This window comes from Ammospiza caudacuta, chromosome 1 (assembly GCF_027887145.1).
Source record: "Ammospiza caudacuta isolate bAmmCau1 chromosome 1, bAmmCau1.pri, whole genome shotgun sequence".
Lineage (NCBI taxonomy): Eukaryota > Metazoa > Chordata > Aves > Passeriformes > Passerellidae > Ammospiza > Ammospiza caudacuta.
The window spans coordinates 136,590,917-136,879,274 of NC_080593.1; the positions used below are offsets into that span (position 1 = coordinate 136,590,917).

General features: G+C 36.7%; 5 protein-coding genes across 17 annotated transcripts; 2 read left to right on the forward strand and 3 right to left on the reverse strand.

Annotated features, from left to right (window-relative positions):
- Nucleotides 1-40,148: 40,148 nt before the first annotated feature.
- CNGB3 (cyclic nucleotide gated channel subunit beta 3) lies at nucleotides 40,149-99,822 on the forward strand. The gene is made up of 18 exons (XM_058817888.1): nucleotides 40,149-40,256; nucleotides 42,655-42,730; nucleotides 50,795-50,906; nucleotides 66,433-66,587; nucleotides 67,998-68,201; nucleotides 69,187-69,395; nucleotides 71,299-71,349; nucleotides 73,340-73,426; nucleotides 75,035-75,099; nucleotides 78,586-78,708; nucleotides 85,753-85,894; nucleotides 87,838-87,997; nucleotides 88,373-88,470; nucleotides 89,489-89,572; nucleotides 91,126-91,244; nucleotides 95,640-95,786; nucleotides 98,283-98,463; nucleotides 99,589-99,822. The coding sequence occupies exons 1-18, from the start codon at nucleotides 40,149-40,151 to the stop codon at nucleotides 99,820-99,822; spliced, it is 2,355 nt and encodes a 784-aa protein (XP_058673871.1).
- Nucleotides 99,823-102,894: 3,072 nt separating this feature from the next.
- CPNE3 (copine 3) lies at nucleotides 102,895-131,814 on the reverse strand. Of its 2 annotated transcripts, none has more exons than XM_058820367.1 (17): nucleotides 131,752-131,814; nucleotides 129,067-129,125; nucleotides 122,273-122,412; nucleotides 121,450-121,629; nucleotides 120,221-120,295; nucleotides 119,734-119,805; nucleotides 118,904-118,987; nucleotides 117,232-117,321; nucleotides 113,831-113,929; nucleotides 112,605-112,691; nucleotides 111,959-112,018; nucleotides 110,854-110,987; nucleotides 110,374-110,428; nucleotides 110,221-110,272; nucleotides 109,444-109,577; nucleotides 107,130-107,366; nucleotides 102,895-105,744 (listed from the first exon to the last, which is right to left on the reverse strand). In XM_058820367.1, the coding sequence occupies exons 3-17, from the start codon at nucleotides 122,402-122,404 to the stop codon at nucleotides 105,634-105,636; spliced, it is 1,602 nt and encodes a 533-aa protein (XP_058676350.1). In that variant the 5' UTR covers nucleotides 122,405-122,412; nucleotides 129,067-129,125; nucleotides 131,752-131,814; the 3' UTR covers nucleotides 102,895-105,633. The 2 variants fall into 2 exon arrangements, with proteins under 2 accessions (XP_058676350.1, XP_058676358.1); XM_058820375.1 differs by lacking the exon at nucleotides 131,752-131,814 and adding an exon at nucleotides 131,388-131,647.
- Nucleotides 131,815-131,907: 93 nt separating this feature from the next.
- On the forward strand, nucleotides 131,908-158,293 carry RMDN1 (regulator of microtubule dynamics 1). Of its 2 annotated transcripts, XM_058820389.1 has the most exons (11): nucleotides 131,908-132,159; nucleotides 132,785-132,896; nucleotides 135,596-135,683; nucleotides 136,635-136,794; nucleotides 138,094-138,183; nucleotides 138,817-138,872; nucleotides 140,938-141,025; nucleotides 142,579-142,609; nucleotides 143,799-143,932; nucleotides 145,945-146,004; nucleotides 157,665-158,293. In XM_058820389.1, exons 1-10 carry the CDS (start codon nucleotides 132,049-132,051, stop codon nucleotides 145,981-145,983), a joined length of 909 nt encoding a protein of 302 aa, XP_058676372.1. In that variant the 5' UTR covers nucleotides 131,908-132,048; the 3' UTR covers nucleotides 145,984-146,004; nucleotides 157,665-158,293. The 2 variants fall into 2 exon arrangements, with proteins under 2 accessions (XP_058676372.1, XP_058676380.1); XM_058820397.1 differs by lacking the exons at nucleotides 131,908-132,159; nucleotides 157,665-158,293 and adding an exon at nucleotides 132,435-132,456 and having other exon boundaries at nucleotides 145,945-146,140.
- WWP1 (WW domain containing E3 ubiquitin protein ligase 1) lies at nucleotides 147,789-206,960 on the reverse strand. 11 transcript variants are annotated; one of them, XM_058820292.1, is made up of 25 exons: nucleotides 196,157-196,252; nucleotides 194,538-194,629; nucleotides 183,753-183,843; nucleotides 179,988-180,126; nucleotides 177,633-177,757; nucleotides 174,720-174,857; nucleotides 174,556-174,622; nucleotides 172,332-172,513; nucleotides 169,182-169,533; nucleotides 167,835-167,930; nucleotides 167,032-167,206; nucleotides 163,679-163,733; nucleotides 163,500-163,584; nucleotides 163,272-163,400; nucleotides 162,312-162,384; nucleotides 162,148-162,219; nucleotides 161,074-161,162; nucleotides 158,295-158,454; nucleotides 155,521-155,654; nucleotides 155,282-155,422; nucleotides 154,236-154,356; nucleotides 152,975-153,079; nucleotides 151,524-151,620; nucleotides 151,149-151,221; nucleotides 147,789-149,940 (listed from the first exon to the last, which is right to left on the reverse strand). In XM_058820292.1, exons 3-25 carry the CDS (start codon nucleotides 183,820-183,822, stop codon nucleotides 149,841-149,843), a joined length of 2,778 nt encoding a protein of 925 aa, XP_058676275.1. In that variant the 5' UTR covers nucleotides 183,823-183,843; nucleotides 194,538-194,629; nucleotides 196,157-196,252; the 3' UTR covers nucleotides 147,789-149,840. The 11 variants fall into 11 exon arrangements, with proteins under 11 accessions (XP_058676275.1, XP_058676305.1, XP_058676290.1 ...); XM_058820322.1 differs by lacking the exons at nucleotides 194,538-194,629; nucleotides 196,157-196,252 and adding an exon at nucleotides 206,457-206,958 and having other exon boundaries at nucleotides 174,795-174,857; XM_058820307.1 differs by lacking the exons at nucleotides 194,538-194,629; nucleotides 196,157-196,252 and adding an exon at nucleotides 206,457-206,958 and having other exon boundaries at nucleotides 174,556-174,619.
- A 20,296-nt stretch (nucleotides 206,961-227,256) lies between these two features.
- On the reverse strand, nucleotides 227,257-247,090 carry ATP6V0D2 (ATPase H+ transporting V0 subunit d2). Its single transcript, XM_058815698.1, has 8 exons — nucleotides 246,885-247,090; nucleotides 239,790-239,961; nucleotides 237,766-237,944; nucleotides 234,982-235,061; nucleotides 233,059-233,136; nucleotides 229,659-229,835; nucleotides 228,191-228,268; nucleotides 227,257-227,663 (listed from the first exon to the last, which is right to left on the reverse strand). Exons 1-8 carry the CDS (start codon nucleotides 247,012-247,014, stop codon nucleotides 227,502-227,504), a joined length of 1,056 nt encoding a protein of 351 aa, XP_058671681.1. The 5' UTR covers nucleotides 247,015-247,090; the 3' UTR covers nucleotides 227,257-227,501.
- Nucleotides 247,091-288,358: the final 41,268 nt, after the last annotated feature.

A 288,358-nucleotide genomic window follows, 5' to 3' on the forward strand; every position in this document is an offset into this window, starting at 1 on the left:
GTACCACCTTAAATAACTTTATGTTAGATTCCATTATTTTTTAAGTCATGGCCAGACCTTGCCTCAGTGTCTCCAAACTGATAATGAAACTGCTCTCCATTGCTTTTATGTTATTTTGATTTTTAAGTCAGAGTACAGAGTGATAATGTGGAAAAAATAATCTAAAAATATAGGGGCAAAAAAGTAGAGAATTTAAATTATCTAGCAGATGTAGTGAATGTACATAAGAAATAATATATCCTTTCTTGCTCTGCATTCCATGAAATGTTATTATCCAGCTGTGGTACTCTACTCTCAGAAAATCTTAGAAATTTTCACTGGACCTGAGACTATGAGAGTTATACTCACATGAACTAGGGCCAGACTTTCATTAAAGGTTAAGTTTATTCAGTATTACTTACCTGTGAAGAGCTGTGGAGGTGACAATTTTAAATACACAAACACACACACGCACACACACACACACACACACACACACACACACACACTTTTTTTGTTTTTCTCAATTTTATAATATCTCACTAATAAAATGCAATGAGTCTTGACAACAAAAATACTTATTTAAGAGGCTCACATCAAGCAGGGAAGCAGCATTAGTTTTGAAATTTCATTATACAGGACTTTGCTAGACTCTCTACATTCAAATCCTATTTCCAATGGGAAGTTCATTTTGATATTTCCAGGACAGAATTTTAAAAATAATTTTGAAGCAGTTGTAATTTACTTCAGAAGCACAATAAAAATGAAACAAAAATACCCTGAGTACCAAAGATCCCTATCTGGCTATTTCTAACCTTGTGCATAGATAAATTTCCTTGAAAATCGGAGCAGCAGAAGGAGAATTCAAATGCCCATCAAAGAGCATTTGAGATAGATTGTCTGCTTTTACTGAATAATATACCCCATTGCTTTATATGAGATCCTCCTATTACATTTCAATTGTCACCAGCCAAAAAAATAAATATAATGTGGGGCTTGTGCAATTACCTTGATTTTATCCAATTTCTATTCTTGGACATTTTTATGGTCTCAAAGAATTCCTGTTCACTTATTGGTTTGCATCAGAAGGAATGAAATAACAATGAGGACTCTGTTGCATTTTGGGGTATTTTTTTTCCTTCTTTTATGTGCAACGAATACATTTCCACAAATAAGTATCTCAAAAGCCCCATTCACAACTGGCTTTCAGCATGAAACAGCACAACACACAAAACATGTTGGAACATTAGTCTGGTTTCACACAGTGCTTTTCAAATACTGTAAGAGTACTCTTCCTAACCAAAGACTGAATGATAGAAGCATATTGACTTGAAGGAAAGATCTGCCTTTTTTTTTATTCCATGTGTCATTACAAGCTTTAGATATTAGAACAAGTTTTATATAAATGATGCACTCTGCAAGAACTGCCTTTACTCTAAGAAAAATATCAGAAGTCAGATAAGATAGCTAGGCAAAAAGCAGTCTAATTCAAAATCTGTCAGAAATAAAGAGTCTCCTGGTGAGATACTCTGTGGCAAGGTCTTAGACATGCAATCACATCCAAACCACAACTTCTGTATACGAGTAACAGCTTCAACTCAATTGCTTTTATAGCTCCTTATTTACACCAGAATTGAATTACATCTACTAAAGAGCAAACTTTATCACTGTCTGTGGCTGAAGAAGCAAGTGCTGCTGAGTTGTACAGAGACTTAACCAAGACAGTAACCAGGACAATTTACCTTAGCGTTCACCTGGCAAAGGCAGCAGAATACTATAATCAAAGCCAACAGGATTACACTAGCAATCAGAACTACAGAGTTAGATTTTCTGCTATGCTATACCCAGCAGATTTGTTCATCTATGTCTACGTGGGAGTTTTAAATAAGATTTGAATGGTGGTATTATATTTTGGGGTGTAAGCATAAGAAGCATATCACCTGTAGAAATGGTATTCCCTTTTTTACAGCCTTCCTGAATGACAAATCTGGTCTCCTGATTGAACATTTTCCATCACAAAGTCCAGTTCCCTGTTAGTGGTAGGCATCTATCACTCTCTCACTCCTGTGCAGCACCATCTGTAAAGCAGCTCATCTCTTTTCTTCAGTGCTGTGATCAAATACAGTTCCAGACCCTCCCTGCCATTGCAAATACAAACTTTTTTGTGGCCAGTCTACACCTAACACAAAGTAAGATAATGTGAAAAAGCAAAGACCTTCATGATGATGATTATTATTATTATACTTAACAAATATTTATTATAAACAAAAAATATTTTTTGAAGCAATCACACAAAAGTCCAGGTTTTATTTCTTACTTAACCTCAAAAATATTTGAGGTTCGTTAATGGCTGGTAAAAGTCCTTCTGCTCTTTCATGTTGGTATGTTATCAAGTGGATACCAGAGCCCAGAAGCTTCCTCTTCTATTATATTGTAGAACAGAAGTATTTTTCCTCTGTCGTGGAGAAAGGCAATCATTTCAATGATAGACTAGATAACAGAGGCTGAAACAGCAGCAAAGATAAGGTGAGCTCTCCAGTATTCACAGCCATTCCTGTTTGACTGTAAGCTCTGAAAACCCCCACCAGAGTGCAAAGTCCTCATAATCTCCAACCTATGGGAAGTACTAGGGTGCTGGAGAAGGACACCTTGTTCTTTCAAAATCACCAGAATTCTCTCACAAAATCTTAGTGTACCTTTAATCATAAAACTTGTCCTACATCAGATTTCTCATCCATCATCAGATTTCTCATCTAATTTTCTGCTGAACTCAGAAATGGTATGAAAATTATTTGTACAGATTCCCAGTAAGAACAGTTGCCTGACACCTGAGAATTTTCCTTACACAAAGAGCAACACCTCGAAGTATAACACTATATTTTAAAACTGAACAAAGCCTATAAGTACAGGAAAATTCAAATCTTCTTCACTTGTGAAGACAAAACAGAAGTTTTAATGACTTTCCATGCTGATCTCATCTTTTGAGGAAGACAAAGTTTTATATATAAAATGAAAATGATGATTCACAACAATTTAATTCATACACTTAGGCTGGTATGTGTTCAAAGTCATCTGACCTGTTTTAGGAGTTGAAACGGCCTGTAAATACACTTTTTTTTTTCTTTATTTCCACCAGAAGGAGCTGATACAGGAATCTAAGACAGACATTCAGGTTTTAGATGTCTAAGCTCTAAGACATAACTCATGGTCAAGATGCTTTCATTCAGAGGAAGAGAATGGTAGAATTCAGCTTATCCTTATCCATTTACCTTCTTCTCAGGTGCCACTCTGAAGCTAACAGTAACAGTGCCTCAAATGTTACACATTTGAAGCCAACTATCAAAAAGACATATAACTGAAGGCTTGTGAAAACAACCAAATCCACTATTAAACCAGATTTATTTCTTACTTCAGTTGATTCTGTGCAACTCCAACTGCAATTCTGCTGTCCCCAAAACCTTTTACAGATCTGAGGACTTAAGTTCAGATGTTTCTCCCAAGTTTCACCAGTATACAAGTGACAAAAATCCATGTTAATCCTGGGCCTGAAATTCAAGTATATGGAGACCACAGAATTCTGTGCTAAGTTTTGCAGCAATCCCACATTTTCAGCACTGTCAAGGTTGGGAGAGTGGGGAAAACAAGACCCTACTGTCTTCAATATTGTGATTCTGTCCTCAAACCTGACAGCATTGGTACTGTCATTCTCTTATTTTAAGACAGAGAATAAGCCATAAACCAGGATCATGGCACTGGAAATTGGAGTCAAAGGAGACGACAGATGTTAAGATCTCCTTCTTTCCTGTTCTGGACAAGAATGTGCTATGTCCCTGTACTCTCCCCACAGAAATTACAGAATTTATTCCAGCAGAGCAAAGGAAAATAAGGAAGGAGAAGTCTAATCCCACCGTAATGAGAAAACACCTTTTTACATTTTTTTTACCAAATTTCTAAGACAATCTAGATCCCAGCATCCAAATCCAAGAAATTCCATAGATGTTGAGAAGGATCAAGCAACATGTATAGCCATGTAATAGTCCCAGTGCACTTTGAATTAATTATAAACCCAGCAGGAACTCATAAAGCACTGCACAGAACAGCAACAACAATTATTCTTAACTCTAGGCCCAGCTGGCTCCCAATCTTAAACCAGCATGAGTTTTGCTAATAACCATGGCAATACCAGAAAAATAAATACCTTTGCTTAACACAATCATTATTTACTTGCATCCACCCCACTGATGTAATTTAACTTGCACTCCTTATTCTATCTGCTCTCCTCATGTCTCCCAACCAGGGTATCCAGGACATATGACACTAAAGTATATGCTGAGTAACTGCATTGATCCCACACTGCAGAAAATCCACCAGCTAGAGCTGGGAGCACTGAATTGAAAAGCAACATGCAAAAGTCTGTATAGATCTCTCTTATTTAATTAGTTTACCTCATAGACTGCATATAAACTTGTGCATAATATAAGGAATATCATCAGTCATGACAGCATTGGGGACTATGATTTGTATCAGGAAAGATGATCTCATAGCAGGTAACTAGCATTTAATTTTTATAAAATGAATAAAAAATACAGTTTGCCATTCATAACCCTAAAGTTTTCAAGGAATGGGAGAAAAAAAAATCAAAATCTGAGTGTGACTGAGTCAGAATATGAAATTTTCATGTCTCCAGGCTGTAAATTCAAGAGAAGGTGTAGACTGGTAATTGCTAGAAATCAAATGGAAAGTAAGTTGTGACATTCTGTCAAATTCCACCTGCAAATGCAAAATACTGATAAAAATAAACTCAGCTCAACCCTTCTCTGTCCACAATGCATCAAAAATAGAAGATTGACGTTACTTTCTCAGTGTAATAAAAATGAATCTCTTTAATAGATTCAAACCAAGAAATGTGTTTTGCAATTCTAACTACAGTATTAATCACACTTCCTACATTCAGGAATGCAGAGTAACATTTTCAAAAGTGTCCAAGATTTTTCACTCACCAGACTTCAAGTTCTCTTAAAAAGTTTGGTTTTAGATCAAAGGAGATGTGCACAACAGCAGTTCTTAGCCATCACTGGTCCTTAAGTAATAATTCTGTGAAAGCAGCATTTTTGTAGCAGCTCCGCATTGTGTCCTTCCCTGATCAATTTTAAGTTTTCAGTTGCTCCTGAATGCGAGCAATATCACAGGATCATAGACAGCACTTCCCTCAATCTACAAACTGGCTTTGAATCTACTTCAAGAGAAATAAGTTAGATATACCAGTTTTACTAAAGGCATCTTAGACTACTAGAGCTTTACTTTTAGTGTGTGTATTCATTGTTCACACCCAGTCATCCAAGGTGATACACAAAGATGGGTTCTAATTCTTCCATGGAACCCCTCCAATTTCTGTGCAGCTTTTCTCAAACATCTAGTTGTATGGCTAACACAAACTTACAGCTCTTTGCAACTCATTCTTTCTGAAACAAAAACAGATAGGAAAGTACCATTTTTCTCTAAATTTGCATTTTATTGGCTCTAATATAGCAACATTTCTCTTAAGATTCATAGTAGTACAGTCTGTTTGTTTACATGTTTAATATGATGTAATTTTTTAAGATAAACACCAACATGCTTCTCTTCATATAACACTTCTTTAACTCACTCTTGATCATCCTTTGTGCTTTTTCTTTAAAGTTTTGCCATAACATATTTAAATTTTTTTGCATAATTATTTGGCAGAATGTCATTGTAGTGACTTCTGCAATCTGTGCAAGATCTTTGGAAAGTATTATTAGTTCTGGAAAACAGGACATTTTGTGACCCAGAGGAGTGAAGATCTCTAACTTGTTTAAAAGTAAAAAAAGATTTTTTGAGAAAAAATCATTACACTTTGTTTCCCACTCAGACAAAAGGGAAAGGGGGCAAACAGAAAGGAGGTTTTTAAGGTTTCCATCAGATGGTATACCCTTTGCTGCCATTTCTGGTGAGGTGGTAGTACACAAATCAGTTCTTCTCAGATAAATTATGACTCTCCCCTCTCTGAGATTACTGCTGAGATTACTTACCTGAGATTTACTTTTGTAATCTTTCTGTTTAAGTATAATGCTTTACTGGACAGCATATGGGCAGATGTCATTGCATGTATCTCACATGTTATTTTATGCTTATAGTAGGGGAAGAGGAGTTGAGAGGAGGGAGTGGATTAGTTTACTTACTGCACCAACTTTTAAACAGTACAAATTTCCAGTGTCAGCAACACCTTACCTGGCTTCAGCAATCACACTGTGGTGTCTAGGAGGAGCTTTTCACACAGAAGAGCCAGACTGCTCTCAACTCTTGCAAGCTCTGAGACGGCATTGTAAAAACTGGGACTGAGAAAACACAACGAGCAACTTTTGAGCTTTGTGAGCAACCAGCAAACTCCTGAGTGCAGAACTGCAGAACACCAGTTAGTCGAAGTAGACTACCCAGCTAAAATGCCTAGAAGGACTTTGGTTTTGTGTGCAAGAAGAGTAAAATCTATTTTCATATACTTTAAAAAAAAAAAAAAAAAAAAAAGTAAATGCATTAAAGTGGCTTATGTCCAAAACCAGAGGGTTTTTCATTTACAAACCAAGATCAGTGCTGCAGCTGACCTATATTCCTAAATGATGATTAGATCAAATGTCAGATTTAAGTGACCTACATTTCCATGGATGATGCAGACAGTCAGAACTGCACGATTGAACAAGGAACATACCCTGATAATGCTAAATTGATGTGAAATAATGCTAAATTGATGCTGGCAAACATTCACTGCTATTCCATTTCTTTCAGATAGTCCAGATAGTCCATTAAATCGCTTGTAAATAGCAAACCACCTACCTTCAGAAGGAAAATAGAGAATTAAAAAGTACATTGAAACACTCCAAAATAAGGAAATTATAGAATTAAGATTGCCCATAAAATCTTGATAGGCTTCCCTGTGTATGGTGATAAGATCCCTTAGTCCTCAGGACATCTGTCTCATTCATTCCTAAAAGGAGACTACTAATTAATTGAAAGAGTATATATACCATGCCTTGTTTTTATATAACTGAAATTTTTTTTCTAGTTATTTTTAATTTGGTAACTGTAAGGATTTAAAAATCACAGTTGCCTGTCTCATACACTGTGAAAACCACAGAAGGACTTTGCAGAATGGAGCAGCAGGGCGGCACTGGTTGCAGGCAAGGGTTCCCTCTACGGCAAGCTGGGTGGAACAGCAGCTGCTTGTGCTCATATCACTGATATCACCCCAAGTTATGGGACTAATGGCATCCGTGACCACCAAAGCTCCCCTCCCCACACATACTCACTCCTGCTCCCAAATATGCCTCCATGGATTTCTGAAACCTGAACTATAAATTAAGCCGCCTGACAGGAACATAAGAAAGGATAAAGGTGGCACTATTGACCAAACCTTTTGCTGTTTAAGCCCAGCCAGCAGCCAAGCCCCAGGCAGCAACCTGTGGGGAGCTGTTGCCTGAGGGATGGACTCACATTGGAGAAGCTCATGGAGAACTATCTCCTGTGGAAGGTCCCCCCAGTGGGCAAAGACTCTTCTCTCTGAGTAGCCGCAGAAAAATGTGTGATGAACTGACCATGACACCCATTCCCTGTGTCCCTGCACTGCTGCTGGGGGGTAGGTAGAGTTGAGAAGGAAGGAGAAGTGAGGGAGAGGTGGGGATTTTAAAGTCTAATTTTACTTGTCATTATCCAGCTCTGATTTTGTTAGCAAAAAACTCAAGTAATATCTCTAATTCTAGCCTCCCATACCTGTGCTGGCATTTGGTGAGTGATGTCTCCCAGTCCTTATCTAAACTCATGAACTCTGCTATATTTTCTCTCCCCTTTTCAGCTGTGGAGGGCAGTGAGAGAGCGGCTTTGTAGGATGCTGGGCTGCCAGCAAGGATCCACCCACTACATGATTTTGGCATATGGTCTTGTCTGTACCTAAATTCAGGTAGAGGCATCTCTCAAAAACTGGATCGTCACACTAACCTTAAAACTGTTCTCTGAAGGGGATGATTAAATTCTTCTGCTCATCCTATGATGCTCTTCCTTCTAACAGGTGTCTGAGAACTGACACTTTTTTCCCTTAAATTTTTCCTGTCTGACAATGACTGAGGATAATCCCCATTTAACAAATAGAGAAGGCAATGAGCCAAATTTCACCAATTCTGTACACTTGGTGATGTCCTTAACACTTGACTCCTCTCCTAGGGGTTCCAGGAGCACTTTCCCACACAATGCATGTATCAGAGGGTGACAAGCATCTGCAAACTACAGTTCAAGGCCTTCAGTCAGGCCCCAGGACGCAAAATTTGGGGATCAAAATAAGACTGGCTTAAGTGGCTTGCCTACTATCAAAAGGATCTCTGTGAACCAGGCAGAATCAGCAGTCACTTCTTCCAGGTGAATGCATATCATTTGGAAGAAGGCTTGGCTTGCAATGCCATCTTACTCCATACTTTGCTTATAACTGAGGTGGTGAAACCATAAACTGCAGTGTCCTTCAGACACACTACAAACCTGAATCATGATTGCACTGGTCACAACTCAACACTACATACTGGATCATTAATCCTAACCTAAGTCCTAATCAATTAATTCTAACCAATCTTAATCCTAACCTATTCTAATTTAGAGCTGTGTAGCATTATAATTTCCAAATTTAAGAGTTCAAGCATGAATAAAAAAAAAGCCAGAACAGACAAATCTCACTGACACCTCACACAGCGTTTTGACAGTGTTTTGGAGAGGCATTTGGACTTTCAAAAAGTCCTGCATTAAAACACTGCTTGTTTCAAATCAGCCTATTATATAATTCAGAATCTCTCACTGTACAATATCCGATTTTCTAAAATATATGTAGAGATACTGTATGTAAGTTTTTAATTTAGATAGAATTGCCAAATTGAGGAAATGTGAGCATTTTTAGTTGCTCTTAGCAGGCTAAGGATTCATAGTCTTAAGAAACAAGTCTCCCAAACTTTTCTGGTCATTTCTAAGATCTATTTAGAGACAAGTCACAGTGAGAATGATTTGAAATGATCTCACCACAACCTCAAGTTACTCTCCTAAAATATCCCTCAAGTATTTTCTTTAAAGCTGGTCTCTAAGCCTCTGACCATAAGAATGCCTTTGAAGCTCCATAGCAGGAACTGTGGAGTCTCTTGCTGGTGTTACTCAGAAATCCAGTAATTTGAGGAGCAGATCTTGAAAACAACTCAGTAAAGCTCCAGACAGCTGCTTTGTTTTTTTTTCCCAGTGCAGCTTTATCAGGCTTGTTTGTTGCTCATGGATTTTTCATGCTCTGTCTGGTTTTAGGACTAGATGAAAGAGCTTGGGACAATTAATTATTTCAGGTGGTCCACAGAGATGCAGGAATACTTTCTTTCACACAGTAGACCACTTGTCATTATAGACATTTCCCAGATCCCCTGCACAATACTGGATGACAGATAAGTTGCACCCACACAGCCTTCTGCCTAAAGATGCCAACACTTAGTAGAGATGGCTTAATTTCTTTTCAGAATGTTTGTCATCAACCTATTAAGATCTGATAGAACTGGTAGAAAGCTACATAGACGTGCAAAAGAGCAGGTATCTTGCCCAAAAGGCAAATTACTATGAGTCTCTGAGTCAAGAGTAACTCTGTACCAATAAATGGAATTTGTTTGCTTTATATATTGCTACATGGAGTAGGTTTGGTACCATGCAGGATCATGTGTATTGTATAGTTTATAGATGTCTGTCCTGCTCATCATGGTTTCCCTAGACAAAAAACATGTCCTGCAACAGGCTGACAAATATCTGAAGAAGTGGCAATAGAAAATGAATTAATAAAATGTTGTTTCTGATTCTTTTTGGGGAATCAAATCTGTCTCAAATGATGTTAATGTAAATTACTGTGGCAAATGTGACATCTCTGTCTGAGAGCATGTTAATGTAATTTACTGTAGTGAATATCACATCTCCATCTGCTAAAGCAATCTGTTAAAATTCACTAAGATTATTATCTTCAAGAGGAAGAGGTTTTTAATCTTTCAGGTTGTTGTTTTTAAGTTTCTTCTGATGTAAGTATTATCTAACATGTGATGCTGACAGACAGCCTTTGATTAAATTAAAAATGGAGTATGTAAATTCCTAGCTCTTACCAGATCACTGTAAAATAGCAGCTGGTAGAAAGTTAAGGCCAGAATTTCAATAGCCCAAAACATTTTAATTTCAGACAGGACTTCTTCATGAGTGGTAGATAGATACCAGTGCTATGAGAGTAATATGATAAATTTTACATTTGTCTAAATTGTATCAACTTTTCACAAGTCTTAGCTTGGTATCAGAGACCAGAAAAATTGCAAAGTTAAATGTTCTACCTCAATAGGCTACACAAGAATAAAAAAAAATTACTGAAGCATTGCAATGGATATGACTATTTCATTATTAGAGTTATGCAGTGTTTAAAACATAAGGATAAATCTTGCAGGCTCTACCACTGTGGAAATCAGGAATAAAAAGTCTGAAATATGTCAAGGAACCACATTTCTTTCCTAAGAGCTACCCAATCTGTGCACATTATGCCTAATCTATAATAATATGGAAAGAAAGATGTTTGTACTACTAACTGAAGATACTTCAAAGTTGAGTCTAAAAGGACATAATGTAACTACACAAAATATTATAAAATTCTATTTCAAAAAGGCCTAAAATGGGTTTAAAAAAAGGGCAAATACTTAAATTCTGAAATTTTTTGTTGGAAACAAATTTCACTTCAGATTTTTTTTATGTCAGCACCTAACAGGTATCACAGATTGGAATGAGACTTTCAGGAGAAAAATATATAGGATGCAACAGCACATCAACAGTTTTGATTAAAATAGATTGCACTGATCAAAATTGACAAGTATCCCACTTTTAGATGCTTTTCCACTGTTTGGCTCTGGATTTGGCTAGGATGGATAGAGAGCACAGAGGGTCTTGAAGACTGAAGTCAGAGACTGCAAAGCTTTGCAGTTCTGGGGATGGAGAATGAAAATGCTAAGGTCAGTAGGAAAAGAAACTAAGAGGTACCTACTATGGAAATGGAAGGTTTGTTTAATTTCCCTCTCCTCTTTCCCCTCAAAAGATGGCTTCCTTTACAGTAGTGACAAAGCACCTCACAAAATGAACTTTCAAAGTGAGATATCCGAAATACTCACACTCCCTCTTCCAGCCTCCTTCTAACTGGATCCGGCTCTGGGCAGCATCTTCACTTTGGGGTATGGACACCTGCTGGCCGACATAAAAATAGCAAACTGGTTTTTTCTCAGGAACACCGTCCCAGTGATGGGTGCATATGGTTTCATGTTCTCTCTCTGCCATATGTTAGAAACTTTCTGATTCAAACTGGTTGCAAGTAAAAATCATAATTTTAAAAATATCTTTAAAAAATATCTGGCTTGGATTTTGTTTTACTACAAATGCCAAGATGCTATGAACAAGGGAAACATTGTCAAGTTCTCTCAAAATTCTCCAGAATGACATAAACAACAAAATTAATCCTTAGTTTCTGATTTTCAGTGATTCCAATAAATCCAAAGAACCACATACTACGAATTTTGCTGGAAGATAATCTGAAATGAAAGCAAAGGTCCGTATACTGACTTTTATATTTCTGCTCTTCATATGTTTATGAAAACCTTCACCTCTTCTTCAAATGTTTTATATTTATTTAGTTTTAGAATCTAAATGAATTACAACTTCCTTTTAAACACAAGTTAAATGTTTTCAGTGAAAGGTTGGAGAGATTCATGAGGGAAAAAACACCAAGGGTCAGTAATTGCACAGGAATTACATTTGGCTAAATTTTAAATAGTTTAGAATCTGAGATATCATCAGAGGAAATATGGATGTTATTTTACTTTCACGCTCTGTACAAGTTTTCCTGGGCATCCTCTTGTGGTTATTCTCAATGGCAGGATTTGAGTTAAATTGCCTTTTGGTATGGCCCCATATGAACATTCTTGACTACTGAAAAATATCTATTAACAAATACAAGATAAATGCCATTACCAGTGTCCTACATTTTGCAACTTTGGGCTTAAGGACATATTGATTTATATTCCTCTATAATCCCACCAAAATCTGTAGCTCACAAGAATTTTCTCCTTAACTCTATGTCAAATAATCTCCCAGTAAGTGTTATTCCAAATTGTAAAAATAAAGCTTTACACTAGATATCCTACTATTGATAGTCACTTGCTTCTGTTTTGCAGACTGAATGTTAAATATTCAAAACAGTAAGACAAACATCAAGGAGGTAAATTCTGTTCTCATCTTTAATGTACATTAAATCCCTATACAAACATCTCCATTTAAGAGACTGAAGAGTAAAATGGTTTAAATTAAATGCAGAATAATCCTTAGAGCATTGACACTGCTTTCATGATATTCATAAATTTTCTTCAACATTTCTAAGTGTTCCTTTTAACCAAAAAAAACCCCAAAACAAAAACAAAACCAAAACCAAAAACAAAACCCTTTAGAATGTTACCTTTGTTTCTCTTGGTTTTTATTTTGGATAAACTATTGTATTCAGAGAATATAAAAGTTAATTAGCCATGTTGCTGAGGAAGACTGTAAGATGATTTTCATCATATTTTCACTGCAGGCAAGATGGAACTACTCATTTTCACCATTTCAGCTCACTTTATCTCATCCAAACATTCTGAGCTACTGCAAACTGAAATGTCATGATGTATGACTGAAGGGACATGGCAGTGCAGTAAATTTTTAATGCCAGCTTTTTTACATTTAAATTTATATAGAATTTTCTCCTCCTCCTCTAGCATTAGCAGACTAGTTCTGTACTCTCTTTCATGAGAAGAAAGAGAGGGAATTATAGTCATTCCTAGACAAGGAGAGGCAAGAATTGAAACATAGATCAGAATGAGGTAAAAGAGGAGATAAAAGACAAAGAAAATTTATTTTAAACCTTCATAAGTGATAATAAAATGTTTAAATAATCAAACAATGTAAATCCAGACTATGAAAAAATATAAGTGCCTTGTTTTTCATTGTTAAAAACTCATAGTCTAAAATAGGACAGGACAAGCAAAAATCAACAGCATATATGGAATATTAACAAGGTGAGGGACAGAAGAATCCTAAGGAAGAGTAGAGTGGTCAGGAGTGGTACACTGGCCATCAACAACCTGAACAATTAAAACCACTTTGTATTTTAGCAGACTTTTTTAGATGGAAGAAACATCATTTTAATACTCACAGGGATTGAACAAGTTTCTCCATCATCATCAAGAGGATCTGACCATAAAAATGCTCTTAAAAATAAATGAACAAATAAAGCCCAGAAACAAACGGATTCCTTGCAATACAAAACACTGGCTAGTGGCTTAGCAAAAATAAAGACATGAAGGGATGGCTGACTTTGAAAAATAAGCTCAAACATGGCATGTAATAAAAATTACTGCAAACCACTGTGACTTGAAAGATAAGTAGTAACTGATATGAATCATTCTGATTATCATGATGGTCTTCTCACTTAATTTAATTTGTAATTCTTTTACCACATGGTTCAGAATATAGCACTGTTTCAACCCCTCAATGGTGTCAGGTTCCAGGTCTTGCTGAAGCCGACCAGAATTGTCAGAAGGGAGCTAAAGGGAAGAAAATGCATAACCATGACATCTGGGGAGTTAGCTGAAATTTCAGTCTGGTGTTAGAAATTCTCTGAACAGCCAAATGCTCTCAGTTATCTTTCCCTGCTTCTTAGCTGAACTGTTCTTGCAATAAATGGAAAGGAATGGCATTTGGTTGTGTGTCATAGCTGGAACAATCCCAGATGATGCTTAAATATTCATTGCTTAGAATAAAAGAGTTCTGGTAACACTGTTATTTTGCTAATATTTTTGTCATCCCTGTTACCCCTTCTGAGACAAAGAAACAAGGAGTGAGAACACATGAATTTCATACACTTATCTAATTCAAACTTGACATACCACTTGAAAGATGGTAGTTTTCCATCTCAGTTTGCAACATGTATTTCCACAACATTTTTTCAAAATTGGAGAATACTATTCCTTACATTATTCTTCATATTCCTAAGGATGAGAGCAAGCAGCTGCACTGTTTGTAACTAAAAATCCTCAACATATTAAGTACTGAGTGAAAATTCACTGGTATAGAAGCAACTACATGAGAAAATGCAAACTGCTAACATCATAACTTAGGACAGTTCTGAATATATCAAGTTTTGCTAATGTTTATGGTCCACACCTTTGGTTTCCTATCTCCTGACAGATGTGCCCCCTCTTTAACATGCAGGCTTTTTTGATGTTCAAAAGCTAGATATCCCAGCCCTATAGAAATGCTAGATTTCAGCTGTTCCCATTAAATACATGGATTTATGAGAAAAAAGTGCTGCCAACATGATATTCTAGCCCAGAACTTTCCTCTAGAGAGCAGGACACCTGAGATTTCGAGATAGCAGATACTTGTCACCAGACAAGTGAGGCTAGGCTGCTCCAAAAGCCGCCAAAAGAATGATGTGGTTACCAAACTCTGTTCTCACAAGTACATGGAACTTTGTTCAGTAACTGCTTGGTTTAAAATGCATAAAATATCCTTGGGAGCAAGGAATTTGAAGTGGCTACAGACCTTTCCCCATTATGCACCCTAACATTAATGCAAAGGCATGCTCCCTCATGCATGTCTTATACTGCCCCTTGAATCTTGTATTCCCAGGGGCATAATGGTTCAGACTTTCCAAAAGATGGGAAAAACTACCATTTCTGCCTACCCTGTCTGTCCTGGTGCTCTTCCATAACACAGTAGATGTGCCTAGAACACACAGTACCAAGGAGGTGGCAGACCTTAAAATGACTGTTTTGCTGGGTTTCAATGACTCTCTTACGTGCCAAGAATAATATCACTTTGGTTTGGATTAAAGGAGCCAGGGATGATCCAGACAGTCTTGCCCAAATACATTTCCTCTGTAATGAAATTCAAGTAAGGCAGAATTTCTGCAAGGTCCTAGAGTGTGACACAAGCTGTTGGCCTATTTAGGCACCTGGCCCTTGGCATGTGATTGTGAGTCTCAGCATAGATCCTGTGAAGGCATGTGCATCACAGTGCCTAAATATCTTTTTATATCCAGAACTTCTGAAGCATTAACCAATATCTATCTACCTGTATTATCAAGGTGATTTAAAAATATTAATTTTAACTGTTCTTTCCCATAATATACTCTGAAATATCTTGTTTCAGTAGTTCCGTATTTTACAACTTGGTTTTAATTACTCTTGGATTATTATTTTCATATCTTCTCTAATGTTAAAAATTTGAGGGGACACAAGACTGCCAGAGGGGAGAAAAGAAAATAATGCATTTACAAATGCAATAATAAGAGATCTCATAAATCAAGAAGGGTCCTGTGTTTAATTTGGATTTTGTATTTGATTGCTCACCTGTCTGCATGCAGGCTTTGCTTTTTACCTTTCTGAATTTCCAGGAGGATTTTGTTAATATACACATTGACCTTTTGTAAGTTATATAAGGAAAAAGGGGGAAACACCTAATCAGTTCAATATAAATTTCCATCACTTAAAATGTCTCATGCATCCCACAAAACATATATATTAAAATGAAGGTTGCTAGTCTATATTGATGATGTGAGATGTGGTACAACAACCATCTGTAAGCCTAATTTGCAGAATATGGGTTTAAAGCACTATTTATGTTTTCCTTGATAAAATACACCACTTTGTGAAAGAGAAGATTTTTGAAGAATTTTGCATGTTGTAAGGTTGTGAAGAGGAACGTAAAGTTTACTTCTGATGTTTTGGTGGGTTAAGATGACTAACCTATTTTGCAAAACAGTATAAAGAGATTCCTGATGGCCTTTGCCATGTAGCTCTAGGCTTTGAGAGTGTCACAGGAGGCAAAGTTCAGTATTCACAATATGGCTGCATGTACCTCTAGCTATAAGTCACTAAAAAATTGTACAAAATCTGTGTGTGAAGATTTGGGATAATTTTTTCTACTACAAGGAAGTTTTACTTACAGTAGAACTTTACCTTTTTTGTGTTCTGACACCACACAAAACCTTATACCTCTAGCTATAACATTTTAGTTGTTTTGAATTCTGGTTAAATTAAGCAGTTTAACCAGTATATTTGATCTTTCTTTGCAAATGATGTAGGGCAGAATTATGATTATGTAATTTTCTTGGATACGTATTTCATACTTTTGCACAGCTGGATCTAAATTCGTTCTTCCCTCTGAACTCCCTGGATAAACAACATTTGGCTTCCTAGCAACCTCATTTGCCCTCATTCATTCAGACAAATCACTTCAATTCAGTTTTAAAACAGTATGATTTGAAATTATAAAAAATACCTCTGTTGTGGATGTACAATTTCTGTTACTGCAAAATTCTTTCACTATGCAGTAAAAACAGGCAGGAAGAGATACTATATGTAACCTACTCCATAAATTTCTCTCCTGCTCCTTACCTTCAGTAAGAGGAAGTTGGAAGCATACCCAGAAAAAAAGAAAGCAGCATCCCTTGCACTTTGGGCATAACAGAAACTTTAGGAGGGATACAGAGAAGTGACAGTGAAATGACCTCAGCAGAGGCCAGACAGATGGGCAGTGGGCAGAAGTCCATGGCATGCAGAGTGAAGCTGAGAGCCAGGTTTATTCAGTTTTCAGGAGAAGGCAAATGGTGACCTAGCTGGAGATGCTGCCCAGCAAGGCAGCAGGACAAGAGAGTGTGACAGTCCTTGGTGGTGCACAGCAATAAGGTGGTGGGTGATAGACACAGGTATTCAGAAAAAATCATAATTTAGGTGATCAGCCACAAGAACAGCTTACCCAGCTGATTAATGTTCCTCTTTGAAGGCATTCAAAACTTGACTGAACAAGGTCATGAGCAAATGCCTTAGGCTTTCTTGGATTTGAGCAGGGATTGAGTGAGACAACCTATAGAAGCTCCATAGCTATTCTATAATTCCAGCTTTTGAACATGCTACTCTATCTGAAACAGCTGTGTTTTGACTACATGGATGTGCTAGACAATGCTTACTGGACAGAGCAGGTCCCTCACCCTGAACTGTAGAGTCAGTTTGGGGTTCTGCACATGACTTCAGCAAAAGCAGACCCTAGTTTCTGTTTCAAATAGTTGCATTTATTAATTGATGCAAACTTACAACTTCTGATGCTCATAAAGAAAGGCTTGAAGTTGTTTACTAACTGTTCTACTTGATTTAAGGCATATGCAAGAGCAAAGTAATCCAAATTCAAGAGACTTGAAATTGCTGTTAATCTCTCTCCATGATGAAATAGTTTTTTTCATCTCAAAATTAATTTAATAGCTTTGCTTTTCTGTCCTGCATTTGCCTCCATCCCTACACTTCATTTTGTTTCCATGGTTTTTCTCTAACACTTCGAAGAAGGAAAATGGAGCATGAAGTAGAAATCAGAATGAGTTTTGCTTTGGTACCTACATTTTAGAAAAATAAATAGCACAGAATTTCATTGTTTCCATGCCTGCTACTATCCTACTGAGATCAATACCTCAAGTGAACTCTTATAGAAACTCCAAGAAATAGTCAAGCACAGGAGTCTGTGTACTTCTAAGTCAGAGTTTACAACATTTTCTATTGCATTACTTGGGTTATGTGTTGCCATTATTTTATACAGCTATGCCTCAAGCCTCACTCAGACTTAAAATGACTCTGGAAAGATGCACAGAATTTAGAAGCTGAAGTTTTTATGTCACTCTTTTACATCTTTTTGAAGTCCTTCACTCCACTGAGATATAAAAAAGAGCAAAAAATTTAGATTGTAATGACACAAAAAGATCAGAATTCCTCCCAACAAATATACACCAGGCAGAGAAGGAGAACAAAAATATGTGCATAACCAGCACAGAAGCATTTCCCAAACATGTTGTCTGATGATCAGAAACAGCAGCAGTTTAGATGCAGACAGTTGTTGCAGCACCTGTACATCAATGAAGCTTTAGGAAGAGGGGAAAAGTGACATGGTTACGCTGTGGCGTTGCACCCCCGTGTAAGGAGCATCCATTTTGTTTCAATAGATTTCCAAAGTAATGTGCACATAAAGGTCATCCCTCTCCAGGGCAGGCTGTCCCTCTGAGAGACTGAGGAAAATCTGTATTCTCCCTGTTTCTGAGTGTAAAACATGAACACATGAAGTCCGCTAGAATTTATAAAATCAAGCAATATTTCATGCATGTATTTGGACAGTGTAATTCAAAGTCAGATTTTGTTTCAGCCTAGTACTCTTTTCTGTCTGAAGATGTTAATAAATAAGGCATCACTGAATGTGTTAATGACATTTTAAAGAGGCAGCTAATTTGTTTCTGGTTCACTGAATCACATTTGTTTGAAATTTGCATTTCACAATTTCACATTAGTTCCCTAAAAATGATACTTTAAGAATATCTTTGTAAACATTTTCTCACTACTGCTAAACATCATAACTTCTTGGCATTTACACACAAACACAGGTGTAACAAAGAGTAGAGCTCTGACTAGGCAATTACTGTACTGCTGCCAAGGACAAGGACACAGTAGAAACCGGATGAGATGGAGCTTTTTGACACCAAGTGAACAAGTGTCCCTGATGGGTGCACATCCAAAGGAACATCCAAGGCAGAAGATTGCAGTTGTCTCTGCATTCCTGTTTCCTGCTGCAAGACCTGCTAAATTTTACTGCTTTCAGGAACCTATCTAGCCTAATTCCACCATAGATATTCTGAGTATTGCTATATTGCTGTGGACAGACCCCAGCTCACTTGGTTTTCTGCCGCTGGACGACGTGTTACTGGGGTAGGAACAAGAAAATTCAGTTGTAAGGATGAAAGTTTTACTACTGTTTCTATGCACCCAAACCTATTTCTGTACTGTGCAGAGCTTAGGCAGAGGAAAGAACCTGACAGCAAATAGAACATTAAATACTTTTCTAGTGATAACTGAATTTTTTACAGTGACAAACCAGAAATGTACAGATTTTTTCAGATGAGAAGAAGAGCAATTACCCAATTCACATAACACAAGGAACACTGAGAAACCCATCTGAAACTCTGAATGCTGAGGTACTCAATTTAAATGCAAGACTACTACTCTTTTCACATTAAAAAATGGTGATAACCATCTTTCAAAGAGACTTACTGGAGAGACCAAGGGAAAGCTGTCTCCAATCTTAGCAGGACTATTTTTTTCCAGATCTTATATTTATTCACTAAAATAAATGAGAAAACTTTTTATGTCTATTTGCCATCCTTTGAATCTCAGTACACAGGGCTGCACATCTCACCTTTCAATGCTCTGAACACTAGAAACTCAAACCACTAATAACTGCCTTTTGTAAGTGTCATTTTCAGAATGTGACCAAGGTATTTATTCTATTGACTGCACTCTTTGAAGTGCATAGAGAGATATCCTGCAGAGACTAAAGTAACTATATATACTTCCCATGGGTAATGCTTCTGCCATCTTTCTCGTATTGCCGCTAACTGGCCTGATTACCCTCACAATGGAGCCAATTTTGCACTGGAACTATTCCACTATCTTCAAAGAAGGTTGTCTGCATTTAAATTTAATCTGAGAAGAAGTGTCAGGCTCTAAATATGATTTGATCCACAGAAAATCATAAGAAAGTTGAAGTGAGTCTGTTTAAATCTTTAACTATTTGATTTCATCTCTTTTAAAAGAAAAAAAATCTTCTAGCACTCAAGAAGCAAAGTCAAGAGTTTTACCCATCATAACCATTTGAGTTGTATATGCTGATTTCTCCACCCTATACTTCAATGTTACTAAGTTCCTGCAGTTTTCTCCTTTTTTACTTTACTTCAAGGGAAATGAAGTTAGCACTGAAAAAAAATCTGTATTTTTCAGGCTCAAGGTCTCAAACACAAAGCATTTTGAACACTCAGCAGAAATTCTCCAGAATTATAACAGTATTCCAGAAGTTCATCAAGGCAGAATTGAAAAACAACTGGCGAGGATCACTCAAAATGAATTGATGAAACATGAACTCTAGTACTACGATGTTTTTATAATAATAATATAATTATGATAATAATATAATAATTACATAATAATTATATAATAATAATAACAATAATAATAATTGTAGTAATGTAATAATAAATACATATTAGATATATTTTTTAGTCTTTCAGGGCTTTCTTTTCTCTTTCCAATATGTTGATGCGAGTTTGTAAGTAGAATCAGTACGGTTCTGAGCACTGATGACACAGCACTTGCTTCAAAGACCAAATTACTACAAAATTATATTAGACATGAAATGAAAGTCCTAAAGATAAAATCTGGATAGAATTTATTTTTGGGGGGGTTGGGGGGGGGGGAGTGAGGGAGGTATTAAAGAAGAGTGCAGCTATCATTGCGTCCCAAATTACTTTCTAAGGAGAAGAGCAAGCCTCAGTGATCACAGTGTGCAACACAGCATCTCTCCCAAGGAATGACAACATCATATTTTGCTTTCATCCTCTGGATTCCAGACCAGCCTGCCTCCTGCCCAACCACTTTGGTGAAGCACAATCCACCATGCAGTTGGTTGATTCAGAGCTATGGGCATAAAAATAAATGTTCATAGATTTCTTGGCTGGCTAATTTCCATTTGATCAGCTCACAGTTAACATCTACCTGCACCATCAGCAGGAACACAAATTCAAACGTCTCTCTAATATCCTCAGAGGTTTGTACCTTTAAGATTTTTTCAGATTTGTCCACACAAATTTGTCAACACAAAAAAATTGCAGTGGTGAAATAAAGACAGGCAACATGTCTGTGTAAGCCTGATATTATTTAAAAAGTTAGGCTAAAAGCATTACCCCTTTATTATTGCAATCAATGCTGTTCTGTTACACTTTGTCTCATTTGTACTGGGGAGCTGAAAAACTGCAAAATTACAGAAATTCTGAATGAGTATATCCTGTAAATCCCAACAAAACATTGTTTTTCCTCCCCTTAAAGTACTTCTTCTGATTCCAGGAAAACTTTTCATGATGTTCTAACAGCTTAATGCAATGGTCCATGTAACCTAAGCCTTAAATTAAAGCAGAACAATGGAAATGCTATGTTTGCAGTATTATTTATTTGACCTGAGATTGCCTTGGGGTTTTATTGTAAGTTTGGAGGCAGCAGAGCTCTGAAAGAAGCTTTTAGCAATTAGCTAATTTACTGTCTTTGGACATATCCTGAAAGGTAGAGATACACAATTCATTTTTATTTCTTAGCTCAGACTTGGACTCTTTTATGCTTACATTGGCAAACACAAAATTATTTATAAGCAGAATAAATAACTTTCCAAGAAAGTAGTGAGGACTACTACAATGAAAGGACTACAGCAGTTAGCTAGAAAAAATTGTATGTAGGACTATTATTACTTAATTTCACAGTGCACAATACCTTCAGAAAAAAAACCAAAAAATTTTTTCAGTATTAGAAAATAGAATAGAACACATCAAGAATTGTTTTACCTGTGGAGAGAGGAGCACTAAAAAACTATTCTTACATAAAGTATTATCCACCTTATCCATGAGCAGTTCTAATGGTCACCTGGCACGTATTTCCTACTTCCATCATCTCTTAATAAATTCAAGTTCTATGGTTGAAGATACTTTTCTTAAAATTCCCTATCATAACTCAGGGAGATTAACCCACTTGAAAGAAAATATTAAATTGATCTTGACATAGCCTCTTTGCCATTCAGGTCTCTCTCCTACTATTTTTTTTTAGTTTAAAAATTCATCCCTTGATTAAAAAATACTTCCAGTCAGATTCTCCATGTGTTATTCCAGAAAAAGTTCCATTTTGTTGAAGCAACATATTCTCATGTAAAAAGCCTTTCCTGTGGAAAATTCCACACTAACACTAATCCAATTGTCTTTCTTGAAGTCCCAACAAGATTCATTCTTGCTATGCTTTTGTTGCCCGATTGATAAATGACACAAAACTCGGATAAGTTTTGTGGGTGCTTTATTAAGGGCCCGGGGAACTGGGGGACTCACGTCCCAAAGTCCGAGCCCCCGAATTCGCATATGGGTGCTTCCCTCTTATACATGCGATTCACAACAAAGTCTCTAAGGAACAGTTTCCCCGTTCCCCTTGCCTGGTCACAGACCCCTTGTGATACATTCCTTGGTTCACAAATAAGATCATTAATCCTCTGCTTATCTTATTCTAAGAGCATTGTATGCTGCCTCTAGACAGGTTAGCATTCTTACCTTCTTGCACTAATTTAATTATTTATTAAATCTCTAAGACTACCTGCTAGGTAACACACAAAACCCAAAACACTTTCAACGGCTACAAAACTACTCTTTAACAAACCAGTTCACACACAACTCACTATAATTAAATATTTTGCTAAATTTCATTTCTTTTCCAACACTTTCACCATAATTTTAAACTGCCCATGCTGCTGTCCTAGGAGTCCTGAGTTCCTTAAATATCTGCCCCAGAGGTATTTTGCCCATCTAAAAGCCAGCCAAAGCTGAAGCTTTCACCCTCCCTGTGTTAAAATTCCTGTTGTTGAAGCTGATGTGAGCAGCAGCCACATGGCAGGAGTTTTAAAGCTCTCACAATTCTCATGTGTCCTTCGTGCCGCCTCCTGCCCTGCAGCCCATGTAGAACTGTGCAGAGCTGCACAGGGGCTCCCAGCAGCTCCCCCTGCTCTCCCCAGCCCTGGGACTGCAGAGCAGCACCAGTAGGGCTCATCACATCAGGCACAGCTTCTTGCCATCTGTCCTCAGCTGTGGTGCCTCTTCCAATCTAGCCCAGCCATCCTATGGATTCGGGAATTCTTCCTCACCAATACTCGCAAGGCAGGTATTCTTATATCAGAAGCAAGGCACAGGTAAAATTCTTCTAAAAGGCACAGGTTTTTTTCTTCAGAGCCTTTTTTCCCTCCTGCACTGTTCCATTACAGCCTAATTCTGATTTTTTTTGTGATTGCAAGTTCCAACAGTTTTGTGCTGCCCATAAACTAGGAAGTCTACAAGCCCATTGAGATGCAACAAAGATGGAAGATGACCAGGCTTGTCTCTTCAAATTTGTAGCATAGTTATAAGGAAGAGTTCTACAAAATATTTGTTCAAATTAATATCTTTTCATTGTTTCTTGTTGAAAAAAATAGCCAGAAAGTCTATTTTGAAACTGAATTGAGACATACCACAATCCAAGTTAAATCAAAAAGGAAAGAAATTCAGCACTCAATGAGTAGCATTCCAACAATTTGCTTTGTTGGCAGATATAAACTACTGAAAATAAAGTACTCAATATATATGGCTTGTGCAATACAATGCTATGTAAACGCTTATGTATCTGACAGTGGCCTTAACAATAAATAAAATGGACTTGACAAGGACAGACTAAATGATGTGGCTCTTCATTCAATCGACTCTTCAGTCTCGGGACAATGGATAAGAACTCATCCATTCCTAAATGGGTCCTTTTATTAAGAACTCCTATTAACCTCTTGTGAACCTTTTTTAAACTGAAGAGTATTGAAAATGTTCTAAACCAGTAAATGGTGAAAATGTGCAAGAAATGTTGCAGAAACACAAATCCACTGAGATTTGTGTTTTGAAATATTTCACTTTTCACGGATTTGAAGAACATTTTTTCCTTCAAAATAGGTGTCATTTGAGTGATTGGTTGCGTAGTTGAACATTAAATTACTTTTGACATATGCATTGTTTAAGACCCTAATATATTTGAGCCTACTTCTGTTTATAGCTCAGTAACTGCTCCACTATCTTTCTTTCAAAAAAAACAATTTTTCCCTCTCTTTATTGTCAGTTTCTCTAGAAAACTATATATCTTGTTTAATGATTTTCTTCTCAAAATATCTTTCAAGTAATTTAAAACTTTTTCTCTTGAATAAAAAAGTTTATGAAGAAATGCTATAAAAATTCTTATCCCAAGGGATTGCAAGACTTATATTCCTATCCAAACACAAATTCTCATCACGGATACAGTAGTCCTTGATTCACAAATCCTAAGGGATTATTGGAAAGCATTAAAAATATATACACACAGTTATACTTCTAGACAGTAAAAACACCAAGAGAAAAATTATATAGAACAGAGAAGAGCCACAATTCCTGAGTTTATGGCTTCATAGAATGAAACTTAATCCACAGACAAAGAAAGTGCTCTATATGTTTAATTTGTTTTTATTCCAAGGAAGATGTTTACTGAACAATTAAACAAACTCCAAAAAAGTGTGAGAGCCCACTCACCCTGGGTCTAAACCACAGCAGAAATGGAGGGATGGTTTTTAAATTTAAGACGTATTCCAGGATTAAGATGCCATTGTAAGCAAGTGAGAAGATCAAGAAAGTTATTCCTCTTTTTCTCACCAGCAGACTTCATAGCATCTGGATCTATCATGACTCTGACATCGAGTCACATTTACCTTTGTCCTAAAGTGCAGCAACTTGTAATCATCATGTTGGCTATGGAACTTTCTCTATAGAAAATTGTCTCTTCACTATATATAAATGTCTCATTATTTTTGCCTCCAAAATTCTGTGAAAATTGCTCTCTTGTCTTAGATTTTTTTGTTTACTGAACATCCAAATAGCCTCTTGGCTCTTCCAGTCTTTGCAATCTCATTTCCAATAGCTTATTTAATTGCTACTTCCATTCCCCTTTTAATCATTCATACTGTGATCAACTCAGGCATGGAACACAACATATTCTCTTCAGCTAAGTCTCTGTTAAATTCAAGGGAGAACACTTCATTAATTTTTTCACACATGCATATTTCTTGAATTTATAAAAATACCCTGCCCTTTTAACTACTTTTTATACCATTAACTCTTTTTAGCAGACACCATGTTCAATTTGTCTATTCAGAAGCTGAATAAATATTTGTACATCCTGTAAAATAATAATGTCCTTTATATATGTTGGATCATAAACTGAGCTCTGCATTTTCTGATCACAAGGATTTCAGGTAATTTTCAGTTTCCAGCACATATTTGGCACATTGGTGTTAGGAGGTGTGGGTCTGTTAAGAGATATGGTGGTTTTTGAGTAGCTGGTCAAATGAGAAGATAAGTTACATCATATTCACAGCCTGCATTTTGGGGATGTTTTTAACTCATGTCAGAGACAATCATATTTTGGGAGTCTAAGGCAGGCAGCCAATTGAGAGCCACATAAGCAAAAGAGGCAGCCATCTAAGATGGCATAGCACTGTGAGTTACCCTTCCACACCAAGCTGTCCTGACTTCTGCACCTGAGAAAGTAAAAGGATGTATGTCAGCTCCTAATAGGAGCAAGGAGAGAGAATGTCCCAGAAACAGTCTTAACCCTTCCATATGTCCACAATGCAAGACCAGCAAACTCGATCATCAAATGGGATCCCAGTCCTAACCCACGGATTTGCCATGATAACATGGAATAGACACACCCCCTTGAAGCACTAAAATTCAATTTTAATGACTTTTCTGATAGATCACAATCCAACATTTCCACCCATTTGTATTGCATATACCAAGTAACCATGCCTGGTATCCAGAGTATAATAATTCTTTAGATCAATCTAACATCCAAAGTTAGCAGCCATTTTTGGATTTTTTCTGTCTACATTAGGAAAGGAAGACCCAGGGAACTACAGGCTGGTCAGTCTGACCTCCATGTCCACGAAGTTTATGGAGCAGACTGTCCTGGAAACTATGCTGAGGCAGATGGGAAATAAGGAGGTGACCGGTGACAGCATCTCTAAGGGAAAATTGTTCATGACAAATTTAGTGGCATTTTATGATGGGATTGTAGATTTGATGGATAAGGGAAAAGCAATGGATGTCATCCACCTGGACTTTGTAAAGAATTTGACAGTGTAAACAATTTGACACTGTCCTACAGTGTAAAATTTTCTTTTCTCTAAACTGGAAAAACTTGAATTTGCATTTGATGGATTGACCAACTGGTGGATAAGGAACTGACTGGATGGTCACTTTCAAAGAGTTGTCCTCAACAGCTTAATGGCCAAGCAGAGACTGGTGATGAATGGCTGTGTGAGTTGACAAGCAGAAAGCCACAAAAACCACAAAACCACACCTGCAATGTAAACAGTACATTTATTTCCTTTCCTCATTAACCAGAGGATCCTTAAGAAGCACCCAGGCAGAGGCACACAAGGGGAATGCAGGAGCCACCAGGCTTAGTCCACCCTAGCAAAAGGAGGGGCACCAGTTTATCAAGGGCCCATTGCTCGCAATTTGCCAGCATGCTATGACCTCCCCTGTGCTCTTTATAATCTCTGAGCTGTGATCTTCTTCCTCCTTCTTCCTCCCAGAATAGAGAGCTCAAGCATGTACACGAGAGTGCCTCCAAGTCTCTCAGAACACCTACATGATCTCTATGAAATTCCACTTCTCAAAACAGAGGAGAAACAGCAATAGGCATAAAATATGGGCTTTCCCTCACTCTTATTCTCCATGCTTTGGCATTCCCAGCTGCAAGGCCATTCAAGCAAATCTAGCATCCTCTTCACTATTCTTTCACTTTTAACCCTTTTGTCCCAAGAGTGGCATTCCTCAAGGGCTGGTGTTGGGACGTACAACATCTATGTCAGGAGCACTGTCAGTGGGATTGAATGCACCCTCAGCAAGTTTGCCAAAAACACCAAGTTGAGAGAGGTGATATCAAAACCCTGGAAGGAAGGGATGCATCCAGAGGACTTTGACAGGACTTTGAGATGTGGGCCTGTGAGAATCCAATGAAGTTCAACAAGACCAAATGCAAGGGCTTTCACCTGGATTGAGGCAATCCCAAGCACAAAAAGAGGCTGGATGAAGAATGGGTTGAGATCAGACCTTGGCAAAAGGATTGGGAGATGTTGGCTGAATAGAAGCTTGACATGCCTTGGCATCACATGCTTGAGCCCAGAAAGCCAGCTGTACCCTGCACCAAAAGAAATGTGACCAGCAGGATGGGAACTGGCTGCAACAAGTCCAGATGAGAGCCATGAAGAGGTCAGAGGGATGGAACACTGGAACAAGTTGACCAGAGATGCTGTGGATGCCCCATTCCTGGAAGTGTTTAAGACCAAGCTGGAGGGGACCTAGAGCAAGCTGGCCTAGTAGAAGATGTTCCTGTCCGTGGCAGGAGATTGGAATTATGTGATCGTTACCTTCCCTTCCAACCCAGCCATTCTGTGATTCTATGATTAATAGTCCATCTTTTAACAAATGAAAGTACAGGAAAAACACAGACACCTTACCCCAATGCCCCCTCCAAGCTATTCTTTGAATTATCTTTGAAAAAATAGCAAAATTTTGAAGAGCAGCTGTGGCTCTCCATTTCACAGAGAGGAAAAGAAATAAAAAGATGATGCAGGAGAACTCTACAATGCAAATTGTGCTAAGAGCAGGATTTGGTGACTCAGTCCAGAACACAGAAAAGTTGTGCATCTTCCAAGAGAAGACAGAAATAGAGAAGGACACTGTCATCCTTGAGTGCTACTGCAGTATCATGCCTTCTGTGCTATGACATTATAGAGTTAACATGCATCACTGAGCAAAATTGCCCATCTGTTAGAGAAGAAATCTTTATATTTAAATCCTTGTGGCTTTGCTACAAGACCTCTAAGAGACCATGTCAGACACTCATCTGCATTGTCCAACTCAAGAATTAATTTGTCCTGATGCCTTTCATAATGCTATGAGAAGAAAGGCACAAACAAGCCTAATCTCCCTTCAGGAGGCCTACTGCTCCCCCTTCAGATAGTTGGGATGAATCTCAGAATCTCAGTCTCTGCACTTTAGGACCAAGCAAAGACGCGAGAATAAGCATGTTACATTTAGATGACCATACAGAGGTTTTTTTTAATACAGTGTTTATTTTCAAATAAAATTATTTTGCACGTCTTCATTTTTAAACTCATTGGACAGGTGTGTGAAAAAGAGAAAATAAATACAAATAGAGCAAATAGAATATAAAACCAGATTACAAAACCATTAATAAAATTAAAACAGTTGGCAAGAAAGTGACAGATTATTTGGAGCTTGATATTTACAAAAGGCTAAAGCATAGTAGGTGGCTGAGGTTATTGTATTTTCTATTAAGAAAGAACAGTTTCCTGTCATATTCTGCAGGCAGTAAGCATCTCAAAGCCATTTTTAGCTTTGCATGCAATTAGGCTGCTGGATTTAATGGGGATGCATAAACTCCCCTGTGTAGCTTCTCTTGTAGGACATATTTATCTCATGTTTTTGTGTTACACAGCAGTACAGCAAAACCTGCTTTCTCCTATTAAAAAAAAACTTAAGAAACATCTATATTGAAATGTTTACATATTCTGTATGAAATATTTTTTTCCATACAGAAACCAAAAATGTACTTTTCAGTCTGTGTTAAAAGCAACTTTAAAGACATTACATTATCTTAACAAACAGGCTGTTTCTCCAGTGAGGCCAGGATCATATTTGCACACAGAAAATGTTTGGGATTGTTTTACCTCTTTTTGTCTATCAAAATACAAAGAGCTGAGAGTATATGAAAAAAGTACATCCTTGTCCAGCTGACAGTGGTGCAATTATCTGACAACTTTCCCATCACTTGTGCTTGAGGACACCTCTGAAGAGGAGCAGTGCTGAAAGCAGAGATTGGCTATTTGTAAAAAATAGTAGGACAAATCTGTAATTTAACTACACAGGCTACACAGCTTTTTAGAAAAACCCTGACATGGGAGAATGTAAACCTAATGTTTTACTAATGCCTAAGATGAAATTTGATTAATTTCCAGACGACTGCAGTACATACCCATAAACTTTAATAAGGAAGCAAGACCTTGAGACACAAGAGGTGCCTTCTCATGCAACATTACATACTAGAATAAATTAATACAAGAAGAGTTTTAAGTAGTACTCAGCAGGAGAGTAGAGGCTGCAGCAGGAAGCTCTAAATCTGTAGCATTTGGTTGTAAATTCAGCAGATCTGGTCCCTAAGCATTAAGGATTACAATCGTGAAAGGTATTTCTGTGTGCCTTATACTGTAATAGCCATTCAGTATTTATTGACCTGAAAGGGAGGTAAGCAATGAAACCTCTTTGCAGAGGTCTAACTTAGCTCTTAATCAAAGAATAGAGCACTCTCAATTACTGACATGGAAAGGATGCACTCAGTCTCTTGCTGGGGCTGTAGCACTACCTTCAAAACTGCTCAATGTGTGTATTATTAAATAGCAGGACTTTTCAACTCATGGTCTACAAACCAGTTTTTCTCAATTATCAGAAAAAACCACATCCATCCACAAGACCATTGTCATCCCGGGCATGGTTTCAATAAACTTCTTATCCAAAAACCTAGCTGAAGAGCTTTGACTGTGAGTTGCTTTGTGTATCACTGATGCAAGAAGCTCCACTTAGAAATTGCTGCTGCTCTTGCTAAGAGACCACCAGTTGATATCCCAAAAAAGTGCAACCATCAGCTTGTACAGGCTGCTTTGTCTCTGACAGAAAATAAATTAGAGTGAGGAAGCTGGGGAAGGACACCTGCTGTACCACCTGATGTGATTTTTCAGCAGGACACAGCATTGGAGCTCTGACAGGAGGAGCTGGTCTCAGAACAAAGTGATCCTGGATCTCAGGATTCTCTGGCATTGGCATGGTAGGAACCAACATGAAATATCCAAACATGAATATAATGTTTATTGATTTTAAACAAGCTGAAGAGGGAAATCAGAAGATTTAAGAGACATTTTGCAAAATGGAAAATGAGAAAGGAAAGAAAGAAAGAAAGAAAGAAAGAAAGAAAGAAAGAAAGAAAGAAAGAAAGAAAGAAAGAAAGAAAGAAAGAAAGAAAGAAAGAAAGAAAGAAAGAAAGAAAGAAAGAAAGAAAGAAAGAAAGAAAGAAAGAAAGAAAGAAAGAAAAAGAAAGAAAGAAAGAAAAAGAAAGAAAAAGAAAGAAAGAAAGAAAGAAAGAGAGAGAGAGAGAGAGAAAGAAAGAAAGAAAGAAAGAAAGAAAGAAAGAAAGAAAGAAAGAAAGAAAGAAAGAAAGAAAGAAAGAAAGAAAGAAAGAAAGAAAGAAAGAAAGAAAGAAAGAAAGAAAGAAAGAAAGAAAGAAAGAAAGAAAGAAAGAAAGAAAGAAAGAAAGAAAAAGAAAGAAAGAAAAAGAAAGAAATAATTCAGATCATAATGCAAGTAAAAATTAGTAACTGTGTGGCTGATAACATGACTCATGGGTTTTCTGGGTTGACACCAATTTGACGGTGAAAAGGGGGGAAGTTTTTTTAATCTAGTGAAGAAACATGTTTCTCACAATACAAAGGTGTTGAGGATGTAAAAATATGGGTAACTGGAGTAGATGCCATCCTTCATGTTCTTCTTATACACACACATGAGAGAAGTAGAAGAATGAGATTACCCTGGAGCTCACAGCTTTAGTCCCTCTCTATCAGTCAGGTGTCCTTAAAAATATGAGGTCTTTGTTAAAGACCAAACAGAGATTTATAAACAAACAGGAAAGTTAAAACTTAGAACTTTTCCAGAATTTCATCTGAAGGAAAAGCAACTACTGCTCTGCTGCTGTATAACTGGAAAAACTATAATTTTAAAGAGAAATATAAGTCCTCTCTCTCCCTGATAAAATTTACTGCTCTTCATAAACTGCTTAATCATGAACTTACTAGTGCTTTTGATTAATGGCTGGGGAGAGAAAAAACGTCATATTTTATCTGAATAAGAAATGGCAGTTTTGTGGCAGTGAGAACCATAACAAAGCTAAATCTATAACAGAAAGGAAATGGCTGCTTTCCAGCTTGTACAGCACTGATTGAGCTTTTAAATACTAAATAAATCTATTTGCCTAAACAGCAAGAACTTTCATTTTTCCAAAAACAATCTTAAACATGATATCAAATATATTAGCAAAGTCTAATGCCGAAGGGGGGAAAAGATGTGCTCTATTTTATTCCTTTAAATTCTTCAGGTGTTCTTTAAAAGTTTTTTCGTCCTTAAATAGAAGTACTAGTGACTTAGAAAAGCAAATATTTTGCTGCATTTTACCACCAAACATGCTATATCACCTTTAGAATCTCTTTACCTAGGTTTCTGTCCAGCACACACTACTGCAGTCTAAAAACATTCACGTATAACTCCTAACATTTAAGACACATTTTTTTCAAAGACTTATGGACATGGTGAACTTTAAAGAGGAAACTAATTACATCACTTTTTTCCATTTACAACTTCAGTGAAGGAATTCACCTTTTTTAGATATATCCATATGCACATTTCCCAGGAGAACAGAATCAAAAAGTATGACAGATGATGGCAAGTAGAAAAATCACTCGGGCAAATAACTGCCTTTCACAACTGTTGTATTCCCACAAGAACCATTCCAGTGGTACATAGGAACACAGGAGGCAGACTGATGTTTCAAATGGGTGCAAGCTTACTTCAGCAAGCTGAGTTAAAGAAAGTTAAGCTACCCTTCTCCTTAAATTATCTGACAGCTGTGTAGAGGTAACATTAAAACTAATGAAAGATGCTGTTGGGGAGAGGTGGGAATACTGAGGTTAAAGAGATAATGAACAAAAATGAAGAGAAATCAGGTAAGTTTTAAAATATTGTTGTGGTTAGCAGGCCCCAATAGATGTAGAATTTTCTTATCTGTGGGATGGAAATGTCAAATATTGATGAATTATATTTCATTAGGAGAGGATGTGCAAATAACAGCTTATCAATTTAAAATTTGCAAGTAAAGAACACCTTTTCATTCACATTGTCCCCAAAATATATCAGTAAAATGGGAATATGTATTCCTCATAGCATTACATAAACATCAGTAAACCCCTTCCTGCTATAAAGTGAATAGAATAGGTCAACCAAGACAATAAGGGATTTTTTTTGGCCATGCAATATCCTTTTCAAATCTATCTCATTGTATTATGGGAGTGTCTCTAGAAACACTAGCCCCTACTATTTCCATTGGAGCTGATCACATTTTATCAGAAGTATAATCAATGTTATACTTGTAAAAGAGAGGTGCAGGAGAAACTAGAAATGGAGCCTGGCTTGCTTATGGAGTCATTGCTCTTCTGCCTTTTATTACTGAATCAAATGAGTTGCTAAATCAAGTCCATCATTAACACCAGACCCTCTTGAACTGGAGGCCGGTCAGGTCGTGATTACTCTAGAGTCAAGGCTTATTAAAAGATATTTCCATTTGATTTTTCACTCCTACAAGTTTTTTTTATTTTATCCAGTAAGTGGAAATGAAATTATTTATACAAAATTTCCCATCTTTACAGGGGAAGTTTCCAGTCTGCTCTATGCTTCCCAAATGATGGAAGTGCAGGGCTAACCCTTGCTCTGGCTCTCCTTCTAATCTTTGTGTTATAATAGAAACAGCTATACTGATTCAATAACAGATGTTGAAGATAGTTATTTTCATCTTTACCAAAGGTCAACCTAGTATTATGAAAAAGTGGGAACTGTGAATATGAATCCCATTTTGTCAGAGGTCAGAACCAAAGACAACTCCTGGATTTAAGGTTATGATAGAATTCACAAGATAATTGCACTAAAATAGTCTCACTTCTCCCTTTAAAAAGAAGATGATGAGAGACAGCAGAAGCCAGTACAGAACTTGGAACAGTTTAATTATGTTAGACACTACTTTTCTGAGCCAAGCTACTTACACAAAGAGTTAATATTTCCTAATGTGAATGTTTCCATAATGCACTATCTCATTAGAGGAAACTGGAGCGTTAAGTACCATTAACAATGAATTAAAAATTAGAATTCCTATTCCTTCCACCAGAGGTTTTCCCATCCAAACAATTTATTTCTCAATCATGACAACTCTAAAAGTTGACAAAACAGGGCTAGAATTTTAAAAAATATACATTAGTCTTGATTTGTGCATGACAGGGAAAGCCTCCTCAGGCAGTAATTTCTTTTAAGGAGAAGAAAGTACACAAAGGAAAAATGCAAATATTTGATGGGCTGACTGAAACTGAGCTAAGTCCCAGTTCAATGCTTAATCAATTATACCAAACTACCTCCATGTTTAAGGGGCTGGGGTTTTTTCTCTGCCAAGGCACTGTTTTTGCAGTACTCAGTTTGCAGTTTGTTACCATGTTGTTGACTAGATGAGGTAGTTTGTATTGGTGGCATGCTTTAAATATTTATGTTAGCAGAAGCAGAAGGCTTAGCACAACTGCAGAGGGAATAGGATGCTCTGAGGGTACATAGAAAATATGATGCTTTTAGAGGAATACATTACACACTTCTGAGAGTTTTTCTTCTTTTGATAGCATGATGAATTTCAGCTTTCCAGAAGATATGCAATTTATAACCAAATTTCTATTTCCATTTCCCTCAGATACAAGTGTTAACATACACTAGTGTTAATATTGCTGGCATGAAAGACCCTAAGTGTATAACCCTCTATTCCTCCCCTCCCCACAGTGATCATTTGCTTGCAAGACAGTACAGTGGCCACAGATGTTTTTTCCCCACACTTGTTTCCGCTCTTCCCCACAGGTACCGGTCTTGCACCTCTGGGTCCTTTTTCGTCTAAATCAAGCCATATCATCATCTCCACAGTCCCTCCTCAAGAATGTATGTCAAGCTCTTATAACTAAAGTAATTGAGAAGTACTCTTAAGAAAAAAAAAATAGGGGGAACCGCATCACTTAACACATTTGCTTCTGTTTCTTAAAACTCTCATTTTTATTAGAAAAGGAATTTTCAAAAGGCCAGAGATATTGAACATGAAATTACAGTTCTATTCTGATCACCTTCAGATATTTTTCAGTGTAAGGAACTGTTTCCTTCTCTCTTTTTCCCCACCCCTACTTTACTCCTATAAGAGATTATGATTGCAAAATGTTGAGATGATATTGGACAGAAACCTGGAAACAAGAATGAGATTATGTACTGCAAGTATTCTGAGCAAAATTATTTCTTATTTCATTGGTTTGATTTGTTTTTTGTGCTCTGTTGGTTGGTTTGTTGTCTGTGGATTTTTGACTTTGTGTTGTGATTTTTCAAAGAAAAAATGCCTTTTTTTAATTGGGGCTCCTTTTTACCTCATATTAGATGGTTCTGAATTCCAAGATGAAGGATTTAGACTTAAATCTTATCAAAATTTGAGATCCGGATGTTCAAGACTATCTCTTCTTCTCATGTACAATGAAGTTTCCTTTTCCTGATGCACTCACACATGTGAAAGACAAACTCACCCAATGTTTTGTTTGAGTTTTATTTAAGGGAATTAAATTCTTTTCTACCACTCTACCATCCTTGTTATCCATGGATAAGAGAAGCACTGATCTACATAAGAGAAGTAATGATCAGTGGTTAAATAAGTAAATTATAACCTACTAGACTGGTGTGAAATCATAGTTTAATACATAAATATAGTTACTGTAGAATAACCCTTGCATTTTTCTTTTGAGTATAAAATACATGTGAAGCAGTGGTTCTGAAACCAACATCACAATATCAATTTTTTTAACAATAAGAAGCCTTCCAGATTAATGTTATTTTATAAGGCTTGAAAACAAAGCAGCAGAAACACAGTTTTGGAAGTCTTGACATTTTTCTGAAATTTTTGACAGCCTATTATTTTAGTGTGTGCTTGCACAGTTCAGAGACCTTACTGCTCTTGTTAGCATTTGAGGGAAAATAATTTTACCAAAGTGACTCAGTTTTCTAACTCTTAGTGTAAATACCCTTCAGCAGAAAAAAACTACTTGTCCAGTAGTTTTCCATAAAAGTTTTTTAATTTGGTGCAAAGGCAGTCCATGCAGCTCCACACTGAAATGCAGGCTCCAGTCCAGGAGTCAGACCTTTCAAAGGAAAAGCTTGTCTCCCCTCCCTGCTTTCCTCCTGAGGCTTCCTACTGAAGACATTCAGCAAAGGAGCCCTTGTCAACTTTCCTACTGTAAAAAGGTGCACTGTGTACTCACCAAAAAAATGTAGCAGTACAGAATGATGTTTGAGCTCACCTCACATTGTCGTTGTTAGAGAGACAAGGGTTTCTTGCACAGTTTCTAACACTGTTTAATTCTGTACCTGTAACATCATGGCATGGTTTCAGCAGAGGCCAATCTTCATTTTTCCTTCGGGAAAACCACACCAGGCACTGTTTTCAGCAGGTGTTTTTGCTTGTTCCATGGTAAATACCCTTTTGTGGGTAAAACACTCTCTTTTGTGCACTTTTATTCATGTTGTTGTGGTTATTGCAATTTATTAGCAAATTGTGATTACATCTTGTACTCTCTCATAGTGTTTCATCCGCTATTGCATGGGAAGAAAGGGAGATAGCTTGAGTGGGTCTGAAGTTCCCGCTGGGTTTTAAACCAGCATAAGCATATTTTTAAAAGCTCTAGAACTTGAACTTCATATTTTGAACTACTTCAGTTTTCCTTGAAGTGCCTTACACGCAGAGGGTTTCCCCTGGGAAATATCCAGTGGACCACATACAGGCAATTTCCCATCTAAATGTTGTGACAGAGAATTTATTTCCTTTTATAGCAATCTATTGTTCTTCATAGAGATGAAAAATAGGAAAGGAAAGGGGACTATGACCCCAGCAGAATAAGGTTTCTAAATGGCTGAATATGGCATGAGACCACTCTATTTTAGGTTTTGTTTGCTTCGGACATGAGAGTGACCTCACTCACATCCCAAACAAGTACTGTGTACCCATGAAGGTACTTGAGGAGACCCTAACTTGCTGGTTTGAGATTATGTGGTCTTCATGGAGGGTCTGCAGGACTCTTCATTCTTTCAGTGATGTAGCCCAGGCTGAGAATCCTCCAAGCAGTTTTTTCAGCTACCTTTCTGGAGGGTCTGTTCCTTTTTGGCTTTAGGTTCAGAGACTAATTTTGAATACTCATTTAAGTGAGACACTTTTGAGCTCTGGCTTAGCAGATAAAGCTTTCTCATATGATGAGTCACATTTTAGGCAGTGACAATGATGTTACTAAAGAAATTCTGCCCATAAGGACATGTAAGAAATACAGACATAAACATCTATTTATGGTGCCTGGATTTGTTTTTTTTTTTTTTTTTCTCTGAGGGAAAAAAGAGATGCCAAAAAAGACAGGAAAAAATAAGAAAAAAAGCCAGACATGCTAGGGAAAGTGTACCTTCTACTAGGAGACAAGAGCCTTTCCTCAGCTTTTATTGTGCCTGCAGATGAATGTCATAACTAAACATAAAGAGGTTTGCATTTTTCTTCTATCTTAAATCCCACTCCTTTAACTCACGTGTCACTTTCATCAAAGGAGGTCACTAGCAAAAAGTGGCATCGGCCATTATAATTTTGGCAGGCTGACAGTCCATTTTGTCACCTCCTACAACCCACACATCACATTACAGCATGATTCTGTGATCATACTCAAAGCTGGCCAGGGTCTGGTGCAGCCTCTAGAAAATGAGCCTTTAGGATATGGCTCTCAACTTTACTAAGTAATTTTATATAGAGGACTGTGAAAAGGAATAGGAAATAACATTTTGTCTCCTTTCAGAATATTGTCGAAGAAGTGTTTCGATCTCCTCTTTGCTGTAAGCTGAATAAATCCTTTGATCGGAATTTAAAAATAAAACTGAATTTAAAATTAAAATCTGCATTCATTGAAGTCCAAACAATCAAGTTATTACAAATTTTCAGATTCCTCCAGACCATAGGACTTATTATTGCCTCAAACTTAGGGTGAAGAAGATTTGTGGCAGCATATAAACGGCAACTTATTAAAAGCCTTATGAATCAGTGCAAAATTAGATATATTAAAATGGTGAAGGAATCATCCTGTAAGAAATCTTTGAAATTTCTTTAAATACCTCACTGAATACCAAAGTTGTAATAAATACACTTGGCCATGACTGTGATAATATTCCTAAGGAAATAGATTTCCATTGAAAGCATGAATTCATTTTCTTTATTAAGGTAGAGTTAGTTAGAAGATATTATCACCTCTGTTTAAAAAAGAAGACAATAAGTAGATATGAAAAATCTGAGCTCCAAAAACAATTTTAATCTGAGGAAAAAATAAGCAAAGTCTTTTAGCAAAACCCCTAGCATTAAGGAAGACAGATAAATTACTGCTATAATTTTCAATAACTCACAGAAATAGTGAAAATTTTCAAATATTACGCTCTGAAAAAGCAAAAATTATGAAAAGTCTGAGATTCAGCTTTTTTCTGACTATTATTACAGAGCTCTAAAGAAAGATGTACTACTCTTAGCTGTCAATATCCTTAAATCACAAAGATAAACTGAAGAAAGATACCTATGAAAAACATCTGCACACTTCATTTTGCATGTAGAGACTATCTGAGCAGAAGTGAAACTCAGGCATTGGTCTTTTTAAAATGTAACACATGACAATACAAAATAAAGATTCCAAGTGATATCTATTGATCTGTACATTTAAACAAATGGAGCAAATGACACTACCTTTGGGGGAATGAAAATCAGTCCTTGGAATTCAATCTATGCCTATTAACTACACTGGGAGTTAAATCTGTGCTCACGGTGCTTTCAAGCATTTTATTACAAGTTCCAGGCAAGAAAAGACCAATAAAAACCAAACCAAACCAAACCACCTCAAGAAATAGTCCTGAAAAAAGGAATCTCTTCCAATTACCAACTCCTCTAAATATTCAGAAAAAGAAGTCACATTTCCTTTTGTATATTCTTATGATTTAAGTACTGCTCTCTTTAAGATTGAAAATAAAATCCTTTGAATAAGAGTCTTATCAGAAGTTTGAAAAGCCAATGCATATGTCACATTTTTTACTGTAAAAAAATATGTCCTTAAAGAAAAAAAAAAAGGGATGGGAGGTAAATCAATAATAGATATAGTATGTAGTCATCCTGTAGCTAAAGAATACATGAGGGAAGCTTGAAATCTCTGTACCCTCTGGGGTTTACCATAAATACAGCACCCAGTAAGCCCTGGCCAAAGCCAATGTAGCTAAGAAGCTAACTGCACACAGTCTATCTTCTTTTCTGCTGCACTCCTAATCTTCTTACTTAACAGTGCATCACAGTGTTCAATTCACTGATGTGCTTTTAGTACGTTCAAAATGTGGTAAAAATACCTAAATAGCCATTGTACATAGAAAAAAATTTGATACATTGAAGGAGATCAGTCATTTTACCAGGGCCAGACATGAATTTGTACCTCTATTGGTAGCAAAATACAAATTTTGTTGTAATCTGCTTATTCTTTACAAAATCAGACCATATGAAGGGGTTTTGAACATTTGTTTAATTAGTCACAGACTAAGCAAATCTAACATTCATTAACTGTGGATGTCCATATTTTACATATTTAAAAAGATGACTGGTCATAATTTTGCAGAAATTCTTGAGAGATACATATTTTCTTATGAGAGATTACATATGATTGCTACATATTTTCATTGCATTATGGCTTTTTATGCAGAGCTTTACCATTTTTAATAAACAAGGAGCAAAACTACCTGTTCTGAAAGATTTTAGAAATTAAGAATTTTTTTTAATGAAAAAATGGTTATTCCCAAAAAGGCTCAGTATTCAAATATGGTTTGGATGTTGCTATTGTTTAAAGTTACCTGAGTTGGTCAATTTAATTCACTGAAATTTCACAATAGAAATTTCAAAAACTAACTTGTTGTCTAAGATTCTTCTGCTATGGCGCAATGTAAAAATTCACATCCAGAAGAAAAGAAGCTACCTATTGTCCAGACCTGCATAAATAAGTGAAAATACTTTAGATATTAATTTGTAATTTACTGACTGAAACACTAATTTTAAAAACAATGTGAAAGATTAGCAAGAATTACATAGCTTTTAAAGTAAATCAGGTCATAGAGGCAAATAAAAAGGGGAAGTTCTGAGACCTTGCTGTATGTGACACCTATGAATTAATCATGCCCGGGGGAGGTTCCCAGTTACAAAACTGAAGTCTGGCCAACTATTACAAGGTTTGTTCATAAGTTTCATTGGAAGGAAAAAACTTGCAATCTAATAAACATTATTGGTTCATTCTTACAGTTACTACTATGTTAGAATAAGGATTAAAAACCATCCTTGCCAGATGATAAACTCCAAGGAGGGACATTTTCAATACTTCAAGGAAATTGCTAAATATGTCATTTAAAGGATAAATCAGAGGAGTAGGTTTCTGTACTTCTTGATGCCTTGATGATCAGCATAAATCATTAGCTGTTAGCTCAAATTCAAAGCTCAAAGTGAAGGCCTAGACTAGTAATACATAAAGTGAAATTAAGGATAAAAAGGGACAATTAATTTGTAAAGATCCTTGCCAGCAGGAGCTTAATCTACATGGCATTAGAGATACTTGAAACTGAATTTACTGATAAACTAAACCATACCTGAATTATATAGGATGATCCAAAACCTATAGAATCTCAATACCATGTCCCAGTTATAAACTATGTTTTATTAATTTATAGGACATTCACTCACCTAACACTTATTCTCATCAAAATTCTAAGACACCAAAAATCGTATTGCCTGTAAACACATTAGAAAATGAAAGACGATTTTTTTTCCATGTTTTCAAATAAGAAGAATGAGACAAGGTATAAAGTTGCCAAAACAATCCCCAGGAGAAGACCTTTTATTGTCATGCACTTAAAAGGACTGCAAAGAAATTGAATCTTTTGAGGCATCAGGTATTGTATTTTTGGTTATTTATTAATTAATTATTTTCATTTCCTGGCTAAATTACAGATATGCTAACAACTCAAAACCTATCTCTAAACATAAATTAAGTGGTTAATATCCAATACATAAAAGATTAGACACTGGTTTATTCTAAAAAGAAAACAAAATCACTCTCCTCTGACTTCTTGCATGAAAAGTAAAACTGTATATGGTTTAACTGTTAAGATTAAAAATAATTTGCAAATAACTTATTCTACAAGATAAAAAGAAAAATTGCTAATGTTGACCAAAAAACTGCCAGTGAAATAGACTGTGCAAGAAATTTCTCTAAGGCACTAATCAGACCTAAACCTGATTAACTGTCTAATTGGCTTGATTACTGATGGCAAAAAAACACGCGCTATAAACCTGTTCATGGCAAAAGAGTCATAGAGGCTTCAGGGGGCCTGAAGAGGCAAGATGTTTAGAAAACTAAAATCAGTATTTTCTAGACCAAAATTAGCACCTGAGATAGCAGATTGCAAGGATGAAGGTGCCCCTCCACCACCAAAGGCATCCACAGGCCAGGTATGGTTTTTCTTGTCTGTTACAGACTCATTAATAGAATCTTTCTGTTTAGAATGTATTTATGTAAGTAAATACCAAAGGTTAGAATTTCAAATATACTTACTGAATATGGTATCAATCTTTATTTAGAAAAATGAAATAAATTTATTTATTCTCCTCTACCCTACCATCTTTTCTTTATGAAGAAAATACAATTTTCTCATTTTGAACGCTGCTTTCCAAATAGGGATAACCTGAAATAGTACAGGCTTATGAGAGGTCGTGATCAACATTGCAAATGGAGAATTAGAGATACAGGTACTGCTGCTTTACATATGATGATATATTTCATGCATCTTCTTTCCTTCTGGCAGGAAATGTCAGTGTGTCCTTTCTGAATATTAGAATGTCATGCAGGTATATATCAGCCTGCTTCCTTATAAACACTGGAAAGACAAAGTAATTTAGTAGCTTTTTAAAGAAATCCTTTTTTCATCTTGTTTTTGATAATGTAAATCCTCTAGGAAAAATTAAGTCTGTCATTTTAGTCTACAGTCTATATTTTTATAAACTATTTCTCCACCATAAAAGTTAATTCATTGTTTTCTATTTAATTATGAAACATTTTAAACAGGAGCAAAATGATTAGTACTTTTTCTTTCATTGCCTTTGAACTTTGTCTTTTCCCTATAATTTCCAAAAAAACATTTTTGCTTTTTCCAACTTGACATAATCAAAACTTTACAAGACAAAATGACAACAATTTATGGCTTCACCAAATAATTATGGAAGTGACAAAAGTTCTTTAATATCAGTCTGATATTAATCATTCACGCTATTAATCATTCACGCCTATTGAAACAGTCAAAACCTCTCCATTGTAAAGTTAATTTTAAGTAAGTTGGCATATCCATACTGTCATCCACAAAAAAATGGCAAAAATATCTATGTTCAATAACCTTTATATACCGCAGATCTACAGGCATTGTTCATGCTTTTACAGTTCAGTATTCTTGTGTCAATAAAATAATGTTTTGAAAGAAGAAAACTCCTGTATGTCAACAGGTTAGTCCCGTGCAGACTGATACCTCACTTGGCAAGGTACTCCAGTAAAACAGATCTATTTAGGTTTCACTGGAGACAAGGATTAGTTTTTTGGTGAGAATAATTTCGTACATTACCACAACATTCAGGTTGTATCATCATCAGCCTACACTGTTCAAAACTCTGCTAAAATGGAGGCACATGGATGGATTAGGGATTAAGACATTTCTTGCCTGCATGGAGATACCATCTAAAGAGTAAAGAAGAAAGAGAAGAAAGTACATAATATCTGATAAATGGTTACTATACTGATTAATGCACTAATTTATGCACTTATACTATTAGGAGTGAGCCTGAAACAAAGAAAACAACCTTTACAACAAAACATCATGCAAAAGCCTTGAGTATGCACAGACTTTGCATACTCAAGGATTGGAATGACAATATACTTACCTATAAATATGTATATAAAATTTATAATTTAGTTCTCTATACATATGTATATTAGAACTTCAGTGCCTGATTCTTCGAATAAAAACAGGCAGGAAAACACAAATATTTTCATAGGAAAAAAAAACCCACAAAAAATCAAACCAATTTATTCTCAGAAACACAAACAAAAAGAAGGTCACTGATCTAGGAAAAGAAAAGAAAAAAAAGTGTATGAAGATCTGAAAGATCCTAATATCAAATAATTTTTCCATATGCTGATACAACCCAATACCCTTTTCTATTAATAAGCCTGCTGCACACCAGGAAAAATCATTCTACATGGGATAACAAATGTTGATTGATTAAAACAATGTTGTTACATAGTATTGTGGAGGCCTAGGACTCCCCATGCACATCTCACTCCTTCCTCCAAAGGCCACTCTGTTAAAACTGAGATGAGTCAAGGTACAGGTACACAAGGATTTGGTCAATGGATCTAAGTCAGCAAGTGTGGGAAGAAGTTAATATTTTGCAGTGAAAGTTGATATCATCTCAGTATTTTGTAGAGATTGAGATGTGTCATTGTGGTAAGGTAGGTCAAAATATGCTGGGTGTGTCAGCCCAACGGGAGGCTCAGGCGGAATCGTGACGCGCCCAGAGATGCACTTTGGCTTGTGAGAGGCAGCACTGAACAAGACAACTCTGCATCTCTAAGCTAAGCAGATGGGTTTGCACCGAGGATGTGAAGATTCCAGTGTTTGATTTCAGCACCCATCACAAGCCCTTCAGCAAATCCATATGGAAACACACAGAACACCCAGGAACAATGGTCCGTGTGTGGCAGCTTAATCAAATTCCTACAAAAATGTTGCAGACGTCAAACTACCCTTATCATCCTCAACAATGACAATCTACAGCTTCTAATCTTGTGTATTTTTTTAAGGATGAAAATAAAACAACAAATGAACCACAGAAACCAGAGGCCAATAATAAAGCAGAGCCTAACCCAAAGCAACAAGGTCAGTAATTTATGAGTTTTCAAAGATTATGTGGACATAGTATATGTATTCTCTATAGGATTGTAAATTAAACTGTTGTTTTCCTAGTGCTCTGGCAGGAGCTCTTATTTTTTCTTTGTGGAGGAAATTAAGATCTCTGAATTGTCATTGACCCCAGGCCAATGATTTGTAACAAATATAGGAACAGTATCCAATAATAACAAAAGGCAACAAGCTTTCTAGCGCACAGTGCCTTCATGAGCTTGCCCCTCGGATCAGCTAGTCTAGAAAGCTCTATGTGCTCTTACTGCAATTTGGCTCCTTAGAAATCTTAAAATAAAGGTATTTAGTGGCTTAAGAAAAAAAAAAACAAACATATTTTTAATGTCTCTTTACTCACTCTTCTCACCAAAAGAGATATCAGAAAATACAAGATGTACAAGAAAAAATAAGTCAGACTTTTAACTATCTGACATTCAAATATTTCACTGAACAGCCATTCCAAACTTAAAAAAAAGAAAAAAAATAAAAACAAATGCAAAATACGTCCAAAAATTTAATTAAAAAAAAAAAAACACAAAAAACAAAACAAAACAAAACAATGCTGTTAGAAATATTTGCATCCCCTTTCAGAAGCTATTCAGGACTGGTACTCAGAAACATAGAACTCAGGGCAGTAATGAGGTAATTTTCTGCCTAAGCAGTTGGTTTCTGGAGACAGAGGCCACTGGCCACGGCTGTCCTGCCCCCCTCTTCCCCCACCTCCAGTAGCCAAGCCTGTTTTGTGCATACCAGACCCTGAATAACTGCTTACACCTGCTACCAAAATAAAGGCTCAGGATGGGTGAAGCACCAAACACTGCTGGGCCACATCCCCTCCTCCCTCCCTCCCTCCCTCCCAGCACGAGCGGTGCAGCCCTTTCCTTTTCCATCCTCCACTCCTGGAGAAAAACAGAGCCCAGTCTTCCTGTCACCTCATGCTTTTCCTTTAGGAGGGCAGTTCATGTTCATGTTCATTTCACTGAAGCAGCAAAGCAAAGACTGAGGAATCTCCAGTTTTTTGTGATAAAAAATAACTGAGTGAAGCAACTGGAAGGAGATTATAAGGAAACTTTCATAAACCTGACTTGTGTTTGTGTAATCATAGCAAGTGTCACAATTTGTTTCCTCATGTAATGAAACTTTAAACAAAGTCCATTTAACACAATTGTCTTGTTATATAATGGCTGCAGCATGAAATTAAGAGAAAACAAAGTCTGACCTGAATTAACTGTAGCAGCAATGGAAAAAACCAAATTTGATATTTGGCTTTTTTAGCAACATTAAGTCACAGATATTACCTCATGACAGAATGGAGTATCAGTACAGAAATTCTTTTTGTTTCCCGTAAAACCTTAACCTAATTTTACAGATAAATATAACTAATTGAGATATATTTTGCCATAATCAACTACTTTTTTTCCCTTCTAAAATATAAGTGATGGTATAATAGCAACTACACCATTAGTTACTTCAGGAAATTTTAATAACTGAGTTAGGGTCCCTGTGTTTTGGGGATATTTTTAAATCTACCATTCTTTTGGAAGGTACTTCAAATCTCATTTTCAAACAGCTGCGACAAGACATGAAGAGTATTAATTAATTAGATAGACAATGGCTTCACAAGCCAGAAAATTTACAGGGACCACACTCAGGAGAAGCTTATGCTTTTCACCACTCTGAATGTAAGTCCCTGTCATCTGAGCCAAATAAGGAACTTCTTTATCTCTGGACAGAAAATGGAAGCTAATCTAAAGCAGTTCACAGGAGGGTCCAGATAAATTTCTGCAAAATTTTGTGAACTTTGTGTCAAACTCAAAATTGTGTGATAACCTTCTGGAAGAAGAAAATGAGAATTTGTGTGGGTAAGCAGAGGATGAGACGTTAGAGAAAGCATTTAAGCTGTATGTACAAATTTGGAGTACAGTCAGAGCCCAAACAACATTAGTTAAGGCAGATCAGCTAAATGGAGAACTTCAAATGTGTTAGAGAAAAGCCTTTCCAAGGCCTCTTGTTACTTTCTCTGGTATAATCAAAACAAAATAGACCAAGAAAACTCGTAATCATAGTATCAGTTTGCAATTCCATAGCGCTAAATGCAAATCAACAGACTGAGTAGAGCTTATCTTCACCCCCTTCTTTTCTCATCACCAAAACCAGCCATTACCTTTTTCCTTTCTCTACGTACTTCACAAAGCACCACAATGTTTCCAGCACACATGAGAATCCAGCAGGAGGTACCATTGGAATGTGCTTGATTAAAACTTGGCCACTTAGGTTAGCCAGGAACCCCTGGTACTTTTGGCTTCTTTGTTGGACACTCATTGCCCTATTTCTGCCCCCTCAGTTGCCCTATCACTAACTTGCTTTATGATTAATTCTTTGCATAATTACTTCACTCTGTAATTAATTCTCTCTGTTTAGTCAGTTTGTTCCATAATGGATTAATTTTTTTAATTTGTTGCCTGAATTTTTTTGGTGTACTTAACAAGGTGTGATTCACCTAATTACAGGTTCTCCGTGATATTGAATCCAATTGCTATAATTTCTTTGCATATTTATCATGTCCCATAATTGACTGGCTATACAAATGCTTCCCTTGTTTTACCCACTGCTGTTCAATAGCTCTGTTGGTGCTCTCTTTAGAAGGACATATCCAGCCTCCACCTGTTAGCTGCCGACTGCATTATCATTCTCTGTTTTATAATTTGTTTCATTCTCCTGACATATAATTCCAGTTTAATTCTTTTCAACTACATTTTAGTATTTATCTGAAGTCTGTCCTCATCTTTATACTTTTTCCTTACTAGAAACTTGACTGTTTCCAATATTTAGGTATTTAGGGTTTTGATCTTCTACTAAATCAACAAGTGTAGATGCCAGCCAGTCAGGGAGAGAGAAATGGCAATCATTTCTCACAGTGACTTGTGAGGATTTTTAGGGAATTGTAGGAATGTGATAAACTTGTTAGTATAAATAATCTACACGTGGTGTTGTCCCATCTTGTTTTTCTGTTCCTCTCAAGGACTGTTTTTGAGAAAGATGTTTTCTATTAAGTAGCCAATCAAGTCGAATGTATCGTATCACTCTATAAAAACCAAAGAATCTTTTGTAATAAACCCTTCTTTTCTCCTCTTGCTTTTGTCGTCTCTTCTTGTGTCATTCTTGGCTCAAGGGTGACAAACAAGTGTCACAAAGATGTTTTCCAAAGTCACAGTAACATTTATTCAGCTTTTACTAAAATGCATATTGGCATTGCTTTGTCCTTGGTAGGACTTGAGTGAGAAAGCTAAAGTAAAACTACCGTAGGTAGTTCTATACACGCTGGAATTGCATATTCAGAGCCTAGATGCTTTGGCAGGTATCTCAAGTAAGCAGTGCAGCCCCACAGAGGAAGGAGTGCTCAAAAGGAACTTCAATTCACTCTGGACTTCCTCTTCTGTTCAGGTACTTGAGGAACTGTCGCTTTAACACTAAGAAGACAAGAAAAAGCAGAAGCTTTGGCAGCTGTCCCCTCTGACATATTAGCCTACCTGTTATACCCTGCCTCTTTCATAATAAGAGGGTTCAAACCCATATCTCTCCCACTCTTGCAGAGCTGCCTAACTACCTGTGTAAATCCTAGACTAGAGAGGAGTGGGAGGAAGTTCCATAGCCCTCCTAACCTCTGGGCCATTGTGCCGAAAAGAAAGCAAAACCCTATGGAATCCGAGAAATTAGAGTGGAGCATGTAACTGACCTACACATGGATCATAGAATGAACCTAGAAGTTAAACAAAACAGTAACCATGCAGAAAAAAATGAAGGACTTTTATTTCAGTATATATCTATAGTATATATTAAAAGATTCAACAATTTATATTGCAATTGTTGAATCTTTTAAAAAGGAGGTAAAAACCCATCCCAACCTGTATTTGACCCTATCGCAAATAAATAAGGCCCAGAGCCAAGAGGAGAGGCTTGATTGCAAGCTGTTATACAGAATATGGTTGCTCTCCCTTCCTGGAGATAGAAATAAATCAGATGTATTTATTGAGGGTACCGAAATCCTATGCTGTAAAACCTTGGCTAATTCTGGTTAATTAGGTACCAACTAACTCTGCATGGCCTACAACTGAGTTAAAACTCTGAGAAGGGTGATTTGAATTAAACATGAAATTTTGCTAAAACCTTTGTTTGGCTTGTTATGAATTTGACTCCTAAATTGCCCTTCAGCAGCAAGACAAGACCTGTCCCTTAACACCAGGAAATCCAGACTTAAAGAAATGGTTTTTATTTCAAAAAATACAAATGAAAGATGTGAATTTATAAGCTGCAGCCCAATAGACTAAACCTGCCAATCTATAGAGATTTTGAAATAATCTTATTCCTTGTCACGTTATCCTTTATGCTCATCACTGGCATCAGAAAACAAGCAGCTATTATTTCCATAAAATAATATAAAAAATAAAATATTTTTTCAAAGATTACCAAGGACTTAAATATGTTTAATCAGCTTTAATCACTCCTGCTGATGTGAAGTCTTTTAACTCCTCTCAGATCTTCATTTTTCACATGAGTGACATGTCTAAATGTTAGGGGAACAAATTCAACTTCTTCATACAATCTTTCTTTCATAGAAAATAAACTTAAATAATACTCTTGTTAGCCACTGAAGTTGAGGGTTAAGACGGATCTACTTATTGATCTTTTATTTCACCCGTTGATTTCTGAACTTTATTTCCCTGTACATAGCATTTGTTCAAGAAATGTTGCTTCAAGAAATGCCATGCTTGCAGCACCATTTCACTGCTCTAATTTTTCATATCAGAAGAAGATTACAAAGGTGTGCATTTTTTAATGTCAGGCCTGAAGTCTTTTCTCTCCTTCATTCATAGGTTTTCTGTGTTGTTATTCTTTCTTGAGATCTTTGTGACCCTATAGCCATTTTTAGATGTTTTGGATAGCTCAAGAACACCTCTGTGAGGCAAGGGCAATCAGGAAAATGACTAACTATGTCACAAGCATCACAGGAGTTTGTAGACTGGTTCTCTTGTTTCCATTCCATTGTGCCAAATGCCAAGTCACTCTTTACTCTGGCTATCCAAGAGAACCTGCTCTCTATGCTACTTTGCAGGCAATAATGCTTAAAAGCCAATCTGAGACTTCTAACATATTTTGAAATGTCTAACACTTTGCAAAAAAGAGGAAATGTCAAAAAAATGATGGATTTTAAGTGCTTAAAATTATGTTTCTAAGGCAGATAATACGTCACTGCTAAAAAGAACAAATTACTCAAACATTAGTCACTCTGCCTCCTACTAGCAGATTCTAACCATGTCTTTATACACCTTTTCCTGTTTCAAACAATGCTGTCTACCCTCAAGTGTTTCCATGAACCATTAAAATTGGCACCATTGATTGTACATTAAATTAATTTTATTAAATTAATGTTATCATGCAGGCATATTGCAGTTTAACCCCAGCAAGCAACCAAGCCCCATACAGCCTCTTACTAACTCCCTGACCAGCAGAACTGGGGAGAGAATCAGAAGGATAAAAGCTAGAAAACTTGTGAGTTTAGATATTTTATCAGTTTATAAGGGAAGGCAAAGGCCCTGCACACAGGCAAAGCAAACCAAGGAATTAATTCAATTCCCATTGACAGCCACCTCCAGGAAAGCAGGGTTCCAGTCGTGTGCAACACTTACTTGGGAAGTTAGGTACAATCACTCACAACTTCCTTCCTACTTCTTTCCTCCAGTTTATGTACTGAGCGTGGTTAGTAGTATTTAAAGTGTCTTATGGCCTGGAATATCTCTTTGGTCACTTAGGGTCAGCTGTTCCATCCATGTCTTTCACAGGATTCCATGCAACCTCAGTCTCCTCACCACTGTGCAAGCCCTGACTAGAAATAACAAAACCATCTCTGTATTATCAGCCCTGTGCTCAGCCCAGATCCAGCAGCAGCCACTGGTGAAAATTAACTCTACCCCAGCTGAAACCAGCACAGAGCACAAACATCAAGCTACAAAGAGTTTTCAAGTAACCATCAAATATATATTCAACAGAAGAAATATAAAGTATTCCTTTATCTTTGTCTTTTTGTCTACCATTACTAATTCACTTCTGTGTTTCTGCCAAGTATTAGAAAACAGGTCAAGATAGTTCAGGCCAATCAGATTTGCAGGATTATTTTTCATTACTCAAGGAACAAAAAAGAACAACATTAAATGTTCTTTAAATCAGCATTGCTTACACTAATCCCAGTAATAAACATCAGAAATGAGTGGTAACATTTACAGCTGTATTACATACATAGCAACTCAACTATAATTAGTACTACACTATCATTATGCAATCATATAGTAGTTTTTAAGCAACAATGTCTTTTAAAATTACTACATTTTTATATAAGTCACTAAGAAGTTAACAGTAGAAGGAAGTATTTTACCATATATATTTAATTAACATGAAATAGACATTATGCATGAGTGTTCTGATGGAAATATTGCTTCCACAGACAAAAAAAGAAGATAAAAGTGAGTCAATGTTTTGTGAATCACCCTATAAAACAATATATTGTGGATTCAAAATATAATAAGATCATGCCAGTTGATTATTAAGTTGAACTAAAATGTGCTTTTGAGCAGACAAAAGAAGCAGCTCAGGAAACTCTTGCTTTTTATATTAGTAACTGCTAGCCATTCTACATTTATGTATATCCAGCCAGTAGAGATGGGAGGGGAAGCATAGATGTGATAATGGTCAGACTGCTAGAGCAAGACAGTGGAGCTGGCTGGGAATTCTACGGAAGAAATTCTTCCCTTCCTGAACTATAGCAAAGCAAAAGCACTTTTTCTGTTCTGCACTCAAACTGCTACTATACAGCTAGGAGTAACTACTATAACAAAAAAATCCCAAAGTGAGGTGACTACAGAAATGTTGAGATTAACTTTGCTGTCACTCTTGATTGAGTACTTGGCTTTTTGGATTGTGGAGCCAAGGCAGGGAGAACTGGGATACTACAAACCATGAATTAAAAAGGGAGCAGAAGCTGCAACAAGTGCTGGAATTTTTTACTTCTTTTAAAGGAATTACTCCCTAAATATGGTGTTTAACTATCAGAAAAGTAACTTTAGAGGATCCATGTAAAATATCCAAAATTTAATTTTCTTTGAGCTGTCTCAAACTTAAAATACAGCACATACAACAGCAAATACAACACTCCTGATTTATTTGTTGCCATGTTTTGCTGCCAATTTTTTCCTCTATCATTATATTACTTCAAGTATTTATGAAGGCTGAGCTTGGTTCTCCATTATGCAAAGTGTCAGACTGGTGAGATCTATCAAATTCTTTTTCGACATGGAAGTTTAAAAAAAGATATGGGAGGAGTTATAAGAAAGCATCACTTAAGGCCACTCAAATGGCAAGAGACCATGCCATTTGCTTCAAACTCCACAGATTTCCTACTTAGATGACTTCAAAAAAGTTACTAGTAACAGAAATGAAGAAATAGACTAGACAAAGTACAACATATTCACATCCTTAATTATATATTTCCATCATAATTTACTCAGCAATGAACAATACTGTCATGGCAGCTGAAGCAACATGTTTGATGCAGTACAAACACTGAAGCACAGATAATTTTATTAGCATTTCTATTTGTAAGAAGATTAGCTAATCTTCACTTTTTTCCTGTATTTCACAAGGCATTTCTGGACAGATCTATCTGTCCTCTATCTTGCTGCATCACTTCTTGTACCTCAAAAATACAGAAGAGCTCTGAATTGACCATTGTTGAGCTGTCTACTGATGAATCTATCTAAAAACCACAAGTAAATTACATATTCTAAAAGGTGAACTTATCATAAACATGCAGTTACAGTTAGCACTGAAACAGATTTATGCAGGATACTGTTCAGAGGTCAGGTCCTAGAAGTTGTGTCTCTTAGTGCTTATCTACTGAAGAAATAATGTCACACAGACTGTGATTCCTTCAAAATTATTATTATAATTGTTTAAAAATTCAGTTTTTAAAATTAAAGCATTTTTTTCTAGATACAGAATCAGCAAAGGCACCTGAGCCTTCAAAACCTGAAAACTCAACTGAACCAGCTAAGACAACTCAACAGCAAGAGCATGAACTCAAAAATGGGAAAGAAGATGCTAAGTGAGTAAATGTAATTTAAAAATTTGAAGATTCTACCTGGCATCCTGACTTAACATTTCTGTGTGCCATATATCCGTTCTTTAAAAGTCCATCCTGTAAGGATCTGAAGAGCTTTATTTCAATTTCTAGGTAGCATTTCTGAGGCATTCATCTATTATATGATTTTGATAGTTATGTACATCATCCTAAATTGCAGGAATGAGGAAAAGGATTTTCTCAATTACAGTTACATGCAAACTTTAGCAGTGCTACTGCCTAATTGTTACTATATCTTAGCAAAGAAGAAAGTCCCAGAATGCTGCCCTGAATATCTGGAATGTTTGTCGCATCATTTCAACTTGAAATTTTCACCCTGCACATTTTTTTCCTGAGCTATGCCATTAAATCAGCATTAGTCTCCACAATCAGAAGATTAGTGTTATCTCTTGCTGGGAAGAGACAAACAAATGAAAGAGTAGTATTCCTTCAGGGGAGAATCTAGTGTCATTCAACCTTTGTAAAAAGCCGAGGTGACTGTTTTGTGAAAATAAAAATGAAGTCTAGAAAGCAATAAGCTTTGAATAGTTTATAGTCATTTCAGAAGCAGAGATTCATAAATTCATGGAATAATAGAATTCTTTGGGTTGGTAGGGACTTTTAAAGGTCATCATTACAAGTCCAACCCCTATATAATAAGCAGGGACAGCTGTAAGTGGCTCAGGTTGCTCAAAGCCCCATCCCAGCTGGCCTTGAATGTTTCCAGGGATGGGGCATCCGCCACCTCTGCCTAACAGGTGCCAATGTTCCACCAGTCATGCTGTAAAAAATTTCTACTTTATATCTAATCTAAATTTACCCTCTCTATGTTTAAAAATGTTAAATCTTGTAATGTCATAACCCCTCCTAAAATGTTTGCCCACATCTTTCTTACAGGCCTCCTTCAAATACTAAAAGGCTACCAATAAGTTCTCCCTGAAGCTTTCTCTTCCCCAGGCTGACAAACCTTTCCTCTTAGGAGAAGTGCCCCAGACTTCTGATCATACTTTTGGCTCTCCTTTAGTCCTGCAGATTACACCACCCAGCTTGGTGTCATCTGCAAACTTGCTGAGTGTGCCCTTGAAGACACTCTCTGTGTCACTATGGAAAATATAGGCCTTGATAGAACAGCTCAGGCTGGGAGGCTTCTCCAGAAGGAATGAGGTCCAAAGTCCTGCTGAAAATATTTGGAGGTTAGACCCAAATCCCAGGTTAGATCAAGGCACCCAAAACTTTTTTCAGCATAATTGTGAATCTATATCATCAATAATGGAATTTCCATAATTTCTCTGGGCAAACTGGTCCAACCTTTGAGCCCCCTTATTATGAAAACTAAATGGAATTAAATTTTCCTTTGCTTTAACTTGCTTCTTTTCTCTCTCATACTCTAGCTGTGCACCTCTGGTGCTCTTTCTAAATCAGTTAGCCCTCATTACTTGCTAGAACACAGTATGGATTCATACTCAATTTGTTGTCCACCAGGACCACCAGATCCTTTTATGGAAAGCTGTTATCTAGTCAGTCATCTTCAAGTCTTTACTCTCACATGGCCCATTGCTATGCATCATGAAGTTTCTGTATTTTGAGATCACTTTGAGTGGAAAAAAACTGATACACTAAATACAGAACTGGGTAAAAAATCCTCCTGCTTGTTTTTGCCTTCTATTTGATTGTCCTAATGACACAAAGAAAAATCTTTCCCTGACATGGAGTTAGTTTATAGAGATGATAAATTAACTACATACTTTCTTCTCTTTACTAAGACAGACTTTGTGTCTGGAAATAATCAAGCAAAATGCTACTGCACATGCCTCTATAAAATAATAGACGCAATTAAAAATAACTCTGACTAGAAAGAATGGAAAAGTTATAAATAACTTAGTCACTTCAATGTGAATCGGTAGGTCAAAAATGAGAACCTAGATAAGAATCTCCTTTTTTGTCATCATACAATATGTTATTCAATGCTTACATTTCCACTAGTAAATCTTGTAACCATGGTTAACATAATTATGTGCTTATGAAACAAAAGGGTATGCTTCTTATTAGTAGAAACAAAATCTGTCTGTTAAAAGAAAATTAAAAATATTTACATTAAACATTGCTTTCTCAGAGGTGTTCTGACACAGTGTAAGATGTCTATTCAGATATACTTAGTCAGTCGAATTTGAGCAACAGTTTCTAAAAATACAGTAAATATTTGGTAAAGTGTACTGCCAAAACAGTTACTCCCTAAATTCTGCCGTAGTCTGGTGTAATTGCACTGGTATGAAACTAAATTAACCAGATCTGTTGTATGACTGTCAGAGCTGAAGGGAGAATGATTTTTAAAATGTGCATTTGAGAGAATTTAATTTATTGCTTCTTAAGGTTCATGGAAGTATATTAAGACCCCATTCGTTATCAAGGTTACTGCCTTATTGAGTCTGTGTGTTCAAATTTGCTCACTAGAATATTTTTAGGGAAATCAACTGCCTTTATCACATCTAGAAAAGCTGAGAATTTGAGTCAAATAGATACATGTGATCTACAAAAATAGCAGTAAATGAAACATGCTCAAACCACTGTCTAGCACTGAGGCCAACTAGAACAATAAAATATACTTCCTGAAGAGTTTGGTCATTGCTAATTTCTAGGTATTTCCATACCTGGGAGTAATTTGGAAAAGTGCTAGTTTTATTAGTCAAAGCCATTTCAAGGACTGCTAGGACAGCCAGGATAGTCAGCTAAGAGTCCATTTGTCCAAGATTTTTCTCTGTTACTGTTTAATCCATGTTTTTGGACACTTCTCAAATAGAGATTAGTAAGGAGTACTACCCCTTGGGCAACACCAAACTGTGTGGTGCAGCCTACAAACTGGAGGGAATGGATACCATCCAGAGGGACAGGCTTGAGAGGTGGGCCTACACAAACCACATGCAGCTCAAAAAGGCCAAGTGCAGTGTTCTGCACATGGGTTACACTAATTACCCCTACCCGCAGAGCCTGCATGATGAAGAGATTGAGAGCAGACCTGCAGAGAAGGACTTGGAGATACATGGGTGAATGAAAAATTAGCCGTGGGATGGCAGTGTATGCTCAGAACTGAGAGCCAGCTGTATCCCAGGCTGCGTCAAAAAAGTGTGGCCAGCATGTCAAGGAAGGTGATTCACCCTTGTCTACTCCAGCCTGCTGAGATTCCACCAGAAGTGCTGCACCCAGCTCTGGAGTCCTCAGTACAGGAGAGACATTGACCTGGTCTGGAGAGAGCCACAAAAATAATCAGAGAGGTGGAGCATCTCTCCTATGAGGAAAGGCTAAGAGAATTGTGATTTTTCTTGCAATTCTGCAGGGGGTGATGATTTTAAAGAAGGCAGATTTAGACTAGATATATGGATGAAATTTTTTGTGATGAGAGTGGTAAGACACTGGCTTGTCAGAGAAGTTGTGGATGTCCCATTGTTGGAAGTTGTTCAAGGTCAGGTTGGACATGGCTCTGAGCAACTTGATCTATCGGACAATGTCCCTGTCCAAAGCAGATGGGATGGACTAAATGATCTTTAAAGTTCTATTGGAAATCAAACAATTCTATGATTCTATTATATTGTTATGGAAACCAAGACTGGCAAAATCACTGGTAGGATTTTCTTAACTAGAATTTTAGACTTTGCCCAGATGTATTTCAGGTTGCTGTAAGGAGTTCACTGAGAGGACAGCCAAGATAACCCCAGCACAAACATGCTCTTACCAACAAGGGTCAGCCTCACAGGGTCTGAGCACAGCAAGCACAGCAGGATCCTAGCAACAGGCTCCATCTACAAGGCCAAGTGGTGGACCAGGTTTAGAGTCCATCCAGGGAGTCCAGTCAGGAGAAAAAAGACAGGGTCAGAGACAGGGCTGGAGACAAGGCTGCCAGACAGGTCCAAAGTCTGTCTGGGAGACAGGACCAGAGGCAGAACTGGAGGTAGACACACCTAAACATTGCCCAGGCAGTGACCAAAGCCTGACCTGAGATGGACAACAAAGATCCATGGGCACAGATTGTGGGTGAAAGTCCTGCTGGGAGTCCCAGGGCAATTAATTTGTGTAGATTATTTTTTTATGCTAATTATCTTTCAAGAGTCAAAATTTAATCAAAAGTCAGCTGATTTGGAAGAAATAATCAGTATGGCCATATGCCTGAGTAATACAGATAATGAAATAAGGTTCATGGATATGTTTTTTTTTCACAAATCATATGCATCCAGAACTCATCAAATTTCATGGAAATGTTAATAGAAAAGTTTTCACCTTATCTGCTGTTACTGTGACATTTAATTTTTTAAAATACATCTGTGCAAGCTCAGATACATAGAGTAAGGAAGAGTGAAGGAAGGCAATTTTACTGTTTGGAACAGCACATTATTATAATTTCCTGTAAAAGAGTAAATTCTTTTTTTTCTTGCTTGTTAAGTGAATGAAAACCTTTGACCAATACTGCATTTGCTCCTAAAAATTCCCATAGAAATTGTCTGTCCATAAAAAAAAAAAAAAAAAAAAAAACACAACCACATAAAAAACCAACAATTTTCCTTTCCCCCTCAGCACATCCTCATTTTTTTTAAATACTCTAGTACATGGTGATGGACTTTAATAAAGACTAGACAGATGCAGCACTGGTCTCAGCCACCTGAACACTATGTCTGAAAGAAGAAACCCTCAAGAATGGAGGATGTACCAAGCACTGAATTACAGCCTAGAGACTGAAACATTTCATATCTGTTTCCTAATGGCTTGGATAGAACTGCACACAAATTGGCTCTGTCTGCCAATTTTTTTTTTCTCCCCTCTATCTTTATTGATAATATAACAGAGCAACAGGTAATTTTCATTAATAGCTAATTGCTGAGCAATAATAACCTCTGGAAGGGTGGGCTAAGACTACCCTGTCTCTTCACAGCAAGAAATAAGGGAGCAGAAGAGCACTCAGCACCTCATTTGCACTCTAATAGAAGCCTTATTAACAAGAAACTAGCACAAAGCTGCAAGGTATGAGACAAAGTTGCATCAAGTCCTGGAAAAGATAGAGTGTGGAAGAAGGTAAACAAAGCACCTGAGAGTAGAGATCAGAGGAAATGGAAGGACAAAAAGAGCTTCTGCGACCTCTTCTCTCCTCTGTGTCTTTTAAAAGCCTTTAAGCCCTGTTGAATTTGTAAGAGTATTTCATCTTCCCAGATTACCAAAGCGATTACAATGTACTATTTATACTAAGGCAGTACACTGAAACCCCAGTCAAAGATCATGAGCCCTGCCATGCAAAATACTGCATGAAATAATAATAATCCATATTTGGAGGCTAAATAGTCAAGATCACAGACAGGAAAAAATTGCATTGGGTAACTGAGACTTTCTATGCTTTTAGATTTCATCTCAAAATCTTACACATTCTCAGTTATGTTTAGAGAGGAACAAAACATTATATCTGATATGCCACCTTCAGAATATAGTTATTACAAACAAAATATAAAAATAAAATATAAAATGCATTAAATACATTTTAATAAAATATTAAACTTATTTTAAAAATATCATTCCCACCCAGAAAGCATACTCACCTGTTTTTGCTTTTTCAATTGCAGAAACAGCTTTCAATATTTTCTAAAAAAAAAGGAATTCCAGTACTGCAAGCTTCCATATGACCATGGGTGGTTCAGGCAAACTGAACTTCATGCTTGTGGTTTGCCATTTTCATAGCTACGTCCTATTACTTAATAGACTCTACCAGTCCTTTATAAAGATTTTTTTCCCTCTTTAATTTGCCTAATAGCAAGAAAAGAAAACAAAACAAAGATTAAGAGGCAATTTGCTACGTGGTGCATAGCCAGGTTAATAAAAAGAACTCCTGCTGGTAGCATGTTCTTAGTGAGTAATGCACTTCATTACCTCAATAGCCTCGAAAAAGAAAATTACTGTGCTTATTAGTGCTTGCTATCCACTAGTTACAACACATCAATTCACCCAGTAGATGCACCTTAGAGAAACTATGTCCTACCACAAGTATAAAATCTCAGCACATGAGTGAAACAAACCCAGTATCAACCCTCTGCAGAGTCTCCAGAAATCCTTGGTTACTGTAGGAACACCAGGGATGTACCAAAACAACACTCATGGCAACAAACTCCAATCACATTTGGATGAAGTATAACAAGGCCAATGCTGGGCCTTACAAAAAATCCCAGTTTAAAAACAGTTCCAAGTACATTTTATGGAGAGGCTAATACATTTCCTTAGTTGTTCTCAGCTAATCATTCTATCTGTTTACCTGAAATGGTAAACAGATAGAATGCATCTAATATATTTATTAGGCCTGACTTAAAATACATTAATGTTTTAAAAAATAAAATACTTTTCTTAGCACTTATGTTCCCTCTGCTTAGGCCTTTTATTTCAGAGCCTTCTACTTCTACTTCTAGGACTTGAGTTTCTGGAATGACTACATTGAGAACCTGTGAATTAAATAGAAAGGTGATGGTGTGCTGTCTGTACCAAAATGGATTAAACTTGCTGTAATCTTTGCTGAGATGCATTTTCCCAGAGCCTTTAAATTCTATCTGATCTGCAGGATGCAGTTACCCTTGCTATTTAATTTCACTCACTCTGCATGGCAATCAAGTAGACAGCCTGAAATTAAAAAGTAGTGAATTCAGAAGTTCTTCATTGAAGAATAAATGAAGTGAGGAAAGGGTAAATACGTCATTATACAGACTGAAATGCGGGATTTTTTTACCCTTGCATTGTTTCAAATCATATACTCATAATATTCATACATATTTTTTGCTAACTGTGTCAATGGAAAAAATTGGGGTTTTTTGAATATGCAACAAAGTAAGGGTATTATTTGTCATAATTTGCTGCTGATTGATTTTTTTGGTTAAATGCAATTTCTGTGCATTTTGTGTAAATTCTACATTCACTTAGTATTTTTTAAAGTAAGAAACATTTTTGTAAAGAAAGAAAAGATAATTTATTTAAAATTTTATCTCTGCTGTTATATGTTGAGTCATTTTCAAGGAAAAAAGCAAAGCAATGAGCATTGTGACACGTACACTACTACATGTAATATAAAACATTTATATTTAAATTGCATTTGTAGTTAAATCGCATTTGTACCAAACATTTGCATATATATCAAGGCCTTTATTGATAAATCTAAGAGGTGTATAAATCTAAAGCATAATGCTTGCCATTTAGTAAAAGAAAACTGATCATTACTTCATGACAAGTGTTAAGTCTTCATGCCTATGTTTAATCTTGTCCAACATATTTTATTAAAACACCCCATCTCCAGTTATTTACCCTTTTTCCAAATCTTAGCAATTTAGGATGAAAACATCCCATGTCGTGCAGCCCAAGAGAGGAACAGAGGAAACAGTGACAGGTGGATGTATGAGGGTCAGATCACAGAATCACAGAATCACAGAAATTCAAGGCTGGAAGAGACCTGTAAGATCATCAAGTCCAACACATGTTCTAACTGTTCAACTAGATCATGGCACCAAGTGCCACATCCAGTCTTTTTTTGAACTCTTCGAGGGATGGTGACTCCACCACCTCACTGGGTAGATGATTCCAGTATCTGACCACTCTGTCTGTAAAATACTTCCTTCTTAATTCTAACTTGCATCTCCCTTGGGGCAGCTTGAGACTGTGTCCTCTTGTTCTGTCTGTTGTTGTCCGGAGAAAGAGACCGACCCCCAGCTCACCACAGCCACCCTTCAGGAAGTTGTAGAGAGTGATAAGGTCACATCTGAGTCTCCTTTTCTCCAGGCTGAACAACCCCAGCTCCCTCAGTCGTTCTTCATATGGCTTGTGTTCCAAGCCCCTCACCAGCCTCGTTGCTCTCCTCTGGACACTCTCAAGCATCTCAACGTCCCTCCTAAAGTGAGGGGCCCAGAACTGGACGCAATACTCCAGGCGAGGCCTCACCAGATGGGAAGTCAAACCCATCAAGGGAAGTCAAGCCCAGGTTTATTCAGTACCCAGGGTAAGGGATACCCAGGAGGAGAAGTGTGGTGAGCAGGATCTGCAGGGAGCACACCTGCCTTGCTGCTGTGTTTGGAAAGGAATGTGTCAGGGTCCTGCAGAAGGGGAGAGGATGGTCCTAAATAGCAGTGATTGGAAGTCATCTTAGAGGAGTAGGTTCTTTCTCTCCGAGTTTCAGTGTGATCCTGGGAAAGGTACATGTAGTCAGCTCCTACACAGGTTGTGCTGTAACAGTTTACCCCAATGAAGGTGGATTTGCAACAAAGATGGTCACACCAAGGTAATTTTATATAATTAGCAAGGGCAACAACGGCCCATGGCCCATGGCATGAAGTTTGAGAACACACGCTTAATTGTAGAATTACCCGACATTCTTAGTCATCATACAATTATTACCCTTGTACCAAATCCTTTTTGTTTGGGAAAAAAAATAAAAATGAAAATATTAAAATGTGCAGATGGACAAAAAGTGAGATAAAAGAGAAAGGCCCCTAAATTTTACCCCATGTTAAAAATGCATAGAACATATTGTACCAAAAGAGATTTGCATTGAGGAAAAAGAAATTCTAAAAGGAAGCTAGTGAAGCACAGAAATAAATTCTTCCGAAAAATTACGGAATAGACATGACTAGCCAAGAGATATTTAAGAAAAGGTTAGATAAGAATATTTCAGGTGTACCTGATCCTGCTTTGAGCCGTGAGGAAAGGATATCTCAAACGTCCCTAGAGCCTTATGGTTGTATGATTATTTTAGGGACTCTATGAAGAGAGATGACAAACAAAAGCATGTATTGGAAATAAAGTTTTTCAAATTTGAGACTTTTTTCCTACCTTTGAAAATATTCACAGTGGGAAATTTTATGGCATTTTTACTTTTGTTTTCAATTCCCTGCATATTAATAAAAACTGAAAGATAGAAAATAGGAAGTGTTTGTGTTGTGCTCATGAACTCCGTACAAACATGTACTTTGATTAAATTATTTTACATAGTTGTAAATTAAAGGCTTATGTATGTCAGATATGTGTTTGTATTTAAATGCTAAAATGTTAAAAATTCCTGATAAATGGCAGATGCCCCAGTCAAATTTAATTACTTACAGATAAGAAACAATGACAAAACAGTACCAGATAAGGAAATAAATGAAAGTTACTTCTTTAGATTATTGTACCTTTGCTCTAAAGCAATTAGTATTAGAAATTATTCTGTCCTTATTTCTCCCATCATAATAAATAGTGCAATTAAAAAACAGTATATCACCTGTTACCTTCAGGAAAGGTGATTTTTTCACAGCTAATTGATTCTTTCAAAATCCCTACTACTTTCTTTCTACTTCTTTTATAGTTCCTACTGCAGAATTTTTAAAATAAATTCTTTAAAATAAAATCTTATCCACATTTTAATCTGGTACCTCAGTGAGAGTTCCATGTGTTCAGCATTGAGACAGACTTCTCCTTTGAGAGTACTGTAAAGAAGATTAGAGGATTCACAGGTTGTTGTGACTAAATAACTAGGAGGATTGTCAGAGAAGCTGCTGTGAAATAAAATTTAGCTAAAAAGCAGAAATCTCTGCAGCCTAGATTATGAGATTTCAGTCTGCATTGCGTCAAGGAGCTTATTCTGAGCTCAATACCAGTGGATAAATCTGAAAGATAGTGCCTTCCTTGAACACTGTTGCTTCCATATCTATTTTGCTTTATGAACACAACACATGGTCTGGGAAATGGATGATCTATGCATTTTTTTTTTTTCAAGAACATTTTTTTAGGGCCCAAATAAGCATGATCTCTGTACAAAGATTCTGAACTAAGGGAAAATCATAAATTCCAATGGCAAGATTTTCTTACATGTTTTCTGCATGAAGCTCCTAAGTGCCTATGGCCCATTCTTGCTTATACATACATTAAACCAAAACCAACACAAATATTATGGTGTCACTATGTTTAAATACATGAAACACATAATAAGATATATAGTATGACAAAGGAACATCACTTTAAAATAAAATTATGTTGTGAAGAACAACTCAATCCTAAAATGAAGTTAAATAAAAATGTGATTTATTCTATTTTATTGCAAAGAAAAGTCAATATAATGCCAGTATTTAAAAAATGCATCAAATAGAAAAGGACATAATCTTCTGTATCAGTAAAAATGGGCCTTTATCAGACACTTTCCCTTGCTAGGAGTGGTTCAGATTTGTATTAGGGAAAAAAAGTCATCAGTGAAAGAGTGGAAAAAGCAAGTGTCTGGATGTGGCGCTTGGTTTAGGGATAACTGTGATGGTGCTGGGTTGACTGTTGGACTAGATGATCTTGAAGTTCTCTTCCAACTTTGATGATTCTGTGATTAAAGGAAAAGGTGATGGGTCAGAGGAAGGCACTTGTTTCAAGACAGTTCAGGAAAATTACAATTTAATTAAGAGCTTTTTGAAAGTCCATGGAATCTAATGTGTGAACAGCTTGTTCCAAGACTTTAAGATAATCTATATATCTTAGAAACTTACTTTCTTAGCACTTGAACTGTTAAGATATTTTGAATAAGAAGTAGATGGCAAATATACAGGTAGTCACTTATCCACTTCCCAAACTTTTATAAATTTCAGGTTTGTTTGCTGAAAAGGATTTCATGTCAGGCTGCATACCTTCTTTTGCTTTCTTGGGAATCACAGCCTACAACAGTCTTCATCATCTTAGCTAATATAATCTTGAAGTCTTTCTCACTTCTTTCAACTGCTCCTCACTCATAATGAAAACTGCCTAAAATTCTGGTCATTAAAGGCTTGAAAACTTTCTTCATATGTTTAACTCATGATAATTCACTGCTCCTCTATTCACATTTATTCTTCTCACAATACTTTTTCTCAGCTCAAATACCTATTTTCCCATGATTCAGCACCAAAATTTGATCTCATAGACAGTGATCTTATTATTTCTCAATCTGGTTTTTTGTCCTTTTCAAAGTCATGTTCCCAGTAACATTGACCAATCTAAGAGACTTTCTCGTGTCTTAGATGATGGGAATGCACCTTTTGAGTACAGTTGGTCAGAATAATTTTCACATTGGGCTATATTCCAATGTTAATATTTACTTCCTTGGCAGTATATAATATGCATTCTACAGTTATATTTGCACCAGTTTTTTCCCATAGCCAGATTATGTATGGCTCGTAGGCAACTTCCCTTTGACTAAACACTCGGACATTTATCCCTTTGTCACCTGCAACTGATGATCTCAGCATTTACAAACAACATTCCTACAATTTGATTCTAAGTACGTGTCTGTAGTATGGGGCATTAGATTTGTCCTCATTTCTATTACTTGGACTAAATAACTCAAATTTTCCTGCACAGGAATCCTTCCTACTTTTTAATCTTCCAAATCCAATGCCCTATTAAAAATCATTAGTACACTACTACATATGTAGCAAAATCATGAAGGGGACTATTAAAGCTCACTCCTAAAATCCCATCAGCATCCTGTGCAGATAAAGGAGGAGAAAAATAGTCTCTGTTCACAGGCAATTCAAGCAGAAACCTATCTCAGTCATTCTGAACCTCTCCTCAGGGAAGCCTTCTTTGGAATATAAAGACAGTAGAACAAAAATAGGGGAATTTAGCTTTTTGGAAAACCTCTATTGCTGTACCAAGCAAGTGACTAGTATGTTGGATTTTTTTCTATTACTAGCTTTCCTAGTAATTTAGTATGACCAATCTTAGACTTGGAACTCAGAGCTTCCATAGCATTACTCACACTGGGATTGTCAGCAAAAATTGAGGACGTATTTTTGAATCAATATGTATCATGATGCTTGCAAATACATTTTTCTTTCTCTCTAAAATCTTTCTCATCTGTGCCATCATGCTCTGTGTATTATCATATCCTTCTGAAAACTGATTATCTGAATCAGAGATTCTCCCTAATTTATTCAGAAAAGACTTTTTTTTCAAGACAGAGATTGTAAATGCAATCGCAAATCACAACCTCAGAGCTCAATAAAAGCATTGAAAGCAGGACCAAGAACTCTATTTCTGTGTAATTAGCAGAAAGTTTCTTAGGTGCTGCAAATAAAATAGGGTTATAACTGAAATCAGCAAAAAGTATTATGGATATTTTCCAGGCAGCATACATTTATGAAATACATTTTCTTAGGGGTCACCAGGTAGATTAAATGTGAAATTGAACTCAGGTATTTGGTGTTCATGGCCAGAAACAGAGAGGAATTAAAACCCCAGATGGCAACTTAGAAAAGGGCAAGACTTCTGAACTATTGCATCTCTTATCACTGTTTATTTGAACTTTTGAGACAGAAAACTTTCAAGCCACAGTCCTTAACAGCTGTTGCATACATAAGTATACTCAATACAGTATTTCCATAGCCTATTTCAAGGTGATATTCTTTAATTATGCTATTGTGTCAAAATCTTTTCTTGTGGCTTGGGGAGAATAAAAGCACTGCAATTTTATCACTAAAAAAAACAAGTTTAAATCTACAAGTTTTACAAAAATAAAATCTAGACGTGAAAAATGTCACAGACATCTTTTGTGAAAAATCCTTTCTTGTGATTTTTCTCCCTTCTGAGAAGCTGTGGCCTCAGCAACAAATGTAAACAATGGCTATCTGCTGCTGTGGAATGCAACAGGTGTGTCCATGATTGGTCTCCTGTGGATGTTTGGATTTACTGGCTGCTCACGGCAGAGCTGTTCTCACTCTCTGCTGGGACACAGAACTTTGTTATTCATTCTTTTCTATTCTTAGCTTAGCTAGCCTTCTGAGAACTTTTCCTTCTATTTCTTTTTAGTATAGTTATAATGTAATATATATATCATAAAATAATAAATCAAGCCTTCTGAACATGGATTCAACATTCTTGTCTCTCTCTCACCCTGAAAACCCTTGTGACCACTGTCACAGAAAAATATTAGAAAACGATATTATTATTATACTTCTCATTTTACATATATTGCTATCATTAAACAAAATATGTTTGTGATAGTAGTAAGACTGTGTGCATAGTACATGAGTTGCCATCCTGACTTTGATTTCCTAGGCCACATGAAGTAACTTGTACAGGGAATAAGCATTTCCACTCTGTAAAGGACTACATGGAGAGTAAGTAAGACAGACCTAGGCCTATTGTAACATACTGCACAAAGGTCAAAGATAAGATGGGACAGAAGGAGTCAAGTTTAATTAAAAGTAATTTAGTGAAATTTCAATGGGCTTCATTTGCCCAGGCAATTTAAAGTGCACCCCCACACAAAGTACACATACAATACACATCCTCAAATTAGCAGTGTTCAACATGCTTCCTTCTCTTCCATCTGTATTAACCAAAGAAAATTTAAAGTAAGCATCTTGTTACAAGAAAATAATGGAGTAGGACGTAATGCAAGCCAAATGAGAAGTAGGGCAAGGAAAATCAATTTCTCATCAACTGCAGGGCAAATAACTTTAAACTAAGTCACATAGATTCTAATCAGTACCAAATGGAAACATGGCTCCTCTGTGCTACATTGTACCAAATTCATGATAGAGGAGACTTTAACTTTTGTTGGAATATCTGTGAAACTGGAGGAGAATCTCAAGCAGTTTTTAGCTTATTCCTAGAAAGAAGTTAGTAGGGGTCTTTGTCATGACTCTTGTGGTAAGGGTACGTAACTATAAGATAGCTAATGACCTGAGCAAATACAGCAACAACAAAGACTAAGAACTATTTTAAAGTCTTTGCATAGAAGCAAAAAACGAATTGTGAGATGTTAGCTCAAAACCAGAAATGTCATTACCTTACAGATGGCCTGAGCAAAGGGACAATGTGACACAAAAGGAACTGTGATGAGATTACAAAATGTATCAGAACTGTTTTGATTAATCTCCTGTCTCAGGAGTTTTAAGAAAGAGACAATATACAAGGCTTAATATAGAGGAATGACAAGCATATAATTCCAAACTTTTGCTTCTGCTTCTAAGTGGAGCATATCTCCACTTTATCCAATGGTTTTATTGCTGAAGGATTTTTTTATGCTTAAATTATACTTCCTTGGGCACTGTGATTTGTGTTGTGTCTCCAGAAAACTGCTTCTCAAAAAGCTAGACACATCCCACTCTGACACTCTCCTTTTTTAGCTACAGCTCCTTCTGTTAGAAATTTCAAAGTAGGTTTAGGTTTTGAGGAGACATGGTGTTTATTTGAAGAGCACTTTTGCAGCAGTGTTCATTTCTTCCCTACCCAAGGTACTGTCATACCACTTTTCCCCTACTCACATTTGGGAAGATTTTCTCAAGAATCTGGGCATTTCAAGCATATGTCACTTTTGATCTGCTGCTACTCTTGCTGTAGCCACACCCCTGTGGAACTTGTGAGAGCTGAAAAACTGTTAAGAAAGAAAGAACCATTTCCTGCTGTAGCTCCTATATTGGGCATAGCTTTCAGAATTTCAGTACAGGGTTGCAAGTGTGACCTGTGGCAAGGAGACTTCAAGCTGCCTTGTGTCAGTCCCAGCCATTTCCAACCATCTCTGACACCCGTGCATCACATCAGCTGAGAAGGGCTGAGTCAAGGATACAGAAAAAGATTCCCTTGTCCTGGTCTCTACATAGAGGAAGTCCAAATGTGTGGCCCAGCTGCCAGCTGAGTTACACTCAAAAACAACCCCAGTCTGCAAAATCAGACAGTTGCAAATAATCAAGGATGAAATTTCAAGTAAGAATAAGCACTGAAGAGTTGATCAAGAATCGCTTTCACCTGGATGTTATATTTGACTGCCCAGCATGCATAAAACCTAATGAAAGCATTAGTTTCAGTGCAGAGTATGAGTCTGCAAGTGTTTGAAAATCAATAGTTATCAGGTTTGAACAGATGCTGTGAGTGCTGCAATATCAGCTTAGTGTTACTATGACCCTGAGCAAACTCTTAGCAGAAAAAGAAGAAACCTCAGCAAGAAGACCAGTATTTTGTTTCCACTGAAAACAGATGCAATTGTTTTTTACCTCATGTAAACTATGACAAACCATAAAAATCATAGATGAAACAAATTTTCCCAACATTAGAAAGTGTAAAGTAAGCATAAGTCCCTCCTCCTCCACCTGCACTTCCTGTCATCACTAGGATATTGCCTCATTGTGCTCATATCACAATGAGCACATTTTTATACACAGATGTGAAGAGGATGCCGTGTAACTTAGTGAATACATCAGGAAAACTCTTGGCCCTACACAGCCACAGTAGAACTTGGTGAACAGCAGCAGTGGGAAGCCATTAGTGCAGCAGGCTAAACAGGGTACCCTGACCTCTGCTTGAAATAACGCACAGACTGCGGCTGACATGAGCAGGAGGCAAGAGCAGGAAACTTGGGTTTCCACTTAGCGTGAATGAAGTGATATAACCAAACACTGTGCTCACTAAAGATCCAATCTCAATGTCTGAATTCAGTTCAGAAATAGAATTGCCACTGTTTCCTTCCATTGATTTCCAGTACATGAAGCCTTTTTCCCCCTTTTGTTTTAACCAGTGCACAGAAGCCAGCAGGTCCCGGTCCCCAAACAAATGAGTATGCTGATGCCCAGCTTCAAGAGATTGTCAAGAAATTGCGTGAAAGGGCAAATGTCTACAAGGAAAAGCTGAATGACCCAGTGATATCTTCACCCGAAGCAAGTCCTCCAACTTGTAAGTGCCTCTAGAAATAGCTGTGCATTTGCTCAGTTTAAAACTGAAAATGATTTTGTAGTAACAGAAAATACGGTGATAATTTTTTTGTAAGTGTAGTGTATTTATCTACTGGTAAGGATCACTTTGTGCCCTATGAAGTCAATTTATCCCTATTTCTCTACAGTAAGCCACAATCCTAAAGTAAACCCTCCCTTTGAATGACATCACTGAAGAATTTGGGGGAAAAGCTTATAGAGGCAGTACCTAGAATCATTCATGTCAATAAGTTTTCTGTATTTTGAAATAGCTCCCAGAGATGTTTATTCATGAAGATGAATCTGAAACATATGAAGAAACATATATCTTGTGAGTGGATGTTAGTCACTTTGATATGGGATCTTCTGTGGAAATAAAGTAAAAAAAATTTTAGCCTTGACAGAAATCTGGACACACTGAAGACTTTAAGTCCATGCTTTAAATAGAGCAAACTCATCTGATATTAATCAATCATTGACTTTTGACAAAATATGAAATATAAATCAATTTTTCTCCTCTTCAAAGGAAAGTTTGACTTTCCTTTCCACAAAGAAATTAGTGTGGTGGGTTTATGTTCTGGCACTTTTTAGTAGCTGTTCATTGTGTATGTGGTTTTTAAAAAGCTGTAAAAATGGTCCCTGAAGAATAATAAACTATATAAACTGGTAAAGGAATTTTTTTCTAAATTGTATATTTGCTGATCTACATCTTTTGTTCTCTTTGTAGAACTTATGATCTTTATTTCCTAACTTATTATAGATCCAGTTTGTCATATTACTGCTGTGTATCCTAATCAGAGGTAAAGCCACAAGAATTAATAGGACACATGTGCAAACAAGATGATCCAGCTCAAAGATGCAAGAACTGGGTTCAAAGGAGTGCTTCAAGGCTTTTATAAGCCTAGAAATGTTAAAAAACATGGGCTTCCCAGAAGTTTCACCTGCTGCATCTTGCATATCAGGTCTCAGGAGAGGGGAGAGATCACCCATGACACAGCTGTCTTTTCTTATCTCCATCCTCACTGCATTCATTCTTTGCACCAGTCATGTAAAGATAAATACTCAGTTGTGTTAATGAATGCTAAATTATGAATTAGCAATTTTCTTGTCAGTTTTATAAAAGGTGTAACTTGTAAGCAATGTCCAGGGAAATTCAGCAATATAGATACTGCACTCTGTAAACTAAGTTCAGGATAGCAGATGTACATGTTTATACCAGTGGTGATTTTATTCTTCAAGGGGTTTTCTATGTATTTAATATAATGAATTTATTCACTGCCCAATGTTTTTAGAAGATATTTTAACATGATGAAGCTTAGCTTCATGTTAAACCAGGGTGAATTAATTGAGCGATTATTAAAATGCCTATATTTTTGGTAATCTATGTGTCTAGCACCAAAGAAGCCTCCACCCCCAGCAAAAGATGAAAAAAAAGATGAGAAAAAAGATGAAAAAAAAGATGAAAAGAAAGAGGAGGCAGAAGCAAAGCCAGAGGAGGATCATTACTGTGATATGCTGTGCTGTAAATTCAAAAAACCTCCACTGAAAAAATACATGGAGTATATGAAGCTACCAGATACCATTGACTCATACACAGGTAAATTTAAATCTGTGTAATAGAATGGGGTAAAGTCATATTGAAGTGACCTTGTACTACATGGTGGCTTACACAGGCTCACACCTGTGAGGCACCATAAGATACACATTCCAGTTTGCGATTCCCAGGGACACAGGGGTCCTGTCCTAAAAAACATTTATTCCAAACAGGGAAAATTGACATCAGTTTTAAAGATGGTACGCAAAAAAGTGTAATGAAAACTGACAAGAATTAGGACCCAAGTCTTCTGTTTCTTGATCTGGAATTTGTACCATTCATTAGGGCCAAATGTGGAATTTGCAGACAACCTCAACGTGGGAAGAGATGAGAGTCTTGACTCCATGTTTCAGAAGGCTGATTTATTATTTTATGTTATATATTATATTAAAAGAAAATTATATATTAAAACTATACTAAAAGAATAGAAGAAAGGATTTCATCAGAAGGCTCGGAAGGAATAGAAAAGAATGATAATAAAATCTTGTGATTGACCAGAGAGTCCGAGAGAGCTAGACTGTGATTGGCCATTAATTAAAAGCAACCGCATGAGACCAATCAAAGATGCACCTGTTGCATTCCACAGCAGTAGATAATTATTGTTTACATTTCATTTCTGAGGCCTCTCAGCTTCTCAGGAGAAAATATCCTAGCAAAAGTGTTTTTCATAAAATATGTCCGTGACAGCCAAATAATTATTTTTTCAGTTATCATATACATGAGCAAGATGCAATATCTTATATGCAATAATTATATTTTATCATGTAAGTTTCTTCAGGTGCACTGAATATGCTTTCATTTTTGAAAATTCCTTGTGTGACTCCTCTTTCCAAGCTACATCACTTTAGCAGCGTTCCAGCTGCAAAAGGGAGAATGGTAGGTGGGTCTGGGCTGAAGCATTCCCAGAGGCTGCAGCAGAATGTGCGTGGCTAAAAACTGGCAGCAGGCGCCAGGTTCGCAGCTCTGCGTTCAATGTTCTTCCTTGCAGACCGCCGTTACGTGGCGTGGCTGATGCTTGTGACAATTGCCTATAACTGGAACTGCTGGTTCATCCCCCTGCGCTACGTGTTCCCGTACCAAACCCCCAGTAACACCATCTACTGGCTTGTCATCGATGTCATCTGCGACCTCTGCTACCTGTGCGACGTGATCATTTTCCAGCCCCGAGTGCGGTTTATCAAAGGGGGAGATATAATAGTAAGTATTGGAAGTGGGACTTCCATGGGCAGTGGTTGTGTGTTAGAAATTCATCCAAGCTGACACTTCTTTTGTATCACTATGTCAAATCCATGTAACTTTTTTATCTGTCAAAGGTTCATATATTTTTCATCACTGACCTTCCATTCTAGACTGACGTTCCGTTATCCTGTGTGGGAAGAAACACATCCATTACCTGAATTATTAAAAATTGGAAAAAACTCAAGATTTCAGATTTGAAAGTAACAGATGAGAAGAGCTGAAACAGGCGTACAGCTCCAAACAGATTCCTCATTGGAATCAGTGGTCATATGTAATTGTGCATAAATATAAATATAAATATAAATATAAATATAAATATAAATATAAATATAAATATAAATATAAATATAAATATAAATATAAATATAAATATAAATATATGTTTTTGTGAAACTTTCACCTATTTGTACAAGAATCACAGTTGAAGACAGGGCATATTCCACTAGGGTTGGACAGGATATGCGTGCTTTGTAACAGATATTGACATGGTGGTTTTATTTTTTCCAAAATCAGAGCAAATCCTTGTAATTTTTGGATACTTTGAAAATAACTTATTTGAGATAATCTCTTTTGGGGAAATAAGTATGTTCAATTTTGATTCTTGCTACAATTTTTGTGTTATCTTTTTATAGAGAAATGTAAAATAAAATTTTAAACAACTATCTGAAAGTTTGCCTTTAATCTACCAAAGGGTATCTAGAATGTTAACTTTTCTTTAGTCTTCCCTGCTTTCGATTCTTTGACATCTTATAGAAAAAAGATACTTAATTCAGAAAAAAAAAGTTTTTATTACTTCAACCTGACTTTACTGGGCCCAACAGACAGAAAATTCAAAATTATATATCTTCAAATCTAATTTGGAACTAGCATTACCTCAGTGCTTTTAGAAAAAATTTATACGTTGTACATATACGATATTACTGATACCTTTACAGACCAAGCTGTGCTAATATAATTTCAATAGATATTAAATGCAGTGCAGTGGAATGTATTTTTCCACACTAAGATATTCAGTAACTAGATTTGCCTAAATCCACAAAACTCAATTTTATGAACAAAGTTAAAACTCTAAAATATGAAGCTCAGCTTCTATTTCCCTTGAAGCTATTTCTACAATTCACAGATTTTAGTGCACAGAAACCATCTCCTGCCTGATCTCTTGCATTAAGTTTAATGTTTAAAGTGATAATAGTGAAAGTTGGAATGGAAATATAATTAAGATCTTAAAGCTATTTTTAAAATTTCCCTGATATAAATACAGAGAGTACAATAATAGATAAATTTCTTTATATACTTGTGATTATCCTTTCTTATTACATTAGCATCAGTTCCAGTGAAGAACAATTTAAAAATAAAAAGCTAATCATTACTAATGAATGCAGTGTTGATTATTGTAATGCTAGTAATGCTAGCATGTTAATGTTAGCTTTCAAGGAGCTAATTTTGTACAGCATCATTTGAAACACTCTTTGAGTTGTTCTTGGAATCACTACAGATAAATGCATTTTTTGCCATGAAATGAAGGGGGTTGGGTTGAACATGAAGTCATACAGTTGTCTTGAGAGGGCAGTTTTGTTGAAAAAATGCAATGTAATTTTCTAGACCAACACCCTGATTGGAAAAAAACAGACAAACCCCACCTGTCATTTTTTCAAGTGATTCTAATAAAATCTGATCTAATGTAAGCTGTACTAATAACAGTACTTCTTCTCAGAAATACATACAGATACTTCTCCATTCATACTTTTAGACCATCATTAATTTAACTGTCACCACCACTACTGTCCTGTGGAATAGCAGAGGCTCATCCTTGACATTTTGATCTTGACTATGCCCTTTTCTCCTTTCATTATCACTGTAGTCAGACAGAGCAGAAACAGAGAAATTCTACCGCAGCTCTGTGAAGTTTCGGGTAAGTAGAACCTGTCTTACTGATGCCAATGTGAACTGCTGCCTGTTCACAGGACTTTTTTTTCATTCACTGAAAATCACTGTTGGTTTAAGAACATCACCAGAAAACATTGGCTCAATGGCATATAATGTAATGGCATACATTGAAACAATGGCTCACCAGCTGAAGACTGACATCTTCATAAACAGTGTTTAACTGCAAGAGAGATTATTTATAAATGCAATTTTAAATATTATTTTGGAATTGTAACAAATTAATAAAATAGAATTTGATTAGTTTTTGAGAGGTCATTCCAGCACACACTAAAGACAATAGCACCATTTGCCAGAGATTTGTTTAAAACAATTAAAACTCCTGAAGAGAGATGATAATTATTCTGTAAACTCTTTTGAAGTACCTCATTGTAATGAACATTTCATAACTGACAGGAGCCAAAATTTCAAACTAAGATTTTTTTGTGGTCATGGCACTTTATAAAAACAAAGAGGCATTTGATTTAGGAAAATTCTTAATGTTGCTCCTAAATGTTGGGCTTATTTGTCAGTGGAAGATAGGTAGTTTATTGAATTCCTGATTAACTTACAGGTCTGTTACTATAAGCACACATCTCAGTCATTGCCCTCTCCCCTTCTCTATTTTTGCACCTGTGTTGTTCAGAGTTGCTTTTTTTCTCAGTGACTGTGGTATCATTACTGAAATACTTGATATTAAGCTATCCAAAATGCAGAATATACGCCATACAGTCAAAGTGGATTTGTAGGGGTTTAAGTTCCCACTTGAGGTATGTTTAGGGCTCTTGATTTCTGAAAAAAACTAATGTGAGTTTTCTCATGACACACAAGATATAGATATAGTGTGGGAATTTGTCATATGATTAGGTACTAATTAGCAGTTACTGATATTAATGCACTTTTAACTAAATTTTCCCTCCTCTTAGACATTTGTCTGAGAGCGGGAGAGAAAGGAGACCATAAGAGGCTGTTTCTCTCAATCAATTTCTTGGTTTGCTTTGCACGCTGTTCAGGTATTAATTGCTTCTTGCCTGCATGGAATAAAAGGTCAGAGCTGCAGGGTGGCTGCTGCCAACACAATTCACACCCCTCAGAGCAAACGCATTTCTGATTCAGTGAGATGAAGCCCAGAGTTCCACATCCCTCTCTTCCAAGCAATAGCAGCAACAAAGCAAGGTATCCCAAGATCTTTAAAAAGGAAAAGATAAATTTGCCACAGCTTCCCTTCTCTATCTTAGGAAATAATAAAGATACATATAAGAAGAGAAATCACATTGTTGATGGACTGCAGGGAGATGTTGAAAACCTTAGTGATATGGGAAGAAGCAGCATAAAAATTTGATAGAAGAAAAGAAACTGCAACCCAACCAACCAACCAACAAAAAAAAAAAAAAAAAAAAACAAAAAACACAACCAAAAAAAATACAACTCAGTCAAATTTATTATCCTACGATGAATATGAATCTGTTGTTTGGAACACATGCCTTCTGTAGGTTGCAAGCAAGAAATCTAACTCATTGTGCTCCCTCAAATTGCTTTAGGCAGCCTTGTTTGAAAGCTTTCAAGAAGGCCCTTTAAGAATTGCTTTTAAGAAGTGTTTTAAAGGCCTTTTAAGAAGTGCTTGTGTAGTGGCCTCCCCACCTGCACTCACCAGCTCAATGCCAAACATTTTAGTCCGATCAGAACTACAACTGAAAAAACAGAATGTATTAATGATCAAATATATGAGATACTGTTAATGATCCACATGAAACAGAGTAAAATCTCAGGCACAGGGGACTCAAAAGCAGGGCAGAGCCAAGCTGTTGGTGTTTTCAAGGAGATAATCTTACCTGCCAGTACCTAGGAAGCTACATGCTTAGCATGCTGACTCTTCAAATATCATCACAGTCATGATTCAGTCTAAGCAGGCTTTTGACAGCAAGTAAATACATTATGATTACTATGAAGTTTAAATTGACCTCTCTGCTCTTTAACAGCTTGATGTGATATCGGTGTTTCCATTTGACATTTTATACTTCTTCTTTGGATTTAATCCAGCACTTCGAGCAAACAGGATGCTGAAGGTAAGATCTGTGTTAGTGATGGATTGCTAACCATGCCTAGATGTTTTTGCAATGCCACAGAATTTTTTTTTTAATAATATTTAGGAATATGAAATTTAGAAACTTTAAAATATCTTCAGGCTAAGGTACAACATAACTTAATAAAGAAACAAAAAATACACGTCATAGTCTAGCCAAATTGAGTCCTTATTTTCTTATTTTTCTTCTGACTTTATTATTTCTTAACATTAAAAAGTGTTTTTTGATTTAAGCTATTTTTCACATTATTTAAAATAGATTAATCTCAAATTACCTGTTCCGTTCTCAAAGATTAAAAAAAAATCACTAAGTAATGCCAATGTACATTCCCCTTGAGTTGCTCATGTCAGGTGTTTAAAAACATAGGAAGTAATTTTGAGGACAAAAACTATACACAAACCTACTTTTGTTATCAACTCCAAAGACCTTGAAGTTGTGTAATGAAAGGTCTGAGAAGGGATTAGAACACGGGCCACTGTGTGGCTAAATGCATTTCTCTGCACACAATCAACATGCTTACAAAGAATTGGCTTTCATTTAAAGCTGGGAGAATACAGAACTCTGGCAATAAAACAAAGGTGTTCTTCATTTTGGTATTCAATAAAACTTCAAAAATTCCTTAAATCAGAACTAAAATAATATGAAACAATGAAAAGTTAAATAGTACCTTGTATTAGGCAACCAGCTGTGTATTGAACCAAAACAAAGGAAAAAGCTACATGCAATCCCTGATTGATCAACTGCAAATACTGAACAGGAATAATTTGATACAGCTGCCATTGATACAGAGTATCCTCTAGAATGTGGCTGTTGATACATATGATCACTTACGGGAAAGTTACTGGAATTTCAGGAAGAGAAAAAATGCATGTAATTCTTTGTGATCATGTTGCCCAAGCAATTATATACGTATGAGGAAGTAGAAGTTGTTCATCTGAAGTACTCTGACCCAAACAGCAAGGTTATTTCTGTAATCACTCAACACCCAGAAAAACACTTGACTCAAATTTATCTTTGTTTTTCAGCTCGTATTTTTGTTAAATGTTTGTCATGGTTTAGGAATAGTGTTCTCCAATTTAGTACTCCCACTAAAACTGCATGCCTGGTCCCTCTCCACCTTCAACTGGAGGCACAAAAGGCAATGATCACAGGTTGAGATAAGAACAATTTACTGGAAACAACAATGAGACAAGAAAATGAACACTAGCAACAACATTGCTCATGACAGAGGGTGTAAGAAAAGAAGTGATTCACATGGAGAAACTCCCCAATAATAAACAATACCAGACAGCTCCCTCAGCTAGATTTTCTCAACAGAAAGGAACTGTTTTCTTCCCTAGAAGAAACAGTCGCTTTATCCCACTCCCAGCAATGACCTGAGATTGTATAGAATAGCATGAGTGTTAGACATGCCTCTCCCAGCTACTGCAAAAATTAACCCTGTCCTGGCCAGAACCAATATTTATAGAAAGTTTGATTGCTGAAAAATCCATTTTCAAAATGTGTATGTGAATTAATGCCAGTACTATTATAAAAAAAATGTGTACTGAAAAATAATGATTAGATTACTTTTATTTGTTTTCCATTCAGCATAACACATTCTTTGAGTTTAATGATCGTTTGGAAGCTATTATGGAAAAAGCATACATCTACAGGTATGTGCTGATAAAACTCAAGTAGCATGCAAAGCTTGGCACAGAATGCATTTCAAATGATTTCATGAGTTGTCAGTTAAGCATTGGGTGAAATACGATACATCTTTAACTGTTCCATTTAAAGGGTTTTTTTAAATATCTGCCTTTATGGTAATCATTAAAATTATATATATATATATATATAAAAGGCCTCACTTATGTATGAAATCTAGCTCAGTTCAGCTGGCCTGCTTCTGGCAAAATTTTCACCAAACTGAGGCTTCTGCCAAAATTTAATTGATGAGAAGTTTCAGAAAATTTCTTTTCTGAAAGAGCTAAAGGACTCTTTCTTTAGGTTGCTAATAGTGGTTCCAAACCCTCAGAAGCTGTTTATTTGTACTTAATAGGAGTTATGAGCCTGGGCCTATGTCAACATTTTTCTTCAAACATGCTCTCCCCATGAACCTGGCATGTTCAGAAACTTGATCCTCCACTGCCCTGACTACAGCTGGAATGAGGATCAGTTCAGCACAGTTCACAAATAGTGATTGTGGCTGTAGTCTGCTGAACTGTGTTCTCACCTTCTGCATTGGCAGAAAGAATTTTGGATCCAACTCAAGTAGTCAGGGGCAGAGCTATGGCAGCATTCATAGGCCCCTCGGCTGCCAGTGATGCTGCAAAGGTGCAAGGAACCCCTCTGCTTTGTTATCATTATTGCCAAAGTCTTCAGCACTGGTTTACCTTGCGTAATTCCTACACCAACAAATCCTTTTCCCTATCCCAGTTTTGGGGCATGTATTGTTCCTGTCTGCTGGTGTTGTAGAAATATGTTGGTTACCATCTTATTTCATTTCAGAGATTATGGCAGTTAAACAGCACACTTGATATTAATACATTCCAATGAGATATTTTATGAGATTTAAAAACAAGCTAAAGTTCAAAAAGAGGTTCAAATATCTGCTCTTTCATTTTTTCATGTACCTACGAAATAAAACAAAACTTGAAGGTTTGAAAGTTATACTAAAATAATTTTGATATGCTGAACTTCACAAAATTTATTCCTATATTTACTTCTCTTTTTGCTTATGGAAGATTCTGTTGTGGTTTGATTTGGGTTTTCTTTGGTTTGGTTTGGTTTTTGATTTTTTTTTTTAATTATTTTGGTTTAAGAGAGGACTGAATTTCCACAAGATGAAGAAATTTCTTGTCAGTTTCTGAATCTCTGCCCTCTTCAGTTTCTAATTTCATTTTTTTAAGAATGAACCTTCATCTGCCCATGGTGTTTAACTTGTTCTACTATTGATAAGCTTTAAAATTAATTATTTTTAAATTAATTATTTTCCATATTATATTCTTTGCTTTTTGGAGTCATAATTCAATATTTTTCCTGTATTTCCTATAACATTTGCAGAGAGTATTGAGAGATACACTATCTATAGATAATATATAATTATATAGACAATTCTGACTCAAGTAATTAGTTTTTATATAACAATACTGTTATAAGTACATGGATTTCAAAGAAATGGGAACAAATTTAAAACTCATTTTCACCCAAATAAAGTTTTTCAAGGGACAGAGTTTCACACTCTTATGAAAATATGGAATGGGAGATGAAGATTCAAAGGAGAAGTTGTAAAGGGGATGTGTATATCCTCAAGCTAGACCACCTTTGAAGGATGTGATATTTATTTACATGTCAAAAAAAGGAAAAGTGCTCATTTTGAAAGGCTAAGACACACAGAGCAAAATCTCACTGGTCCCGTAAAATGTATGCAGTAGCAGAGCCAGCCACTCTGCCCTGTCAGAGAGGTTTTTTAGCATGATATTGGTTAAGAACCACAACTGTGTTTGCTGCTTGTCTTTGCTTCCTGGCCAAAGGCCCACTCAGATTTCCAGTATGAAATCACTTGCAGAATGTAAACTGCAGAATCTAAATATTTCAAAACGAATCTATTTTCTAATTCATACTTCAGAAAACACTGACTCCTGGTTTTCTCATTGACAAATAGACAACAAGGGTAGTTTTACAGAAGAATACAAGCAGGAGCTAAAAAATCTTTAAAACCCCAGTCTTTTTGTGCAAACTACTTCATTTAATTTTAATGTGGCAATCATGCTTTGGTCTGAGATTGGTGAAACCACACTTTGAGCAATAAGGCACCAATTAATAGCTAGATAATATCAAACTAAGCTTCTACAGCAAGGGGAATTCCTTCCTCAAACTAATTAGTTTGAGTTTGTAGAAATAGAGCTAGCACGAGTTACTTACATCTTCTCATTGTGATATCTTCAATATATATCTGGAGAAATGTAACAGAGCAGAGGTTTCTGGAATCTCCACTCAGACCTCAGGAGTCCACTTTCATGGATTCAAACTTGAACAGAAGATCTAGCATGGACAACATTGCAGCATTACAAGACCACAACAGCTCTATGCTGTTCTCTGTAGCTTGCAATCCTAAACAGAGCTGTCCTGGAAGCACACCAACTTTTAAACAGAGAAATAGCATTCATTTGTGAGCATCATAAAGAAGAATAATACACTTAGGTAGATTATCTAATGGCACGGAAAGACCAAGGAGGGCATAAAAAGGTACCTGAAGAAGCAGCAGAGGAGTGCTTCATGAAGTAACCACAGGGATATTGGCTCCCATTACCTTTGTTTATAGATCCAATTTAGTTAGATCTTATTAAATTCTCATAAAAGCACTTAATCAGTTATTCTGTACTGCATAATGCAGTTGAATTCTAGCTGTAGCAGATAAACTCATTAACTACCAGTCTGTGTTTAGGCAAGTCCTGCCCTTTTCCTGCTTATTCATCCCCTGCTTGTATGAATATTTCAATAGCTAAATCCAGGAGACATTTCTTTTGATCCCCATGCTCTGAACAGAGGTTATACAATGAGATCATTATTGTATTAAACACAAAGCTGCTTGGTGCTTAATCATTAGTATTCTTCAAAGCACTGGCCACAAGCATAAGAACTGGGATTAGGAATGATATAACTCCTGCTGCACATCTAAATCATACTGTTTAGAGGACCTACTGCAGGTTTTAGACTACAGGTCTTGTAAAGCAGCTCATTTCTGACCTCAGACATTTCTTGGCTTTGGTTCACAAGTTTAGAGCCTATCTTGGATAGAGTTTGGGAAACATTATTTTTTACCCTGTACCCTCATTAATATAGCTTCAAATTTCTGGAAATATTCATAGCCATTTAAAGAAGTGGAGTATAAACTCCTCAGGGAACCATAATTTAAAAATTACCCCATGTCAAAAATTCTAGGGAAGATATTTATTTGACCTTGGACAGATGTGAGAGATGGGCAACTGCCAGCTATTTTTTCATAGACTCAATACAGGTGGGGAACTACTTAGCATAGGCTTAACATTAACATTGCTAATCCAAAAAAGTAATGGGTTCTATATTAAAAAAAAAAAAAAAAAAAAAGAAAAAAGAAAAATTTAAGTTGTTTTACAGGAATCTGTTTACTTTTATAGGGTCATTCGAACAACTGGATACTTGCTGTTTATCTTGCACCTTAATGCATGCCTGTATTATTGGGCTTCAGACTATGAAGGAATTGGCAGCACTAGATGGGTGTATGATGGCGAAGGAAATATGTAAGTCCTTTTCTTTTGCAACAGATTTTTTTTATTTTGCTCATTCCTGCCTCCCCATCCTTCTCCCATGTCACTGCTTACTTTTTAAGTGCTTAGATAGCAAATTTTCAGTATCATGACTGCTGATCAGCAGCTTTCAATATTAACACCTATTTGGAGGGCAGGTGCAGTGAATAATCAGTTCAACACTTTGAGCTTTTATAGGTTTATGAGTCAGTGCTAAGTGCTGACTTAATTAAACATTTAGAAAGCAGCAAGGGTCATAAATTAAACTTACTGATTGCATATGCACACGGGAACTGTTAGAAGGATTGTATAGCAATCCCTCAAAGGAAACACAGGGAGAGTTAGAGAGTTTTTTTGCTGCCACAAAGCATTGTGTTATAAAAGTGCAACATTTTAGTCCCTCCACACAATGGTGATTAGTCTGACAAAATTCCACCAGCTCTCTCTGATCTTTTGAGAAGGTCGTGCTTAAACATGTGGCAGAGCGTCTTCAGAGGAAACAATGATTTTGGCAGAATTTTCCACAAACTCCTTGTGACAGCACTGGCTGGGTGCAAAGTAAGGACCATTTATCAGGATGATGGAGAAGATGTAAGAGAAAAAAGTAAAGTCAAAATATTTTCTTTGTGTAGTTTTGCAAAGATATATATTAGGCTCAGTTGTATGAACATTCGTTTCTTTCAAAGGCTATAATATAAAGCCACAGAAGCTCAATTTGTTCTTTGATTACATTCCTTGCAAAACCACATATAGTATCCTAATGCTGCCATAAACTGCCTTCTAAACAACTTTTCATCCTTCTCTTGGACATGTGCTCCTCTTGTTTGTAGTTTTGTTAGACTTCACAAGTTTGGTGTCAAGTCACTACCTTGAAGAGCAAAACAAACTTTGTGTAAATCAGCACTGATTTTTCATATGTAGGGTTATCTCTTGGAAAAAAAAAAAAAAACATATTTGAAGTTTACACACACCATTAAAATACACAGCTTGAGTACTGCAGTGAGACATGTGAAAGCAGGATCATGGAGCTTAGTGGAACCATTTAAGTAGAGAAGCTGTAGATGGGTGTTTATTTGCAGGATTGAAGTTTCCAGAAATCTGACAAGAAAAATGCAGAAGCAATTTCCATTATAGCTATTTTTTTAATGTGATTCTTAGGAATACTTGTCTCATACACAAAAAGTAAGGTACATAAGAATAAGAAACGTGTAAACTCTGAAAGTAGAGAGTCTTCAAGTTTTTAATGCTACTTCAGAACAGTCTAGAGAAAAGGCAGGAAAGAATTACCTGTTTTTCACAGACAAAAATATTTCACATTTTTCTCAGAAAAACAATTAGTCAAAATTATTTGTTGGCTTTACTACAGACAATGCCTTGTGTGTTCACAGTGGCCAGGTTTTTTGACATTTTGTGCTGCTTTTTCCATGAGGAGACAAAAAAAAGTTCTCAAATGAAGTCACACTGCAATCGCATGGAATTTAGAGCAGATTTGTCATAAACATTGATGATAAAATGATAATTCAAGTTCTGCATTAAACTGAGATCCTTAAATAAAATGCATGTTTGGATATCCAAATAGCCAAATACAAGAAAAACATTGATCTGTTGGAATGAGTCCAGATGGAGCCACTGAATTAATCCCAGGGCTGGAGCACCTCTCCTGTGAAGACAGGCTGGGGAAGTTGGGACTGTTCAGCCTGGAAGAGAGAAGGCATGGGGAGAACTCAGCACCTTCCAGTACCTAAAGGAGAGCCTCCATTAGGCAGCACAGGGAATTTTTACAAGGGATGCAGAGATAGAACAAGGGGGAATGATTTTAAACTGAAAAAGTACACATTTAAGTTAGATATTAGGAAGAAATTCCTTACTATAAGGGGGGTAAGGCACTGGAACATATTGCCCAGAGAGGTTGTGGACTCTGAATCCATGAAGGTGTTCAAGGCCAGGCTGGATGGGGCTCTGAGCAACCTGATCTAGTGGAAGGTGTCTCTACCCATGGTAGGAGGGTTGGAACTGAATAATATTTAAGGTCCCTTCCAACCCAAATCATTCAATGATTCTATGATATATCCATCTAAACCTCATTAAGACATTAACCCACCTCATCTTGGCAATTGTTTGGTGAGTGTATGACTTTGTTCTTTCACCTGTATCTAACTCAAACTGGAATATATAATGCCATGAACATAGAACCCCAAAGAGTATCCTACAATGAGCTGCATTTCATAAAATATAGCTTTGTATTCCACTAACAGCAAATGCTGACTGTGTAAAATAGTCATTGCTTTAAAGACTTAGGCATGACATAAAATCTAATCATCAATTGTTTGAGGCTCTTTTCACACACAGAGGCATCGTGTGAACATTAGTTATAATTAAAGATGTAAGTGAATTTAAGCTTATCAGACAAGATATTTCTAGGTATATTCATTTATTAGGGAAGCATATATAAGAACAATTTTTCAGGAAAAGTGACTAGTACTGCAGCATATATTATGGCACAGCAGAGAACTTATAATTTTTCTTTCACAGAGCATTCAGGGTTGACAATATTTGAAGTCAAATATGCCAGTAGTGTCACAAAGAATGGGAACATATTCAGAAATACTATTAGGAATACATAGCTACTTAGCTAATCTTGAAAAATGATGGTAAGTAGTTTGACAAGTAAACCAAAATTCTAGCTGTCTCAGATTACACTGACGCACAGAAAATGATCTGGCGCTGATTTAGTGGCCCTAATGCTTTATGTGGAATCCCTGCTTTGTCCATAAAATATTGCTAGTTATGGCCAAAACCAGTTCTTAATAATGTCAACACTCCTAGGATGTTTTTATTTTCTTTTCCTTTTCCAGTCTAAAAATAATTAACAGACAGTATTTCCCATTATTACTTTGATTGCATACATATTCCTGACCAGGCACACTAGCTGGTGAACTAAAGCTATAACTAACAGCTATACACAACACTCAAACCACAAGCAAAATGATCAAAGTAGCTCCCCTGCAAATTTATGCAAGCTCTATTCTTTTCTGGTTTTTGTCCATGCTGTAAAGTGCTAGTGTCAGCCCAAGACTTGAGCTCTTTTGCATAGCAGCCGTCAGTCAAACCCTTTGACTTGAGATGTAAAAGGCAGTCAACTTTACCTCCCTGCAACACACCCAAATTAGCCACACAGGGTGTTTCCAGCATTAAAAGTGCACAGCTTGAGTTAGGCAAGACCTCAGTCTCTCCTAATGCAGAGGCACAGCAACAGCAGAGCGTAGAGTCTATGGACGGACAGTAGCAGATATTGAAAAGGTCTCTTAAGTGGACAATTCCAACTATATGTGTTTATTTACAATCTAATTTAACTACCTAAGTAAAAGATCAATCTCCCTAATTCCTGAGGAAAATGCACAAATCTTTCCCTTTTCAGGGATTCAAGACAATGTCATTGCTCTGAATTGTTCCGAGGAAGTGTCTCTCTTTCATCACTGTTCACAGAGAAATTAAAATTAGGCAGATGAAATTCTCAAGCAAACCCTCCAGGTCAGCAGTAAGTTTAGGGAAAAAAAAATAATTTCACTTCGCTCATCGTGTACTTCTGCTGTTTGTAAGAAGTCTGCAAAATTATTTGGCAAATTTAAGACATCTATTTGCATCCCAATTATGTTTCTCTGCAGCATGCTGCCTGCCTGTTCTGGGCACAGACTTAGTGGATATCTGTGAGTCCCAGAAAATGGTCATGTAAGTGTCTAGAACAAATCCACTCCTTTGGTATGCACTGCCCAATGCACAGTGAGACTGGCAAATCTTGAAAGTGTCTCGTGGCTTTCAGCTGTGCATTGGTCTGATGTGTCACGATCTCGGTGCTTGCTATGCAAAGGCAGTTTTGTGCCTCCAGGCAAGCTGTGAATGCACAGCCCAACTCATACGTCAGACTTTCAGACTTTCACTTTTACTTACTTTTTTAAGTAAAAGCTTTGTATTTTGCTCCACTGTGCCTGAGATTCTCAGACTCACAGGCATCTGATGAACACATCACTCGAGAAGAGGTACCAAGGAGGAAGCCATTAGTTTATGAAGGCTGCTGCTTTACTTTGCTTAAACCCATCCTGGCTGTAATCTGAGAGGAGTCAAACATGATAGTCCTGAAACAATGCTTCCCTGGGCTGAAATGAATATGTGAATATCCCCTTAAAAGTTGAGAGACACGTGTACAAGGACTTGCTTTACCTGCACTAACCAAAACCATGAAAGAAGTGTAGGTCGCTCTGAAATGGACTTTTCTGACAAAGAATTTTCTACTGACATAATATTACAAGGTATCTGATTTGCAGTGTTTCTGAATGTTTTCATACCTAGGATTTTTTTAAAGGAAAAATCTAGTACTTTGGTTGCCTGAAGGATAAACATACTCTCTATGATGTGCAGAGGAAAAAATCCCTTTCTTGTCTCATGACTGTTGTTTACTTCAACAGTAATTTTATAGCAGGCTGGTAAGCTGTGTAGTGAACAGTGAGTGTTTCCAGACACATGCTGGTAGGAAGCAGAGCTGCTAATACTGTTGAAATAGGAGTTGTTTTTTCTGGCTTTCCTCAAACAAAATTTACAATCTCATTTTCCCCCTTCTTAGGGAAGAAAAAAGCTGCTCTGTATTTCAACTGTGCAACTTCCATTTCAGATTAAAATAAAAACAAAAAATGCATAAATTGAGAAAACCTGTTCCAAAGAGATAGAGAATATCGCGTACATTACCAATAGAAAGTTTCTTTTGAAGTAAAATCGCAGAAGAATACGGTATATTAACTAAATTTTAAGAAAGGGTAGAGAGATATAAAAACACTCACATTTTGGACATACAACACTGCAAAGAATGTGACCCCTAATTTCTTCTGAGGAGCTGCTTTCATTCTTTGTAGACATTCCCAGAATAAAGATTATATTGTCTTTCATGGCGGTTTGCAAACTTGGCACACAGAGCCATTGAGGGTGAGTGATTTGCTTAATTACTTTTTTTTCCTAAAGTATCACAGAAATATTGTTAATTTCTTTACTTTTATATTACCCAATTATACATGTTTCAAGCACCACAGGATGTTCAGTTATGGCAAATCAATATATTAATATGCTTTACATAATTACACTCAGTCAAACTAGAAGCATCATTTTATGCTTAAATCTGTAATTCTTCCAAAATGGACCTCAGTATTTTTCTTATTATTTGTTTATGCTACAGAAGTCTAAGAAAAAGCTGCCACTTATGCATACTTTGCTGGAAACATGCATATGTGATATTTTATCCAAGTGAAAATATTATTGTGGGGCAATTCAGCAGTTCATTTTGCATCCCTAACAAGCAAAGATGTTAAGATGGAAGATATGCAATGAATTTTTTTATTTAAGGACTCTGAATGAAAATGGCCAGTTCTGTTAACATCTAAAACTAGAAAATTATGGTAAAAGTGATCGCTGTTACTGCATATTCTTGTCCGCAACCAAATAAAAAAGGGACTTTGTAATGAAAAGCAGGTATCAATTGCTTGGTAAAGGTTTGTGTTTTGGGGGAAAAACTTGAAAACACTTTCAAGTGATTTAAGAAAAAGCAAACTTCATTGGAATTGGTTGTTTTTGTGAGTTTATTTTCTCACATTTGCACAAAACAGACCTTGCAGCTGTATTATTACATGAACCTGTTATTATAGTGGAGTTCATACCTTATAAAGAGAGGAGTCTGAAATAGACCTAATGTCTGCAAGCAGACCAGGTGTCCCCAGGGTCAGAGCAGGCATGAGAAAAGGCACATGAGACTTTCTATTTCAAAACAAACTTATCTCCTAAAGTATTTCTTCTGTGTCTTAGTGCTGGGGATGGGGGGGTTGTTTGGGGTTTTTTAAATTATTATTTAAAATGCAATAAAATTCAACACACATAAGGAATCATCATTGCTTCAGAAGCAGTAGTCACAGCTAAAGTAATAGAAAATACCACTTTATAATTAAGGAAAATGAAGCTCCATTCCTAATCATCAGCAAAGATGAAATCTGATTATCCAGAAACTTGGGAAGTCACATTCTAACTAATAGCAGGCTTTTAAAAATATATCTAAACCAGTCAATTGTTTGCTCCGAAAAGAAGGAAATTATACCATTCTCACAAAAATGATTTGAACTAGTTATTCCCCACTGCAGTGCTGCATTGCTTGAGGTTACCATGTTCTAGAAAGTGATTTAAACCATAATTTTAGAGATGCCAAGGCACTTTTTTAAAGCATTCCGTCCAGGTCCTTTGCTCCTTTCATAAACTTGTAGTAGAAATACACAACTTGAAGGAAAAAGGCTCTGTAGTGAAAAAGGCATGAAAGATTTTGTTAAGGTGGCAGAAGGAGTTATGGAGATGAGCAGCTAGGAGATATTAACAGAGGAGTCAACCTTTCAGTGCTGAATTAGTGGTTTGGAGAAGCTGAATTAACACACAGCTTGTGGAAATATAAAACGTTTTAGGCATAACCTGCAGATTGAGCCAATGAAGGGTGCTCAGAAGCAGAGTGGGAGGAAGACCAGCACAACAAATGGAGTAAAAATGGACACAAGAAGAATGGTATTGCATTTGTCATTCCCACCATAGGGCTTTACACTGGTGTCCTCACACTAAAGAAAGGGACCTCCAGGTGTTTGAGCACCTGTTATGCTGCTACAGAGAGATTCTGGGAAGTCTCCCACACTTTTACACTGCTTTTGACCATCTTCACTGGTAGCATTCTAACACTGTAATGTCCACCTTGGCTATTTTGCACACAAATCTTTAACGCTACCTAGAATTACTAGAGAACAGTAAATTATATGCATGCCCCATACATTCTTATTTTGCTGTGAGTGAAGATATTCAACTCAACCTGGCCTACATAATTGTATAATTTATAAATTCACAACCCTTTATAAAATGCTGAAAGTCTTTTGGACTGAAAAGCATGACTGAAAGGCCCAACTCAGGTCAGGTCAGTTAAGCATATGCTCGACTTCAAACACATAACAAAAATGCTGTTTGTATCCACAGGTACCTGAGGTGTTACTACTGGGCAGTTCGGAGCTTAATCACCATCGGTGGCCTTGCAGAGCCACAAACGCTGTTTGAGATCATTTTTCAGCTGCTGAATTATTTCATGGGTGTCTTTGTCTTCTCCAGCTTGATTGGTCAGGTACATAAAAAAATCAATAACAGGTTAGATTCAAATTACTGTAATGTAGTGATAATATATTCAATTTAATGGACTTAAGTTCTGAAAAAAAGTTTCATTTCTGTCCTCTATTTTAACATCAAACATTATTTTTATAATGTCAAACTTATTTAATGTCAACATTTTTTAATGTTAAACTTATGTTTCTGATAAATACATGTGTTCAATAAGTTCCCTGTCTTGCAGCTCTTTTGCACACAAGCTGATTAAAAGCCAAGACTCTGCAGGACACAGATGACTCTTGAAACTATGTATAATTCCTTTTTTTTTTCCATACTCACAGCCAAAGAGACAAATCCTTGACATTTGCATTATACTGTTAAATCTGAAATAAAAATTGTGATTGTTGAGTAAGTCATGCTCAGTACTACTACCAATAGGATTCTGTTAATGGAAATCCCATTATTTTTGTCAAACCAGCACTCTGATCTCTTCCACAAGTTACAATATATTTGTCATCCTGAAAATTAACTGGTTTTCATTTCTCTCGCCTCCCATTTGGCAGGAGGAAAATAAAAAAGCCCATAGCACAGCAAATCAGTTATATTTCCAAATGAACATAATTGGAATATTTCTGGTTTGTAACTATTAAACTTGGTCTTTAGATCATGGGTTTTAAAACACATTGCCTACAGAAAAATAAATGCTGAGGTTTCTGAGTGAGGCTGTGCGTTATCAGTTTCTGTAGAAACCATTCCAGACTTTTTGATTTCTCCATGCCTGTTATAAAATTAATTATTAAAAAAAACCCCTAAATTAGAACTAAAATGTAATTCTTGTTTTGAATACAGTATTTGAAAAGTTCAATCAAGCAGCTGGAGATTGCATATGTGTCTTGCTCTTCGGAACTGCAAGAAGGGGTCACTGTCACTGAAGAGACTCTTCCCTACAGGATTTAAAATTCCCCCATAAACCAGAATTACCAAAAATAAAACAGTACATACATATAAAATATTTCTTCTGGAAAACAACTGAATTCAAGTATATAGAATTAAGCTTTGGAGCTTGCATATTTATAACTTTTCCCTGAATTGTTGTAACTATCAATGAAGGCCTCATTTCCCCAAGAAGATTCTACGGATGACTTTTTGTGACCAGTGTAGTCATTTGTAGTCTCAAACTTTAAACCTTAACACACAAGCTGCTTCATTGCAGTTTTTTGGTTATAACTCCTGTTTACCAAGAACCCTTAAAATTATTGAGTTATTTGTGCTTTAGCACACTTGCCTAAAAATTCTTATTCCCATTACAATCAATTGCATCTCTGTAAAGAAGAGCAAAATTGAGCCCATGGCACATTAATCCTTGGCAGCTGCCACATGAGGCCATTCCACTAAAATCACATCTGAATACTTATTCTTTTGAAGAAGGAACATCTATGAACATTAACACATCCACTTTCTAAAAACTGAATCACATTTGAGTTGAAATGTTAAATGATGTTCCTGTGCTAAAAACTTTAAGGTCACCTTTCAGCTCTCAGAGCTTAGGACTGATCTCAGCTATTTAAGAGTGGCACAATCTTAGTTTTAGTGGTGTCACATGATGCTATTACAGAAATTCAGCCCAGTTTTCTTTGCTTCTAAGTCGCATTGCTTGCCAAATACAGAGTTGCTTTACTATGGATTTTTAAGAAAAGTATTATCTATCATTTTCATCCATGTGCAACACTGCAAGACAGAAGAATAAGCTAAAACACAGAAACAATTCCTCCAAAATCATGTTACAATCAGACAATCAGATTAAATCTAATGTTTCTGAAAAAGCAGATGAAGCACCTATTCAAAACATGCAGCCAAATGCATAATTTTTTGAAAAAAGTAGTATATTTCATAAGTTGCTGACAAAATAAAATCAAGGCTATTTTTTCTGAAAAGTGTGGTAACAACAATTGATGTTTGCAGATGAGAGACGTAATTGGAGCAGCAACAGCAGGGCAGAACTACTTTCGTTCCTGTGTGGACAACACTGTCTCCTATATGAACACCTATTCCATTCCAAAATTGGTGCAGAATCGTGTTCGAACGTGGTATGAATACACATGGGACTCTCAGGGAATGCTGGGTGAGGATTTCCAGTTACTTAGCATGTCTCAGTGGAGAGTGGTTGTACAGATACGGATACAGATACAGATACAGATACAGATACAGATACAGGGTGAAATTCATATTTCTCCTTTTCTGAATTGCATGTGGGAAGTGAGCGGAGGCTGCTCAACTTACTTTGGAAAAGAAAGAAACTACAAAGAAATAAGATTCTTATTACTCTACAAACTCTGTTCATTAATACAATGTTTTGGTAATAATTTTAGACAAGATTTATTAAAAGCATATTAGCTTCTTCCTCACTTGAACTCATAAGTGTTAGAATAACTCCATTAAGTTAGTTTTGCTCATTTTTGTGGACATTCCTTAATTTGCCTTTTTTTTTTTTTCCCAGATGAATCAGAATTACTGGAGCAGATGCCAACCAAAATGCACTTAGCTGTAGCAATTGATGTGAACTTTGCCATTGTCAACAAAGTGGACTTATTCAAAGCAAGTAGTTTTACAAGAGAATGCAGAAATATGTGGTATTCCATAGAGAAACTTTGTTTTGTGCATCTTGCAACTCTTAAGTACGTTTGTTAGTAGGCAAGGCAAAATAAGTCAAAGAAATATCTCAGGAATGGAGACGTCAGAACAAACCCAAGTGCCTGCATTTGGATTTTTTTTGTGTTGAGGCAGTGATCTTGAAAGAAACAAATGAGATTAGAACAAAGTCCTGTTATGACCACATCTTCTAGCTGATGGCATGGTCAGACTGTGAGTGAGTTCAGAGTACAATTCATCTCAACATCAGAGAATAATTTAATTTTTGACACAGTCACCTTGCTGTGGCCACCCAGGTCTGCCTCAGAGATCACCCACGCTCAGTGTTCTGGCAATGTAACATTGGTGTAGAGAAAGCTGCATCATAGTCAGTTTTTGTGCAAAGGAGCTTTCTCTTTACTTACCATGGTAGTTCAAAACTGGTATTCTGGAAAAAAAGCAAGGAGATCCTGAGTTTTTAGAAGTATACACAGAAAATTTTCTTATTAGGATATTTGTAAGAAATCACTTGATATACCTATATAAAAATTACATGGCTGTACATTTTTTCTACATCTGTTGAAGGCATAGAATTCATAGATTCATATGAGCCTTTGGTAGAATTCATAGATTCATATAAGCATTTGACAGAATCTGTTGTTTTCCCCTGGACTGGTTTAAAAAAATCCCATAACATCCCCATAAAAGATACATAAAGCTCTGAACATAACACTAACTGAGCTTCCTCAGAAAATCTTCACTTTATTAAAAAATGGAAATACGTCCAACCCATAGAGAACTTCATCAGTATTTGAAATAACAACTCTTTCAGTCCTTTCTCAGCTCTAGTAGCTGATCTTTATGATGTTTTGAGTTTGCATTCCAATTACGGAATCCCTGGGTTATTCCTGTATTGTTGGCTTTTGAGGCACTAATAATCACTTTTAATACTGAATTAGAAGAGTGATCAACTCTATTTTAACAGGGCTGTGATACCCAGATGATATATGACATGCTGCTAAGGTTGAAATCCATTGTATATTTACCTGGTGACTTTGTCTGCAAAAAGGTGAGAATTCTTGTTTTATTCAGATAAGAATTATATTATGTGTTTCAGAAAAAGAGTTCAGATATCGGTCAACAATGTCCTTTAAATAAACTTAATCCTGACTGAATTAGAAAGCATAAAATTAATTAAGCTACTCTGTGTAATAACAACAAATATGCTCTCAAATTTCAATCTAGAACAAGACAATATGAATTTTATTACTTACATTACCAACCATGAAATTATAGTAATATGGGAAAGTATTTAATGTAAATATGGTTTATCTAATGATACCTCATGAAATTTTAATATTTAAAATTGATCAAACATAATGTTTCTATACTTCTATGCATACAAACCCAGCCTACAGGTCTCAGTCTATGATGGTTTGCCTGTGCTTCATTTGTGTACTCAGACACACTTAGATAGGATTATTTAAGAATGTTAGAAAAACACTGCATCCCATAGAGCTCCTTCCAGCAGGATCTGCTCTGCCTTCACTCACAGCTCTGAGCCAGGTTTCCAGCTGAATGCTGTCACACTGTCATCTCTTAGGAAATATTTCTATCTTGTCTCAGCTTTTTGGCTTAAACCTGGCCAGACAGATAGTTCACAGGTAAATATCTCAGCTTCTGACCAGGGAGCCCACGTCTCTTTCCAGGAGGCGTGTAAACAGAGGCCAAAGTCAGATGCAAAAGCTTGGGGAAGATGAATGGTAATCTGTACTAGTACTGCTCTGGCAAGGGACCCACAGGTCCCACCACCTACACAAATGACCATCAGAACCCCCTAACTTGTCTTTAGCAGTTCTGGTCCAACTTGTCCACTAAGGTCCTGCTCTCTCACAGAGTTAAGCACACAATCCTGCCCCAGAACATGGGGCTAGCTCCACTGACCCCACTGTGCTGAAGTTAAACATTTGTGAATACACTGAAGGATCAAGTGTGTCCCTTCAAAGACCAATCCCAGAATTGCTGTTGGCTAAGAAGGGTGGAAGAGCAGTTTGGTGTGTTTGCTTATACAGTGCACAGGATAAAAAGATCTTTGACTACAGCTGGGACTCTGACACAACAGAGGGAATAAAGGACAGCAACAGATTCAATGCCTTGATACTGCAGTCCGATGCAAACAGTTCTTAACAAGTTATGAGAAATTGAACTATCAACTTATTACAGCTTGATTCAGAGCTAAAAGGCCTCTCACTTGTATAAGTCTACTATACAAGTGACCAACAACCATAGCAATCTTATTAATGCTGCAACATGAAGTAGGGAATGTTGGAGCCACCTTCCCCCTGGATGTGTGTCAGTCTCACCCTATTCACCAAGGAGATGCTGCATGCAATTGGAGCACCAAGTGAAGAGACAGGAAGTGCAAGGCCCTTCATTTTCAGTCCTGGCTCTGTTGCTGCTGCTTTTTCACTTTTAAAACCAAATTGCTGCTTTGCCTCATAATAGTGGTACACCCTCTGCTCATGAGAGAGTAGAAAGATATTTAAAGAAGAACCTGTAATATAGTTCTAATAACAAGAACCATTGCTAAAACATGGGCTCTTTATGCGTTTGTATACCCAGGGAGAGATTGGCAGAGAGATGTACATCATCAAACAGGGTGAAGTTCAAGTCCTTGGAGGCCCTGATGGTACCAAAGTCCTGGTTACTCTAAGAGCAGGAGCTGTATTTGGAGAGATCAGGTAGGTTCTTCACAGTTTTGAATATTTTTTTTAGAGCTTGTCAAATAATCAGTGGTTATTTAACTTCTCTGTGGTAAGTGTGACAGTGGGGAGGCTAGAAAGTGAGTAGGATCAACAAAGAGGACACTGAGCAAGGAGATGCATGTAAGTGAAGGAAAATCTAAGTGAAGCACCAGTGATTAAAAGAGTAAGATCTGAGACCAGTGTTTTGATCAATGCACACAGGGATATAGAGATAAATTTCTTCTTTAGCATTTTAAAGATTTAACACATCTCTCTGTTATACTGTCTGCAATACAGGAGGACCAAATGTATTTTATTGTCTGTATAATAAGACTAGGTGCCATTAAATGACAGATGGCAAAGATAAAAATTAATCTCCAACAAAATAGATACAAAAACCTAAAATAGCAATTAAAACAGTTAATTTAAGAGCTGATTAAATTGCTGAAAATCAGACAACCCAAATTGAAAAAGTATTTATTTAAAAGCATACAAGACAACAAAAAAGGTGGATAGACCAGATTTTTTTGTCTGAATTTATCTGGATGAGATTTTTTTTGCTGGTGGCTACAAATGGTTTTTATATTCTGCATGTACTTTCTATGCAAAATCCATTAACTCATATGTGCTAAGTTCCCCAGTTAGCCAATCAAGTGCTAATTTTTAGGCACTGCATCCCTCTGCTGGGGATGGCCCACGGAAAAGTAATAAAATAAATGTGCTGCTGTATGTGATAAAATGGATCCTTGGTTTCTTCCAGCTGCCTTCCTGTTATTGTTAATTCTCTTGCTGGTAGCTTTAATCTGCCTTTCAAAAAGCAATAATCAGCTCTGGTCCAGGTTTACATTTGTCCTCTAGTTGTGTCTCCCTTTGTAGTAGGGAAACATTCCTGTTTATCCAGTGATGTGAGTACAGAACTTGCTCAGACCTCAAGTGGAAAACACCTGATATATCTCAGTTACAGAACTTGTTCATTAAGTGGGAAAGTGAAATTATATTAGTTCTTGGAGAAGGTTATATGGGAGATATTTCTCTGTGTGACAATATAATTACCTGAGCAAAGCCTCCAAACAAAAGGCTGTATTGTAAGTTATGCAGAAAGATTGAGAATGAACTCATCAATAAGGGCTGACTAATGAAAAGACAGAAGAAAAGCTAAAGCAGCCCCCCTATGTAACACACACATGGTTCTCAATTATTTATTAGTCTGGTATTTGAAGTGAGAACTTTGTATTTTAAACTGAGAAATGATAACTGTTGGTTTCAAAACAAGGAAGTGATTTTTACACTTTTGATCCAACACAGGTGAGCGCTTGTTTCCATGAGAGAACCACAGAACAACCTTTAAAGATTCATTTCCCTGTACGTGTTACTCTGTACATAATTGCCAATACAGCCAGCAAAACCCCCAGCAATGCTATAACACTACACTTCTAGTCTTGTTTTATTCATCACTGACCTACTGCAGCAGCAAACCCATTCAGACACGTGTAATTTGCATATAAAACATCAGGCAGTGGATAAACTCAAGGAGAAAAATCCACAGCAACTGGCAGACACGATGCACTAAGCTTATCAGTAGAGATATGCTCTTCCTAGTGGCAAGGTGCTAGAAAATAATGAGTTTGTATTGTGCCTTTCTATATAAATTTTTTCAAGGTCTTCTGAATAGAGAAGACCACAGGCAAATGGAAAAGAATATTCTTTAATGGATTATGTACTACTTTTTCTAGGACATCCAAGTTTTCCTCTCACTTTATAATGGTTATAACCTGATATCAGGTTGATTTCCTTCTGATTTCCAATTCAAGATTTATTTGGAGAAATATGTCAGCTTCCTTCTGAATGGATTAGGCATATGATTTATATGCTTGCTATTTAATCTAACTCTGTTAAAAATATATGTCAATGATGCTTAAAATTCTCCAGGAGCAAAGGAATTGAAGAAAATAAAAACTGTTTATTTCCAAAACTTCCCTGAATTATGCTAGAGAGCCAATGTAAGAGTAACAAACAAACATGTCCCTTGACAATTTCATCCTTGAAAATTATTACAGAAAGGGATTAAGTAATGGGAGTTCCAATTAACATTTTACCCTCATTGCTACATCTATACTTTCCTGTATAGATATCAGTTTGGGGACGTAAAATAATTTCAGAATCAGAAGCAAACAGATTGTGGTCTTAATGAGAGCCTGTCAGCAAAGACAATTCAGAACAAGAGAAATTCAGTTATACAAGCATTTCACTAGCCCAGAGAAAGTTGCACTTGAAGCCAGATGCCCTCATTCATCCATTTACTGGTATTTCCTATCAGAAAATGTTAATTCTGGAAAAACTAAAACATTTCTCAATTTTATGTAAATTTTTGACAGGAAGATCTCTAAATGTTTGATCTCAGCATCAGCTTTCAGTTGTTTTGTAATTTTCAACTTTATATGAAAAATCCAAACTACAGGGACTATTTAGTTTTGTGAAAGATTATGTTTTCCAGTACTTTGGTCCAGGATTTCCCTCAAAGTAGTAGCTGCTATTTTTCATAGTCTCTGCCCTTTGGAGTTTGACTTCCTTATCAGAAGCAAGATCCAGACTCATTTCCCTTTCCTGACTTACCAGTTCTCCTCATATGCACATAGGTGCCCAGCTGAGCCACCACAACCCTGCATGTTCAGCTGATAACACAAGCCATTCCCCAATTTCTATTAACAGTAGCTTCCCACAGAGATCAGCTATAAAAACAATGGGTAAGCTGAGTCATCACTGAGACAACTTTTTAGTGTGAAATTTAATTTGCTACCATAAGAATTCCAAGGTTATCAACTTCTACTATTATTAGAGCATTTGATTCTCAAAACTGGAGTAAAAACTGTTAGGTAAAAAAAAGCAAATTTTGTGATTAATATAGATATTGCATTACCAAGAATCCCTGCAAGGCAAACGTATCTGTTTTAAAAAATTTGGTCATGTAACTCTTCACACACTAACCTCTAACCAAACCAGATTGAATGCTGAAGTACCAACTTTGTCCTTAGTCAAAATGATTCTGTTTGAGCAAAGGCTGCCTTACTTGTAAAATTCACCTCACAACATCACCATAATGAAAAAGCTGATCTCTTTAGTCCCTGTCTACCTTGATAAAATGAGCTTTCTCTTAGGAAAGCCTAAAAATGATTGTTCAATGACTTGTTGAGAAATGATTCATCAGAGCTCAAAAGATATTTGCAATTTTCTTTAGCAGATTTTCCTATTGTGCAAAGAGTTTTATTCTATCTGAGGAATCATAGAGAATTGTTTAAAAAGAAGATTATAAACTGCATTTTCAGCTTCATTCCATGTACTGATTGCTGTCTTGAATTGCAGAAAAACACACTGTGGGCATGTAAAACTAGCCTTGCACACACAGTTGCAGAGGTCTCCTACTATCCTTTATAAATTAAATATATTAACTACACAATTCAATACTTAGAAATATGCTTTATAAATATCTTTAATATTAAAACAAATATATATCCTTTATTATTACTTCAGATCAGTATTGATTCCTATTTGCTGGGGTTCAGAATATCTTTTTTAATTACTTTTAAATTTACATAATACTAAATGCTCTCTAAAAATATTAATTCACTGGGAAATCTTTAAAGGATAAATTTTGGGGTAGATCTTGAATAAAGTGATAGAGCAATTTTAATAGTAAGGACAGAATGCAAATTCTCTTACTTACCAGCAGAGCTGACAAGTGAAGTCTCTTCAATAGCTTGGTGCAGGATGAACAATTTATTTTTATTTGTACATCTAATTCTTTCTTATATGTCCCCCCTCTGGCCAACTGCTGCTAACTAAACAGGTCTAATGTCTTACCTTCAAAACAAAATAGCCTTCTTTTCCTGGCAGACACATTTGTAACTGTCAGCCTGAAAGATCTTCCTAAACTGCAGTGTTCATTGCCAACATCTAACATGAGATGAGGTATGTGAGAAAACCGAAAACATGAGCCCCACAAAAGTTATTCACTCACGAAAAAATCCTTGGGGGAGAATCATTTATTCACTGTAAATAATGCTGCTCTACTACTGGTGCAAGTAATTTTCAGCAATAAAACTGAGGATATGCCAAGTTCACATAAGAACTAAAGAAAGTGCAGTCTGAACTGTGGGTATCTCTATTAGCAAAACTTGTCACAGTCCTTAGCAGCTACATGTGCCTGACCTCCAGTGACAATTTGCCTTCCTGAGATGGAATTTCTAATCCCAACTGCACAGGGCCTTTACAGAGCACTGGACAGAACAGCCAGCCCCATGAGCTTTACAGTGACTTTAGTGGAGAAGCAGCAGCAGAGAGATTCCTCACTAGGGCAAGTAACACTGTGACTGATGGTGTTTATTTTCATTCCAGCCTACTAGCTGCGGGGGGAGGAAATCGAAGGACTGCCAACGTGGTGGCTCATGGTTTTGCCAACCTTTTCATTCTGGACAAGAAAACACTCAATGAAATCTTGGTGAACTATCCTGACTCAGAAAAACTTCTCATGAAGAAAGCAAAGTATGTCCTAACAACAGTTTTTAAATCATACCATTTGGCTGCAAGGTGGACAGTCGTGACTTCTAGACGATTTGCATTCCTTTCTTGGAAAATAACAGTTGTAAACACATTTGGTGCTAGGGGTCAGATTTCCCTGGTAGTTTCTAGTTGAAAGCATGGTCTTGGAAGGAATCCAAGGGTTGTGGAAATGTGGTAAGTAGAATGAAATCCTGAATGTAGTTGCCTCATGCATTATATTTAAGGTAGCAATAAAAAAAAATAGGAGACAGGGACACATATCAGTACTTCTTAAATTACCAAGAGAGAAACTGTAGGACAGATATTGGTTAAGGAAAAGTTTTTCAAAGATGCAACAAAACATTTGCAATTAATTCTACAGAGATATGCTTCAATGCACCCACAGATTTGTATGAATTTCCAAAACCTTAAGCAGCAGTTAGGAATGGATTGAAAGTAAGGCCTGACAAGATGGAACTACACAAATCAGATACCTGTGCATTTCATTGAAAAGCATTCCTGAATGGGATTTCAAGCCAAGATTGCTTTTCACCTTCCTTTGGCTGTAGCTTGCTAGGATCACCATTTTCACAGCTTTGAAAGGGCAAAGTGTTGTCAGATTTTGTCATAAAATTATGACAAAATGAGTACCTTGCTACCTTGTAAAAGATCCAAATATTTGAAACAGTTTGTCATTATTAGTATACTTCAGCACCCCTAGTGGTCTTTACTGTTGTCTCGAATTGCTATCAAAGGTTTGAAGGTTGGTCACAGACTTGAAATTCCCCCAAAGACTAAACATAGCACGGGAGAGACATTTTGTTGTTTGGAAATGCTAGCAAATGGCTGCACTCACCCTGTTGTAACAGCCCAGGTAGTCAAATATCAGTATCTTGAGAATCATGATGCCCCTGAGGAACAAGGAAACCAGACACAGAATGGGCTGACTGCTCAAATGTCAAAACTAGCATTAACAGGTAGAAAAGGGGAACAAATGCATGGACCAATGATCCCCAGCATCAATCATTCCTGGCTTTTCTCCAGCTTCTATCTAAAAGTAGTATGACCTTGTTACTCCTGTCTCTGTCCCACACTGCCTCTTCTCTTTCTTGCCCACCCTAGGTATATTCTGCCCATCCATTAAATTCTGCTTCCTCCAGATAGCCTTTCTAAACTGTGGAGCTAATCATACACCTTCTATATCTGCACTCCCATTTGAGCTCAAAGACCTCTCTAGGTATCAGACTAAAAACAAGACATTCTGTTTGATTTTAAAGATATGCACTACCTGCCCTGTGCAGGAGGCCACGTTCCTTACCAGTCAAGGCATCCACAAATTCTGCCAAAACTAGACACAAAGATGAAATTTGTACCCTGTTTTCATAAAGATTGTGGTTATGGTCAGTTTTGGAATGAAGTTACCAGTTGCTCTGCCCTGGAAGGTTTCCATTAGAGTTCTTTTTGGCCATCTGACACCCTTAAAGGGATCCTTGAAATAAACTGAAAGGATTTATTCAAGTAAGAAATTTGTTCTATTATCACCTGCCCAATAACTCCTGTATGTTTTTTGCATAATAAAGCATGCAAGCTGCTAAAGCATACCTTTTTATAATTTGTGACAATGAAATTAAAAAAAAGAAAAAAAAAAAAGTAAAAAAAGTAAGTAAACCCTTCACTTCTGAAATTCCCAATGTACAAGATGCTGGAGAATATTATAGCATTATGGGATTTACTATACTTCAGACTGTGAATATAATCTTCACTCACAAAGAACCTTAAGTTAGGGCTTTTGCAAGGATAGAAAAGTGGCCTTGAAAGCATGGGAACCCTCTGCTTTTTACTGGTCCCATTTATCTTGGATTTTTAATCTAATCTTTACCCTCATTATTCATTCTCAGTTCTTGTCATTATGGCTGCAAATCAGTGCAGCTACGGAACGGTGTGAAAACCTAGTCTGCCACAAGGCTGGCAGTAGTGTTTGTATTGTCAGGGTGTCTTCTTCTACTGCAGAGGACCAAAACTAAGTACCACTGTCTGACCTGACCTGTGAGAGATGAGCCACGCTGGAAGTTACTTTGGTAAAGTATTTCCTCCAAAAGTGCCGACTGGAGTCCTGGTGGAGCACCAAATGCTCTCTGGGTTTGCATCCAGAAGGCCAGATAAGAGACTGCCATCTCAGGATGAGGCACCCATCTCCCTACACACCTCTTCTTTCCTTATCTTTCTCTTTGATCTCTTTTGTGACACCTTAATTTGAGCCAGCCCTTGTTTGTCCTCCAGGATATAGGTAAGCAACTCCAGATTTGAACAGTTGCCTCCATCTCTACCAGAGCCTAGGGCAAAACTTTTACTGTTTCCCATTTTGCTCTTGTCACTTGACCTAGGAACCAAGAAAGAGCCATCAGATCTTCAATATCATAAATGTGGTGTTTCAACTTTGCAGGAACTTCACTCAGTTTCACAGCACCATTGTGTATTCTTATCCACTTCTTTCTCCAGGGTGCTGCTGAAGCAGAAGGGGAAACCTCCCCCAGGACCACCAGTGCAACAGCCACGGGGCTTGGCCAGTCTCTTTGGGCAGAAACAGGAAACTCCAAAATTGTTTAAAGCAATGCTTGGAGGAAAAGGAAGAGAAGGCCTTGCTAAGCTGCTGCAGCTGAAGAAACAACAAGAAACTCAGGTAAAGCCACAGAAAACATTGTAGAATCTACTCAGAGGGCTTGGGCAAACAGAGTAGATGAAAATGCAGCCTTGCTGCAATCAACAGCAAAAACTCCCAGTAGCTGAGATATAACCACTTTTCCTAATCTCTGTAAACACTAATTCTGAAATTTGGCTCCATCTTTCTGAACCTGGACTTTATGCAGACCAGAGAAAACCAAAGCAAGGAAAAAAAGCAAGCAAACAAAAAATCCTCTAAGAAAGTAAGGATAAATGGATTTTACAAAGGTCTTAAGGGCATCTGATCTTCTAATTTTATGCAAACAACAGTAAATACAGAAATACCCAAACACAGTAATCTGATCCAGCTGACTCGGGCATATGGTGAACTTTCCAACTCAGTGTCAGATCTCTGGTAAAAATCCTGAAGACAAACTATGAAGTGTAGCCCACACAGCTAAAACTGATTACATCTCTAATATCTTGCACTTATGAGAAAACTATTGTTTTAACTGATGAAAAATAATTCCCACATAAGACCTTGTTCTGAGAAATGTTAATGTTAATAAGAACCTGCTCACTTCTACATATTTACCCAAAGGTGATAGAATTATTTTCTTTATAGCTGAAATAGCTGTGGTTATATTTAAGTAAAATAAAGAACTTTGCACTTTGCTCGCATCAATGACTATAACAATATGATTGGAGCAGAAATACTGCTCATTTTAGTGTGTATTTGTGAACTTATTAGCAAATAGGCTTGACCAAGGAATGGGGGCAGTGTGAAGTATGTTAAGGTTTACATAACACTCTTTCTTTCTCCACTAGTTTAAGGACATAAAGGAATGTGAGACCTAAGGAAGGGTTCTGTACCCCAAAACGGGTCTGTTTCATCCCCCTACATTAGTAAAAAGCAGATGTTTTTAATATCCACAAGTGTTTTCTAGGTTTTATACTGATATTCTGATTTGGAAATTGCATTTTTCATTTAGAAACCAATTTTCAGCATCTGAATAGAAGTTTACATGTGTTGCATACCATTAATAAAGTTGTCATGCTGTGCCTGTTAATGGCATGTGCAGAATAGAACTACTTCCTGAACTTCCTTTGCAGTATTGGAAAACATTAAACTTCTTGTTTCTAGGAAACGAAAGCTGAAACAGAGACCAAGCCTAAAGAAGAGGAGAAGAAACCTGTGGAGCCTGCAGCCCCCTCTGCACCCCCTGCTAAAAAGGAAAAGCCACAGGCAGATGCTAAGCCTGCAGTTATGCAGAGAACAACGAGTAAGGAGTCTCTGATCATTAGTATGACACCATCCCCCAGAGCAGGAGAAGGAGAGATCCTTAAAGTTGAAATTAAAGAGAAAGAAAAGAAATAGATGGTGCTGTGGGGTGTGGCCCCATCTATTTGTCTTGCTACATTCAGAGGCCTGGCTGGACTTTGCTTTTGGGTATAGAATACAAAAGTAGAGGCTACGTGTGAGAAAAATCTACTCCAGCTCCTCATCTTCCTGCCCTCCTCTCCTGGCACAACTGCACAAATTATTTATATTCTTAACCTTGACACTGAAGAAAGAACTGTTGGTGTATTAGAAATTACGGCTCAGATTGTATTTCACGACCACTTGTTTCTTGTTTTATTCATGCTCTCCCTTTTCTCTTACTCTTTCTTGTTCCTACTTCTCTTCTTCCCTCTCCTTTTTATCCTTGCTTTCTTCCTGTTGTTCCTGTTGCTCAGTTTGCTCTTAGCTTTTGTGTGCATTCTTTTCTGTTTTCTCCTCTGCCTCCCAATAGTTATCCTTTTCCTTGCTACTGGCCTACTGTTACTAAGGTTCCTTATGTTTCTCTCTATCTTTCTCCCTCCTCCCCTTATACTTCTAATCGGTGACCTGGGTTTGTGACCAGCATGGCTCAGAGCAGACAGCAGCTGCTATGTGTTGGGATGTTTTACCTCGGGACAGAGGGCAACATAACAAAAGCATTGTCAAAAAATAAATCCCAAAATCTGCAATAGGGAAGCAGATTATAGAATTGTTGCCAGCCCTCTGAAAGCATAAACATCTGCTCCAGCTGTCTTTGATTCTGACAAATTAACATGGGAAAGAGTTCACCCTCCAGATGTGACATATAATTTTGGGCTGCTGATTTACTTGCTTGATCTTGTCAAGGGGTTGGGCATGCTCCCTGTTACATCTCATCAAGTAAGCACTTGATAGAGCTGTCTGAAGAATCTTGGTATCTAAACCAGCTACTTCAAAAATAAAGGCTATTTTATAAAAAGCTGGATTTACACTTTCTGGCTCTGCATTGCAAAGTTGCAACCCATGCTCCAATTGTTCATCTCCATCATAAACTTAGACTAATTGTGCAAAGAGAAACCTGTGTCTCCATGTCTTAGCTACACCACATTTGTGAACTACAGTAAATCCTTCATGAGCGCCACAGCTGGGGGATACAGCCTCCCGTGCAGGAGCTCCCACACTGCCAACCTTCTGCATCGACTCATCAGTCTCAGATGCAGTATTACACAAAAGCTTGAAGCTGTGCTTTAACTTAAACTCCCAACTACATTCTTTTCTTCTATGGGTTTGTATCTCCTCTCTCTCCCAATCCCCTTTCAGATACCACTGGATGAACAGTTTTGTAAACAAAAAACATTATGCACAGGCCAAGCCAAGAAGTGGAAAAGCAGGCTTCACAGCTCCTTGGCTGACCAGCACCAAGGCACCATGCCAAAATAAAACACTCACTTTGCAGGCTATATATGACCCTACAGGCTGTGCATCCTGTAGGCCTGTTCTTTAAAGCCTTTCAACTTCTGTAATCACAGGCAAAACTGGAAGCCTAACCAGAATCAGTGGGAAGTTTCTCCAAGTAAAAGCTGAATGAGTGAATTCCATATGTTGCATATTCCGCAATCCTCTGACGAGACCCAAACCATAATGTCTTTCAAAAGAAATTTCTGCTGCATTAGCAGTGAGGTGAAGGTTCAACTGCTTTTTGGAAAGAACCATCTTTATTTGTATGCAGCTAGTCATTTGATATGTATGAAAAAATGACATCACAAAAGAGGGAGAAAATTTTAAATTGTTTCATAAAGAATTATTCATCTATTGCACATCCAGGACTGTCTCAATGAAATCTCAAGATTAGAAATACTGCTGAACTGTTCCATGAATGAGACTTTATATGAATAATAATACTCTATGAATTGCAATATATAGTTTCACATCCTTTTTGTTGAGAGAGTTGTCAAAGCATTATGGAAGGGGGGAAAATATTCCCCATATTTTAGCATCTTTATATGAATGAGTAAAGCTCACTCTCATTGAAAAGAACCAATTCCCTTCTGCCTGCACAAATGCTACCAGGTAATTTTGAATGTTCTCTCTATGCACATATTTAAGTTCATCAATCACACACTGACATAAATTACAAAGTAAAGGCTGAGACTGCAGCACCAAGTGCTTCAGTGCAGTGACAGAGCTTCCCACAAATTGCTGCTTTGCTACAGCTCAGGTTTGCAGAAAAGTTTGACAGTTCTATCTACAAGACTACTGTTATGTACAGCTCTTAAGTTCCTTAGACCCAAAAGAAACTAGGGGAAGTATCAGTGCAGAAGACAGTGGCCACACATAAAGAACATCCATCTGGTTTTCTGTGACATCCTACTTTTCTGTCATTGGGGTATTTTTCCTCTTCCCACAATTCCTCCATTCTCAGGGTTGGCAGGCACAAGAAGGCTGCACAAATCGAAGTTGCAACTATTTGTATGGTTTTCACCAGACAGAATGATACCAGAAAGTTGTATATTTACTACAGGTGTTTATTAATTACGTCTTACAAGATGTAAGATGTAATAAATTCTTTCAGGAACTAATTCCACCCTGCAGATTCTAGATTAGTGAAGAAGCAGAATGAATTGCTCTGGTGCACTTAGAAGATGCAGTTTCCAGTGTCACAGTTGTCTCTGTGTGGAATCGCATTCCCCTGCAACACTGGCTCCTGTATCTTAGTGTCCTAATTCAGTCCCTCAGATCTGGCTACATTTGAATGTAAAGAAACTAAAGGGTAAAGTAGGATAAGGTATTTGAAAATTACAAGTAACCATCTCTCTATGCCTCTCTAACTAAAATGCAGAGATTGTTCTGGGATAAAAAGTTTTGAATAATTGTATGAAACAGCACGCATGGGAGAACTCTAATGTGGCACAGAATAGGAAACAGTCACAGTTAAAACTCTCCAACTACAGAATAGCTTCTTGCTAGAAGCCTGTTTAAGATGCTTTATGAAGAATAAACTGCAGAGTCGTAACCACTAAGTGGAAAGGCATTTTTTCCTCTCCCTTTTATACTTGTTATAAATCTGTGGCATACTTACCATAGGAATCACAAAAACAGCATTTAGCATTACACAGGACATGCTGAACACAAAAGCACCACAGAACAGTATATTGAAATGATAGTTTTAATGCACAGGTATTGTAAATCAGTTAACTTCATCAGAACTGAAATACATATAAAAGTAAAAAATTCTGGTTACAGGTGAGCTCTCTGCTGTACATATGTATATATTATGACCAATACAAGGCAAAAAGGATCTGATGACAAAGATTGCCATACATCACTTCTATCACAAGGTGGTGCCAGTGACCTACGAGCACATTCACTTTACAAAACTTGGACAACATTTTTCTTTGTCACCTGAAAGCTGTTAGTGCACTTTTAACACGTGAAAATAAACAAAAAATGGCAAAACAGCACAGTAACTCCCCTTGACTCACAAACTGCTGCATTTCTTCACTCAAAATATCACTTCAGCCTACCCTGGAAGTTTTCAACAGGCATTAGCTGCACTTCTCTAAGTTATAACAGTTCTTGCCACGGTCCTGTCTAAAACATTTAGTTTAAAAAGAATAGGGCACACTGAGAATTAGATGTTGTTGATATGCTATTTTAACTCTCTAAGCTTGAGGAACATGGGAGCAATTCTCTAATAAGAGGTAATGAAATCTCTACCATAGAAACTCAGAATTTATGTGTAGAACGCAGACAAAACAACAGGTTTTCTTTTACATGCAGCAGATACTTAGTATAGCAATACATACTAACACACTTAAATGCACTTCCATGGCAACTTAAAATGGAATTGGTAACACATAACACAGGTGCAGCATTTTATCTTTGGCAGACAGCTCAGAGGAACTTCAGTAGTATCCTGTACTTCTATCAGTAGTACTCCTATCATCCACTACAATTAATGCAAAGTATTAATACTTTGCATCCAGTTCTCTGTGTACATGAAGCAGACAGCTGTGAAACAGTTTACTCTTCCAAAATCATTCACTCTCAATTTGCAGCAGTGTGATTTAGGTTTATTATAGTAACTTCCTCGATCTCAATATTTTGAGTTGCATATGTGATACGACACTTCATTGTAATTTATACATAAAGTAGTAACAAATTTTAACTACACTGATAAAAAGATGATTACAGATTTTTTTTTACATAAATATATTAATTACATTTTAAAAAAAGAAAGAGCTTGGCTTAACATGAAACAAACTCTCTTCCTTAACATTTCACTACTTGATAGTATTTAGGATCCCCTTCCACCAAGAAAAATGGAGTGGAGATAATATATCCATTCATGATTGATTGATAAATGTCAACTGTCTACAAAGCATTTGGTATGTCTTGTTTAATATAATCTCAATAGATATATCCTTCACCCATCAACGTTAATGTGAATTCAGACTTTCTACAGGATTATACATGTAAAACACAAAAAAAACCCCCAACAAAAAACAAACAAACAAACAAACAAAACCAAAAAACCAAACCAAAACAAAAAAAGCAGCACACTATGCAGCTCCAGCAGCTAAAAGTCAAATACACTATGACCTGGTGAAATCTTGAGTGTCCAAGTGTGCTAAATTTAGCAGTAGCCCATTCTGTTCTTACATACTAGAGCCAGACCATCCACATGAGATAAGTTGGATGTCTAACTCTAAACCACTTCAAAGGTGAAACTGCAAAATTAATGTTCAAGATTGGCATTTCAGAAGTGATAAATGTGACCTTTCCATCCACTTATGTTACACACAGTGACAGGCTCAGAGGAGATCCTCAGCAAGCAGTATGCAGCTGGAGGTCAAGAAACTTTCATTTATTCACTAAGCAAACACATGATTTACACTTGGTATAAAAGGTGAAGGGAAAACTCAACCCAAGTAAATAAATCAGAAATGTTTTGCCCTAGAGAAATGCAGTACGATTATAGGATTAGGGCTTGAGAGACTTGACTTTATTGAGTCTTCCTAAAAGGAGAGAAAAAGGGAATATCGGGTTTTTGTAGGCACTTTTCATTAGTGGGCTCATGGAAAAGCAACATGACTCAAAATATGACAAAAGTAAATACAAGTAGTAATTTGAAGAACTTGCTTTACCTCAAAATATGCAGTTCTAAATCAGAGAAAACTTTTAAACTAAAAACCAAATTCCTACTTCACAAAAAGCCCTTTAAATATCAATAGTCATGACTGTTTTATGGGGGGGAGGTATGGAACCCCAAAACAAAACCCCTACCAAAATAAATCTGGAATTTCCATTTTCCAGTACACTGCACATTGGAACACTTACAGCCTTTACAGTAGTAGCCTCATAGGCCAGTACTACCATGCTGAGATGTCAGAGGTTTACCTTAATTCACCCTACTTATTCCCATACTACCTTAAGAGAAGGCATAGTATGAAAGAATATATACTTTAATGACTTCTTTGCCTTATGTTCACACAGCCCTGAATCCCAGGCATTGCCCAAAGGCACTGAAGTAGCAAAGAAGAAACAGCTGTGCAAGGAGGGCCTTTACACTCTGTGGCACTTGTCTGAATATGAAACACCTGTATCAAAATTGTGTTATGGTGGCTTAATAGAAACTCTTTTTTCCACTCTTATCAAAATCAAATGCATCCATGTAAGCACTCTCTCTCAAATCAACATGAAACTTAAATACCATTACATTTTTGGCCCTTTAAAGGCACACTTGGCAAAGTGATTTGTAGGCAAAAGCTAACATGTGGCATCATGATACAGAGGCATGAGTACACATATACAGAAGTATATTGAGAACCAAAGTCTGTAGATACAGCAAGTAAAGCAAGCACAAAGTCTTTCCTCTGCTGAGCCCATTCATTTTGCAGCAGGATTCTTAGGAGGCTGAAGTTTGTAGGTGCTGAAGTAGTTCACCACTTGCTGAGGGACTTCTGCCAGGACACACTGAGCCAGAGCTTCTTTGGGAGACTTATAAAAAAAGAACACCAAGCATCAGTTTCCACTAACTGCTAATGAAGATTCTAAGGCAAATAATAAGCACCTCCTCTAGGAGGCCAATTTAAAGTCTGACATTTTACAGAGGATTTACACAGTGCCCTTGTATGACAGACAGAAGCTTCCCTCTTACCTTCTCACTCCTGTTACCATGAATCAGATGGCTGTCTTGTGCCATCTGAAGTAACAGGAGCTGAGTAAAGGGCTGCCATGTCTGAAGACACCTTTTGTCACATGAAATATGCAGTGCAGGTATCAGACTTCAGCCATGTAAACATACTTCCACTATCTGCTTAAGATGACCCTTCAGGGATTCGTCTAAATCATCTGCAATCTTTTGCATCAAGTCTCATCCACAATAACTATGGATGAGCAGCTATGAGTATTTCTATGGAGCAGCTCTTCTGTAGATACTGTTTTTACTGTAAGACTAAATATCCATAAGAAAAAAAATCTCTTTCTCTAGAAACTGAAAGCATGTGAATATATAATATACTGAGCAATGACCCTAGTTAATCTACATCCAAGCGCATTACTTGATAAGCATATTCTGTATTGATTTTGCTTTCTCATTTCAGTTTGCCTGAGTTACTCAGATTGAACTAAGAATTTCTATTAAAAGTAAAAATATAAAAGCAAAATAAGAAGTTGTAAGGGGTATTATTAACAAGTTAATACGAAGACATGAAACAAAATTAGAATATATATTTGGATGGAAATAAAAATATTGATATTATTTGCCCATCCTGAGGAAGTTTTGGTGGTTCTTATTTAAGTCAACTATTTTCAACATTATGACACTTAAAATTTGACTTCCATTGGCCTACACATACATTCTTGGATTTTACAGAAATTAAAGAATACCAGGACTTCATTCTTTCGCCAGCTTTTTTTGGTATTTACTTTTATGAAAATGAAAACTACCACTACTACCATGGTCACACAGAGTTTCTACTGATTTTGACCTCCCTGATTATAACTTAGCCTTGAATTTTAATACTGCACTAAATTGTGAAACTAATTCACATTCATAAATGGGCATCTACAATAAAAATAAAAATTACCATAAGAAAAAAGTAATAGTAAGTTTTTCCTCACAAATAAAAAAAACTATCCATTCATTTAATCAAGTCTGAGGGAGTTTACAAGGGTCATTCAGGTGCAGAAACTAGCCAGAAATGCAGTGCTGGAAGTAGAAACTGAGGGATTTGGGATTTTTTTTTTGTATTTGATAAAGACTTGTTTTAAGAGTACATATTGGATACACCACACAAAAGCTTAGGATTAGATGCAGGACATCCTAGCAAGCCCAGCATACTTCTACAATATTTATTAAGCATATCAGTAAGATTACTTACATTTTGGAACTTCCTGAATGGCACAAATTGGACAATGTCTCTGACAGCTGGTTCTCCTGATGAGGACCTAAGAACTCCATCGTCACCATCAAGAAACTCCATGGCATCAAAGTCTGCTCCTCCCACACCAACAATGATAATGGACATGGGCAACTTGGAGGCATTAATTATGGCAGTCCGAGTTTGGTCAAGGTCTGTTATCACACCATCCGTTATGATCAGAAGTATAAAGTATTGCTGTCAAACCAATAAACACTGTGTTATGACAAAGAAACAGCAAACATTTAGCCATGTACACTTAGAAAAACCCACATACAGATACACATACAAACTCACAACACTACACAGTGTTGTCACTTTGGCACGTTCAGTGCGCTCACTGAATTTTACAATCAAATGTCTAATTTGTGGTCAGGCTTCATCTGCACAATCTGGAAAAACTTGTAAGGACAACATAATCTTTTATAAAAGGTGTCAATAAGCAGCCACCATTCAAAACTCCAGTGGTATCACCGTTCTTTCCTCCAAAATCCCCAGACAAACCAACAGCTAACCTATTTCCCCATTATTTGTTCTGAGATAGAAGGCAGTTTACTGAGGTTTTGGAAAGGTAACATCTTTGAAACTTTTCTATTTTTTTCTTTTCTGGTCTATCAATACCTTTATGAAACACTACCCTTTACTTCATTTATTGTATCCAGAAAGTCCTAAATCACACCTTTCAGTGCTGAAACACACAGCCATTTCCAAATTCCTCTAATTATGTTTTCTAGTTGCTTCATGAAGTTAATTATCAAGGTATCTTTGTAGTACATCAGTAACTTAATTAACTACCACCTGAGTTGCTTCCACTATTCTGTCGGGGCTTCTAAAAGTTGGCATCCTCACTTCTGTTCTGGATTGGAGCACCAAAAATGAGCTAGAAGTACCAAGTCTGGAAATTAGCAAACACTTTTTGAATTTCCAGTGTTCCCTCACTTCATTTCATATGATTACTGAATAGCATAAATTCAAGTCCCCAAAGATTCCCCCCATTATTCCTGGAAGCCGCTCTTCACTACTTTCCTTCCCATCTGCCTTCATCTGCCTTCATATAACTGTTCTTCCCTTATCTTGTCTTTTTCCTTGCTTTCTGCCAGTCTGCTCCCCCACGTCAGCAAGAACATCTATAAAGCAGTTGTGACCACAGAAAGCTATAAGCAACTATAGCAGGATATCACATCATACTGGATTTATTTCTCTCTTCTCATACTTCCTCCATACTGGGAAAAAAACCAGCATCAGAATCAAAAGCCAACCCCAAATCACTATGATATGTATTAAATGTCAAGGTAGCAAATTGTCTTCAATACATCCTTTCAGGCAGGAAAAACAAATCTCTTGCTAGGCATACTACATAAAAGTTAAAAAAAACCCAAACAAAAACAAAACCAACAAGAGGTTTGCTCCTTTCCTGACATATAGACATACATACATATATACATATTTATACATACATATTTTTATTTTTTTTACAGCTACTAGTAAAGGACTACCAAGGTAAAATCTTAGCAGCCTCATGGCATATGAAAATCCATTGCTCCTTTTCAAATTGGTTTCCACAGATAAATTTACATTTTAAATAGCCAATTTTATTTCCTGATTTTACAGGACATCCAATACACCAGTATTTGTTGTCATCCGTGATTTAGGATTTTGTGAACTTCCATGCATTATCAACATGACTAAATACTCACAACTTGGTCTTCAGAATTTCTATTTTTAATATGGTCAACAACTCATGTATAAAATGTTAATATGAAGGAGGGCACAGCCCATACAGCACCTAAACCTTTATAGTACAGGTAATTATCTGTGTTGGTACCTATGTGTCAGGAGCTATACCATCCACTTCTTCACTACCTTAGTTAATCCTCTCTCCCAGCTATCTAATGTTAAACAAGGGCTAGTTGAATTTTTTTCTTAGCTGAGGTTAAATCACTGTCTTAGATATAAAGGCCTAAATTAGACTTTAGCAACTGTATAGCACTGCAAGAGCTTTCAACAGAAGATACCATAAAGGTGTTGTGTACTTCTCAGTTTCTATTTCCAATCTGAAGAGTTTATTTATTTAATTGGTTAAGAGGACTGTTATGTACAATCTGCAAAAAACAACTAGTTTTTCTCTTGTTTTAAGGGCAACAAACATTTATTCACAAGGTAAAGCCCAACTGTCAAATGAATACACTCACAAATTTAAAAGAGAAAAAAAGTATTTCTAAACAAGAAGGACAATAAAAAAGTAGAGAAACAACGAGTACCATAAAGAACTTACAGATGCTGTTTGCTGCTGAGTAGCTGCAGCAGCAAATCTTGCCACATGATTTATAATTGGAGAAAAATTTGTTGGTCCATATAACTTCACTTGAGGAAGACAGGCTCGATATGCATCAACAATGCCTTGGATCCCTAGAGAACAGAAACAGATCTTTCATTTTTTTTAATATTAGATTTAGGGTATTTTGAAGCACCTGATTTTTCTAAAGCTGTATAAATCAGTTACTTGAGGTGATTTCGCAAAGATTTAAAACAAACCATGGTGGGGAAAAAAAGCCATGAGCGATGGAAGCTTTCCCCTTTGACCAATGCTTAAGGCACATACATAAGATGATTTGCCTTGTGTGAACAGACAGGCCACATACTCTGTGCTCAAGGGTGTGAAACAACTACAGCAATTCTCTTCACCTGGCAGCTTGTGGTGGTTGGTAGTCTGATCAGAGAGGCCACACTGAACAGGCATTAGCAGCACCACACTCAAACCAGACAACTCCACACCAGCAGCTAAGTAGCATAAAGTGTCTTGACAGCACAAGAGAACTGTTCCCAGCCCTGTGCCCTGCCTGTTTAAACCACTTCTTTAACAAATCATTACAGAAGACAGATGCAATGCTATTTCACCTAAGTAAGAAATTGGTTATAAAATTTTTGCTGCTACAGGACAAAACAAATTAATTAATTACAACAACAAACTTCAGTTCATTTTTCAAGTGTCTTGATGCTGTCAACTTAGGTATTTTATTCTCTAGGTCTGATGTTACTTTCTCAAACTTACCATTACAGAATGGGTTTGAAGGATTAAAATTTATTGGGAACTCATGAGATACCTGTGAAGACACAGAAAACAAAGTCAGGACTGCATATACAATCTCCTCCTGAAGTAAGTGCTTTCAGCTGCCTTAGGTAGTGAATTTACACATTCCATTACCTGAAAGGAGGGAGGAATTTGTGCACCAAATCCAAAGGCTGGAAACATCTTATCTCTAAAGAAGCAATTTTAAAGAAAACAAAATCAGTACCTTCCATTAAAAGCTGCCATAGATCAGTAAGTATAGTTATCAGTGCTGCTTTTCATCATTAAAAATGTTATTTAAGAGGCAAAATTAAACAGAAGTTCCTCACTGTAATTGTTTCTGGGACCCAAAGTAGTCTTAAATACCGAACTGGCAAGAATGCAAGCATATATTCAAATCAGTGCTGCTCTTTTCATCCATTATGAAAAGCCCTGCTGGTCTGCAGTAGACACAAGCTTACACTTGCAATTATAGGATGGTATTTTAGTTCTATAACTTACCTCACAAGTTGCATTCCAGTATATCTGCAGACATATTCAACACTGGTTTAAAAAGCTACCACAAGTGTCTATACATATGTGAAAACATGATCCAAATAAAAATCTAACACTTACGTATCATAATCCTGAACAACCATCCCGACAGACCAAATGGCTGTTAGGTATTCATTAACTCCATCGGGGCTGAGGTAATGCAGAGAGTCCGGAGAGCGAGGGTCTCCATTGGAGCCTGTAAAATCTATCCCCACCTGCCAAATGCAGCATTCATATCTCATTGCTCTTAAAGGTTAAATTATGCTTCTTATCTCTGGCAAAGCCAAAGTGAAATCCATGAAAGAGTAGTAAACACGACATCTACAATTCTAACAGGCACAGGACTTGGATGCAGGTTTCTTGGAATATTAACACTCTTCAAACAATGTCCCAACAAAAGCCTCAAAAACTCTGCATCTCTCCAGAAGGGCCAAAATTACTTTCATCTGAATCACAGAATGGTTTCGCTTGAAAGAGGCCTTCAAGATCATCCAGGTCTAAGCTCCCTGCCATGGGCAAAGACAGCTTTCACATGACCAGGTTGCTGAAAGCCCCATCCAACTTGGACTTGAACACTTTCAGAGATGGGGCATCTGCAGCTTTTCTGGGCACACTGTCAGGCTTTCACTGTGTTTACTTTCAGTTACTATTCACAGCAGCTCTTCAAAATCTGGTAAATTAATTTAATTCTGTATCTTGATACACACACACACACCTTTCTTCTCAGAAGTACAACTAGTCAGGCTCCACAGAAGCCTCTCTGACTTCAACAGGTCTTTTTTGCTTTGGTGATGAAGCATGTTAATAAGGTGAAGATATCGTACTGTTAGTTGTGATGAATTTGGTTCACAAATTACATAACTTAAGGGTTCTAACCCATATGATGACCTCTGTGTGCTGCTTTCAAAGAACAGTAAATTTCTCACTGATCTCCATCCACACAACTTAGCTAGTTCCTAATGAACATAACCATAGGTTCAGAACCATTTGCCAAGAGTAAAGACTATTTTTTTCTGAACAGACTAGAAGCACTCTGGCAAAATAGCATCCTGCTCCATGCTACAGAACAAAAATGAAGTTGACAAGGAAAAAAATACAATAATCAAATAAAGTACACAGCCAATCAATACTATACTTCAATTTGCTCCAAAACTCAAAAAGTATTCATATAAATGATTTAACTTACGGTGAAATTCAGCTGACACCCACCCATGATGTAATCAAGGAATGTGCACTCTACAATAATCTAAAAATAGAAGACAGAAATTTTAGTTTTTTCAATGGGAGAAAACCCAGCTAATATTATTGTAGCAACTTCTAAGGTTGCAAATATGCTGTTTTTACCCATTAAAAGCATTAGTTTTGCCCTAGAGCTATCCCACCCACTCACTGCAACCAGGATATCTGCAACACATGCCACCATACAGTCAGTATGGCTGCATGACAGCATCCGAATCAAGCCTTCAACAAAACTATAGACATACACCAAAGCAGCTCCAAAACAACTTTCATTTATAAAATAACACATAATTCTGTCATAAAATTATGACAGAGTTTTTTACTTTGCCATAAAACAGCAAGTTGGGAAATGCAGTGGTTCAGAAATTACTTAATTCGTTAAGTGACCTTTCTTCTCAAGATAAAGTGAAGGGACAAGGGGGGACAGGTATGTAATTCAGCTCTCAATTTGTCTTCTTGTACAAACCAGAGTCCCTTAAATATTTTCTGTATGTGGAACTTTCAGACATTTTAAAGTTTCTTACAATTTGAGGATGAAGAGTTGTTACACCTTAACACTTAAAACCAGAATAATTCCAGAATATATTACTGACCTCACAATGCTTAACACTCACAATGCCAGAGTTTTTATAGTTCTTTTTCTTCTGTCTTTTCTTTTCATTGATGCACTCAAATTCAACCTGCATGAATGCAAACAAATGCAACAAAAATATTATCGTATCATTTATGTAACAAGTTTAATCATCTTTTATTTCAGGATTCATACTTTGGGCTTATATTAAAAATGAAGTTCATTTCATAATCCAGCAAAATTAAACCCAGACTGCCCAATATCAGCAAGAAAAAAACATTCTCAAGATAGAAATCCTCTCTTATCCAAAAGTCTACAAACATATTTGTTTTGACAAATGTATTTCAAACAAAGAAAGAAATTCTGTACCATTCTCCCTATGAGGATTCTGCTAACAACTTTCTTTTTGCTAAAGACATAGCAATTCAAACAAAGCATCAGTGTTTCCAGAAGCTGTGGCTGCAATTACTATTATTTTTATTATTTAGTATAAATACAACACTCAAAATATTAGGAAAGTACAAGCATGCACTCTTGTATATAGATTCCAGTATTTTTAATGCAGAAATAGTTCTGGAGGTTTTACAGGACTAAAGGAAAATATGGTAAAACATAAAACATATTGATAACACAGATATCTATAAAACAAATACTTTTATGTTATTTTTGCTATGCTAACTTTTGTCTTCCACTTGTAAACCTTGCCTATTGAAAGGCTTGGAAACTATTATAGTTCATAAGATAGGAAGGGTAGTATCACTTTAGAAAAAAGCCACTTAATGTAACATAGCTGCATTTTTGTGCAGTGGCATAAATACTGAATTTTCTCATATTCACTGAAGTATACATAATAGTTAATAAGTGCCACATTTGGCATAAAGGATTAAATAATATTTGAAAAAAATACTACAAGCTTTGGTCTTTTAGCTGTAGTTAAATTTGTGCTGCATTCTGTCTTTTGACCATCCAGTGTTTTTTTATTTCTGTATTTTTATGATTAGTGAATTTTTTTTGTGCTGATGGTGGGACATTTAGATACATAATAATAAACTGTAACCACAACCCTAATCCTAGGAAAATGGATGAACGATGCAAATGCTGTTTCAGCCTCAACTACAATAGCAATGTCAAGGCATGACCTAGCCCAACTTGGAGGTCACCCATGGCCAGGTGACCCAGGTTTTGCTGCAATATGAATGAAACAGCTTATCAAGAACACCCAGGCACCTTAGACTGTGTAACACTTACAGGTGATGACCGAGATGCTTCCTTCAGTTTTGACATCGTTGTTTGAAAACTTCCTATGAGATCATGAGACCCATCACCATCGTAGTCATAGCACTCAACCTAAAATGCAGCATTACTTAGTGTAAGTAACAGAAATGGCCCTACAAAAACAATGAACACTGAAACGGCAAACCTGAACATCCCAATCCCTGTATCTTTTATATCACAGAGTTTTTCTTGCATTGAAGTTTTAGAACTGCATAGGGTTGCACTTAAAAAAAATTAAAATTGGGTAGATGCCAATACACTCAGTCTTGAATCTAATCTTCTACTCAAGTGAAGGAGAGATGAGAATACTAAGTAGTGTCAGGTCTTACATGAGGAAGTAACATCAATTATATTGAAGAACTATGTTTTGAGAGTGATGGGGTGTTGGGAAGAGTAGGAAAACCACACAGGGTATTTTACATTCATCATGAATCTGAGCATCCAGCTAAAAATTTAGTAAATCAGTTATGTAAACAATCACAAGAGTTTTAGTAACACTTTTATGTTACTTCATTAATCTTCAAAATAACACAGAATTCATAAACATATGAAGGTTCAGCCCTGAAGCTAGAAACAATATATGAATTTTTATTTTTTAAGATCAGAAAACTTAAACAGTGGATCTGTTAAACTTTGATCTACACTTCATGGATCTGAATGTGAACTAAAAATCTCTTTTCTTACAGTGAGAGTTGAATGATAAGCTTTATTATTTAATCAATGCACTCTTCTAACAGCCCAATCTGCCAAAGAAGGCAGAAGTGAAAAGCAGTTTGTTTTTTTCTCTTTGAAAATGTGATCAATGTACCTTTCTACATAAAAAGCTGGTTATCTATAAAAGCTTATGTGAATTTCATCCACTTCTGATATTTTATTTCAGTTCAGCAACACAGACATGAGAGCTAACTTAATCAAACCACATAAAAATATACTAAAATAATTTAATAATGATGATGATAAATAGAAACAATAATAAATCAAGAGTCAAGTAGGTATCCCACATTACTTGGAATCAAAATGCAAGCTTCGACAAAAATATTCAGAGTATGTATGGCTTAAACTGAACAGCTATTTGCATGTCCATCTTTCAAGTCTAAAAATATTGTAACTTACATTCAAGAATCAATTTAACTGATTACTTGAGCATTTCAGATAGAAATAAAAAAGCAAAACAAACAACTTCAACACACACTTGATATTCTGAAAGAAATTAAATTTCTGACAACAAACAGGAATATTGAAGCACAAAACATGATGTGTAGATTGGGAATTCTTCTGCACAGAACATACCTCTATCTTGCAGTTTGCACTACTACAGCATTTTGAATTCACTAATAAATAAAAAAATGCATGCACATGCACTGAACAGCACCTTAAATTATACAAGCAGCCAAAGAACCAACAGGCTAATTAATGTTCATGGCAAATACTATGTAAATTCTTCTGAATGCCATAAATTATGCCAATCAAATACTCAGCAAAGTGCTTCAGTAGCTGAAATTTAAAATGTAACATATTTCCTGACCCAATAGTTCTGATACCTGCTAGCACAGTTGGTAAATATATCTCCTTTTTATTTCAAAGGCATAAAAATTTGTCTTGCTTGATACGTTTGACCCATTTAAGCCAATTTTTAATATTTATTCCAGACAAGAGAGAAGCATTTCCTTTCTTTCCATATATGCCCTCCTGGACATGCAATAGCAGTAGGGAACAATGTGATTGAACATATTTTTCCCAGCAGAATTAGGCATGCATGCTCCAGATGAAAGACTCACATTTGAGACACAGAAAACCTTCACTGACTGCAAACACACTCACATGGAAGATAAGCATGAATCCAGAAGATAAAGGATCAACTTGGTTTGTGCACTGCTGGGCATACACAAACTAAGCCTTTCAAGAGGTGGAAAGCCACTCATAGAAAAATTGCTGGTGTTACTTACTATGCCAAACAGCCCATTACACATGCAACTGTATGCATACAAAAGTGTTAAAGGCATTGTTTAATCTTTCAATAACATTCCATAATACAATCCTGACTACATTTTAATGCTTGAAGTGATAGATCTTGCGTTTCTAAGTTAAGGCATAATCAAACAGCCTGTCTGCAAGTCTATAACAATTCCAAGTCAAGTCTATTTCCTCTGGATATAAACCTGCACTTCCCAGGCAAGATTTCAAAAAACAGGTGACAGAGCTGAGAGTAACTCTTCACAGATACATTTAGATCAATGGTCTATAGCTTTACTATGGCTGTTTACTGAAAAGGAGAAATATATTTATAGTATATGGAGATGTAAGAGCTATCACAGCTGTTTTGGGGACAAGGGAAGCAGAAAGAGATGAGATGGAAAAAACATAGAAGCAGCAAGGGAAGAAGGTGCTGGGCTTGTAAAGTTGTTCATTAGGAACTACTCCATAAATACGTATTTAAATCCATTCAGGTGCTGGTAACACCCAGATCCCCGTGGCTGTTAAGGATTTTCCAGGACTGCCTCAAGCCATATGACTAATACCCATTACATGCAAATCATGCTCTAAATTTCCCTTCCCAGAGGAAGAACATCAAATATAGAAGTTTGCTGCATTTGGGTTTTCAGATTTCTTTTTCAAATGCTAAAATACCAGGTTTCTAACATGATCATAATAGCCTATAAATGGCATTTTGGTTGGCTGTTTATCCTCAGTTCCATCCCTAAAGGTAATTTATGAAGAAAAATATTCACTAGTTAAACACAATTTATTCTAGATAAAATTGGAAAATAGAAAACATTAAAACCCTGGTAGAACTATTACTTCACAGGTTTGATTAACTTTCTGACAGAAAATTCAGTTTTATATGAAGACAAAAAGTTGCTAAAACTGATATTCACAAGTTATAGCTGACCCACATCTGTTAGCTAGTATATTAAGTCTAATTTATTTTATCAGGCAGTATATTAAAAATTTCATTAATGTTACCTGTTGCACCAATAACAAAGTATTACAAGATCCATCACATAGAACAAAGCATACTCTAGCCTTCAACATGCTTCTTTCACTGCACAGTAGCTAATACTGGTGGTGTTAAAGATAACGTTAGAACTGTACAATAAAAATAAGAAGCTGCATTGGACGTTTCAAAGACATTTGTGTTCAGCTGGTTTCCCAGACTTTCAAAGACCAGCTTCTACCACACAATACATCACAAATGTGAAGTGTTTTCCTTTTTTCCCCTAAAAAATGTATCTGTGTCTTTCAAATAAGAAACCTAATATTTTCAATTAAATTTGAAACAAAAAACCTGCAGTAACTAGAATAACAAATCTTCCCCTTGTTACATATTTTAACTTTTAATGCATTAATTTATACACACATTTAATATATGTTACCTTGATTGACTTATCCATGTCACTGTAACACAGAGAATTGAGAGAGATTTTAAAGGGCCTCCAAACAGGATTCAGGTTGTTTTTAATAACCTGTTGGGAAAAAAAAAAGGCAGAACACTATTGTTCACAGGGGTGGAAAGTAACAATCATAACGGGTCATACCTTCATGCCATGATTTTTGTGTGCAAACAACAATTGACTAATATTGCTGTCAATGCACTACAAATCCCAATACACAGGATATAAATCAAGCTACTCTTACTATGCCATATTTCAAAAGAAAAAGATTTCTCTTTCAGCTCCATTTTTTGCTAGACTTCACTATCACCTACTTACACCCTTCAGCCACTGCACAGTAAAAAGTTAAATTTATCATTACAGAAATAAGACAATGTTTGCTTTCTTTTAATAAGCACACATATATACATGCACATATAAAGCCATGCATTACCAAAAACATGTGCAAAAATATTACATTGCAATTTCTGAATACACTGGCGCTTCAGAAATTACAACTCACTCCCACATATTATTTATTCTTAAATGTCATTTATGGAAATATGCCCCTAAGAAATTCATGGTGTAGTAAAGTAAGAACAGTGCATGAGGATAAAAGGCCTCTCAAGTTAAAATCTCAAGTGTTATTTTACAAATAATACTGAAAGATCTTCAAAATTTGTCTTTATCTGTAAATATATCCAATACACCAAACAATGATCTTACAAAAGCACAAGAAAGTACACATAGTATGTGCTACTTAATTAATACCACCTTACAATAGTAATACTTTCAACACTGTAGGAGTGTTGTGAAAAATCTCTCTTCAAAATGAAACCAATAAAAACAGTAGCTAGAAAAAGAGAGGTTTTTTAACCAGTAGCATAAAGAACTAATCCACAAGACATTTCTAGGGTGAAACATCAAATTCTGGATTTATTCCTAAAGTAGATGACTGAAATCACAATAGAAAAGATGCACCTTAAGCAGAAGAATCACCTCATAGAGAAACTGTGACAAAAAGGATTTATAGTTCTTCAACGTCCATACTTCAAAATGAATACAGTCACCACTTGCTATGGGTACAGCACCTGAGCTGTAATGGGGCCTGAGCTGCACTGCAGTGAGACATTCTCAAGCTACTCTCAGCCTGTCAGTTGCTGTCACAGGACCCCTACCCCTCCTCCTGGGTGAAAGGCTGCTGCTGCTCAAGCACGTATCCCCTCACTCTGCATTCTCCTTGGCTTGCCCTTGCTATGCAAGCATTTAGCACCATTACTTTCACTAGTAAAGGGTACAGCCAGGTGACACTTTCCTAAGAACAGCAGAGTCAGGAATGCCCAAGTCCTACCCCAGCACTTGGAAGAACTAAGCAAATGTCTCTAAGTATGCAGCTCTTTTTCAAAATTTTTCTTTTCTCCTAGATTGCTGAAAGTTGGAGGGAAAAAAAAAGTGCTTTCTTTCCAAACAGAATGGCATATATCGAAATCAGCATAAAGAGAATAAGGTAGATTTCCCAGAAAAGTCAGTGGAAGCGATGATGCAATTTCTAACTAGTCTGCACATCAAATCTAGGATAGTCAATTCTTTTTGTAAGGCATTTTATATCTAGTGCTGTGACACACTGGAAATTAAATAACCTTAACCTCTTTGTTGTTAACTGAAAATATCCTACCTCTGTTCTGTGAACCATCACCCAGTTTCCATCTCCAGTCTGCTTGTGGAATTCCAGATAAGGATCTGACTTTCCAAAAAAATCCTGTATTTAAATAACATGCAATTATTTCAGAACAGCCATTAGAGTGAATACCATTAAATGCCAGTTAACACACACTTAGATTAACAAAAAGTAAATTCGGGGAACAAAAGCTTTAGATGATGAAATGCAAATCTGATTATATTACCACCTGTGAAAGAGGAAAAGAAAGTGGTGAATGTCCACACATCAAACACCTGACAGTTCAAGCAAAATACTTATACCTATAAGTACTACAGTAGATAGACAGGAAACTAAGGAGTTAAAAAAAATATCATGAAATCAGAAGGTAAAAATAGAAACATTTTTCTAATTTTATTTTTTAAAGTCTCTCGATAGCCAGCACTACAGTAAACATAACAAATTCATACACACCAAGTACACTTTTTACTATTTATTTCAGAGAGGTAATGGGCAACCATTTATATATCCATTGAAACCAATGGATATACAAAACTCCCTATTATTTATGAATAAATGTAAAGATTTACATTTAAACAACATTACATGTTGCTCACAGACTACCCCTGAAATGCATTTATCTTACTTAGAAATACATTACAATTCATTTCAAAACAGTCAATGAAGTTACTCTGCAGGAATCTTACTTCAATTTCTTTTTTAGTATAAGTAAAATCTTAATGGATTTTATTTTATAAGCAAAAAAGAGAAAGAATACTCAAATGTTTCCTGCTTTGACAAGACTCTGATTTACTACTTTATCAGAGAAACAGCAATCACTTAAATACCTTATTGTCCAGTTTCCTTGCTTCTAATTCCAATACAACCACCCTGTTATCCTTTACTTCTTCTGCTGTAATCTAGGTAGGCAAACAAAATATTTCAGTTTACTCATATTCACAGAATTCCTATGACATGCCCATTAAAAAGGCCCTCATGTTTTCTCACAAGTGAAGCATTAAAAAATGGGGGTGGGAAGGAGAGGAACAATTTGATTTGACACTGGGATTCGATTCCATCTATTTGCCATAAATGATGGCACTGACAAAGATATGCCCCAACCAGAAGCCCATTGGATGCCCTCATGATGTTTGCAATGGGACTTATAATTCAGAAGGCAGGCTGCTATTTGATGGCAAAGATAGATTAGTGGAGGAAAAAACTGCTTTACAGCATTATAGAATAGACTCACTGTATTGAAGCCACTAACTAAAAATAAAACCCAGAAACAATTAAGGATGAGCTCTGAAGACATTTATTTCTTAACTCTCTTACCGTAATGCTTCCTCTTCCAGCAGGTTTGCCATTTTTAAGTACTAATGGTTTTGTCAGAGTCCTGCTAGAAACTACCTGCCAAGACAAAAATTGAGTATCACACATTATTAAAACAATTTAATAGATTTTCAAAGGAATTAAATGAGTTAGTGAGGTACTTTCATTTTAGTAATTTTCCTCTTTGTGAAGATGACAGCATTACATTTACTTACCATAATCTTCTATAAATAAATAGGTTATACTTTATTCACTTCAAACTTTTAAAACACACATGCAGATGAACATATGCAGAGCTTCAGGAGTAATAAGAATTAAAATGTTTTCTAGTAACATGACACACATGGACAAAGATAATACCTAAGGTTCCAATGTCAAATGGTTTTTTTAGTTCTCCATACATACCTTTAAAATGCATGCAAGGTGTATTTCATAAATGGATTCAGGAAATAAATTTATAAACACAATGCCTGTCACTCAAAAAAATCATCAGCCTTCCCCAGCACAGTTTCCAGCTGATTTTATTTTACCCTATTCAGGCAATGCTTCTTCAGAAGTGTGTCTACTCCTCCTTTACCTTGAGAATGAATTATTAATGTTTAATTGACATTGAATTTCAGTTCACAATGCCTCTTTATTTTAAGTGCATTATAAGGATAAATGCTTAAGACACAGGGGAAGGAAAATCCCAAGACAACTCTTCTGAGAAGTGCCTTTGAAGGATCTGTTCAAAAGAACAAGTTTAAAAGAAGCTGCCCAATTGTCATAGCATCAATAGCAGAATATGAGTGGGAAATAGAAGTAATTCTATACCTGGCAGAACTAGGATCATTGCTTGCATCGAGTGGAAGGCAGATTACAAGGATAACATGGCCTTTGTGAGCACTCATACGTTGTTCTACACTGATTCTCCGTTTTGGGAGCATAAAAATAGGAATTTGTGTATTAGAGTAAATAAATAGCAATTACTACAACTTTGTGCTCATTGAAAGCCCACTTACTTTTAGCTAGCAATCCAACAGTCACCTAGAGCACATTTCAGGGCATCATCTCAAGACCTTTTGCAAATAAAATGCATATACACTGAACTGAGACTTGAAAAGTCAAATGAAGAGCATCCTATTCAACTTAAGAGTACTACAACTACACAAGAACATAGTGATAAACTCAAGGTAAAAGTGGCTAATGATTTTCAGTAACTTAATTCTAAGGGAAATCATCTGCATGCTTACCTGTCCCAGCGTACATTCTAATTCTCCTAAGAAGTCATCATCACTCAGATCATAGGTTTTGTTATCAATGTCATATATTCCAAACTTAAGTTTCTGAACAAGCTCAAAATAATAATCAATTAAGAATTTCTTGGAAAACTTTGGGTTCAAGGAATTCTTAACTCTTTCTGTGCGATCAACCTGAAATTAGAAAGATACCACTTTATCCGGTATTTAATAAACTGAACAAGCAAGAAAATCAAATATGGTATTATTAAATATATTCAAAAGTTCTTAAAGTACAAAGGAGTACCTTCCTATAAACCTTTCATTAAATATAAGTTATATTACAAAATATTATATTATATATATACATTATATTTCAAAATCCACTGCTCTAAGTTAGGGATACTTGACCTATTTTTCATCACTCCCTCTAAGGTGGGACCTACTCCTGCACAGGAAAGACCAACATAAAATCTTGTATTGTCAAATCCAGGATGAGATCCCAGTTTTGGAATACTGTATTTATAAAAGCACATTAAATCTCTTAGAAAGCTTCTTGTGTTTGGTCCGCATATGGCTGGGGAACAGTGCTAAAAATCAGACAGTTAAAGTATTTAACAGCAAATGATTATTCATGTGCTGCCCATGTAACTATTTGTTGTGGTTTGACATAGCTTGGTTTTTAGTTAAGGGAAAAATCCAAACCTACTAGACTATTAGAGTTACCATCTAATAAAAAGTACTCAAAAGTGCTGGTACAAAATTAAAATATTTTAATATATGCTGTAATGTTTTAAAAGGTCCTGCAAGCAGATTTGTGAAAAGCATCAGGATGTACCTCATACCACTGCTGACCACTTGTGTTCTGGAGAAGCACACACAGAGGGTCTGACTTGGAACCAACATCTTTATCCAAGAGATTGGTGCAGGAAATAGTCAGCTCCACCTTTGTCACACACTGCGCCGCCATTTGTTACACTAGAAAGCAGCAACAGAACTCACCATTAAAATGGACTAAAAAGCAAACAATAGGATTGTCACAATGCATTAACTCTCTTACTGATCACGAGAAGTGTTAGCTTGTCAAAAGTGATAATTTGAGGTTACAAATGCAAATTTTAAAATTTATGATGTACCAACATTATTATATCATTATTACTGCCACACTCTTTTTTTTTTCCACACAGGTATAAAAATTAATTTCAAAATTTGCTCATAAAAAACAAGATCAGGTTTCTGAGAACACCCAAGGAAACAAATGAAAAGTGGGATATACCTCAAAGAAGGCACAGTGGTTTGAATTGCTGACAATAGAACTTCAGAAGCTTTAAATGAAATCCAAAAGCCCACATGAATGCCAGTATCTTAAAGATATTATTAATAATTCCATTAATAGGGAAAACACATTGTATTATATACTTCTCTACAAAATCTTTGTAACAAAGAAACCATAAGCATGGCAGAGTTGGAAAAGTCATTTAAGCAGGTAACAGGTTATCTTGCTCTAGTAAATCTAAAAAAACAACTACAAATTTTAATAATAAACACTTTGAAGTCAAGTAAAAACAGAGAAATTGGGGGAACTGTTCTTTGTGAAGATCCATGAAAAAAAAAAGAATAACTGAAAGCATTTTTACATTTTCTCTTTGAGTACCTCCATCACTGTCCACTGGACAATGTCCACTAAGACCAATACATATTACAAACCTACAGAAAAACTTGATTATCATTATGAATCCCACATTGGCATAACATGCATTTGCAAGCCCAAGAAGGTCTGAGCACCAGATTATTTTCTATAGATATACATATATATAAAAATCTCCATAATGATACACTTCAAGGATAGAGTTGATCATTTCCATCAACTCTTAGGGAAGTAAACCTCTAGAGTACAATTGTCCTTGACTCAGAGACTAAAACTTCCAGATCTTTCCACAAGCAGCCTACCCTGAAAGCTCCCAAGCCTCTTTAGTTTCAGGTTTGCCTTTTTTCCAGTAAATCCACAGTCTAGACCAAGTATCCCTCTGGATAAATTTATCTTAGAAGTGCATGAGACACCAAAGAGAACAAGGCAGAAGGAAAGGCATCTGCTTCTATCTGGTCAGTGCCCTAGCAACATACATATTCATATTTGAATATGAAACTGTACTTAACCCAACCCAGCTCTATTCCTTTCACTGTATTCATAAGACTTTTCATGAAAAGGAGTGATTTTTTAGAGGAAAAAAGGAATAGGAACATGGAAAAGGCAAAGAAGAAACTGAAAATAGAAGAAAGAAAACGTTGTGGGGTCTGTGGAAATTTTCCTCAGGCTTCTTCTATTCCACTAGGGCACAATTCACATATCTCATCTTCATTTTGCTATCTCAGTGATGAACCTTTTGGACACTGAAGTACATACAAATTACCTGTAAAAGAAACACTCAAACATCTATGCACATATTTTAAGAAGCATGTCAGATTCATAGAAGTCCTGATGCACCTCCCAAAACCTAAATGTCATTTCTTCCTCGAGTATCTTTTTGTTCCCCTGACTTTCATAAAGTTTAATTCATTGACCTTGAGGAGAAAAGAGTGAAGATCTAAGTACTAAAATAATTTTAGACCAATGGTTTTTAGGCTCAGAAAGCACACCTCTTAAAAGCAGTCTGCCCCTTTATTCCTAGTTCTCTTTTTATACTGGTATTTTCCACTCCCTATTGCTTTCCTGGCTGCCAGACCAAGCTCATTAACAGTCAGTGCCTTTCCCACAGAATCCAGTGCAGACCAGTACATGACCCCTTAATGACAGTTTTCAGAAAAACAAATTTCTGCTGACAAAATGATGCTCTAACTCCCACTGATGCTGCAACAGCAAGTAGAAAGGGTTTGCATGAAATGCAACAGAATTTAAACTTGAACTGAGATGCATTTTCAAACCACTCAAAATTTTCTTGCTTCAACTTGTCTGAAACTCCTCATTATTACGAGTTCTTGAAAGCACCCAATTCTTTTGTCAAGGTAATATTTCCAAAATCACTGGTAAATGGACAGCATTGAGTCAACCTAAAAATATGGTCAGCTTTTTCCTCTTTGTCTGTGTGTGTACTCACACTTCTTGTACAACTCAAGTACTTTTCACATGGACACATCAATTCTGTTACTTCCTCTCCTCCTCCATGTCACCAACTCTCCCACTATGCATTTAATGCAGGAAAAGAGAAGATTAAGAAAGAGGTGCCGTGCAAAAAGCATCCTTTAGCATAGAGAAGGGAAAAATAAAAAGGCTGATTCCCTTCCCTGAAATGGAAATGCTTATTTGAGATGCAACAATTGTGTCCATATTAGATAAAAGACAACTTGTAACAACAACATGCATTTATTTAAGTGGAGGACACTTAAAATTCAGATAAAGAGCAAAACTTCACAAATCACAAGACGGTCCTTTAATCTTTACTGTTTCCAGTTTTGAAAAATCCAAGATGAAAAATAATGCAAGGCATTTTTCTAAGAAGTTTTGAGACTATTAGGAATACATATTTTTATAATAGGTTGAAGAGGTCTGTAAAACAAATACTTTTCCAGAAATAATTTTGCTATTTTATTAAAAAAAAAAGTATTTCTCCATAAAAACTGATACATTTTACTGCAAATATTTATACTGATTTTCAGTAACATTATAAATGTTAAAAATTAGTAAAATAGTTATTAGCAAGAAAAAGTCATGTCTCATTAACCTAAAGGAGTATTTAAGGTAGTGAAACTTAGTAAATAAGAGCCACATCTCTTACTACATTGCACCTTACAGAATTTGCAGAGGGTACACATGCTTCACAGGTGTGAAGTCAGGAGTCTTTCAAACACACTACCTGGCAGGGCTCTGCTCATGCTGCACAAATCCTCATCGTCCCAAATGCATGAAAGGAAGAATTACACAGATCAACCCAATTCTTCTCACTTCTAAAAGCCCATGTTAGCTGAAAAGTTCCCAAGGTTTGAGAGGTGGATGGCAGGGTTTTTAAAGATGGTAAACATCCTCAAGGATCAGCCACTGCCAGCTAAGCAAGCAATCTCTTCTTGAGGACTTGATGGAATAAAGTCTGGCAAATTGCCATATTTTCAGGATGGTTAAAATAAACCGTGGGTGCATTACCTCTTGAAATACCATTCTACAGCACATCTAGTAGGCAAACCAAATGTAAAATATTCTAGCTACATGACCAGATTACTTGAACATTTGGAATTCTGGAATAACTTATCATGGACAGATTATATTATTCAGACTATGGTAGGAAAAGCCTCAACTGCCACTAAGTTATAACACAAAACAAGAGATTTAGTTCTTTAATTAGTTAGTGTTATTAAAGTAGCAGTGCTCCACGTTGGTCATATTTAATTAAAACCTTTGCTTTTCTCAAGCTATCAACTTGCCCTCCATACTATAAAGGGAGGCAAAGCACATCAGAATGTGTGCAGGTGATAGCTCCATCATCCATTTTATTGAAATAGCTTTCATAATTGCAGAAGCCAGGCTTTAAAAAGTGTATCTGAACAGGAAAAGACTGAAAATTACTATATATAACATACATCTGAACTGCAGTGATGTAGTCACAAGGGACCCTCTGCCATGTCTAGCCTGCTCAAGAGCATGATTAGGTCAACTAAGAATATGACAAGTCTTTCTGTTTGAGCTGTAACTATCAAAGGAAAAATCTAAGTCAAGGACTAGTCTTGTCTTGCAGTTTTATAGATCAGAATGTTCTTTGAACTCCAGTGATGATTCTAATGAAGATAAGTGGTACACATCAAACAACTGAGTCATTGTCTTTTTTCCAACAGAAACTGCAAACATGGCATTCTACCTGGAAAGGAACAGATCTATTATCAGAATGATCTATCTAGCAGCTCAGTTGGGAACTGCTAGACTGTACCAATCCTCTCTGTGCTGCAGTGTCAGAGGACAGTATTGGCTTGCCCAGACAACCTTGCAGAGCATTACAATGACATGTTCCCAATTATAGGTGCATCCAGCCTGACAAGCAGAAATACTCAACCAAAAGACAGAAAAACTAATGAAGTGGGTTTGGCATCACTGTCTTTAGTCACAAGTCTCAAACCTGTTCTGATGAAAATTATTGATGTCATTGAACATTTCCTAGCTCCTGTGAACTACTAATGTCATCAGATCAGAAATCTGTAATTTTTAGATATCTCAGGGCCCAAATGAACACAGAATGGCCATGAGAAACTTGCAAATGAAGTCTATTCCTGATCAGCTAATCTTCTTGCCACAATGCTGCACCTAAGCATATCAGCTGTGTGCCAAACTGAAAAAGGCAGAAAATGCTACGTCTGCTGCAAGAAGCTGACAATGAAATTATGACAAATGGATGCTTCCTCTCGCTGATAAGTCTGGTAGCAACACAATTGCTAGTGATCTTGGGCTACATGCACATAAATATATATTTTTAAAATCTCAAGGTAACCATTCAGTTTTTAAGGAAACAGAGTGCTTCACAGGAAACAGACATTTCATATGAGGTTACAAAAGCTAAGACTTTTTCACAACCTAATTTCATCACCACATTTGAAAAAAATGCCCAAAAAACAGCTTCTCTAAAAATCCTACCTCCAAACTGGAATTATGACTCCTCTTTTCAGTTTGTTAACAAGCAATACAGGTGGAAAAATTGTCCAGCTGATGTGCTGACAAGCTAAGTACTAGAAGCAGCTTCGGTCATTCTGAATTTGAAGAATCACACAAAATCTTGAGTGTAAGCTTTATCTTCTACTAGAACTGATACAGCTATCACTTCCTGAGAGATAGCTCAGGAAATATGTATGAGGTTCACTAACATCAAGTGCTGTATCCTGCATTTGGGTCACAATAACCCCATGAAGCACCACAGGCTTGGGAAAGACTGGCTCAAAATCTGCCCAGTGGAAAAGGACTTGGGCATACTGGTCAACAGCTGGCTGAACATGAGCCAGTGTGTGTCCAGATGGCCAAGAAGCCCAAAGGTATCCTGGCTTGTAGCAAAACAAGAGTGGCCAGCAGGACAAGGGCTGTAATTCTGCAGTTGCTCCACTGCACTTGGAACTGGTGAGGTCACACCTCAAATCCTGTGTCCAGTACTGGCCCCCTCAGTTCAGGAAGGACATTGAGGTGCTGGAGCATGTCAGAGAAGGGCAACAGAGCTGGTGAAGGGTCTAAAGAGTACCTACTATGTCAAATGGCTGAAGGAGCTGAGGGTGTTGAGAAAAGGAGGCTCAGGGATGATGTTACTGCTCTGTACAACTCCCTGAAAGGAGGCTGTGGCCAGGTGGGGGGTGCCTCCTCCAAAGCAACAAGTGATGGGATAAGAGAACATAACCTCAAGCTGTGCCAGGGGAGGTTCAGGTGGACATCAGGCAGAATTTCTCCATGGAAAGTGTTGATAAACATTTGAATGGAGCGCCCAGTGAGGTGGTGGAGTCACCACTCTCAGAGATGTTCAAGAAGCATCTCATTGCAGCACTTAGTGCCATGGTCTAGTTCACAAGACACTGATAGGTCACACATTGGACTTGATGATTTTGGAGGTGTTTTTCAACCTAAATGACTCCATGATTATCATATTCACAATTTAGTATAAAGGAGGGAATTAGAGCATTCTGAACTAAACAAGTAAGATCAGGCTGATAAAACCCTAATGACCACACCACTCATTTTACTGGGGATTATGCCAATCAAAAACACAAGCTAATATTTAAGAAATCTGAGGTATATGCATGCATGAGAATGGAAGCATAGTTTTCTGTATGGGAAATGAATCACCTATTTATTCAAGCTTTATGATACTCTAATGGATTGGTAGCACACTGGTATAACAAGTTAGACAACTATTTGCAGGTTGTTTCCGTATATAAAAATATCTATCAGTAAGCTACGTTGCCAAAGAACAAGTTTAGAATTCTATTTTGAAATAAAAAATCCACTGCAAAGAAATTATTAATTTGACTTATAGCACACCTGCTCACAAAATTACTTCAAAACAAGATATTTATTTCTAAATATCTTTCTGTTGGTCCTTTTTTATATATTTTATTTTTTTAATCCTGCATACATGAGTTTTCCCTTTAGGCACATCTTAAAGGCTTAGTTCTTCCCAGCATCTTCCTCACACAAAAGTATTTAGGTGATGTTCCAAGTGAGCTAAACTGTAAAAGGTAATATTGTGCCTTGAACAAGAAAATTAAGAAATACGGATCTCCCGACTTCAAAATTCAATTATTTTAAGCATACAGCAGCAAACCAGAGGAACACATGTACCTTGCATATATGTTTATATGCTTTATCAGAGTATCTTTATACCAATTATTTAATGTAAAACCATCCATCAACTATGCAATGTGAATAGTATCTTAAATTGTGTGTTCTTCATTGCAATTTCCCTGTGTAGAGCCACTGACTAATTGACTACATAATTAACATTACCCATAAGAAAGAAAAAACCTTTATCTCACTAAACCTTGCTGTACTTACTGTAGAAACAAGATGCAGGTGAACACATGCTTTAAACTAATCCTTTTAACAGTTCTTTTCAAGGGACATTGTCCCTCTTCACTGTTACAAATATTGGTTCTTAAAAATAAGTTCCAGTAACTTACCACAGAAATCTGCCTCCAGGCCTCTCAGCAAAAGGCTAAAGCTTCAAGCAACAGTAGCACTAAAAAGGGAAATGAAAGGAAATTAAAACCAAGAATTGTTATTCCCACAGATCAAAGTAAGAGGTTTGAGGAACTACGGTTCCTCTTAAAATAAATAACCCATCCAACAGTTTTATGTGTCCATGACAGCAGCACTGTAAGGATTAGTCAAGGGTAACTCAGAGCCTTTACTAGAGAATAATATTATAAAATATTATAAAAGTGCAGCAAGAAGAGCCCTTTGAGATTTTAAGAACAAAGACCCAATTACTGGTTTTGTCGTATTCATCAATTATTTTTCTTTTCAATTAGATTAGAGTAAGTAGATCAAAATCAGTAGCCCCCAATTTTGTTTATGCTCTAATCCGTGCATCATTACACACCTAAAGGATGACAAAGAAAAGTCCACAAAATCAGTATTCCACAGTGGTCCAGCACATCTCAGTATAAACAATAACATTTTTAGACCAACTATCACAAAATTGCACTTAACTGTAGCCCAGAAGTATTTCAAACCTTCCTGTATGGAAACCAAGTGCTCTCCAGTCAGCTGCCCTCCAGCTCTGTATCACAGCAGCCACCTGCACTCAGCATTCCCTGCACCTGGGAGGCAGCAGTCACGCTCTGCATATCCACAGGCAGAGCAACAGTCATGCTAATTCCTGGAACCATCACATATGCTAATCTCTTGCCATGAGGATTTTTTTTAAAACCCTTCTGGGCAGGGGAAGTACCAGAAGCAAACTGAACTAATTCAGCTGCCTCCCAAGTGTGCCTTTGATAAAGCACTGAGTGAAAGTGCACTTGATCCATCTACAAGATGGAAAATGGATCTAAAGGATAGTCTCCTTCAATCAGAGAACAAAGTATGATTCAAATCAGTAAAGACTATTCCTTAAACAGAAGCTTGGATCCAGCAACCAAGCTCCTAAAATTCCTCTATTCATAAACCTTTCAGACACTTAATAATGCTCTTTCAAAATGTCTGAGCAAAAGCATCTCATCTAAAGCAATATTAAAGATAAACCAAAGAAATCAAATAGAATCAGAGTTAATGGAAAAGACCTTTAAGATTATAAGAAAAACACACCACAATTCTACTTCCTGCCTACTTGCTTGCACATGTCATACCACACCTTCAAATGTCACGCTAGGAGGGGCCAGTATTAATCTTTGCCCAACTGATCTATGAAAAGAAGTAATATTCTTGGGTTTAACAGGAAATAAGATCTACAAATACTAAGTTGATCATATATTACTTATGTTGGAAGAGCATCCTGACTTTCACAGAAAAATAAACAGGAAGGAATAGAAGGTATCTTACTCCCTAACTTCATCCCTGAAGGTATTTCATTCAGGAAACCATGTAATGACAGCGTTTGTTCCTAAATCAAACTAAGGTTAAAAAAAATTTAAATTCCATCCCATATATGTGTACAGTTGAGATTTTAGTTTTATTATCCCTAACACTAGGGCTTCCCTTTAGCATTCAATTCTGGAGAAAAAATGGGCATAAAAGAAGACTGTATGAGCACTGTGGTACCAATTCTGGTGCTCTGGATTTCTGGATGACATTTAATAATAGCTTAGTTATTCAGCCTACCAGAAATAGCATTTTGCTTTTGTTACCTGAACTGAAATTAGTCTGACAGTCACCTACAATGAATCTGTATAGTTTAATTTTAAGACATTTAGCACAAACATACTTGTTGCAAAAACACTGTATTCTTCCTAGCACCACAACAGATAAACAAAAGGACGTCTGTTAAAGGACTCCTTTAACATCTCTCCTACTTTTTTTTTTTTTTCCTTCAAATGCTTTTGGTATTCTGCATGCACTTTGAAACATCTTTCCTCTACGAGTATGCCTATATAAAGTTACAATTTAAAGTTCCACTGCAGGGAAAAAAATGCTGTGATTAAGTTTGTCTGTTTTTTACTTTTACTAACTAAACTTTTGGCACCAGGACAGAAATATCATTAACTCGAACCTTCAGCGACATAACCCTCCGGGAAAATAAATATAAGTGTTGGAGGCAGGGCAATACATATTACTTTGAGGATACCTAATGTACTTTGAAGATAGGAGTATGTAAGGAAAAGTGAAGAGGTTCCACATTTTAAAACTTTTCCCTAGTGGAAGAGTAAGTTATGACAACATGAACATTATCTAAGATTTGTCTTGTATATATTATGCAACTACAGTGAAGAAAGAAAACAACCACCCACTCAAACCACCAGCTCAGAAAGAACAGCATGCGGTTTTCAGGAACGATGCTGACTCTCGAAAACCTCCTCTCCCAGAGGTAAGGGCGCTTTTCAGAGCGGCGTTTACACCGCCACAGAGACCGGCACTACGGACTCAAACCTTCAGGCCCACAGCTTTAACTTCACCGAGTTCCAGCACCCGCGGGAGGGGGACGGCGCAGCGATTCCTCGATCCCGCAGCAGCCGCAGCTGGCAGCGCGCTCCGCTCCCCCCGCAGGAAGCGGGGCCGCAGCTGCGGGGACGCTTCACGCGAGGAAGGGCGAGGAGCCCTGCCCGGCCGTCCCAGCCCGCACGGGTCCCACTGGACGGGCGGAGGGGCCGAGAGCTCAAGCCCCGCGGGACGCAGCGGCCCCCGGGCACGGCCGGCCCCACCCTCACCTGCAGCGCGGCGCCTCCGGACCCCCGACCCGCGGCGGCCACACCCGCGCAGCCGGACACGCCCCGCCCCGGGGCGCAGGCGCAGAGCCCCCGCGCGCCCCCCCGCCCCGGCCGAGCCAGCGGCCGCTCGGGCCGGGCGTGGCTCGGGGCCCGGCCGCGCAATGTCCGGCCCGCGGCACGGCGGGCTGCCCGGCCGGGCCCGCGGCCCTTGCCCTTGTGTGCCCCCGAGCCCGGGCAGGGCCGCGGGGCGGAGCGGAGCGGCTCCTCCGCAGGCGGGGGGCGGTGCTGGCAGCGGCGATGGCGGCGCTCATGGCGGCGCTGGCGCGGCCCTTCCGCCGTGGCCCCGCCGGCCTGGGGACAGCGCTCCGGCGAGAGGCGATGGGCGGCCCCCGCGGCCGGGGGACTCAGGTAGCCGGGGTGCCGCTCGATGCGGGGAGCGCGGCCGCTTCCAGGGATGGCTTGGAAGGCGCTGCCCGGGGGCTGGGGAGTCACCGAGCCTGGAGGTGTTTGGGGAAGACCGGACGTGGTGCTCAGTGCCGGGCTGTATTTGGCGTGGTGGGGTTCGCTCGGAGCTTGGACTCGGTGATACAGAGGCCTCTTCCAGCCTAATCCACTCCGATTCCCACGGGTGTGGCCGCCGCTCGCCCCCGCGGCAGGAGGGAGGCGGGCGGAGGCTCCGGCACCGCGGGGCGTAGCGAAGGAATGGTTTGTTTGTGCGAAAACAGCCCTGGGCTCGTTTGAGCAGTACGCATTTGATTTTTGCTTCAAACCTTGTGTTTGCTCCGTACTCACGGTTTGTGTCCAGTCTAGCGCTCTGTTCGTTTTCAGGCGTAATCGTGAGCTTCTGGTGAATATGCTTCAAATCCTTGCTTGATGAAGTGACGTTTTGTATTATGAAGATTTTTTTTTTTAAATTGTAAAGTCTTTTTTTTTGCTCAGAATCTGAAATATAACCCGTGATACAGACAAGAAAAACCTTTTTTGATTCGGAGTGATAATGTTCATTAATATCTTATCTTATGATCCTACACAGGTGCTTAGGAAAAACCTTCAGAGAGGAGTTGTGCTTTCAACTGGCTCCTTTTTGGTTTATGAAGCTCATAAACTGATTTCTGGCTTTGCTGAGGTTCATGCAAGCTTCAAAGGTAATATTTTCTAATTTTGAAGTATATTGGGTATTCTGATATGAAACTTAAAATTTTTAGTACCAGAATTATAGAGGAAAATGGTGTAATGCTTTTGATTTTTTCCATTAAGACTGCATGCAGTGTCATTCCATGATAGGATGCTTTTGAATTGGTTATGGGTGATGTGGTAGCACTTCAACAAGTGATTATTTCAGGTATAACTGAAAGCAGATTAGTAGCTCATCCTGTCAGGGATAGAACACATGCACAAGGTGGATAATAACTAATTTGTTGCCCAATCTTTAATTACTCTTATTTACTCTTACTTTAATTAAGTCTTAATGGTCTGTTAGGAATGCAGACCAAAACTTAATCTATTTCTAGAAATTTTAGCTAGTTTTTAGCTAGAGATTTTCAGTATGAACACTGTGTAATTTCTGTTTAATCTAGTTGAGCAATACCAAGATAGCTCCTCATATAAAATTGAGAAATGTCTTCTATCTCCCTAACGCTAAAATGCAGAAAGCAAAGCCTTGCTTTACCGACTAGAAAACAATTTAACAAGTGGTAAAATGTTTTTTTTTGTATCCTTTGCATAAGAATAGACTCACTGTGGGAAGGAAGTAACAATATCTTAAAAGGGGATATTGTTGCAGACTTAAAACTTGCCTGTCTAAATAAGGAATTTCAGAGTAAGCCTGACTGAAAGGAGAATGAGCCTGAACTGGGTGCTTGCTCACTGCATAGTTGAGGTAGTAGCCAGTTCAGGTAGCCTGTTTCTCTGTGTCTGAAAAAGAGGAAGATCTTAGATGTTTATGCAGAGAGAAATAAAAATTCAGATAATAAATTTTTAAAAGGATAAGGAGCTGTTTCATGTGCAGGAGTATCAGTGAGTAGATCTGAAGTAGCTACTCTACACAATTAAGAAATAATAATAATAATAATGAGGAATAAAGAATTCATCATTTCTCATGAGAAACATAAACATAAATAACATTGCTTAGTTGGTCTTTTCAGTGCTCCCACATGAATCTGACATTTACATTGCCAAGAAAAGCAATGCTAATGGGCTTTCTATAAAAGATGTGATAAATATGGTAAAAACAAGGATAAAACAGAAATACATGAAAAATACTCTAAAGTAATAAAAATATAATAATTTGCATTAAACACCTTGTGGGAAATGCATTCAGAAGTTTTGAGTTCTGAGCATTTAGTCTTTAGATATGTTAGTAGTGTTCAGGTCAGCAAGCAAACATAACTATTTAGTGAAGATCATACTGAAGATGTACCATGAAGCTCATTTTGGACACTAAAATCCAAAGCCCACATAGACCATTATCTTACCTTTGAAAGGGTTGAAAGAAGACATTTAGAGACAGCAAGGTTAAAAATTATCCAGAATGCACTGATTGATATTCTAGAATATTTTTAAGCTGAAGAGGAGTCTTTTGTGTTCAGTTGCCTTCAATGTTTTGCTTCTGTAAAGAAAACTGTGTTGACTTTAAATTGGCTACCATATTTAGTAGGCAACTTGAAAAAAAAAATCTTACAAACATGATTAATTTTTATAAAAGGGGTTAGAACTTATGTTTTGGCTTCTAAGTTTGATCATGGACCCAGGAGTAATACCAAAGAGACAATAAGCAAAGGTAGGTCTGTAAAAAATTAGACAAGGCTTTTGACTTAACAGCTATTTTTTTAATGCTTTGATGTTGGCAGAAGAGTAAACTTGAAGCTTGTTCTTCTCCTGTACAGTTACATACATCAACAAAATTACCCATCTGCTTCCCTTTGGGTATTTCTCCTTCTAATTCTATCCTTTTTCATGCTATAATCCTCTATAGTGTGTGTTTGATAATTCTGTTTCCTGTATGCTGTTCCAAGTGCTATATTTATTTATATATTATTCATATATTGTTATATTCATGCAGTTGGGGAAATTATATTTCCCCACTACTGCTGTGTTTCAGAGTATTTTCTGGAAAAAGCATAAAAATAATGGAACTTAGTTCATAAACTGATATTCTAGAAACCCAATTCTGATTTTCAAAATTTTTTTTGCTATTAGTATCTTAAACACACAGGAGTTTCAGTAGATTGTCTTTTTTGGGGTTGTATTTGGGAAAATCCTTTGGACTTCGGTCAGAAAACCTTTAAGCAATGTTTTGTTTTGGCTTCTGAGTAAATAATAGGACTCACTCAAACTGCAGTAATGTTCTGGCTAAACTGTGGAACCATATTGAGAATGAAGAATATTTTTAAAAGTTGAAGGTTTTTCATTGTTATTGTAAGATTTAAATTCTTTACATATACTAATGAATGGGCTTTGTTATTCTCAACTCTGTACTGCACTTGCTCTCCTCATCCGTTTTCCATACTTTTTTTTTTCTCTTCTACCATTTTCACAAGTTAAAAAATAACTTATTTCTAGTAGTCTGATGCACTGAGAAAGACACCTTGGGATGTTAAATCTGTCCAGCAACCAAAGCTGTCATGCTGAAAGCTGTTGTAGTCTCACTGGAGAGGCACCAGTTGTCATCCTCGTTGTGCATTGTGCATGTTGCTTACTCAATCCTGCTGTGCTTGTAACTTTGAAGTGATGGCCTAAAAATGAGCTACGTTTTCAGCTGTCTTGCTTTAAAATGTGTTGGTGATGATGTCTTAATTAACTACCATTTGTTCTTCTGTTTTCACAATTTTAATTCCTTCATAAGTGGAAGATGTGATTGAACAAGCAGACTACTTGTATGGGAGTGGAGAAACTGAAAAGCTGTATCGGTTGCTGGTTCAGCATAAAAACAGGTACTTCATTGCCTTGGGACATTAGTGTAGGTTCTTTTCTGTGCTCTTCTGTATCAGTTTTTCAACTGATATACTCATTGTGGAATGCTGGAGAACCTATTTTTCACCCTTAAGTAGGAAGGAAGGACTTGTGATCTTTTTCTTCCTGATGGAAAAATGAATGAAGAAAGAACTGATAGTTCTAGACGGTGAGGGTTAACATTCAAGTTTTTTAGTCATGGTTGTTCATTACTTTAAGAATCCCTTAGAATACACTGCAAAATTCTGAAAGATATTAAAGTCTCTATTAAATTAGTAAGCCAGTGGTAGTTATCTAAAGTATAATGAAGTGTAATCAGTGTTCCAAAGCAGTATGTTAACAAAATGAAATTTAAGATCCATAAGCTTGGACTGTAACCTACAATACACCATTTGGTAAATGATATAAATAAATATATATTTATATATATTTAGGTACAGGTTTATGTGCTGGTGGTACAGCTAATCTGTGGTTTTTCCACTGTTTTTCTAGGAAGAAATTAATAATTTTAATACAATTAGAAGGAAAATAAAACACATAATAATTTAAGTATTCCAAGTAGACATCAATACAAATCAGCAGAGTGCTGGAATAAATACCATCTAGCTAAGAAGAGAGTAGCCCTCTTTTTCCTTCTGGTGTTTTGAGTGGTACCATTGGGGTTTCTTAAATGTCTTTTTTTTGGAGAAAACAAAAACCTTTCCTGCAGATGTGTTTGCTTTGCAGACCAGAATGGCAGCCAAAGGTACTGTCAGACAATCTGTAATAGTGGGCTTTCATTTGCTGTTTGTTACCTTGGAGTTGTCCATAGCATAGCATGACAGATGATTCACTGTTGTCCTATCACCCACTTGAGATACACTTTAAAATATTCCTTTTTTGCTTTGTTTCTCTGGTTGCTTTAAAAATTCAGTGTTTCTGTTCCTAACCAGCGATGATGCAGAGTTGTTATGGCGGCTGGCACGGTCATCACGGGATCTGGCTCAGCTTGGTAGTACTTCTGCAGAGGAGAAGAAAAAACTGACATATGACTCCCTTGAGTATGCAAAAAAGGCACTGGAAAGAAACGAATCAAATTTTGCAGCGCACAAGGTGAGCCTTGCAAAATAACTGAAATCTTGTTGATTTCTGTTTACAGAAAATAGAACAAATGTCATTGTGCTGTTTGAGGAAACTTTAGCATAATTTAGCTTTTCAGTTGAGAAGGAATGAGACTTCTAATTCTTCCTGAAGTTTTTGGAAGATCTGAGTTCAGACTTTCCCAGGTAAACTTCCTCTAGGGAAGCAGAAACTTTCAGTGCAGGACCATGGAAAGAAGTGACTGGTCAGGGTGATAACAGCTGATGAAATCAGCTCCTCCTATCCCAACCTCGCCTTAAAAATGTTGAAATATTGTATGTCACACATTCAGCATGCCTTCACTGGAAATATTTCAGGCCCTGGCTACATTCTGCCCCATTTTTTTGGGGGGGGGGGGGTTTGTGTGTGCTGCTTTTCTCACAGGCAAAGAGGTAGCAAAATGTAGTAACTTGCCTTGGTATCTTGGATCAGGAGAGGACATTAATTCCCTTTACACATGCAGACTGCAGACCAGCAGCTTGCTCTGATGTTGATGAAGCTGTTCACAACAAATACTTACTGCTTTGCTGAAGCTTGCCAGAACCTGGGCTAGCTCTGTACACTCCAGTAGCCACAACAGGAGTGGGGAACAGCTGGGGACTGGGATTTGACCACAGCTGAACCTAAAGAGCTGCAAACTCTACAGTGCACACTGCTACAGCCACAGCAGAGACCAGGTGAAGAAGGAAGGAGGAGACTCTTTGTCTTGAGGTTCCACTGGGAAAGTTTATTCCAGGTGGAGGAAGCACGACGAAAAGAGCGCCTTGTCCTCATATGGAAGGGGTTTTGTTCAGGGGGTGGATACGAACAGTTAACCAATAGGGAATCCTCAGGGGAGGAGTGAGGGGATTGCATCGACACTGTGGGACCAGTCAGGACAGGGGGAGGCGAGGGAAAGGTCACATGGGCCAATGGATGAGGGGATTTCTAAGTGGGGTTTCAATCAGGGGTGGGCCCAGGGGTCATTGGCAGGGAACTTTCAGGAGAAGGGGCAGGGTTACCTTGACAGGCAGGGAGGAGACTGGAACAAAGGGAGGGGAGTTCTTGCGGGACAGCTTTAAGGGAGGGTACAACTTAGGGAAAAACCAACTTGGGGAAAATGTGGGAGTGTAACAAAATGAACCATTCAGCAGTAACTTAATGAAATAAGCATGAACTGCAGCACTGCTGGTGGTTGTTTGTGGCAGTGGCAGCTGTTCTGCTTGGAAGTTTTTTAAAGGGTACTGTTAATATAGTGCTGTATTAAATGTTTTTTTCTTATTTGAATTACAGTGGTATGGAATTTGCCTCAGTGATGTTGGGGACTATGAAGGAATCAAGACTAAAATTGGAAATGCAATTATCATCAAAGAGCATTTCCAGGTAATGCAGTTTTTTGCATATGACAAGATTAATGTGTATGTATATTGTGTGACAGCTGGTAACTGATTTTTTGGTGAAGTATTGAAAGCATACTTCTCTTCAGACTTCCTAGTAGCACTTTGGTTTTTGGGTTACTGTGACATATGCTCCAGAAATGCCCCAGAAACATGGAGTACAAATTCTGTCCTGCAGTTAACTAAGTCACTTTAGAAGGGAGTCTTGAAATAGCTAAAGTGCTTTAGACACCTCTTAGGACTAGATCAGTTGTAACTGTGATATTGAGAAATGGCAGTGTGGCTGTCCTTTTAACTGTGGATTATGTAACAATAAAGGACAAATACTGGAGAAGGTGAAGAACTACTAATTTTATATCACCAGAGGTTATATAAAAATCTAGACATGCCAAGTCTCAAATGCAGTGAGATGTGCTAGACATCTGTCAGTGTCATCAGACTTTTGGAGGTGAGCTGATTAAGTTGTGCACTGAGTAAGTGGTGTGTTGCCTTGAAATTCTACATACTACAGTCTGGTTTAATTAACAGTATGCTAACAAGCCAATTTTTAGATATATTTTAATCCATGTGTCAGAATGACTTCTTTACATATTGTGTTGGTTTTTTCTTCCCACACCAGAGAGCCATTGAACTGAATCCAAAAGATGCTACAACAATTCATCTTATAGGGATTTGGTAAGATGTATTTTTGAACTAAAATTAGCACATGGCACAGAAAAATGCAAGAGTATAAAATATCTTGCATTAATTGCAGAACTGCTTGGAATAATATAGAATGTACTTGTAATTGATGCAAGCATGAAAACATATTGAACAGATATAGGAAGTCATGCCTTGAAAAAGTCTAGCAATTCTTATGCAGTTGTAAAAGATGAAAAATAATTGTTCATTTAATTTATTTGTATGGAACTGCTAAAAAGTCCTTTTGCAGATGTTAAGTTTGCTTCATGGAATCCACAGTGGGCATCAGTGATAGCAAGTAGTTGCTCATTTTTTTCGGGATTATGAATGGGATCAAAACTCAGCACTGACTTTACATTGAATTTCAGTGATGGCTGCAACTTAATACAGTCCCTGAAAAGCTATCAAAAATGAGATGTATTCTGAAAATATTTTTTTTTTTTACTATCTGTCAGGATACAGTATTTTAAAAGTTATATTAAATAAAGGGAGCTTATAAATGCATATATATTAACCAAAAATCATTGAAATTGAATTTACTTCTCAATGAAAATGATACTAAGAGTTACTGTTACATAGCAGGTAAATGGACTAGAAATAGAACTTTCCATACTAACCCAGGGTGTTCTGTGCAAGTGGTGTGATGGAAAGCAATATCCTGTACATGTTAGTGAGAGACTCTAGACAGCACTTTTGCTTATTTGTCTGAAAAAGACCAAAGATGTCACATTGATTTATCAGAGATCTCTATTGTAAGATTGAGAGATTGAAAATAAAGAAAGGTAATGTATTTTTAGCCTAAAAGAATACTAAAACCCACAGTCAATTTTTCCATGTTTTTTTTTTTTTGATCCTAAGTATCAAAGAAAATTATAATGATAAATGCTCCAGAGTTTTTTACTAGTTCAGAACCTTTGGAATCCACCATTCATTCCCACATGATTTCCATTGCAATAGTCCAGATTTTTAAGCAGAAGTACATGCTACCAACTGACTAAGCCTCAAAGTACGTTTTGAGATAGGAAGCTTGTTCTGGAGAGTACTTCAGACATTGTTCCCAAGGAAAACTAGAAAATATTATCAGAAATGTTAGATTAATGCTGCTTTTGGCTCTAAAATATTCCCATGTTGTATATTTAAATCTACTCCTTACTGAATTCCAGAGCCATCTTGATTTGAAACTGGCATTTAGTATCAGCCAGTTCTTGAGTATTTCCCCTCTTCTCTTTCTAATCTGTTCAGGACTAAATCTGTTTCTGGTAAGGCACATCTAATGACAGAATTTCAACTCCAGCAGTGTATTCCATGTCTTGCCTGCCTCTCCTCCAAACATTTACAGTTACTAATCTTTCACCTCCTCTAGAATGCTCTATTTTACACAGTTAATAGCAATTGTAATCTCATTGTGGGAGGCTGCCAAAGTGAATATCATTGTTTAGTGTTTGCACTCAGAATGTTCAGTGCACTTGAAATGCTTCAATAGAAATGTTTAATCCTTCCAGCACCAATAAGATAGGTGACTGATTGATTACCTGTGTTATTTAGTAGATAGAAAACCAGCAAAGCATGGCTTAGCCTAGAGCACAGTGGTTTGATTCTTGAATTTATTTTCATTCTTATAGATCAGAGTCTCAGGAATGTACTGCAGATCTACTTTATATTAATAATTGAGAAAATCAAAGTAGTGTTGAGGTAAGGCAATGACATTATTCAGTTGTGTTGCTTTTGCAAATACATTAGAACAAAATATAAATAAATCATGAAAATCATTTAAGCTCAAAATCTGTTTCATTCTTAGAAATTGTTCCAGTTTTAGCTAATGTAGTTAGTTCCCAGTAAAAGACACACCAAAACTTCTTTAGTAGTAGCTTCAGGCATCTTGTATTTTTGTTTATAGGTGTAAGAACATGCTTATAGAACTTGCAGTGTGTCTGCAGTTTTGACTCTTGGCACCAACAATTAGGACATCCAGTTTTTATGTCCAACAACAATTCTGAGACTGTTGTTTGAAAACAAGTGAAATGTGAAGGGTAGATATAAATGTTGCTTTTTCCTTCAGGTGTTACTCTTTTGCTGAGATGCCATGGTACCAAAGAAAAATAGCTGCAACACTGTTTGCCACACCACCAACTTCCACATTTCAAGAGGTAGAGTATGAAAATATTTCACAGATGGTTATTCCCCCCACAAAGCTGATGTTACACTTTGTACTTATTTTTCTGACAAAAACTGACCTCAGATTATGCAATAGGCATGGAGTTGTGAGTTTACAACTGTCAATAATAAAATGAGAACATGAGAGTGAGACGTATCTAAAAATATAAAAACCTTTCATTTTCTTCAGCTGTAGCACATACAGAATAGTGTAAAATTTTTTGTTAGTTTTTGCATGAGAAAATAATAAACTATATGTAACTTAGTTTGTACTTACTGTTGTGCCCTGTTGGAGATAACTGCCTGTACTAGTCCAGTGCTGATGATTTTTATGGTGGTGTTATGCCATGCACCTATTTGCTAGTTAACAGAATTTATACCCTTATATTAAATGCAAAAAGCAGCAGCTCACTTTGTTACTTAAGATGAACAAATACCCTTTAATTCTCTGGCCACATGTGGTGTGGACTTTTTTCACTTGAAAGTACTTTTGTTCCTCTTTTCCATGAACATTCCTGCTGTCATATACCCTACAACATACTAACAAGATGTTAATCCTTTAAAATAGTGCATCTAAACCAGTGTGCATCTTATTTAAACACCCATACATATATAGAAGCTTGACAATTAAATTGGTAATAGAAAAAAACTGGTGCAGCTGTTTTAATCTTTGTTTGTTTAGAGCAACCAATAACTCTTTTGTTCTCTTAAAGTGAGGGTGGGCAGGCTGCTTGCTGTTACACAAAAAACAAACTAAGAGCTATTTGAAAAAGAAATAAAACTCTTTAATGGAATGTCAAGCCTTTAAGTTTTCCTGAAAAACCACTCTCAGAAGAATACAAAGCGTCAGCCAGGATTTCAAATATTGCCAGAATAATGCCAGTCCCAGCATTCAGTTCTGTAGCACTTAAATTTGCTGAAGAAGTAAACTTGTACTGGTAAGATTTCTGCAGTTTCAGTACAAAAACTGTTTTGTAGATATATCCATACTTTCAAGTTCTGTGAGAGCTTTTTCCCTCCCCCTGCTACCATTAGGAAAAGGTAGGGATGGACTGAAATTTTGGATGGGAAACTTATGGAAAATGTGTAGATATCACAGATGTTTATCCTTATGCAAGAGAGGTTACTGACTGGTGCTCTGTGGGAGTCAGTTCTCTCTCCAGTATTTATTAATGACCCAAATCATAAGATATTTTCATCTATTAAATTTATACATGAGAAATAGATGGAGAAAACTGCAGATGTGCTGGATAGTACAAACAAAATCCAAAATTTATCTTGACAAGTTGAATTGGAAAAACACAATCCAGTTTGATAGGAACAAATAGGAGGTACTATGCTTAGGGAAAAAGTAGTAGGGGGATAGTTGGGTAAGTACTAGTTCTTTTGAGATGATGTCAAATCTAATTGGACATCAGTAGCATGCTGAATTAATAAAAATAATATCATGGACAGGAACTCCTTCAGGTATGTGCATAAGACTTTAGTTTGACTATTGTGTTGAGTTTATTCTCCACTTTAAAGAATACAACTTTGTGTTTTACAGGCTCTTCGTTACTTCCACATGGCAGAAGAAGGTAAGACCTGTGGCTCATTTTGACTGAAAAATATCTTTTAGGATTGATGACTTCCAGCAAACCTCTAGCTGTCAGTATTACCTTAGTAACTGTAGTCACCAAACCCAAAACAGTATAATATGATCAGCTGATAAATGTGGTGTGCCCCTCAGCACACTGAGCTCTTACATTGCAATATTTTATCAGTATGTTACACATCTAGCATAAATACCAAAGTGAAATTCATACCTTCCTGAGAATAAAGTACTCTTCCCTAAGGAATTCAACAGGAGTACAGGGAGGCAGCAGAAATCAAAAAAGGGAATTCTGTGTTACTTTTTCAGAATTTTCTTAGAGTTCAAAAATCCTCTGTATTCTAAATAGAAAACAGAAAAAGCAGACTTTTTATTATTTCAGAAGGTATTATGCCAATCTGACAGTTAAACTGTGCACATGATTTAAAATAAAATATGAACGTGTTATTTCTCCAAGAGTGAAGCCATAAGCAAAACTCACTAGCTGAAAGATAAAGGAAGACAAGGGAGGACAGTGTTCTATGAAAGATTTGTACATAGTTAAGTTATTGAAGATTAGAGGAAAGGCTCATAGTGTGTCTTCCCGAGTGTCAGGTAATGCAGCTGTGAACTGGAACAGTGAACTTCATATCAAAATTTGCCTCCAAAACACCTCCATATGTTTTGAAACCTGATCTTAAATCCAGCAGTAGAGAAAGCCTGTGCTGTAAATATGAACAGCAGGCAAGATTAGTCTTTAATAGGGAATGATGCTTTATAAAAGCAAGGTTAAAATCTCTCCTTAAAAAATGTTTCTTCTGCACAGCAAAAATTAAGCTGGTGTCTGTATGTGCTAGCAAATGTGCCCCATTTTCCCTTGCCTATACCTGCTAAGCTGGTGGCATTGCCTGTTGTACCTCCTAAGTCCAGAAAAGCCCAAAACCTGCACAGCAAAGCTGTTGTGCTTTAAGCTCACTGCTTTGCTCTTTCTGAGGAATCTAGTGTCATTTAGTATATTAACTAGCAAGCTGCTAATTAATAGAATTGTTTATGAGAAGAAAAAAAAAAATCTAACAAGTGAAAGTTTTACATTTACTTCTTTCTTATCCAAAGCCAAACCATGTTTTCTAAAACAAGTATCAAAGTATAATATGCTGCTAATTCTCATCTGAAGCTTTTCTTCTGTCTCTATGCAGCTGATCCAAATTTCTACAGCAAAAATTTGCTCTTTTTGGGGAAAACATACTTGAAGTTAAACAATAAGAAGATGGCTCTTCTGTGGTTAAGCAAAGCAAAGGAGTATCCTGCACAGACAGAGGAGGACAAACAGGTGGGAGGTTAAGAACTGTGATCATACAATCATATATTGTATCCGATATGTATGACATCATGGCAGTGGAATGTCTTATAAAAGTAACTCAGGGCAACTTCTAGTTCAGCACCTTTAACTCAGAATCACATCAGCACTAAAAAAAATTCTAGTATGTTATTAGCCACCTCTGGAAACTGTGGTTGGAAATACTCTGTTTTATTCATAGCAGAGAACTGTTACCCTTTCTTTTTCATGGTAGTTCCATAGTGCCAACAACAACCCAGCCTTAGCTGTGTTACTGAAGGTCACACAGGCACCTCACTAGCCTGTTTCTGTGTGAACACAGAATCACCTTTCATGTGCCTGAAATGGGTAAGGTAGGAATTACATTTTGGAATAGCTCACAATCATGGGAACACAAGGAAGAAAAAACCCAGATGTAACAAAACTTTAACATTTCCAGGCCCCTAGGGAGAGATTCAGATGATTTGAGTAAGACAAATGAAGGTAATGTGTCTTTGACAGCAGATCTCCAGTGCTAGATGTCATGAGTCACTTAATTAACCTTTGAAACTCTGCAGAAGGATTTTGGTTGGGAGGGTAGGCATCTGCTTCCTACCTAAACATTCAAAGAACTTCCAAGAGAGGTAATCCATTGGACTTGTTCATACCTGATAATGCATTTAGTATAAACCAATGCAATTGCAGTTACCTTTCAGAAACAATCCTGTTAGCATCACAACTAACAAAGCCTCAATTTGCATTTGACTTTTTTATGGTTGATTGACCTCTATTTCATTTAGCATTAAAGCTGCAGTTGAGATGCAGCACTGTGAATGTCCAACATAAGAAATACTTTGGTAGGATTTTGCATTTCACACCTCAGAAAAAAACACTACTGAGACAGTGTTTCGGAATCCCTCTGTACACTTGCTAGTAAGCCTGAAACTGTTTCTTCCAAAACTGAGTTCCTTTACTAACATCTTTCAGTGGAAAAACAAGTCTTGCATTCCTCTAGTGCCTTGCACAATGTTTAGGAATTTAATAGCCTAAAGGAGTAGTGGTCTCAGCTGTGTAAGGAATTGGTCAGTTCTTCTGACTAGTAGCCAGAGGCACACATGAAACCAGTGATCCCAAATACTTGTTTTTCTTTAGGAACCATTCAAAAAGTATAGTCAGGAGTGAATTTTGTGCAGTGGCCAAGTTGTTAAACCACTGATCTGCTTCAGCTACTTGTGGCCTCCTGGTACTGACATCTATTTCTTAATCTCTTAGAGGGGTGCAGAGCTGCTGAACTGAGAAAGGCAGCATTCCCTCCATTCTCTGGGTGTTAAATGCAAAATTCATTGGGAACTAGATTTGGTAGTCCACTATGAAGGGAACTGGCCTGTGCAAAGACATTTGAATCTTGTTTCAGCATAACTAGGTTTTCTGAACATTTATTACCCCAGATACTCAGAGGTTTTCTGGCTTACACTGTCTGCATGGCTTGCTATGTCATTACCATTGTTGGGATGGAGGTTTTTTGTGGTTTAAAAAGGGAGGAGAGGGTGTTGAGATTTTTTTGCTGTTCAGTTTGTTGTTGGGGAGTGTTTTAATATGAATGTTAGAGACCATATTAAAATTTTACTAGGTTTTAGCTGGAAACCTTAGGCAAACAGAGCCTCAGAAATGGTCTCACTTCTTAGTTGCTGTCTAAAGTGTTGAAATCCCTAGGCTGGTTTGGCATGGTCAGAGGTAGGACAGTTTCCTGCATGCTCCTATTGGACTGCAGCAAATCAAGAACTAGTGTCTGTATTCAACACAAATAAACTTCATTTATGTAGTAAGTGAATGACACTGAAGACACTGGCTTAAGTGATTTATTCTGATTCATATTTCAAGTATTGAGCATCTTAAACTACGGAAGAAAAATGACTTGTCCTAGGACTGTCACAGCTGCAGGGAAACATTTGGGTACTTTTGGGGGAAGTTTTGCTAGAAGAGACTGTAACTATCTGGGACTGTTACGTTACATTTATTTCTTTCAGGTGCAGAAAGAAGCTTTGGAGCTGCTTAATTCTATATAAGAAGAAACAAGATAATGGGAAGTAAGTGCCTCAGGTTTCAGCAGCATAGGAAAAAGGCCCCAAATACTACTTTAGTTTACTGAAGCTGTCACTAAAAGTACAGCTCAGACCTTCTGTCTCCCTCTCATTTCTATTAAAATCTGAACTGAAAGATCTGTTTCATTATGTGATCCTGTGTGTTCATTTACATGGGAATGAAGGGGTCTTCATTCACAAGCAGGGTCAATAGTTAGACAGAAAAGGCTGGGAGAGTGATAGCCTGGCGTTTAAATTAAGTTTTTTACACTTCTAAACTACAAGTTATTTATGAGGAATAATAAGAAATGTGACTAGCATAAGTTGAAAGAAAGGAGGGACAGGGTGATGACATAATTATAATCTTGCAGTTTTTTTCTACAGTGTTTTCTTGTGAGGTTCAATGGCCTTCAAGAGTAATAGATACTCCTACAGATTTATTATTAAGGCTGCACTATCTTAATTCCAATGCTCTTAAATGCTAGTGTTTGACTTTGCAGAAAGTGTTGTGGTTTAAAATAAAAAATGAAGGAAAAAAGAACAAGTAGGGAACATCTAAGAAAATCCCTTTATGGGTGATACCAGCACGTGCAGTGAAAAGCTTTGTGATGATTTAGTGGCTGTAAATGTCTGCTGAGCACACACACTTCACCCTAGACTGTAACAACAGGAGCAATACACTCCCAGTACATTAGACAGTAACTACTGTGGAACGATATGGACTTCTGTTTGTAGACATAAAACTTTCTTCTTGGTCCTTCTACTGTGTTGGCAGGAATTTTCACCAGAAATAGGAAGTCATCTAAATTAGGTGTCCAGCCAAACAATATATTCCAATTACCCAAGAGAAAAAGTGGACCAAAGAATGAAGAAATACCAAACATGTGGTATTCTCAATAGAACAGCCTAAAAATAAAATTACTAGAAAATACCTAGTATTTACTATACTAGGAAAGGGTATTGTAATTCTAGGAGTAAGATGAAGAACAGCATAAATTGCTTAGACTAACAAACCAAGCTAAGTCAGTAGTAAAATTTCATGATTGAGAGAGAATCTGGGACCTGATGCCACAAAACTACAGTTAAAACAGGGTTTTCCCAACTACCATAAAGTAACTATTATTTTTCTATTAGTAGAGCATCATAATGAAGTCCTCTATGTTACAGTGTCTCAGGGTGGGTGATAAAGTGTTTGAGAGAGAATTTTCTGCATTCATATTCTACCAAAACATCTGCATAGATGCTTCCAGTAGCTTTGTGGCAGAGGCATCTTTATTTAGGTGCCTTTTCTACTGCTGCACAAAGGAAGAATATCCAAAGTAACAGCTGTGAAGTGTGTAGTGAAAAGCAGCTCAGTTGCAGAAAGAAAGGAAACAACAAAACCCATAAACTACACAACAGCTCCTTCAAGTCGTATTACTTCCCTGGTCTGATCTCCAACCATTGCTGCCTTCCCTCTTTTTGCTGTCTTACTCACCCTCCCCAAGTAGAGGTGAAAGATGGGGAATTCAAGTGGGAAAAGAAAAAAATACAACACAGTCTATCTGAAATTCCCAGAAAATGCCAGTATTGTACACACATGCACACAGGTATATTATTTTGCTTTCTTTTTCTCCAGTCATTCTTTCAGTCAGGCCCTTGACACCAATTCACAGGTCATACACAGGGACAGAAAGCTACTGGATGTGGTTTTTTCATGATTACTAATCCTTACCCCCAGGAAAAACCACTGTAGGTATGAGACAGCTGAAGTTACCAAAACAATAAAACAACTACATTCTTGTGGTGTGCTGTCTTTTTTATTTCGTTCAGTTACTCACAGATTCACAAAATTCAGCAGTTGGTAGTGGGTCACCAAGTCATTCATTAGTGCAAATTCATTAACTGTGACATTTAGCCCTCCTTGTCTTTTAGGCAAGTGACACACACACTCTGGTGCCTGGCCTTTGACCTTCTTGGTTTGTTTTCTTAAACTTCCTTCATTCTGACCAGCATAAGTGATAATTTACATGGATTTGCACTTCAAATGAATTTAGTGCTATATAAAAATGGTTTTGCAAAAGATATTTGGTGGTGTATGAAAAACCCTCAAAGTGGTGGAAATTTCTGAAGCTCTTACAGAAAAGTTAATGTAAGAGAGCAGTCTGTTTGGGCCCGCTGCACCACTGCTGTGACCAGAGCTCTGTACAGCTACAGCTCCAGGGTAAGCTGTGCATATTGAATACAAAGCCTTGAGACCATCCAGTATGTAGAAAAATAAACTTTTGGCAGAATTCAGCTGCTGCATTGGAAAGTTACATGAACAGATATAGCTGGTTTTTTCTGCATGTACACTTTTAACAGTGCAATATGATATGTTAACACAAGTGTGTTGAATCATATTCTAAAATCATGTGTGTACAAAATTCTGTGTAATTTAAATGTAATGGAATTTACAGGTAATATTTAAAGCATATTACAAATGGTGATTTAAAACACATTTTTACTCTATAATAAGGAAGCACAGTTTGCTAAAAGTAGCATTTAATATAATTCACATGAATAAGGTGTTAAATTTTAGTATTTTTTTAAACATGTCTTTGCAGTTCAGCAAATATATGCCAACAAAATGCCAATAAAACTAATTTTAAAATGTTTTTATATTATTGTGCACTTAGGACAAACTTGATCTACATAAAAGGATGACAGGTTTTAGATGTACTTTATTCAAATACATCTAAATTTCAGTTAAGAATTTTAGAGAAATGAGAGTATTTAATACTAAATAATATTTTTATCTGTGCAAAGCTTAAGTAACTTTCATTTTATTTGAGTTTACTAAATCCAGTATCTGAAACTGAACAAGAACACCGAAGCAGCAAAATTCACATTTCCTTTTGTATACCCTTATAGCTCAGTTTACATTAACATAACTCTACAAAGTTATAAAAAGGACATCACAGATTGAAAAGGGAAACCAAACAAAACAAAACCAAATTTAAAAAAAGCAAGCCTGCAAGACACCAGACCAAGAAGAGAATGGGTAGTATTTTCTCTTTTATTATTTTTTCTTTGAAGATTACCTAACATCCTCGTGGTAATAACCCAAGGTACTATGTAAACAAATTTCAATGCTGCTCAAATGAATTAAAATACTCTGTTCAGCTCCTGCAGTCAGAACAGTGGCACCAATTCCTTTCAACATTAAATCACATTCATCTCATTGTACATTACTCTTGTGCAAGTAGTAAAGGCTTTATTCATGACCTTGGCTACATCAGTAGAGAGGGATATATCAGCTATTTATGTATTTAAAAAATTAAACTGACAGAAGAACAGATTCTGTCATCTCAAATACCAGCAGCATCTTTCTACATATTTAGGATACATTTGGCCTAAGCCTTTAACACCTTTTAGAACAGCCATGCAGTAAAACAAACTTGGAGATGTTTCTTTAAAGAACACTGAGCAGTTTAAACATTTTTCTGAATGATAAAGCCAAGATAAAGCAAATCCAGGCCCTTTTAAATGGCTGCAACTTTTCATACACTTAAAGCTCTATAAAACTAGAGCCTATTAGTATATATATTTATATTTATATATATATATATTTTAAATAAGTCTCTTGTCTGCTTTCAAAATTTATGGAGGGGTTTTTCTGGTCTTTTGAAAGGGCAATAAATAAAAGTAGAAAAGGCTGAACTGTTTTGCATATATTTGTGGAAGAACAGAGAACAATTAAACTTTTAGAGTTCCAGAAAGATCACTGTACAGAACAAAAAGCTTATATACAATAAGGTGTGCAATTTTAGTTGGCTGGGCCTTTTATTATTCAAGATATCCTTTTTGACTAGAAGTCACTTCTACTCTTGTCCAAATCCCTCTGTTTCTTCAATGGCAAAGAGCAACTTCTCTTTTAGTTGTTCATAGCTTTTATATGGTGGCAAATCCAAACGATTAAAACTGAGCAGGAAAAAAACAGAATTTTGTTAAGTTTACTTAAATCCCATGCAGAACTCTACAGAACTCAATTGTTATAGTGGAAGTTATAAATGTTCTATCTAATAATTAGAAAAAAAGAAATAACAATCAGCACAAACTCATTGCCTTGGCATTTCTACAAGAAAGAAAAACAGTCAAAGTTTCAGAGGAATATTTTAAGAAACAAAAGACTATTACCAGATGAAAAACCAGAATGGTGAAAGACTGTCCAAGATACAGGAAAATACAATACTTCCAAAAATATAATATAAAAACATGACACTTGCAATAATAATTGATTATAATAGTAATACATAGAAAAGGAAATTTTCAGCATGAAGTTTAATCCTAGTTTGATGCATCTCCAAATTTCAACAACAGCATGAAAAAGCTGAACTTTTCTCCTTCCTACACATGCTTGGATATAGGTGGGTGTTTTTTCCCTGTAAACTTTGCCCTAAAAGACTCCTGCCAAAACATTTCATTCCATGTCTTCCTCAAAATTATCCTAGACAAGATATGTTTAACTCTTGCAAACATCACTCAAAATCCAGTGGAGAAAATGTAAAATGAAGGATACCCTTAAGTAGTTTAAAAATATAATGAATATTATTGTCACAGGTTGCCAACGGAAACTGTGTCCATTTTGCACAGTCTATATAAAAAACTGGTTTGTGTACCTGATGCACCAGTTCAGTATGTACAGGAATGCCAAGCCAATAATGGCCCATCTGAAGCCTGGTGGGAAAAAGTATCAGCATTCTTGGCTAAGCATCCTTTTGAAGGTTTCCTGTCATTTCTTTCATGCTACTTCTTCTTGTGACTATACATTTTATCTTCTATAATGTTACTTCATAATAACTCTACCTAACAACTATGTGCCTACTACTAACATGACTTGTTTAGTTATTTAATATTCTCTAAAAGAATTAGGAAAGCACCTTTCAGTTCTACACAAGGATTTCTCATATTTTTGATATATCTGACACTGACCAACTGTTGAGCACAGTTGCAAAATTGTAGAAGAGGGCAACTGGGAAATTTTCAATACTGGTATGTCAGGGCAATCAAATGAAACTGAAGATGGAGATAGAGAATTGATCCAAATTACATTTCATTTGATTTGGCCAATGCAAGCCTGGGAGAGATAAACTAGTAAAGGTACAGAAAGTTATCACATAACAACTCACCAAGTGTGACTTCTTGGTAACCAGGTTTCCTTACCAACTTTTTCAATGCAGAATTTCTGAGGACCATTACTTCCTAAAAAATAAGATTTTGAAAAGTGTAATCTGTTCCTTTTAAGTACCATACAGGATATATATGTGAACACTACACAACTCAGGCACAGCAGAGTTCATTAATTACATGGACATGCTTCTCACAGAAACAAGCTAATTTCCAAATAGTTTATAAACATATTCAAGGGATTTATGATATAAAAAGCCCTTCTAGATCCAAGGTGATGAACACATGAAGTTCCTCTTATCTGTACACTTGCAACATGGTTCATTTGCAGATGAAACAGTGACAATATAAAACAGTTCTGGTCACCTTTTACTTACCCATAAGTTCAGCAAATCCACCCAGTGGTAATCTGCAAGTGCCAGTGACAAACTGCAGAAGTCGCATGCGAACCTCGTTGTCTGTTTCTTTTACAAACTAGGCATAGAAATTCAAATTAATTAATAAAAAGCTTTAACACAGCTGGACAAAACCAAAAACCTCATGAGATGGTTGAAAAAGTATAATTCCATTTAAAAAACCACCACCTTGTTTAGCACCTACTTGCATTTCCTTACTTTAGCAAAATGGGGTGGAGAGAAAAGAACAGTGATTTCAGATTATATGCACTGTAAGCCACTACAATGTGAAGGCTGGGAACAGCAAATAAGAAGAATCCTTACCTATTATATTCTACACTAAAATATAAATCATGTCAATGTTTTGTATAAAGACTACTGTCATTGTTATTAAACACAGCACTGGTCTAGCCACAGAACGGGTATTTCAAGACTAAGAAAATCTTGCATATAAATGTTGGTACTTAAACTTCTGGTTTAGATTCTTTCAGTACCAAGCATCTTAAAAAGATTTATCATCAGATCTTATGATATAAATGAGATAGGAAATAACTGATTTGCACCACTTTCCCAGAGAAACTTAGTCAAAAGCATCTCTAAAATAGTGGTTTTTCAAAAGGCAGGAAGACCCTAGGTCTGACTTCTCTTTAGGAAAATTTGTAGAATAGTTCCAGAATAGTATTTGAGGGTTTTCCTTAGCCAATTCCATTAAAATGTGAGTGAAGATTAGCCAGTTAGTATGACAAATAATCATAAGTACTAAGTGACATTTTTAGATCACTGAATCAGAATGGTTTGGGTTGAAATGGACCTTATAGATCATCCAGTTTCAACCCCTCTCCCACAGCAGGCATACTTTCCCCTAGACCAGGTTGCTCAGAGCTCCATGCAGCCTGGCCTTGAGCACCTCCAGGGATGGGGCATCCACAGCTTTGCTGGAAAATCTATTTCAGTGCCTCACCACCTTCACAGCAAAGAACTTCCTCCTAATAACTAACCTAAAGCTACTATCTCTTTGAATCCACTTCCCCTTGTCCTGTCACTACATGCTCTAGTAAAAAGTCACTCTCCTCCTTTCTTGTAGGCTCCCTTCAGGTACTGGAAAATGAAATGTTCAGGTGTACGACATATAATAATATTTAGAAGGTAGATCACTAAGAATAAAATAAACCTCACTGAATAATCAGTAAGGACAAGATATAGAAGAAAATATTCATAAGCCAGCATCCAAATGTAATGTGTGAAACTGTCTGCCATTTCTCACCCTAAAGTATCCTCCCTAAAGACCAGTAATCCTCCCTTCCTTTTCTGAAAAGACAAAAGAAAGGAAGCTGTAAGGATCTTCATTTGGACAGCCCTCCACTACACATACCATTTGTGTTACAGATCAAAACAAAACCTACAGAAGTCAGAAATGTAAGTGATTAACATACCTGCCAGAACCATATGATCTGCTTGCTATTCCTCGTGTAATGACGATAAACAGTGTTCCTCTGCCAGTCTGCTAAATCTACTTCTTGCATACCACAGAGCATAACCTAGAAAAGACAACAATTTATTTACATTAAACACAAAAATTAAAGTGTATTTTCTATTTTGTATGAGACATGGTAACAAAAATGAAAGTTTCTGCTCTGAAAAAAGGACTGGTAATTTTTTAAATTTTATTACACAATTAGATTTTCCTTTATCCTAAGTTTACAGTTATCCAAAATTGTGTATGTGTATAAGTGGTCTGAAAGACTGAATAGCAGAGACTTGGTATCTTCCAACTAATATCTCAGTAATAAAAGCTACTACCTTTTTCATAAGAGAAATTTTTATATTAAGGAGTATGTTAGCCTTTCCATTAAATCTTCACCTCATATTCCAAAATTATGATGATTAATTTGCTGCTACTACTAATAAAGATAAAACATACTGAAAAGTATAAGTCTGAAAATTGTTCATTACAAGAAGCTATGAAAGCTGAAAGTTCTAAAGGCAAAGCTTTCAACAGTGAATAAGACTGAGCAAAGTCTTTTTTTTAGAAAAAAATCCTCCCTACTTAACTTAAGAAGGTTTCAGAAAACTGCTCATTAAATACAGGGAAAGTTGTCAAGTAACACAGAAATAAACGAGCACAGCACTACAGAGCCTTCTGTCCCTACTCCAGATGACAAACCCCAAGAGTAAACACAGGCCAGGCTGATTGTTAAGTAAACATGAAGCATGCAAGCAATCCCTGTTATCAGCCCTTGGGTCATATACTGAGGATCTGCAAAGTTCCATTTCATGCCTTGTTGGTTCCTCCAAGCTTTAAATATAAGAACCCTAGAACCTGTCTTAGACATTGTATTTGATCCTAAGCAATCACTATGAACTACAATCAACTTCTGTCATCTGTTACACAGTAATTCTACCCATCTACCACAGAGGGAAAAGTCTGTGACTCACAGGTCCATCAGTGATCTCATATACTTTCACAGAAACTTTCAAAAATACATTTTAATGCTGAACACAAAAACACTGATTCAAGAACATTGATTCAATTTTTATCATGATTTAATCCCACTGCTCTTAATAAATTCTCCATGTTCCAGAAGCTATCAAATGCAGCATGGGCAGACGAGAGATTCAACCTGACCTATCCATTTTATCTCTCCATACACATTACCTTTGCAAAAGCTAAAAATGCTGAATAAAAACCCTCACCTCCAGTTCTTTTTCATCAAAATAATGTAGCCATTGTAGAGGAACTACTTCATTAAAACCATCAAGAAAAGCTTTGGTTTGTTCTCTAACTCCCCGAGAAAATCGCCACTCTGCCATTAGCCTGGGATAGAACAAAACCAAACATGAATTAAACATCAATTAGTATTCAACATGAAGAAGTTCAAACACATAGGAGTGTGTATGTGTTCCCATCACGTAAGAATCCCTCAAGATTCACTTCTTACACTGTTCAATTCCATTAACTGTAAGTAACCTACTATACTATATTATCACAAATCTTCACATTTAGAAATGTAAAGTAGCAAGAGGTAACTTAAGATTACCATTCGAGTTAAAAATAAATATAATTATTATTATTAACCTTAATTTATCTATATACTATAGAAACTATTTCTATGAGAAACTGAAGACCGCTAATTTAAGTGGAAACTTTATATGCAGCACTGGACATACACTGTATCACAGAAAAGGGTCTGTGTGCATCTGCTTTTGAGATCACTGAATAGATCAGAAACAGAGGTTAAAAAAAGGGCAGTGATCAAATTAGGCAATAAGCAAAAAAGAGTAGTAAAAAGAGTTTAAAAAAAACAGTTGAAATCACAGCATGTTACACATTATTCTGAATTTCAGTTTCCACATTTGTAGCAAAGTTTTAAACTATTTTAGGATCGTCTGTCAAACAGACATCTTCCCTCTACCTGGATTTGTTACCTGAAGTTACTGAAAACAGGCTTGCTCATTTCAGTTTCACCTGTTCTCACTGTACATATAAGAGCATTCCAGGTTATCTCTCCACATGGTCTCCTTTTGTACCAAGCAGTTGTATATCAAGATAGCAACATGTACCAAGGTACTATTTCAATAACAGTCACAAGAATTACATAGTAACATGGGAAGAAAAACTAAAACAAAACAAAACCAACAGAAACCAACGTGTCACAAAAGACTAAGGCAACAGGAGAAACATGGAACATTTTTTTCAGCATCTACACCTTCCTACCTAATATAATCTTTGTTCTCCTTACCCAATATATTCTTCTTTGTTCTCCTCAGTTACCAAGATATTTGAACCTCCTGATTTCAGCTCATGTGAGGTTACTTTCCCTAAGAGCTCCATATCCACACAGAAGTACATTTCCAAGTTACACTCCTCAATGTTATTATCCCTGGATGAAAAGAAAAAAATATTGCAATTAACTCTACATAAACAAAAACAAATCCATAAAATATCAAACACACACACACAAGAAAATAAACTACAAACCTTATCCATATTAGGGAGTTGTAAAATTCAGTATCAATAGATTCCAGGTCTTTAATAGTAAGCTTTTTGCTCAGCATTCGTTTGTAGAAAGGCAGAGAAAAACCAGTGTCAATAAATTTCCCATGAAACAATGCCTGTTGAACAGAAAAATGTTAAGTTTTTATTGAACTACTGAATTAATAAAGTATTTCTGTACTTGAAGTATTTTTTTTCTTTCTCCTTTAAATAATGAAAAGCATCAAATAGCAGTAGCAGCTTTATAAAGCCATTATTTATAAAGAGCAAAACATTAAATTAAATGGTAAGCAAAAAAATTGGACAAAATTTATCCAAGTATATGTTATTACAATTTAGAAATTCTTTGATTAAAAATAAGACTTCTCATAAAAGGACTTCATCCCTTCTTCCCTTAGTTATGTGAATAGGCATGATTGTCAAGTGTTACTTTATCCTACTTGATCAGAATATTTGATCCTACTTGAGTATTACTGCCATTTTTTACTACATACATACATCCAACAACATCATCATTTACAGAATGCTACTGCAGCTTGTAAGAAAGAGCTTTGGGAACCACATTTTTATAGGTGAGTAACAGAACTGAGGAATTAGGTTCTCCACAAAACTGAAAAAAAAAACCCAAACCCAACATGGTCACACTTGTCTCACCACACATGCACACAGGGTGTAAGCTGAATAATAATAGTACTGAAGCACAGCATTACACACACACATACAGTGTTGTCTCTGCACTGACTCAGTGCATCTAAGAGCTCTCAGAGCACAACCATAACCATGAAAACCCTTTCTTCCCCTTAGCTTTATCAAGTACACTTTCTCCACTTAAATAGCTCTTTTAAAAAAACCATCCTAAACATAGGCCATATATGGCATTCATTGCTTCTCTTTCCTCTCAGATGAAATTCTGAGAGCAGAAGAGCATATTAACAGCCCATTTCCTCCAGGCTCCATCTTTTTCCCCACCTAATTTCCCCCTTTTAGGCTTAGTCTATTATGCATTTCCTTCTGCTTAAGGAGACCTTAAAGAAGTTCTCTTAAAGGCCTATATTTATTGTTTGTTTGTTTGTGCATCTATTTACTTTGAAACTATTTAATTCTTCTCATGGGAGGTTGACCTGGCAGAAATTCCACGTCAAGTGCAGCACCTAGGCATATGATTTTCTGCTTTTGCAAAATTAAGCTCTTAAAATCACCTTATTTGAGGTGTATGATAATCTTACAGCAAAATATAAAAGTTGCCACAGCCAACTTCATTTAACATGTTTTTATTATGAAGTAAGATGTGTATTCTTTACGTTTAATTCTGTTTCAGTTGAAAACAACTGTGGCTACTTCAGTACTTAACACTAAAAAACTCACTACTATTTTAGAACTGCGAGAAGAACAGAAACTGCCACTTCATTTCCCAGTTGCATTATTACCTGAGCTATCTTAAGCCACTAGAGGGTATCTCAGGAAGCACTGCAGAAAGTTCCATCCAGTATAAACCATGAATACTCAAACCTTGCAACAAACCAAATCAGGCAGCATTACATGGGTTTCTCTCTTGCCTCGCTTAGAGAATTTAAAATATAAACACATAAATACTTCAGGAAATAGAAGTTTGTCTTTTGATTACATTAATTACTTTAATTAAGTTCTCTACTATGATCTGTACTGTTATGAAATAGCTTTCATAAAGTTAGCATTTCTTACAGACAAGATCAAAAATCACCAGCAAAGAAACACTGGCTCTAGCACCTAACTGGCTTTATCACACCTTCCTGCTGAGCGGCCCTCTAACTTGCTGAGGACTCTAAAACAAAGAAAAAATGTGGCAGCCTATTGAAAGTGTAAACCCAATGAGGTAAAATTTTCATGACAGCACAACAATTGTGAACTCTGCCATAAAACGCTTGAATTCAGAGATGTTATTGTCATAGCTGAATATATTTCTTAAGAAGCATCTATAAGAAAAGCAGAACTAAGAAACCACCCAAACCTAATTTATTTTAAGTCTGAGAGTATTTTTTCATTTATGTTATGCTTGGCTTGTGTTTATTCTAATTTTGTACAAAAAAACCTGAACAACATGAGGCAATATGAAAATGCTTTCTACTCTTTTTGGTTTCACTATTCACCAGGTTGAGGGATGTTGCTGAGGACTACCTGTAGACATGATGATCATGTGGAAAGATGACTGCATACTACATGGAGGGTAAGAAATGTGACAGAACAGGAGTCAATACAGAAGACCAACTCAGTGATACTGAAGAAATGATACAACGTGCCTGATCAGCTTGTGGTTTAAGAGAAATTGGATGGCAGAGAATCAGCTCCCTGACAGCTTCTGCTCTCCTCAGTGTCTGACTTTTATATACATTTAAATTAAGGCCCAGTGTACTCTGCAAAACATTCTAACTCATTTTTTCAAATATCCTCAGGTATACCAGGTCCAACTGAGGAGCCTTTTTCACAAAATATTTAGTCCCATTTTTCAGAGCATCAGTATTCAGACAACCATTTGCATGAAGTACACACATCCAATTGATGAAAATAAAATATCATATCGAACGTCATACTAACTTTGATAACTCTCCAAGGAAACATGAGTGTGCAAGACATAACTCTCAGGGAATTGGCTCAATAAACTTATATGTCTTAATCTTCCATTTCTATGAGATTAATATAACCTTTAATAACTGTACAAACAAATACTGTTCAGAGTAAATGTATAGCTACAGCAAATACAAAACCTTAAAAATCTAACCTACCATGGCAATAAAGCGCCCAATGAAACAGAAATATGAAAGATGGTCAGGATTGATTGTTGATGCTGGATTTATCTGCAGGCAATAGTTGCTCTTGCCAGCATATTCAAATAGGCAGTACATAGGGTTCAGTACTTCATGGGAAAGCAAGAAAAACCATTCTCTAAGGAAAAAAAAACATGTATACACATAAAAACCATCAAATACAGATGTTTATCACCATTCCCATTAGGTAACCAGCAAAATGGTCAAAATATATGCAAACTTTGAAAAATAATATAAACAGTGTTGTATTAGAATCACAGAATAATATATGGTATATATTTCTTAAATATAGAAAATTAATTATTAGACCAAATAATGTTAGAAAACCATGGTTTCAAAAGTTTAGAAATTATTAGAAGTTAAGATTTTCATCTTGAACACACCCTCACAGCACAGGTTTTAGCTGCCTATCAGTAACACTTTTTTCTTACACAGTCCTTGCCTCAACCAGTACACAGCATTTACCCTGGTCATCCCTACTTTACTCTCTACAACTCACATCTTTACTCAAAAAAATCACAGATTATTCCATGCTTACTATAAACAACTTAGATAAAACAAAACAAAACAAACAAATTGAAACCTCAGCACACCTTATTTGCTTTTCCAGTCTGACAGCAAAAACACATACAGAGTTACTGTCGTTTAACAAATTACCATGCATTGGTTAAGCCTGCATGACATGAAAGTGTAAAAATATCTTTTTGCTGAGGTAAAATGAATACATGTTTTTCACCACCTTAATTTTTTTCAACTTAGCTGATCTGAAATAATACCACAATCTGGTATTCAGCATTCAGATAGGTGATTTTGATAAGATTTCTTGTTTCTAATATTTGCATGTAGTATTTGCAGAGACCTGAGAACAGTCATACATACTCAGGGGCTTTTTTATCAGGCAATAAATGTTTGGTACCAGGCCTAGGGGTAGCCCATAAAAACAGCTGAAAGTCTGTCCTATAACAACTGTAGGGACTGAATTCCATTCTGATTGCCTTTCAGCTGTCATAGTTAAAAGGCATCTCTTCTATCCTTGTATTTATTCAAGATAAAGGAACAGAAATGAGGTTTGCTGGCATGTTTCTCCTAACAGAGCCATGAAACTCAAGTCGTGGATCATGAGTCAGTATGATACACTTCCAACCCAAAGGCCAAGTAGAAAGAGTAAACAGAGAAAGGCAGCCAGGATCCAATAACCCTAACAGGGTTCTGTGTATCTTCCAGCAAGCACGAGAATGTTGTACAGCATTCTAGGCAAGTTTCATACTGAGACAATTACATTAACTAGACAGAGGCATCAAATTTAATAGACATTTAAATTAGAACAAGTCAGATAACAAGGGAGGAATAAACTAAATCAGCCATTAACAAGAAGTTGCAGAGGCAAGGAATTTTTCATACCAACAGCTAAAAACTTGCCACAGGACATAATGTCAGATTGGTCCTGCTACATGCAAGGTAAAAATCTGACAGGAACACTGAGTTTAGTCTGCCGAGAGACAGCTGATCTATATTTGTATTAATGCTGTATTTCATTAGTCAGTACATGAACATTTATTTAGTGTCACTTAAGACCTCTCAGCTCAAGTTACAATGAGATCCTGGCTGGTTCTCAGTTTCACATTAAAAATCTTGGGCAAGACTTAAATAACTATGAAACTATACTGGTTATATATTTTTTATTTATTCATTCTCTACTTTATTTGATTAACACACTTCAGTTGAATTATTCTAACATCTTCTCTACGGAAAGATCTATGAACTGTTCTGGTTCCCATCCTAAACCTATGACCTTCTCAATAGGGACCCCAACAAAACAAAACCCATGCAAAGCAAAAGTTGAATTCCTTCCTGAAATCACTCCCCAAAAATCTATGTGATACTGTAATGAGAAGCAAAACACCACATACCCAAAAGAAGCTCAACCTTCAGAGGCAACCTTCCTCGCATATAAATACTATACATTTTCACTCAATTCAGTTTTAATGCAGGAAGCAACATAAAACCAGAACAAAACCAAACCAGAACATCTTCACATATTAAAAAAAAAAAACAAACCCAAAACAACGCAACAAGATAAATTCTATCACCTATGACCTTTTCCTATTCTCTGGATATACAGCAGTACTGAATTTTTTTTCCAAGCAGGAACATTTCATTGAAGTTACTGGCAGCAGTAGTCAGTGGCTCTATTCTCAGTGATCGAGAAATGAAATCTCGTCTATGGTTTTCCTGTTATCAGATTTTTCCCCTCTGAGTTCCACTTCAGATTCTAGAAAAACCCATAGTCCAGCTGTTTCACATTGCAGGGGAGCCAACATAGTCTGTCAGTTGTTCCTTCATGCCTGCACTACTCTGCTTTTGTTTATTTCCTTTCTGTTCTTTTCAGCCCCAATATGGTGTTCACTTGCCATTTTTCCAAATAAGCAGAGCACTTTATTTTCCCACAGTTCCCACTCCTAGGAAAATTAAACTTTCTGATAGAAAGTTTTTGAAATAACTCAGACAAAGCAATTAATTTCATTCCAATTTAAACACCACTCTTTGTCAAAGAATTGAAAAACTGAGAGCATAGTTTCACCAATGTGAAGTTATAACCTGTGACAATAGCCAGTGCTGCCATCTCCTTAATACATTTAGGGGGGACTAAAAGGTACCTAGGGTCAGACTGCAAGAGAAATCAAGGCTAGAGTGCTATTAAAAAAAAATAAAAACTATTTAAGAAAATTTCTTTTACCTTGCCAAGCCACCGTAATCCAATCCTTCTTCTCCTCTAAATATAACATATAATCTTCTCCTCAAATCATAGGGCTTTAATGCCATAATCTATTAAAAAATAAATTAATGTTATAAATTATGGATTGTTACCACATCATTCATTCAGATTTAATTTATGTTGATACAGAAATTGTATATATGTCAAATGTTACACAAATTTGAAAAGCAAGTAGACCATCTCATGGAACAAGCAATCAATGAACTACACACAAAAATACCAACTTGGACTTAAAATCCCTTAGCAGCAGACTGCTAACAAGTGGAAGGAATATCTGGAAAGTAATGCTTTATGGGTACCCTGTTCTTACATTCTTCCTAAGGCAGTCGTTATTTAAGGAAAACAGGTGAAAAGGCACTTCATCTGATATATATGAATTTTGGTTTTAGGGAAATCACTTAAAATAAATAACTAAATCCAGACTAAGTTCAATACACTTTCATTTATAATATACTTTTTTAACTTATAGAGAATTCCTGCCTAGAGGTCTTGTGGTGACAGCAGCAAGAATTTTCATCACTCATTGGCTACAGACTGTAAGAGCTCAAGGACTGTAAGCTTCAATTACACAGATTTAATCTCTGAAGGACAAAGCAGTTTTAACTGGAGAAAAAAACATATAAGGTAAGGTATCTAAACACACACGGGAATCAGAAAAGCAAATCCAATGTGGCTGATGCCACAGTAGTTAAGCTATGGAACTCCACCACAGGAGGCTGTAGATGCACAAAGTTCACATGAGGAGCACAGACAAGCTCATAGAAGAGAAATCCCTTGAGGATTACTAAAATACTCAGAAACCACTTCAAGCTTAAGAATAATTTCAATTGTATACAGCTGGAAAATGAAAGATCATATGGTAAAAGTATTATATACAATACTTCTTTTCTTAGAGTCTTCCCTAAGAAACCCCCACTAGCTAATACCAGAGGAAGATTACTGTGCCTGAAGGACCATTAGTCTGAAATAGCTATGGCCATTTTTGTTCCTCTGCTTTGTCTTGATAAACAAACACAATAATTTTTGCAGGCTTACTTGCTGGAAGGAATCCTCAAACAAAGTCTGTCTGGACACATTGATTTTCACATGACTTGGCAATGCATTGGACTGTAATCATAAGGCAATAACATTAAAAGGTAGCACACACATTTGTAAAAAGTCATATAATTTCAATAAATAAATAATTAATGAATCAGTACCTGACACAAGTAACGGAAATGAGCAAGTTTCCACCGAAAGCTACGCTCATAAGCAATCTGTGGCCCTTTATTTCTGTAAGGAAACATATTGGAGATATATTAAGTATGCAGACATCAAATCAATGCTAAACAACAGCATGAAGATTTCAAAAATACACAAAAATTGTTATTGTAAGATATGATCAAAGATATGCCAGTCTTCCTTTCCACCATTCCTTGTCCTTTTTTTTTTTTTGTTTTCAAGTCAATTTACCAAATTTGATAGAAAGATAAAAGATCAAGAGAGCATCAAAACCCTATGAAATGTGTAAAAACTACAAGTCACATAAAAGAGAGATATTGAATTTATCACCTTCACTGAGAAAAAGACTGCTAAGTTAGGCTTTATAAATTCAGCTGCTTCTGGAACTATGAAGGACATTCTAGTGCAACATTCTACAGGCTTGTTGTTATCATCACTGTTTGACAGAAGTAAACCTTACCCATACAAAAGACATTAAGAAAGCCACTATAGGTTGGGTCAATACTTTTATTCAAAATATTTAAAAGAAGATTTGCATGTAAACTTTTTCAGAAGTATTTAGAACTACTCTGTTTAGACATTACTGTTGATAGAGTGTGTATCATTATAAGGAATACTCATAATTCCATTTGCTGTTACTATTAGTTATATTAGTTCATTACTCAAGTTAACCTCATTGCCCCTCTCTATAAAATTATTACAATCTTGGTATTTCAAAAGCATATAAAAACTACTGAACATCAGAGCACTACAGCAAAATGTGTCATAAAGTCACAAACAAAATTTTTAAATATATTAAACTTATAATATAAAAACTTGTTCATAATTTAGTGTGCAATTCCAGCTAAAAGTGTAGATCATTTTATAGTATGAGAAAACTTCACTATTTAATTATAAAAAGGTAAAACATTCAAAAATATATTTAATTTCTCACTTACACAGAAGATTTCCCAGTACGAGGATCATTGAAGGTGGTGGTTCTCGTATTGTGATCAACAAAGTATCTGACACCTTCTCTGGTATATCTGATTTCCCAGCCCTCTGGAAGAGGGTCCTCATTTTGTAAACTGCAAAAGAAATTGCAAGCAGTGCTTTTTCCCCCATATCACGACATAAAAGAATAAGGCAAGATCTTTTGAATCTGCACAGTCATTATACACACCTACCCTTGAGTTCGAGGGTCTTCCCACTGTGTTGTCTTTGTGTTATGATTTACAAAATACACCCTATCATTTGAATCCACTCTTCTTTCTAAGGGAAAAAGGGAAAAACATCCACTATACAACAACTGCATTCCAAATTTCTGTAACTGCCACTTCCTGAAATCCACAGCTAATTAACTTACCCCAGCCTGGTGGTAAAGGCCCAAGTGGATCATTTTCTGCTGACAACATTGAAGCCTATTTAAAAACAAGAGGACTTTCAGTTAGGCCAAATATTATTCATATTATTTTCTCAGTGTGTTCTAAGGTTATCACTAGTCCTGAAGACTATTCATTCTGCAAAAAAAAACCCATCATGCCAAGTTTAATCTGGTTTTGCAAAGAAACCTAGATTATATAGTAATAAGATAGGTTTTCCACACTTGTTTTGAGTGCAATGTACCCTCCCTTTCCCTTCCTACAGCAAATCTGAGTGCTCATACAAAGAGGTGCAGTTCACACAAGTTTTGAGGAAGCATGGATCAGCAGATAAGCACTAAGGTCTTGCTTAAGAACATGTTTTATCATAATAAACATTTCCAAGCACAGTGACTACTGCCAGCATAGGGGGTTTTACTTCCTCTATACATGATAACTTCCCTGAATGTTTGGCTATTTTCAAACATTGTCCTTTTTTTTTTAAATGCAGCTGCATCCATATGCGGATGGACAAAATTATACCAACATACAGTAAGGTTAGAAGGGGGAAAAAAAGGGATTACATTATTATGTAAACACATGCTAAGCTCCTAATATACTGTAACCTTGCAGAAGTCCCCAAGTAGCTCCCAAAAATACAAAGCATGGAAAAAACAAAAATAAAAGGCAGAAATCCCACAGACTACAGGATCCATGCTCTGATTTATAATTAAAAGCATCCAGCCCTAAAAATTTGTGGATGCTAACTTTTAGTATGTGTGAGTGCAGAATGGAATTTTGCTGGGTGTGTTTTCCAAAGAGTGTCTTAGAACTAATACTGCTTCATATAGCATTTGCAATACAAAAATATCAGGAGAAAATTCAGGCAAATACAGGAGCAAATTCAGGCAAAACAAATCTATGATATTTTTTCTCTGAAGGAGAAATAGATCAAGGATCAGAAGGAAATGCATTAGTTACGCTCAAAATCAAGCTGTGTAGTTGCCCCAGCCACCAGCTACTACACGTGAACAAAGAATTTATTCATTATTTCAGCAGCAAATGCAGTTAGTCTTTTCTGCTTTAGGAGACCACACAATCACAATAATCCTCTAACCAAAGACTTCTCTGTGGTGACTGTAAAAGAATAGTGCATGAAAGGAAAAAGCTGTCTGCCAAGGAACTGAATGTTGGCACAGTTCAGATATTTCCGACCTTCTTAATGGGTCCGAGGATTTGTGTATGGCTGCTGGCTACACAGAGCTGTACATTTAAGAGAACACAGTGAAAGACCAGGCAGATTCACTTCCAAAATGACTACAATAAATTAATCCAGGTAAAAAATGAAAGTAATTCAAATAACCATATCCCATCTACTTTTCTGTCTTTACATAGTTTAGCTTTGACCACTCAAGGTAATTGAAACATTCTTTAACTGAAAGTATTAATCTACTTTTTCCCAAAAATAAAAGACAGTCTCACTCAAATTGCTACATAGGCAGAGTCCTGGTATGTTACCAGAGGATGAAAAGGTAGCTATAGTTTGACCTTAACTATTCTAGGAAAAAAGTATACAGAAGCACACTAAAGTAAAAAAAAAAAAAAATAAAAATAAACAAAAAAACCCACCACTCTTTCTTCAAAAAAAATTCAATTTTCCCCCTCAATAAACTGTGAGTTCTATCTGTGCAACAGATATAACAGTTAGAAAACAGAATTCTAAAGAGATGCAAACAGTCAAGTTTTCTTTTCCTTTAGGTATATTCTGTCTCACTAACAAATCCTCATTTATTGATTCTAAGGTCAGATGAGACATTTTAAGGAATGGGTCTGTGGTTTTCAGTAAGGGTTATCCTTTAAGGAAGGTAGTAATATAATTTAATTTTAAAAATATATTGTTCACTGAAGGATAAATCTAGTAAAAAAAAAAATCTTGGCATCAGAAAAGTGAGAGTTTTCTCAGATGTATTATGCAACTGATCGAAGTCGTACACAAGCACAAAAAGTTGGCCAAGCAAGAGTTTTTGGCTCTATGTGCTTCAGCTGTGATTCTTGATTTTGCATTAGAAGTTACCAGTGTTTAAATATCTGAAGGAGGGTGCAAAAAGAATGGAACCAAGCTTCTCTCACTGGTTCACAGTAGCAAGACCAGAGGCAATACACTGAAACAGAGGAGGCTCCCTCAAAACATCAGGAAACACTTTCTACTGGGAAGGTGACCAAGTGCTGGCACAGGTTCCCAGAGGGGTTGTGGAGTCTCCATCCTTGGAGATATTTACAAGACATTAGTCCTGGATGGCTCGCTCTAGGTGGCCTTTCCTAAGGAGGGACATTGGACCAAATAACCTTAAGAGGTCCCTTCTAGCCTTGACCATTCTACTTTTCTCTGATCGCATAAAACAAATTGAATTTGATACACAGCCCTGGGAAAGTTCAGAAAATGAGTGGTGATGCATGTTTCTGCTATTGCTAGTGACAAGATATAATGTCCAATTAAATTATGAGAGGCTGAGAATTTTTAAATGTAGTACTGCAGCATCCTTTACTTCAGAGGGGAGTATTTCAAATTTAAACTTAGATCTCACATGCAAGAGTCCTATTCCAATGAAGCTGTTTTAGACTTGTACTTCAAAAGTTTCATCTCTAAAACACTTCAGCTTTTCTGCATATCACTTACAAAGTTTCTGGGATCAGATCTTTTTTTTAAGAAGCCAAGCACAATTCTTGAAGTGTTTAGAGTGACAGTGACACACAGGCACCATCATTCTTAACTCTGAAGAAACAACTATTCTACTTATCCAGTCACAGATGGAAAAATCTGACCCAAAAAATATTCTCTATGAAGCTACTCATATTTTCTTCAGGCAGAAGTTAGCAACCATGTGAGAGAAATGGAAAACCATGTAGGAAATTCCAGAGCTGAACCAGATGTATAACCTTCAAAGTAAAAGAACTGCCACTTGTATTAGTGAAGGAACTCTAATAACCTAAACAGTTTCTATGGCTATTTAATGCTCAAAATGACCCCTAACAGCATTTACATTCCTTTTCAGTTTAAGGGACAGTTTCAGTTGTACCTCTTACTACTGGCATTAAGAATGTTACGTAAAATGCAGCACAAAGCTGATGTCAGGAAACAAACTCAGAAAGGAGTACGTTCTGCCCAAAAGTACTTTCTGATTTTCATCCAATAAAAGGATGACTTCTAACTTTTTTCAAAATAATCAGAATCTAAATTACCAATGCTAAATGTCATTTAACCCTTATGGTTGAATAGTTACAAAATCTCTTTCTTTAAAGTTAAATAACAAAAAGTATACCAATACCTCTGTACTATTTGAAATGTTGTATACTTTACCGAATAGAGGTATCGTTGGTTGAATTGTTGCATAGCTCCCTGCAGTTGATTCCGTTGCGATTGCCATTGCTCAAAGTTCCTCACTGACTCCATTGTTGGTCGCTGCCACGTTGTCGTTCTGGTGTTGTGGTCCACATAGTAAACTCTCCCACGATCATCAACTCTCCTTTCCCAGCTTTCAAGAAAAACAAATGTTAACAGTTAATTCTTTCAGTAGTGTTACTAACCAATTTTCTCTTTGCCAAATGCCAAATTCCTAAGTGGTACTTAAATTAACTACTGGAGTCACAGGCATGATTTCATGTTCTAAATGGCACCAAAGTACCTCAACTTAATTGGCAGATGAACAACCACAATGAGCATACACAGACTACAAGCAATTGCCTGCTCAGCTCTCTGTCACCTCATTCTTAACTTTGTAAACACCTCTGACTGCAAGTAATGTTGGCAGACTTCACAAAGAACACTTTGCTGGGAAATCTGAGGTTTGGAACCAGTGCAGTACACTTAGTGGTGCCACCTAAATGAAGGTGATTAAATATTCATTATTTCATGCTTAAGTTTTAAAGGAAGAACAAAATACTTTAGTAGCTGTATTTGAGCAAGTGATCAAACCTAGTGACATATCCAATATCTACATTCCTGTAACAACAGCTGCAATTTTATACAATTAAATGAAAGCTAGAATCTCTTAATATATGATACAGAATTCAGTTTTGATGAGCTGCTGTTTGTTTCCAGCAACAAACATACAAACAAAAATATAGTAAGTTTATCATATTTAATTCAAAAGTGTACATTACCCAGGAGGTAAGGGCTGTGGTCTTTCCCATGTTGTAGTTCGTGTGTTGTGATCAACATAATAGGTTCTACCATGAGGATCCTTTCTTTGCTCCCACCTTCAAGACAAAGAGACTTGCACATAAGTGAAGATGCAAATACATCCTTGGAACTTCCCACTATGACATTAAATTACCTTGGGACTGAGTTAAAATACCATGGTCCAAAACCCATTCTCGAACACCAAAGAAAATTCATAACAGAATACAGATCAGTTATTTCCTATTTAACTGATATCACCGTAAAGACTTTAAAGGATTTAGCACATAATGAGCATACATCAATATTCACAAGCATTTTTCTATTATATTTAAGTTTGGAACAAAGTCAATTAATTATCTGCTCAATGCTTGGATGCTAAAAAAGCCTCATTCCAAAAATGCTTAGAGAGATGCATTCTTTGCATTTCCAAGTTCATGTCTCTCAAAAATGAAAGTGTTTACATTTTGAAGCTCTGTTCCCAATATCCAACAAACAGCATCTTTCAGAGTGAACCTGAAGTGTGTGCTATCAGCTCTTTTACCTGTGTTTCTATTTCCTATCCTGGTAAATTCTGTATCTGATCCCAAGGGATTACTTGGTTTTGTGAAACAATCTTACGCTGAAGATGGAGCTAGGCCAACAGCTGAAGTTTCATAATGCTGAGAACTACCACAATGCAGTAAAAGTATGTATAAATGGCATGGAAACCAGGAGAAACATTAGATGGAAAGGTGAAGTGCTTGTCCACAGTTGATATATATTTATTTTTCTTACATAAACACTTAATTGGTTCCTGAAAATGTAAGCAGAACACCTGGCCTGCTACTACTAAAGACTACTAAAGCAATTTCTAACAATCTAGTAAAATTAAAATATTCCAGCTCTTCTTAGCACATTCCTACATACACATCAAATATTACTTATAACATTTTTGAACTCATTCTTACACAGCAAGCACCTACAAGCATTTATAGACTAGTCATTTTCACTTCTTTGTGCTTTGGTCCCTACTACTAAGAAACAAAGGAATAAATAATTATGGCCCAAATAAGTTTGAAAATATCAAATGAAAAGCCTTCACATCTGTTACACCCAAGAGTTTGTCTGTTAAGATCACAATACCATCTCAGCAAATCAGTTATCAGTTATTACTTTCTGGGACAAGACTAGCCAATTATAGCAGCAGTACAAATCTCATTTTAGATCAAATAACCCCATCTCAGTCAGCTCACCTGTATTTGAAAACCCCTTTACAGAATTAAGTTTCTGTTTCTTTATATGCACATCTAGATGACACAAAATGATAGCATTAAAGCAAAACAACATACCCTGGTGGCAAAGGTTCTGTACTGGCACTACCAGGCTGCTGTCTCACAGGTTCTGCAGATGCACTTGGCATGGAAGAGGATTCCCTCGGCTTTGCCGCATCTGCTGCTGCGCTGCTCCGAGCACTAGGCTGAGCACACTCTGGGGCAGCTGCAGGTTCTACTCCAGCAGACACAACAGGTAATGCAGAAGTGTGGCTTTCAGAACAACTAGTTGCTTCTGTTGCTGACTGAGGTTCTGCTGTATCATTAGTGCAATCTGCTGAAGACACAGGAGCTTCATCTGAACCCGTCGGAGCCTCGGAGATAGAAGAATTGCCAGCTTCAGGTGCAGAGGCAGATGACTCGCCATTAACTGAGGAATGGGAAATAACATTTGTGTATCAGAATCTGATGAGATTTACTTTACAAATAAATAACCAACTTCCAGAGTAAATTTTGGAAGCCAATCTCTGTACTCCCCTTTACATAGGGATATATATACATACATATATATATATATATATATATGAAGTTATCTATTAGTTTCTCCATGTCTTGGTCAACTCCATGTTGCACCTCAGTCTAGATTAGCAAGAGGCACCCATCTGCTTTCCACAAAACTGTACAGCCTTTTTTAAAACTCTGAATTTATAGTGAAGTTCAAAAAAGAATCTTAATCAGTATGACATGAAAACAAGTATTATGAGATTACTCTATGAGATTTGGAAAACTAAGAGGCATTTCCTACAGATAATTTCTTTTCTTTTTCAGAGCTGACGTATACCAAACCGTACAATTAACCCTATACCTGTGCAACTTGGAAAAAAAATCCCCCTCCAAAAGAGGGATTAAAAAATAAAAACTATTATTGGCTAACACAACTTACATAGTTCAATGACTGAAGAAAATTACTTTAGAATTACAAAGTAAATCTATTCCATCTTTTATAGAACAATAAATATGCCATCAAACTGAATCAAGCACAATCTCATAAAAGGTTTAAAGCAGGCATGGATTAACAGACAAAGGATGCTAAGAAAGCTTTATTAGTCCCAAGCCCACTTGGCAAACAATACACCAATCATCTGCAGAGCTTAACTGAACAGTCTCTCAGCACATCCAGATCTTGTCTAACTCAGACAAGTGACATCAGGTACAGCAGTCTGCAGGACATCCATTAAAAGTCAAGGCCGTAAAAAAGCAGCATCACATCATTCAGCACTTTCATTTTCTGCACCACTAATCAACATCAAACAGTGACAATTCTTAGTAGCTTGTACCTGTTTTAGAGTTGCAACAATTTTTTAAGGACTAAGGATATGCAACACACGCTTCAAGCAATTTTCTTACCTTACAGTATATTATCACCTTACCCTGCTAAGGGCTGAAACTAATTTAATTCTATACCCTTAACCTTACTGATACACATTTGCAAAATTTAATCCTACATTAGTGCCTATAAAATGTTGTTCCATTATTTTAAAGAGTTCACTTGTTTAATTCTGTCATCAGAATTTAAACAAGCAAGTCAGTTTCCTTAAAGAATTATCACTACACCATATGAATTTTCTTGATATGCGTAAGCATAAGCATGAGCACGATTTTACAGGCAACAGATTTTTAAGTTCTATAAAGGCACTACTTTTTGAACAAAACTTTTCCAGGGTAACACACACTGCTTCCAGATGGCACAAAAGAAATTAACTACATAATATATATCAAGATTTTATATTGTTTCAGCATGACATGAAAACTATGAGCAATTTGATCACGCTTCCTCAAATTTCTGCTTATACTAGCAACAACTTAATTTACACAAGAAAAAAGCCAACTGAAATTTCAACTTCCATTTAAAAAATTCAACTCATCCACATTAAAGAATGAAGAGGATCACATAACAAAGTTAGAAGCAAAATAATGAACAAATCATCTGCTCTATTAGTAAGTTCATCTCCAAAAGAGATGTATAAAACATTACATCAGATGATTACTTCACCAATTATGCCTAATACAGCAATTCTGGCAACATCACATAAAATTACAATACTGCTAAAGCACAACAGTGCGGAATAAAGTGTCATCAAAAAATGCCAGAGATCTTGCCTTGCCTTAAAAACATCTTCATCCACTGGTAGAGTAGTTGATTACTCCTATATCAATGCCTCAGTGCAAGGTCAGTGATGATTTCATCAATATTACCACTTGAACAAATCAATTATTTTTCAATTACCCTATTCTAATACAGATTTCAAATGGCTCTCTCTGCTGTTGAAGAAAAAGGGAGCAATGTCTTAATAACATATATGCCCTCTAGCCTTGAGCTGAAAAGAGAGGGGAATCAAATAAAGTTCTCCAAATAGAGAAAAGCTTCAGAGAAGACCTAATTTAATGATAACTTTTTAAGGTTCATAATTCTTTCTGTTATCTTCCAAATATACCAGTCTATTACAGAGAGTTTGACAGTCTCTGTTCTGCCACTTAGTAACAACTTGCCTATTTCTATTTACGGTTTTCTTTTCTCTCTGCTATCACTGTAATCTCTCCCAAACAGCTGAGAAAAGACAAAGGGATTACAAAGCACAGCCAGTATTAGACACCAGAGGAATAAAAATCAAAAAAATAGTTTCACTGAACCAAAAGTGAACTGTAGTCAGAACCAATGTTTTGGTGTTTAAGAGGGAAACAAAATTCAGTATTTGCCACTAGCTGTTTTTAAATAGGATTTATGAAAAAAAATTGAAGGCACAGAAAGTCTGCAACACATCTCAACTCAGAGCACAGCAGTTTCCTGCCTAAATCATATTTATGTAATGTCAGGAAAAATTTAACCATAGGTACTCAAATTCATTGTGAAAGAAACCTGATTTTTCCTCCAGACAAACAGTAATATGGTTTCATCATCCAGGACAGAAAAATGAAAGATTTTGGACACTTTGATCTTCCTTCATCAGAGAAAAGAACTTATGATAAAGTGTGAAACTCAATATATTTAAGAATGGGTCTACTGCAAAAAAATTTACAGAAGTGGGCACACAAAATTATAAATTTAAGCCACATCCTTTCAGTACTTTTGAATTCTAGAAACAAAAAGTTCCTAGAAAAAGTAGCTCAACTTGAGATACAGCTAGACAAAAAAGCCTCATGGAACACGTTCTCATAACTCTCTCTTACCAGTGCTATCGACAGGCTGAGCTTCAAGTGGTTTTGGTACTGGTGTATTTTTGGGTCTGGCTGCAACATGATTAGGAGATGGTGTGCTGTCTCCATTAACAGCTTCCACACTGAACGTGTTCTGTATTGCAGAGCTGGAAGGTACTTGATTGTCTATCCCATTAGAAATGTCACAAGCAGATCTTGGTAAAAATAAAAGATGATTTCAGGTTACTATAAGCAACATATTAAATGGTTACATAACTAAACTAAATGCTTCACTAAACCATCCTATAGAAACCATCCTATAGAAATAAAGAAATGGTGGTAAATTCACAACTGTTTATGTCTTGGTGTTTGCAGCCTAGATAATTATTTCGGTTTCACACTTGACTGTTAAGAAAAAAGCAATAATCGGTTTTGAGGATTTCAGATACTTGTAACAGGTAAGAGTTTCCATTTTTACTTTCCCTTTTACTCTTAATGACATATCAGAATTTAATTGAACAGACTGATGCACCTGCTGCATCTTCCAAAACAGCCTTAGGGACCCTTCCAAAGTGCAGCTATGAGCAGGAAAGCCTTTTCTCTCATTAAGAAAGAGGAAGAACTGGTTTTGTTAGTAATATCACTAAAAATACTCATAACATAAGAAAGCAACAAAATTCTCCCTCAGTAAAAGGAAAATAAGATGAGCTTCTTTAGGCATTGGCAAGATGGGACATAGTGAGGACAACTACACATAGGCAGCTCTGTGTTTGCAAGGCCACGTGGAGAAATGTATTTTAAGGGCTTGTGAATGGAAAGTTTTGTTCAGTTACAGTGGTACATTGGTTTTTCACTTAAATCTCTTTCAGAATGCTTAAAGCCATCCACCAGAGACACATATTTTGAAAATCACACTCAATGCCAACTACTTATCACCTCAAGGAGTAGTGGTTAAATAGTGAAATTATTTACTATTTTATCTCACAAAAAAATTTCAGAACAGATAGAAGTCCAACTTTGTGGAGTAAAAAGGGAAGAAGCAGCATTTCCATGCTACCTTACCTAACTCCAAAGGATCAGTATAAACAGACTGATCAGCTCTGGACTGCAAACTCAATTTAACTCCAAAAGACATGGAGAGAAGCTACCTTAAATCTTTTCTTCATCTCTTAATTTTAAAACTGTACATCAACACAGCTGGATAGTTGTGTAGAAAACTGCAGTAAGTTAAAATATCAACACCAAAAGCAAGATCCCAGTGAGAGAGATTATCTCCAGCAACAATAGCTGAATGAAAACAAATGATTGTTACTACTGCTTCAAAATGGTATGCAGATGGGTTTCAAATCACTTTTAGCAGTCCCAATTTTTTCTAACGAAAAAGAAAAAAGCAGAAGCACTGTTTTATTCTTACTCAATCATCTTGAGCATCCATTGGGGAAGAGAGACAAATATCCACAAATTCAAAAAAAGAATCAAGTCAAGCATAGAAGGACAAATGTGTCCCTGCCACTCAAATGCATAGCAACTGGATGTTTTTTCACTCCAGTTGGTGTCAATAACTTAAACAGAAATGGGTTCACACAAGGTAACTGAGCAGACCAGTAACATTAAATTGATCTGAATTGACCTATTTGTCTTACTAGAGATGAGGGGACAAAAAAATCTATTCCTACTTCTCTCCAGCCAGCCCTTGAGCTGGTTAGAATGGTAGAGAAACCAAGAATTAAGCTCTTAATTAGTCTGAATATCTTTTTCTTGCCACTTCAGGAGGAAATAGGCCTTGGCCTCAGTGTTACAAATACTGCTTGTGAAACTCAATACAAGTCTCTTAAGTTCCTGATTATGACCTTAAAAAGGCTGAGGAGGAAGTAATTCAGGCTTTTTTTTCCCTCTTCCTTCCGTTCAGGTGCTACATTGCAAAAAGCTGCTAGACATTAATAGAAATGGTTCTTTAAGCAGCAAAAGAAAATAAATTGAGTAAGTACATAAAAATACACTGAGCCACTGCTCCCCTAATTTCTGCAGCAGCATTTTTATAGATTTCCAAATGAACTAAACTATGTAACTGTCAAACAAATAAGGTTTCTAAAACCTGTGGCAACATAATTTAGACCTCAAAAGCTAAAATCTCTCCTCTTCAAAACCATTAAAAAAAACAACAAAAAACCCACCAGAACACAAACAACCCAAACATTTCAACTGATAATTTGCTGATACACTTCATATCGCATAACACACAAAAATAAATTCCAACCTGGATGAACTTCTTGCTGAAGCATCTCTGTTTTCATGTACAGCCTCGCCATTTTGCTGAACTTCTACTGAACAGTAAGAAACAAATTCAACAGAAATATTCTATTATATCAGTTTGAAATCTTAATCTAAATATTATCATCTGACTTAATTATTTTAACTTACTGGTTGCTGATGAACTGAGATTTGTAAGAGATTCTTGTTCAACAACCAAACCATCTAGCACAACAGTCAGTTCACCTGTTTGCACCATGCCACTCTTGTTTTCCAAAGAGAGTTTCAATTGTTCTTTCACCTTCTCCACTAAAAATGGAGTTGGGGTGGGTAGGGGACAAGAAGGAAAGAAGGGATAGAGGAAAAATTAAATTCTAAATAATATTGAAAGAGATCTTCAAAACACAAATGTGATGCATGCATTTAGATCTATAAAACTGAACATCAGAGATCTTCAAATCAAAGCAGAAATCATTATGGAGGTGTATATATTTACAGCTGCTGTGTGTACATGCACACTTTATTTTTAAAAAGAACTGTCTGTTTACATTGTATATTCTATAGGTATGCTAAAGAATCATTGTGGATTCAGTACTTTGTTGTTAATGATTTCCCAGGTCTGCCATTTCCATTAAGCCCTTTGGAAATTATGCACTACTTACATAACATGTGATGGCTTAAAGTCAAACAACTTCTGAACCACACAAACAAATATTAAAAAGTCACTGGGAACCCTTCATTTTACAACCAGAGTCTATATTCATTTCTCTTAGCACCTTTCAAAACTAATTCTAAAAGATCACTGAAAAAAACATCTCTTTGAGGAAGATGAAAATGCAAAGACTGCACAGTGTCCTCCCTCAATTTTAAAACTATTTTAAATGAATCCTTACTAGCATTTTCATAGATTGCAACTCCAAGGATTAAAGCGTAACAGAGTATGCCTCAGGTAACCAAAAGTTAAATCAGATATTATTTTCACTGAAAGAAAATTTGAGATAACTGATGGGGCAGTAAAATAATTCAATCTGACTGACAAGCAACACACACATTTGTAGAGAGACATATATAATCCAGAGGTAAAACATGCCGAGGATGCTACGTAATTCTCACTAAATCAACATCTACAAGTACAACAGTTAAAGCTACATGTCATAAATCCAAACATGGTCAGCTAGGAGCTCACATTAATCAGGTTAAAATGGTTAAGACCTTTCAGTATTTGTGCTCTCAGATTAAAAGATTAGTTTTTAAAGACATGCCATCATATTTCCCTCCATATCATAGCATTCCAAGTTAAATTTAAACTAGGCACTTCTATGCATTAAACTAGCATTTCCATTTTTTTTTTCATTCTTAGCATGCATCATAAGTGAACAATAAACATGAAAACAGGGGAGGCTGCTATAACCTACTGCCACATACCCCCAAGCTATTACCTGAAAGAGCAGGTTTGACAGTGTAGTTGGGCAGCACTTACCAGCAGACACACACTGCTGTGCCACAATGGATTTTAAGGGACTTCACCCCTCTGCAGCAAGCACAAAGCTCCTGAATCTACAGGATTACTGATTTAGCAATACACATTTGGGGGAAAAGTACTATCTCAAAGAAGAGAAGAAACTAACCTATCACTGAATTGTTTAATTAACACATTTTTTAAGTTTTGCAAAGGGTGGTTGGTTTAACTTCTGCTATTTTATAGGTTATCTTCCTAAACCAGATCAGCTGTTGGCTGTAGCTTAATTGAGCTGGCAAGAACACTGTGAGGTGTGTGGGCAGCAATTTAATAGTTGTGGTGTTTAGCAGAAAAAGGAACCAAATTAATTCTAATGTTTCTGCATACAGAGGACTTCCCGTTCCATTTTCATCAGCAAAGAACCTTTTCAAGTGCTGCATTTTAGAATAGGTATCAATAAGTAAATGAATTAAGGTTACCAGTCAGATTATTCTACCAGTGAATTCTTAGATAACCCAGTAAGTATCTAACTACTGACTTGCTCAAACAAGAAACATTGCACATAAATTACTTTTGTTGCAATGTACAGCAAACTCAGTCAACCATTCCCTGAAAGAATTTGTCAAGCTGTTAGATCCTACCTCCTCAGGATCTACAGTAATCAAATGTTAAATATTTTGTTAGAAATTTTGTTAGAAATCTGTAGAAAGTATTTAGAAATATTTTTTGTGGCTAACATTATTATAACCCAATTTATTCTGATACAGTTTTCTTAAGTAAAAGAAAATTTTCAGCCTATGAAATTTGATGCTGAATCATTACAATACAGTTAAAGAAGACCCACTCAATATTAGATGCTATTTCAATCTTCTGTAAGAATCAGAAAAATTTAGCTTTTTTTTTTTTTCTCTTTATCCCCACTGTTCAAAACATTCACCTCAGGTTTATATATAGATAACTTGTGAGAAAGGTTAAGTTTGGTTTAGCTTTTAGCTGGAATTCTACTGCCACTCTGGAGTGGAATTTAAAGTGTGGATTCACCATCTTGTTGTACTAAAAAAAAAAATTTTGAATAGCAAATCAGATCTATTCTATTAAAAATATTTAGAAAATATTAGAAGTTACATGGAACGATCAATTTCTAATGTACTACAAGGAAGATCACAATTGTTTCATTAATCAATGCTTTTTATTGCTCTCTGGGCAGCTACATTATGAGGGACAAATATCCAGAGTTTCTATTAGTGACTCCAGAGAAGAAAAACTTGAAAAATTACACAGCTTTTCTGAAAGTTTTTTTTGGTTACCAAATTTTTTTTTTTTTCTGGTTACCAAATCTAAAACACATCTTCTATCAAATTGGTTACTAGCTTGCTACAAAACATTGAATTTCTGCTTTTACTTTCAGCAACTAATACTCTACTGTTTGCTTCAATAGTATTACACCCCAGTGTTACATTTAAAATGCTCTCAATAGCACAGATATCTCTAGAAGAGACAAGTAAAGATATCAACTGAGAGTCAGTTGTCACTACATGTATAATTAGTAGTCTGGTTGCAGGTTTGATATATAGATTAGTAGTAATAATTTTACTTTATTGAAAATATCCTTCATGATAACTTACATTTTCTATTGTGTACTTCCAAAGCTTGTCTCAAGTCTACAGTGGCTCTTCCTAATAAAGCATCTGCTTTTAAAGTGTGATGGCTCCACACTCTAAATTCCAGCGTAGTCTGTGGAGTCACATGCCTGCATAAAAAATAAATTTTAAAAAGATATATACAGATTTTTAGGAATTAATTCTTGTTATTAGGAGTATTTGAACTTTATTCACTTTCTCATTGTATTTTTTGATACTAATGAAGTGTAGTTTTGTATTGCAAGGGGAAATTTTTAACTAAGAACTGCAAACACTATAATATCTACACTTAGGATGAAACGTAAAAGTACATTACTATGATAGCCTAAGGAATTTGAGAAGCATCAGAATAACCTATACTCAGCTCAAATCTCAGCTATATAAAACAAATCTTGATTTATGAAAGACTTATTCCCCTCTTCCTCCAGAGTTCTAGCTAAAAACTTGCATTATTAAATGTGGAGAAAAAGGTGGGAAGTGTATTTGTATGTCACTGAAAAGAATAATAGTATGTATTTTTCTAAAAGGAATAAACCAACCAAGCATCTATTTTCAAGCAAGAGCCCACTCAACAGGTATCAGCCTGCCATGGAAGTGTTGATAAACATTTTTTGTGAATCCACAAATATATATATAACCATAAGGCATACTCACAGAAATCAGAGAGGAAAATTCAAATGATGAAGCTAAAGTAAAAAGTGGAGGGAAGCAGAAGGTAAAGGACCCAATTGCAGTAATACTATGACAAGCTTTGGCATTGATCTCTCCCCTGCTCAAGCTATGCTAGGTCCTGGAGAGTAACTCGTGTAATACAGGGTCTAGTACTGCGAAGGTGGTCCTAGCTGTGCAAAATAGGAGGAGAAGCACTTCATTGCAAAAAGTCAAAGGCCACAAATCCATAAGTATTGACCTAATATATACAAAAAGTTGTATCAGCAATGATGAGATTAATAATAAAAACAAGCCCCACTCTCCCAACAACAGGACTAATTCTACAGTCATTTGAACATGTTGGACAAGCTGGATATTTTTTGCTGAAATACAAGCAAATATATTTTTGCATTTTGAATAGGCTGCCTTCTAAGGGAGGTCTTAGTAAAAGAGCAGCTCAACAAAGTAAAGGAAAAAGTCTCCAACACCTACACACACAAACATATAGCTCACTCACAGAAGTGAGGGGAATTTGGTAAGCCAGAGAGGTCACTTAACCTCAAATACTATTCCAATAGCCAGAGGAAGAGGGGGCCAGAATACCTTAAAAATACATATAAGGGTAAGACCCTGAGTAAGCAATACTCATGAAATGAGTCTGCCATTACCATGCATTGCAATTTAACTAATTTCTATCAGATCACCAAATCCTGCCAAAGCAAACCTGGCTCCTCAAGAGAAACTCAGCTCTCTGTGAGTATACTGATAGCTCTGCAATTGTTCTAGTTCTTGATCCCAGAAATCATCCTCAGGTCCAAGACGATGTTATTCTCTTTTGCAACACCGCAAAGGCTAATAAGTTCACTAAACCTAAATACCAAGAACTGAGGCACAGGAATACCTACTTGCTTCTGAGCAGGTCTGGAGTAAGTAAGTGCTCCCAAGCAGAGTTCCCCAAAGATGTACCACTCCTTACTCTCCAGCACTTACTGGAATCTAGCATGGCTCCTACTGCTAACAAAGCCGGCTATTGCACACAGACATGTCAGATGCTGTGAAATGTACTGGCCCAGGCTCAACACCACTTGATAGGAGCTATGGTGTTCCCAGAACCAAGTCTGAACCAATATAATCTTGCTTGTGAATAAAGCATTCTAACCAAGAGCAAGACCGCCAGCTCTTCATGGAGTTCTATTCAGGCATATCTACATCCCTAGCATAGTTAAACCAAACTAAACCACAAGAAGATTAAAACAGTCAAATATCAGGGAAAGGTGTGAGGTAACTGCAGTTTTTGTGTGCACATCCCTTCACTGGGAAATTCAAAGGAAGAAGTGTGCTTCCTCGTAACTACTACTTACCCAGTTGAGACTTTTCCTTCTAATGTTGAGAATGACATGGTTACAATTAGTAAGTCTTTCTAGCAATGTATGCTGAACACAGTGCTGACAAATATCAAGACTATATCACGTAGTGCCACTGTATGCAAGTAACACATTCAGGAAAAAAAATATTCTCAAAACATTGTAAGGATTCAGGAAAAAAAAAAAAATTGAGATAAATACCAACTTACGTCTGCATTTAAACATCAACAGCCAGAGCAAACTATGTAGGCAGCCAAGCTTAGTAAATATTTGCCTGCAATGTCTGTCTAATAAATAGTATCAAACAACCAAAAAATCTACTCACACTGTCAGCTGCTCATCCCATTTGGGATTTGAAGAACTACTTGATTTTGCTGTTTTCTTAATTTCTCCATCTGCGGTTAATTCCGTGTAGAAAGTTGTTCCAAACCAATTCTTTTTCCGTTTCAGTTTGGCACTAGAAACTAATAAAATACATTGCTTTATCTCCAACAGCATACGGTTGCCGAAAAACAGAAAATGTCCTGCCTACACACTGTATGAAATACTTTGCAAGGCAATGTTTTTCTTCACCTACAACACTTCTGCTGAACAGAAAGAAGTCAATGCAAAAATTACCATTTTATTTTATTAGTAGTTTTTATTTTCAAAAGCTGCTTTGTCAGATAGTTGAAACCAAGTGTCACATACTCTTTTCACCACACACTGGCAGGACTGGTTGTACAGACAGCACAATTATTTTAGGGCTAAACGCTGGAAATAACATAGGTTATTTTCTCATTGTTCTCCCTATTCTTCCCTTAACTGAAAAATGCCTAAGTATATCTGATGATGCGTCTGAGGGATAATGAGACAGACTATTTTTTAGTTATATTTTGTTATGAAAGTCGATGCAGTTCACGCCTATTTCAAAATGTCCCTGTATAGGAAAGCCTGTATAGAGAGCTTCATTTCTTTGCCTGTATTACTGCATGGTTGAATTTCTGGGTTTACACATCAGTTGGTAACAATTAAGAAAGCTACTCTTAGTTTTCATCTATTTAAACAGCTTTGCAGATGAACTCAAAGGTTTCAGGTAAATATTCAAAAATTAAGAAACACCACTGACCAAAGAAGCTACTTTCCCGTCCAAATCAGTGGTCAGTTCCTCTGTGCTCCTCAACATAAATCCTCTTCCATGCCCAGTTGAGGAAGTCACTATAAAAACCAACAGCAGCCCAATTGCCAAGATTTTAAATTCTATTTCAGGTAGATGGTGTCTTGAAAAGACCACAAGAATGGACTCTCAACTATATTTACCTGCTGGCTCTGCCTTCTCTCTAATTCCTCCCTTGCTTCAGTGTGGTTCTTGTTTACTCCACTTGCAAACTAAAACAAGGCTGAGTATCTTCAGACATTTGAAAATAATTCTTTCCCCTTCCTGTCCTTTATGGTACTTGCTAACTCAATGTGGAATTTTACTGAACTGAAAGGGAGACGTATTTCTGAATTGCAGTATTCTGAGACATAAACATTAGTCACTTAAAAGTTAGTGGGATGCAACCATCCAAGGTTCTAAAGGAATTAGCCATGGACTTTTACTTGTTTCAAATAAAAGGTGCAAACTTAACTTCCTCACATTTGAAAAGCCCAGCCTTAGAAATGCATCATGGGTTATAAAAGGCTTTCATCCAGCTGATGAAAGCTGGATTGTAGTAAACTGAAACTGCAATTCCACACACAAGTCATATTTTTTCATCTCAAATCATGATGTTTTTAAGCTTTGACAACCTCTACTTCTTCCACATTTTCCTCCAGAATTTACTTTCCAAAGGAAAATACAACGTTTATTAAAACACAGTTATTTAATAATTATATTCAAGCTTCCTCCTAATTTCCCCTTCTTTTGTCTGATTACATGTTGTTAGTAATTTTTGAGTCCCAAAACATAAAAGGAGACCATGATCATCTTTTGGTTAGGACATCTTAAAAAAACTATGAATAAGTAATAATACCAGCAATACCTCCAAAAGAACAAGACAAGATCTCACCAAGAATATTTGAACAAATACTGATGGCAAAGCATGCCTACAACATGTTGTATCTGTCCAAACTCAAGTCACCACTCCATACAAATTCTTTGTCTGCAAAATGAGTCTATGATACTTGCTGCCTTTATAAAAGTGCTTTTTAAGTATAGTTCTTGAAATAATTATAGCTTCTACAGCAGCATAAACAAAACTGCACATAATTATGCAGTGTAGGTCAGCAATACTACAGTCCCACACTCCTCTGCCTCCTACTACTCAGAATGCCACTGGCATTCATTCCTGTGATCCTGCAATAAAGACTAGGTTTAGAGAACTAAACCTTCAGAAAACTAACCACAAATGTTGTAAAGACTCCTTCCCATTTGAGCCCTGACCCAGATTTCTTGGAGTCAAAAGCAGTCCCAATACCAGAAAAATACAAGACTATTTACATAAGGAGGAGCTTAGCACAAGAAAAAAAAAAAAAAAAAAAAAAACATTTCTGTAGACACAGATCTGAAATTAAGGGTCATTTGTGTAAGTCAGTTTACAGTTACATATATACATTCAATCTACAGGCAGCTCCATCTCTGCTATTAGTCATTGCCAGTTTTGATGATTCATCACATTATTGAGTAATGTGCTCCTTACATAAGGTTAATAATTTTTGAGGCTCCTCTCTTATCTAATTTCATAAAATATCCATTTGGGGGACTCTTCAACTCTTGCTCAGATAACCTGGCCATCTTTGGATCATCTAGCAAGATGCACCTTTCTTTAGATGCAGCCTTTATTAAGATGTGGTATCTTACTCATGTTTTTCCCAAGTTTTTTTCAGGATAGCTTTAATATATTCCTATTTTTACTTCCATTATTACTTCAGCATCCATTTTTACTTCAGCATTCCCAGATTTCTCAAAATCCCTGGAAAGCTCAAGTTAGTTATCAATGGTAAAATAATACTTATACACATAAATACACATATATATATTTATGGTAGGTGTATTTATGTACAGTATCTTACCTATGTGCTGGTAACATTTTTACTTTTAACTGTGGTAACACTGTCACTATTAGCTATTGCTTATTTAGATGCACTTTGCTTATCTTCAGACAACCAGGAAACCCCAGTCCTGCTCTGCCATCCCACAGACAGAGCAGCTCAGACTGACAACAATTGTCACATCATTGACCAGTCCTCGTCCATCAGTAGCAAAATGCATTCTTGGTCTGTTCAACAACTATTGAAAAAGTGTCCCCAGCACAATCAGAAAGTTCCAAGACTGTTTTCCAGAAATTTCCACGGATACTGGGATGGCTTATTTCTGCCTCAAACTATGAACACCAGCAGAGCAAAAGGAAAAAAAGAGACTTCACAGCAAATTGTAACTGGATAGAAGGAAACACGTTCAAATTGACATGGCTTATCACAAGTAAAGCTGGTAATCTACAGACTTTGAGATACTGAAAAATGAGCAACCTGATCCAACTTCAAAGGTAGCCCTGCCTTCATCAGAAGATCAGACTAGGGAATCACCAAAGGCCCTTTCCAACCTAAGTTATTCCATATGTCTGTTAAGTCTAACCAGTGGCCCTAAGGATATTATATTCAACAAATATTTACCTGATATTTAATGAAAGAACTTAATCTTCTGAAGGGCTAGCAAATTCTGTGATCTCCTCCAGTTCTCCACCTTCACTAAAACATTGTACCTATTTTCAGCTTGGGGTTCACTACAACCACCTTTTTCCTAGAATTTCAGTAATCTGTGTTCCCTCTTCAGAATACAAGTCATTAACCACTTGTTCCCAAGCAAAATTTCTTGCAATTGTTCTGTACTGTTGTACAAAATACCTTTTTTTTATTTTGAAGATTTATTAAACTCTATCATGCAACTCACTGTATAATCTCTATTTAGCCTCAAATCACCTACATATATTATAGTCACATTATTAACTGTAACATTCATATAATTAATTAAGATATTAACTAGCTCATTTTTACACTCACTTCCAGGAATGCTTTTGTAGAATACATATGTTTTCCTGTAAAAATCTCTATGACACAAATCACTACTTGCCTGTTACTTGCATCTGTAATCTTCCATTACAGTTGTGACTTGTATCAGATCTTGGTGAGGCTGTGGCCATGTCAGAGGTTTAGGCTTCAGCCTAAAAAAAGCAAACAAGATCGCTTATTAAAAAGTACTTATCTCTGCATGTCAGCTACAGCTATTAAATAAAAATAAAATGTTCAACTAATCAAGAAGTTACCAAGTATTATTTAGGTACAGCAGAACACATTATTTCATAACAGCAGCTAAAAAAAGCAATCACTTTGGAAATTTGTCCCACGTTACACCTAAGGATGCCAAGACACTTCAGTAACATATATATTTACATAGCTTAGAACAACTGTGTAAGGCAAGAATAGAAATTCAGCTGTGATACATCAATAATTCTCTCTCTAGAAAACATACTTATGGTCTGATTTCAGATAAGCTGAGCACCAACAATTTCAAAAGAACAAAACGTTTGAAATGTTTACATGCTCGAAAATCATGCTGTCACCAGAACAACACACTCAGTAATGACAGCAATTCAGACAAACGTTTGCATTCTATCCCTAGATTTGCCACCAGCTTCCTGCCCCACTGCAAATCACTGTGGGTGATTTGTCCACCCACAAATCACTTCCCTCATCTATTGAGACAGGAAGCGCTTCACAAGGACACCCAGCTCACCACTCAGCAACTAAAACTGAGTGTGTCAGATCCCAGCTGGGGCATCCCAGCACATACCCTGCAAACAGCATCACTCCTGTCCTCCTGAGCTACTACACCTGAAACACAGCCAGGAGTAAAACATTCTGTTTCTATCAGACAACTACTCTTCACACAAAAAGAATATATAAGTGTAAAATAGATTTTCTCTGATCTGGATGAACTTCCACATATTTGCTTTGGTGAATACAACTGGTTTCAATTAACAATATGGGAAGAGCTGTCACCAAACCTTTTTGATCATGCACTTCTAGAAGTATGAAAACTTTGAGTACATTCCCCCAGTACATGTGTAGTTAGTTCTACATTAAATGTATGTACCATTTTACTAATACACCCTGTATATATTACAATGTACAAAACCAGAAATTTAAAAGGATGAAATGAAGATGAAATAAACAGTATTTTTAAATATTTTAATGGTAAAAAACCATTATGCTCTTACCAAAAAAAGTGGGGTTTTTTTTGTAAGACCCATGTGATTGAATATTCTTCAGCATTTTTTAAAATGCTGACTTAGCACTTTGTAATACAGTGATTTGAAGGCCTAGTTTCAAATTCAGTTTATTGGCTGTCATAGCTGGAAAACATATTTTACAGAGATATGTACATCCAAATCAAAGTGCATCACTGGCTACACTTTGTAAATCATGACACTCATTTTGCATCTTCATCCACTAATTATGCAAAGGTTTTTCTTGAAATATGGCCATAATTTTCCATCTTCCCTGATATCAATCACTTGTTATTGTAAACCAATGGAAGGCACATTTTTATACTTCTATAAAAAAATTCAGATTCTGAAACTCTTAACTGGGAGGACTTTTAAGCAGATAAGGAAATTCTGCTTCCAAGTTTAAGTCTACAAATACAGAAGGTTTTACAGATGACACATCTTTTCTGGCAACAAAAATCACACTAGGAAACATTTCAAAACATCCATTTTCAAAATACTTTCTCAATAGCATCAGTTTATTTCAAAAAACAATAGGTTTCTCACTTGTTAAAATTCCATCTTGACCTTCAAGTGAAGTATCTTAATTGTCTTTTTTTTTTTTTTAAATAACTGATAGTCAGCATACTGCTAACTGTTATCACAAAACAGGTCAGGAAATTCGTAACACTTGTTTTTTTCTGTGAGATAAAACATGTAATTAATCTTCAAGTTTTACAACTCTTCTAAGCACTTTGCCATGATAACTAGTGATCCTCTGCACAGTACACAAGATCTTCCTGGTCACACCCAGTGTCATTACAGATTATGTTGGATACTGAACTACTTAAAGGTTTTGTTTTCATACAATGAACCACAATAATGACATCCTGCAGCCCTTTGTGCACTTAGGGCTCCAACTTTCTTGTTGCTTGCCTATGCATGTTGCAGTGAATGAATTCTGCAAGTTGTGCCCAACCTGTAACCTTAGCCAAGAACCTTTTTTACTTTGGTCAAATCAGCCACTCCATCTGTGGTTACTTTTGTAAAAAAATGTGGTTATTTAAGAAGACACTGTTTAGAATTTATGCTTAAGAATGTCTCTTGTCTGGTACATCTTTCCCTAATGACTTAGTTCTTTGTGAATTTCATTATGGACCCAGAATCTAGCAATCACCATAAGTCGAGCCACACCACAAACACCTATACTTTTATCCAAGTGTCAGTAGAGCAAGCCTCTCCCACTGTGTAATTTTTTCTGATATTTGTTTCTTCAGAACTTTGGCAACGTTTTCCAGACATCTTCCAACAGTATCTGCTGACAAAAGAATGTGTTTTAGTTTGTCACCACATTGTTTACCATGTATTATTTCAGACATTTATAGTACCACAGGAAGAGGAAATGCTTCCCCAACAGAATCTGTGTCTTCTGCTACTGAGAAATCTCAAAAGAGGCTTCTAATGACCTGTCACTAAGTTTAGTGAAATCTTGTAAAATCTTGGATTGAGTTCATCATGACTTCAACATTGCTGAAAAAACCTGCAGATGCTTGTACGCTTGTCTTCATGTTTTGGGTGCTTAGCTTTTAAATGCCTTGCTAATTGTGATGGCTTCATACTATCATCAGCTGATACCTCAAGAAACAATGTTCATCATTTCCAATAGCGGATGTACATCCGTATTTGAAATACCATTCTTGATAAACCAAATTGTTTTGGCTGACTTCTTGTCACCTCTAATAGCCAATGGTTTTATCTCTTAATACACCTGACCAAGAGCTCAAGCTAGAAGTAGAAGAAGCATCAGCTCTGCCATGTTCTTATTATTCATATTATTAGTATTATCTTCAATCCGTGGTCTCTTTGCAGGATTTTTTTTAAAGCTACTTGCCTATTTTGTGAGGGTTTGCTTGTAAAAACTTTGTAAAAACTAAATATTATAATCCACAAATCCTCCTAACTGGGCCCAAGTAAACTGCCTCCATCACAATACACTGGAAGTGAATGAACAAATGAAGGTGTTACTGTGACCCCATCATACTGTGCAATACTAAATCTGTCTTCAGGACACCTCATGAACTAAACGTGACACAGACCATGCAACATACAGACCTACAGAGGGTGCCAGTATCAATATTAAATAAAGCTTAATTTCTTTCTTATTTTTCAGTTAAAATATAAGTCCTAGATTTTCTTCACACATTCCACTGGATGGTCTTCTACACCTCACTTTGGAGGCTACTGATATGGAAATCATAAAAGCAACACATGCAAACAACTCAAATAAATTCAAATTCTTCCCAAGAAACCAAGATCTGCAATCTAGTTCTAAACACACATTAAAAAACTAGTTTAGGCATACCTCTGTAATTGACAAATTATGATTATTTCTTTCCTTCAACTGTTTAACCTATGTAGATCTAAAATGCTGGGGTGGGGGGTTGGTTTTCATTTGGTTGGTTGGATGATTTTTGTCCTTTTTTTAACTTTACACCAAGGATGTGCGAAACAAAATAAATACAGAAATAAATAAATAGTGTCAGAATTCTCGAGTAGACAGTTCATTGTATAATCTCCTCAAACTTCATGTGCTGATTTATCTGCAATACCACTTGCCTAAACCTGAGTTTCTGGCTCTGCAAGCTACTAAGCTGCTAACTCCATTTGGCAAACACGTTTGTCAATCTTCTGATAACAGGGAAGCAAGAATTCACTACACTTAGCTTTGCATCATTCCTCTTGAAAGAAAAAATGACCACGATACCTGGGAGAAATTATTGCACTGTGAGGGAGATCTCAATAGCTGATGGAAATGAAACAAAGTTAGGCTTGTGGTCGTCTGAGGGGCATGACTGCAACCCACAACAACAGTCCCCCAATGTTCTGCTCTGACCCTGCTGAATTAACATCCTTCTATAACAGAAATCTATTTTATATTCTTGCCAATAAGGTACACTTAGGTGCATTTACACCTAAGCAATTATTATAGTTCCACATTTTCGCTATGCTGTAAACTAAATACTGACATGCATGTCAAATACCATTTAGGAAAACACACTAAAATATAGGAAAGTTTTTTTAAAAGCATTTAAACTTTTAAAAATAAACATAGATTTTTAACAACAATACATAAAGTTTTGTGTCATGGTTTATATTGAAAAGGGCTTTACTGAACAGAGCAATTTAGTTGAACTGACTGATTCTGTTTTCATCATGTTCCAAAGATTCTAACAGTTTCCATCAGGTTCCAAAGATTCTAACAGCTGCAGCCCACTCATCCTTTCCTAACTGATTAGAAATCAAGAACGGGCTGGGAACTAAGAGAAAGGAAACATTTAATTTATTTAAGGCTTTAGTCATCAGTTATTTTCATCACTAACTCAGTTACTGACATTTTTAAATTAACAGGTTATTGCCTAATCAGCTCAGATGAAGGTTGATTCTTTCAGGATACAGCCTGCTCACATGACAATGTTTGTCATTTTCATTCAAGATCCAAAAAGCCACTCTAATGTTAATATTTAAAAAAAAAAAAAAAGTCTTCACTGCCTGATGCACACTGGGTCATACTAATTTCCAAACATGTTTTTACTCCAGGTAAACAAAGCCTTCAAGAAGGAAAGTCAGCCAAACTAGATTGTACAAGATTAATTATTTTATCCAGAGCTTTGAACATCTATTAGTCCCTAAAGGCTGGTCTGAACATATGACAAATGCTGCTGCACAGTTAAAAAAGAGAAGCATAATCCAAAACTTGGCCCTTCAACCTTTGACAAATAGTTACTGGTGCAGACACGGCAGGGAGCAGAGGTGAGGTGAGACAGCAGACAAGAACTCTGTCACAGGAACTGTTTGCAGTGCTGACAAAAACAGTATTACCGACATTTGTAAGGTACTAGTATGGATTGTCATACTCAAGTAAAAGACATGAAAAGCTCTCCTGGGATAACAGGCCATGAAAGAGCAGTCCAAAATTAACAAAGACTGGAAGTAAAGAGTGTTGATATAAATGTTCCCAAAAATCTTGGGCTTCTAGGGAGCAAGGCTGCTGCAGAGATACCACGCACATATTGAATGAAACTAAGCAGGGACAATAAAGAAGTCCCATAAGTAGAAGAACTGACAGACTTACATGAAGATGGGACTACCATCATTTTTTTACTTTACTAGAGGAAAAACCTTTTTTAACCTGAGGAAGATTTCTGGAAGTTCTAGTAGGGATTCTTCCAATACTGAAAATCTGAAAGTTTCAAGGACTAGCAACCTGCCGTCTTGATGAGCCAGAAGAAATTATATCTGCACGGCCAAAAATAAACAAAATTTCAACTAAACACATTGTCTGATCTGCAGAAATGCATGGGATGCCAATTAAACCAAGCAAAGTGAAAATACTCCATTAGGAGGACTGAACAGTTTTCACATTCAGGGTAATGTCAAAAGCAAAATACCTGTATTTTCTTGATCTAATTTACAAAAAAGGCTCCATTAGAAAGAAAAACAGACAGTGAAGAAACACTGAAAGATGAGGATTTTTAACTAAACAATTTCAAAAGTCAGAATTCAAATAATGCAAGTCCTTACCACTAATGGAAAAGGGAACACTATGGCATAGGGGCAAGATTTACGGTTTTCTTGCATCATGGACAAATTTTTTTTTCCTCATGCTTAAATCCCTTTTTCTTGTCTCTCAAAATAAATGCCCAGTTTGGCTCTTGAATATGTCAATTAAGGGTTAAAATCTTTGAGGTTATCTTTACATAATCTTAAAAAGAGGATTACATACAGCAATGTAAGTCACCATCTTTGTAGTTATAATCTTCCTGAAAATGAGGGGATTAATTCTGACATGGCTACAATCACCACACATTCCCAAATATGAACTTGCTACGCCTCTTTATTCAAAGTCTAGGTTAAACTTCATTGATCTGAAGGATGTGAAGCTTTACTTTTCAGAACTGTTCATCAATACATACAAATACCACTCCCAGCCTCAAACTTCCAGGACAACAAAAATTCACTGAGACTCTGGAGAACCCCACGAAGACCACAGTGATCACAACCCTTCTTTCTAAACCACCCTCCTCATACATAACTGTTACATCAACTGGAAGAGTACAATCTAGTTATTAACTTCTACAGCTGATACTTTGATATTACTTCAGTTGTCATATGTTATTTTGGGTAACTACAGATTGATTAGGACAAAAGAAGACACAAGCAAAACCATTCCATGGACAACATAGAAGTCTATTAAAAAATTAAAGGATCTCCTTATTCATATGAATATCTCCTAATTCATATGAATCAACAGTTTCACGGAAGTCAGTCTCCTTAACAATAACAACATTTATAAAATTTACACTTCTGTGAGCAATACTCTCCAAATCTCAAAATGCTATTAAAACATCAGAAATCAAAGGGAACAACTACAGTGAATATTTCATTTATTTATTTTTCAGTCAGTAGAATAATTACTTATTCATAGAATTTAAGCAGGCACATTTTAAATTGCATTACTCATTTGAAAATGATTGCATCTAGTGCAGGTATTTCTTGTAAAGCTGAAAGTTAAGAAGTATCATTGGAGCAGCAAACACACATTTATAAATTGCCTGATGATGTGAACCAGTAATTGAGGAGATATTTAATGAAGAATCAAGGCACTCAGATGTAAAAGAGCACACTCACCAAGAGAGAAAACTACTTTCTTACTCATATGACACCACAAGAATCAAGCGAGGAATAAGAAAAAAAAGTACCAAGATAGCATGGTCCAATTACCTGTGATATCACTTCATAACATATGAAAAATCCCATCACTGAAATCAGTTAAATTTTTTTCTACTTTAATTCATTAATATAAACAATTAATGCTAAAGGTTACAGAAGTGAACAGTGATTTTGAAGGCTGTAGGTGCCAGAATCTCTGTACTGTAGCTCTTCTGAGTGTGAAGTATGGGAAGGAAAGATTCTAGGGAAGCTCTGCCCATGGTGGAGCATGCAGGGTGACACAGCAACCCTGTGTGAGCATCTTTCAGGAAAAGACATCTGTTCCACTTTGTTGGGTAGCACAGAAAATCATCCACACTTCTAGTCCTGCCTCCAGGCCCTCTTCTTCCACCAAAGAAACAAGGCTAGGTGAGGGAAGGGAGTTACCAGGCTGATGAAAATCAGCAAGTATAGGATCAGAAGCAAGTTTATTGATGTAAAAATAAGAAGGAAAAAAAAGAGAAAAAATGCCTTTTCTTAAGTCAGATGCAAATAAGTTTCTTAATCAATCTCTTTCCATTAAGGCTTTGAAAATCCAGAATTTTTATTCAACACAGTTCTGATTGAAAAGTCCATTTCACTATTTATCAACGTTTAAAATGCTGATGGTTTTGTCACAGCTAATTGAACACATGTCTAATTAACTGGTTTTTTTTTAAAAAGAACCAAAACTGTATTACTTCCAGAGAGAACCAGTAACTCTATTATCATTTTAAAAATTAAGGATTTCTCCCTTTGCCATCAGGAAACGTTCACCTCAGTAATTTGAGATGCACAAACAGAAGCCAGACCTGAAACAGATCTGGAGGAATATCTGTAGACCCAAAAACACGTTGGCCTTTCTTACACTGAGCAGGACAGTAAAGTTACTTCTACAATTCTTCTTGCCCTCTGCAACATTTACAAAAAAAAAAAAGACTTGGCATTCCCTATATGGATATTTCTGATCATCAAAAGTTAAAATTACAGTAATAATTACACACAGGCAAATAGAGAACTTAAAGTTTTCTTTCCTCGAATGCCACAAACCTTACCACAAACCAAATGCCACTTTAAGAGCAATGGAAATACTTATCACAAACACCAGCAGGGCCTTCTGAGAACCACTGAACATTTGCTTCATGTTGAATACAAAACTAATTTGTTCTTCACAAAAATTTCATCTCTCCTCCATTTGAGATGTTCTCCTTCTCTACAATTTACTATTTCAGGCCAATTTAGAAAGTCTGCAGTTCCACTCTCTTTTCTAACAGATGTATGTTAAACAGGAATATACAGTAAAGCCCAATACAAATTTTGGTTTAGTTGCAATGGACTAGGGATACAGACAAGACATCATGTAGGCCAAGGTATTAGCTTTAATTAATCAGCAATTAATTGGTGTATGAGGGAAGGCAGGGGAAGAAAAAACAACCATACTCCTGTGAAACAACCTTACTCCTATAGCTTCCAGTAAAAAGCTATATTCATGGATATCTTATACACTTAATGAAAATATTTGCTGGTTTGATTCCTTTCAAAAGAATGCCAGAATTTAAAATACTCATAAAGCTGGCAAAATGGTACCTTGACATGCCTCAGCCACTTACAGGAACTCTTTGACATATGCACTCTGTTGCACTCCTGTTAAGGAGCCAAAATTGTTTGAACACAAGAACAAACTTAAAGAAAAAGAAAATATTTCCTAGCTATGCTATTGTTTTAATTATTTCACATTACACATCTTTCTAGCTGGCAAAGACTTTAACAAGGGTATATAAAGCTCTAAATGAACATATTGTAATAGTTAAGCAGGCACTAAGTCACACTTAAAATTACTAGAAGTTGCAAAAACATTGAAGAGATTTTTTTTCAATGTCAAATAAAAGCCTTGACAAGCTTCAGTTAATTGAAATTAAGTAAATGAATTGAACAAGAACTATGGAGTAATGAAGCACCATTAAGCAGCAGGTGGGTTTTTTGTCATTCTTACAGATACACTGAAAGAAATGGTTCAGAGGCAAAGCCCAGTAAACAGTGCTTCCATGTGTGACTCCTGCTAGACATATGAGAGAAAAACAAAGTCCAAGTTACACAAACAGCTCTAACCTTTGATTTTTAATCTGGATGCCTTACCCTGAATGTCTGAAATTCTTTCAATTTAACTTAGTAGATCTGTTTATATGACACTGGGGTATTACTTTTTTTTTCTTCACAGACTAAACCACGTTCCACATCTTCTGGTATTCTGTTTTTGCCCCAAGCAGCCAATTCCCATACCTTTTTATCTGCATGAATTTAAACACTTCCTGTTTTTTGAACCTCTTATTTTTTTGTTGTTGTCACCTTTGCTACCTTTAAATTTCAGTCCTATGTATATTTTTCTTTGCATTTTATACCTATATAATCTAAAATTTTTCTGGGAGATATTTTAATTATTCCACACAAAAGTACACATGAAATCCATATGTTACAAATAAAAAATATTTCAGAATGCAACAAAGTAGCATGCATGCTTACCATCAGGTTTTCTACCTATGTCTTAAAATTATGCATGAAACTGAAGAACCTGAAACATTACAAGTCCCAACTTATTTGACAGTATGCTCAATGAAGGAAAGATTATTAACTTTCAGAATCCTTGTGAAAACAACTTAAGCAATAGTTCTACACTCAAACTGAATGCAAAAGATGGTACAAAATGTATTCAGAATCATAAAGCATAGATAAGTTTAATAATTACCCAGTAAATTTGTAAGATGCTGTGAGTAGTACTGAACAGCCTCCTCACCTATGAGATACCATTTGTAAAACAGTAGCATGTGTCATTGTTTAACAGCTTAGAAGACACTAGAAATGGAAATCAGTTTTTCCCTGATCATTTAAAATAATGCTAAGAGCAGTGATTTTACTTCTCAGACAATGGAAATACACAGTGACAGAACTTCTAGGACAGGATTGTAGCAAAGATTGTAGTAAAGTTTGTTGAGCAACAAATTATTTTCTGTGGTACCTACTGCTAAACTTGAGTCAGAGGAATACTGAGGGACTGAAATGTAGGTCTCTACCTTAAAAAAAAATCTAGGATAGTTTATAAAAATGCAAAGCTAACAACTTGAAACTACTTAATAGAATAGTTAGCTACTTATCAAGATCATAAGATTCCTTCAGATCCCTTTAGTACTTACTCCAATTCCTTAGGTACTGAGAAGTTTAAAATACATATGCTAAAAAAAATAACTATTTCATCAGGCACATAAATATCACCTATACAAACAGATCTGGAAAACCTGAAAGGACAGTAAAATGTGCTATTCAAAACATTTGTAACTGTAGGACATATTCTATGCTAATGGTGAATATTGGAAACTTTTTTTTTTTAAGTAGAGGTGCTCCAGTGCCTCAATCATCTTGATGGCCTTTAATTAAACTCTCTCCAGCCCATCCATGTCTCCTTTGTACTGAGTAGCCCAGTACTGGGCACAGCGCTCCAGATGTTGCCCCATCACCAGTGCTGAATAAAAAGCAAGGACCACCTCCCTCAACCAGACTGAGATCCTTTGTCTAATGCAGCCCAGGAACCAGTCACCCTCTGTCCCCATGGCATATTGCTGCATCATGTTCAACCTCATGCCCACCAGGACCCCCAGGTATCTTCTGCCAAGAGAATGTTTTGCTTCTCCAGTCAAAACACAAACATACTACCAAAACCATCTTCAACTTACAATGTCCCTCACTCCTTTATCTAAGAACAGTTTACAAGTATTACCCTAAAAAAATGAGAATTACTTGAGGCTGAGAGATCTGGAAAAGGACCAAAGCTTGTTAATTAGTACTTCAACAAAACAAATGAGAAGAAAGCTGTGAGAATATCCTCATGCTTTCTGTTTTCATCAACATACTTTTGGGAGTGAATCTTCAGACCAGCCAGAAGAGTCAGGGATATAGCAGCATTTGATTTCTCATCTTTTTACCAAGGCCACAGTACATACTGCTGATATAAACACAGTAGTGGTTTCCTTAGGATCTGCTTTCACAGAAGTAGAATGTCAGCTTCAGCACTCTCCTCTTCCAAGAGTTACAAGGCCTTGACAATAGGACAAGGCACTAGTTTTCCCTGACAGCAAACCAACAACTTCTCCAGAGATACTCCGATCTGCCTGATACACTGTAAATATTTTGTTACTAAGTTCCAAGTTGCCAACCCTGCAGCAGATCGACAGAGAACTGAAGTGGAAAGCAAACTGTAACTCTTCTTAAAACACAGGACATTCTGAGATGGAAGACAACCCCAAGGATCACCCTATCCAACTCCTGACTCCACACAGTGCAACATAAAAGGTAAACATCTTTTAATATAAAGTCAAAAACATCTCAGAGCACTGTCTAAATGCTTCCTGAACAGGATGGATTGGTCAGTTCCCAGGGCTATGATATTATTGGTGTTGGGATACACTTGGTGGGATGAGTCTCACGGCTGGACCACTGGGAAGGAGGGCTACTGGCTGTTCAGGAGCAAAAGGCAGAGCAGGCAAGGTGGAGGAATTGCTCTATTTGTGAGCAAGGGTTTGATTGCACATCCTTCCAGCTAGTGATGATATGATTGAGAGCCCCTGAGAGAGGATTAGTATGGAAGAAAAAGAGTTGTTGCAGTGGGTGTCTACCACTGATACCCCAGCCAGCACATAATCACTGATGAATTATTCTCAAGGCAATTTAGGGGAAACCTATGAATTTGTAGCCCTTGCCCTCATAAAAGATTTCAATTAATATCAATCAGGAGCACCATACCACTGTGATGAGGAAGTATTGGAAATTCTTGAAGTCTGTAGGATGTAACTCCTTGTCACAGGTACTCAGTGAGCCAGCTAGAAAAGATGCCCTCCCAGACTTTCTATTCGTGAATACAGAACTCGTGGGGGATGTGACAGTAGTTTGCTCTCTTGGCAGCTGTGATCATGAAATGATCCTGTTTAACTTTATATCCTTCTAGGATAAGGTCTCTGACCTTGTGGATGAAGGGAAGGTGGCAGACACAGTTCTGGATTTTAGCAAGGCTTTTGATACTGTTCTTCACAACATCCTTCAGGACAAGTTGCCCAACTGGGAAGAGCAGGTTCATGGTATGCTCAGTGAAGAACTGTCTGAAGGGCAGAGCTCAAAGGCTTGTACCAAATGGGACTGGTGACCCATCCCAGTGCTGTTCCTCAAGGCTCAGTTCCAGGGCCAGTCCTGTTCAATATTTATATCAATGAACCAGATGGAGTTGAATGGACCAGTATCAAGTCTGCTGAAAACTGGGGAGGGAGGTGCTAATCTCCTGTCCAGGTTGTTTAGTGACAGGACATGCAGAAATGGTTCAACATTGAGTCAGGGGAAGTTCAGACCTGACATTAGAAAGTATTTCCTCACTGAGAAGGTGGTTAAACACTGTAACAGGTTTCTTAGAGAGATGGTCTATGCCCCAGGCCCATCAGTGCTTAAGAGACATTCAAACAGCGCCCTTAACAACATAGTTTACCTTGCTGTCAGCCCTGAACTGCTCAGGCAGGTGGACTAGATGATCACTGTAGGTTCCTGCTAATTGAAATATTGTACTCTATTTTATTCTTGCAAACTGACAGCTTGGGGACATGCCCACTTCCCTGGTAAGGTTGTTCCAGTGCTTGACCCCACTTTTGAGATCCTTTCCAACATACGCCATTCCATGATTCAGCAGAGAATTTCTGATTAACCAACCAAACCAAAACAGTTTTAAGCAACTCCCTCACCTCCTATCACTGCACACCAGAAGATCAGCACCTCCTTATCTGTTCCCCATCATAAGGGAGCTGTAGACAGCAATGACGTCACCTCTGCATCTCATCTTCTCTAAGCCAAGCAAACACAGTATCCTGAGCTGCCCCTCATATCATGTCCTCTACTCCTCCTTTGGACAAATTCTAACATTCTTCACATAAATATTACTGTATATTTATATACAATATAAACTCTCCTTCTTAAGCCAAGTTGTATGCATTTTCCAACCCTCCATCTCAGAAACCAAATCTTCATCTACTGCTATTGATATAGAGAGCAAGCTATATACAAACAGCATTTTCTCCATTTTTTTCAAGTACGTTCATTGACCATTGCTACAAATGCTTCAGAATTGATCTGTGCATTATCTATAACGTATTACCAGCCTCATATAAGGGTCTAAGAAAAAATATAGTACCATTACAGAAGTTTACAAAAAACTGTATTTCCGAGTGTTATGCAAGAGGCCCAGACAAATGACTATGATTCCATTGCACACATCTGGCTGTTCTGGTCTGCCTTATACTTGGACCTTTTTAGCCTTGTTTTCCCAAGCAAACATCACATGCATGACTCATACTGTCCACCTGCCTCTCCCCCCTCTTCCTTTCATCTCCATCCCTCTAAGTGAATCTGTTCACCACCAAATTCAGTTAAAATGAACTGAGAAGTAATATCTTCTGAAACACTAAGTTCCCATGAGTTTCACAAAGTTCAATAGCCTAGCAGAGGAAAGAGACACAATTTCATGTGCTTGCTGAGCAAAGGCTGCAGCGTGAGTTCAAGCTCTCTACGCTGCCTGACTCAAAAGCTGCAGAAACACCACAGAAAGCTCAGAATCAGTCTGAGCTGCAGCAGCACACAGTACCTTTTTTATTACAAGTAAGAAAGATCTAGAACAGCACGTGAAGCAAAGAATTGTAAGAAAAGTCTGTATGGAGCCTAGTTCCACTGCTACAGAGCAACTTACCGCAAAATATTTACAGCATGCATTGCTTGCAAATCTTAATCACAATGATGCCTCTAGCTCCTACCACAATGCCAAATACTGAAAAATACCACAATGCCTCCTCTGCGTGTTACAGATAAAAATACACACGCAGCGAAACAAACAGAGTAAACAACTTTCATGTTTCTTGAACAGAACAATGGTAGGTAAAGGCCAACACATATGTCAAGATATCAGGGAAGAATATTTTCTCCTTAATTCTAATATTTAGCTAAATAGTTCTCATATCTGTCAGAACACTATATATGCTAGCCACACAAGCCTTCTGGGTTGTCTTCTGTTATGCAAAATTCTAATGCTTAGTATAAATTATTGCTCATCAGACTTGCATCAAGAGCAATGTAAAGCAATATATTAAGATAGATTGTTAAAATATGGGCAGATTTTAGTGTACCTACACTGCAAACAGAAAACTTTACCCCCTAGTTACATATAGGTACTTCCATATTAAACTATGTAGGTAACCTATTTTCACCATATGGAAAATGGAGAACTACGAGCTTCTGAACAGGCAGAGAGCCTGAGCACATACCAAGAGTGCCCAGATAGCTTATAAAATCCACTTGCAGGAATTTGTGTCTGTCAGCACCACCTTATTAGTTACAATAGCTTTGAATGGTGTAAACACACTCTGCTGCAGCCATAGCAAAATTAGCAAACATGGAACAACTTTTAAGACATTAACCAAGAGTGCTGCTGTTACTCTTACATCCCCCCCACTATGTTTTTATGGGATATGAAAAAGGTGACTAAGGAAGACCAATAATGGGAAATACATTATTACTGATCCACAAAATAGTTTCCCAGCCTCCCCATTGTTTTGATAAGTCACAAAAAAACAATAATTCAAAGAGGGGAAGAGAAGCCTACTCAGTGTTATGAGAAAGTGGCAGAAAGGGTTTTGCGCAATTTTTGTCAGTAAGACATTTGATGTGATCCACCTCTCACCAGTAACTTTATCTCAAAAAATAGCTCAAAGAGGTATAAGTAGAATTCACTGCATGTTCTCACTCTCTTTTCTCTGAATATTTGATTTTTTAAAAGTGCTATGCAAGGCTCTTTCCAGCTGTCAATCTCAGCAGTGTTAAAACACTAAAACATGTCTGTCCTACTTCCAGTCACAGACTGCACTAATCTTCCCTACTGCTACCTGAGAGCATTCAGCCAAGCACTGGCGCTTGCTTTTTCAAAAATAGCCCTTCAGTCTCTACAGTGCTAGAGAATTCAACCTGATCCTTACCAGGGCTCTAAGCTGATGAATAATTCTCACATCCTAAAACAAACAGTTGCCTGTTTCTGCTAATTATTTTCCAATCCAATTTTAGTCTGAGTTAATATGATTCCAAAATTTAACTACAAAAAAAAAATCGCAAGTTGAGAACATGAAAATTAATAAAAAACAGATCACTGTTTTTATTAATAAATAAAAATATTAATTAATTAATAAAATTAATAAAAAACAGGTTGTACCAGAAGGGCCCAAAGTTTGACTTCTCAAGGGTCAATACTGAACCAAAAGAATATCTTGCATAGTAAGTTTAACACATCATTACAAAAGCAACAGTGAATGAAAACACACTTTCATGAAGGTCAGCATCCTTTCTAGATAAAAGCTAAAGACTAAGTTATAAAACTTAAAATTATTAACAGCTTATTCTTGTGAGCAACACTGCTTTGAAATCAGGTGGCTACAAAAAGTGCACAGAAAAGACCAGCTTCCCACTGAAGGAGGTCAAAGTCATTCCCTAATTCAGGTTGGTTTTCAAGGGACTTGTGAGGGTAGATATTAGAAGACAAGCAAGAGAAAAGCATCTCCAGCATCTTTTACTCACAAAATATACACTTGCATAGTATGGTCAACAGACAGGCATTCAGCCTGAAGAGCACTAGAAATGCTTAGTCATTGCCTAAGTCTTCATCCCTACGAATCTCTCCTCCTCCTGCTGTCCTTTCTTGTGCCTTCCCCAGTTGTACTGTACAGCTTTCAAGATGGGGCAGGACACAGAAGAAGTTGAAAAAATACACAAAGCATTCATTCAAGCTAGGAACGCACTGTGCACAGAAACAGTGGCATGATGACATTGTCTGTTTTATTCTTTAGTCTATTCCTACATCTTCTACATCAACCTTTAGAAACACCAGTTTTTAAGCTGTGGAGTGTCACTAAACATCTGGGAAAATGTTCTTAGTTCCCCTCTGTTATATGGGAGGGACTGAAACACAAAATGTTCAAACATGCAGGAAAAGCAGCCCAAAGTATATGTCTCTGCTAATAAAGATTTATTTAATCCATTTTGATTACTTATAGCCTTTAAAGCTTTGAAACTGAAGCAACCAGCATGACAGATTTATACAAGAGACAAGAACAGCAACCAGCTCTGAAAGTAGACTGTCCCTGACAGTTATATTCAAAAAAACCAACCAAAACATAAACAAACTGTAACAAAAAAAAAAAAAAAAAAAAAAAAAAAAAAAAAAAAAAAAAAAAAGCTACAGTGGGCAGTTTCAGCTCTGAAAGTATTTTAAAATACATTTAGTTTATGTATAAAATACTATCTCTATGATATTTTTATTAAAATCCCTATTTCTTAGCAATGGATTTTCTCCTTGTCTGTTTGTTCTTTATTTTGAATCATACATCAGTTAATCTCAACTGAACTGTGTAAGAATTACTTCTTGATAGACTACCCTCCACAACTTTTCGAAGTGTTCTCTAATACCTCTTTGTTTAGTTATATGACACAGGATTAACAGCATGAGCTGAAAGTTATATTTAATATTTAAGGTTCTGTGTGCCTCTGCTAGAGGCCTCTCTTCACTTTCGTTTAATGCTAAAAATTAACAACATTTTTCATTTTATTTGCACAGAAGCTGTACTACTCTGATAGTTTTCTTCTCAATCAGTTATATTTTCCTGATCAAACACTGAATACAAACAACAAAGGAACACAACAGTTCATTTGTAAAATATCTGGGAGATTCCCAAAACCATTTCCCATAGAACAGTAACAAATACGCTTATGTAAGTAATATAAAAATAGCATGTAAGCTCATATATGTTATATTCTGAATACATTCCAACATTTAGATTTTTACTCCATTTCTGATGGGACATTTTTGTAAAACAGTTCTTCACTGTGTTTGGTTCTTGGTACCAAATACTTCATTACACCTCATTTTGAGGAATAGCTGTAGCTACTCTTTCCTACATTAGGTCTCCTATGTTAACACAGCAAATGTACCTATCACCAAATATTACACTACCCACTGTTATTTCCATCTGAAGGTCCAACTTTCACTACTCAATTACCGATTTTGTCAGTTCATTAGCAGAAGACTTTTTATCATGTTATGAAGTAAGATTCCAAATAGTTTTCTTTCCCATGGCTATTCCCTTAACAATGCAATTTAATTCACCATCCCATGACGAAATTTTGTCAGCAACCTCTTACAAGACATTCAGTCAGGGATTTATTTTATTCTGGAATGACATACAGATATCAGTCTTCCACCAGATTTTCAATACTAACTGATTTTTTTACTGTCCTTGTAACTGGCATCTTGAAGTCAAAATCCATCTTCTTTTCCTCTCTTTTTTATTTTAATGCCCAAAACCTTTTCAGCTACTAAGTAAGAAAAGTGATCATTTTTTAAAAAGATAACACTGTACAAAGATAGTTGGAAGTGGAAAATAAATATTGCCAAGAATGGAGGAAAAAAGGGAACTGAAATTTAGGAAGCAGTAGTTTACACAATTCTAACCTGAGGAGAAAAGCGAAGTTTGCCAATCTTATTACTATTCATCTTCTATTGAGCTTTCCTCTCATATTTCACTTTGCTTTTTAACTGTTATGCTTACAAACATAACTTTATGTCATCACAGACGCTAGGAAATACAAGAGAGAAATGTGTACGTAATTTTGGTACACCAGTTAATAAAAACAAGATCAGCTTTTAAGACTAAGGTATTACGATCTGCTCAACAGCTTTACTCCATCCTTACAAACAACAAACAAAAAAAAAGTCTTTCTGAATTTCTCAAGAGCTATCACAGCACTCTGTTTCAAAACTGGACATGTGTTATTTTTTCAGTTTTGATGCCAAAGCATATTGTGTAATTTTACAGATTAACAACTTTATCTTTCCTGTTTACTTTAGCCCATTCGAAAACTACAACTCATTTGATTTGATTTATACTGAGAATTTCTGGCGATCTTGAAATAGCACATAAAATCCAAAGTCCTCCCATATTTTTCACCCACCTATATGAGGAACAGGTAGAAGTTTTTTGTTGTTTCCTTTTTTCAAGGATTCTTCTGCTAATGTCCGGCTCCATTCAGATCTTATACCAAAAGATCTGGGTTAAAAACCCCAGTGATGAGAAATATGTGCAGAGTATCCTGTTTACTGCTCTCCAGGCTCACAGAAGCACAGATGAGAGCTCTCCTCTGCCCACTTCAGGCTGCAAGGTGAAGACACTTAAATGCATAAACCAGAATTATTTTGCTGCTTATCTTTAGAATCCGACTTCCCCTTCTCATCAGTTTTTAAATTGCTTTCCTCTATCTTCAAGACAATATCCTGCAAAATAAGCCTAAAATCCTAATGGAATCAAAGTAGATGGGAGTAATTCTATGCTGCTTGAACTACTTGAGGGGTCAGATACTAATATGCATCTGCATTCTCAAGGCTATTTACACGAAAGACAAATCAAGAGATTGTCCTACTGTGTAACAGATAATTTTATTCAGAAAAAAGTATTCAGGTTTTGAACTGCTTACATTTAAGTATGCTCAGATGCTAGCCACTTAAAGCTGAACAAAAGTATATCTAACATATTCCAATGGAAAGAAAAATGGTGGTTAATAAAAACTGAAGAACATAATCTGCTTTGTTAAACACATGCTTCACTCCAATTTTATTGATGACTTTATTTTAGTCAAAAGCCATTATAAAGTAACACAACCAGCTCAGTAAATTTTAGCTGACTCTTGGAAATTAAATAGAATTTGTAAGTTAAATCCAAAGCCATACTCTCTTTTAGCAGGATTTTAAAAGTGATTTTTTGACAGTACTGAATTACCAAACTGTACATTAGATTAACAACTTACTTACACAGTCCCCAACACTGACTGAGGGGAGAGCAAATCAAAATAGAATTATTTTTTTGTCATACATAGGCTGCTATAAAACTACAGCAGTACAGTCATGTAAACCTGCAATGATTAATTACTTCTTACTGTATGTGCAATAATTAGTAAATGTCTATGTAAAAGAAACCTAAAGGTTTTCCTGACATACTTTCCCTGCAATGCTAAGAAATTAAAAAAAAAAAAAAAAGCAATGAAAACAAAACAAAATCAAACCTAGCACGCTCCCCTGTAAACAATTCTGACATCCTATAACCACTCTGACAGCTTCCCTGGAATCTCCAGTGTTTCTCTCTACAGCAACACTACACTTGGAAAACAGAGCTAAACTTAAACATGCTTCTGATTAAACCAGCAGCTCCTCAAACAGCAAACAGATATCACAAGCAGCAGTAATTAGAGCTTTTCTCTTACAAAAAGCAACTAAAAACAAAAACTCCCTCTAACTCTCTCTTAAAGGTATCATAGCACATTTTAGCAAAAACTGTGCCATGTCAGTGCTCTACAGGGGAGAGGGCCAGGGCAGGGAAAGAGGGTGCACCACTCTAAGACTTCATCTTTCTTACAAGCCTTTGGAATGCCTCTTCTGGACACTCCCAACTCCTGCTGGTAAGTAGAGGAGGTTTCTCTTTCCAACTATATTATTGTTCTTCAAGAAAACAGTGGTGACACCTCCAGTATTTCCAATGATCCTTACCTCCAGCCACTTTATGTAACCACAGGAGAACTCCAGCACACCACAGTAAATCTGAATGAACACCGACACAGAATGTGGCCTACTGATGCAATGGCAGCAAACTTGGAAAGAAGGACCTGGATGTAACCAGCTCCTATTGCCTGCACTGGGACACAGACCTGAGAATATAGAAGAGTGTCACCATATTGCACAACTCAGAACTCAAATGAAGAGTTCAGCAGTTCTGGTTTACAAGTTTCACAAGGAGAGGAAAAATAACAGGATTTTTGCTAATATGACACTACCATAGAAACTGGGGAATCCTGCCCCAGTTCAGACACTTTATTACAGGCACACTGGAGCAGCTTTTCTGACTTTGAGTCCCTATGCAACTGATTTTCTGGCAGAGCCAGAAGGGTTTTTTTCTTTTTTTTTTTTTTTAATTCAGGTGAATGTTACACTCTGCAGAAGCAGGCAAGTGCAGTACAAGGCCTGCCTAAAAGAGAGAGAACATTTTTATCAGAAGCTTCACTCCTTTTCAGTCTTCAGGAAGAGTCTTTTTACCACAGCTAAAAGTAACTAACAAGAATCACTTAAAGACAGCTTGCAGCAAGCACTTATTTTGGTTATCACTCCGTTCATTACTTCACCTAGCCTTCACACTTCGTTATTTCAACTCAATTCTAAAATGAACTGGGGGGTTTTTGTGGAGGATTTAGATTGCAGGGGTTTTTTAAGCTAGCAATAAGTATTTACCTTAAGTGCATAAAGAGAAGCCATTTCCAACTAACAGACATGGCTTAGGTCATGATATTTGGATCATGGCACCTTAATTTTCAAGTCTAATGCTTTAATGGCATAGGAAGTACAAAGAAACTGAATGTGATACCAACTCCCTGTTGTAGATCCTTGCTCCTGATTCTTCCTGTCCAAAACCCAAAAGGAATCTCTTTCCCCACACACATTCTTTCATGAAAAACAACAGGGAAGTGGGGAGAAATTCCAATTTATCAAAATTTCCGACTTCATACTGAAAGATAAAAAGATGAATACCAGTAAAACTAGCAGACACTTCTCCTTCCAAGGGTTCCACAGACTCGTGAAAAGGGGTTGGCTCTGAGCTCCATCAGTATTCCTGTGATTTAAGAAGCACTTGTAGGCAAAGTGATTATTTAAAGTTTATTGAAAACCCTTTAACAAAAACATACTGGCTGACTTACAGTGTTTTTTTCACTGAAATTAAACAACAAATGTAAACTATTTTACAAACAAAAATAATCCATATTCTTTTGGTAACAAAGTGTCCCATACCAAGAGAATAAATCAGTCCAAAAGCTCTCAAGCTTTCAAGTATAATTTTGTGTTTAAGGGAATTATTCTACAGTGTAATTGGGGAAAGTCCATGGATAGTACTAGGCTGCTCAAGCTAGAAGCACTTACAGGACTAGACCTTTAAAATATAGCTCAAAATCCACACTGAAGAGGGGATAAAGGGATTCTAAACCCACAAGCTCACAAGCAGCATCAACCAGAAGTATTTCTACTTGCCCCATTTGAAAGCATCTTGGTCATGAATCCAAGTAAATTGTGTTTTTGTGGCTGTAAAATTTTTCTTAAAAGGATGAAAAATTCTCAGATTTTTTTTCTATAAGTAAATTGATTTAATCTTTATTAGTATTTAAATCAACCAGAAATTGTTATTCAGCTTAGACCTTGACCGGACTCAGATAAGGCAGTATACAAAATTCTTTAAAAATATACAACCAGTTCAAGTTAGTAAAGCTTTACCACAGTCAATAGCAGTCCCTTTGTTTCTATACTGCAGAGATTAAACCAGAATACCAATTTTAAGAGTAGACTTATTACAATGAAGATCATACTGTCTTTCAGAGGTATGTCCATATATAACCCAGCTACCTGCAGTCAGTGATTGCATCTCCTAGTAAACCAGTATTATTAAACTTGCCTAACCTGAGTTTTTTCCAATGCACGGCATCCTGATTACTTTTTATAAGACACAGCTGCCCTTTGAAAGCACAACCGAAATATGAATACCTTTTTTTACAGTTTCACCCAAACATCGAAGAGCTCTCATTAAAATAATCAGACGGTGTTAAGTCCTTTTCTCTCTTTGATGTACAGTTTAAACATTTATAGATCTGGAAGCAGAGCTAGCTCATCCTAGTTAAACTGGGATGAGAATTGGTATCATTCCAAAAATAAGACAACTACAAATAAAATCAAGTAAATAAACACGCCGAGTTGTAACATTTTGCAACAACATAAACAAAGATAAAGGACACAAACAGGTCTTCTGAGGTCTTCAATTCCCACAGTCTGCTCAGCCAAACACCCCTCACAGGGACCCCGAGAGACAAGCAGACAGGCAAAACCTGAGCGCTGACCGAGCCCCCCCGTGTCCCCTGCGCCCGGCACCGTGAGGGGCGACAGCAGCGCACCGTGAGGGGAGACGGCTCCTCAGCGCCTCCCTCCCCGGCTCCACCAAAGAAAGGTGAACATAAACGCGACAATATTTCTCTCCTCTGCTTTCACCCCGCACATGAGCGAGCCAGGGCCGGCCGTGGAGCTGCCTCAGTGACTCCTGGCCACTAAAGCCTCTCGCAATCCACTCAGCGTTGACACAGGTCACGACTCAGCCCCCAGTCACCCTCTCAAAGGCCGTAGACAGGAATAAACAAGGTTATTCGCTGACATCGGACACCGGCGACACTCCCCCTTCCCTGTCCCCCCGCCCCACAGAGACACAGGCTCACCACAGCCCCGACCCTCCCTCCCCTCGCCAGGTGCGGGCCCAGAGGCCCTCAGCCCTGTCCAGACGCGAGCCACAGTGGGAGACGGCAGGGAAAACCAGCAATTCTCCGAACACCATGTGGGGCATCGGGAGGGGAGAAGCAACAGCCGCCGGCCCGGCCAGCAGAGCCCGAGGGGTGCGACGAGTGGAAGTGCCGGAAAGGAGAGACCGAGACCTCCCTACGGCACCCTTCGCCATTTTAGCCCCCACGCCCATTCCCCTCCTCCCCGCCCCTCGGTGACAGGGGCAGATCGCAGCCGTCCAGCGCCCACCCCCCTGGCTGCCCACGGCCGAGCGGCGGCGAGGAGCGAGGACAGCAGCCCGGCCAGACCGCAAACCAGAGCGGCTGCGGCACAGCCTGTTTTGCGCCCTTACCGTGCTCGCAGCCTCACAGCTGCTGTCGCCTCCTTCTCCTTCCTTCCACCTTTCTCTGCTTCTTCTTCGCTTCCTCGCCGCCGCGGCGGCTCCTCACCCCTCCGCGCCGCGCTCCGCCGCCGCCGCCGCGCAGAATGATGCCATCTCACAGCGGCATCGGCGGCTCCCGCACAACAGCCCTCCTCCCGCCCCTCCCGGCACCGCTCCCGCTGCTCCCGCCCGGCGCCCCCGACGGCCGGGCCAGCCTCGTGCGCGCTCCCGGGGCACGGGCAGCAGGAACTTGTGGAGCCGGAGCCGCTGGAGCCGCCCCGGCGGGAGGGCCCAGTCGGGACCGAGCAGTGCGCAGCGGCGGTGGGAGGGAAGAGGCGAGCCTGCACCGAGGCTCTTCAAAGGGGACAGGGCTTATTCCTAGCGCCTGCCCCGGGCTGAACCAAGTCGGGCGCCGCGGCGGGGAGAAGAGCCGAGAGCACGGAATCGACCTCGGGGGAGGCGGGGCCGGGCTGCAGCCCCGGGGCACGGTCCGCGGGACAGAGCCTGCTGGGGCAGGATAAGCGGGGCTCCTGCAAGTCGCTGTCCCCCCGACAAGGCTCCTCTGCGGCGCGGAGAGCCTGCACACCCCGCTGCGGTGCGGGCGATAAAGGCGGAGGGTGTCTCCTCCACCCGCCTCCCGCCCTCCCTTCCCGGCCGTGCAGGCAGGGCGGGATCCTGTCCCCCGCCGGCAGCCTCTGCCGCCGCCGTGACAGGAGCTCCCTGCCCGTGATCCCCCTGGCTGCTGCCCGTCCTCCACCGCCGAGCTTGCTCTGCCTCTCTGAGTAGCGCAGCCCTTCCCGTTGTGGGGCGGACGGATGTGGGCAGGGAGAGCAGCTCCGCGCAGCCCTCGGCAGCGGCGCAGAGCGGCCCCGCTGCGGGGCCAGACACTGCCGGCCCGCCCGGCGACACCTCCGGGAGCCCCGGCACGGGCCCGGGGCCGGCTGTCCGCTGGCAGGAGCCACAGGCCTCCCCTGCGGATTTACAAACCCAAAAGTGGTTATATGCACAAGTGTGTGGAGCTGAAGTTGTGTCTTACATTGAAGACCAATGAAGCTTTGTCTTCGTACCGTACAACATAACGCTGTGGAGGCAGTGATAGCATGAACTTTCGGGCATAAACAAGGCCTTTGAGTGGTTGTCTCAGAAAGTCCAGCACTACTGTTAATTGAAAGGAACAAAAGCTTACAGTATGAGACCCTGAAGCAGCTTTCAGCAACGTCTGGTATTTCATTATTCTTAAAAAACAACATGGGGGCCAGCAATCTGATTTGGGCATGTAAATTCCTTCAGGAAATAAAAGGAATGCTCTCAAAAATACTACTTTCCAACCTATTCATTCTTCTTAGAAAATCTGCAGGAAAACAAAGTTTCCAGAGTTTGGAAAGGAAACAGTATTTACAGTTTGGCTTTAAAAGAATCTTAGAGTATTCTAGAATAAAGAAAAATACTGGTATTCTCTTGACTGGTGGTAATACTAGTACAAGCGACTGAATACTGTGATGATTTCAGCTTCTGTACACAGCAAATGTAACAATATATGGGCTCTACGCTCACAACATCTGGCATGGGCAGTAAGATGAGCTGTATGCAGTTGGCAACCTAGTTGCTAATTGCGAGGTAACCAAGTTAATCCATGTGATTTACAGAATTCAGCATATACTATTTTCTCACAACAGCTAAAACATACATTTAAAGAAAACTAGAGTCCCTCTTTAGTTCTGAGATTGTCCAAAATTAGGAACTTGCTTACACAAAGAATCACTTTTACAATATTTTGGTAGAATTTCTGGAGTGTGGTAATAAGCTCTATCTTGCTTTCCTGGCTGTTTGTTTTTCTAGTGTAAAGCAATCTAATTGTAATGGATGTAGCATTATATTCCCAGCTGCAAAGGGTGGGTGAAGATGTACATGGCAACATTCTATCTCTTGCAGAAGATATTAATTTCTCTTCTATAAAACTTTGCTTGTTGCTAATATCAGTAATCTGATGCTAATATTTCATGGAAAGTATGAGCATTACTTCTTAGTATATGTGTAAAATTTCTAAGTGCTTCTTTCTTGCCTTATGAAGTATGAAGTGTGTAGTTACTTAATACTCTGTAGACAAGTTATGGGCTTCTTTGGCTTTCCTCCTCCCTGTTTCAAAACAAATTTTGTCATACATTTGTCTCACTCTGGAGAACACTGACATTCCAAGTATTCTTCCATCTTAAAAGACATTTGATACCCTAATGAGTGCAAAATGTCACAAGTTTGTTAATGCCACAAGTTTGGTTTTAAATGTCTTATAAAACCTCTTCAATATTTCTGACTACTTTTAGAATAGTAGGTAATGGAAACAGAATCATAGAATGGTTTAGATTGAAAAGGAGCTTTAGGTTCATCCAGTTCCCCACCCTCCCTGCCGTGAGCAGGGACACCTTCTACTAGACCAGGCTTTACTCAGAGCCCCATCCAAGCTGTCCTTGAACACTTCCAGGGATGGGGCATCCACAACTTCTCCAGGCAACGTGTTCCAATGTCTCACCACCCTCACAGTAAAGAATTTCTTCCTAATATCTAACCTAAACCTACCATCCTTTGGCTTAAAGCTATTCCCTACTGTCCTATCTGGTAGGTAACAAGTCCCTCTCTGGTTTTCTCCTAGGCCTCTTTGGGGACTGGAAGGTGCTGTAAGGTCTCCCAGGAGCCTTCTGTTCTCCAGGCTGAACAATGCCAATGCTCTCAGCCTGTCTTCATAGAAGAGCTGCTTCATGTTGCAGTCCCCTGATGGTATTAAACACTTCATGGTTAAAAGCCATGCATTGACAACTTGCTGAAAACATTCAAGTTATGGAAGTATACACTTATACCTGAGAAAGTGCAAATACAGTTGTCTTCATTTTGCAGATAAACACCTGTGTTTGTTTTTTTTTTGTTTTCTTCTTTGTTTTGGCCAGAAAAGATTACAGACTGTCATACAGGGCTGAAGGCTAGCAGGAATTAATGCAGGTCTGGTGTCCTTGTTACCTTAGAGCTTTGCTCTTTGTAGGGTGAAATAAAGAGTTTCTATTAATCCCTTCACTATCCCTTTAGAAAAGTTAACCTCAGATAAGATTTGATAAGCCACTAAACTTACCAAAACAAATCAACCAAAGTTAGAATTTTGCAAGAGGGTCTGCATGAAGATTGAAATAAATATGAGTACCTTCTATACACAACATTCCTGAGATAGTAATTTATGATACTAGTGGAAGATTTTAACAGCATCTCCTTGTGTATTTCTGACTTTTTTTTTCCTTTATTCTTTACAAAGTAAGGAGAGCTTTGGAGAACTTGGATTCAGAACAGATCTCTATAAAACAGACTCCAGAATATACTGGGTTTATCCTCAGATTTTAATAGGTCTTCTCTGGCGTGCTTGAACAATGTACAGTTGATAAGCATGGATTTTTGGACAGGCTATTGCAATATCTGGGTTTTAATAGACTAGAATGTATCCAGTGGCTGGAATTGTATCTTACCTTTTCACTAATTGTTTCTCTGTTGTAGCTGCACAAACAGGAGTGGCAGTGAGCTCTCCTTTAATTGGAAAGTCTGAGTGACAGTAGTTTTGCTTAATTTATACTTCTGGAGAACTCTTGTAGACCTCAATAGGCAGTAAACCAGTACAATTGCAAATTAATGGCTTTCACAGCCCATAAAATTACTGTACAATAGCATCTATTTGCATTTCTGTTTGTCTTTGATTTCTCATTTCTCTAACATTTTACAAAAGCTTTGTGTTAAACTAAAATCCCTGAATGATGCAGCATAGTTTAAAAACTTCTATAGAAAAGTGTAAGTGAGGTGTAATGATCCAACTTCCTGAACAGTGATGCAGTAGTAAAAGATGAGGCTGAAACCAAATCTTTCTGCTATTAATAGACTCCAATGAAAGCTGATTTTATCTGAGCAAAGGCACACAAAACTACTCAGCGTGGTTTCTGTTTGAAATGAGCAAAGTTTTATAATACAAGTCTTAAATGCAAATAGTTAAGTTGATTGCTTATTCAAATTGGGGGGGGGAGTGTTGAGGGGGTGGGGAATGTATCTAATGAGAGTAGAGGGAAAATTTCCTTGGTACTTGTTGGTTTTTTGGGTTTTTTTACATGGAGATGTATTATTACAAAACTCATGCGGAGTAAGAAAATTTTTTGGACAAGTTTCTTTGGTCCATATTCAAAAAAGCATTTAGGCACCTGAATTGTAGTTTAAATAAAACATAAATTTTACCTTCAAGAGCACAAGCCACAAAACCCGGTAGATGTAGTCATCCAAGTCTGCCAGTGGATGTACTCTGTGTCCGTAGGCATTGGCAACAGGCATCTGATCATTGCAGTAAAAAAATACTACTTGGCTTATGCCTAATTTGTTTGGTGTCCAGGTGGTGGGTAACATGTCACCTAAGATCTGTGGAAGGGTGAATCAGGGAAGTGTGGTTAAAGCTGTATCCAGTACAGAAAAGATCTGAAATCAATACAGAGTACAGAAGTTACAGTGAGGGCAGAAGCAGGAGAAACATGCTAGCAGTGATCACCCAGCATTAGAGTGTCATGGCTGGAGAACTCAGAACCTAAAACAGTCTGTGTTCTGTGCCCTCCTAAACTCAAACCAATCTCTCTTTTCAAGTCAGGCTGTGACCAATTAGTGCTGTCTCATTTGGGACCAGGATTATCCTTCCTGTGCCAGTTTATGGAGCCGGACAACTCAGCAGCTAGGGAACATGAGCTAGAACAGCTGGGAAGTTTTAGTTTCTGGTCCTGCTTCCCAAGAGTGTTCAGACATTTTAATCAATGGTTTTTCAATGCACAATATTGGCTCCTGCTCCAGGACGATAAACACTCCCTATAACAACTGAATGTCTGCACTTTTGGCATTCTGTCAGTCTTCTCATATTGCTCTCCCAGATTCCATGGTTGTGTTCTGAAAGCAGAGTGAGTGTAGTTATGTGTATGTTTGACTTATACACATGCTTGTGTCCGTAATATTATACCTTAAACTTATATTTGCCTTACAAAATATCTTATTTATATGGTAAGTAAGGGATAAGGGTTTGTCTCTATGTTGTTATGTGGTTTTTTTTTTGATGTTGCATTTAGAGTACAGTCCTACTTTAGTCACTTTTTACTGTGTATAATTAAAAGTCACCAGTTTCACAATGGTTAAGGAACTTGGTTTCTGCACCATCCAATTATTTAGACCAATTTATTTATTTCCTTCCATCTGTCAGAGGTGGCTTCTCATTTAAGGTGTGAGATATGCATTCTGCTATTATGTGTGCAATATTTGGCACAATCATGTTCAAGTTTGTAATATAAGGGGTTTTGTATATGCAGTAGTGTAAATAACACATTATAGTAATCACCTTGGATACACTTAATTTAACCTGATTCCTCACAACAATTTGCTGTCTGATTGCATTAAAATGAGTAAGTCTTTAAAGCAGTATTGTGGAGAAATTAAAATGAAAAATTGCAAAAACTTGACTCCAGTTAGTATATCAGTAAAATTTCTTGCCTCTGGATTTAGGCAATATTAGTTTCTTTGTCTACAAATTTGGAATTAAAGGGAGATTCTTTTCCATACACCAAGACCAAAAATTGTTAATTCAAAAGTTTTAAATTTTTAAAGGAATTAATTAATTATTGAGGGGTTAAAACTCATTGATTTTCATCTACAGTTCTAAAAAATGTAATTTTTTGTGTACAAAAATGTCTTCCAAAATGTATTCATGAATACAGTTATTTCAATACAAGTTATTTCAACACCTTGACGCTGTCAGCTTTTCAGATCTGTTAATCATCATTGAGACATCAGTGAATCAGCAATCAATGTATTGCTTTTTTCTTGTAAGTCTAGAGGTTGATATGCCAAATCCTGAATTCAGTAGTAAAATACTGAAAGGGTTGTTGTTTCTGTGCCATCTCTTAGCAGCACAGAGTGTTAGATTTATTTTGGGGGGTGGGGGGAACTTTACAAACCAGTACATCTCATTTTTATTCTAATGAGATTGTGTTGTAATTTTCTTTAAGTCTGGTGGTGCACGGTCTTCTCTAAAATCAGAAACCTTAGATTTTATGTCCACATATTGTAATCTATTTGAAAGACAGGTAAAATATAATTATCTTTTAATCAAGCACTGTTTTCCCAATGACAATAGCGTGAAATGTATTAATGTAAATTCACTTCTGTCTTGAAATTATAGCAGATAAGTGTTGAGCCACTGTTGGAAGTCTCTTGTTGTGTACTGGGTTACTTTTTTGAAGTAAGCCTGCCCTCCTGACTTGGAAGTGGGGCTGAGGTTGAGCACAAATATTGAGTAAGCTGAATGTGGCTTAGGCGCCTGAGATGAGTACAGAGACAGGTAATGGAGAAAAAAGGACTCCAATCCCAGTGGAAGTGGTAAGTCACAGAAGAGTGTGGGAGCACAGCAGCTCACCTTGAGGTGAAGAATGGAAGAGAATAGGGTTGTTTAGAAGGCATGAGTTATGGGGAGGGCATTTAAATAAGGAAAGGCAAATAATTTGGTTTATTCCGTTCATATTCCAGTGGCAATATTTTGATAACAATAAATTTTCAATAAATAAATTTCCAATAAATTTTCAGTGAGTTTTGAAAAAAAAAATCAGAGTATGGCAAGTTATTTTATCCTCAGTTCACATGGAAGATGCATGTTTACCAAATCTGTGTAATTACCCTTAAATCTCCATAATAACTTTTTTGAGTTCACAGGCCAACTTCAAACATGTCTAGTAAATCTGATAAATTCTTTTTCCTTGAGAAAATAGATGGCAGAGTATAGTAGAAAGCTTCTGTAAATGTTCCCTGGAAGGCCTGCAGACAAAGGAAAAGCTACATCATTAAATTGCACACTATTAACCACTGGAGAATGGGGAGTAAGGAGAGAGTAAACAATAAACCAGGCAGCCCTTATAAATGCCTACCATAAGAGAGGACTTCAGCTGGAGTTTGCATTCTTAGGCACCAAAGTCAATCAACCATGAAAAACAAATCTTTAAGAGACCAAGCTTCATTAGTTCCAGTGCTCACTGGGTGATGTGATTTAATTGCAGCACTACCTAAAGCAATGCTATGCAGCCCATAGTCTGTGGGTAATTGATGGTCAACAAAAATCAAAAGGGAGCTCAAAAAGCAAGTCAAAACCAGACATTCCTGCAGAGCCATATTCTCTCATATATAGAAGCAGAAGGGAAGAGGAGGATGAAAATAAGGTTAATTTTTTAACCTTTATTTTTAATTGATTCTAAAAGAAGGCCATTGTGAGTACTTTGGCACAGTAAGCACAGGGTGGCTTTTGAATTTGTTTTGCTTCCAGAGGTTTAGTGATCCTTCAGTTGAAAATGTTGAGAAATGTAGTGGTCTAGAGATCACAGTCAGAGAATCAAGGTTTTGGTTGTTGTAAGAAACCCTATGTCCTTTTTCCTTTATTGCCCTATTTAGGTTGCATAACTGAAAATGATCAAGTGAATGTAATTTGTGTTTGTCCTTTGTCAGACCATGGCCTAAGCGAACCAGTCAGCCATCAGTTTGAGTTGCAAATTGTTTTTTTCTTTTGTTGAACCTTCTCTGAGAATTAATCAGAAAAACTAAGAAATTGAAATCTTCAAATTTGTATTTTCTGAGACTTAGGCATATATTCTTTCTCTTAACATTGCAGTGGTTTGCGTAGTGTTCATGCTTGTTTAAGAGCTGAGAGCTCTCTCTCCCTTTAATATAGACTACGTGCTTATTGAACTTCTGTGCTGAACTCCTGCCATGACTTTCTTTTATTCTAAGGATAAACAAAGGTCTCGACCCTCAGCTTTCTCCTGACCTGCCTTTCTGATCTTTCTTGGATTCTTACCTGCAAGCTTTTTTTTGTTTGTCAAGTCTTAGAACTTTTTTTGTCTCTGAAAACTCCCTCTTCTTTTTCTCAACTGGACATAAGAATTAGACCACAGTATTGTATGTATACCAGTAATAAAATAGACTTATAAGTTCATGGATGTGTTTTAACAGCTTGGGAAAATCCTTTTTTTGTCAGGGATTTACTGTACAGTACTGTTTGTTTCTTTATGAGTAATCCCAGGGTTAAATGCAGTTAAATGCATTTCAGTTTTAGGACAATGCACCTCCTTGGTAGTACATGGCAATCTTGGTAAACTATTCCTTCCATGACTGTTTAAACTGATAATGGGAATAAACTAGAAAATGTTTAACTTTCCCACTTTTGATTTCCTTATTATTCTCTTTTAATGCCTCTGGGACACCTTGTCCCCAGATTGCTCTTGAAATTTCACTTGCAATTTGTGCATGTTGTATGTTTTAAAATTAGATATAAAATTTATAATTATGTAAATGCAAAATCTTTTAGGCATAGATGGGAGTCATAATATTTTTAAATTGTTGTTTTTAAAACTTCATTTTTCTTATGACTTATACAGGAGAGTTTTAACCAATTAAATATTAATACAGAACATTTCAATGTTTACTGTAGAAATCAGTGTACTGCTGCTCTTTAAAAGCCTTTAAAAATACATTGCTTTTTTCTTCTACATCCTGCACATTCAGCTTAACACGTAAAATTTTGAGCACAAATCTGATGGAGCGACAAAAGACATGTTTGAAGTAGAGCTGCTTTTGTGCTCTTTTTTGTCTTCTGCCTTCAATTAGATTATATCTGTTGCTTTGGTGGGCCAGTTTGTGACACGGTCACTGAAATATTGGCAATATCACATGTAATGCAACTGTGTCGAGGTCTGTATTTCCTGTTCAGCTGTTTGATATATTGCAGAGGGAAATGAGCTTCTGCCATGAGTAAAAGCCCATGAATTTTAGTTTAGAAAACACAGGGTTTTCCATAGTTATTTATCTGTCAGATGTAAGACCTCGAAGAAGAGGCTTAGTTCTGAATTTCCTTGTGCAGAGATTCCTACAGACAAAGGTATGTGGAAGATGTATGTGGGAGGTAAGCTCAGATAGATCAGTTTTGTTTTTAAAGGCTGAGTCCTGTCTTGCATATCTCTGTGTGTGAACTGTAGGACTCTCCTTTGGCTTTCTACCAAGTACTGAGTGAATTACAGAACTGACTGTGCACAAAACATCTCCTTTATGAATATGGCCTTTGGGATGGTTGCTATTTTCATAAAATAGTACTGTGTATCAGTTTTGTTACCTTCAGTGGATTGTAGGTGAGAGAGAAATGAAAGCAGGGTTGAAAGGAGGAAGGTGATGGACAATGGATTTCTTAAATTATAGAATCAGAATATTAATGTATTATAAAATGGCATCATTATAACCATTATTGTTATCATTGTAATTATTATTCCTGCTGAAAATTCGAGCTATTCCTGAGGAGGAAACAATATGTAACATAGAACAATGAAATATACATTAGTATAGTTCTTTCTCAGGTGTGTTATTTTTCCTCTCTAGAATTTAAAGAAAATACTGCTTTGAAATTCAGTAAGAAATTATAAACTAAATGGAGCAGTGTTTGCATGGAATATTTTAAATTTAAAAACAATTTTACCTACAAAAAAATTTGGAACCACAAAAACATGACTCATTTTCATCCCTGTTTCAAAAAAAATACTAGGGAGGAAAGGTATTTTGACTGGTATAGTTCTTTTCACACAGTTGATTATTCTATTTAAGTCATCACAATATTAAAAAATGTGTTTCCAGCAATATCCAGTGAAGTTTCTAGATACTTTAGGTAAAATAACAGTTTATTTGAAAGTACTAAAACATTTCAACTTGTTCTGAATATTTATAATAATATGAAAATATGAGTTAGCAAATTCCCTAATGACAAAGATTTTATTATGAATAAAAACTAGATTTAGGAAGAGTTAACTTACCTTTCTCAAATAGAAGTATTTTATTTTCTCTTCTCTTTCCCAAGATGTAGCACATTAACTTTGTTAAGGAGCATGCTAGCCTTGCCATATTGAGGAAAGCCACAGAACAATTTTGTTATTTTTCTTGGTATAATAGTTTATTTTCTTATTTATTTTATGAAAGAAAATGCAAGGAAATTAATTTAGAAAGCTAACAAAAGTGGAACTCAATGAAATGGGAGGGATAAAATATTAATGTAGTAACAAAGTGAGAACTCAAATTATTTTGGATACGTAATTTTTTTAATGGTAAGTCACCTTGAATCTGAGTAATTTTGTACACTCCTGAAGGTTTGAGACCAGACACTATTTGAAAGAGAAATGGTAAAAAAGCTGAAGAAAGTCTGTATATTTCTGCAAAATAATATCCCTTCTGAGGCAGAGATAATTCAAAAATTATTCTGAAATAGTTCACTTATACCAAACAATGGTTTGGGCTTTCTGCAAAGATATGGAAATCTATCCTTGTACCATTATATTACCCTCTAGGTAGGAACAGGATTGGATTTTTTTCCCTGAAGTGTTATGCATAAGAGTGATCCACATACTTAGCCTTTGCTGTTTCCAAGGTATCGCTTTTATTTTTCAGCAGCTGTGCCTACTGCACTGACAGTGGCCAAACAGCAAACACAAGACTTGGACAACAACTAAGAACTTGTAATTGCATTTTCAGTCAATCTGAATTACGTTCTAATGGGAATGAGAAAGCATTTTCTTTCAAAAAGCAAATCTTGAACATACAGTTCTAGCATAAATTTTATATATATGCAGATATATATGGATTCTAAAGTTTCACTGTCATTTTTAATATACTGAAATACCTGCACACAAATAATTGGTAACAAAACTGAGTTGTAGCCAATGTGATTTTTTTTTTAATTGCAACAAACATAACTGACAAAGCTGGACAGACTTCAATCATAAGAGTCAAGTCAAATATCTTTGTGAAGGAGCTTAATTTTTAAAATAATTAGATAGTGGAATTGACTCTTTGTCCCATGATGGGCAGTTATTAAAATGTCTTCTGGCCTTAAGCATTGTCAGTACTTTGATTGTGAAAGAGCTGTTTTCCTGTACTCCTGGCCTGAAATGTCTACTTCAGTTTAATAATACATTGTTTTTCTGTGTGGTTTAATGCAAAATCTGCCGTACAAAATTCAACAACCAATTGTTGTTGTTATTGTTTTTCTCTCATAATTAAAATCAAAAGAGAGCAAAACAAAACAAACCACCAATTTCTGAAAATCACTGTTAGGAGATTGCAGTACAAATATAAAGAGGATCAGGCAAAGTTAGTGTGTAGGGAGTTTTTCCACTGAGTTCAGTCCTTCACATATTGAGGAAAAGAACTGACTTAAACCTGGCCAGTAAACTGACTGGTTTCTGTGATGTATGTAATCCACTTGATGGCATAAAATGTTGACAATTTTATGAAGACTTCTGTAAGTAAATACCAAGATGGGCAGCGATGGCATCTTGGGTTGGTTTTTAATTACTCTTTTAACACAAAGTTAGTTTATTCCATTTTTTTTCTTTCTGTGCTTGTCCAGAGTGCTTTTCCTTACTAATCTAGTCCTCTCTAACAAGGTGGTATAATTCCTGAGCATCTAGCTTTCAAAAGCCAAAAAGGCTTTCAAAGCCAGAAAGATTAATTAAGTTGAAATACATCAAGTGTTTCCATGAGTTGCATACATTTCTAAGTTTGCTTTTACCCAGTGCTCTCTTTGAGACAGAAAGGGCCCAAATTAGGATAAATTTAATTTTCTATTGTTTCCACTTACAGCTTGGAAACGAGTTGTTAATTAACTTCATGTGACTTGCAGCCTGAAAGAAAGTGGGAACACATTATTGTATCAGTGTGGCATAAAACAACCCCAAATGTATTTGTTTTTATTGATAATGAAAGCTCATGTCTTTCTGTAGGCCATGGATATCTGAATATCCTTTGTAGGGAGGAGGTAAACAGTCTTTGCTATGGCTTTAAGAAGACTTTCAGCTTTTGTTTCACAAGTTTCATCTTGACAGAAAATTGTATTTGCCACAGAACAAGGTATTTTCCAGCTTAGCAATAACTTTATTGATGTCTTGCTTTGTTCTGAAATACGATCCCTTCACTGTTGAGGGTTTTTTTTATCTTAAGAATAGAAGAACATGCCTGACTGTGCCAGGCAAGAGTGTGACTGTATCCTGCACTGTGAATGTAAACATGATCATTTCAAACTGTCAAAATCTGTATTAAGTTGGTGGATCCTATTAACAGGGAAATGATAAATTATTTTTCCTAAATTTTGGTATAGTTCTGTTAGGATTCCTAAACTACTGTGTTAGAGATAGTCATTGGTCTGAGTGTGAGCATCATTTTTATTAGCCAAGGACAAACTGCACCCAAACAGATTTGGACAAAATATGACTTGGTCTGCACTACTCCTTATTTTGTAAAAATCATTCTATTTCAGCATTACCCTTGTATATGGTACCAGATTCCTCCTGAAAAACAGCTTCATGTTTTTGCTCAAATTCAGATGCTTTACTTGAGACAAATACAGTATTGTCTTCAAGAAATACTACTATAAAGTTAGACACTTTTGAACTGGTACCATTAGATTAGGTAATTTTAATTTCCCAGGTTTATGACAGGTTTTGGTATCAATCTATATATTTCTGAATTTCTAATTACATAGAGACAGACTGTTTTTCTTTTAGTGGAATTAGATTGTTGTCCCCATTCTGGTTGCTGTGGGACTTTGCCAAAATATGTCAGTTATTTGTTCTTTCTGTAATTTCAATACTGTCTGAGTAATGATCTGACCTTGTTTACCAGCATCCTTGAGTAGGTGACAGACCTCTTTAGGGAGAATTAAAGTTCCAAAAGGTTTTATTTATTTTTCCTTCTGCTTATTTGTGTACATTGTAAATGCATGAACTGAAATGTTTGAGAGAGTTTTTAATAATCATCATTCTCATTAATGTGCCTGGTGCTGTGCCCAAAACTAATCTTAATTGGTGCACTTCAGAAGATGTGTACTAATTGGAAGGGGTCCAGATCAAACAAACAGATTTTATCAGACATCTAGAAAATGTGATCTACAAGGAGGGGCTCAGCTTGTTTAGGTAGTGGAGCACAGCAAAATAAAAACCAGAGTCTGTTCAGGGTAGTTATCTTTGATGATAATTTGACCTACTCTCAGTGGGGGGGGTTGGACTATGCATTATTGGTAAGGTTTGTTGGGAAATAAGTCCTTTGAAAAGAGCCTCACGATAGAAATGCTGAGCTAAGACTTGAGAAATGTGCACTCAGTTCTTGTTTCTTCCCAAAGTGGCCTTGGGAAATCTCTCTGTTCTTTGATCCACCAGCACTAATATGTTAATATTTTTCTACTCTGTTTTGTTTATAGGTCTTAAACCAATTAGGACTTTGGCACTGAAAACATAACTCTGTCATGCTTGCAGCACATGAATCTAAAATTGCTCCAAACAAGCCTTGTTCTGCCTCTGACTCTTCAAAATATCTAAACTCACCTGTCATTTCACTTTAAAAATTTCCAATTATCTTGCAGGATTTCTGCCTTTTGCCTAGTATTGTCTCAGTCTGAACAAATTAGTGAACAAGTTGCTTAAACTCACTTAAAAGCAGGAACTGGTGCAACTTCAAGTTGTTTCCTGTCATGCAGAGTCATTGTGTGCATTTGCAAAAATTCTAGAGACCTAAACTGCATTGGTTTCAGGGCTCACTGTTATCTGGTTTCCAATGTCTCAGGCTTGCAAGTTCATACCTCTTGAGTTATGCTGGTTAGGACACCTCATTGAGCTTGGGTTGTTCATCAGACAGCCAAAACTATTCCAGCTTGTTTGCTGTTGGCTATTAAAGTGGCTCTGGCAGCACAGACCAATCCCAAGATCTCCCTGCTGAGGGATTTAATTGATAAGTTAATGCAGTTGTTGGCATTTACACCTAGGAGCAGCCTTCTGTTCCAGAATTGGATAGCCCACTTATGCTCCTGAGAAGAACAGTAGCTGTGCTTTGAGCTTTTGCTGTTGATCAGCGATGTGTCTCTTTGCTCAGTTGAGTGCAGGATACATTTTGATTTGCTTAAGTTATCCACACAGTACCTATTAATGAATTGGCACCCTGTGAAGTGTACCTGACAGTTTCTAGCTCTTACTTTGTGTGCTCTGATAGTGGGTGAAGGGGCTCATTATCTTGGTTATGACCTGTAGGCATTACAATACAAATTGAAACATACCTACCTACTTACTTATCTCAACTATTTCTTACTTATCTCAACTATTCTTTTAGTGAAATAGAGGAGTAGAACATATTTGAAAGTGTCTACATTCCAATTGCTATCACTTCATTTGAATACAAGTGAGTATTGTTTGGTAAATAAGTTTTGTCTGCAGCATTTCAGAGGCTCATTGTTTATGAGGAACTGGGTTATAACTTTTATTCCCTAAGAGCTCAAAGCGAAGTAGAAGAAAAAATCTTACAATATCTTAAACCTGAAAGAAGGTAGAGATCTGGGTCAACTTTGTCCTCTATCATTCTGCTCAGATGGTTCATTCCCCATATTATCAATATCAACATTGGAACAAAAGCAGCAGCCAGCTAAAGCTAATCTAACCATGACTAAGGTAATGCTGATTAGGTTTGTACATGTATCTATCCTGTACCTTTGTGGTTGCTGTCACTACTTTAAACTCCTGTTCCCACCCTTTCCAGAGTGTATAGCCATAGTTACAGCTAATTGCAGTAAACTCTTCAGCAATAGGAGTTTTGCTCAAAAATACTTTGGGATATTAAACCAGATCTGGGTATTTCACACTTAAAAATGAGGCAGCTGCATTGTTCTAAGCTGCCATTAAAAAAGTAGTCTGTTATTTGTCATAAAATGGTAATTCGCTGCCTGTACTGCCATAGAAATATAGATTGCCAGGTGATGTGTGCTGCGTAAGTCCCCTGTAGGAACAAATAATGTATGATTCCATTAGTTGGGTGATATTTAAGAACAATTTGGAATTTCTCATAGCAGTGACTATCTTTTGGATTTGGAAGTCCTAGGGAATTCTAAAGGAGCTTTTGAGATCAATCCTGTATGCAGTCCTTAAGAAGTTAGCAGATGTATAAATATCCCACCCCTAAAAATACATATGCCATCCATAAAGTACTTCAGTGGATATGAAATACAGCAACTTGTATCCTAAGCAATAAGAAAGAACTTTCTAGTTTCTTGATTTCCTCTTCACTGTTTCTGTTTTTCCTGTTCTTGTTTTCCATGCCAGGTCTCAAATCTATAAGAGAGTTCAGGGCTGTAGAGTTCACAGTATGTGAAATGTGGTTTTTTTAAATAAATGACTATGATCTGTTTTATTAACTTTTTTTTTTTATTTAATTCCAAGAAATATGGCACTGCCCACTTCAAGAATAAGACTGGACATCTGGGTAGAATGTTTGTTCAAGGTCTGGCCCACACTTTTCAAAGCCTTGTGCAATGAAACACTTGATTTGCAAGACACTTAGATAAAATAGCATGTAGGGCACATGGGATTAGAATGAGTAGGACTGATTGGAAAGGCTGGCATTTTGATTTGTGAGTTAATACCTTTGGCAAGGGTTTGTTTTAGTGCAAGACTTGGCTTGTGCTTTGGTGAGGGCAAATCCTGAGAGATGAAATTACAAACTGTATCATTTATCATGATTGAATAGCAAGGACTGATCTAAAAACTGTAAAAGAAAAAAGTTACTGTGTTATGATGACATTCAGAGTGACAGCCTTGCTGCCATGGTGGAGGTTGTAAACTGTTACTGTTGGTTTTAAGAGAAAAATATTAAAGCTCACACCTTTAAATGACATACTCTTTTCTTTGGAATGACAGAAATAAGACTTTGATATGGAAGTCATGACATTATTTTAGGCAGTTGCTTTCCCTGGCTTCAGTGGCTTTCCCTGTTTGGTTTCTGCGTGTTTATTTGAGTAAAATGAGGAGTGTACATGGAGCTGGATCCCATAAACTAAATTAAATAGGTCCTAATTAGTCAGATGATCAAACCTCTGGATCTGAACTGAAGTTCACCCACTCAGAAGCACTCTATTGTAGACCACAGACCGAGAGGCAAGTGGTGATAATAATGTTTGCAAAACTGCTCAGCCACTGTCTCCTGCCAATGAGGAGTCATCAACATGAATTCATCTAAGGGTTCTGAGAAAATGTTATCTTTTTCAGTCAGCTGCTCAGTCTGCTGTGACCTGTGCTGGGCACAGTGGTCATGCTGGTTACTACCTGGCACAATACTTGTCACAGCATCCTGGCTGCTGCAGGACACTGAGAAGTTTGAAGGACAGATTCAGGTTTTTCACATAAACCATAAAGCCATTTACCTTCCTGGAGGCTCTAACCTCCCTTCTGCTCCCACTGAATTCAATTGGAGCATTGTCATTTATTTCCACAGGACTATTACTTACAGTAGTTTTTGCTGTATGTAGTTATATGCTTTTGTTAACTACTTTATTTGTTTGGGGGTTTTTTTGAGAAATAGAACAATTTTATATATATTTTTACATGTTCTACAACATATTATTTAGACTAATTTGGAATTTGTGGGTTTTGTACATCCATGAGAGTTCTAATATTTGCTATAAATAAACTTCATCTGTTTTATTTTGGCTTCCTGGACTTCTGCACATTTCCAAAAATAATGTTAGTACTCCCTCTTCATGTAACATATGATAGACAAAGTACTCAGGTTTTGGTTTTGTAACAGTTATGATGGTTCCATCCTGTCTAAATATATATATATATATATATATATATATATATATATATATATATATATATACAAAATTCATGAAACCATTTCTGGCAAAGGTTGTGGGGAAGGATTTTTAAAAGCATGATTTCAACCTTTTGAATTTTTTCATTACCCTACTGAGGGCAGAGAATATGTGACCTCCTTTTTTATGTTTCTTGGTTTGTCCAGATAAGGGACAGCTTTTGTCCTCAAAATCTGCCATTCTCAAGTTTGTTTGGATTTTTTGGTTAATAGTCAGGATGTTGTAAGCAACAGTGGTATGGGGTTCAATTGAACTTGGTTCAAACATCGTTGTACATATAAAGAATTTTTGTGACCTTAAATTCATAGGTCTGATAGGCTTGTAATTATTTGACTGCTCTCATTTACCTCTTGTGATGTATGGTGTGGTGAAAATTGTTTAAATTAGTTTAGTTGAAAATGCAAAAAGAGTTTTCTTTATTTGACCTCAATGAACTTAATACAAATCTTTCAAATATTTTAATTTCTTCTTAAAATTTTCATCAAAAAAGAAGTGTTGTGAACTTCTACATTGTTCTAGATTAACTTACCCAATGGTTGCTCTTTCAGTTTACAGCAGATATGTGACTCAGTAGAAAATTCCGTAGTTGACACATGCATGCGTATGTGTGTGTGTGTGTGTGTGTGTGTACACGCATCGTTTACAAAGCAGAACTTTCAGAAACCAGTGAGACACAAAGAAAAAAGAGTATTTACATTTTCAATATAATATTATTTACATACGAATGTGTACTTTTTCTGGATTGGAAAAAATATACAGCTATTATCTTATCAATGACCTTGAAAGTTCTACCTGTTCCTTTTCAGTCAGTCTGATTTGCTATTACATTTTATAAATTGCAAGTTAGAACATGTAATTAACTTCCAGAGAATTTATTTTTCTTTAGTAATGCCTAAAATAATTGTAGATTATGGATTTCTTATAGTCAAATATTTCTCACAGTGTGCCATAAACATAAAATTTTTTCTCTTTGAGAGCTTTATCTTTTTATTTCTTGAATCCCATTTTTATTTTTCCTTTGTCATTTGGGAGGCATTCCAACATATTGAATGAATTTCTGTTTGTTTGAGAAGATGTTTTTTGTCATGTAAACTGTTTTAACTGCCTGGTAGATATTATTGCCATTTATCACTTATTTTTTTCCTTTATTTATATTACATATTTCTCCACATTCCTCAGTAAATCAATAAATCTAGCTGTCCAGCAAATCAACAGATTTGATCTTTTTTCTTGTTTAAACTATTATGGTAATATTCATCATAATAGCTTTATAAATCTGATGCAAATCCAAACACTGACCAGCTGTCTCTGGATGGTTTTTGGTGTTTCCTGAAAATCATGCTGGAATTGACTGAACCAGAACAAGAGATTCTACTATTGTCAGCTGACAGTGAGTCCAGAGAAAATCTTATGACCACATGCTGATATGATTCATCCTATAAATCTTCAGTTCTTAGCAAAGATGCCTAATGCAGTAATTCACGCTGGAAGGAGAGACTGGGCCTGGGAAGCGCTTGGGACGCCACAGCCTGGTGCATCCACAGTTCTGTGCTGCCCAGCTGTTTGTGAGCACGTGGCAAGCACATCAAGCCTGAGCTGTAGATGGGAAGGAAAGATTCACAGCTCTCAAAAGCCACCAGGAGCTCGTTCCTGGTCCTGCTCTCCATCTCTCATTAAAGATGCAGCCCCAGGGGCACAGTCACCGTAATCATACTGAACAAATTCCACTGGACAGGCTTGGCCATTAAAGAGTGTGAACACAAGGTTCTTGTTGAGAGGTGAAAGGGAAAAGATGAAAAGTGGCTGCTTCCTGTTCCCTTATGTTATAGATTGACATTACCATCAAGAAGTTAATCATGCTCTTTGTAGTGATCCTGTGATCAGAACTTCCACTATAAGGTCTTGTTGGAGATGATATATGGCCTTTATATCCCCTTTATATTGGGTTCCTTCCAACTCAGCAAACTCTGTGATTCTATTTTATATATCTATATTTATAGATTTATAGGTCTATAGATTTCTATTTATATATACACCAGCATGAAGACCATTTTACTAACAAGGGAATAATGTAGAATATATTATTTATAGAAAAGAATAGATTTGAGGAGTTAAAAGTTTAAAGTCCTAGCTTGCTTGTACTTGAATTAAATATAATTGAGGTCTATTACATGCTGTCTTCATTTGGCAAATATCTAGACAGTTGTTTTGAAAAAAGCATCAATCAAAACTGATGCTGTCCTTTCCATAGTCTAAAGACCAGTTTTGCTGACAACACAGTCATGAAAGCTGCAATTTCTGCTCACTTCTTTCTGAGCCAACACTATCCAGACTGTAGCAACAGCAGCTGCATATCTTCCCTGGCACAGAATGATTTAGGGTGGAGAGCAGATTCTTTCCCCTTCAAATCACTTCAGAAAATTCTTGGCAGAAAGTCAGCTCATTTGTTTTGTTCAAGTAAGGAGGCCTGATTTATCAGTACAGAAAAAGTATTCATGCACTGTGCTGAATTGCATTTACTAAGTTTCTGTGTCCCAGACCAGTTGACTTTGTTATTCTTCTACTCCCAACACTTTTTTGAAATGCATATGTAGAATTTAATGTAATTTTAATGCAAATATAGAAAAATCTACAAATTTGTGGCAATGTTTTCTATTTCTTTCTTCATTGCAGTTTGTGATACAGTTTGTGGTATATGAAAGCACTGATCACAGATTAGACTCGGAAATATATTCCTTTTTTTGTTTCTTTTTATTTTTTTCTGAATTGCTGGATCTACTAAAGATATATGCCTTAATATAGAAATAAGACTTGTATTCTTGTCTTGTACACTTATTAAGTTTTAGTCAATTTTTCTAAATTCATACTAAATTATTTCTAAATTAACCTATGAAAATATTCTTTAATAATATAAGGTTGTCTGATATTAACAATAAAGCAAAGTAATAAAATCATCTCAATTCTGCATTAAATGAATATAGAATGTTCTGGGATATGGCCCTTTGGTGTTATTTGCAGTTCAAGAAGTATGGTTTTATAAAAAAATCCACAAAGATTATTGCTTTTTATGTATGAATGCATGTGCACATTTACATATTATAGAGAGAGCTATATTATATCTCAGTTTTTAAGATCATGATGTCTGAATGTTTTTCCATATTTCTGAGGTGTTGACATCAGATATAATTTTTTATGTCTACTCAGCAGGAAATGGATAGTATTTCTGTATCATATTTACTGGAGGAACAGCCAGCTGAAGAGTGAGATTTGCTGTTGAGCAGCCTGAAACTGGGAAGTCATGCAGAAAATCAAGGTATGACCTGTTTGAAAGATAAAAGAGCAAATTCTTCGAATAGAGTAAGAAGGCAGGATGTTGATAAAGCTTTCAAAATCCTCCCCTTTTCTTCAGCAGAATTAATCTTGTCCTGCTACAATCTGGCTTCAACTGTTCCCTCTATTTTTAGTTACTGATCCTAGCCAGTCCTCAAATAGCTCAGAGCTGGTGTTGTTTGTGTCTGATGTAAAACTGATACAGACTTTGTTGGCATTTTCATTCATGTTTCATAATCTTCTCCAGTGCATACACAAAGACGATTCTTAAGTGTGCTGGGAGGGAATATTTTTATTGCTGGGGACTAGATCAGATCCCCATAGTTTGACACTTAGGGTGCTCCTCATTTGATCATAAAGGAAGAAATAAAAACATTTTAGTGATACTATAGTTATTTACATTTAGTTGCAGAGAGGAGTCACAGTTAAGATCAGGAAGCTTCCCCTTCAGACTTGTTAAGGGCAATCTCAGAGTTTCTCTCTGATTCGTGTACTAAGTTCTTCATACCATCTGTATGCCATGAGAAAGAGCCTGTGAGATGGAAGTAGTGGTTTAATTTGCCCTTTGAGAAAAACATTAATTTTAAAAAAGGCCATTAAAGAGCTTTTCAAATGTCATTGATACAAATTTTGGTTCCACAAAAGAGAAAGAGTATGTATGTAAGACATTGCAGGAGGTTTTTATTGATCAATTAAATTAAAATAGGCACAGTGGGGAACAAATCTACCAATAAATTTGTGAATAAATCCATTAGTATTTCCTTATGAAGCACTCATATCTCTAATTGCATTACTTTTTTTTCTACGGTGATGTATGTAAGGAGGCTAATTAATACAATTTAAAAGATCTGGTAAGAGTTAATTTTTGAAATAAGATTTTTCTTCTTTTCTATGAAATGATACATCATTTCAAACATTATAGATTATCAGATTTAGAAAATTGGAATGTAGTTATTAATTTTTGTTCTGTGTCTCTGAGAAATGCATTCAGCAATCCATACAATATTCCTGCATTCTTGTTCCTTTAACTTCACATAGGCATAAAATACTCCAAAATGAAACTGGTTGTTGAATGCAAGCACATTCAGCTTTACCTGTAGAAAAGATGAAACAAGTGTTAGGATAAAATATCAAGGAAGGTGAATGGGATTTTTATATGGTAGATTAATGTTCAAGATTTCTTGCAGCTTTGCAACCATGATTATATTTAGCAATCTCTTGAGTATCAGTGTAATTGAAATGTCATCTGTGGAATAATTTTGGTAACTGAGTACAGCAATATTACAGGAAATGAAACACAGTGGTGAAATAACTTCTCTAGTAGATTGCTCAAAAGAAATTTAATTAAGTGGTGTTTATGAGATAGCTTTTGGAAAGGTTATCAGGACTGATAGCTGTGTAAAGAGTCCTCAGAAGAATGTTAAAGGATTAATTTCATTTAACAAGGTAAATTCTTCTATTTTGATTCAGCCAGATGTTGACGGCCATCAAAAATCCATGTTCTTGAACAGAAAGCAGTAGACAGTAGAGTAGAATCAAAAGCCTGGTACCTCATTATTGTTTTAATTTTAATTCCATGTGAGTAACATTCATTTTTGTATTTTAAGGCTAGAAGTTTTACCTCATGTTCAAAAAATGCGTCTTCCAGGGTCTTTTCTCCAGTGCCACTCCCTACACCTTCAAACACAGCCTTGTATTCCTAAAAGCACAGACAACCACTGTCCATGGAAATAAGGTACTTTTGCATTCTGTGCAGCACAGACACCTTACATTACTTTGTAAATTAATCTTAGTTAAGTAATCTTTCTGTATAGAAGACATCCTGTATAGACCACAATTCTACATAAATCAAAAGTTAAAAGCATATAATCAGCAAAAAAAAAAGAAAAATCACATTTGTTCTTGTATTTCTTGTCATCATTTCTAACAATTTAAATTAATTTGCTGAAGGCACTAATAGAGACTTATTGTAGAATGACATGTGACCTTTCACTCCTTTGGGCAGAGAGCACTGAATTTCTTGTACAAATAGTATCCATCAGAGCCAGAGCTCTAAATGGAGGCAAAACACTGAACTCTGATCATCACATGGCTGCTCCTTTTATTTCCAGTAGTCAGTTGGATTTGCCTTACCTGCATTAATACTGTATCCAAATCCATTAGTCTGATTTGTCATCCTGGAGTATCCTGTGCAGATCATTGACTTGATTTCTTAGGTGTTATGTTTCTGTGTAATTTCCTCTCTGTGTGTTTGGTTTGTTTTTCCCTTAAAGTAGGAGTGTAGTAGAGGTCTACTACAATGGTTCCCAAATTCATCTGAATAACCCACCATCTCATGAACAGTCTTGCTCCGTGCCTCATTGACATGGTAACTCATGATTAAAATATTCTCTTTATGCACAGGAGCAGATGCACAGCTTCACCTTTGTGGGGGTTTTTTGTGGAAAAAGCATTAGACATTTTTTGTGTACCTACTTAAAGGTAGCTTAAATATTATGGTTAGACAGAGTACAGCAGTTAATTTGTAGATCCAGTATTGCAGATTACTAATCTTTAATAACAACAATATTTGCATCAATATTAACATTTTCATCTATCCTTTGAATATATTAGTGATTTTGAGAAAATGTTTCAGAAGGGAATTTTTATGGTATACTGGCAATAAATCAGGTTTGACTGATCTGTGACATGAACTGTTTGTCAGCTCGGTTTAAAATGCTGTATGGCTGGCTATGCTCCAAAATCTTGGAGGCAGAAGCAACGAAGTGAAACTCAGTTTTGGGAGAGTTAATGGAGTAGGAAGAGTTTTAATTACTAGATGTGATTTGCTCTTACTTAAACATCCCTGTAAGAGGAACTTTGTACTGCACTAATGTAATAATGTCTTATCTCAATCTTATCTCTTCATATCAAAAGTCTTTGATCCCATACACTTTTTTATGGGAACTTTAGTACCTCTGCTGATTTTTTTCCTCCCTCAAAAATTCTTTTAACTTACACGTATAATCTTAACAACTTTGCTGATGTCAGGAGATGCTAATGAACTATTTTTATATTCACTTTTTGTTTTAATAAATTAGTTTACATACTGCATAGTATTCTGCAACACACTTCACTTGCTCATAGTCATCTGCATTGGCCAACAGGTGCAAGCCTTCTGGATAAAGTTTTCCACAGGTTGGATACAGCTTCTCTCGGTCATCTTTACTCAGCTCAGTGCCAAATGAATTAATGGTGATGATAAAAGCACGTCTGTCTGCCTCAAACTTAATATGCAAAACAAAGAATAAAGAGGTATTATTAGACATCTCATTCTAAATTAGGGTGGGCATAATCTGGGGTTTTTTTAGTAAGTCAAATGGAAATGTAATTTTTTTTAAAAAGTCAATTTGAGAGCATTGGACACATACCTTATTTTTGAAATTGTAAATTCTCTCTTCTTTGCAAGTATGCATTAAATTTTGACTAGAAAATCAAACAAGATTTTGCAACTACAGTTTTTATTCTTGATTTTTGTTCTAAAAATATAATTTTTGCTGATTCCTCATTTCCCTGCTTAGTTACCCAGATGTTGACAAGAAAAAATATCTTCACACCCTCATATTTAAGATTATGCAATAATGATCTTATAAATAAAACTGATAAAGGAAAGGACAAAGAATCAATAGTACTGCCTGTAATTGAAAGTGGTGTTGATAGTAAAAGTTGAATGAAAATCCTAAAAAAAGGTAGTTTCTCAATGCACATATTTAAAATGATAATTTGATAAGGAGAAGGGGGTCGTTTACTTGCAAAGTTAAAATTTGAAGTGGTTCAAATAACAGTTAATTTTTAATATATAGAATGAAAGGCTATATTTCTTCTGTCAGGTTTAGATGTCTGCAGTATCTGTATTTTCACTACAGAAGCAGACTGAAAGGCAATCCAATGTCTAGATCTCAGGTTCTTATTTTGTACAAGGCGAAATTTCACTTACCATTCTTATAGTATGACTGAAAAATGCAGTAGTAAATAAAAACAATCTTTTCTGCTGTCTTGAGATCTAAATTGACTCTGGTTTAGTTCTTTCCTTTATTCCTTGCTTTCATGTTTTAAGAACAGCAGAGCCCTTGCTAATTGCAGGGATTACACAGGGAAAATCTTCCAAGAGAAGAAAATATGGTATAGGCACATTTTAGGAGGCTAAAAAATTTCTTATGCTGTGAATATTTGAGCAGAGAGGTGTTTTTTTTTCATTTGAATAATAAGGCTGCATTTGCAACACTAGTTTGCCACTTTAGCAAAAGCACATATTCACATCTACTCTTGTGTATGGGAACAGACAATAACAGGAACTCGCTACTCGCTGGTGCTGACTTCAAAGTAAGGGAAAGGAGTAAACAGTAAAGAAGTAATGAGAAGAAAATAAGCATGCTTGAAAAGTTTTCTAGCTAATGAATAACAGGGTCAAACTTCACTACTTAATAAAAATAAGCCTATTAGACCTACTGAAACCATTTTAGAAGGACAAATGCTTTCTTTTTTTTTTTTAACTTGTTAAAGCCATGTAGAATCTAGCTGTTAGATGTGTAATATTTTGTTGATAAAAAACGTTGGAGGCAATTGCAACTCATGGTAGCAGGTGTGGGTTCTGCTTCTGGTGGCTTCCAGTTTGAGAAAATTTTCAGGATAACTCCCATCCCTACAGACCTCATTCAATTCATCAAATTATTGGCACATGAGTGTCTCCACAGAGAGTAAGGCCACAAGGCAATTACTTGGGTGGCAGTCCATTTGATTGCTGCAGGTAGAGGTGTAGTCAGAGGATGACAATTTCCTTAGTGCGTGTTTGCATGTGAGAGACTGCTGGTTCAGAATTAGCACGGGGCCATGCTGACAGACACAGCTCTAGCTGCAGTGCAATGCAGTCCTGCAGTTTCCTGCCAGAATCAGGGCTGGACATGCAGCATGTGCTGTCCGCCGTGGAAAAGAGATCATCAGTACTCTTAATATGGAAGTTTGGCACCACATGTGGTAGTCAAGGAGCTGGGGAGCTAAATACCTCAGCCTCATTCTGTAGGGTCAGGTTGGTAGTCTTACATATAAGATTACAAAATAAATAGCAAGTATTTGTTTGAATAATTTAACTTGTGGGTTTTTTGTGAATCCAACCATCAGCAGTCTGTTCTATGTGTCTCTTCAGGGTAATAAAATGTTATAGAAAAGCAAATCTTCTATAGAAAAGTTTATCCTCCTGGCTGATTGACATTGGATAGGGATTTTAAAGAAGCTTATCACAGGCTAAATTGTTACCACTGATATAAAGGGAGTTTTATCAGATGCTTAAACTAACATCGGTAAGTAATCTGCACTGTGCATGAATTTCTATTTAGAAACTAACTTTCTGAAAAATCTGAATCAACTATGCCAGCCAATCAGCCAGTCTCTTGATTTTTCTTTTCACTAAAAGTCAAAATATTTAATTTCTCTTCAATTTAACTTGATTAAGAGCATTTTGTTTAGAGCATAAATTGAAATGTTGTGACCTGCTTAATTAAAATAGAAAATTGCAATATCTTTTAGGATTTTTTTTGTAAAATGTAATTCAGACACATTCTTCCCTCAAGAATGAGCTCCCAGGGTTATTATCTCTCTTCTAAATGCAAACTTTCAGTATGATGACATCAGCCCTCGGTAAATTTTTTTTTGGTTTCCAGGGTGTAAAATCGCTTATCCAGAAAAAAAGACTCCTGGAAGCAAGTGGGTGGTCTGGCTGTCAGCCTCTGCAAAGAATTGTGATAGACTAAGTAAGAAAAAAAAGAAAAGGGGACCTGAATGCTGAGAATTCAATTTTAGAAATTTCTGCATCTTTTATTAAAAAAACAAAGACAAAAATATCATTCACTAGATGCATGTATGCTTTGGCAGGAGGACATTAGGAACTTTGTTTGCCATGGAAAAAATATTAAACTTTGCTGAGTTGAGACAAAAATATAACACAGAATGTTCAACTTTTTATGTGACACTAATTCCAAAGGTGATTCAAGTCTAACCTTAATGACTAATTTTAATAGGAGAGTAAACAAACGTAGCAGTACCATGAAGCTTGAAGATTATTGATTAGTAAATAGACAGTAATGCCAGGCTTTAGCTATCCCAAACTCAATAGTCAACATTTTTTGGTTTTCTACATAATGGGGAGAAATGTTAAAGGGCAACAGGTTGAGATTGGTGAACCATTTCTTCTTTTCTGTTCTCTGATACAGAAAAATATTAACTGAGACAGGATTCTCCTTAGTAATGGTCTAGCTGCTTTTCTAGTAAAAAAGTAAAACTCATCCTTGAATACACTATTTATTACATCTTAGGAAAAACCAGGTATATTTAGAGGAGAAGCAAACATTTCACAGATACTTTGCAAATGGAGAGAAATTGAACAGAAAAACAAAGTGAGACAATTATGACAACATTGTGGAGTACTTTAATGTATAAAGACTGAATGTTTCTTACCTCAAGAATAGGTCTCATTATTTCTGCTGTAGTACCACCTTGTTTTTCACAAAACTTATAAAATGCCTCAAGATAAGACTACACGAAAGAAGAAGAGAAGTATTTTAAATACGGCTTGAGACCTGGACCAGGATTGCACATAGCCATGAACCTCATTTTTAAATACTTCAATTAACTTTGATAGTTCCACCCATAATTTTAAATTTTAAGTATGTGCTTAAGTACTTAGTTCAAATGAAAGTTGAAATGTTCAAATGCAAATGTCTTGTTTTTACAATTTGAGATCAAACGTTTTCAAAAATTGTAATAAGAAAAATATTATGTTTTACTTGCTCTTTAAAGAAGGAACTTACTGAGTTCCATTGAGCTTCCACTGCATAATAAGCAGATGGCTAAAGGAAACTCTTCATTTATAGTGTGTGGAGGAGGGGATTTGGGCATATGCCACGGATGTTGGGCCAGCAGGATGAGAATACACAAACTAATCCCTGCTGCTCTACCCTAAACCCTGGATTAGGACAGAACAGCAGACAAAGCTTCTGTAATACTGGTCTGCAGAGACCTCTGGTCTATTAAGGATTCTGGCATCTGCACCCACTTCAAAATACCTGTGCAGGAAGGACACTAAATATCTGAGATGCTGTTCTGCCTGCCTCTCAGTCTCCCAAAATACTGTATTAGAGAACATTTATGTTAAAATGCATTTGCCACAACTTCACACAATCTTGTTATAAGCTGTCACTACCTATGCAATTAAGTGAATTTTAAGCAGACACATCTCAAGGGGGATCTACTGCATGGAATTATGCATTAGGTTCTGTATACTGCTATCTGATAGTAGAGCAGAAGCAATTGATCACATTGACAGCTGAAGTAAAGGAGAAATTATCTATTAATAATTTCATAGTGTTTGCAGAATGGTCCCCCAATAGTCAGATGAGCAAGAAGAAAAAAAATAGATTTGGTAAGTGTTAGTATATGGATATCCATACAGGATAAAAGAATCAAATGTGTATGTTACCAAACTGGAAAAAGTATCTTGTATAGTAGTACTGTGAAAGAATTAAAATACATTAAAAATTAACATAGGTAAGCATAATTGATGTTGTATTGAATGAGAGAATTAGTAAAAGTTTCAAGAATTAAAAATCAGCTTTGGAATTTATAAATATCATTTGTAAGACAAACAGAATTTTTTTTTCTTTCCCCCTAGTACAATCAGATCACTGTAAAAATACTTCCTGCAATCTGGGGAATCCACTGTGAAAGAAAGATGATAAAGATTTTGAAGAGAATGTGCCAGGAGGAACCTTTGATGGATTGGAGTATGTATAGCCTTTAAAGAGACCATTGTAAGAGTAGTGACCTGTGTGCTAAGTACTTTGAAAATGCTCACGTTAAATGCATATACTTGCAGCACTGTGCTGCAACAATGCTAAAAATTGTTTTTAAAGTAAGAAAATTATACAAAATCCCTAAGTAAAAATCATGTTAGCTAGACTCAAAACCATTAGACCCTTTCAAATCTCATCTTCCTTATATAAATAAAGATAAATGTTATCCAAAAATCTGCCTAGACTCACTCAGGAGGTAAGAGTTCTCTGGCATTCAGTGGCTGAGTTATTCGTAAACAAATCTGGAACCGGATATTAGCTTGACATCTAGAGTATTTTCATTAATGAGATATTAAATTAGAATTTGGATGCAGACCTAAGATTTGAAAAGTCCCCAGACAGTGGAGTAGAAATAGAAGCAGCTGGGTTTCATTCCTGGACTTGAAATCCACCAGATGACCTTAGACAGCTTGCTTTATATTCCCGTACTTCTGTTTCCCCATCCATAAAACAGGGTTAATGATACTGACCTGCTTTGCTGAGACGTTTGATAAACCCCAAATATTATCATTTTGTTTCAAAGACTTGCCTTGTACAGTTTGTTGCGCATTATTTCAATGTTCATTTCATCCAGGTCGTTTTCAGACAGACAGTCTTGAAAAAATGCAGCTGAAAGCAGAGTTTATAACATAGCAGTATAAATCTGCATGCTGATAATATGCATCTCCTGTCTATTGCTCTCTAGCGTGTGAACAAGGATCCAAGGGTTCTGTTGTACAAGAAAGGGTGATATAAAAGAGAGGAAGAAAAATCCGCTTGATTTTCCCCTTATCCTCCTATCCCCTCCTTTTTAATGAGAATCTGCAGTGAGGGGAATCAATCAGTGCTGCAGGCAGAGCCCAGGTCTCCAGAGAGAATCAAATGGGAATGCTAATGAAAGCCCTAATCTTCTCTAAAGTATATAGTTTGGATATTATGGAGATTTTCTAGTGAGGGATATGAAAAATAATTTTTGTCCAAAATCATGCAGGTATTTTGCAACTGTTAAGGAGAATCCTCTTGCCTATTTTCCCTTTTTTTCTCTGCGTATGTAGTGTGGGAAAGGCAACAGGTTGCAGCTGATAAAGGGCACAGGCTTTGACCTTGGCCATCTGTGCTTATGGGTCCTCGGCAGAACTGACTAAAGAGCAAGCTTTTGAGCAGGGAGGCAGTGGATGAATTTCACTTGTGCAGCTGGACCATTTAAAAATACAATACTCATAACCAAGGTGTGCCTCTCGCTGTTCCTGAGCTATCCCAGTGGGGCAGAACAGTACCATACGAAAATGTGTTTTCCTAAGCAGTGGCAATGGAAGATGGTATTTACAGAGAAGATGTGAGCCTGGCCATGTTTTGTGGTCTTATCCCTTCCTACATTTCCAGCATCGAGATTTCAACTAGAGAATATCAGGAAGTGTAGCCCTGAGAGCACCTTTCATTATCTCCTCAGAGATCTATTTGTCCCATGACTTTAAAGAGCTGATAACACTTTTTCTTTAATGAACTAGTTTAGAAAAAAAAATCCATAAATTTACTACCAGCTGTGAGAAAACAGTGGTTTAGTTTACCTTTCAAAAGTAGTTTTCTTCTGGCTCTTGGTCTTCTGAAGGATTTGGTAAGCAGCAGTTCATAAATCACTATGAACAAACCACTGCTTTAAGGAATCTGTAAACCGTGTCCGTATCTCTCATCAGCTTTGTCCACTCCAAACTGCAGTCTGGGCTTTTTAGTCTGTCTACACATGGCAGCACAGTCCATTTCAGCTGTCCTGCTCTGTCCCTTCTCAGATTTCACTGTACAGTGTGCCAGTGCCCAGGCACTGATGGGAGTGTGCTGTTGGGTGGCCTCTGTGAGGGAAAGGCAGGACTGCGCTGTGCTGGACACAGGCAGCTCCAGCTGGGACCCAGCAAGGGCACAGCCCAGCCCCTCAGTCGACCAGGTGTTTCTGAAGGGGGCCTACATGAAAAACAAACTGGGACTTTTTATCAGGGCATGTAATGATAGGACAATGGGGAATGGCTTTAAACTGAAAGAAGGTAAGTTTAGATTAGAGGTTAGGAAGAAATTCTTTACTGTGAGGATGATGAGACAGGAATAGGTTGCCCAGGGAAGTTGTGGATGCCCCATCCCTGTAATTAACCAAGGCCTGGTTGGATGGGGCTCTGAGCAACCTGGTCTAGTGGAAGGTCCTTGCCCATGGCAGGGGTGTTGGAACTGGATGATATTTCAGTTCACTTCCTACTCAAACCATTCTATGGCTCTACACTCCCCCTGCTCCTTGAGACAGCTCTGCCTGTCTGGAGGGATGCAGTGTAACCTGCAGGGATAACAGGGTGGAGTGGAGAAGAAGAGCCTGGCATGAAGGAACAACAAAGGCTGGAGGGAAGGTATTTTCCCCAAGTTTCCCCAAGTTTTCACCTAAATGTTTCATGATTTTCTGTTTTTCTCCTTATATCTGGATCAGTAATTAATTGTGTCATACATGTATAAATCAGCAATAAATCAGGTTAATCTCCCCACTGATTTAGTCTGGTTTGCCTGCAGCAGTATTTTGTGGGTGATCTCAACTGACAATCTATTTTTGCACCTTTTTTCTCCCCCTCATTGTGCTGAGAGTAGAGGGTGAGAAAGTGGCTGGCTGGGAATTTTTTTCTGTCTGGGGCCAACCTATCACACCTTTTTGAGAAGCAGAACCCAAAACCTCTCAGAGTACTGAAGAGGACAGCACATAATGGTTTCATATACATTCAAATACGTCCACTTCTGTCTTATTCTGAGTGCCCTTCACAGGCTATTGGGTTTTGTTCGTGTTGGCTGCTACACCACATTGAGCAGAGTTTCATCTTAATTTATAATGTGACATCTCCAAACTTTACATTGCTTTGTGCTTAGATTTAGTTCTTTAAAAAAAGGACTTTTCTTTATATTTGAACCATGTCCAAATCTCAAGAGGGAATCTGCGTTCTACCACAACATCTAATAATTATTAGTAGCTGTCTGCTTGATCCTTAGTAAAGACATATTTTTTAGTATAATGTAGGTGTTGAAATAAAAATGTATATGTTTTAAATCAGTGACTACTTTGAATAGAAAATATATACATTGCACCTCTTGAGTAACATGTTTTTTTCTGAGTCTGCTACCCAAGGTGGATATAGAGGTTATTAATAAATGTTACTAGAATATGTTCTGAACACACCTGCAGATGTTCTTGATCTAAAGTTCAAGTTTTTTTTTACCAAAACACAGCATATACAAAGGGAAACATCCTGTTCTAAAGAGTACAGGATTAGTAATTTTGAGAAAAATAAAAGAAATAATTTAGTGGTTTTACCTAATGGTGTGTCAACCAAAATGGCATTGAAGAGTTCAGTGGGGTTTGAGGCAATGCTGACTGCTTCCATTTGCTCAAAGCTCCCCAATGGATGGCACTTGGGAACAAGCTCAGCGATGGGTCGCTGATGTAATGTGCCAGTTATTAAAAGAATTACGTTGTCAATCATATAGCTGTATCTGTATTGGAAAGAAAAAGTAAAAATAAGTTAATTTTATAATCAACTTTCACTTGAAAAAATAAAAACAAAAAATTTTTGAAAATTAGCCACAATACTAGAGTATTATCAGAATGCATGTTCATTCTGTATCAATAGCTCATCAAAAATCAACAGAAGTTTTTAAATAGCAAGGAGATAACATAGCACTAGTTTTAAACCTAATTTATATGAGAGATTTAGAAAATGGACATTTTTAAAGAAGGTGGTACTGACTCATGACTATAATAAGCATAACAGCTGAGATGTAGATTCACTGTAAAAAGTGACAATGAGTGGTATCCAAAGGAAATCACCCGAGCTAGCAACTTTTCAAGCTTGGGATTTTTAATTTCATATATACCATGGACAAAGAAGTACATGGGAATCTCGGCACTAAAACTGCAGAGTTCATGCAGTTGGTCCAATCTTAGGTTTTCTTCTCATTCAGCTTTAAACATCCTCCCATGAGGGAGCTAAGAACAGGCTCTTACAGATTTCTTCTCTATTACTTAAAGTTTTCTTTTGAGTAGAAGTTTTCTATCAGCTTCATACCAGTTTTAGTGTCAAAGGGGCTGATGAGTCTTGTCAGTGACTCGGAAATAGGAACATAATTCCTTTGAATGCCAGTCTTGAGTGTGCATTGTTGACTAAGAACACAGCTATAAACACACAGGGATTTATATGTTCTCACCCAAAATATGTAAAGAGGGCTTGAGGATCTGGTGGAATGGAATTAAATGTTTTGTGTGAAATATCTTAACCAGTATATCCATTATTTTAAAAAACCAATAGTGAGCAAAGGCTGTGCATACACATCTATACATTTATGTCAATGAGTGTGATAAAAGAAGTGCCAAAATCTTCATGCTTTCATTTTCATTTCCCTGAAACAAAATGTAAATATTGCATGCCCACAGGCATCCTAGGACAGCTTTAAGATCCTGTTAATATATCAGCCTAACATTGGTCAGCTACACATGACCAGAAAAAAAAATGATAGCTTCTTTTTTACTATAATAAAGCTGCTCCTTGAAATTTAGTTGAACAGTGCATTGTTCTTGTTAAAATACATTAAAATTATCAGATCAAGGGGAGTAAATAGTTAGGTTAAATATCATGCTGGTATTTTGCTAGTCCATGTTGTTATATTGTTGTAAAGCAGATCACTGTTCTTAAAGTTGTTGAAGTCATTCATTTGCAAGTTTCATCTATTCGTGATGGTATTGAGATCAGAGCTTTCTCTTCATCCAGCATCAAACAACAGCTGAACTTTCAAATAAAGCTACTTGCATCTAAGTACCTTGCAATATACCATATAAAGTCGTCCTGGTTTTTATTTATTTGGTTTGAATAGTATAAAAATTATGGCAGGTGTAGGATGTGTTGTCTTTCCCCCTTTAGAAAAGGTCTACACTTTGCTACATGCCTAGGAATTAAATCACTTCCCTGTGCATCATGAAATTGTTAATCTTGCATGAATCACACCCCCTCTCCCAAACATAGTTTTTCAACTTGTCTGACCTAGACAGTATTTGAAAATTTCAACCATTTTTAAATTAATTAATCTCTACCACTTCTTCTGCCACTGTTCACACAAAGAAAACTTCTGTTTTCTTCTGTTCTTTAAAATAATTAGTTGCAAAGACAACAACTCTTCATATAACATACAGTTTCAGAATTTATATTAGCAAGAAAAGCATGCAAATGTAGTAGTATCAAAGTAATTTTGCTGGCTTTAAAACTTAAATACAAATTCCAATATGTTTCATTTACGCTATTTAAACTGCTTCTTCTGTGTGGTAAGATATTTGGTAATATTACTTACGTGACAAAATTCAGAAAAGTGGCGAGTGGTTCAAAAGCATGGTTTCTGAAGTAATGAAATTCTGTGAGTAGTTTTGTTTTCAGTTTTTCATCGATGGTGGAAACAGTGAGAGGACCAGTTTCATTTGCCAAGAAATTGCCATAGTCTGTAGTCTGTAGATGCAACTTCAGGTCTGAAATTAAAATTCAGGAAAGATCATGAGCATAAACTGTCATATTGTCTGCAACCAAATTTTTTTTAAAGTTAATTTCTAATACACTTTTATATTAAGCAACTGATAATACTCTATTGAAAAGGTTTTTTTGCATAGCTATAATACAGGGTAAATGCAAAATTGATGCAAATTTGTACTGCCTTCTACCAGTAAGACTTTCTGCATACTATAGGAAAGACCAAATAATTTATGTCTTTGTCAGAAGTTTCACCATCAGCTTTCATTTTCAGACATACCAGATAGGCTGTTACCCACTACTGTCTCTAGTCCCTCCCTCATCACATTTGTTCAATGTTTCGATTTCACTGATTTGCACCATTATAATGCATCAGTTGTTTTGTCGCCTGCACTCTCATGGACTGGAGTAGGAATAATCCTTTAACTTTGGTAAGGTCTTAAATATTCCCATGAAACATCTAAATCTCAAGTACGATTATAATCTTCTGTTATCAGGCTGCCTGAAGAAGAGAAGGAAACACAATCTTGCCTGGCACACATTCTGGACTCCAAATGGATTCTGCAGTAGAGCACTTGAAAGGGGAGAGTTTACACTCTCTTAGCATTTCTGGTTTGGCTTTCTCTGATTTATGGCTGGTACTAGCAAATCCTAAGAAGCTGTTCCAGAAACTTGGGTCATTGTGACATTTTCTGTTTGAGCTCTCAACCCTGGTGACTGGGGAAAATGAGCTGTTTTGACCACAAAGTTAAAAGAAACTTTCATGATATCCTAGAATTAATATGATGAATTTTCTCTGCTAGCCCTTTTTTACCATGAGACATAAGCAAGCATTTGAATAATTTCTTGCTGTCCAAAGCAGTTTAATGTTTTCTTTTAGAAAAGGCCCCACTGCAATCCATAATTGTGTTCAAATGCTATATTAAAACTAGTTTAAATTATAGATTGGGATTCTATTATATGATTTGGGCATGTCTAATAATTAGATTTCTATGTGAAATTTGAACTGATAATTAGGGAAAAGGACAGCAACACTCCCACTGATGGAAATATGGAAGTTAATTTGCAGTTAGCAAGGTAAGCATTTATCAGTACAGTAGCTACTTTTGCCTATTTCCCTATGTGTATACTTCCTCAGTATGCAATAAGGCTGCCTACACTGAGACTTAAAGCAAAAGAAGTAGTACAGTGTGAAGCAGACTCCTACGTTTAGCGCTGTAGCTTACTGAGATAAACTTCACAGAGTCTTCTATGCAAGTTGGCTGCCTCTCAAGGTTGCCCAGAGTCCTGACCAATGTGGCCATGAATGTTTCCAACTTCTCTAGGCAACCTCTTCTAGTGTTTAACCACCCTACCTCTTCCTTATATTTAGTCTAAATCTATTCTCTTTTAGTTTGAAGCCATTGCCCCTTGTCCTATTGCTACAGGCCCTATTTAAAAACTTGTCTCTATCTTGCTTGTAACTCTCCTCAAGTACTGAAAGTTGGCAATAAAGTCTTCCTAGAACCTTCTCCAGGATCAACAGTCCCAAATGTCTCAGCTTTTCCTGGTAGGAGAGATGTTCCATCCCTCTGATAATCTCTGTGGCCCTACTCTGGACTCAGTCCAGCAGGCCCATGTTCTTCCTGGGCTGAGGACCCTGGAGCTGGACACAGTACTCCAGGTGGGGTCTCATGAGGGTAGAGCAGAGGAGGAGAACAATTTCCCTCCCTTGCTTTAGATGCAGCCCACGATACAGATGGTTTTCTGGGCTGTGAGCACACATTTTCAGCTCATGTCTGACATTTTGTCCAAGAGTAGTAGACATCCAAGTCCCTTTCCACAGGTCTGCTCTCAATTCCTTCCTGCCCCAGCCTGTGTTGATACCAGGAATTGCCCAACCCAGGTGCAGGACCTCACCCTTGGCCTCATTGAATCTCGTGAGATTCCCATGGGCTCACTTCTCCAGCTTTGCTGGGTCCCTCTAAATGACATCCTGTGCCTCCGTTGTGTCAACTGCACCACTCACTCAGTTTGATGTCACCTGCACCACTCAGTTTGGTGTCACATGCACCACTCACTCAGTTTGATGTCACCTGCACCACTCAGTTTGGTGTCACATGCACCACTCACTCAGTTTGGTGTCACATGCACCACTCAGTTCGGTGCCACCTGCAAACATGTTGACAGTGCATTCAATCCCACTGTCTGTGTCACTGATGAAGATATCAAACAGGAATGGTCCCAAAAAGGACCCTTCAGGGGCACTGCTCAGCACTGAGCTCTCTCTGGACTTTGAAGCATTTCCCACTACTCTCTGGATACAACCACTCAGACAGTTCTTTATCCCCCAAATATTGCCTATTCATCAAATGCACATCAAATCACATAACACACTTAGAAAAAGTCATACTTTCAGTACCGACTTCCATGTAGGAAGAGGAGAAATAGAATACAAATATGAAAAAAGAAACACAATTGGAGAAAGAGGGAAAGGTAAGCAAGATTAAGAGAAAAATAAAAATGCAGTTATACCCAGAAATTAGTCTATGTAAGATGAAGTTTTTAAAATTTCATTAATATTTTGATTTTACACCCACATTTCCTGTGAAAACTTTCCTACTTTTCTGCTTTTTTGTTGCAAAGAGTACAAAAATACTTGACATATGCTGAGATTAGAAAATACTATATCAGATGCAGAGCTCAATCACTTTTCTCAATTCCTTTTCAGATGAACCACAGATATCTACTTTTAGCCACACTGTGTAAATGCCTTTCAAACACAGTACTTTACAGGGGTTAATTACATAAAGCAGATTGTAAAACCCAAATATCAGCCCCAAGTATTGACCATTCTGAAATGTGATTAACATCATCATAAGATGAACAGAAACAAAAACCTGCTGATTGAGGTTTCACAAGACTTTCTTACTCTTTCTCAGTTATCTGATTTGAGTGCCTTCATAAACCATACCTTAATATAAGGCATGAAAAATATTAGCTATAATTCATTAAATAGCCTCACCCCTCTCCCAAAAGCTATGGAGGAAATGTTATACCCAGGAATGTTGGGTTTAAAACCCTGTCAGTTACACAGCCTGCTTTATAGATGTATTCATTTAACTGAATAAATATGCCAACATGCATACTGCATGTAAGAAAAAATATTCCACTCTATCTCACGGTCTAGGCCAAAACAATCATCCACAAGCTCCAATATCATATAATATCAACCAGAAATGTCATAATCAGGGTTCACATCAAGACAGAGTTCAGTGCAGCTCAGAGACTGAACTGGTGGACCTAAATTATAGTCCTGTCTTTGCTGCTGGCATAAATAAGGCCTGGGAACTATTGCTGTCAGACACTTGCACTAGTGACATGACTTGGTGACTCAGCAGGAGTAGATGGCTGAGCATTACAGGGCCTCAGACATTCCTGTTCACCAAAACCTTTTATTGATGGTAACTGCTCCTTTGCTCAGGGTCTCTTGGAGACCTACACAAGACTCTGGCCTTTGTCCTAAAGATCCCTAGGGAAGAAAATTCCTGTATTTCAGCTGTCATCCATTCATTTTGATTGTCATCCATCTGCATTGTATATTTCCTCATTAAATTGCATGCAGGATAACAACTTATAGGAATTACGTGAGTTTATTCACAACTGAATAGCAAACAAACACAATTAACTAAAGACTAAAAGGAATTAGAGCACAGAGGGAGACTGGTTTAAGATGATTGCAGTTAAGACAGGAATGATCCTGATCAAAAAGAAAGACTATTGTGAGAACTTTAACAAAATGTTAACCTAGTCTCTTGGCATCAAATTCATGGTAATTTGTCTGACCCCTCACTTTGATAACAATAACCAACCAGCTGCAGTTTTCTTTCTGTTAACACTGTTATTTCAGCCACCATGTGCTGGCAGGCCCTGGCTCTGGCAAGTTAAGTAAACTAGTGTCAGTGATTCTGTCCGACCCAGAGTTCAGATGTTTGTCCTTCTGTGACCTACCCTCCTTTCTACAGAGCAGAAGTCTTTCTATCACAGAAAAAAAAGCAAGAGAAGAACAAAACAGTGCATTTAAACACCTCCACACTCCCACAGCCCCACATTCTTCAAAACTGTCAGCAAGGTTGCTCTGGGAACCTCATTCCCTTAAAACAGATGATGCCATAGGACCAAACCAGCATGAGGCTGCTCCATGGAAATCATAGTTCAACCAAGCTGAAGAGGATGTCTAAATGGAGCTGAAAGCCTCTCCTCCTGTTGGTATGGCCCTGAATTGAGAGGACACAGTGGTATCATTAGTCTGTTAGCAGTCTTCTTTTTTAATTTCCATTTTGCTTTTGCACTTGCTCTGTGATTATCAAGCAGATGTAAAGTACTAATCTAAAGTTTTTCTTGTGGTTCTTCAGTAGTGATGTTATTTTTTCATCTCTAGAGATACCAAAACCACTCTGAAATTAAAAGATCTTTTTGCTTCTGTTTATGGGTTACTTTGAGTGGTTTTGATTTTTGTTTTCTGCTTGTTTGTTTTCCCATATTTATAGTGTTTTTAGCTTAGGTCATTTTTTGTGGTGTGATGCTAAGCCACAGAATACAGAATAGGGTAAATTTATTACCTTTCAATGTGAAGACATGATGGCACTTCTGAGAAAACCTCACATTACTACAGCACAGATCCTCTTGCTGAATATTTTAAATTTGAATCAAAGACAATGTATGAAATTTACTTTAGAATTTTACTTTAGGTAGGAGTCTGTGGGTTTGGTGCACTGTACACTTACAGTGAAAGTTCAGTACTACAGCATCCTACATGCGCAGAGAAATAAGTGTGTTTAGCATCATGTAGAAATCCATTATTTTTATATTTCTCATATTTTCATTATAAATATTACATTTGGTAGGTAAATGGTGGGAATCTGTTAGCTGTCTATAATAAGTACAAAAAAGTTAGTGGTGAAAGAGATGCAGCTGAATAGAGAAAAAGGGGAAGTGATGGTGGGTAGTAGAGGTGTGCTTGTAGGAGGGATGATGAAGGCTGCTGCTTCTATTGATGAAATAATTTGCATTCTGAAATTGAATGAACACTAGAAAAAATAAGTTTAAAAAATAAAACTAATTGTTATTCCTATTATAAATTAAGAATGGTTTTTATCTCTCTATTGTTACCTGTCCATCTGCTTCATACTATTAAAAATATTGAAGGTTTATATATCAGAAATATTTGAAAACTACCTCATGGTGGTAAGTAACTTCCTTATAGCTTGACTTAAAATTTATGGATTTTTTTAGCTATTCTAAACTTAACACGATTAAGTATTCTTTTGTGAAGGGTACAAATAATCCCTTTTGCTTATATGTTTTTAAGTCTATATCTTTTCTTCTTATTCAGAAGCAACCAGGATTTTTTTTCCTTCATGAAGCTTTGGATAACATAATTTATTGAGTTTGTTTGCAGGGAGAAGTGAAGTGACAACAGAGTTTAGTTATTCTACCAATCTGTTCTTTGTTTCTTTTATAGATGCTTGAAGCTGTTACCTTTATCCAAAGTCTGTATCCTTATGCAGCAGGACTTTTTCACTTAAACAATTAAATACTATATCAAGTGTTTCTGTAGAGTCTGTAAGTTGAATACATCACAAATGCTGGAACAAATGGGGTAAAGAAACAGTTGATTTTTTTCCAGCTGACATAAGGAATAGATTTCAGTTCTCAGAGTGACTGTATACATCTGTTCTGTGTGCCTGAACTGCCACTGTGTTTAATGGAGAGCTGGAACAGCTCTCCAGGTTATCAGCAGAAGCAGACACACGCACTCGGTCTGTTCAATAGTGTCTAGATTTCATTGACTGTACTGATAAACTCTTCTTTAACATATTCCTATAAGAGGAACTTTATTCTGCAGACAGGTAAATATCTACGTGCATTTCTTTAAATGCAGTTGTTTTAATCTGAGAGATGAATGGCAAGCAATCTTCCCAGACTTATGTTATTGCTTATATTAATAGTTTAGACAGCCTCAAAACTCTGTTGGATATGGGAATCATCATTCTTCCCTTTCTCTTACTCCAAACCCATTACTGCATGTACAAATCGGCCAAAGCTTAAAATAGAGAGAGCTTATTCATTCTCCTTCCTTTTCCAAACTGATCTAAGAGACTGCAAGTTATAGAAATGGAGTGTACAATCATAGCTTTTATTTTGCAGTCAGGAAAATTACCTTAATGTTCCTTTAGAAAGGTGATTTCTTCCTGTTGCGTTTTTTCCTGCCAGGTGTCTAAAGGTATATCATATGATTCTTTGGTCTGTCTTCATCAGTCTGTGACCAGTCTTGGCCAGAGAAAGCTGTTTTGGAAACTACTGTGTGTTCTCTTTATTACTGTGGCAAAGTCACCTTGAAAAGAGCTTTTTTTTTTCCTTTTTTTTTTTCCATTTCCCTAAGTTTTATATTTGTGGAGTATAGTTTTCTGTTCCTGGTAAGCAGAATCTTCACCACTGCCCTAAAACTCAGGAAGTAACAAATTACTAAAATCATGTATTTTAAAGAGAAACTCAGAGCCAAATAGCAAGCTTTTAACAAGATTTTGGAAACTGTTTTATACAGCTGAAATGGTATGAAAGTTGCAAACCTGAACTGTTCTACAGCATGGCTAAAATCTGTGAGAAGGTTGCCAATCTCCATGGGAGCTCTGTGGAAGAGATTTCTAATCCTTATCAGTAAACCAGAAAGCCCCATTGTCTGCATTGCTTAGCAAATTACAGCCTGCACACAAATCACAATCTATGGAAAGCTATTAACTTAAATATGAGAGCAGTTCTTCAAAGGACATCGGGGTTATCTCTGGGTTTAAGACAAACTCTCAGTAGTTCAGTCTTTTACCTTCCCTTCTTCAGAAACCTAAGCAACAGTGTTTCTTCCTGAATAAAATAAACCAGCACTTACCTTCTAGTGTCTCACACTGTGCTAAATTGACATAGTCCGCACTTGTCAAGATCCCACCTTTGAACCCTCGGACCAGACCCTCCAGGTAGCCATGGTCCACATTGAAGTAAAACTCTGAGTATCCTGGCATGGAGAAAAAAGATATTTAATCTCTCTTCTGGGTACTTGATGGCACTGAATATCTGCCACCAACTGTATTTCCCCTCTTTGGACAGAGTGACAAATAGTCACGGAGTTCCTGCCAGCCTATGATTGTGTTTTACCAACCAGTTTCTTCCTGTTTCTTGCTCCTACCATAGTTCCAGTACAGTTGATGCTTACACAACAACCAGCCAGTAAATCCAACTCCCTCCTGTCAAAGCCAGAATATGAACCTGTTATTGTTGGAAGAGAAGCCAAAAAGGAAGTGCAGGATTTAACCCGTGCTTGCAAGGATGCTCTGCACTGCTTGGAGAATGAGAAAGAACATTACAAAGCTTGAATAACACTGTATTATAAACAGGAAGTTATCTGAGAATACCTATAGAGGAAATATTTCTGCAGTAAAATAGTAGTCTGTGGTAGAACACAGTTTAGGAGACTAGATGGTTTGGTAGTGTCCCTGTATTGCTTCTTTTTTAACATTTTTGTTTGCTGGAAATTTTCTGCAGCTCATCTTTATCACCAAATATGTATACGAATTATAAGAACCTTCTAATAATTAGTGTGAACATTAGATGATGTGCAGAGGTGAAAGGTTTTTGTAGGGTTTGACTTTCATTGTCCTTGAAAGTCAGTATCCAGAAGTTGCCTCAAAACGATAGTTTGTCCCAGGGTGCCACCCACACCTAAAAACACACACTCATTTTACAGAGCTTTGAATATGTTTGGTGCATTGTGTTGGCTGAAGGCATGCACCATGGCTAGTCTATTGACATTTGTGCTGAAATGTGGTTACAGCAAGAGTTGTGAGTTGGCAGCTGGTGGGACAAGGCTGTGACTATGACACCTGTCCTAGGATGGGAGAAACTGATGAGACCTTGGTACTCACCAGATGATTCCTGTCTACACCACGTTGCTACTGGCACAGCATGGCTTGGAAGGCTACACGATGAAGCACAAGATGCCAGCATATTTGCTGCCAAAACAGGCACAACCTACCTGCTCTGGGAAGGTCACTAGCTGGCTGGTTTCTTGGCTGGATGGCCAGGAACCTCCAATGGGCAACAAGTGGCCACAAGCCACTGGGCAGCTATGCTGAGCCAGGGGAGTAATAAACTGCACCCTGAGAGTCAAATTAAAATTGTCTCAGGCTGGACATTATCCCACCTGTAACCTATGGCAGGGGAAATAATGACAGCATGTAAACATTTTGAAAAATCATGTGTTCAGACATGCAAACTGTATTTAGTTGGAAGTTCAATGGGGCCAAGAGTATTGGAGCTTGCTCCTCATATACTGGGTTTACAGTTTGAAGTCAGTCAGTTCTTGGCACTGCAGAGTCAACCCAGCTAAAGAAGGAGAAAATTAGACCTATTAAACAATAGAAACAAAACATTTCCCTCCCCCACACAAACAATTTGGTTTTGTCTCCCAAGTCCGCATACAGCAGTAGTCAGAACCTCCTAATGCAAGAAATTTTCAGGAGAATTTTGTCAATAATGTTTCAAAACTCAGAGAGACTTTTCAGGACACATGACTGCCATCAGTGCTTCCTTACTGACATGTGTCAATAACCACATTTTAACTTTAACCTGTTTTTTTGTTGCTGTCATCTGCTTTGTTCCAGCACGTTTCGCCCAACAGCCTCTGTTTTTCCCCTTTTCAAAGACGAGAAATGGGGAGAGCTGATAAATGATTTCTGTGTACACTGGGGGCAGCATGTGGGTTTAACCTACAGCTCTCCAAAGTGTGTGTTGTTGCATAAACAAGTCAGGTCCCACAGCTGCTGAACTCAGGCTCCCCCAGCTGCCACCACAGCGTCTCACAGACTGTGGCACACGCCCAGCTGGGGCCAGTCCAAGGCTGTGCTCCCGATGAGCTCCCAGAGCTTCAGACAGCAGAGCCAGTGCAGGAGTGGCTTTGCAATAAATCCTAAATTTAGTAAGGTCATGTTAATACTGCCTGGCAGGTGTAAATACCACCACTGGTGATCCTCCAGTGGGAAAGTACTACCATGGGTCTATAAATACTGATGGGACCATCACTTGAAGTATAATCATTCAGCCAAGTGGTCTTATGAAATCAGTGTAATTTTGAATGATTTCAGGAAACTGGAAAATCAGGATAAAGTCTTGAGCAATTTTATCTACTAAAGGATAAGGTGTCAGGTAATTTGATCCAGATTGATAGCCTGCATTTGGCAACATCACAAAATCCTCAGTTCTCTGATTTTTCTTGAAAGAAAAGCTGAGGAAAAGAGACAGCTTTAACAGCAATTTAAACACGATGCATATAGTTAGTTCATGCACTAAAATTTTACGCAAAAAAAAATATATTCAATATCTACTGCTGCAGTCTATCAATATAATCTTATTTCTTATAATGAGTGGCTTATATAGTTTCTTTTACACTTGTAGTGGGCAGTACAGTTTTATTAAATATTATTAGGTTTTATATTAATGATTTTATTTAGGCAGACCTGTCAATTTGCTTTAACAAATTACCATGTGAGAAAACACGATACTCTCACCTGCTATGTTCGTGGAGTGCAAAGGTTGAGATATTTTTAAAAGAATCTTTTAGCAGTGAGCTAAACAAATATTGATAGTGTGCTTGGGAGGAGGAGTTATTTCAGGTTAGGCAACATTAACAACACAAAGCTCTTCAGATCTAAGCATAGAATTTAACCTTTGGTACTGGAAGTTTTCAAGAGACTTTGATTCAAAATGCATATATTACTTAACCACAAGAGGTCATTATAACACTGCTGTAAGCCACTTCAGTTTTCACCTCCACTGAGAGAAACTTGGAAGGAAACATTAAAAAAAAAATTTGAGTATGTTTTCAGCTAATCTAAAATTAACAATCTTCCATATATTGATTATTTACTCAGAAGTGACAAACAAAATCCTTCCGTGTTACCAATGTTTTGGCTATATCCACAGATATTCTCTGAACTTCCTCTATTTTTTCTTTTTTTAACACAGTTAACAGCTCTTAGCCACGAGGTTAGTAGTGAAGAACAAATGACAAAGAATCAGCAGAAGAGTGAGTAAGTGGTGTTATATCACTGGAATTTGACTAAATCACATGAATTCAAGGTTACTCTTTTTTTTCATTAGAAGTATGTAAAGGTACTATTTTTTCATCTTGGAATCATGTTTAGAAGTCTCTATCAGCCTTAGCTGGCAGATCTTTGCTTTAATATTTGCAGAAACAAAATTCACTCAAGTCTTGCCCATGCAATTATTTACAAGATAATTCGCATTATGAGTGACACATTCACTGTTACCAGTATACCATGTTGCTTCAATATATGGGTGAAACAAATTTCTTTATTTGTCTTTATATTGACTCTTTATCTTTGGCTATGGGAGATTCCTTGATGCAATTTCCTATCCTGTCAGTGGAAAATGCTCCTTCCTTACTTGTAGATCAGAAGTGGTTTTAAAAACATAGCCTGTTTTCCCAGATGTTGCACACTCCCCCTCCCCCTCAAATATAGAATAATTTTTTCAGATTGGTTCTGTAAAAATAATGAGATGTGCACTACTGATATTAAAACTATTTTAATTTTCTAACACAATTTAATTATATATAAACAGATTTTGATTCTTTTGGAATGCTGTTTCTAGAGCAATTTTTGTTGCATATCTTTTTGCTGACATTGAAAAGCAATTACATCAAAACTCCCTAACCTCTGTAAATTCTGTAATGTTCCAGTGTCAATTTCTGGTGGGTGTGACCCATTCCTAAAAATCTTTCCAAGATGTGACCTGTTGAAATACCTTATTTTCTCAAAAAATAATAGCGGGACAATTTTGACTGCAGTATGTAAACTGAGATTCAGAATTTCTGAGGTGCTGAGTACCTGAAACTCTTGTAAAATGAATACCACAAGCAATTGCATACTGCATGGAGGCTAGCACTGCATGGAATGCTACAAGTATGCTGGTATGGGTAACAGAAATGTAGCTCAACCACAGAGAACACAATTGCACTTATCCCAGTTTCTGAGCTTTGCTCAACTGCTCTCACCTATGGAAGAAACAGTACAAACACATTTAAATTTGTGACTGCTTAGAAGTTAAAATGTATTAAATAAATTAAATACCTTGTACTTTTATAAAATATATGAGTATTGATTGAGAATGATAGACTCTATGTGTACAGACACAGTCCAGTAACCATGCTTTGTAGCTATTTTTAAATCATTCCCATGCCGATCATCTTGGTAGCTAAGCCCTCTTGTGCCAAAAACATGTATCCAGCTGACACACCCTGTGTTAACCTGCACCCTGGCCAATTTACTCTGTCTTTGATGAGAGAATTTGCATCAAAAGCACACCCCTAACTTTCCAATAACCTGATTAAATTTTGATTGAATTAAAATAAAATGCATCTTTTACAACTGTATCATGTTAGAAGTGTTTTTTTTTATATTGGATTCACAAAAGCCACTCACTGATATGAAATATCAAGGAGCTCCCTTTTCCCTCTTCTTTGCTTTCAAAAGATAATCTAGCAGCTTTTTAGGTCAGCAAGCCTTTTGATTTTTAGGTCTTTGTTCAAGGAATTACATGCCAGTATAATGAAAAGGTTTTTATCAGAGACTTAGAGTGGTAAGTCTGTGGAGAGAAGCCAGGACAAAATCATTATCAGTAGATATAAACCTAGTGAAAAGCAGATTTGAGCAAACTAACACAGCTCTGGAATGCTTTCAGAAGTGAAGATGGAAATTTACAAAGTTTCTACACTCGCTTACAAAATTGGGCAACTTTGGTGTGAATAATTTGTACTTTTGTACACTGATATTCACATGAACTCAGCAGCCTCCTGCTCAGAGTCATGTTCTGGCTCGAATCAGAGGATGACAAGATGCAGATCCTGCGTTAACCTCTAGTCTTTCTCTTCATGGTGTCCGTACTTCTTTTCTGTTATCTTAATAGTGTCTTTGTGAGAAAAGTTCATGCTATGAGCACCCTTTTCCCTTCTTCATGGATCAGTAATTCATTAACTGTCACAAAATTCACAATCACTAGGTAAGATCTTTACATTTCTTCAGGGATCCTGAAGGTTTTATCCTTGACACAACCTGGAAACAAAATAAGGATGACAAAACTTTGAGATAAAAAGTATGGACAAGTCAATATGAAGTGCAAGGGGTCCATTAATTCCCCACATTTGCAGCTCTCTGAGGAGCACCACTCAAACGGTTTCCTCATCACCTCATTGATTTTGAACAGAGATGCAAATTCTGACAGCTTTTTTCTCAGATCAATAGGCAATTAATATTTTTGACCTCCGATTTAATCTGCTTCACAAAACAGCCAGAAGATGTACATGGCTTCAAAAGACAGTATTCCGGTAGCATTACATCTCCTGCATCCCATTCCTTGTAATCTTCATTACAGTTCCATTTCCACTTAGGACTTCTATCTCAAATGGTTATCAATAAAGTCTTAAAAATGGAAGGTACTACAAAATCAGAACTCTGTTTCAACAGGAAGATGAATAAAATTCAAGTCGAGGATTAATATATTTTTTTGGCCCCATTAATTGGATAGATTCAAAAAGTATGTTGTTCAGCTTCAGATTCAAGCCTGATGTATTACATATTTTTCACTAGGTGGAGCAATAGTATCTTTGTTAATCTGCTATTCCTATTCTGAACTCCTGTGCCAGGAGCTTGGAGTATGCAAGAATATTCTGAACTAAATCTGTATATATTGTAAATGAGGCGTTTAATTTGGGAATATATTTTTCATCAATTTGATTTTTTAAATTTCTGACAAGTGTTAAGATACCTCTGATACCTCTTAAGAATTATTAAAATATAGAATTATGAATTTTACTTCTTTTTTTTAGTCTCAGATGCATAAACGTTTTATAGATGATGGAAAAAGTAACATGGAAAACAGTCCGGATAACAACTTAGTACTTTTGGTTGTTGTTTGTTTAATGCATGCAGTAAGAAAGAAAACCAAATTCTGGCTCAGAAGTTACCTAAATATTTGGTTAACTGAAATTCTCAAAAATATCATTTTATATGAAAGCACATTTTTGCAATGGCTTATTTACATTTAATGTTAAAATCTCTTTTCAGGGTTTATTGCTTTAAAGTATAAAGATACTTACATTAAGAAATAAATTAAGACTTTCAATGACATTCTATTTTCTTAAGATTATTAGTTTAACAAATATTGGTGGTAAGGTTTAGAATTTTTCAAGACAAGATATTTTTGTTAGAGATCCTTCTCTTGATACCTGCATGAGTAATGATTCTTTATCAAAAGATTAATTCATGTTTTCTATGGGGTTGTGTTATCAGAAGAAAAATTACATTATTTTACAATAAAATGTCAACGTGATAGATTTTAAATTGCTATTCAATTATATCTATTTTCCATTTTAATCCATATAATTTAGTTCATGGCTTGATTTGCTCCTATTATGTTATACCAGTTCTTTGGCTTCAGGCCAAGAATATAATACCTGAGCATGTCTTATTTTGATGATTTATGAAATGGCTGTTAGTAATGGCCCCAATTAATTTATGAAATTAAAACATTACATCAGATATTGGTTCACATTTTGGAAGAAATAAAGTCTGATAATGTGTTTATTTACCTTATTTCCTCCACACTTAATAGAATCAAAATAGTGTTTAATTATATAAAAGCATTGGAAAATAAATAACCATCAGATAGAGTAAAGACAGCTTAGGACTGTTGCTGGCAAGGCTGATAAAATAAAACCTAATTTCAGAAAGAAAGCACATACAAATTATATTATGTTACATTTTTAAGTGCCTTACTAACCATTTAAGCACTTTTGTTGATAGATTGCTGCCTCTCTAACACCCTGGAACCTCATTCATAAATAAACCTCAGTCTTCAATAAAACAGCAGAGTTGGTTCTAAACATTAATTGTGCTTTTTGAGATTTAGCTATAGAGCTCTTTGAACCCCTTTTTAAATTTCTGGTTAAACAAATGCACCCACCAGCACTGCAGCACCATGGGTGTCTGAGCTGCCAGAACACACCATCATAAGGACTTAAACACTAGAGGAAATGTTATACAGTATAATATTCAGGAATTAAATACTTAAGGTATTTAGATATTCAAACACTATTCAGTTAAATAAAATTCTTATTATCACATTTTTCACAAACCCAAATGGGCACCTGAATTGTGGGAAAGGTTATTTCAGTATAATATTTTCATTTTTATATTTTCTGGTAAAGAGTCATATATTTTGGTCAAAAAACAGAAAAAAAATAATTGTGGTAGTAGTAATGTAAGTGCACTAAATATTCAGACTCTGACTCCTTTACTGGAAAATAGATGCTAAATCCTCTTTAATGCCATGGCCTGATGATCCATATGTAGGAGGATCCATGGGAGAGGTGGGACAGACCATACAACAGTTTTTTACCCTGTCACTTGGGCAGTAGGATCTGATTTAGCTTGAGCAAGTACAAACATGCATCTCTGTGTCTCTAATACCAGGAATATCAAATGCCAAACATCAAATTCAATGTCCAGAAGTTTTGTATCTCTGACTCTCCTAATCCCAGACCTGTTTCATGTTGTCATGAAACAATTTCAGACCCAGTGCATAAGAAAAGCTGGTAACTTTTCACAGCCTTATAGAAAGAGTGAATGAATGCCAGCAAACAGATCAGAGCTTTGTCTGACTTGAAGCAGAGAAATTCTGAAAGTTAAAAGTATTTGTCTCTTTCTTGAAATCATAATCTTCTTACTTAATTGATTAAATTAGCTCATATTGTCACAACAGTAGTTGCTAATAAAGAGGTATGGAAGCCTTCAAATATTTTGAGAGTAAAGGATCTGTTTCTCACTGTGAATAACAAGCACACTTCTGCCTCATATAAAAGCTGATTCCTCAACCTCAGACTTTATTAAAAATTATGATGACAAGCACCCATAAAAGACAGATGAAGATCTTGTTTGAAAATAGCACAGTGAAATGTCTGGTTAATTTGCTCATCTGCATATGCTATATTTATTATCTTGACAAAATTACATTTACAGCTCCTTGCCTTTGATTTTATGAACAAAACCAAAATACAGAGAAGATTTAAGCTAGTAATGTACATTTAAGCTAGTAATGTACATAGTATTTTCACTATGATCAGTACATATGTGAACAAATTCTTAGATATGGAAAGAATTCCAAACACAGAGAAAATAATTTGCCAAAAAAAAAAAAAAAAGGTTGACCTCACAGCAAAAATTGCTTTAGCTTATACCTGTCTACAGCTTCCGCAAATGCAATTTTGGATAAGTCTACTGATTCCAAATGAGTCATATGAAGTGCATCAATATGAAACGAGTGTAACCCAAAGGTGCTGCTGAACAGCAGCTGGGTATTTTCTTGAAATTAAAATTAAATTCATAGAAAATATGAGAATTTTCATCAGAGTTTGCTAAGTGGTACATTAGTTTTGTCCATGAATTTTGCTACTAGACTTTTGATTTAAGGAATTTAGTTTGACTATTCCGCAGATAATTTGGAAATAATATTCAGAACATAATACTTCTCAATGATTCAAAAATACTCAAGACTATAAAACAAGATACAATTCCAGAAATTACCATAAGTAATTTTTGAATTATTGTCATTTTTGCTTTGTTTTGTAAAAAAATGTTGATGTTTTCTTCTTTGCAGGAGAAACTTATAAATCTTTTAAAATATTTATAAGATTCTCCTGCAAAGCTTATGAATCTTTTGAAGTATATATTGCTTCAGTACTTTTCTTCTTAGTTCATATTCTGTGGCAGACTTCTGTTGACCAGCTTCCTTCTAAATCATGGTATTTTATGCATTAATACCTGCAAAGCTGTCTTTCTGTTCCTGCAATGGTCATAATCACATCTGAGCAATTTCATAAATGTTAACATTTTTAAAGATTCTTAAATAAGAGGGAATTAGTCCCACTTTGTCCAGCTTGTGTATTGTCTGTCCACTGCTGCCAAAAACATTGGTCCTGTTCCTTTTTAAGCAAGTTTCCATGAGCAGAACTATACAGATTGACCTCCCTGCCAGGACATTGATTTCTTAACTCAGATTCAGTTTGAAATACTCAACATTAGTGAAATCTCTGAAGGCAAGTTGACAGAATATCTGTAACTATAAAAATATTTCTTTGTGATTACTCAAAAATTCTGGGTAGATTATACTGCAGGACTTCGATTTTTAGATCATATTCACCAGATCTTTAAGGAGCCAGACTCTTAAAAAAATAGGCTTCTCTCCAAGTTTTTATGAATGACAGCCCTCAAGAAAAGCACAACTAAATTTTTCAGGGCAGCATGATATTAGATAAAACAATACCTTTTCAGAAACTGAGTTTTAGCATAACTATATTTTAAATAAGTTACTTCATAATTTCATTATTTTGCTTTGAAATTAAAACAAAGAATTTATTTGCATTAAAGATAAAAAAAGTATTTTGAGGAGCCCCTCTGAAGTCAGTGGGTTAGTGCACTGTCTGTTACCTGTCAATTATTTGAACCGAATTAGTTACACATTAAAATAGTGAATTTTTTGAACATAATTTTAAAATTTATTAAACAATTTAAAATTGAGCTGTAGAATGCAAAGCTGAGGATTTAAAATTGAAAATTGAAAGGGGCTTGTATAAATTTTGGGTGCAGAAACACATTCTTCTTTGATATGTCCTTTAGAAAAAGAAAACAGACTAATCAACTATTTCAGATGCCCTAATGAAGTGCAGAGAACCAAAAATGTGACGTAGATAAACTGGATAATCCAAATAAACATTTTGCAATTCTAATCTATATAAAAACCAAATTTTCCAAAAACAAATTATTCATTTTTCCATTGCACAAACTGAGTTTATCTGTAAGTATTGAGAGCTATAAATGTTAAATATATTTTAAACTCAGATGCATGGAGGATTCTTCTTAGGCTACAGGAGTCTGTAATGCCACTGACTCTCAAATGACTTTGGTGAGACTGACATCCTGATTTCCACTTGTCTCTGGAAAATGAGCCTCAGGGTGACTCAGATGGAAAGATCCAAAGTCAGTGGCTTTTTTCTGGAAATTTTTGTATATAGTTTTATGGTTATATCTTCCTTACCTATCAAACAAAGCTATGGATTGCTGAGTAAAACATAGAAAGACTATATCAGTTGTCAGCATTTTTTATCACTGAAGTTAGTGGTAGTTGTCTTGCCAGAAGTGCCACTAAGAATAAACATCAAAAAATGAGTTGAGAAGAAATGTTAATTGTCATATGAATGCTGTGTGTTTGAGAATTAGCTGAATCATTTCCTGAAAAGAGAATTCCTGTTACAACGGCAGCACAGCCGCTGTACAGAAGTCAAGCACACCCATGAGCTAACATCTGTGTGCAAATTACATACTTGCAACACTTCAGTGGAGGGAATTTGTGCAAATCCTGCAGGACTAGCTCAGAAGTAAGAATGATTAATTTCTAGAGTCCATGTTCTATTTTTATTCTTCTATCTCTGGAGTTAATGTCACATTCTCCCCCTTTTTCTTAAGAGGTAACAAAATGTAGCATTCAGTTAGCAAAAATATCCACAAGATCCTTAAGATATTAATCTTTAGCTATTTTTATAAAAGAAATTTGGATTTTTTATTTGTCTAAGATTTTTTAGCTTTATAGAAAAGCTATTTTTTCAAATGGGATAAGTACAGTTTAGTACTTACCTGTACTTTAGTACAATTTGGTTGTGCAGAATTGTGTAGAATTGAAGATAAACCCCAGGTGTACCCAACCTTTGGTGTCATCTGCAAATCAGCATATCTAATTTTTTGCCTCTTAGCATCCTGATTATCAGGTCAAAATTTTCTTTGGGCAGAGTATGATTTATGTTTATGCTTTTCCAATGGCTAAAATTGTGGCCAAATGGCTGTCTTATAAAATGAAATATATTCAGATCTTAAAACTGCTGGATTTGTGCTGTGCTCTGATTACCACAGGAATATCTGAAAAATTGAGAGTTCTCTTCTATGCCCTTTTGGTCCTTTTAGATTCTAATTTGTCTAATTAATGCTGACTTTCTACAGCTGCTGTGTTTTAGTTTTTTGGGAGGAAGAGTTGTTTTGTTTTGGTGGTTTTTATTTGTTTGCTTTTAAGTAACACAAAATAAAGCCTTCATACCTTTTAGAATTTCAGCTTTTCAAGGATGGCTGACATATTTAAATATCTAGACAGGAAAAGAACAAATTTAGCTAATATCTGACTTCTCAGATTTAAAGAGGTGGCTTCAGTGAATGCAGCTCAAACTCTGATTTTGCCATTTGCTTCCTTATTGATTCTCATAATCAGTAACGATTATGTTACCATTTACACTAAATTATACCTATATAAAGTAAATTTCAATTAGCATCTGAAGTCTTTTTTTCTGCCTTCTTAATGTTGACTGTTCTTTGGGGTATCTATTTTCTGTTATTTAGACAAGTAAATGACTGAAGCGTCAGTTTGCTGTATGAGTGAAATGAATCCCGTTTTAGGCTGCTTACATCACAAAGTAAAAGAAGAAACTATTTGTTAGAAGAATTGAAAATAAATCAAAATTAAATCAAAATCTATATATTTTGCTTCAGATTACAAGTCACAAACAGTCTGATACTATGTTCTGTGGATGGGAAGCATTAGAAATATATTCCATAGTCAGATTCTAGCACTGCTGGAGGACTAGGGAGAACAGTTCTCATTCAGTTACAGTGTTCCTGGAGAGACAAAAATAATTCTCTGAAATGCTATCTTTCCATTCCCGGAACTTGAATAGACTGCATTTCAGATTAATTCAAATGTATTTCAAATTAGCTTCTTAATTATCTCAATGTAATTATGGTCCTAAACATGTTCACACTCAATCATGCATTACAGTATATGTTCATTAAAAATAAGCAACTTTATTGCTTTAATTTATTGCAGTTACTAAACATGTTGATTTGAGACAGAGCTGCTCAGGTATAATCCTTTTGATTCAGTGTAAAACTTCTCTTTCCATATTCTTATGGAAATCCTGTGACTTGTTGTGACTTCTCTTGAGAACTGTCTTTCAGGTAAACTTGGCAACATAAACTTGGCTTCATGAACTCAAGCAAAAGAGAATTTTATTATTTATTGCTGTCAGCCATAAGGCTTAATGACAGGTATGGGGAAATATTGGGGTAATTCCCCTATATGTTTATACTTAGCCCTTAAATGGCAACTTTTTTTTTTCCAAAGCTATGAGATAAAATACTTTGTAGGAAGTTAAAAGAGTTTGATGAGGTCACACGGGAATAATTATCATAACTGCTGTATATGTAAGTCTTCCCACCTGTAACCAATTACCTATTTTACCACCGTCACTGGAGATATGCATTAGCAACCTGAGTCATTTCCATCAAACAGTAAATTTTGGAAATACCTGAAAAACATGAGGGTTGCAGTATTCTAATGTTTCTGGCTCTAATTGGCTGTTTTAGGCAGATGTGTCTGGGTTAATAATGCTTTCCATTGAACTATCACATTTTTGCTTTACAACAGCTGTAGAGAAACCAAAACCAGACACTTCTCAGAGGTGCACAATAAAGGACGAGAAATAATGCTACAAATTCCAAGAGAAATTTTGCCTGGATATAAGGAAAAAAAAAAAGCCAACGATTAAAAAGTGTAGCAAAAATCACTGCAAAAGGGACCTTGACTGCAGCTGCCCGGCTCTGGCAATGTTTGTTCAGTATGATCTGACAAACAAAGAAGTACAGAAGAGCCTTCTTATGCAACTGCTGCTTAGCCTCACACTTTCTGTAACATTTGGTGGCTGGATACCAGAGGGTGACAGAGGCCCTGGGGACAATTAGTAATTGGTCTTTGCTAAGCAGAAAGTCAAAGAGATTTGCCTGGGGCTACGTGATTAGCAAGGCCATTGACAGCTTATGTGTACAACCCGAGTTAGGAAGCAATAAATAATTAAGACAGTAGTTCCTGCTGGGTGGGTACAGGGATACAGCATGAAAGGATGCCAGCACAGCAAAGGCAGAGCCTGCAGGGGAAGAGTTATGGCCAAGCTACCAGCCAGGACCCCAACACTGAGTGGGCAGTGATTGCCTGTTCCCCCTCATTCATGACAGGTCTGAGCTGCTGGCCCAGAGGAACTGGGACCTGATTTGTGAGTATGTGATGAACATGTGTGGCAAAACAGAGATCTTGGAACAGAAAACTCTGGACAATTTCTACATCCTTCCTGTTAATAGTAACTTCAGAAATATATGTTTTTGTGTTTATCCCACCAAATTGGGCTGTAACACAATCCTTGAGATCTTAAAAACTCAGCTGAAGTAACTTCTGATCTAATGTTAGAATTGGTTTCTGCTTTGAGCAAAGTTTCAGAATAGATATTCTCCAGGACTGTTTTCAAACCTAAAGAATTCTGTGACATCATGACTACAACTTACAGCTAAAACTCCAAGAAATTATCACAGAGGTTTATTTATTAAATTATTGGGCTTTATTTGTTGTACAATTTACAAATGTCAAAATCCTATGACATACAAGTAAATGATGACTATGCACTGTCACATTCTGACGTAATAGTATTTCTAAATGGCCTATGAACCACTTACAATATAAACATAATACCCTTAATGGAAACATGATGAGTGAAGGGATTCAAAGGAAATTCCAATTTCCAGTGCTTACTTCATCTTGAAGAGAAACAGCTTAAGAAACATTCACTTTAGAGGGAAATGGTGACTGTCAGTATTTCGAACCGTAACTGACAAAGTGACACTTTAAAGTGTCTTACTTTCAGATGTTTATCTTAACTTTTGACCTTTCTATCACTTAATATTGCTTTTAATATTTTGTTCACATTCCCATGGGCAAAAGCCCATGGTACCCAGTTATTCACCAAAAATGCCAGCTCCCCACACTAACCTCCCCTAAGCTTAGGTTACAATAGGATTGTGTTTTGCATTAAGGATTCTTAAGTCAATTTTCCAAAATCCCAGAAGATAAATTTGCTTCCACCACCATTCAGCAAAGAGAGTATGAATAACTAGGGCAAGTGACTGGTTTGGAAACAAGGCTCACCTTAGACCCTGTGCCATTAATACTTAGCAAAGCAAAATGTCACGTAGCTGGTAAAATTTTTCAAGTAAACAGCCTGAGTCAATATTAAGTCTATTTTACAAGTCTCTGTTGTTGGGTTAGCTGCTTTACAGCAAAATTGCCAATTTCTAGTCCCAATTATGCCCAAGTACTGACAACACTGCTGCCTGTGAGATAAAAGTGTCTTGTTATTAGAAGATCTATTCACTGTGAATGATTTAATTTTCTGCCCCTGAAATCATCTTAAATTAAGTTGTTCATAAGAAGGTGACTGCAGACAGAGGGTTATTATTTGGACAAGCCTCTATGAATGAAAATTCAATAGCCAGACTCTCATTTGTCTGCCTAAAAATGTTGTTATATTTTAGGTTCATTTCATTTTGAAAAGTTTGATGGTAACAGAGAAGGACAGTCTTCACTGGAGCTTGTCTGGTGTAGGGAGGTCCAATGTCCATCTCCTTCATCTAGCCCATCAGAGAAAAATGCTAAATCCTGCTGAACAATGGCAATATTGAGCTTCCGTGCAGCAACACTTTAAATAGGGCCTTCACAAAATTTTAATGAAAATGCCTCATGCCTGACCGGTGTTCAACTGCTTTTCAAGACCTTCACCAACATATATCTGATTTTGGTTCCTACATGTTCCTTTTCTATTGGGGAAGAAAACCTTTAGGATGGGTACAAATGGTTCTGCAAAGGCAAGTGCTGAATTCAGCTTTTCAAAAATGGACATCCCCGGAGTCAGAAAGGATGCTTTCAAAGGGAATTTTCTAGGTTGTACATGAAGCAGTGGCAGCAAACTTTTATCTGCTGGTGAAAACCATTGCTCTGCAAAGGGATCGTTTTGGGAAAATAAAGTTGAGACTGGAGCTGTGCAGGCACTAATCCTGCAGCCACATGTCAGCTTATCAGGAAACCTGAATTTTATTCATTTTTTGTATAAAGCAACTATGCAAAGTTTTGAATTACTGTTAGAGCTAGAAACTAATAGCTGAAGGCTAATTTTTTCCAGATCTGCTGTGTGTGCTTGGTCTATTTGTGATGAAATACCATTTTGCTGCTAAAGGACAGGAAGAAAAGAAAACAAATGCCACAGAACCCTTTCAAATGTCATTTAGTAGAGAACATTAGAAATGAGGGAATTATAGCCCACATTTCCTATCTTATACAAAAATATAGTTTGGAAAGACTGGATGAAATTAATACTTATGACATAGATTATGTTGCAGCATATATTTAGGCAGAAGAGATGCACATAGAACAACAATAACCTTTGTGTGTTTTTAACATGCTCAACCATTTAAACATAGTAGAAATTATTAATAAATACACTTCCATGTCTAGGCACCTTCAAGAAAAAGACTTCTTTCTCTAAGCTTCTAGAATTCTAACAAATGGCAGATTGCTGCCTGAGTCACAACAGCAGGAAATTAGTGCTAACATTGTATAGCTTGCTGCTGAAAAGAGGAAGGGGTCAATGTCATTGATGATTTGTCATCAGTTTGAGTTTGTGTTAAAACCTATGGCACCGATTTTTTTTTTTTTACAAATAAGCCAAGTAATTCAAAATATTCTGCCCATGAAACAATGTTCTTCCTACATAATGCTGTTAGAAAATTTATGTTGTCTGGCATTAGCATGTTGATGTTACCTTTTGCACGTTAAAGAATGCATGGCTATATTTTTTCCACACTTGAGATAGTCAGTGTACATCTACTTAATGGCAATGCTATATTTCCTATGACTTCTTTTAAAAGGCATTTTGAATCTTTCAGGATTATCCTTCTATTAATCTATTTCAGTAAACATTACTGAGACATCACATCAGTTTGTTAGGTTTTTTAATTGAACAGAAGTTTGCAAACAAGTCATATATTGTTTAAAAGAGAAAACAAGAACATTCATTCTTAGCGTGGCATCAGTTTAGGAAGGTTCATCAAATTTCCTTCATTCATCTGCACTGGCAGCCCAAGGCAGATCCTGAGTGGGTCTGTACGTGCTGCTCATCACACAGTGATGCACTGCAGTATCTGGGTCTCCGAGCCATGTGACTCCTGTGAGCACTGTACGGGTCAGCTGCTATTTAATTTCTGTTTCACTAATAATCATAAAGAATGCCATAGGCGCTTTTAACAGCAGCAGCAAACCAGGGGCTTTTGAAGTGTCCCTCTCCAATCTGAATGAAAACATCTGATAAATCAATTTTGCTATCTCAAATCTTGGCTTGGGTTTCCTGTGTTTTCCTAGTGGCATTCCTCTATGCTTCCAATAACATGGCAATTTCTATAGAGTGTGTTCGTGTGTGCAGGCAGACAGCTCCTGATGACACTTCTCTTTTGTCCCTTCAACACAAAGAGGGATGTATTACTCTACCAAATACAAAGGACTAATTCTACTAAATCAGCTTATGTGCTCATTAGTGGACATAGCAGTTTGCAAAATTTAATCAACAAAGATTTGTAATCACCTTTACTAAATAGTAGCAATTCTTAATTTTCTTTATCATAATTCATTTTGCGTCTGTCTAACTGCTACAAATGTATTTTATAGAATAGATGGTATTCTTTATGATTAGCTTAATATGAAGGACACAGTAATAGTTCTTTTGAGTAACTTTTCAAAGTAATTTCCTTGCATTTGAGTGCATGAAATTGTTCATCACAATTTCAGTGGCATTCAGTGGCAAACTCAATACATGAGTTTAAGCACATGAAGATATACATATTTTTGATATGTCATCCTTATTTAAGAATATTAATGCTAATATTAACAGTTGACTTGTTAAGTGTGAAGAGAAAGCAGACATGACAATAAAATAATTACAACATCTCTAGACCAACTCGTTAATTGGTAAACTGTTTAGGATTCATGACACACTGATTCCAATTATTGCTAAATGTGCAACTAACTTTTATAAAAGGGCTCTTGTATTAAAAGTGAGATAAAACTACTAAATATGTTGCTATGTAGAACACCAGTCATCCCAGCTCTTTTAAAAAACAAAGTACTTCAGATATTTTAAATATTTGAAAAAAATCCAGATTGCAAGTGTTTAAAAACTGCACCCAAGAAATGGTGCATTAGATAAGCAAGGCAGAGTATCACCTTGGGATGGAAAAAAGTTGAAAACATAAGTGTGCTTACAGTGCATTTTTAAATTAAAGATTTTTAAGTTTGTGAATTGCAAAGTCCTCAGGGAGAGTCATCACACTGCACTGAACATATGCCATTTTGGAAAAAAAATGGTTGCTTGGATCAGAACTGGAGAGTCTAATGAAGTTTTAGAATGGAAGCCCAGACACATTGCACAATACAAGCTCCTCACCAAGATTTGCCAGATTTCCCTGTCTGCAGCATGGTGTTGCACTCATGCTGTCCTGTGAGTGTTTGGCTTTGAAAAATGATGCCTATACATATGTACATACTTAATATTTATTGGTTTTCACTACTAATGTAGTTTAGAGAAAACACTTTTGAAACTGCAATGGCTGATGATAAAATTTTTGACTGACTTTTAAATATGTGATGTTTTTAATATAGACTGTTATCTGTCAGGGTTTTTGGGGTTTTTTTTTGTCATTTAATACTCCATGTTAAGTCATATTTCCTGAAATATTTCCAATTAATATGATTGTATGTTCTTGCTTGCCTGATCATGCAGTTCCAAGTAAAAAATAAATCACTTTCATTAGAACAAGGCCCCCAGTGTAGGCAGTAGGTTTAGTAATTGGGTTCAATGGTACAATTTATGCCTCAAAGCAGAAGAGACAGATGTGCAGAACGACTGCAGGTTGCACCTGGACACTGTCAGTTCCCACATGTACATGAAAATCAAAATCCATATCCAAGTCCTTTTGATAAAAGCAATTTTATCAAAATTCTTTCACCTCCTACATCATGTTTACATTAACTGTGATAAAAGCCCTTCATTTACAGAACAGGCTTTAGGGCATACTGATATTACTACAAAAAAATAACTTGGCATAATCCCAGGTTTCTTCCTCCTGAGTATTTCCCATACTTCTCTGAACATAGCAGGCTATAGGTTTCCACTCTGGAAACATTACTGCAACTTCCAGATTTTCTTCAGAAAATACCTTGTGGTTAAATTAGCATAAGACCTTCTCTATCGCCTTTCCTTGATAGAAAACATTATTTCACTATAGAAATATATTTTTACCGTAAGGATTTTCAGTGTGTTCATAATTTTTTATTGATTTATTCAGTAATTATTTTATTTCCTTTTAGAATACAATATGCTCATACATGTTCAGCATTTGATTTTTCACGGTGAAAGAAATCAACTAAACATGAATTAAAAGTGAAATAAAATAAGGCTACTGCTGAAAGTATTTTCAAACCTCACTTACAATGTCTGAACATTTATTGTTCAAATTTGAGTAACCGGATTAATTGACAGAACTGACAAGAGTATGAGTGAGCAGTCAAAGAGGATTTTGTAAGCCTCAATTCATTTAAATTTCTTCTGTTGAGATGCAAAATGACTAAGGATTTCCAAAGCATTTTTGGGGTTTGGATCAGTGGTTTTATTTGATATTAGTAATTCTGGGTTCTTGAGTAAATCTGTTTCTCTCCTCTTTCTGGACTAGAAACTCTGATCATATTCATGGTATAAAGCCAGCACCATGATTTGATGCTATAGGAAGGACAGTATGAAGATCCTGAGGAGTACTTTAAACTCAAATTTGTTTAGTGAATTTGAAGTATAAAATATATGAGGAAGGAAGAAAAAGACTGAGAATTTGCCTGAACCTCACCTCCTACATAAATCTGACCAGATAGTTGTGTTAATATGAAATTGTGGAGTGTGCAGTGCCACTTCTCTTTTATAGCTGTTGGAAATTTTATGCATTTAAATAAAATGCATTCCAAGGCTTGCTAATACATCTGCTACAAACAAATTTTATTCAATAAGTATACATCTTCTAGTTCTGACTTCACACTGTTTAGCAAAGGATCACATAGAAGGGATCCAGTAAGATGGGAAGATGTGGGGATGTAAGTTTATCCTATGGTTTTATGTTTCACTGCATTAAAAAAATTGAAAAGGTGAGCAAGTCATTGAAGTTTTAGCATGTCGTACTAATATTTTAATGTATAATTTCCACTAATTACAATATATTTAATAAAGTAACAAATTAAACATGCATTGCTTCCTATGAGAATTATTTTACACACATAATTTGGATTCCTAATAATGCAAATAAGAATGTGTAGTCTGTGCTCATATTTATTCAATAGAGAAAGAAAGTACCTTATTTAACTATCACAAGAAGTTCCAATATGTCATATTAAGTACTTAAAATTTCAAAATAACATACACCTACACTTCTCATTTATAGATAATAATACAGTCACTCACCAGAAGAAATTAAATTTTTAGAAAGGGAAAAATTTTGCTGGAGTATTTCAAAATGGACACTTATTCAGACCAGGATCCCCTCAGAATTTTGGAGGAACTCACAGAAAGTTGAAAGGGGATCATATCAGATTTTAACTTTTTTAGGAGGAAAGAATATGGGGAATCAAACGTAAGGAAGAGTCAAATGTAAGGAAGAGTATGATTTTTTAAAAATATAATATTGTGATTGTTTTGATATACTATATGAGTTACTATCCTTTCTTCTGTACACTTTATTGAAAAATTATGCCCAAATCATGAGTGCTACATCATGAATGGAAAATAAATAAAAATTCAATTCCCTAGAGTACCAAGTCTTGTTGATCCACCCCTGCAAGTGTTCAAGACCAGGCTGGATGTGGCTTAGAGAAAATTCCCTGCCATGGTGAGTGGGGGGTGGAACTAGGTGATCTCTAAGGCCCCTTCCAACCCAAACCATTCCGTGATTCTGTTGCTTAAGGAGCAGGATCCTGCATAGGGGTGCTCATGCACAAATCCCCCTGGATGCTGCACCACCTCTGTTGTCACTGCTGTCACTGCCCCAGGTGGCTGGCAGGAAAGGCAGCCAGCCTGAGTCTGCTTGTAAGGAGCACACTGGGAGGACCTGGGGGACCTCACAGGGGAAAGCTGCTCCTGCCTGGATGGGATTGCAGGCAGGGCAGGACACAGGCGCCCATGAGCATGACTCTCCGCTGCTCTAAATTTTTGCTCAACTTAGGTAGAATGCTTTTGCTTTGAATGGTAGTGAAAAATGGTAGAAAAATAGCTAAATTATGGTATTTAATAACATTTTAATAATCATGGGCATTCTGCAGAATGGCTTTTGTCCAGATATTTTTTTGTTCAAAAGAAATAATTCATCTGAACCACATTTTTAACTCAGAGCTCTGTCTTTAATCAGTAGCACACCATCTCAGTCACAGGGTGAGTTTTTATCAAAATGAAGGCAAAATGAAGTCATAAAAGTCTTGGAGAAAAAATTCTTGAGTATCATTCATGATGGCAGTGGCTGGGATGAGCCAAGTTGCAGAATATGATGCTAAGGAGTTATTTCCATGTTGGGCAACAACTGCAGTGGTGGCACTGGTGGCAAATTTTTTGTTGTTGTTTTCTTTTTGTTTTCTTTTTTGTTTTCTTGTTTGTTGGTCTTGTGATTTTTATATCATTCATTTTCTTCATCACTGTAAAAAAGACTTCATTCTGATGGCACACTTTTCTAGTTCTATGCTTGTGCCCTATTAATGTCATAGTATGCTACATGTGCATTCTGATTTTTATATCTCAGTCGTGAGTTCCTGAAGAAGTACAAGAAGAAATCAGAATGCTAAATGTAGCATATTAGATGTAAAACATCCAACAAGGTGCTCAGAAACTTGTATTCTCCATTTGCTGCTGAAACAGGGGCTGTTCAGGCCAGCCACAATAGCCCTGTTGTGCTGTGAAATTCTCTCACACTGTATTTGTATTTTGAATCAATAGCTGCCCTGTAGCCAAGGTTACAGTGACGCACCACCCAAGCCCACAGAGAAGCAGAAACTCACGGCTGAAGTTGGTTAGAAACTGGATTGTGGTGCATCACCTGCCATGGGATATAATCAACATGATATGTGTGTCCATAAAAGAAAATTAGGGATGAAAATGTGAGGTGTAAGATTCAGGCACGGATAGGAAAGGATAGGACTGAACACATTGCTAGATTTGATTTGGTTTTTCTTTCAGAAGTGTCTTTTTTTTCTACTGCTATTTCCCCCTGCCATTCTCTTCATCTTCTGTTCTTGGTCCTTTCCTCCCGGGAGACTCCCAAGACTACCTGAGGCTTTGCTGCTGTCAGTGTGCCATTGCTGAACCCCTCAGGATATTCTGCCTCCCTCAAAACAGAAACAGAGTCTGTGTTCAGGTTAGCAGCTCCTTCTTGCTCTCACCGTGATGTTGTGCAACCCATTTGAGCAGCAGAGTTCCAGGGTGGGCCGCTAAGCAGTCCTGCTGCTCTTCCAGTCTTGGGACCATGACCCCCAATGCGACCCCAATTCTTGAAAGCTTTTTTATTTGTATTCCTGCCTTCTCAGGAGACAGAGCTGCAGTTTTTGGTGTGACCACTGAAACACATTTCCAACAGGTTTTGTTTTATATTGAACGTGGACTTAATAAAGGCTGTATTGCTTTCTATGCTGGGATATTCAAAATAATCCTCAGTAACTTTTCAATTCATGACTTACATTTTTTGGAAAGCAGAAGCATATTTCTCTGGGGGTAGAGTGTTACATGCTAGAAGAGTTTGGGAGAGATATTTTTTTATACTCACAGAACATGTGGTGCAAAACTATTCAGCAGCTTTTCAAAAATACAAAGATAATTTTATTCTTTTTTCATCAGAGTTGTTGGAAGAACATCTCATTCACTTCTAAAGTAACCTCATACCAATTTTCCTTATCATTGATGTTTCTTTCTTCACTTACCATGTTTTTTACTGAATTTTTGACATGTTTTTTTACCTGAGGAGGCAGATGGAAGAATTATGCAAAAAAGTTATTCTTAGTTGTGTACCTTAATAGTGTGTGAGGCAGAAAGCAGGAATATCTAAAATCTTTGTGTCTTTGAGCATGACTGAATGGAGACTGTCACTCGAACTCTTCTAAAGAATTGCTTTAATAAAACATGTGGGTGGTAAAAATGAGCAGTCTTTGGCCAGATAAGTCTCTGACTTTGAAATCTAGTTTTCAGGTATAATAATTTCTTTTTGGCTTTTAAAAATGCCAAGAAATAACATTAGAGGCTTAAATCTGATTTTTATTTCTTGATATTTTTTTTAGCTTTTGAAAAGCAATGGGATTCTGTATTATATGGGGAATACTGTTGGCTTAGCCTTTTTGGTTTTTTGTAAGGCGCGTCTTTTTTTTTTTTTAACGCTATCATTTTACTCAAGAATTTAGACACATGGATGAGAAACATGTATCTTTTTCTGAAGCCAGAAGAACAAAGTTACATCCCTAATCCTTCCAAAAGGCTGTAGGATCCAAGGAGCTGTAAAACCTTTGAGATACTGGAAGAAAAAGCCTGACAAAGGGTGGTATGTTTTTAACCATGGGAAGGGAATGACAGTGTCATTAACTTGCCTGTTAGTGACATGTTTTTAGAAATGCTTATTTGTAATTGTCCTGAGTTTTCAATACTATGGGCTATGTTATGTGTAACTTTGTTGGCCTACCGTGTTTGAAGACACACCTCAAAACAGGCCAGATATTTTTGTCCCTTTGAATAAAGGGAGTATGTAGCCTTTCAAAGATTAATTTTGGTTTTGCACAAGCCAGGGCTGGAAACTAGCAGGAGGACAGTGTGATTAAGTACACTGTTCTCCAAGATCTAATAAAATATTTTTGTTCCTGTCTCCTGTGATACAGTTGTTCCCAGCCCTAGAGTTGTGTGACTCCAGAACAACCCACTGTGGCACTGCACAAAGTGCAGTGAGTATTCTTTCCTTTAGCAGTGAGGAAAGGCATCTGCAAAAAAAACAATTAAAAGAAACAAAACAACATCTTATTCTTCTTCATATTTCATTAACTTCTTTCCAAATATTTCCCAGTCAGCATATGGAGTGATTTCATTCTCAAATCCAAACTCTGAAATGGTATAATAATAATAATCATAAATATAATAACAATATTGAAGTGTACTTCCAAATGCCCTTTTTATATAGCTATCTGCTTTTTAGTTTCATTTGTAGTCCATGCATGAATTTTGACAAAATAATTGCTTTTTTGGTGCCCACAAATAATGTAATGAACTATTTCCTATATCCATCAACATGCTAGAAACTTTTATGCAAAAGATTGTAGAGATAAGTGATGTGACTTATCAGGTATTAGGAAAAAGTTCCTAGCATGTTGAGAGCTACAAAGTGTTTTACAGCTGTAATAAATATCTTGCAGATAAGAGACAAAAATGCATTTACACTTCATTGAGATTTGAAATTCATGTTGTGACTTCAGCAACTTCTATCAATTAAAAATGTCTTTTGCCACAAAGCAAATAATCTGTCAGTTTAAATCATTATTAGTTTAGATCCTTGAGAAAAGGAAAAAAAGTCTCCAATTTGTTTTCAGATTAAACTATACACTTAAAAATAATTTTTTTCCTTTACTCCCTGTTGTAAACATTAATCACATTAAATTTACTTTTCATGTTAGGCTATTGAGTGAAATGTTGAGTACATAAAAACATTAAAATAATGGAGGGAGTGGCAGTGAAATCAATACAGTTCAGCTTCTAAAGAGGACACAGACTGAATTTTCTGCACTGTAAGATCTCCTTCAGCAGTGGGTAGCAGATAGATAATGCTGTAATTCTTTAATTTGCTGTCGCCATCACCTAAATTTCAGACCATTCTCACAGGGCTTATCTATTGTATGTGCTGTTCCATTTAGCTGAAGTTTTGATTACAAGTTAAACTAGACAAAATGCCTTAAATATTGTATCCTCAGCTGGAATCTCCAGTCCCTTCAGTGAGCAAATACTGAAACTCAGCTAAAAGACAATAAAGGACTGAGGGTCTGCTTCCACAATGAGACAGATCAAGCTCACTTCAAACACTGTGGGAAAAAAAAGCTGAACTGACTGACAGTGGTGCCCCAAGAATAAGCAGCATTTTTAACAGGATGTGAAGCTTTGATTGAATTTCAGCCCAAAGACAACAGATGTAATTTGGAGAACATCATTATTTTAGTTTCTGGTTGGGCCCATTTTCAAGAAAGTATGCAGTGTGTGAATTATGTAAAACATCATATGGTGGGGTAAAATGAGAAAAATATGTATTTTTTCAGAACTGCCTGCCCAACATATTCAAGAATTCAAAGTTTTATCATGTAGGCCATCCCATGCTCCTTCTAACTGAGTATACATATGCTCCCATAAGAAAAGTATTCCGTTACTTTTGAATTTCACCAAATTTTGGAGCAAGATCTAGGCAGCAGCTGATTTTTCTCTGCATATGAGAAAAGAAAAAATCTTATTACTTTTTTCCATCCAGTCAGTCCTTTCCAAACCCTTTATGTCCCATAAGAAATAAATACATTCCTTTTAGCAGCTAATTGTAAATTGTATCTGAGACTTAGTATGTTTAAAGCCATTAAAAATAAATTTTTGTTAAAGCAAATGTACTTTTGTTTGTTTGTTTTAATCTGTTTCAACACTTTCATATCTAATTTGGAGTCCTAAAGTTCCTTCATTAGGTCCTGAGCAATGCTGCACCCAGAAACATTTCCTCTGTTTCTACTTTTGCATCCCTCTCTTCTCATTATCATCCTTAGGAACGGGAAAGACCAGATTTCCAGGAGCTGGGATAGACCAATGTAAATGCAGTGGTTTAGTGCACTGATAGCTAGTCTTCCTAAAATCTGCAGGCGATACATTTTCTATTTCAGGAGATACCAGTTCTTCCTGGATTAAGATGAAAAACATTTTTAGACAGATTTAGGATGTCAGTACAGTTGCAGAAATAGAAGAGCAAAACCAATTGCAGATAGAGCTACTCCCTGAAGGAACTGGGACAGCCATACCAGGATAACTCCCCTGGAGTTCAAGGGGATACAAGCTAAGGGTTTTTGTCTGCTGTGTAGAAATGGGGTCAGAAAGTCATTAGAGGTAAGGGGTATGAGAGCAAAAAGAATAAGGAAACAGGTGTAGAAACAAACTTTGTATCCATAATTTTAAGGTTTGACAACTGATTTAAATTGAACCATACTAAGGAAGTGCATATGAAATTATTAATATGAAATTTCCACTATGCCAAGGCCAAAGAGAAGCCTAGTGGATGATCTAGGTATGTATGCACATACAAAATAGAGCAAAATATATCCATTAGTTGTTTTCAAGCCATAGGCATGATGTACCAAATGACAAAAAAGGTCAGTGCTGCTGAAGTGCATGAAGGGCAACAGAGCTGGTGAAGGTCTGGAGCACAAGCCAGGAGGAGTTGCTGAGGAGATTGGGGATGTTTAGCTCAGAATAAGAAGAGTCTCAGGGAGACCTTATCATTCTCTACAAGTACCTGAAAGGCAGTGGTAGCCAGACAAGATTCAGCCTCTTCTCCCACATAAATAGCAATGGGACAACAAGGCAAGGCCAGGCTGTGCCAAGGGAGGTTCAGGCTGGACATCAGGACGAATTTCTTCTTGCAAAATGTTGTCAAGAATTGGAACAGGCTGCCCAGGGAGGTGATTGAGTCACCATCCCTGGAAGTGTCTGGATATGGCAGTTAGCTCTATGTTTTAGTTGGCATGGCAGTGTTTAGTCAAAGGTTGGACTTAATGATCTTGCAGGTCTTTTCCAACCTAAATGACTCAATGATTCTAACAATTAAAGGGGAAAATGTTATTTTCTTTCCCCAATATCCTAGTCTTTCCTGTAGTGGCCTGAAAATGGAGATGCCAGGACTTATTCCATTCTTCCAGTCATGGTATATTTGCTCAGGTTCAGTTATTTCCTCTGGAGGCAGCAGATGGCACTTTTCAGCCACTTTGTTTGGATGCTTCTCAGAGCAGACATCACTTCAGAAAAAAACCGCACATTTCTTATAGAAAACAAGAGTTAACATAATTATGAAAGTTCTTGACAAACAGAGTTTTAGAAGAAAATTCCTCTGTACTTTATTTTAAAATTGACACCATGACAGTAGACTGAGGCCTGGAAAGAATACAATAGATTTATTTCAGGATAGTTTTTTCTCATGGAAAAAATTCTACTCAAATGAAAGCTGAAAAACGTCCCCCAAAACACAAATAAAATATCCACTCAATCTGCTTTCCTTTAAAAAAGTGTATCATTATTTAAACCCCAACACATTTATTGTATTTTATCTATGACAGTAATTCCATAAAGGAAACCTGCTGATGTTGATTTGTTACCAAGGCACTCATCTAGAAAATCACTTTAAAATATGGGATAGCAGAGCAAGTATTTATGTAATGAAAAGAATAATAGTGACATGTTATTAGCTGTTTGAAAACAGTTTAGGGGAAAAACAAAGGAAAAAGAAAGGGAGAGAAAGGTACATTGTGTTCCTAGTTGTAATTACCAGCGTGTGGAGATGTTGAGTCTATAACAAACTCCTGGGGGAGACAAAAAAGGAGGGAATGTTAAATGTCAGTTTTTATTTTTAGGATGTCAGGAATACCATGTTTTCAGATTATTCAGTTGCTGAAAGTGTGTCGCTTGGATCTAAATGTGTTCTATTTATGTATGCATGTTTAAATACCTGTTAAAAATATACTCCTTGTGAAGGTGATGGTAGTAGCATTGAAGTAGCACTGGTTTCTAAATCCTTTCTGTTACACTGGAAGTATTCTCTATTATATTCAGGTTAATTAGATCATTCCCTGAATACTATGCTGTAGAGAACTAGTTATTCCCATGAGTGCATTAGAAACATTCTCTGAGCTGCAATATTTTGTAAAGGATAACTCCAAGGTGAAGTCAAACAGACATCAAGGTTTACTCTGTTTCTTTCAGGCTCATCCTGCTTCCACAGGATATCTTTGTATAGAATATCCGGCACTCTGTTGGGACACTGACTTTTTAGTTCAACCAGTGGTGGTGTTTCATCTCAAAGAGTAGTTATTTCCTGAATGGAACTTGCAAAACTATGGAGAGAGGTACCACTCCATCCCTCCCTGCACAGCCAGATTGTTATCACTGCCACACTTCTGCCGTGACTTCCCTTGACTCAAGAACCAGCAGCTAAATATGGCTCCCATTATTTTGCCACAGGGTCACTGAGGACTGTCTCTCACAAGCTACTTTTGGAAATCATTTTCTTTGTTAACATTACTTAAAGAGGGGGGAAAAAAGTTCTCCACCCAAATGTGTGCTAAGCAAGGCAATGTTTCACAGGTTTTATTGCAATGTCAGGGTAAGGAAACTGTGGTCACTTCAGCCTGGTGCTGCCAAGCCTAGACTCAGTTCTAACCAGCTCAGTTGGGTACTCATTGAATTCTGTGCCATTATTTACCCCACAGCGAGTATTATGTAGACAGAGACATCATATCACTGAGATAACATGAAATAACCATCCAGATGCAACACAGTAAACTATTTGCATTGATGTATCAATCCCCAGGATCACACAGCTTCATGTTCATTGGATATTTGACTCATTTCAGTATTTTTTTAACAAACAGAGCATTTATCAGTGAATTTGATTTTATTTGATGAGCCTTTACTCCAGTAGGAAAAGTTGAGACAGCTAGTGCATTAAAAGCACTGTGACATAAATCTTGCATTTTTCACAGAGAAAACACAGCACATCTGAAGTGCTTCTTGTCCTGGTAGGAGACAGGCAACTTTCATAGATGAATCTAGGAAGAAAAAAATCATGATTCTGATCAAATTTAAAATCCCAGAGGAAGGTTATTGCTCCAATGGTACATGTTAGCAACCCCATTTCCAGCCTGTCCACCACACTTCAAGGTTCCACTGGAGATCATTATTTTTTCCTCTTTCTCCACTTAGATCTTCTCTTGAACTCCATTGTTCTCTACAGATTTGAATGTTTTCTCTTTCAGATTGTCTAGGTCATTAACATAACCCAGTAAAATTCAGTGCAGGGATTTTTTCAGCCTGGGCTAAACTGAATTTTGCAGTTTTGTTCTGAAGTATACTTATTTGTTTGATTGGGTTTTTATTCTACCAATTACATTGGTTGCCTAAAAGAGAGATATTTCCCTTCAAGTCATGCTTCACTATTGTAGTCACAACAATCTGTTGTTTTTTAGTAGCATAACAGAGCTACTAATGAAAATGTTATTGTTATTCTTAGCATGCCAGTCTTTATTAACACTATACCTTTTACTTTTGAGGGTTTACTGTGTTTGTTAAGGGGTGTTGAGAAAAAACTTTCTTGAGAAATGTTTTTTACACACATAATTTCAGTTAAAGCTGTAAAACTGTGTGAAATAGCAGATAATTTAGTTCTGTAGAAATGGTCAAATTTAATATATCAAAGAAATAGTAATTATCTGGCCCTTTAAGCTGTGTCATAGTTTGCATCTCTCTGCAAGTTGTAACTACTAGATTTTAACGCCATCAATCCCCCTTAAACCTAGCGAAAATGTAGGTTAAATTCAGTTTTCTCAATGCAGAATGTTGGTGTTGATCTCAGGTTTGTGGGCTTTTGACTTGTTCTTAGGAACAATAAGTATAAAATAGGTTATGTCTGTGTTTTCTGCAGATTTAGCTGTAGTTCTTCCTGCTGAAAGAAGAGACTTTGGAAAGGACTACAGGGCAGCAGAGTGGAGATCTCTGTATTGGGATGCCTTTTGCACTTTGATATGAGAGGTAAAAATGTGTTCCAGAGGTTTCTGTGTCAGGGCTAGCCCCAGTGCTGCTCAGCCAGCCGGCCCTTCCTGCTCCCACCGCAAAGCTGCACTGTGTCAGCCCTGCAAAACCCATCCTGGTAATCTGTACCATTGAATGAAGGCTTTGTATTTGCCAGAACCTTCTCCTATGTTTCAGCTTTTCTCTCTCCATAACTGAGGGAATATCTTGAGTTAATTCTTCCCATCCTCACACTAGATCATTTTTAAAAGTGCTGAACATCTTTGATTACACTTATTGGAGCATTTCCAGAGAAGGAGGGGGAAAAAGTGAGGTGAGCAAAGGAGGTGAAGTGAAAGCAAAGCATGACCCAAGGAACAAGTTATTACTGTCACCCTTTACCAAAGTCCACTCTAGGCAAAACAGGGTATGTAATAAACTTTTATGGGAATTTTGTTTGTTCTGCTCTTACCACACTCTTCAGCACATGTGAGCCTAAGCCATGGACTTTGGAACAAGAACTGAGCATCCCTCACTGCACACACTTGTTGTGTGCCATGAGGCATTCTTTGTGGTGGTGTATTCAAATATCTTCTTTGGTATGTGCCAAAAGAGCTTATAACCTGTTTCTCCATTATTAAAATCCATCACCAGTTAATGAATATATTTGAGCAAAGTGTCTGATACCTGATATGGGAAAATTTTAAATTTCCTTTTGTGGAAATATTCCCAGTCATCTGCAATTACTTGCCAATAGGAAGACCGAAAAAAGAAGTTATTCTATTCTGATCCACTCTACAGTCCTTACTTCCTCCTTTCCTATCTTCCTTCCTATGCTTCTTGCCTTTTTTTTCTTTTTAAGTAGAAGAAACCTGGCAATGTGCTGTAGCTACTTTTGAATAACAACTTTTGAAATACAACTAACAAAAAATTATCAGTAAGATTAGAGCTGTGGACATACAGTAGGTTTTCACCACTGTTTTTATCTCTCTTCTATCTAGATACATGAATATACATAAAGCAGGAAAAAATGCTGTTCAGTACCTTCTGGACTACAGTATTGAAGAGTGTGTCTGTAGGAATATACCTGAAGCATGGTAAGCAATCTGAACCTTAATTTTCTAAGGCTAGCATATTAACATTCAAAGTAACGAAATCAATTTTTACTGGACACAAGGCCTGGGAGAAGCTGACTAATTTTGTCAAAGACTTCAGACTTTGTACTAGTATTTCACTTCTTCCAGAGAAATTGTGTATTGATTGAACTGATTCAAACTGAACTTTAGTGACTAAATGCAATATTTCAATTTTTCAGGCAGTTAATTTTATGGGGCACCATGCAAATAATGTAGGTTACATATATATGTATATTTATGTATTTATATCGATATATAAATAGATATTTTTATATATATTATGTAGATGTAAGAGCTGTGCTGCTAAAGTGAATGCCTCCAGCACTCTGCTGGGTCACTGTTGACACATTGTAGTGAGAAAGCAAGGAATAAATAATATAAATTCATATTAAATAGTATCTATTAAGTTCCAGAGACTAATGCATAATTAATTTAAGCCAAAACCCTCATCCTTGCTAAGAGAGCATTTAGTATGCTTTCACTAGAAAAAATATTTTTTTAAAAAAAGAGGCAGGGCACCTGTGCTGGACTCTTGCAGTTTAGAAAATTATCTGAGCATACATTTGGTATCCCGCCCTCCTCAGGTTTGGCTGGGCAATGCTGCTGATTTCACCATGAGGCAGACTGGAGAACATGGGAATAGAGCACAGCCCAGCTAGATCAGCTGCTAGGGCAGCCAAAAAGTTACAAGCCCTTTAGGTATCGATTAAAAAAACAAGCCTGATGATCCAAGTGACCTTCAGGCTACACCTATGAGTGTGAATATGATTGATGGTGTGCATGTGTTGTCTACTAAGTGTTTTTTAAAACCTTGTTGAGTAATAGTTACAGCCACCATAAAGGAGAGCTGTGCAAGTTCACTTAGAACTGTAATTATAGAAGACCACATGCAAACCTTTTTGAGAATTATCTCTGGTTTCTGTCAATAAAGTGACAACTGCTTTTGCCAATTACAACTTAACCAGATTAATATTCCATTAGAGAGAAAGCCACACAGCTTAGCCAAGTGATTGAGAGATTAGAAGGTGACCTGGCCTTGCAATAACGTAGTGAAACAAGTTATTTTTGTTCTAGTGAGTTTGACATCTGCCTTTGGGTTTGTGTTTTAACCTAAACCTTTATTCTCACTAAATTTTCACTCTTCATCACACACTCTCAAATCTTCATTAACACTGTGTGTTTCTGGGTAACCCGTGTATTTTTTTCTCCCTGAGGCTGGAGTTTTTGCAATGGAGACAATTTTCTTTAATAAATACATCAAAAATAACTTCAACTTGTTGAAGAGAGTGTTAGAGCAAGGAATGGGTACATTAACTGATAACTCAATCTATTGCAACTCTACAGTATAGTGAAATTTGCAACAGAATTCGACAAGGAAGAGACTGCTAGAAAGATTCTAAGCTAGATTATTCTAGAAAGGACTTTCTGGGCTCAGTATTTTTAGACTGCTTTTTCAGCACTTCTCTGAAGTTTTTTGAGAAAAGACTTCTTGGAGGGAATCTGTTGGAAGGCCTCTGATAATTAAGATCAACAAACAGTGCAAAGTCCAAACAGACAAAAGTGCAAAGCTGTCTACTGAAATGACAAATAAAATGTGTTGCTTGTGGCTGGATGTGGCTAATTTCACTTTTGTTGAACACTAGAGAATAATTGTCCCAGCATTTTGTTTGTTCCTTCCTTTGGCAGTTGTAGAGAGAGAAAAGCCATGCCTGGATCCTGTGCTATCCTGCTAGACACTATGGAACTTCATCTTAGAACTGTATTTTTGATAATTACTGTATTTGAAAAGGATAGAGTCCTTTACATGATGATAAATCAAAATAGCAGATTTGCATCAGTGGAAAGCAGCCTGTTTCACAAAGTCATAGATGCTTGTCAGTGAACTCTGTGAGGTTATCGTCATGATCTTTCCAAGTTTCCTTCTGTGCCCTGGAGACCCACATAAGACCAAAAAGAACATATTTTTGTGGGATTGTTGTTGTTCTGGATTTTTTTAACGGTCTTTTTCTTATTCTCAGACACACTGGTTTTGATTTTTTGCTTAACCCTGCAGTTTAAATATGTTCTAAATCATTTTATATCCTTGCCCCTCCCCTTCACACACACATACACACCCATTCTGGTAATTCATAGTGCTATTTTCCAACTTTTATAGCCCTTTACAGATAAATGAATCAAAGGCCACTGAAGCCTAGTCATTCAGCAAGGCATGTCTAGAATCCATCTCATCCTGCTACCTTCTAGCAAATTTAGCACACTGAAAGTCCAGTTGCAATTAGGAACTTCTTAGCTTATAAAAAGAACTACACTGTCAGTTTTGCAAATACAAGTACAAAGTGATATCACTATGTGCCCAAGGCTGAGTCTTTTAGGATTATTGGTGAACCTGAGAGATTGTAAGACTGTGGTAGCCTTTTAGAGTTTCTTCCCCTAACCAAAGGCTTTGGAGTTGCAGATGGGTTTTGGCAGAAGGAATTAAGACTGAGCTTTGAAGAGTAGGAAAAAATGGCAGAACACAGCCATGTCGTCTCATGTTGCTTATAATTCATTAACAAAGCTTTTGAACACTAATGGGATCCTTGCCTAGCACTGGTTTTGATGAGAATCTGATAGGACATAAAGCTATAAAAGTCAGGCTTCTTTAAAGATCACAGTTCATTGAGCAACTTAAAAGCTTCAGTAAAACAAAGCACATGCAGCCCTCTGTTCTGGTGCTCTGCACAAGATAAATTTCCAATAGTCTCTGCAGAAATAATGGCTTATTATAACAGCTATTCACATCTAGTCACTGGACAATACTGTAGCTAAAGCAAAATGCAAAATGTTTTATTTGTGGAGAGGAAACTTAACAATCAGCTTTGTCAAGTCAGGGGGTTCAGAGCCTTATTCAAGGGAAGTGTGTGCTAAACAAAAGGTTCATCTCCCACACATTGATCCTGAGGACATGTATATGTTTGTCCTGACAGAAAGCTGAAAGTCTAGGAACCATGTGAAGCATGGCATTGCTTTTACTCAAGTGGATGAAAATACAATCTAAAAATAGCAAATTTCCAGAACATCTAGAGCAGATGTTTGAATTCAGACCACAATATGGTACATGCAGATTGTTATTAATTGGCAAATACTTAAAGGCCCAGACACCTCCTAAAACCGTTTTGATGTTTCATAATGAAACTGTTGGGGGGAAATGCAATGAAGGTTAATAGATGTGATAAACTGTGTTGTCTGTTTCTGACACATGAGAAGTCACCTGAGAACCTGGGAGTTAGCAATCTCCGTTATCTGCTGTGGTGGCTCACAGCTGCAGAGGTCTTATTGAGGTCAGACTGAGATAATCAATTCACATGATTAAAAGGGGAAGTGGCCAAACAGATGTGTTTGGGGCTTTGTAACTTTCAGACCTGCAGAGAGCTCCAACCGACAGCACCAGGTGAGTAATGAGGTGAGAAAGCTTGAACAGAAGGGCGTGCAAAGGTGACCTGCATGTGCAGGTATTGGGCTGGGACAGCACTGAATAATGTTCTGATAGGAGGATCATACATCAGTTTGAGGATATCCAGAATAGATAAACAAGCATTGCAATACAGATAAGCTTGGGAGCACCTTGTGCTTTCGCTGTTTAGGAAACTGCGCAGAAAGGAGATCAGAGTTCCAATACAGAGCTGGTGTGCACAGTGTAGGTGCAGTCACACCCTGTAGGCCTTGCCTTGGGTTCTATTACTGATATCCTATGGGACCATGCAACCCATTGTCTTCTGTGCTCCTCTAGAAACTCTTTTTTTGTAACCCCAGCAGGAATTAAAAAACCAAAGCAAAACAAAAAAACTAGCCTTTTGGTGAATAAAATCTGGAAAATCTTAAATGTGGTGCTCCAGGAAAGTGAGAAAACTGCATATACTTTTACTCTGTCAGTCAGGGTTCATTATAATTTCTCTTTAAATCCTACAATACTTATTTAAAAGTCATTCAGAACTGCAAAGTCTAATTTTTCTGTCTTATATATAATTGGAATCCAGAGAGTCTCAGACAACTTTAAAGACTTTAATTACATTTAAGACATTAAAAACATTAAAGAATGTTGGTTTTTAAAATTAATTTACTTTTGTGTTACTCTATTACAGTTTTGTGCAGGTTTGAACAAAAGTGGTACATCAAAGTGTTTGCCATGGCTGGTGGTAACTACAATTCTTTAATCCAGTACCTCTGAACATCAAAGTAGGTGCCATTGTAGCCAGAAGGGAATGACTGGTTTCTGAATGGATGGCAATATTAGGCATAAAACAAAGAAATAAAAAGCTTTTTATAATCTGCACCATTATTTTAAAGCAATTTTGTTGCATTTAAAGTTCTCAGTCATTCTGGCATCTTTTGACTAAGTATGTTCAGAATCTACAGAACTGCCCTTGTAGTTTTGCCATCAGTTTAACAAATGATATAGTTTCCACAACAGCTATTATCTTCTAGTTTCATGTCATCAGTTATAACCCAATAATACTGTTTCACATTCCAGAAGGCATCATTTTCATACTCTTCTGTTGGAGGAAAGAACAAATATAAAATACAGAAAAGTCACTAAAACAGTAGCAGACTACATCTTCTGGTAATCTGCCTGAAAGTCTGAGAAGAAAAGATTAGATCAAAAGGACTGAGAGACCAAATTGCCCTTTCCCCTTTCTCTAGGGTGAGCTAATCTCTACAGGTCAAGGTTCAGCACAGTGGTTCAGCAGGAAGGAATTGGTGATGGAGTGATAAGGGAGGCAGTCAAAGTGTGAGATCTGAGCCTGCTAAGAAACGTGTGGTTGTAAATGCAAACACCTAACAGAATAAAAATAAATTATGTGCTCTTCAACGACACAAAGTAGTATTAAAAGTCTTTCCTGTACTTCTCCCTCAGCCAGGTCTGCTTCTGCCTTACTTTTTTGTGAATATATTGAAAGGAATTAACCATTTGTAATGAATATACTACCAGAAAAAGAGCTCAGTCTCTGTTGAAATCTTTGCATCAATCACAATTTTCAGCAAAGGAAGGAGCATACTAATAATAAAGTATTTAAATATCAAAATATTATCATTATTATTATTATTAACAATAATAATAATTTAGTACTCATAGAAATAGACATAAAAGAGAGAAACCTCAAGTGCAGCATTTTAAACACAGATCATCAAGCCAGGGTAAGCCTATAACTTTTATGTGTCTCAAAGGACACCCTGAAATTCTGGGCACCATCAGTTATATTAAACTATAAAACATCACAGACAAGAAAATTAAGATTATATTTTAATATTTAAATTGAAATATATATTCAGAAAAATGAAAGACAGGTATATATCACAAAAATCAATTCAGTTTGAACATGAGCTTTTATTTAGAAACAAGTAACTTCTGTACTGTGCAATATTTCTAAAAAAGGCCTTCTCTTCAGGTACACTGATTTTATCTAATAAACACCCTTGCCTCCTGCCTGTCCTCCTCAGCTTCCTTATTCTCTTGGAGGTTCCTGAGCAATGCAGGACTCTTCCATGGGATGACATGAGGAACCCAACAATCCCTGGTCAGACAAGAAAACCCAGTAACTTTAATAAACAGAAAACAAATGCCATGAAATTCCACATTTTTCCAGTGTCTTCCGAATTCCCTTCAAAAGCATGAGAAGATGTCAGAAAAATAATATATTTTTACTTGACATATGAGAAAACAAATCTGGAGTTAAGAAGTCAGTCTAAGGTAAGCATCACAGAGATAACATTTGAACTAAATTTTGAGTGAGATGAACAAAAATTAGGTGGAAACAAGTGATTAATATTGGAGCCCCTTCAAAGAGGGATAGAGGTGGTGGAAACTTTTTGGGTATAGAAGAGAGAAATGTGTCACTGAGAGTGAGGGAAGACTGGATGCCATAAAACACGTTTGTCACTCTAACTGTCATGCTGTTACAGATGGAGTTTGAGTTCTGACCCTGCTGCAGACCTATCTGCAGAGATTCTAGTCAGAGTAGTTTCAGTGGGCTATGAGAGACAACTTTCTGCTTTTGCAGAGGAGTTCAGGAACTGCTCAAAACACAGTAATAAGAGAAGTACTCACCAATGATACACAACAACTTCATTAAGTTCTAAATATAAACGTATTTGTGCTTTTGTTTCATGTCAAAAAAGCAATACACAAGTTTCTACAGAAAAAAGTAGCCTAAAATTAATTCATACTCTTCCAGAAACACTCCATAGGCAAATTTTCCCCTCCCTCAGTATGACTTTACTCCAGTACTACCATATAACTACCATTTGCCAAGGAGTTAATTCCTTTCTAGTCCAGGACTAACCTCATTGGCAGGTCAGAACAGAAACCACTTCAAACAGTACAGAGGTTTAAATGACAACAGAAACATTCTTGGATTTTGGATTAGCAACCACATGAGCAGAGCAAGAATTTGCAAGAGGGGTTGTGATTTTTTTATTATATTGGAATAGTATAAAGCAGGTTGCAGGGTAGAATGGGGCTGTAGCATACAGCAGTAGAGTTCAGTGTGTTACCTTTAGGACAAGAACACACTGAGATTAGCTTTGACAAGGAAGAGGCAGTGCTCAGATCTCAATTGTGATGAGACCAGGTTTGAGAAGTTGTGGGATGATGTAAATGGGAAGAGGCAGGCACAGACAAAAAAATATGAGCATAGGACCCAAGTCAAGTCATCAAGTTAACACTGACACAGTACACTGACTTCTGTTTTCTTCTGTGATCTTCACTTACCTTGCTAAGGTACAATACCTGCCTTGGTGCTCTCTTGTACTCTCTCTTCTAACAGTGCTTCAGGAATTTAGATGGATTTTAGATACAAAAGAAAGGCATGAAATTTTTCTGTTAAACTTTATAGACCTAAAACTGCCAATGGGAATGAACATCTGCAAAAGATTCAGGAAAATCCTTGTCACATACTGCAAAATATTTTATGTCTTTCTGATTTACTTGCATTCTGAGTATTGAGTTAAGGTCTTTGAAAAGTGTGCTTTTTGGTTCTCTGTTTTCATTAGAATATATTCACTGAATGATTTTAAAAGGCAAGGAACTTATAAAATGAATACCTTGTTGTTACTTCCCCATAATTTGTCAGTTTTGAAAACCTTTCTTCATATTGAAGAATGAACCTAATTCATTACCTTGATTGCACTGCATGAGTTTTTAATCCTTACCTTTTTTCTCCAATTAGACTTCTACGTTTTCACTACTGCCACATGTTTCCTGCATTATTTCAGGAATACAAAATCCATGAATATATGCATGTATAATTAACTGTAAGGATGAGACCTCACTGATTTGACAAGATATTGTTCTTTCAGATCAGGATTGGGACCCTAAAAGCCTAAGCAAGGCAAATATATGAAAATGAAGATATGAAGCAGAGTAAAGCTCAGTAAAGAGAGAGGTACAGGCTGATACGCTTGTAAGTCCTGTGACATTTATGCTGTATTGAATGACTTGTTTATTTTACATACTCCCGTTTCATTGGAAGATTGTCATGATGGGCAAAAAGTAATTATAAAGATTAGAAGATTACAAACTGTGGTGAAAGAAGGGAAATTAAAACGGGTGCTGTAACACTAGTAAAAATTAATTACTTCTTTTGCATGTGATTTGATGGGAAATATTTGATAGAAACATCACCAACAGACAGAAACTGATCATAGGAGTTTGAAAGTGAAAATATGTCATAATATATTCATGAAGGTGAAACACCTCCCACACATTTGGAGTAGTATTAATTATGCCTTCCAAAGCAGAACAATCCCTTATGGGCTGCCAGACATTTAACAGATCATTGTCAGAGTCAGTTCTACAACTGCCTACTTTTGCTGAGGTATTACAAAATAAGACATCAGCTTGGCAGCAGTTATCTGCAGCGCCAAGACTAGCAAGGGCAACACTAACAGAGACAGTAATGACAGAGAAGCACAACTGTGACTCCCAGAATCAAAAGAGTGGAAGAACTGAGTCTCACATTCCCAAGCAAGAACATCTTAGAGTAGCCCTTCCCCTAGCTCTCTGCCCTATCCCTTTCATGCATTTTTTAATCTCTTCTGCATGCATGGCTCAGATGCCCATGCAAAATAATTTAGCAAACAAAATTGATGGTTTTGTTTCCTTAGGTATCCTGAAATGTGTTCCAGTGTACCATTATGAACCCATCTGCAAAAGTCAGGGGCAATGAAGCAGAAATTTACCTAACATAGGGAAAGGACTTACTGTGAGAGGGTCAGGAGCAAGGAGCTCCAACCACCCCAAAGCAAGCCAGTCTTCCTCTCCAGAGACTTTTCAATGTGTTGAACTGAACAGATCAATGTGAAGGGAAACAATGGCATGGAGGAAAAACTTTAACACATGGCAAAAGACATCTTGCTTTACAAAGAAAGAATTGAAAGATGTAAAATTAAAACTGAGTAAGGTCAACTCCTATTTAAAATCTGTGACTGCTTAAACCACTGATTAAGTTTTAGATGGGGAAACATGTATTTCTGCCATCTTAAAAATGGTCCTAGTAAATTACTCATATCTATTTTGAATTTTTCAATGTCTGAACTGTTATAATATTCCATGAGTGCCTGAGCTGCACAGCTGATTTCCATGAGTTTACTAGTCTTTGTCAGGTTAAAAAAGAAATGACAACAAAAAAGAAACCTCCCACTATTCAGTGCAATGCCCAGGCATTTCTTTATTTGCATTTGGAGGCTTCCCTCCACTGGGCTTGTGCCCTCATTTCCTTGATCTGGAGTTCTGGGGTGGGAAGGGCATGGCTGGCAGTGGATGTCACCCAGAGCAGTGCATTATTCCAAACACAGAATAGGCAAACTCCTGATATGTGGATCAGCTGGAGACAGGTGATAGGAGGAAGCTGGAAAGTTCTATCAGCTCAGTATAGACCAAGTGTCCTGTTATAGCTCACCCCACTATTCCTGAGAACCAGACTGAGAAATGTATTTTGGAAGATTGGTGGGGTGGCTTGCCTCCTTTAAGAGGTGTGAATATTCATGCACCAGCTCACAGGGCATGCACAGAACGCACACAATATTCTTAGTTGGAAGGGACCCACAAGGATCATTGAGTCCAACTCTAAAGTAAATGGCCCATACAGGGAATGAACCCACAACCTCAGTGATACTAGCGCCATGCTCTAACCAACAGAGCTAATCTCAGCATCTAGACCATGCTAAAACCAAACCTACAGAATAATACATGGCAGGGACATTAGGCATCTCCTAATGGGGGTCTGCTATGAAGGAAACGCCCATGTAAGCAGCATATTTCTGATTTGAAATCTCAGGGATTGGATGTCACCTCAAGAAAATTTTTCCCCAAGTTTTGTGGTGCCCCATACCACAGGAGTTGCATGTATGGTAAAACAGTTGTGCTTTCTGAAGGAAGCATGTGTATATCCTAGTACTTGTTATTGTACACCTTGTTTGTGTTCTTCCTTATTAATATAGACTAAAACACTTCAAACATTTTCTTTTACAGAAGAATTTATTATACAAATTTACTAAAAATGCAGTAATCCAATCTCAGTAGTTAATAGGCTTGGGAATCACAAGACATGGTGAAAGATGGGGGCTGAAGAAAAGAAGTGAGAAAATAAAGAAACAATAGAATTGTCAGGTTTTGCTTAATGAGCTGCTGTCTTGGCTTGCTACCAAAGCTGTTATTTCTGTGTCTCTGCAGATGGAAGTGACATACACTGTGGATCTTGCATGTCATCCTGCCTAGACTTCAGAGGAGGCTCTGCACTGATTCACGCCTGTGAGAGACTGCATCTATTTTTATTTCCTTTGGATTAAATGTAGAGAAACTAATATGTCTGTGAGAGTCATAGAAGTCATGTAGAAAATAAGAAACATGATACAGTTATTAGTTTTCTTTTTTTGTTTTTAGCCAAAATGCACATCTTCACAGAATATGAATATGTGGAACTTAAATTTCATGGTTACTGGAAATTCAAATTTAGAAATCGATGAAATCCTCAAAGAAAATTCTCCCACTGAGAACTTATTTTATCAATGAATTTAACCTAAATTGTTCTGTTCCATTCTAAAATGCAAGTTGCAGGAGAATCCTTCCTAGAAGTAAAGCATCATGAACAGAACCTGAAAGTTTCCTTAAGAGATTGCATTAGGTGTTCTGAAAGTTAAATAAAATGTTCTTTCCTTGACAGCATCAGCTTCATTTGTGTCATGTCTTGCAACACACAGTGTGATGGAAGTCTGTATCTCAAACTGTATTGCACCTAAAAAAATGGAGCATATGCCTGCAAAAACAATGAAATATGTCAAATTGAGGTAATTATACCTATTCTAGACCTCAGAAAGTGTGGGCACTTTTGGGTAGGAAATGCTGTGCCTAGAAGAAAGGTTGTGTGTTTTCTTAGCTTAACCTAAAGTCCTTGATCTGCTTTGAGACATGGAACAAGACTTGGGGAGATTAGCTAGAGGACATATTTAGACAACAGTGCTAAGAGTCTTAACAATGCCAGGTTAGTGGAGCTGGGTGACATTTATAGCTCTATCCATGCTGTAACCATGCATCAAGTTCTTTCTTTAGGCAGACATGGAAGGACATGCACCATACAATGCTTCTTACTCTTCTAGGAATGCACAGATGACAGTTCACAGGAGTTTGCAGGAGAACAGAACAATGATTTCACAGATTAACAGGGATCATATAATATAAACATTCTGTTTTAGAAGAATAAGCCATGTGATTAGGCAGAAAGAGAGCTCTGTGATATTTGAGTCTTTAATGAAGAGCAGAGAGATTTCATTAGCTCTTTGATGCAAAATTATTAAGGAGAGAGATGAAACTGAAGGATGAAATATTACAGTCACCTTTTGCTTATGTTGAAATCCCTCACATAAACGACTGGTGTACAGGTGGCAGACTTATAAAGCAAAATTATTTTTAGAAAAGGAAATTTAATAAAGGAAATATGTTAATTGAGTCGTTTGAAAAGTGTGCAATGGCTCATTTAGCAGTATAAAAATCTCGAGTGCATACATACACATGCAATTTTATTTGTACAAGTGAAGAATTAATTGCCTTCCTTATGAAGAAAATAATATTCCTGAGGGGAAAATAAATTATGAAATATAGAATGAAGCAAAAGCTGGTATATGATTAAATGAAAAATATTTTTCTGTATCCTTTATATGAACTGAAAGCAGTATCTTTTTTCAATGTAACATGTCACATCAAGCCATGAGGACGATGAACTGGGTAGCTGTTGGCTAAAAGTTTTTACTTAGTATTTTATCCCACAGACAAATTCTGAGTCGATTCTCTCAGACTCTAAATGAAGGACA

Coding starts and splice junctions, on each gene's coding strand:
- WWP1 (XM_058820276.1), bottom strand. CDS start 183,822: ATGGCCACAGCCTCACCAAGATCTGATACAAGTCACAACTGTAATGGA. Junction 167,207..167,834: donor CCACAGCCCTTACCTCCTGG/GTAATGTACACT, acceptor TTTTCTTGAAAG/CTGGGAAAGGAGAGTTGATG. Junction 154,357..155,281: donor AACAAAGAAGAATATATTGG/GTAAGGAGAACA, acceptor GTTCTATCCCAG/GCTAATGGCAGAGTGGCGAT.
- RMDN1 (XM_058820389.1), top strand. CDS start 132,049: ATGGCGGCGCTCATGGCGGCGCTGGCGCGGCCCTTCCGCCGTGGCCCC. Junction 132,897..135,595: donor GGTTCATGCAAGCTTCAAAG/GTAATATTTTCT, acceptor TTCCTTCATAAG/TGGAAGATGTGATTGAACAA. Junction 143,933..145,944: donor AGACAGAGGAGGACAAACAG/GTGGGAGGTTAA, acceptor TATTTCTTTCAG/GTGCAGAAAGAAGCTTTGGA.
- CPNE3 (XM_058820367.1), bottom strand. CDS start 122,404: ATGGCGGCGCAGTGTGTGACAAAGGTGGAGCTGACTATTTCCTGCACC. Junction 112,692..113,830: donor AAGCATCTCGGTCATCACCT/GTAAGTGTTACA, acceptor GCATTCATGCAG/GTTGAATTTGAGTGCATCAA. Junction 109,578..110,220: donor TTCAAACCCATTCTGTAATG/GTAAGTTTGAGA, acceptor TCTGTTCTCTAG/GGATCCAAGGCATTGTTGAT.
- CNGB3 (XM_058817888.1), top strand. CDS start 40,149: ATGTTTAGAAAACTAAAATCAGTATTTTCTAGACCAAAATTAGCACCT. Junction 87,998..88,372: donor GGACTCTCAGGGAATGCTGG/GTGAGGATTTCC, acceptor TTTTTTTCCCAG/ATGAATCAGAATTACTGGAG. Junction 95,787..98,282: donor CTTCTCATGAAGAAAGCAAA/GTATGTCCTAAC, acceptor TTCTTTCTCCAG/GGTGCTGCTGAAGCAGAAGG.
- ATP6V0D2 (XM_058815698.1), bottom strand. CDS start 247,014: ATGCCAGGATACTCAGAGTTTTACTTCAATGTGGACCATGGCTACCTG. Junction 229,836..233,058: donor TAATGAGACCTATTCTTGAG/GTAAGAAACATT, acceptor TTGCATATTAAG/TTTGAGGCAGACAGACGTGC. Junction 227,664..228,190: donor ACGCATTTTTTGAACATGAG/GTAAAACTTCTA, acceptor TCTTTTCTACAG/GTAAAGCTGAATGTGCTTGC.